The 285,058-nt window shown below is 48.6% G+C and overlaps 5 protein-coding genes and 1 non-coding gene across 10 annotated transcripts; 3 read left to right on the plus strand and 3 right to left on the minus strand.

The window, feature by feature from the left end:
- The first annotated feature begins 53,620 nt into the window (after nt 1–53,620).
- Nucleotides 53,621–173,620, plus strand: LOC123847676 (NHS-like protein 2). 4 transcript variants are annotated; one of them, XM_045879485.3, is made up of 8 exons: nt 106,294–107,250; nt 155,529–155,684; nt 158,762–158,889; nt 159,197–159,392; nt 161,239–161,370; nt 162,601–164,928; nt 166,595–166,727; nt 167,566–173,620. In XM_045879485.3, the coding sequence occupies exons 1-8, from the start codon at nt 107,208–107,210 to the stop codon at nt 167,888–167,890; spliced, it is 3,441 nt and encodes a 1,146-aa protein (XP_045735441.1). In that variant the 5' UTR covers nt 106,294–107,207; the 3' UTR covers nt 167,891–173,620. The 4 variants fall into 4 exon arrangements, with proteins under 4 accessions (XP_054364476.1, XP_045735441.1, XP_064430316.1 ...); XM_054508501.2 differs by lacking the exon at nt 106,294–107,250 and adding an exon at nt 53,621–53,783 and having other exon boundaries at nt 155,529–158,889; XM_064574246.1 differs by lacking the exon at nt 155,529–155,684 and having other exon boundaries at nt 106,295–107,250.
- RTL5 (retrotransposon Gag like 5) lies at nt 152,736–155,363 on the minus strand. The gene has a single exon (XM_054508503.2). It carries the CDS (start codon nt 154,956–154,958, stop codon nt 153,273–153,275), a length of 1,686 nt encoding a protein of 561 aa, XP_054364478.1. The 5' UTR covers nt 154,959–155,363; the 3' UTR covers nt 152,736–153,272.
- A 29,839-nt stretch (nt 173,621–203,459) lies between the features above and the next one.
- Nucleotides 203,460–212,896, plus strand: PIN4 (peptidylprolyl cis/trans isomerase, NIMA-interacting 4). Its single transcript, XM_045879502.1, has 4 exons — nt 203,460–203,630; nt 206,193–206,266; nt 211,776–211,895; nt 212,719–212,896. The coding sequence occupies exons 1-4, from the start codon at nt 203,588–203,590 to the stop codon at nt 212,875–212,877; spliced, it is 396 nt and encodes a 131-aa protein (XP_045735458.1). The 5' UTR covers nt 203,460–203,587; the 3' UTR covers nt 212,878–212,896.
- A 154-nt stretch (nt 212,897–213,050) lies between these two features.
- Nucleotides 213,051–213,123, plus strand: TRNAR-CCU (transfer RNA arginine (anticodon CCU)). The gene has a single exon. It is a non-coding gene; the product is annotated as a tRNA-Arg (tRNA).
- Nucleotides 213,124–216,083: 2,960 nt separating this feature from the next.
- Nucleotides 216,084–237,056, minus strand: ERCC6L (ERCC excision repair 6 like, spindle assembly checkpoint helicase). The gene is made up of 2 exons (XM_045879500.3): nt 236,904–237,056; nt 216,084–220,769 (listed from the first exon to the last, which is right to left on the minus strand). The coding sequence occupies exons 1-2, from the start codon at nt 237,047–237,049 to the stop codon at nt 217,112–217,114; spliced, it is 3,804 nt and encodes a 1,267-aa protein (XP_045735456.2). The 5' UTR covers nt 237,050–237,056; the 3' UTR covers nt 216,084–217,111.
- Nucleotides 237,057–262,106: 25,050 nt separating this feature from the next.
- RPS4X (ribosomal protein S4 X-linked) lies at nt 262,107–268,054 on the minus strand. Of its 2 annotated transcripts, none has more exons than XM_045879515.2 (7): nt 267,975–268,054; nt 266,843–266,920; nt 266,175–266,355; nt 265,676–265,773; nt 264,025–264,196; nt 263,165–263,322; nt 262,107–262,273 (listed from the first exon to the last, which is right to left on the minus strand). In XM_045879515.2, the coding sequence occupies exons 1-7, from the start codon at nt 267,975–267,977 to the stop codon at nt 262,172–262,174; spliced, it is 792 nt and encodes a 263-aa protein (XP_045735471.1). In that variant the 5' UTR covers nt 267,978–268,054; the 3' UTR covers nt 262,107–262,171. The 2 variants fall into 2 exon arrangements, with proteins under 2 accessions (XP_045735471.1, XP_064430319.1); XM_064574249.1 differs by lacking the exon at nt 267,975–268,054 and adding an exon at nt 267,529–267,678.
- Between the last annotated feature and the right edge of the window lie 17,004 nt (nt 268,055–285,058).

A 285,058-nucleotide genomic window follows, 5' to 3' on the forward strand; every position in this document is an offset into this window, starting at 1 on the left:
AGTCTTCCAGATTGCTAGGGATAGGTGTGATTTAATTTTAAGCCTGGCTTCCTAGGAGTGGCCCCTGGGTCAGAGTAGCTTACTGCTCAATCAGTGCTTGGTCAAAGGTTGGGCTTAAGTCCCTTGAGCCAGCAAGACTTCTGCCCTTTGCTGTTTGATCTGTGTGTGGTTTGGGGAGTGTTTTCAAGTCTGTATCACGTTCTTCTGTGCTTGCTCCCAAAGTGGGTGCGATGTGCACAGCCTTCCAGATCCATAAGGATGAGTGTGATACCAGAGGGGGGTCTTCCCGGCTGTCTCCTTCCCTTTCCCTTTCTTTTCTGGCCGGTCTGCCATTTTTCTTGGTTACTAGTTTCACGAAGCTATGAGCCTCCTCTTAACTTGTTGCCGCCAGCAGTGCCTTAGGCATAGACTCCTCCATGCTCTATTCTACATAGTTAGATGTGGAGCTCTCCATCCTTATGGTCTGTCTTCACCCCTGGGCCACTGCACTGAGGCTGGGGGTGAGGACAGTGCCTGCTTTTTCTAGAAATGATGCTCTCTGCTCTATGGGTAGGCCCTGGGGAGGAGATGGTAGCCCTTGGTCTCCTCAGCTTGCGTCTCCTAGCGTGGAACCCCCATTCTGTGACTGAGCTGGGGTGGGATGATGGAGGGCCCAGTCCTCTTGGTCACTCCCACCCAGAACAGAGTTACCGCAGTACCGAGCGAGGGGAGATGACAGATGCCCCTGGAATGAAACTATAGCCCCTAGCTGGGCGGTGGGGGGGAGGGGGGAGCCCTGTTTTCTTGGCCACACTTGTCCAGAATAGTGCTTCTGTAACATGGAGGTGGGGTACGGGGCAGAACTGGTGCTGGTCGTGGTTCGAATGCCACTTGTCACCATTCTTACCAAGATTTAGTAAATTTTCTTGAGGAAATGTTTCTCTACTTGTTGTGTGCCCCGAGGACAATCTCTATAGACTTGAAGTGGTTTCGTTTTTTGTTGTTTTTTTTTTTAAATTGTTTTCACCAGTGAAATGGTTGTTTTATTCACTTGGGAGTAACACCGACTTCCCATACGGCCATTCTGGACGTCCCACAGTCTTACTTAAAAATGTTTCCAGTGGAAACATTTATTTTCGGTGGGGCTCCTCCTCCACATGTTATCTCTACTAGAACTCAGTTGAACCCAAACCCCAGATTTTATTCGGGAGGGGGAAGCATACAAAATGGTGAAATGGGGTTACAACGTTGTAGTAAGACATTTCAAAAAGAAATCCAATACATAGTTTGAGGTTTATCACCTAGATGCTGATGTTTTGCAGAGTAGCTGTTCTCCAGAATCGGGCGTGAATGAGAAGGGGAAATGGCAGTAATTATGTGTAAAATGTTCTGATCTCTGGAACAGCAGGAATAATCTCATCCCTGGGAAATACTGGTGGTTATGTGGGGCCTGCTCTGCAGCCGATATAGCTATGGTTTTGAAATTTTATTTTATTTTTTTATAGGAAAGGCTATCTTCATTAAATATTGGCAAGAGCACAGCATAGGCCCTCATCTGGTCTGTAGAAACTTACAGGCTTTGGGTCCCCAAATGCAGAAGAGCAGATTGTGACCTTGCTGTGACTTTTAACTGCTGCAGTGACCCCTTCCATGCTGACAGGCAGGGAAAGCTCATTTCTCTTCTCTCTCTGCCCTGCTTCCTCCTTCTGTGCTGTAGCATTTTGAACACGAGCCAGGCTAGGAAACTCTTACCTCAATGGAAAGTGTGATAAGGCTGTGCCACTAGGAGAGACGTCTTCTTCCAAATTGACGCCCTCTCTTCAGTTGTGTCTCTTCTTGGGGCGCCCGGGTGGCTCAGTCGGTTAAGCGTCTGCCTTCGGCTCAGGTCATGATCCCGGGGTCCTGGGATCGAGTCCCGCATCAGCCTCCCTGCTCGGCCGGAAGCCTGCTTCCCCTCTCACACTCTCCCTGCTTGTGTTCCCTCTCTCGCCGTGTCTCTCTCTGTCAAATAAATAAATAAAATCTTAAAAAAAAAATGTGTCTCTTCTTGGCCTCCTCATCCTGTCCACTTTGTCAAGGGAACGGGGAGTTTTAAAGAAGTACGGGACCCCAAAGAGAAGATAGTCATGCCTTTCCTCACTTCTCTTCCCCCTTGTTCACTCCTTGATTCCGGGCAGCCCCTGCTCTTTTGTGCCCAAATCTGACCACCTCATAGCCTGGCTGCAGGACCGCAGGGCTGGAGGGGCAGATACTGACCTACCTGTCCCCAGGGGACACTCCCGCATTTGCTTTTGCAAAGGAAGTTCGGGCATGTTGAGGAATGACTGCTTTGCCGCCGTGGCCACCGCAGCGCCCTGGCCTCCCAGTTTCCTGTCCCTCTGAACTCCGCCAGTTTGCACTTGCTGTTATTCATGGATGCATTTTTACCGAGATATCTCACTCTCAATTCTCTGTTCCGGAACACACCCTCTCTCCTCCCACAGCTTCCCAGCATATCTGCAGGACGCCAGAATCTTTGGATTTTAAACGTTGCCTCCAGTACTCCAGGCTTTTTGTCTGTCTCCCTCTCTCTCTCTTTTGCCCTACCCCCTCTCCCAATCAGTAAATGCCTTCAACTGCTTCCCTACAAAGCCTGGACCCCATGATGCCCTCACCTCCTTTGACCTTTGTCCCTTCTTGTCATGCCAATTGTCATCTCGAGGCCTGCTCCCTGCCCCTTTCCCCTAGCTGCTTTCTCTCCTCTTGCCCCTGAGCCTTTTTTTTAATTTACGGAGACAGCACTTTTTTTTTCCTCCTCTCCCAAATCAGCTCTTTTGCCTGTCAACCTCTCCACTAGCCCCTGTCACCATTCCTCCCGGCATTCGGGTTTACAGCCAAAAAATTCAGGGACTCTAGTTCCCCTGTTGGCCAGCCAGGTAAGGTGAAGGGGAGCAGTAGACTCCAGAGGGCCTTGGGGCACCCACTTCGGTCTCAAGAGGGAAGGTACTGCAGGACCCCAGCCCACTGGTGCCCTATGGGAATGAGAGCCCAGTGCTGCCAGACCCTCTGCTTCATTAAGAGAAGACAGAAATCTGGATATTAATGCAAACAGTCCCGTTTTAAAATGTGGACAACTAGAGCACGTGGGTGGCTCAGTCGTTAGGCGTCTGCCTTTGGCTGAGGTCATGATCCCAGGGTCCTGGGATCGAGCCCCGCATCGGGCTCCCTGCTCGGCAGGGAGTCTGCTTCTCCCTCTGCCCCTCCCCCTGCTCATGCTCGCTCTCTCTCTGTCTGTCTCTCTCAAATAAATAAACAAAATCTTGAAAAAATTAATTGTTGACAACTATTCTTTTTTTCCCCCCAAGAACATGGGGGGACAAAACCCTGCCATATTTCTGGGCTAGGCTCAACCCCGCTACCTCCCGCATTAACTCAGTTGCCCAGTTCCAGAAGACTGTCTGCCTCACAGTCTGTACGGCTGCTTCCATTTCCCTGGCTTCCTCTCTTGGTTGATTGTAATGTCTTCCTGAATGGTCTCTGCTTTTTATTCTTCCCTCCAGTCTACTATGTACAGCATTGCTTGATTTAGTTACCTCAAAGTAACAGAGCTTTTAGGCTGAAGGAGCGGGCTGTGGGGTCCAGCTGTATAGAGTTAGTCTGAGGTCGGCCATATCTGAGCTGTGTGGTCTCGGGTCAAGTTCATCTTTCTGAGTCTCAGTTTCCACATCTGCAAAACAGGAAAAATTGTAGCAATGAGGATTTAGCAAAGAACCATGCCTAACCTGGAATAAGCACGCAATAATTGTTCATCAGGATTGTGTCATCTCTTGTGTGAAGACCTTCAAAGCCTTCACTGCTTCTCAAATATGGTTTAGCCCCTTTGTCTGAGGCATTCAAGACCCTCTTGCCCTGGTCCTTAGCCCTCCTTACCTTCTCCTCTAAACTACTTAAGCCACACTGGACTTGTTGTCATTCCCCAAATATGTATTCCTGTCTTATTCCTTTTCTTCTCTCCCCTGAAGTCCCCTGGGACAGTGCAGGGGCTCAGTCTATGCATGATATTGGAAGAGGAGGAGGAGGAAGGTAGAGCCAGGGTACAAAGTAGCTGCTATGATTATCCTTATTTCACAGAGGTGCAAACTGAGGCAAAGTGACCTGCCCCAAACCTGCCGGTCTGGAAGGGGAGGAAGCAGGATTTGAATCCAGATCCAAAGCAGAGTAATCTGAGGTGTGGTCACCAACCATTTCTGCCTTGACTTTCAGCAAGGAAAGCATTAGAGGAAGCTAATGAGAAAATAGGGGCTCCTGGGTGGCTCAGTCGGTTAAGCATCTGCCTTCAGCCCGGGTCATGATCTCAGGGTCCTGGGATCAAGCCCCGCATCGGTCTCCCTGCTCAACAGGGGGTCTCCTTCTCCCTCTGCTGCTCCCCACCCCCTCCCCCGGGTTTGTGCTCTCTCTCTCACCCTGCTCTCTCTCTCAAATAAATAAATAAAATCTTTAAAAAAAAAAATGAATCCAGATCTGTCTACCTGAAAGCCTGTTTGTTGTCTTTCCACTATATCATAGAGAGGGAAAGACACGCAGGGGCAAGAAGACAAGGAAGAGACTTGAGATTCACGTGTCCCTCTGGAAAATCACAGGGCATTGCTTTTTCTCTAGGATAAACCAATAAAAAGAGTGATACAACCGTACAATGATGGTATCGGAGTGGGTTGGAGCCAGAATATGTTGGTGCTTGTGAAAACTGCTGAAGTCAACATAAGGAACTTTTAAAAGTAGGTTTAAAACAACTTGCCAAACAAGAAAGGGATTGGCTGGCTGCTTGAGGACACCAAGATAATATTATAGTCTGACTTCTTTTGTAGCGGGTGTGGTTAAGCCGTCTCTACAGGCTTTGGCGAGATCGGTTTAGCACAGCTTATTAGGTGCCCCACATGCAGAGAGGGACGGCCCAGGTTCAAGTCTCAGTTTTGCCGCTTATGATCTGCGTAATGCCATCTCATCTTCTCACCTGTAAAATGGGGGCTAATATAGCACCTACCTCAAAGGATTGTTGTGATTATTAAATTCAGAGGTGCATGAAAGCTCTCAGAATCCTGCCTCGTACCCAGTAAGTTCTTCTATAAACCTTAGCCAGTAGTTGTCCTTCCCGAGTATGTGTGCCCATATGGCAGGTGGCTTTGGAAACTTTGGGGTTAACTGATCTCTCTTTCATGACCTGTTCCAGTAACTAAAACCATAGTCCTAATCGTGGCGCCACCTTTTATTGGTAAACCTTCAAAAACTTTTCAGAGTGCTCCGGACACCTCATGAGGAGGATGGTGGAAAGTTTCTGAAATCTTAGTGTAACTTTCTAGAAGGAGGAGACCTTGCTTCTTTCTCCCTCCTCCCTTATTTATATACTACTTCTGTCTGTACAGCCTAGCAGTCTAAGTGCACAGACTCTGGAGCCAGGAGGCCTACATTCCGGTTCTGGCTTTGCCCCTCACTCTATGAGCGACCGTGAGCAAGTTACCTCAAGTCTCTTTGCTTTGGTTTTCTCATGTGGAAAATAGAGATCACTACAGTATCTATTCTGTGGGGTTCTTGTGAGGATTACATGAGTTAACACATGTGAAGTGTTTAGCACAGTACCTGGCACGTTAGAAACCCCAATTTAAGTAGCTATTATTATTACTATTAGAAAATAAACTGAGAGGGGCGCCTGGGTGGCTCAGTTGGTTAAGTGTCTGCCTTTGGCTCAGGTCATGATCCCGGGGTCCTGGGATCGAGCCCCGCATTGGGCTCCCTGCTCGGCGGGGAGCCTGCTTCTCCCTCTCCCCCTGCCTCTCCCACCCCCTGGCTCATGCACACTCTTTCTCTCTCTCTCTCTCTCTCTCAGATGAATAAATAAAATCTTTTTACAAAAAGAAAATAAACTAAGAAGTCATTAGGCATCTCTTAAATTTTTCTCTTAGGTTTTCCTTTCCTAGCCAATTTTCAAGTGCCCATGCGTTCTCAGCCTGATTAGAGTGCTGTCCTTTACAAGGGAATCTTGGACTGGTGTCACATGCTCCCTTGGCCCTGTCACCCGCTGCCTTGCAGTGCTTTACACCCAGCCCCAGCTCTGGAGTCCTCATTTGGTGCCAGGACTCTGTTTAGAACAGCTTCACAGATAATTCCCATGGATTGCCAGGCCCCACAAACCACTGTAGGTCTTTAACTTCACTCTGTGTGGGGTGGAAGAAAAAGGTTTCCAAAATAGGCATTTTACTCAGTCGCGGAGGAATGGTGTGGCACCCCGACATCAGACCAGAAGCTGCTGGTGCATTCGGTGCTCAGTGCTGAGGTTGCTCCTGGCCCTGGCACTTTTTAGCCTAGCCTGGGATCACATCCTGTGTAGCATCAACTGCTGTCAACAACCTGCGTTTATCTAGTCATTCAACCAACATATCTCAAGCATGTATTACATTCCAGACTTGCGTGTTTGCGCGCATTTGTGTGTGTGTGTGTGTGTGTGTGTGTGTGTACAAGTTGAGAGGAAGAGGGCAGTGAGCAGAATGACACCCACTTCTGCAGCCCGGTGCAGCACTGGGAGTCTAGGCTTTGGTGGGCCTGATGCAAATCCTCACTCTGCCTCTTGCCGATTGTGCAAAATGTAGGACAAGTTAATCCATCTCACTTTTATCAACTGTGAAATGAGAAGAATACAAGGGTCTACCTTGAAGTGTTGCTGTGAAAATAAGAGGCAGCGTACGTTAGCACCTCATAGAGAGCTAATCAATGATATTTGTAATTATTGTAAATTGCATTTTGCCTAGGCGCAGTTTTCCACTAAGGTGCTGCCCTTGAAAATAAAAGGGAAGAATCCTCATGCAAAATAAAAGATGAAGTCTGATCCCTAACCGCATACCATATACAGAAATTAACTCAAAACAGATCAAAGACCTAAATATGAGAGCTAAAACTGTAAAACTCTTAAAAGAAAGTGTAGGTATAAATCTTCATGATCTTGGATTAGGCAATGGTTTCTTAGCTACAACACCAAAGGTACAAGTGGCGAAAGAAAAAAATAGATAAATTGAACTTTATCACAAGTAAAAAATGCTTGCCTTTCAAAGGACACTACCAAGAAAGTGAATAGACAACCCACAGAATGGGAGAAAATTTTTGTACATCACATATCTGACAAGAGACTTGTATCCAGAATAAAGAACTCTTTACAACTCAAAAAAAAAAAAAAAAGAATTTTTCCAACTCAATAACAAAAGGGCAAAGAACCCAATTTTAAAATGGGCAAAGGACCTGAGTAGATGGTTCTCCAAAGATGTACAAATGGCCAACAAGCACACGAAAAGGTGCGCAACATCATTAGCCACGAGGGAAGGGCAAATCCAAGCCACAAGATGCCACTTCACACCTAATAGGATATCTGAAGTAAAAAATATGGAACAAAACAAGTGTTTGCTGGGATGTGGAGCAATTGGAACCCTCATATGCTGCTGGTGGGAATGTAAAATGGTGCAGCCACTTTGGAAAACAGTCTGGCAGTTTGTCAAAGGAATAAGAATCTGATCCAGGTTACCATATGACCCAGCAATTCCACTTCTAGGTTTCTACCCAGGAGAAATGAAAATGTACGTCCACACAAAAGCTTGTACGATGTTCATAGGAGCATTATTCATCATAACCAACAGATGGAAATGTCTTTCAGTGTGTGAGCAGAATAAATAAATGTGGTATATCCAGAGCCATATGATGGAATATTACTCAGCCATAAAAAGGAATGAGATAGGGGTATCAGCTACAACATGGATGAACCTTGGAAACACTGTGCTAAGGGAAAGAAGCCAGATGCAAAACCCCATGCGTTCTATGGTTCTATAGGCAAATTCACAGAGACAGAAAATAAATTAGTGTCTTCCAGGGGCTGTGGGGGAGGTGGAATAGGGAACTAATGGGTATGGGGTTTCTTTTGGGGGGTGATGAAAATGTTCTAAAGTTGACTGTAAGGATGGACATACAACTCTGAATATACTAAAAGCCATTAAATTGTCTGATTGGTTGAATTGTATGGTATTGTGAATTATAGCTCAATAAAACTGTTAAAAAAAAATGGAAGGAGAGGGGCGCCTGGGTGGCTCAGTCGGTGAAGCCTCTGCCTTCGGCTCAGGTCATGATCCCAGGGTCCTGGGATCGAGCCGTGCGTCGGCTCCCTGCTCAGTGGGGAGTCTGCTTCTCCCTCTCCTCCCCGCTCGCGCGCTCTCTTGCTATCTCTGTCACTGTCTCTCTCTCTCTCTCTCTCTCTCTCAAATAAATAAAATTAAATTAAATTTAAAAAAAAATGGAAGGAGAAAAGAACCACCCAACCATCAACAAAGTGAAAAGACAACTTACAAAATGGAAAAAAATATATGTACAAACCATGTATCTGATAAGGAGTTAGTATTCAAAGCATATTTAAAAACTCATACAACTTAATAGCCCCAAAGCCAAGAAACCTAATAAAAAACTGGGCAAAGGACCGGAATAGACATTTCTCCAAAGAAGATATATGGAAGGCCAACAGGTTAATGAAAAGATGTTCAACATCATTAATCATCAGGGCAATGCAAATTAAAACTACAATGAGATGTCACCTCAACCCTGTTAGGATGGCCATCATCAAAATGACAAGAGATAACGGGTGCTGGCGAGGATGTGGACAAAAGGGAACCCTCGTGCACTGTTGGTGGGAATGTAAATGGGCACCACCACTCTGGAAAACAGTATGGAGGATCCTCAAAAAATTAAAAATAGAACTGCCCTATGACCCATCAATTCCACTTCTGGGAATATATCTAAAGGAAACAAAAACACTAACTCGAGAAGGCATCTGCACCTCCATGTTCATTGCAGCGTTATTTACGATAGCCGAGACATGGATAAGCGTCCCCCAGGGGACGGAGGGGCAAAGAAGCTGGGAGATGTATACCCGATGGAACGTGATTCAGCCGTAAGAAAAAATAAGGAAATCCTACCGTTTGGCGACAACATGGATGGACCTTGAGGGCATTATGCTCAGTGAAAGAAGTCAGACCAGAAAGACACAGACCGTGTGATTTCGCTCATGTGCGGATTCTCCCAACAAAAACAAAAACAAACTCGCAGAAACAGAGCTCAGAGCTCAGAGCTCAGAGCAAGGTTGCCAGAGGCAGGGGATAGAGGGTGGAGGTTGGGGGGAGGTGGCGAAAAGGCACAGACTTCCAGGTACAGGACCCAGCAGCACTCGGGACGGAACACACAGCACGGTGACTGTGACTAACACTGCCCTGGGATCCGGAGGAAGGTCGTCAAGAGTCAATCCCAAGAGTTCTCATCACAAGGAAGAAATGTGTCCCCTTTCTTCTCTTCTTCTTCCTTTCCCTTGTTACGGATCTGAGAAGACGGATGTTAGCTGAACTTATCGTAGTGATCGCGTCACAATATATGTAAATCAAACCATATACGCACGCCATACGTACGCCTTAAACTCATACGGCGAGGTATGTCAGTTATTTCTCAATAAAACTGGGAAAAAGCCCGACCCAGAGCCACCATGGCAGACTTGAAAAGGGGTTATCAGAGATCATCAGGAGGTGTGGCTGTGTGGATGTGTATTCCGTGGCTGAGTGTGTACATGTGTGTGCATATATGTATGTGTTTACACGCATGTGTGTGTGCTCGCATGCATGTTTCAGACTCTTCTGGTCCTGGCCTGGCCCCAGGCAAAGCTGTCCCATAAGCACCCTTTTCTGATTTTTCCTTCTACCTAAAAGTGAAAAAGCTTTCGCTGTTCTCCCTTGAAGCGGTCTTGGCATTGCTATTGGGCACTACAGCTGTGTACGGAACAGGCATCCATGGGTTCTTCCTGGATGAATGAATATTGAGGAGAGGAGCCACCAGGCAGCAGTACTGAACCGTGGGATGGAGAGCGGTGGGCTCCTTCTGGGCTGGAAGCTGGCGTAGATCTTACCGCCTACTACTTCTTGTGGACATGGCTGTAGGAGAGTGGAGCTGTGTGGCTATATGTGCCATGTCCTGGCACGTCGGGGTGCTGTCTACGGTCAGCCGGTGTGAACCGCTCATCATACGGAGGACCCATGGGGTGGGATGGGTAGACCCCTCCCAGGGGAGAATGTGTTCTGTAAAGGGCTTCTCCAGTTGGCCTGTGCCCCATGCGGCCCAGACTCCTGTCTCTGCTCCCCTGCAAAGGAGCTTCTTTGGGCAACTGGCCCTGGTCAAGTGTCTCCCCCTTTTTAAGGCTCTGCTTTGCCTCAAAGGAGGGATGTGCAATGCATGCAGGGAAGGGGCTAACCCTGGAGGGTGCACCGGCCGTGATGCTGTGGGCCGTGCCTTAAGGTGGTGGACGTGGGTGCCACCTCCGACTTTTCATATTATTCCTGGCTGGGTTTTTGTCATCAGAGTGGAACATGCCCAGGGAAAGAAAACAACAGGACGCTGCAGGAATCCCCGCTCCCAGTCCCGTTTCTGGGAAGTGACCAGTTTTAGGTCTTTTCTTCCTGTCTGTACCCTCATTTCTCTACATAAAGCACTTCCACTTTTATTTCTTCATTTACCAGTGTTTGGAAATTCTTTCTTGACTTCCTGCTCAGCTAGTCGAGGACTCATCACAATTATGTGACTGTGTCGCCACTTTTTTATTCCTTTAACGATTATTCTAGTAATTTTTGCAATGTACCAAGCACTTTTATGTTTTTGCTTCATCGATTATTGGCTGCACCTTTTGAATCCCCACTTGGTAAGATGAGATGTTGGCACTCTTTCCTTTCCCCTCGGCTCCCCTCCCCACTCACCCCCCCCTTACCAGGTGGTGTTTTGGTCCAACAGCTGGTCGTTATTGAAAAAGACCTCATCTTCAAAAGCAGAAGCGGTGAAAGATGAAACTAATTTTTATTGAGCATTTACTATGTGCCAGGAACTGTGCATGCAGCATCACATGTAATCCTCAGAGTAACCCTAAAAGGGAAGTGTCATAATTGCAATTTTACACATGAGAAATCTGTGGCTAGACCCTGCATCTGGTAGGAGGCCAAGCTGCGAGTTGAACCAAAGTGGGACTCCAGAGCCCCTACTCTTTCCCCCAGAGCCCCGTGCATCCTTCAGCTTCAGTTTCGCCTGCAGCTTTTCAAGTCCACTTTCTGTGGCCAAGGCTTGGACTGGAAGTCCTCATCTATTTTTGGTTCTGGCTTGTTCGCTGATGCTGTTCTCTCTTCCCAGAGGGAGGAAACAGGCGACTGTGGAGGGAATGGAAGGCAAATGGGCCATCCCTGTGGGGTGTGTGAGGCTAGTGGATCATCTGGATGGGCCTGATGGTTCGGGCACATGCCCAGCAGGCTCTCTCTACCTGGCCGCCCCAGCCTTTGGAAGCCGGCACAGAAGGCCCAGGTAGCCCCAGAGCTGACGCGGGAAATCATTTTGTAACATCATCAGGGCTCTTCCAGCCAGCCTGCTGCCTTTGATGTGAGAAGCGAATACAGAATTTTGAAGGTTGTAGCTGACTCAGACCATTGCTCCGGCATTGCGGTCATGGACACATGTGGGAAATTCCCAAACTGACTTTCCCACAGAGCTGTTTTGGAGTGGGGGACAGAAAGAGGCCGGGGGTGGAGGATGTATTTTCGTTATTTATTTGATTAGTATTTGTTAAATTGTTGGACCATTTCAACCAGAGGCACCAAGTGGGATTTCCCCAGAGGTCACTTCCGGGCATGTGGAAGAGTCGAGAGGTCAAGAGGCCCTGGCTCAAGTTTCCATACGGAGGCCGGAGAGGCTATAATAGCCCAAAACAGACAATCCCAGATTCTTCTTATTGGTCTTCAGGCCACTGTCATAGAGAAACATTTGGACATTTTCACCCGCCCAATGTCCCCCAGCCCAGGTCCCCTGGTTTCTTCCTCCCTGTTGGCATTCCAGCCATCCACCCCATTTTGGAGCCATCTTGGTTCTTCTCTTGCCTCTTGCCAACCCAGCTCCTTCATTCCAGGCCCGTTTACACACACACACACGCACACACGCGCGCGCACAGAGGCACATACCCCTAGAAGCCCTACCCTATTGATTTACACATTCAACCTTTGCCCTCTCTTCTTAGTGACCCCCAGCCTCATGACCTCAGGTCTAGACTTTTGGATTAGCCACTCTTTGTGCCTTCAGTGACACCTCCTATCCCGCGGGCCTGGCCTAATCCATCGTGTCACGACTGCTGGGTGAGTCTTCTGACAGCGCAGCTTTCTGAGACCCGCCCTCTGAGACCCGCCCGTAACTAGCCCAAGGCTCCTCTGCGGCTTTCAGCATGAAACCCAGGTGCCTCGGCTTGGCGTTCGAGGTCCCATACTGCCCGCTCGCCACCTCGATTTCCAGGCTTAGTTCTTGCCACTTCCCTACTGAACTGAGACTTTCTTGAAGATCGAGAACATGTCTGGTTCACTGCGGGGGCCCTGACGGCACAAGAGGATGCCTGGACATTGTGGGGGTTGTGATCTGTTTGCTGAAGGAAGGAAGGAATGAACCAGATGAGGATATCCGTGGGACTCGTTCTGCCAAATAGGTGGGGAGGGGCCTCTCTCACTGACCAGTTGGGTGACCTTGGGTAAGTCCTTTCCTCTGGATTGCACAGCATTCCAACAGCAATCCCCAAATAATATAGCTCTTAGGCCCTATAAGCCCTAAGGGCCTGCAGACATGCTTTGTTGGTTGGCACGTTAAAATGATCCTAAATGCCTTTTTTGTAAGGCCTGTGTGTTCTAGTTTCCCCTGCCCCTCCCCCATCTTCTCACACCTCCCCTTCTCTCTCATTTCCATTAGCTGCTCGGTGCCTAAAGGCATTTACATTTGTGACCCTTGGATTAGTTGGTGTTTATGCACCTTTCAACACCGGTCCGGGTGAGGGAGGGATTCTCTGTTTGACCTGCTTTGAAGTGAAAACTGCGAGTGCTTTGCTTAAGTGGTTTCCAATGTCGTCTTAAAACACAGCAGCCAGGCCTGGCTGGCTCCGCCCTCCTCGGACAGGCCCGCACAGAGCAGTGGTGTGTGCCCGTAGGAGTTCTGGCTTTGGCAGTCGGCTGCAGAGATGGTGTGCCATTGACAGCGATTGTCTTCACACAGCCCAGTACGAGCGGGGCCCATTTAGGGCCTAGAAAGGACCCGGCATGCCCACTGGCAGCCAGCTGGGCATACACAGGGGGCCTTGGTTGCCGGCACAAAGCATGAATTTAGCCCGCCTTGCCTGGCAGGGTCCTCTCCAGGACAAAGTGCTGAATGCAGAGTGTGTACTAGCAAGCATTTGCTCTCGCTCTCTGCCTGGCTCTCGGCGGCCCGGTCCGCCCTGAGACTCCGCCGAGAAGCACGGGGTGGGCAGGGAAGGTCAAGAATGGCATTCTTTTTTTTTTTTTTTAAGATCTTATTTATTTATTTGAGAGAGAGAGTGAGAGAGAGAAAGAGCACAAGAGGGGGGAGCGGGAGAGGGAGAAGCAGGCTCCTCGCCGAGCAGGGAGCCCGATGCGGGACTCGATCCCGGGACTCCAGGATCATGACCTGAGCCGAAGGCAGTCGCTTAACCGACTGAGCCACCCAGGCGCCCCAAGGATGGCATTCTTACCACCGGGTTCCTTTGCCGTCTCTGGTCCCCCAAGGGCCGCATGAGCTGCAAATCTGCCTGGCCACGGGCTGGCGAGGCCCGGCTCCCTGGGGGATGCTAGACAAACAGCCGCTTTGGGAAGGCACTGGCCCAGCTGGGACGGCACTGGAATCCCACACGTTTGGGCAGCATCTGGGTGAAAGGTACCGAGAGCCGGGCAGAGGGCTGGGGGGGGGGTGCCCAGCACCGGGTAAAACCACTGGTGGCCCGTGGCGCCCAATGGCTGCCCCCAAGCTCGGCGTGGAGGGTGTAGAGGGACTGTTCAGTTAGGGGACACACGTGGCAAATCCGGCCCGTCCGTAGCCGGCGTCGCCATCTGGGACGGGGATGGGGAGGATGAGGGGGGCAGACGGGAGAAGACAGATACTGTTTCTGGCTGAGCTGTTTCATGTGCCCGCACAACCCTCGGGAGCTTCCCGGGGTGAAAGGCGTTCATTCCCGCCGTTCTGCTGCCCCGCTCGCGCGCTTTGCTGCTCGGGCGGCTCACGAGTTCAGGGGGACAAATCCCTCGGGCTGCAGAGAGAACGCAGCAGGGACGCTTCCCGAAGAGACTCGACGGAACACTCTTCAGAGCCTCCGAGGCCCGGTCTTCGGCTTTGGGTGTGCGTTGTCGGTCTCCTTTGCGCACCTCCAGCCACCTCAGGTGGGCAAGGTGTGCGGCGAGACCCTGCAGCCCGTGGCGTGCGCAGGGGGAGGCGGTCGGCCTGCTCGTGCGAGCGGAAGCGTGTGCAGCTGCAGCGGGGCCCCAGAAGCTGGCTGCCCCCCGACCGAAGGCCGGACGCACCCAGGGGGACGTGACGCGGGGGCCCGGGTGCCTGTGCGTGTGTTGTGTGCTGTACAGCTGTTGCTGACATGACCGGGGGCCTGGCCTGGCCGAAGGAGCTGTTGGGTGTGGGTTTCTGGCGTGCAGGTGGCAGCCAGGACGTCTTGGGAGCGACAGGAGCAAGCATGGGAGGGGCGGCGACGGGCCCCCGCCCCCCGTGTCCGCTGAACCGGCGCAGAGGGGGCTGCTCTCGCTTTCTGCCCGTCTAGGCGGCCGGCCGCTGCCTGGCGGCGCCTGACCGCGTCAGGGGGGCCCCACGCCCGCTCCCACTGGCTTGCGGAGGCCCGCCGGAGGCCACGGCAGTCCACGCGGTGGGTTGTGCCGTCCGTGGCACACTCGGCTCCCCGCCCCCCGCCCCCGCGGGTCACGTCGACAGGATCAGGCTGGGCCTTTGCTTGCAGACCCACACCGGGGTCTCCTGGGCCGCCAGAGGTCTTGTCATCATCACACAGCGGGGCCTCCTCCTGAAATGCGGTCTCCCGCCGAGACAGAAGCCACTGTGGAGATTCTGGGGTTGCTGGCTTCTCTGTGTGTGGAGTAATTGGGGGGCAGGGCCAGCCAAGCCCTGGCTTGACGGCTGCGTCCCCTCCTACCATTGTGAGGAGAGCTCTTGCACACCCCGCAGGATTTGAGGTAGATGTGATGGTCCTGCGACTGGCAGGCACTTGCGCTCCTGACCAGCGGGCCTGGCCTGGCCGTGTGGCTGACGTGGCACGCGGGCTCTGTCTGAATGAGCTAAGTTTGTTCTCCCCTCAGCAGTAGGCATTTTACCCAGTGAGCAGACACTGGGCTTCCCTGACCGGAGGAGGCAAACTCATAGACGTGCGGGGCCACATTCCCTACCCTGCCCTTGGCAGATAACACGAGGACCAGAGTTAGCTAAGGGAAGGACAACTCCTGGTGTGACCAAACACAACGCCTGTCTCCTCACGTTACTTTTGAAAACACTGTGCGGGCCAGAAAAAATGGCCAGACCAAGAGCATCTGCAAACCATATTTCAGCCTCCTGGCGGCTAGTTTGTGACCAATGTGAGAAGCAAAATTTAGCTGCACGTCCCTGAGAATTTTTTTGGGGTCTGCTAAAATCTTTGCTGACCTTCCTACCCAGCTTAAAGGGCATCTCTGTGATTCTCTCTGACCCCCACAGAATACTTCTGTGATCCTTTCTTATCTCTCCTGTAGCATGGTAGACGGTTCATTCACTCCCACTCATTCATTCATTCATTCATTCAATAAGACTGTATTGAATACTTTGGCAAGGGCTATGCTAAGGTTAGAGAGATGAATAAATAAGAAACAACCTCTGGGGGCGCCTGGGTGGCTCAGTCATTAAGCGTCTGCCTTCGGCTCAGGTCATGCATGATCCCAGGGTCCTGGGATGGAGCCCCGCATCGGGCTCCCTGCTCAGCGGGGAGACTGCTTGTCCCTCTCCCACTCCCCCTGCTTGTATTCCCGCTCTCGCTGTGTCTCTCTCTGTCAAATAAATAAATAAAATCTTAAAAAAAAGTTTAAAAAAATTATTACACCTTGGACCCTCTACAGTCTGCTCTCAACACAGCAGCCAGAGTGATCCTGATGAAACACGAGTCAGGTCATGTCCTGCCCCTGCTCAACGCCCTCTCATGGTTCTTTATTTCACACCCAAAGCCAAAGCCATTACAGTGGCCCACAAAGTCCTACATGATCTGCACCCCCGCCATGACCTGTCGGACCTTATATCCAATCACGGTCCGTCTCACTCTGCTCCAGCCACACTGGCCTCCTTGCTCTTCCCCGAACAGCCTCAAGATCTTTGCATTTGCTGTTCTCTCTGCCTAGACTCTTTTCCTCAGGATGTCTTTGTGGTTCACTCCCTCACTTCATTCAGATCTCGGCTCAAATGTCACCTTCTTAATGAAGCCTCCTTTGACCATCCTATTCTAAAACAGAACCCCGGTTCTTTTTTTTTTTTTAAGATTTTATTTATTTATTTGAGAGAGAGAATGAGATAGAGAGAGCATGAGAGGGGGGAGGGTCAGAGGGAGAAGCAGACTCCCCGCCGAGCAGGGAGCCCGATGCGGAACTCGATCCCGGGACTCCGGGATCATGACCTGAGCCGAACGAAGGCAGTCGCTTAACCAACTGAGCCACCCAGGCGCCCCCAGAACCCCAGTTCTGCTGGTCCCCTGAGTCCCTGTATTGTTTCATTTTTCTCCAAACTAACTTACTACAACTTACTACAATAAAATACTCAGTTATTTTATTTGTTGTCTGTCTCTCCACCAGAATGTAAACTTCACGGGAATGGGAATTTTGGTCTGTTTTTGCCCATGCTACATTCCTAGCGCTTGGAAGAGTGCCTGGTGCATAGTGGGCACTCACTAATGTCTAACTGAAGAGACAGGTAGACTGTGGGGATCCGTGAGGTGGCCCCGGGTCATTTCTGGGCCGTATGACCTGGGATTCTCAGCAGCAGATTGTCAATGGGAAGCAGAGAGCCCGCTGGACCGTAGGAGTTAGCAGGGTGACCTTGGGCAAGTCCCTTCTGCTCACCCTCAGTTTGCTCATTTAGAAGGTGAGAGATAAGATGTGATGATCTCTACGGGCCAAGGTGAGGGCCTGGCCAACTGGGCTTGCCCCTCGGGCCCCGTGGGCATGAGAGCAGAGGTCCGCGAACTTGCGTTCTCTTTTTCTTCCCTGACCTCCTCCAACATGCCATCTTATTTTCAACCCAGATCTATGAAAGCACCACGTTACAGCTGTTCAGACAATGATGGGGGGAGGGAGATGGCTGCCCCTCAGCTGCATTCAACCAAGCCAGCTGTATTCTCTGAAGTGTGCCTGGCTCTGGTTCAAAGTCCTGGTGCAGGGCAGAAGCCTGTCAGAGACCAGCAGCGGGATGATGTCCCACCCCACTTTCCAGAGCAACAACTTCTACCACACCTACTACTCAGGTGGGTCCATCTCTGCAACAATCCCGTCTTCTCTCCCAGACCAAACTCTTCTATCCAGTCTAGGTGGGGCCTAGCGTTCTTCAAGCATTTCTCACTTAAAGTTTTAGTTCTTCCAATAACAGTACAAAGCAGGCATTCTTAGACCCATTTTTTTCAGAGGAGAACACTGGGTCTTGGAGGGGTTAAGGAATTTGCTCAAGGTCCCACACCACCTCTCTTTCTGCAGGAATCCCTTGGAAATCTGCTGACCACGGTCTGGGAGGCTCATTTGTGTGGTTGGAACTGTGAGAGAATCAGAAGGGAGGATACTTGGTTCTTCTTTCTGCTCCATCTAGGCCACAGGTGGAGCCCAAGGGGGAGAAAACAAGCCAGCCCAGCTGGAAGTCATCACTCTCCCCCCAGCTCCCTGAGGGCTGAGCAGAAGGGAGGCGCCTTCCCCTCCTAGCCCTGCCAGGAATCTGGGTGTCCTGAGAGGCTGAGACCAGTGAGCAATGGGGGTGGTGTGTGGGGGGGGGGAAGGGGGGTACTCCCATGTGATAAACTATTTTCCTTTCTCATTCCAAAGATCAGAGAGCACTGGGTGAACTGTGCTTTGTTCCAATGGAAACAAAACTAGAAAAGCCCGGTGGGGGTTGGCCAAACTTTCCTTTGTCCTCTCAGGCTGGAAGGCTAAATGGGAGGACTATGGCAAGGGGGGAGGGCAGCCCCCCCACATAAGGGCAACCAATCTGTAGAAGGGGGACCAGGACGGATTCTGGCAAAAAAAAAAAAAAAAGACAAAGAGCGAAGTCCACGCAGTCCCCTTCATGCAGCCTTACCTCACAGGAGTCGGCCAAGTCTGGTAGTCTCCGGCAAGGGGCCCCAGGACCCCCAGAGACACATCACCGCTAGCGCTCTCCTGGCCCAGGGAGCGCCAAAGGCACCTCCGGGACCACAACATTCCATTCATTCTCTGAGCCCCCAGCCCAGTCTCTTTCCTGCCCCTACAACACACCACGCTCCTGCCCAGAATAATGGGAACTCTAATTGGTCGAAGTCATTCAGAGTTTGTCAAGCACCCACCCCCCCATATACAGGGTAGCTTCTTGGTCAAGAAGGCCGGCTCGGGGCCCAGACTGCTTGGCTCCGCTATTCCACAGCTGTAGGATCTTGGGCAAGCTACTTAGCCTCTGTGCCTCAGTTTTCTCATCTTTAAAATGGGAATAGTCACAGGATATCCATCTTCAGGTTGGTTTTTTTTAAGATTTTATTTATTTATCTGTCAGAGAGAGAGAGCATGAGCAGGGGGAGCGGCAGGCAGAGGGAGAAGCAGACTCCCCGCTGAGCAGGGAGCCCGACTCGGGACTCGATCCCCGGACCCTGGGATCATGACCTGAGCCGAAGGCAGACGCTTCGCCGACTGAGCCACCCAGGCGTCCCTTCAGGTTGTTTTTAAATTAAATGAGCTAATATTAAAATTCCTCCAAAGCAGAGACTTTGGTCTTACATTGCTGCCATATCCCTCAGGCCTAAACAGTGCCTGGCCCCTACTAGAAACTCAGCAACTCTTTACTGAATATATAAAGTGCTTAGAATGGGAACTGGTACTTAGCAAGTGCAACACTGTTAGTGATTGTCTCTCACACTCTCACAACAGTTCTAAGAGGAGTGCTCTGAATTTCACACGGGGCAGTTTTCTTCCTCCACATAAGGTTCAAGTTCTGAGTCAAGGCACTGAAGACTTAAAGTCGAGGGAGACAGTTTGGGCCACAGAGGGTCGTGAATGCAGCCCTCAGATCTGAGCAATAGCACCCACCCTCCCATTCGTTCATTCCCTCGTCCATTCTACAAATAGTGCCCCAGTGCCCCTATGGGCCAGGCCCTGAGCTGTGAGCTGGGGAGATATAGATGGCCAGACAGACAAGGATTCGGCATATGGGGAGCTGAGATTCTAGTGGAAGGAGACAGGCAAAAGCGAGTAAATGCTTCGATATTTTCAAATAGTCATAAATGCTATGGAAAAAATAAAGCAGTACGATGGGATAGAGGATGGCTGAGGTGGTATGTCATGGTATGTCATGGGGCTGAGGAAGTGACATAGGAGCGCTCTGGGGGTCTTGGTCTCAGATCAAGGGCCCTTGACTTGAATTGGTCTTCAATACCTTGTCAACATTACTTCATCCTGCGAGCATTTATATGCTGTCTGCCCAAGGCAGGCTTCCATTGCCAAGTGTAGCTCCTACGGGGTCTGTCTGTACATGGGGGTCTGGGTGTGAGGGGCTGCAGAGAAGGGGGCTGTATACATATACTACCTGCATAGGAAGCTTCCAGAATCAGTTGTCCTCTGGCCGAAGCTGTTGGTTATGCTGGGTGAAATGATGGTAGCAGCCTGGAAGCTTCCCTGAGGTCCTTTTGCGCTTCCAGGGAGGAGGCGGCTGGCTAGTGTTCTCATGCCACCCACTGGAACACCATCCAGGCACCGTCTCGTGCCATCATATTCCTAGTCACACTTTGAGTGTCCTTATCCATTACGCGTTTGGGCATCCCCAGAGCCCAGGACAGAATTGACGCCTAATGAATGCTTTGCGAATGAAAGAATAATTGGGTGACTGTTTTTCCTTCCGCTTCTTCAACTGACTGGCTCATTCCTCCTCACGCATCAAGACACAGTTCGCACATCATCTTATCTCCTCGCTTACCTCGTTTCAATGAACCGTGAAACAAAAAATGTTAAACCCTATAAACCTGGGGAGCTCTTGCTCATCCTTTACTTCCTCTTTGAAACCTTCCTTGACCTTCTTAGGCATGGCCGGTCCCTCCCACCTGAGTGCTCCAGCACGTTCTATTCCCCCATCATAGCCCGGATCACTCCAGGGGTATTGTCTGCTACTGTTCTCTCATATCCCCTAGCCTGTAAGTTTCTGTGTCAAGCGCTGTTTTGGTCATCTCTGCATCCCCAGCTCTAGCCCCTAGAGGGCGCTCAATAAATATTGGTGGAATTAATGGGGGGTGGGGTGGAAAAACCCCAAACAAACAAGGAATGTCAGTTTTGCTTAGAGTGTCCTAGGTAGTGGTGTGGAGCTGGGGCTGCCTTGTGCCTCGTGAGAGCCAGCTGTTAAACATTTAGGAAACTCGTGAGCCGATTGTGAATCGCAGCCATCATTAAAAATTGAATTATTTGAGACAACAGAGGACAAACCGAAATTGAGGGACATTTTTTTTTTTATCAAATAAATGATCAACTCAGTGCCATATAGGATCCTAGATTGGATCCTAGAACAGAAAAAAGACTTCAGTGGGAAAACTGGTGAGGTCCAAATAAATTTTGTACTTTAGTTAATATTGTACCAAGGCTAATTTCTCCGTTTTGATCAGTGTTGGGTTTTTTTTAAGATTTTATTTATTTATTTGTCAGAGAGAGAGAGAGAGAGCACAAGCAAGGGGAGCAGCAGGCTCCCCGCCAAGCAGGGAACCTGATGCGGGGCTCCATCCCAGGACCCTGGGATCATGACCTGAGCCGAAGGCAGATGCTTAACAACTGAACCACCCAGGAGCCCCTGTAATTATGCAGGATGTCAATATAAGGGGAAGCTGTGTGAAGGGTATGGGGACCTCTCTGTACTGCTTTTGCAACTCTTCTGTAAGTCTCAAATTATCACAAGATTAAAAAATTAACTCTTAAAGAAAAATATTAAATTATATAAACCTCCAATTAAATAAACTATATTAAGAAGAATAATAAGTATTTATTACTTGGACTCAGATAATCAGTTTACTTTGGTTCTTCCCAGTTAGTTTACTTCCTAATTAGTTTACCATGATCTATGGCCTTTGGCTGCTTCTCATCCATTGCGTCTGAATGATGTGCATCTTTGCCCACTCCGTTTTGGTGACATCACATAGGTAGCTTGAAATAGGCGGGAGTGAAAGTATTTATATCTCGGAAATCTGAGAATGCTACAAATCAGGGCTTGAATTCTTGTTTTGTTCATTGCACTCTAGACTTCAAGAAAGTGATGGAGAAAATGTTAATAATGTACTTTAAACTAGTAAGTTTGTGTTACTTTGTGAATAGCACACACAAAAAAGGAGGAAGCATGCTTCCGATACATGGAAACTATTATTTGATTCAGCAAAGAAGTTGTTCGAATCATTGATGAATTTGTCAAGTTCCAACACTACTTCATTGTTTCCCTTCTTACTCATTAACATAAACGAAAATATCAACCACCATTCATGTAGGAACTACACTTGCTCTTCTCTTGCGATTGTAGGTTGGCAATGGATGTAAGAATTCAGCAAAATCAATGAAAGCATTATATGAAAATCGATCGGCTATAAGGAATTTGCAATAAAGAGTATTGTATATTTCATTATTATTCATAAACTCTATGCTTCACATTCTTATACAGTAAGTAAATAAATAGGCATTCTTTTTTGAGAGCCGGTTGCTAGCCATTTACCAAAACACCAATGGTCCCAAATATTAATCCGTGTTTCCTCAAATGCACCGATGGAAAGAAAAGAACATTGCCACCACCTTCCCTGTGCCCAGCTGCTGTGCTCTTTCTGCTCATCATCTCAGTTGCTTTTCATCTCAACTCCGTTAAGTGTAAGTATTATGGACACCATTTATGAGGATATTGAGGCTCCGAGAGGTTAAGTGACCAGACTAAGGTCAAGCCATTGGTATATAGTAGAGCCAGGATCAAACCCTACATCCGTCTGAATCCAAAGCTCGTTGTATCAGTTTCCTACTATTGCTGTAACAAGTTACCGCTAATTTAGTGGCTTAAAGCAACACAGATTTATGATCTTACAGCTCTGGAGGTCGGAAGTCTGAAACAGGGGTCATTGGACTAAAATCAAGGTGTGGGCAGGGCTGCGTTCCTTCTGGAGGTTCGAGGGGGAAATCTGCTTCCTTGCCTTTTCCAGCCTCTAGACACTGCCTGCATTGCTTGGCTTTTGTCCCCTTCCTGCAGCTTCAAAACCAGCGATGGCTGGTCGAGTCTTTCTCACATCCCGGTCCTCTGACCCTCCATCTGGCATCACGTCTCCTTAGCTAACTCTGCCTGTCTTGCCCCCCTTTTATAAGGACCCCTAGCCGTTGATTGTGACATTGAGCCCACCTGGAAAGAGCAGGTTCCTCTCCCCATCTCAAGGTCAGCTGATTAGCCACTTGAATTCCATCCGCAAAGCCTTTGTTTCCAAACTTTGCCATTTAACCTAACATATTCATAGGTCCTAGGGATTTAGGACATGGATGACTTGGGGAGCCATAATTCTGCCTACCATACTTGTGCCTTTTCCACGACCCTTACTCACCTTGCATAATCCAATGGGAGACCAACATCATTCTCCATGACACCTGCATGCCACACGTCCTGTGCTCTCCACTTTGGGGTTAAGATACCTTCTGTCCTTCAGTTAGTCTCCCAGCCTGCCAGAGAGCCCTGGGGAAAATGGTTTCTAGTCCCTGGGGCTTTTACTCCTGGACATATATTTTACCTGCGCTCTTACTGAGGCCTCACTTTCTGGCCACCACCCAGGATGACACCGTATTTATTTGCTCTTCTCCTAGGTCTTTACATTGGCTGTATTCTGGAAAAGTCCCTGGACTTGACTAAACTGTTCCTTTCCCACGCCCACTGATGAAGCATCTATCTGTCTCTGTTTAATATTGCTCTCTGACTGGCTTTCCAGAATCAGACTCTCTAAGTAGTGGCTCCCCCTTCCCTAGTTTTTGCCACCCTGAGATCCCAGACCAGAAACCTCCTCCACTGACACCAGCCACTGCCCAGGAGCTGCCCCTCCCCCCATGAAGCCTTTATAACAGCCAGAAGGACCTCTTTGCTGCATCTTGTTCTGACCACAACCTTCTTATCTACCCCCCCATCTTTGACAAAAGCTTTGTGTCCCTCCCTTCTGCCTATCAGATTCACACCCACACGTAGGGCCCTGTCTGAATCCGGCCACCTTGAGGAAAATGTCCAGATTATACCATCCCAAGGGACTCTTGTCCTCTGAGCACTACAGAACTTACCGTCGGTAACACTTGTTTGATAAAGTAGACACTTTATCATCTGCCATTATGGAGAGGTCTCAGACTGGTGGCTGGTGGGCCGAATAATACCCACAGGTGTGTTTTGTTTGATATGCACATGCTTTATTACCAGGCGTGGAGCCAAATGCAGGGCTTGAACTCACGACCCTGAGAGCAAGACCTGAGCTGAGATCAAGAGTCTGATGCTTAACTGACTGAGCCACCCAGGCGCCCCAGGTGGTTTGTTACTTTCAAAAGTTATTTGCTACCATGTGGCAATCAGTGATATTTCCATCCAATCTGGATTTCTGGCTTCTTTGAAAAACAAAAAAGTCTGGTAATACTGGTCCTGCATTCCCACTGGATGGTAATTAGCTGGATTGGGGTGGTGGCTTCCCCTTTAGATGGAGCATTTCTCTCCAGCTCACCACAGTCCCCCACCCTCCTTATTATTGCATTACTCCAGCCTCCTTCACTCATTGACTGGCTCCTAAAGGCATTCTGAAATATTCCATGCCTGTGCAAATGTCCAGCCGTACCACAGCCTCTTGGAGGAAAGAAACTTTATTTACTTATTTAGTGTTTTTTTTTATCATTTTCTTTTTCTTTTTTTAAAAAAAGATTTTATTTATTTATTTGTCAGAAAGAGAGAGCACAAGCAGGGGGTGCGGCAGGCAGAGGGAGAAGCAAGCTCCCCACTGAGCAGGGAGCCTGATGCGGGGGCTCAATCCCAGGACCCTGGGATCATGACCTGAGCCGAAGGCAGGCGCTTAACGGACTGAGCCACCCAGGCATCCCTATCGTTTTATTTTTCATCATGATAAATGTATTCTTTAATCCCCATCATCTATTTCCTGCTTCCCCCCCTCCACCTCCCCTCTGGTAACCATCAGTATATTTTCTATAGTTGAGGCTGTTTCTTGGTTTGTCTCTCTCTCTCTCTTTTTTTTCATTGCTATTTTGTTTTGTTTCTTAAATTGAACATATGAGTGAGATCATATGGTATTTGTCTTTCTCTGCCTGACTTATTTCACTCAGCACTCTCTAGCTCTAGCTCTCTAGCTCTCTAGCTCCATCCACATCATTTCAAATGGCGAGATGTCATTCTTTTTATGGCTGAGTAATATTCCATTGTACATATATACCACATCTTCTTTATCCATTCATCTATCAATGGACACTTGGGCTGCTTCCATGGTTTGACTAGTGTAAATAATGCTGCAAGCAACATCAGGGTGCATGTATCTCCTTGGATTAGTGTTTTGTATTTTTGGGGGTAAGTATCCAGTAGTATGATTACTAGATTGTAGGATAGTTCACTTTTAATGTTTTGAGGAACCTCCATACTGTTTTCCACAGTGGCTGCTCCAGTTTGAATACCCAGCAACAGAGCACGAGGGTTCCTCTTTCTTGCCAACACCTGCTGTTTCTTGTGTTGTTGATTTTAGCCATTCTGACAGGCGTGAGGTGATACCTCGTTGTAGTTTTGGTTTGCATTTCCCTGATGATGAGTGATGTTGAGCATTTTTTCATGTGTCTGTTGGCCATCAGTATGTCTTCCTTGGAGAAATGTCTGTTCATGTCTTCTGCCCATTTTTAATCGGATTATTTGTGTGTTTTTGGGGGGTATTGAGTTGTGTCAGTTTTTTATATATTTTGGATACTAACCCTTTATCGGATATGTCACTTGCAAATATCTTCTCCCATTCTGTAAGTTACCTTTTAGTTTTGTTGATTGTTTCCCTCGCTGTGCAGAAACTTTGTATTTTAATGTGGTCCCAATAGTTTATTTTTGCTTTTATTTCCCTTGCCTCAGGAGACATATCTAGAAAGATGTTGCTGTGGCCGATGTCAGAGAGATTACTGCCTGTGCTCTCTTCAAGAATTTTTATGGTTTCAGGTGTCACTCTTAGGTCTTAATCCATTTTGAGTTTATTTTTGTGTATGATGAAAGAAAGTGGTCCAGTTTCATTCTTTTGCATATATCCTGTGACTTTACTGAACTTGTGTATCAGTTCTAGTAGTTTTTTGGTGGAGTCTTTAGGGTTTTCTGTATAGAGTATCATGTCATCTGCAAATATGAGAGTTGTACTTCTTTCTTACCAATTTGGATGCCTTTTATTTCTTTATATTGTCTGATTGCTGTGGCTAGGACTTCCAGTATTATGTTGAATAAAAGTAGTGAGAGTAGGAATCCCTGTCCTTTTCCTGACCTTGGGGGAAAAGCTTTCAGTTTTTCACCACTGAGGATGATGTTGGCTGTGGGTTTTTCATGTATGGCCGTTATCATGTTCAGGTATGTTCCCTCTAAACCTACTTTGTTGAGGGTTTTTATCACGAATGGATGTTGTACTTTGTCAGATGCTTTTTCTGCATCTGTTGAAATGATCGTATGGTTCCTATCCTTTCTCTTATTAATGTGGTGTATCATATCGATTGATTTGTGAATATTGAACCACCCTTGCAACCCAGGAATAAATCCCACTTGATCGTGGTGAATGATTTTTTAATATATTGTTCAATTTGGTTTGCTGGTATTTTGTTGAGGATTTTTGCATCCATGTTCATGAGAGCTATATGCCTGTAGTTGTCTTTTTTGCAGTGTCTTTATCTGGTTTTGATATCGGGTGATACTGGCCTCATAGAAGGATTTTGCAAGTTTTTCTTCCTCTTGTAATTTTTGGAATAGTTTGAGAAGAATAGATATTAACTCTTCTTTAAATGTTTGGTAAAACTCACCTGTGAAGCCATCTGGTCCTGGACTTTGGTTTGTTGGGAATTTTTGGATTAATGATGCAATTTCATTGGCAGAAATGGGTCTGTTCAAATTTTCTATTTCTTCCTGTTTTATTTTGAGAGGTTATATGTTTCTAGGAATTTATCCATTTCTTTTAAGTTGTCCAATTTGTTGGCGTATAGGTTTTTTCACAATATTCTATTACAGTTGTTTGTATTTCATGGAGTTGGTTGTTATTTCTCCTCTTTCATTAGTGAGTTTGTTTATTTAGATCTTCTCTCTCTCTCTCTCTCTGATGAGTCTTATGAGACACTTATCAATTTTGTTGATCTTTTCAGAGAACCAGCTCCTGGTTTGATTGATCTGTTTTCTTTTTTTTTTTTTTTAGCTTCTCCATAATTTATTTCTGCTCTAATCTTTATTATGAATTTTTGAATTTATTTTGTTTCTTTCATGCTGCTCTGTACATAGGAGATGCTTGCTAAATATTGAGAGAATGAAGAATTTCCTGAAAGAGGGGTCACCCCCAAATGTTCTAGAATTAGTACAAATTTGCTTTTACTCTAAGGTAAAGCTTTATAAATATAACATTTGTTGACGAAGTACCATGTCCCTGACTGTTAGATGCCTCGGAACAACAGAGAAGGAAATCAAGGTTCAGAGAACCTATACAGTAGGGCTGGGGCGGTAGATCTGGTAGTTTCGGGGGTAAAGGCCAATACCTTTGTCCCATGAGGAAGCCGTCCTAGGCGTCCATGTTGGAAGAGCAGAGAGGAGCTGCCCCACCGCCCTCTGGTAACGTTTGTCCACAAAGTCTGAGAGTTACTTTGTCTGGATAGAGATCGAGCATTTGTTAAATGCCCTTTCCATTCTGGGCACTTATTAAATAACTCTGCACTTATTCTTGGACTATCAGGAATTTGGAGCATCTTGGGAAACCCACTGAAAAGATGAGGGAAACACAGAGAGATTGAGCCCAATCGTTGATGGGATTTGGAACCCATTTGGTGAGTCACGTTCAATTGAGAGAAGTGTCTGCAGATTCACTTGCCCATATGTACTCAGACGCTGTGCTATTCCCTCACACCGTCCCTGGTGGTACTGGTGGGACTGATGTGTGGTGCGGAATGGGAAAACAGAGAGAAATTAAGTGTGTGTAATTGCACCGCAACAAACAGAAAGGAATGCGAGAACACCGAAAACTCCCACTGGGCCAGAAATTTTGATGTCAGGTATTGCTGAACAGCTACAGGCAAATTTGTCTGGAACTTTGGATGCAGAGGTGGGTTTGTCAGAACTTGGTTCTTTTGTTTTTTTAAGGTTTTATTTATTTATTTGACAGAGCGAGAGAGAGAGCGCGCGCACAAGCAGGGGGAGCGGCAGGCAGAGGGAGAGGGAGAAGCGGACTCCCCACCGAGCAGGGAGCCTGTCGCGGGACTCGATCCTAGGACCCTGGGATCATGACCCGAGCCGAAGGCGGACGCTTAACCGACTGAGCCCCCCAGGCGCCCCAAATCAGACCTTGGTTCTGAGTAACTTGGAGAGCAAAGAAGATGCACAGAAAACAGATATGGTGCATACAGAAGCTTGACTCTGGAGCCCTTGTCTGCCTTCTCTGCCACCCTGTCCCCTCCAGCCACCATGAGTTCCAACCATGGCTAGGAGAGGAGAAAAGTAGGAAGGCCTCAGCCCCTGTGCCGCCAGTTTCCTGACTGAGCCCCCCAAGCGCTCACGGGCCGTGCTTGGGCCCGCCAAAATGCTCCGGTTCAGCTGGGTGGGCAGAACGTCTGGGAAGGAAGAAGCTCTTGGGCCAGTCCTGAAGGAGGCAAGATAGGGCAGGGGTGGGTGGGGGAGGCGGGGCAGAGAATCAGCTAAGGACGCACATAGGGGACTTTGATCCTGCAGACTCTGTAGGAAGCTTGGAATCTGTAACCTTGCAATCACCTAGAGCTGGGTTCAAGCGTGGCCTTAGGCAAGTCACTTAATCTTGCCAAGCCCAAGTTCACTTCTCCTGATGTGTGAGGAGTCAGGAGGCAGGGTTTGTATGGCGCCTGGCCCATATGAGCCGTGAACTCTATAATGAGGCACTGAGCAATAAACTATTAAATCGGTTCTTACTTGTTGTGGCTTTATGGGCCAGACGCTATGCTAAACCATTTAAATTCATTATCTCTTTAATCCTTCGAGGCAAGATAAAGAAATTGAATTACGGAGAGGAAGAGGGACTCATCAAAGGTCATCCAGCCGGTAAATGACAGAACCAGCATGTGCTCCATGCAGAGCGGTTCCAGACCACCTGCTAAGCATTAACCCCACTTCATACACGGGGAAACTCGAGGTTTAGAAAGCGCTAGCGCCAGGGACAGAGCTCCCCGGGCTTTAGACTTTGGGCTCTGCTGCGTAACGTGCGGTGCAACCTTGGGCTAGTGACTCGACCTCTCTGAGCTTCCGTTTCCGGATTTGACCAATGTCCGAGTCCAAAGCCTCTGACAGCCTATACAGTGAGAAGCTGTATCCCTGGGAGAAGGTGGAGGGGAGGGGGCCCAGAATCTCCTGGAGACAAAAGATGAGAAGACATGGGTGTGACATGAAGCGGAGGCCGGTCTGGAACGCAACGGTGCCAGAGTGAACGCGCGCAGCTCGTATGACCCATTTAGCGGCTGGCCTGAGAGAGTCCAGATGACCAGGTGGGCAGGCGTCCGTATGGCCACTCCATTGGCGCACCCACAGTGAGCCGCTTGCCACCTAGGGGACAGGCGGTGACCGGGGGCCCAGGCTGCGGCTGCGGCTGAGCAGTATTGCACATTCCCCGTCTCCTGCTGGTTTCCGGAGTGGAAAGGGGGCGGCCCAGGCTTGCTCCAGGAGTGGGGAGCAGAGTGAGGAAAAGAAGCCGTGAGCCGCCTCTGGTTTGGGAGTTATAAATAAATCCATCTGGAAGTGTTTGGGGCTGTGGGAGCCTGAGGCCGGCCCCTGCAATTCAGGCCATATGGTACATATTTCCATTCGCACCAGACCCACCTCCCCACCCCCAGTCCCAAGAGACTGTCTGATTGGGCCTGTCTGCTCTGGCCCTGAGCTCGGCAGGAACCCCTCAGGCCCCAACCCTGCTTCCAGCCCCGCCCCCCCCCCCTCTCCTCCCAGCCCAGCTCCAGCAAGATGTCTTGAGAGTGAGTGGTTCAGGACATTTCATGTGCTACTCAAGTGTTGCTTGAAGGAATGAATGAATTTTCAAGTCAGCATTTAACTGGTAATGCACTCCCCTTAGTAGGAAGGGGCCCCGTGGTGGTTATGGAAGATGAAGCATTCTTAACTTTTGGCCTCCCTTCTCAAGATCCCAGCAGAGGCCAGCCAAGGTGCAAAGTCTTGTTCCTATTTCTTTTTTTTAAAATAAAGATTATTTATTTATTTCACAGAGAGAGAGAGAGTGAGTATAAGCAGGGGGAGCTGCAGAGGGAGAGGGAGAAGCAGGCTTCCCACGGAGCAGGGAGCCCGACACGGGGCTCGATCCCAGGACCCTGGGATCATGACCTGAGCCAAAGGCAGACGCCCAACCGACTGAGCCACCCAGCCCTCCCCCCTTGTCCATCTTTCTATCCCCAGCGCCAACCGTAGCGCTTAGTAAGTGTAGGTTATATGAAAGGGTGAGTCGATTTATCAATTTAACAAACGCGGCATACCCTCATGGGCTGTGCACTCTGCTACATGCTGGGAGCACCGTAAGGAACAAAAGAGACAGGGTCCCTGCTCTCACTGAGCTCACGGTGGTCACCAGTGTTTCTCAACGAGATTAGTCTTCGCACTTGGAGAAAGACCAGTCTTTGCAGGTGTGGGGTGCTCCCTGCACGTTGCAGAATATTTCACATCCTGATTCCTGGCCCTCAATGCCACCAGTACCCTGGAGTCACTGGGACTGCCATCAATGTCCCTACACATTTCCAAATCCTTCCAGGGGCCAGCAGGACCCACCCTTGGCAAAGGGACACTGCTGGGGAACTTAACGGTGAGCGAAGGAAGGAAGGCCATTCTCGGGGTGTGAATGCGCTGAGTCCTCTAAGTCCCCATATAAATCGGTGCCTGAGACCTCGGAAATCGCGTTTGCTCTACAAAGATGTAAAAGGCTCCGTCAGTTGGGGAGTTAGGCCCCTGGAGCCCAGACTGCAGCTGAGGTGCGTGGTTCTCCCAAGCTGGGGTAGGGCAGAGGTGCAGGCACCATGCTGGCGGTTGGGAACATGCGGATGAGTTGGCTACTTGGAAATGCCCAGAAAGCAGCCAGAATCTGGTCCCAGGGCCAGACGACAGGTCAGATCTCAAGATAGAATGGATTTGGGATAGAGCCACGTTGAGGTGGGAGTTAGAGTTGAGGCCCAGGATCCATTAAGGTTGTCGAAGGAGAAGGTACTGGGGAAGAGTAAAGAATGAATCCAGGATAAAGGCCAGAGCTAGGGAAGTGGGCCCCGGGGGTATCTCTTCTCTGCCCCCTCATTTCCGTGGCCACAGTCAACACCCGAGTTCAGGGTCTCAGCCCACGCCAGGACCACTGCAGCAGCCTCCTACCTGGCCTCCATTCTTCTGGTCTCTGCCTTCCAGAATTCTCTTCTTAAAACACAGGTCCAACCTCTCCATCCTGGCATCCTAACCTCCTGCGGTCCACCTTCCCATCAACCTGGCACCCCCTTGGCAAGCGGGCTCCAGATGCTCCTGCCCAGGCTCATTGTGGCTCATCTGCTAGACCTTACCATCTGGCCGCATGGAGCCCCAAACACACACTGCCCTTCTCACCTCCATGCCCCCTCCCCCCTCCCCCGCCCAGGATGTCTTTTGACCTCTCTGTCCGTTTGGCAAAACGCACCCAGGCTTCAAGACCAGTCCAAATCTCTCTCTGGTGAAGCTCTCCCTGACCCCTCAGAGGCAAGCAGGTGCTTTTCCACCCCTGCTTTCCTTCTCCACCTCTTCATACCCACCACGGGGCTATCTCTCCCACTAGACTAGGAGTTCTCTGAGGACAGTAGCCATGTATTGTTTGTTTGTTTGTTTGTTTGTTTTTTAAAGATTGTATTTATTTATGTGTCAGAGAGAGAGAGAGAGCACAAGCAGCAGGAGCTGCAGGCAGAGGGAGAAGCAGGCTTCCTCGCTGAGCAGGGAGCCCGACTCAGGACTCGATCCCAGGACCCTGGGATCATGACCTGAGCCGAAGGCAGAAGCTTAACCGGCTGGGCCACCCAGGCGCCCCAGCAGCCATGTCTTGTTTTGCTTTGAAACCCCCTTACCCAGTTCGGTGTGAATGATTGGGAAAGTGGGCTTGGGGATGGTCTGGTAGGACAGGGCGAGGAGGACATGGGATGGTTTCCCCCAGGCCTAACCTGGATGGCTCCACTTAAGTCACTTTTAACTGCTTTCTCTGTATTAGCACGGTCTTTGGATGAGGGTTCATGATAGAGCTAGGGAAGCAGAGGAAAACGATGGAGAGCCAAGGCCAAAGCCAGGCAGAGGGAGCGGTGTGGAGAAGACGGGAGAGACCGGGGCAGGGGGTGGGGGGGAGGGTTTAACAGCAGGACGGGGAGAGCAAAGGTCTGCATCAACAACTTACCTCCATAAGGGGTTCCAATAACCTGGAATGGAATAAGAAAGATTTGGGATTCTGCAAAGGAAAGCAGCTGCTTAGGCTGGTCAGCTGAATGGACAGTTAATTAAGAGGCATTAGTGCCCTTCGGTGCCACGCTGTGCATGGAACCATATCCTGCTGGGGGCAAATGGCAGCTGCCCAGGACGCCCATTTAGTAAAGAGCCCAGAACAGCATCGGCATGAAAGAGCTGGAGAATTCCTCCGAGAGCTCTTCTGAAGGGCATCAGGGGGCCACCGAACCACATCGCTGCCCCCACACCGCGGCCAAGAACTTGCCCAAGACCAGTGGGCCCCGGAAGAAAACCAACATGTGGCAAGCAGCTAGTATCCCCTAGGCCATGCCAGACACATTTTACACGCATGAGCTAATTTTCGTCCCTAATGCGACTCGGGGTGGGGGGTGGTGGTGTCCCTATTTTACAGATTAGACAATTGAGGTCCTGAGAGAGGTAAACATTTGACTCAAGGGAACATAGCTCGAAAGTCTTGGATCTGGGATTCCAGTGCAGGTTGTCCCTTCCCCAGCTGGTAGGCGTTTGCTCTGCGGTCTTGCTGACTTTGGCCGTGGGGCTGATCGCTTTGGATTGATTTCTTTGAACATAAACAAAATACCATCAGTTTTTCCTGGCTCTGGAATGAGCTTTCAGAATCATGTGCTGTTCTCTAGTTTCCAGCTGGGTGCCTTTGCTGGGGGTTCACAAATATGAAGCAACAGGCCTTATCCCGAGGATCAGCAGTATGCACCCAAAGATGCCAGGGTGCTTTTGCTCCCAGGAGATGCTGCAGGCCGGGGCGGGGGCTCGCGGCCTATGGGGCCAAGTTTTCGATCTTCTCTTCCCTCCCAATGACTTGCCTGTGGTTGATGATTGACTGCTTTCCCAGGCAAACGTAAAATTCCTTATCAAAATCATGGTACCTTTGAGATATTGGCCATACCGTGTTCTGACTGCCCCTGGAACCTGTCCCTGTCTGCTCACTTCATGACAAATGTGATCTGTCTTCTGCCAGGCTGGGAGTGCTGGGGAGCAGAGGACAGGAGGTATGGACAGCGTTTCCCAGAAGTCTGATCTGACATGGCTAAGCCAGCTCGCAGAGGGGGCGATGGAGGTAGAGTGGCTGGAGCCCATCAGGGGGCAAAATGGCACCCAGTATCGACCCCTCTAGAGTTGTGGCTTTAGGGTGGGGTAGGTTGGTTAGGAAATCCAGGACAATAGTTTTCTGGAGTTGTTCTGGAGTCAGGCACGGTCTGGGGACCTTCTGGGCTTGGCCTTTGCCCTAGAGTTCTGTGTCCCACACAAGTGGTAGGGAATCATCATGCTGCCTGTGGGGCCTTCTGGAATCCTGTTGAATAACAGGATTTTCGGGGAGGCACAATGATAAGCAGGGTAACAAGTCTCTGGTCTTGAGTTTGGGCTTTTGCTCTGGTCGTTTTACTAAAAAAGGATCCCTCTGCACCGCCTTCAAAATCTATTTGGAATCCAAGCACTTCTCACCACCTCCATGGCTACCATTGCTGCCACCCTAGTACAAGCCATCATCCCATCTTGCCCATCACCAGTCTCCTCAAGTGATGCTACTAGTTTTTTTAGATTTTTAATTTATTTATTTGAGGGAGAGAATGAGAGAGCACAAGCAGGGGGAGCGGCAGAGGGAGAGGGAGAAGCAGGCTCCCCGCTGAGCAAGGAGCCCAATCAGGTCTCGATCCCAGGACTCCGGGATCATGACCCGAGCCAAAGGCAGATGCCCAACCGACTGAGCCACCCAGACACCCCAAGTGATGCTATTAAAGCCTAGTTTGAATATGTCAATCTTTTGCTCAGCATCCTCCAACTGCTCCCCATCTCAGTCACAGGAAAAGCTAAAGTCTTCATGGTAGCCTGCAAGAGCCTCATAATCTGCCCCCACCTTATGTCCTTGACATTATCTTCTACAAATTCCTCTGTCACCTCCTCCATTCCAGCCATACTTGTCTCCTGATCCTTCTTTAAAGCCTTTCGGGCATGTTTGTGCTTTGTACTTGTTTTTCCTTCTGCCAAGAATGGATTTTTTCCCCCAGAGTGGCAGTCAGGATCCTGGGAGCGAGTGGTTATGGGAACAAGGGAAAGGTTGCTGTGTGGAGAGGGCCACCTGGAAGGGGCTGTGGTCTTCGGTGGAGGGATGCAGCCAACCCATGATGAACCTGCCCAGAGAGAGCTGATGAAATAAAATCTCACCTTCTTTTTCTTTCTGATCTCCTTGCAGGTGCCTCCCATTGGTCAAACCTAACCCGAAGCCAGAGGGCAAGGGAACCTGTTGATGCAGTCCATACAGGTCAGCCTACCAGGGCACACAGCTGGGTGGAGAAGGGTGGAGAAGATCTGGTGGGGGGAAATGGAAGACATCCAGAACCACTGGATATTTTTGTAGCTGGCTCTCTGACTTCCTTCAGATCTCCACCAAAACGTTACCTTCTCAGTGAGGCCTTCTCCACCATTTCTAAAATTTCAACCCCCAGCACCCAACACCTTATATCCTCTTTCCAGGCTATTTTTTTTTCCCCATGGCACTTAATACCACCTAACATATAATTTATTTATCTTGTTTATCATCTGCTCCCTGACTAGAACGAGAGCCCCATGAGGGCAGGGACTTTGTTTTAGTCACTGAGAGTGATCAGTGTCTAGAATAGACTACCTGGCACATAGTAGGTGCTCAATAAATATATGGTGAATGAATGGATGCTCTCAGGGACCACCCTACTGTGAGTCTGCTCTCAGCCAAGCTGGGTATAGGTATCCAATTGTTGCTCATGCCCGCTGCTCTCAGTTGCCTCCAAAGAGGCTCAACGGCTGCCATGTTTTGGGGTCAGAGGGTAGGGGAGGTCTTTGCTACTCCCAAGATTGACACTTGCGTGACATTTTGTTGACTTGAACCTGACGGAAACTACTATTGCATTGATTAGTGTGGGCTGAGCTTTGTGTGTTTTTTAAGTTGTCAGCAGCAGTGGATAGGTTCATGGTCATGGGCACATTGGCCCTTCTGGGTGGTATTTCCATACTTCAAAGGTAGTACGCGTGGGCCTGTCTCCAAGCTGGGTAAGCTCAGGAGCCACTTCCTTGAGGCTCAAGGGCAAGGGGTTCGTGAGCTGGGTCTTCTGGCCCTGGTGGTGGTGAAGCAGGGATTGGTCGGTTCAGGACAAGCAAAACAAGTTTGGATTCCTAGAACATTGTAGCTGTGTCCGGGATAATGTTTTCACTACACGAGTAGCATATGAATATATTCTCACTGTGAAAAAAAAAAATCCAGCTACAGTTCAAAATCCTCTTTCCTCCCCAACTCTGTTCCCCAGGGGAAACCACTGTTACCAGGGTAGAGTGCCCTCTCCCACATCTTTTTCTATGTATACATAGTGTGGTTGTGTGTGGGTATTTAAAGATAAATGCTAGTAGATACCGATTGATAACTTACTTTTTTCACTCAACAATTTATCTTGGAGGGGCGCCTGGGTGGCTCAGTCATTAAGTGTCTGCCTTCAGCTCAGGTCATGATCTCAGGGTCCTGGGATTGAGCCCCACATCAGGCTCCCTGCTCAGTGGGGAGTCTGCTTCTCCTTCTCCCTCTGCCCTTCTCCCCCCGCCCCCGCTCATGCTCTCTCTCTCTGTTTCTCTCTCAAATAAATAAATAAAATCTTTTTAAAAAAACAATATATCTTAGACACCTTGCCATGTTAGGACACACGGATCTAATGCATTCTCTTTTCATTAAATTGTGAGATAACTCTAGACTCACTTGCAGTTTAAGAAATAATAGAGAAATCCCATAGACCCTTCACCCAGTTTTCCTCAATGGCGACCTCCTGCAAACCTAGAGCGCAGTATCGTAAGCAGGACGACCTCAGTGCAGTCAAGATACAGAAGATTTCCATCATCCAAGGATCCTTCAAGGTCCCCTTTCAGAGCTATGCTCACTTTCCTCCCAGCCCTACCTCCTGCTTAACCTCTGGCAACCACTAATCTGTTCTCCATTTCTAAAATTAGGTCATTTCAATAATGTTATGTAAATAGAATCATACAGTAGATAACCTTTTGGGGATTGTTTGTTTTCTTTTGTCAGCTGAATTATCTGGAGATTCATCCAGGTTGTTGTGTGTATCAATATTCTGTTCCTTTCTATGGCCAAGTAGTTTTCCATGGCTGGGATATACCTCACGTAGTTTATCCATTTGCCCATCGAAGGACACCTGCATTGTTTCCAGTTTCTTGGCTATTATAAATAAAGCTGCTACGAACAGTCATAAAACAGGTTTCTATGTGGACAGTTTTCATTTCTCTGGGAGACATGTACAAAAATGCAAGTGCCAGCTCACACTGTAGTTGCAAGGGTAGCTTTTAAAGTTACTTGCCAGGGACACCTGGGTGGCTCAGTCAGTTAAGCGTCTGCCTTCGGCTCAGGTCATGATCCCAGGGTCCTGGGATCGAGCCCCGCATCGGGCTCCCTGCTCAGCGGGAAGCCTGCTTCTCCCTCAGCCTGCCACTTCCTCTGCTTGTGTGTGCTCTCTCTCTCTCTCTCTCTCTCTCTCTCGTTGACAAATAAATAAAATCTTTAAAAAAATAAAGTAGCTTGGCAAACTGTTTTACTCAATGGCCATATCATTTTACATTCCTATCAGCAATGTATGAGGGATCCAGTTTCTTGGCATCTTCACCGGAATCTGGTGTGGTCACTATTTTTTTTAGCCACTCTGATAGGTGTGTGGTGATATCTTCTTGTGGTTTTAATTTGCACGTCCCTAATGGCAAGCGATTGAACATCTTTTCATGTGCTTACTTGCCATCCATATATCCTTTTCAGTGAATTGACTGTTCATGTCACGTTTTGATTGTTAAGCAGAAGGTCTAGCTCTAGATTCCAAACATATTTCTTTTTCTAAAAATTTCATTTTCCGCTTCACATTTAAGTTTGTGATGCATTTTCCAGCTTTATTGAGATATATTTGACATGGAATATTGTGTAAGTTTAAGGTTTATAATGTGATTGATACACATATATATTGCAAAATGATCGCCACAATAAGGTTAGTTTGTGATGCATTTTCCAGCTTTATTGAGATATATTTGACATGGAATATTGTGTAAGTTTAAGGTTTATAATGTGATTGTCTGATACACATATATATTGCAAAATGATCACCACAATAAGGTTAGTTTGTGATGCATTTTAAGTTGATTTTTTTTTTGAGAGAGAGTGCGTGTGCACACATGTGCACACGCAAGCCTGGGTAGGGGAGAGGCTGAGGGAGAGGGAGAGAGAGAATCTTAAGCAGACTCTATGCCCAGTGCAGAGCTGGACGCAGGGCTGGATTGATCTTACAACCCAGAGATCATGACCTGAGCTGAAATGAAGAGTAGGAAGCTTAACTGACTGAGCCACCCAGGCGCCCCTTAGGTTGATTTTTTAAGGCATGAAACAGGTTGCCTTAGTTTCCAGAGAATGCCATGAACTTGGTAGCTTGAAATAAGACAAATGTATTTTCTCACGGTTGTGGAGGCTAGAGGTCTAAAAGCAAAGTGTCAGCAGGGCCATGGTCTCTTTGGAGGCTCTAGGAGGAAATCCTTCCATGCCTCTTCCAGCTTCTGCCAACAGTCCTTGGCCTCCTTATTTTGTGGCCACATCACTCCGACCTCTGCCTTCATCTTAACATCAACTTCTCTGTATTTCATAAGGATATTTGTTGTTGGATTTAGGGCCCACTTGAGTAATCCAAAATAATCGTCTCATCTCAAGATCCAGGACTTAATGACATCTGCAAAGACCTGTTTTCCAGATAAGGTAACAGTCACAGGTTCTGGGGATAAGGATGTGGAAATATCCCACTACACAGGTCAAGGTTCACTGTTTTGCCTATGTGCAGTAGCTCTAGCATTATTTGAAAAGGCCCATCTTTCTTCCATTGAATTGCTTTTGCACCTTTGTTGAGAATGAGCTGGGCATATTTGTGGAGGTATATTTCTGGGTTCTCTACTCTGCTCTGCTGAGCTATGTATCTATTCCCCCACAGGGACCATACAGTCTTTATTATTGTAGCTACGTAATAAGTTTTAAAATTGGGTAGAGTGATGCCTCCCCATTTTCTCCTTCTTTTGCAAAATTATTTGGCTATTCTAGTTCCTCTGATTTTCCGTATAAATTTTAGAATAAGCTGGTCTGTCTAAAATACCCTCCTGAAATTTTGATAGGAATTTCTCTAAATCTGTATATAAATCTAAGGGAGGATTGACATCTTTACTATGTCGAGTCCTCTAATCCACAAACAACCTGTATTTCTCAATTTATTTAGATCTTCCTTGAGTTTTTTCATGAGCATTTTGTAGTTTTTGTAGCATACAAGTCCTATACATGTCTTGTTACATTTGCACTTAAAGTATTTCATTTTGAGAAATTGTAAGCAGTATTGTATTTTTAATTTTGGCATCCATTTGTTCATTGCTAGCATATAGAAATACGATTTATTTGTCTCTGCTTCTCTTGTATCCTGCAACCTCACTGAACTCGCTTGTTAGTGCTAGGAATTGTTTTGTAGCTCGTTGGGATTTTCTTCATACACCATCCTGTCATCTCCAAATAGGGACGGCTTTATTTCTTCCTTTGCACTTTGTATGCCTTTCATTTCCTTTTCTTGCCTGATTGTACTGGCCGGACCTTCCAGCACTAGGCTGAATTAGAGTAGGGAAGGCAGACATCTGTTAGAGAACAAAAACTCAACTGAGTAGATCTGAAAATCTCATTGGCTTTCTCAGGTGATTCATGAATCGGGCAGCATCCCATCTAGCAAACAGAGGGGAGCTCTGAGGAGTTGTACAAAATGGAAGGTTTTTGTAGGAAGGAACATGGGACAAGAAGTCATCATCAAAAGAAAGGAAAAGATTGTTTCGGGCAAGTTTGCAGTACCTTAGGGGGAAGGGCAGGGTGTCTTACTAGGTGGATTACCTCAGCTTCCTTTGAGTAATGGAGAACCCATGTGACAGATTACCCCATTGGTGCTGATCAGAAAATTCCTGACTGACTGGTTAAGACTACATTTCTAAGGGAGGTTGAAAGTACAGTTAGGTTACATATTAAGCTCTGGTTTGGTGACTTGGCCTAAGTGCCGCCATTTGGGGGCCTGTGGTTTTCTTTTTAGTACATCCTTGCCTTGTTCCTAATCTGAGGAGGAAAGTATTCAGTCTTTCACCATTAAGTTTAGTGTTATCTGTAAGTTTTTTATAGATGCTCTTTTTCATATTGAGGAAATTCCTTCTTTTCCTATTTCTGAAAGGCTCTTTTTTTTTTTTTTATCATAATGGATGCTGGATTTTGTTAAGTGCTTTTTTTGCACTGATATAATTATGTGATTGCTCTTATTTAGTCTGTTAATATGGTGGATTACATTGATTTATTTTGAGATATTGAAACTGTCTTGCATCCCTGGAATGGACCCCTCTTCTTCTTTCATATTACTGAATTCTATTTGCTAATGTTGTATTGGGAAGTTCTGCCTCTTTATTCATGAGGGATATTGGTTTATAGTTTTCTTTTGTGTGTGTGACTGTCATCTGGTTTTGACATCAAGATGATAGTAGTTTCAGGGGCGCCTGGGTAGCTCAGTTGGTTAAGAGTCTGACTCTTGATTTCAGCTCAGGTCATGATCTCAGGGTCATGGGATGGAGCCCTGCACTGGGCTGCACACTGAGCATGGAGCCTACTTAAGATTCTCTCTCTCCCTCTCTGCACCTCCCCCTCCCACCCCGCTCACACTCTCTTGCTCTCAAAAAAAAAAAAAAAAGGTAACAGTAGTTTCATAAAATAAGTTGGAAAGCATTTTTCCTCTCCCATTTTCTTTCTTTTTTTTTTTTTAAGATTTTATTTATTTATTTGACAGAGAGAGAGAGAGAGCAAGAGAGCGAGGACAAGCAGGGGGAGTGGGAGAGGGAGAAGCAGGCTTCCCACTGAGCAGGGAGCCCGATGCGGGGCTCGATCCCAGGACCCTGGGATTATGACCTGAGCTGAAGGCAGACGCTTAACGACTGAGCCACCCAGGCGCCCCTCCTCTCCTATTTTCTGGAAGAGATGGTGCAGGATTGGTATAAACATTTGGTAGAATTCTCCAGTGAAACCAGGAATTTCTTTTTGGGGCATTTAAAAATTATGAATTCAATTTTCTTAATAGTTATAGGGTTATTCAAATCATCTATTTCCTATCGAGTGATTTTGGGGAGTTTGTGTCTTTCAAGGACTTGGTTAGATTCATCAAAATTTTCAAAGTGTATAGAGTTGTTAGTATTTCCTCACTATCCTTTTGATTTCTGAAGGGTTTGCAGTGATATTCATTTGGTTCCTGATATTAGTAACTTGTGTTCTATCTCTCTTTCTTCTTTGTGTTACTGGAGTTTGTCAATTTCACTGATGTTTTCAAAGACCCAGCTCTTTGTTTCATTGATTTTCTCTAATTGTTTTCCTGTTTTCAATTTTATTGATTTCTCCTCTTATTTTAATTTCCTGTCTTCTGTTTGCTTTGGCTCTGTTTTCCTCCTTTTTCCCCTAGTTCTTAAGGTAGGAAATTAGATTATTGATTTGAGACCTTTTCTCTTTTCTAGTATAAGCATCTGGTGCTATAGATTTCCCCTTAATGAGCACTGCTTTAGTTGCTTCCCACAAATTTTGGGATGATGTATCTTCATTTTCATTCAGTTCAATGTATTTTTAAAATTTCTCTTGAGACTTCATCTCTGACCCACGGGTTATTTGGAACTGTGTTGTTTAGTTTTCACGTGGTTAGACATTTTCCTGCAGTCTCTCTGTCATTATTGATTTCTAGTTGGATTTCATCGTGGTTACAGAACACATTCCATTTTCTTTTCATTGCTTAATTTGTCAAGATTTGTTTCATGGCACAGGATGTGGTCTAACATAGTCTGTGCCCCACGGACACTTGAAAAGAATGGGTATTATTCTCTTTTTGGATGGAGTGCTCTATAAATGATTGGATCCTGTTGGGTGAGGGTGTTGCTGAGGTCTATATCCTTGCTGATTTTCCGTCTGGGAGGTCTATCCCAGCTCCCCAGTCAGCCTTCTCTGACGTCACCCCAGTAGGGAGGTTTGCAGTGCCTAGCTACAGCTTAGCAAGGGTAGAAGTCTATGTTTTCAACCTTTCCTTTGCAGATGAGTTTGGGGATGGGGCCACATTTTTTTTCTTCCTGTGTCTGACTGAAGTAAAGTAGTTATTGCCTAGAATTCTCTGCCTGGCTAGTCTACCTCCTTTTCTGGTCCTTTGGTTAGAGACACAGGCTTTTTGGTTTGGGTTTGGGTTTTGTCAGCACCCATTGGTGCTTCCAGATTGCTGGCTTTCTGAGCTTCAACTCTGGGATATATGAAGCAAAACAGAGATCCAGGGAACATACCACCATGTCATTCCTCGACTCCGGAGGTCTCTTACTGGTGTAACTTCTTCCCTCCATCTTTCAGAGTCTTCCGTGATGTTTTATTTATAATGTCAAGGAGTTTTGGGTGTACTTACTTAGTTTTTAGTTTATAGTTTTACTTAGTGGGAGGAATAAGGAAATGTATATCTACTCTGTCTTCCCAGAAGGAGGAGTCCTGACTTAATCTTTTAAAATGTTACATAATTTTGCAGAGTATGACTTTCAGCAGTTTATTTAACTGTTTACCTATTTTATGAGCTCAGATCATTTCTAAACTTTGATGGTTGGTATTTCCACCAGCATTCATTCAATAAATATTTGTGTGCATGCACAAGAGTTTCTTTAGGGTAGGTGCTGAGAAGCAGAGTTGCTGCGTAATAGGGGATGTGCATTTTACATACTAATAGATGCTTCCAAATTGCCTCCAGTAATTCTGTACTCTAAACGGTAGTATATGAGAGTAGCAGTTTTGCTCACCTCCATGCCAACACTTGATATAATCAAACATTTAATTACCAGTGTGATGGGTGAAAGATGGCATCTGATGGTTGTTTTCACTTGCTTTTCCTTGACTAGAAGTCGAGCATTTTTTCAAATGTCTGTTGGCTATTTGTAACTCTCCTTCTGAATTGACTGACCATATACTTTGCCATATTTCTTTTGGGTTGTTTGCCTTTTTTATTGATTTACAGAATCAATATAGATAGATAGATAGATGTAGATAGGTATCATTGATGTCAATATATATATGTATAGAGATTAACTTCTGACCTAATACATATATTGCAAATAATATACTTCTCCCAGTTTATCATTTGTCTTTTACCTTTATTGATGGTGTCTTTTGTCTAAGAAATTTTTTTTGATGGAAGTTCAGATTTATCAACCATGCCTTTATGCCTTTTGTGTTGTGTATATGTGTTGTTTAAAAAGCATTTCTCTACACCGAAGTCACAAATATATGCATCTACATATTTTTTATTGTATTACAGGTATGTTTTATTTTTTATATTTAGTTGTTCAGCTATCTGAAATCATGCTTGCGTGCATGTGTGCGTGTGTGTGTGCTTGTTTAGTATGCCAGAGGGATCTAATTTAGTTTTTTTCCAAATGAAAAGCCAGTTGTTCCAATACTTTGTATTGAATAGTCCATCCTTTCACCACTGGCTTGTAAATGCCACTAATATTATTTATTTAATATCTTTACATGTGTTGGTTTGGGGGCTTTCTGTTCTCTTTGACTCATTTATTTGTCTATTTCTGTGCCAATACCGTACCTTACTAATGAGGATAGATCTGATACCTGGTATAATAAATTATCCTTCATTGTCATTTTCCCCCAAAATCGTTTGAGCTTTTCTTGTGCATGTCCTCTTTCATATGCTTGTTTAAATCAGTGTGCCAGGTTCCACAAAAAATTCCTGTGGAGATATGCTTGGGATGGTAATGAGTTCACAGATTAATTTAGGGAGAATTGAAATATTTTCTCCTTTTTTCCACGCAACTTTTCCTCCTTCACAAAGAACACCAGGGGCCCATGTGAAAGGTGGTTGGGGCTAAATGACCCACACGAGACCCTCCCCCACATACACACACGTTTGTTTCTGTGTATTTGCAAAAGCCTGTACTTCAGACTCCAAGGGTAAATATTGATTAGAAACATGGACTTTTTGTGCCCACACTAGGTCTGTTGTTCAGTGGTACTCCTTAAGCGGGGGCAATCCTTTTCCTGATTAGAAAGAAACAAACAAAAAACCGCCCAAATTCTGGCTTGATAACATAGTTTGTTGGACTTCAAAGGAGGGGAGTGAGGAGTAGATGAGGTAGACAAGCATCACATAGAAACATTAGGAGACAGTGGGGTCATGATTTTCTTTTTTTTTTTTTTAAGATTTTATTTACTTATTTGTCAGAGAGAGAGAGAGAGAGCGCGCACCAGCAGGGGGAGTGGCAGGCAGAGGGAGAAGCAGGCTTCCCCACTGAGTAAGGAGTCTGATGTGGGACTCGATCCCAGGACCCTGGGATCATGACCTGAGCCGAAGGCAGATGCCCAACCAACTGAGCCACCCAGGCGTCCCACTGGGATCATGATTTTCTATCCGGGAGAGCCCAGGATGACAGCAAGTATGAATGGTGGAGGAAGGGAAGAACCAGGAATTAGGAGCAGCCCCCTATTCCAAGCTGCTGGGATGTGAGGGTCAGGTCCTAAGGAACTATGGAACCACCCATTCCCAGCAGGGTGCTCTCCTTCGTGTCCATCTATATAGGGCAAGATGGGGAAGATGAACTGGGTTAATAGCTGGACCTAGTGGGCCTGATGTTCCGGACAGAATACAGTGGGGGTATGGAAGTTGTTCTACCTTTGGGTCCGCTGCTGACATAACACTCCCCAGTTCTGTAGAATTTCTGTCTTGGCGGGTTTGCTGATGCCTAGAAAATTTACCCTCAAATAAAAACGCCCCGTTCTTCCACAACAGAGCCATGCTGCCTGCCCAGCAGTATGTTCATTGTCACCAGCTGGCAACAGGCGCTCACAGCCGGTTAGAAGGTCTTGATCCTTGGCCTTGGGATAGAGCTGCCCCCTCAGTTGCTCTGGCAAACTGTAGGCCTAGAAGGATATCCAGTAGCATAAGGCAGGCTTGGAGTTTCACTGAAGCCCTCCAGACTTTTCCCAAGGAGCCTATAGGGGCTGGTTTAGGGGTTCTCGATGTGCAGATGCTGTCTGGGCAAGGAGCTCTGCCCTCCCCATGTTCCATCTGGCTGACAGGATGGACACTGCCCCAGGACATATGTATTCTCCCCCCCCCCCCCCACACACACACAAGGTCATGGTCTCCAAAGCAGTAGTGGGGCCTAAGCCACCAGCACTACCCTGGGGATTTTAGCACCTAACAAGACCAACAAACCATCGCTCTAGTAAAGAAGGCAAAATCAATTGCAGTAGATACCTTATGAGAGATACAAAGTCCTATGTGGATCTTACTTACCTCACTTTTTTTTTAAGGATTCTATTTATTGGAGGCACCTGGGTGGCTCGGTGGTTAAGCGTCTGCCTTCGGCTCAGGTCATGGTCCCAGGGTTCTGGGATGGAGCCCCGCCTGGGGCTCCCTGCTCAGTGGGGAGCCTGCTTCTGCCCCTCCCCCTGCTCATGCTCTGTCTCTCTCCCTCTCTGTCTTAAATAAAATCTTTAAAAAAATAAGGATTCTATTTATTTATTTGAGAGAGGGAGAGAGAGAACGAGCAGGGAGGAGGGGCAGAGGGAGAAAGAGAGAAGGATACTCCCTGTTGAGCAGGGAGCCCAACGTGGGGCTCCATCCCAGGACCCAGAGATCATGACCTGAGCCAAAGGCGGACGCTTAACTGACTGAGCCACCCAGGCCCCCCTACTTACCTCACTTTTAAAATCCAATCTATCATTAACTCTTTTCCCACTCTTGGATCTGTTCCCCCCCAACCCCATTTTCATGACTCTGATTTAGACCCTACTGAGTGCTACTGGACTACCATATGTCCATTTCACTGATCTGTTTTCCTTTGGTGCATCTTCCCAACTCAAAGCTCTGATCATGTCCTCTGCTCCATAATAAAACATGTTTACAGAGTCAAGCCCAGCACCCCCCTGACTTTCTTCTCAACTGCCATTGATACCTTCTCTTTTATTTGCCAAATCGTCGGTGTTTCTTATAGTGCTTGATTCTGAAGGTCCCCTAGGATGTGGTCCAACCTTCCCTTTCTGCCTATGTGTGTGTTGGGCGAGTGCTTAGGAGGACGCTGCAGCTTGATGCTGTGGACAGCGCACCTTAAACCCTGGAGTCAGATAACTGGTTAATCTAGCGCCCCCCCCCCCCCCCGCTTCTTAGCTTCTTGACGCTGGCCCTCACCCCCTCTTTCTCGAATCCTCACTTTCCCATTCTGTGAAGGCCGCGTAAGAAAACGACCCCTATCTGAGACTAGTGGCAAAGACTCAGAGCGGTGGGGAGCGGGGCTTCCGGCTCCGGAAGCTTCCACGACGCGGGGCTTGGGGCAGGGTTAAGCGCGGGCTGGCGGAGCAGGTGCGGGCGCACAGCTGCCGTCGGGGGCCGCCGCGGGGCTGCTTTTCTGTCGTGCGCAGAGCCGCTCCGCGCGTCCGGGTGCGTCACCGAGCGCGTGCAGAGGCGGCCAGGCTGCGGGGGCGAGCGGCGCGATGAGTCACGGTCCCCTCGGCACCTCCGGAACAAGAGGCTCCTTGGAAGCGGCCCCGCTCCCGCCCGCGTTCCTCTCCCGCCGCACGGAACGGCCGAGGCAGCCCCGCGCCCGGCAGAGGGCGCTGCAGCGCAGCCGCTCCAGCCGCCGCACGGGCGGCCTCTGGCTCGGAGGAAAAGAACCCGGGGCCCAGGCGGTGGGCTGGGTGGGGAATGTCTCTGCAGCCCCGGCGGTGGCTTTGTTTTTGACACAGACGTGAAATGGACCCCAAAATGGTCAGCCCCTGTGCAGAGTGATGGAGCTGACGGGGTCCTACTGGAGAGGGCCTCTTCTTGCTTCCCGCAAGCTTTGGAGCAGAGTGGGTGGCAGCAGGCGACTCCCCCCCCCCCCCAGAGAGGGACCCTGATAGGGCCGGTCTCCCCTTTGCAAAATCGTTCTCCTTAGGTGGCGCAGCCCTTGATCTTCTCCCCTCGGACGTTTCCTACCCACGATGAAGGAGGTTACAGAGATTTGGGCTGATCGTAATGCAGGGCAGGAGAAAGCGCTCTGGCTATCAGGGTACCAGGGTTTCAGCGCCAGCCCCATCTCGAGGGTGCTGTGTGACCTTGCCCATGCCATCATTCATTGATTCAGAAAACATTCACTGTGTCCACAAGGTACTAACGATAGGGGAGATGGAAGAGGCCAAAGCTATGAAGACAATTATCCCACACGTAAAACAGCTGTGCCTCACACAGCCCCCCCACACACACACACCTAGATGATCCCTAAATATTTGTTGAAGGAGTAAGTGATATGACTTCATCACGGCACACTAGGGCAGGGACTTTTTGTCACTGATGTGTCTGTCCCAGGTGCCTACAACAGTGCCAGAAACATAGTGGGTGCTGAGTGGTTTGTCAAATGCACCGTAGAGGAATGCGTGGAGTTTTTTTTTTTTTTAAAGATTTTATTTATTTATTTGAGAGAGAGAATGAGAGAGAGAGAGCACATGAGAGGAGGGAGGGTCAGAGGGAGAAGCAGACTCCCTGCTGAGCAGGGAGCCCGATGCGGGACTCGATCCTGGGACTCCAGGATCATGACCTGAGCCGAAGGCAGTCGCTTAACCAACTGAGCCACCCAGGCGCCCACGTGGAGTTTTTTTGTGAGTACAGAGGGCACCTAATCCACAAGAGTATGTGACGCTTGAACCAAATCTTGAGGAAGAGTGCGTGTTAGCTGGGTACGCAGGGCAGGACAGGAGGGTGATACGGGCAGAGAGAAGAGCCTGTGCCAAGATACAGAGCCCTCTGTGTCCTCACCTGTCGGCACCTCGATTCCATCCTGTAAAAAAAAAAGGACAGGGTTGGCCCTGTAGTAGCTCAGGTTCTTCTAGTTCTAAGAATCTCTGATCCTAGAAATGAGTACATTCACCCAGGTTAGGGCCTGACCAGTGCTGAGCAGCTTTGCATTCTGGGAGATCCAGGTTTTGACTTTGGCTCAGCCCAACTTCAGAATAAAGGCTTGGCGAACTCAGGCACCTCTTTTCCATCCCAGCACTCTCCTTTTCACTTTAGAAATCTCCCTCGAATCCCATACAATCAATTACACCACAAAAGTCAGCACTTCTTTGTATATTGCCATGATTTTCCTTTGTATTATTTGGGTTGTTGAAATAAAGCCTTTGTTAATTACAGATTTTTAAACTAACACAGGTTAATCATGGTCAACACGGAAAAGTATCACAGAAGAGAAGAAAAATCACCCATACTTTCACTAGCTGATATAGTTCCTTGAAGATTTGTTATTAAAATCCACATACATGGGGCGCCTGGGTGGCTCAGTAGGTTGAGCATCAGATGCTTGATTTCAGCTCAGGTCACGATCTCGTGGGTCCTGAGATTGAAACCCACACCGGGCTCCATGTTCAGTGGGGAGTCTGCTTGGGGAGTCTGCTCCTCCCCCCACTTGCACACTCTCTCTCTGTCTCTCTTTCTTTCTAAAATAAATACATAAATCTTTTTTAAAAATCCACATACATGTGAACTTGTAAAACCCACTGTCACAGACGGCTGCCCTGTGAGTTTTATATTCCCAACAAAGCATGAGCTGGGGGCAGTCCTCTCTTACCCTCCATTAGTTGTGTCTCTGATGGGAAGAGATGTTGGTTGGGACCCCAAAACTTCAGGGAAGAGATGTTGGCTGGGACCCCAAAACTTCAATTTTTTTTTTTAAGATTTTATTTAGCGACACCTGGGGGGCTCAGTCATTAAGCATCTGCCTTGGGCTCAGGTCATGGTCCCGGGGAGCCTTCTTCTCCCTCTCCCTCTGCCACTCCCCCTGCTTGTGTGCACACTCTCTCTGACAAATAAAAAAATATGGATAAAATCTTTTTAAAAAATATTTTATTTATTTGAGAGAGAGAGAGAGAGAGAACACGAGTGGAGGGGAGGGGCAGAGAGAGAAGCAGACTACTCCCCGAGCAGGGAGCCTGACGTGAGGCTCGATCCCAGGACCTTGAGATCATGACCTGAGCCGAAGGCAGACACTTAACCGACTGAGCCACCCAGTGCCCCAAAACTTCAATTCTTTAGCCAGCTGTAGACCATCGTGCCAAGTCTTCAAAGAACATACTGCTCAGAGGACTTTTCATTGGGAGGCAGGGCTCTGGATCCAAACCACTATGTAGCTTCCTCACCCCATCTAGAGTTGACCTAGATTATGTGGGAGCCACCAGGCTTTGTGCCAGGCCAGAGACAGCACTGAGCGGCTTTCTGGCGGCGGGGGATGGGGGGTGCTGGGGAGAGGCTGCTTAGGAACTTACTTCCCTACCTGCCTGAAGGGGCCCCCACAAATAAACCCACAACCTTAGCTTGCTCAGTTTCTCTTGGCCCTCCCACGGAAAGCTCCATCTCCAGCACACTGGTCCCTTTTTGTGGCCTAGTCCCTTGCTATTCAATGAGTGGTCCATGGGCCAGCAGCATAGACAGCAAGATCTCTAGATGATGGTTTGTATGTTAATGTTTAAGAAGCAAAGTGCAAATTCTATTTCAGAAAGTCTAGGGTGGAATCTAAAATTCTTCATTTTCTTTTTTTAAAGACTTTATTTATTTATTTGACAGAGTGAGAGAGAGAGAGAGCACAAGCAGGGGGAGCGGGAGAGGGAGAAGCAGGCTTCCCGCGGAGCAGGGAGCCCGATGCGGGGCTCGATCCCAGGACCCTGGGGTCATGACCTGAGCTGGAGGCAGATGCTTCACTGACTGAGCCACCTAGGCGCCCCTGAAATTCTTCATTTTCTCCCATGCTTCCAGGTAATAGAGATACAGCTTCTTCACAGGGCACACTCCCTGAGTAGCAAAGATCTGGGAGCCTCTTTTGCCCTCCCTTGTCCTCCCTGAAGGTGAAGGGGCAGGAGAGTTCTCAAGTGTTCCCTAGAGGTTAGAATGTGTAGATACTCGGACACACACACACACAGCGTTGGGGACTGTGTCGTGAGTGTTGCATACATGTTTGGTGAGTGAATGCATGAAGTTGAGGAATGCATTGAAGCCCTAAAGCTACAATCTCGCACCCCTCCAGCGACTTGCCCCTTTCAGCGTCAATATATATCATCAGCTTCTCAGTCACCAGATGCAATTGGTTCCCTGGCCATTTTTGCCCTGGCTCCCTTCCTGCCTTTCTCACTGCTTCTATTCTCATTCAGATACTGCTCATGTAGCCCCTGCCTTCCTGTCTCCTCTCCCTTTCCCCTCCGGTTTTACTAAGAAGACGCTGCAGCTAAGATCTAGGCCTTGGCGGCATAGTTCCAGAATCTTCCTTGTCCACCCTGACCCTGCCTTTGCTACCTTGGTGTCTCGGGTTCCTGGAAACCACATCTGGTTTTCCCAGCTCCCCCAGCCCTGTTAACAGCCTGACACGTAACTTAATGCCCCCCTTTCATCTGAGCTGCTGCCTCCATGACCTGCCCTGCCGTGCCCTTGGACCTGACAGCTTTCACATTCCAGACTGTTTACAGTGCCCCAGGCCTCTGGATGGTCCGCAGGGAAAGCCCAACATGGCGACCTTGTTCTCTCTTCCCATATTTCTGTGACTTTATATATCCTGCCTACATAAGTAAGTTCTAAGCTCCTGGGAGGGCAGGGCAATCTGTGGCTTATTCCTCTTTATCCCTTGCGACACCACCATCTTCATTCATTCATTCACTCATTTCTGAAGGATGGAATGTCCATACTGTGCCAAGCCCGGTATCGGGGGTTAGGGTGGCACAAGGGAGGCAGACGCAGTCTAGTGTGTTCTGGGAGATTCCAGGCAACGGGGAAGTCTAGTAACATGAGACTGGCAAACCGATTGTGGGCCCAGGCCGGTAGAAGTATTTGTGAACATGGTGGTGAACAGGCAGGGCCTGCCCATGTCTCGAACAGGTAAGGAAGAAATTTGGGCTGACAGATGCTGGAGGACTACCTTTAGGAGCCTGGGGGAGCAGTGGGAGAAGGAGATGGAGCATTGTCTGCTCTTTCCAAAATGAGCGCACACAAGGGGAAGTAGCAATTATGGTCCGACAAAAACAATATTTCCAGTTGTTACCTGAAACAATAGGATTTGGGGGTGTAATTCTGAGAGGCGGGTGATGTAATGGGAATGGCACTAAACTAAACTTCTTTCTAGAACATTCAGATTCTGTGACCCCTTGAACTGTGTCTCAGTGTCACCTCTCCCTCTCTCGCTGGCTCTCAGTCCTTGGCCAGCTCCGTTCCCCTACCGCAGCCTCCAGTTTCTTCCTCTCCGACTTGGCAGGACGTGCAGCGGGGTGGTGTTCACGGAGCTTGGAGTCTTGAACAGTAAGCTTCCTCCGGGCTGTTGACATTCTTGGCATGCAACAGGAACAGAAGCATGGATCAGAAAGGCTCAAGCAGCAGAGCAGACCAAGGTCGGGGAGGTGGGTGCGGAGTGGAAGGAGAGAGGACCTGACTCAGTTACCACATCTGCACGGCACAAGGATGGCTTGGATCCTCCCCAACCCCGTCCCTGACCCATGACGACTACAATACGTTAGAGGGGCTGCAGGTTTCCAAATCCCCCTTTAGCTTGTTAGAAGTTTGTAGGCACACTCCAGACTCTTAAATAGGGAGCCCAGGGCCGTGGCAGAGCCAGGGACTACGGCGCCTAGGGCAGCTAGGGGAGGGGGCAGCGAGTGAGTGGGGGGCTGCAGGGAGAGGCCTTGGGGGACTCTCCTGAGGTGAAGCCCAAGGACAGGCAGTCCCTGAAAAGGAGCTCACTTCTTGGCCTCAAAGAGCTGGCCTTGGCAAGTGTTTTAAAGGAAACATTTCAAGATCCCAGGTCTCCAAAGAATACAAATGGCATGGTATTATGCGAGGTGTTGGAGTTGTCTTTGCATAGGAGGGGAACTTCGCTGGAGGGAGGGCTTTGCCCTGGGGGTTGGATCTGCACCCTAATCTATAGAAGCCCATTTGCGGAAAACAGTAAGAGCCAACACTTAGAGAGCATCTGCTATGGTCCTAGGTGAGGATCCAAGCGCTTGACGTATGCTCATTAACTCAGCGCATGCTCAGAGCCACCCCCACCCCCCCACCACCATTTCACATAGAAGACAGGCACAGAGAGGCTAAGTAGGTTGGCCTGGACCACACAGCTAATGAGCGGAGGAGCAGGTAGATCTGTCTCCAGAGCAATAAACCACAGCGCCCTTGGCAGCATCCGTGACTGTCCCCAGTAGAATTCCAGCTCTTCCTATCACCTTCCACTGGCTGCAGGCATCCCAGAACATCATTAATGCTCATCACTACCTCAAAACGAAGGGAGTCATTGGAACCGCTGCTAGATCTTGTTATGTTGAGTGTATTCATCAAGAAGCCCGTACGACTGGATTAGAAGTTGTATTTCAGGACACAGTAATCCGTTTCCTTTGTCATCCTTCATAATTTGTTAGATGCATTTTTTTCTGAGAAAGGGTCCACAGGCAGCACCGGGCTGTCAAAGGGGTCCACGGCCTGCTCTAGAAGGCTCTTCCTGAAGCCTCGGGAAGCATGCGCACTGAGCACCCTTCTGTGCCAGGCACTCCGCCCGCATGCTTTCCCCACAGCTCCACGGCTCTGGGAGCTAGCTGTGACAGACAAGGAGACCAGGACTAGCAAGGAGGGAGCCTTGTCTCTACGGGCACCATCATGTAGGGGGCCAAACTGGGCCACGCGTCCAGGCATGTCTGACCGGAGTCCATTCTGTAACAACTGCCGCTCTCTGTCTTCCCTGGAAGATGAGTGCTGGCCCTCAAATGCAGGTCCCTCAAATACAAATGATCCCCCCCCGCCCCCGCAAGATAAAGGACACCTGAATGCACAGCAGCCAACAGCACTTTTTCAGCCCCAGAGCATCTCCAGACCTGGGGTATGCATTGAGGGCACTTCTGGGGAGAAGGGAAGCGTCTGAGAGCAGTACCAGGCCCAGTGGTCGGCAGCTGGGGGGGAGGGGGGGAATAATGGCTGCCAGCTGCCTGCCTGAGTTCAAATCCCAGCTCTGCCCCTTGCACACTCATAAACCAATTTCTCAACCTCTTGATGCCTCAGTTTCCTCAACTGTAAAATGAGAATGATAATGGTACCTCCGAAGATGAGAATGGTCCTACGGATGCAGCGAGGTAGCACACGAAGCCCTTGGTGTGAGCCATCGCCATTATTTTCTCCTGAGAGTGTTGCATGGAGGGAGCCCAAGGCTTCTGGAACAACGTTGGGAGATGCCCACCCTTTGTCCTCCCCCGTATCTGTTACCTGCTCACCCTTGCCCGGATTTCCGGATGTAATAAGCAGCAGAAACCCTCAACTCTGTGGCTCGCACCCCTGACTGCACATTGAAATCACCTGCAGAGCCCTCACGGTGGCAGGTGCCCAGTCCCCACCCCCCACCCCCAGACTAACAGGCTCTGACTCCAGGGCTGAGGCTCGACTAAGGAGCATTTCTTCCAAAGCCCTTCGGGAGATTCTGATGTGGAGACAGCTCCCAACCATGCCCGCAAAAGGAAACGGGGCTGTGTGCCGCTCTCGGGGGACAGCGAGGAAGGAGGGGGAGCCTCGGAGAGCACGCCCTGCTCTGCAGGCAGGATGAGAAGGAACAGAAGCCCAGGCGTGGAGACGAGATGGGCAGCCTCAGGGAGGAAGAGGAGTGGGAGCCTGCAGTAAGAAAGAGAGAGAGAGGGAGCAGGGGGAGGGGCAGAAGCCGATTCCTCGCTGGGCAGGGAGCCGGACATGGGGCTGGATCCTGGGACTCGGGGATCATGGCTCCAGGCCCCGCCAGGCCGAGGGCCTAGGTGGTCTTCCCGCAGAAGGAGATGGGAAATACGGGGGTGAAGGAAAGAGGAGGATGTGCTCACAGCCTCTTTCTGTGCCCTCGGATGGTAGATCCTGACGGGTTGTTAACGCCTTGCAAGGAACACGGGAGACGGTCTGTCCCTCCTCCTCCCCCCCCCACACACAGTGGCTCCCCATCCGCCCACTCACAAGCTCACACCCAGATTCCACCTCTACCCAACCCAGCAGAAAGTCCCAAGTCTGATCCATGCAAATATCTGGCAGCCAGAGCAGAACAGCATGCGGGGGGCGGGGTGGGGGAGGGGCGGTCAGATCCCAGGTCCCCAAGGGTGCTGCCTTCTGCTGTAATGGGAGACTGCAGCAAGCCCGGAGCTCAGCAGGGCTGGGATTAATATGTTTTCCCATGTCAAGAAAGGAAACAGGGGCAGAGCGGAGGAAAGTGACTTGCTCTCGCGTACGGAGTAGTGGTAGAGGCAAGACTCCAAGTCCCATGCTCCTTTTCCCACACTCACCTGCAGATGTCGGCTTCGGCCCCTAATCTGCCAGTCCTGGGGACCTGACCCATGTCCCACCGTGGTCCTGTGTCCGTAACAGGGTCTCTTGAGTCACCCGGCAGACGTCTTGAGCGGGCTGCTCTGGGGGAATCTCAAATACACCTCCGGCTCTGAGTCTGATTCAGGAGTGGATGTGTGGGACATTTGGGGCTTGGCATTCATGTTGCCTTCCCCCCATCTTTTGTTCTGGGACATATTTTGGCCAGGTGAGATTTTCCTCTCGGCCCTCCCCCCGCCCAGCACCACCCCAAAGTGGAGACTATGTCTTTAAGAAAGGACGAGTCAGAGCCACGGGGATCAGTTTCAAGCAGCCCTAAGAAGGCGAATCTGGATTGAGTTTAGGAAGAAAAAAGAAGGGGTTAGCTTTGGTCCTGCCTCCTTTCCTTTCTCGCCTTTGCTCGTCCCTCCTCCGGCCTTAGTCTGGAAACTCTGTTAACTTGGCCAGGAGGTTACGGAGCCCAGGGCTTTCCCCAGCAGCCTTGTCCTCTCACCTTGTCCCTCCTCCAGCTCCCAAGCACGCGATCTGGAGGACTGCTGGGCAAGTTGCTGGAATGACTAGGTACGTGGCCGGGACATTTTAACCTTCGCCCTGTCAGTGAGGTCTGGGGAGTCCGAAATGGACCTGGTGGGAAATGGGAGGGGGACCCCCAGGACATCCAAGAACCTTGGCAACTGAGGCAGGGAGAAGATGGATGGGCTTTGGCCACACTCCTCTCGGTGACTCTACCAGGGGCTCTGTGTTCAGGTGTCTGTAGGCTCAGAGAGAGGCTTGGTCCGTGCAGCCTGGCCCCCCACCACGCTTGTGAGTTGCCTACTCGACCCCTGATGGGTGGGAGTTTGGGACTGGGGAGTGTTGGGTTTGCTGCTGGAGGAACTGAAGCCAGAGGGGTGCTGGGAACCCCATGAGAAAGGCAGATGGGACTATGTCCGGCCCCAGCCATCTGTCTGTCCACGAACCTCTGGGGGCATGTAGCCTCTCAGATGAGGTCAGTGGGATTCGGTCTGCTCGAGTTGCATTTGCAAAGGGGTCAGGAGCCGTGCAAGGTCTCCTTGGGCTTGTTTTCAACTTTCTGGGATGCCTACAAGCAAGGTTCTTAATTTTTAAGGACTCAGTTTACACTTCAGAGAAAAGGACTTAATGATACTTAGCCTAAAGATGGAAACCCAAAGAAAGGGGTAGAGAAGGCAAACTGGGCAGGTGATAGAGATTTCTGAGAGCTCCAGAATGTTTTCCCTGTATATTTCAGGATCCATCCGTGCATTTATTTATATATGTATTCAACACACATCTGTTAAATGCCTATTGGCACCCATCACTTCTGTGGGGAACCCGGCAACCCAACATGGCAGCTGATCCTCCCACCTGACCTCCTTTTCCAGGTCTCGGTCCCTCCTTTCCCTCGCCCACATCCCAGCCCATTTGAGAGAGGGAAGAGGCACCAGCTTCTAGTGCACTCAGGTGACCTGATGAAGGCATGATAAGTGCTGACGTTGTTGGCAATGGAGTGGGTACGTCTCACCTGACAACAGTCCCTACTGAAAGAGACTTGGGCCTGAGCTCCAAACATGACCTCAACCACTGGGAAGGACTTTGAAGGTCAGGAACCAGCAGGGATGCAGAAAGTTAGCCTAACCCCTCCCAGGCAGAAGGGGACAGGCCAGGCCTATCTTTGGACATTAGGGGTAGAGCTGGGCCCCTGGTTGGGCCTTCAACATCAAATGTAGGCCAAGCAGTGGATGGCTTTGCCAAGAGCATCTGAGGACTGTTCTTTGTGACTTCAGTGAGTTGTCATAACTTGGGCAGCAGGCATGCTGGGATCTCAGCCACCTAGGCTGTTGAGGAAGAAGGGGTGGGGTTGGGAATACTGGTTCTTGGGAGGTCCTTCGGGTGTGGAGGGCTTAGACGTGGCGCAGGTAGGCTCGTATATGTGTGTGTGTGTGTGTGTGTGTGTGTGTGTGTTATAGGAAGTAGCTCCTATGAAAAAAAAAAAAAAGCCTGGCAAAAGCCAGTGGGAATTATAACCCTATCCTAGTAGGCTTGGGATTCAGGCCTGGAGTCCTAACTGGCAGGTTGCAAAGGGCCAATGAATACAGTGAAGGAGCACGGTGACCAAAGCCAGGGCCTGCTCACCCTGCCTGGGCAAAAATGGGAGGGGGCTGAGTGGATGGGTGAGCTTCGTGACTCTAGTTGAGAGGGGCTGAGGGGGACTGCCAGGAGCTACCACCACCCTCCTCCCAAACAAAGCCTCACAGCAGTATCTGTCTCCACTGCACTCTGGGAACTTGGGGCTTGAGCGGGGCTTAGCTGAGGCGTGGTTTCTGAGCCTGGAGGGGAGATGGGCAATAGATTGTGTGATTTCTCCGGGCTGTGATGTTGACACTCTGCAAACGTCCCCTCGTTCACCCTGGCTGCTCCTGCCTCCCCAAGAAGTGCTGGCACACAGGAAGGGGAGGGGGCGGGGAAAGCCGGGGATTGTGTTAGAAAGGTTAAATGCCAGCCAGCATTCTACAGATAGAATAAGGAGCTGGGCCTTCCCATCTAGGGCCGCTTCATGGAAGAAACTCAGGAAAGGTGGTTTCCTCTCCCTGGGGAGGGTGCATTTTTTGAGAAGTGCCTAGCTTCCTCTCCATTTTCTCCACAAGTCCAATCATCTGAGGGGACCAGGTTTTGTGTACTATATTCTTGTAAAGTGGAGAAAGCCTCCCCTGAAATGTAAAGCCTGAGTGATTCCAGTAAAAAGATCCAAGTGAAGGAGGCTTCTGCCCAAGTATGGGAAAATATCCATCCATCTCGCCACTTAATTAGAAAAATGATCTGCCGAGTAGTGAGTCATGCTGCCCGTCAGCAAACAGCACCATCTCTTGCCACAGAGCCAGGAATAACGTAGGTGAGAGATGACAGCAGCAGTGACGAAGAGAAGACACGGAGGGATTCGGATGCCTGGTGCCACCAGCCGCCGCTTGGACCACCTTTGCCCCCTCCTGCGCAATAGATAATGCACCCAGCAGAGCCGCGTCATCTGTGACGCAGATCAGTATGGCTGGGGCTCGGCACGCATCTTGATAAGTGGGGTCTCCACGGGGGGCATCCAGGATCGATCCACAGCTCTTTGCATAGTCCGGGAGTTCATTTTTATTGAGGGAAACATACATACCATAAATTGCATAAAGCACACTAGTCGTGAATGTACAGCTCAATGAATTTGTACCTATGTCTACATCTGTGTGTAACCAGCACCCGGCTCAAGGTATAGAACCTTAGAGGCATCACAGAAGGCTCACTTTTGCCCCTTCCGCTCGGGGGTTCTTTATTTACATGGACCGAAGTGCTGCAACCAAATGTTTGGGATCAGGGGTGTGCTGGTAAATGTTTAACAGCCAGTTCTGGTGTGGGGGGGGGGGCTCTGCTTTGTAGCCTTTGCCAAGTTTTGTGGCATAAATATTCCCACCGTGGCTGATTTCAAGCTACAGACGGTTTAACAACTGGCTGGCAAAATTGTGGCTCTGGTGAGGCAGGACAGGCTGGTGGCTGTGATGGGGTATCAAAGAGAGTCAGGTCCACCGTCTACCCAGCCCAGCCTGGGGAGGTGCCGGTAAGAATGTGCTCTCGAGTAGTCCCAGGTCCAGCCCCCTTGGTGAGGAGAGAATTGTTCACAGGATTGAAAGTGATCTCTAATTTCTTTTGTCCCTGCACCAGACATCAGTTGTGCCCCTACGTCGTGGCAAGCTCTAGGGTCACAAAGAGGAGTAAAGCATGGTTCTGTCTCTCAAGGAGTTTACGTAACACAGCGCTTGGAGGGAGAGGCAGACATGTGGATATATGTGCAATCAAGGGTTCTAGGGGCTGGGGTAGGAGGCTACATAGGACTTACTGAGGGCACCAGAGAGGGCTCATTTCTGCCTTGGAATCTAAAATGCATTTCCTTTTTGTTACTAAGTTTTTAATTTTAATTCCAATATTTACTTTGGGAAGTGCCTGGGGATTGAGGAAAAGAGTGTCAGGCTCATACATGCCTGAGCATGTACATACATGAGCCTATACACATAAGTGCTTTCTAATTATTAGCTCCAATCAGGAATTATTAGCTACTAACTTGGGCAAGCCCAGAACCTAAGTCTCATTGTCTTCGTCATGAAATGAGAATAAGAGGAGCACCTGGGTGGCTTGGTCAGTTAAGCATCTGCCTTCAGCTCAGGTCAGGATGGGGCGGGGGGACGGGGATCGAGCCCCACATCTGGCTCCCTGAGCAGCGGGGAGTCTGCTTCCACCCCTCCCCCTGCTCCTTCTCTCTCTCTCTCTTGCTCATTTTCTCTCTCTCTCAAATAGATAGATAAATAAATAATCTTTTAAAAAAAGATGCCAACCTTGTCGGGGTTGTCTTGAGAAGTACATACGATCACGTATGTGAACTGACTGCCCCAGAGCAGGTTCTCAGCAAACGCTGGTTTTCCTCCCTTCTCTGCTTTCCCATACAGTGACTTACGACCTCGCCTGAGAAAACCCAGCTCGAACATCTTAGGAAATAAATACATCAAATACATAAACCAACCCAGTGGGGGGGGGGGGGGACTCTTTATTTTGAAATAATTACAGATTCAGAGGAAGTTGCAAAAAAATGTATAGGGGGTCCTGTGACCCTTCACCCAGTGTTCCCCAGTGTTGACATCTTAATTATAGAGTATCAAAACTAGGAAATTGATATTGGTACAATCTACAGAGCTTCTTCAGATTTCACAGTGTTACATGCGCTCAGTATGTGAGTGTGTGTATGTATCGTGTGTCTGCAATTTTATCACATGTGTAGATTTGCATAACCATCCCCACAGTGGAGATGCAGAACTGTTGGCTCACCGCAAAGATCTCCCTGGTGCTACCTCTTGGCATTCATACCCACCCACTACCTACTCCCTACCCCCCCCCCCATAGCTAGACCCCAGCAACCGAGAGGCTATTCTTCAAGAGTATATATTGTTTTTGTTATTTCGATCATGCTGTACGGAGGAATTCATATCCTGTGTAACCTTTCAGTACTGGCTTTTCTCATCGAGCAGAATTTTCTTGAGACCCTTGCAATTTTTTTTTAAAGATTTTATTTATTTACTTGAGAGAGAGTGAGCGAGAGCAAGGGCACAAGAGGGGGGTGGGCGGAGGGGCAGAAGGAGAGGGAGAAGCAGACTCCCCACTGAGCAGGGAGCCCGACATGGAGCTCGATCCCGGGACCCTGGGATCATGACCTGAGCCGAAGGCAGACGCTTAACCTACTGAGCCAGCCAGGAGCCCCGAGATCCTTGCAAGTTATTGCATCTATCAGTAGTTTATTCCTTCTTTTTGCTGAGTAGTAGTCCATGGTATGAATATACTACTAGTTCGTTTGACCATTCACCTGTTGAAGGATATCTGGGTTGTTTCCACTTCGGGGCTATCAGGAGCAAAGCTGCTATGAACATTTATGTAACGGGTTTGTCTGTGAACATAAGTTTTCATTTGTCTGGGGCAAATGCCCGAGAGTGCAGTTGCCAAGTTGTATGGTAATCGCATGCTTAGTTTTTAAAGAAATTGTCAAACTATTTTCCAGAGTGGCTGTACCATTTCCCATTCCCACCAGCAACGCATGAGTGATCCAGGTTCTCAGCATCCTCACCAGCATTTGGTGTGGTCACTGTGGGTTTTCTTTTTATTTTTTCTTTTTCTTTTTTTTTTTTAAGTTTAGCCATTCTGATAGGTGTGGGGATATTGTACTGTGGTCTTAACTTACCTTTCCCTAATGGCTACTGATGCTGACCACCTTTTCATGTGCTTTGCCATCTGAATATCCTCCTCAGTCAAATGTCTGTTCATGGCCTTTGTCCATTTTCTAATTGGATTGTTCATTGTTTACTGTTGAGTTTTAAAAGTGCTTTATGTATTCTAGATACTAGTCCTTTGTTGATTATGTGCTTTGCGAATACTTTCCAACACTCTGCAGCTTGTGCTTTCCATTTGCCCAGCAAAACATTTTATTGAGTTTATCAGTTTTTCCTTTTATGCCTCATCCTTCCAGCAGCAAATCCAAGAACTCTTTGTCTTGCCTTGGATCTTCTCTAACCCATTTTGAGTTAACTCATTCTTTTGTAAGGTGTGAGGTTTTAGGCTGAGGGTTTTTGTTTGTTTGTTTGTGTTTTGTTTTGTTTTATTTGGAAGCTTTTTTGGTTTTTGTTTTGTTTTTTGTTTTGCTTGTTTGTTTTCCCTATGGGTGTCAATTCCTTCAGTGCTGTTTGTTGAAAGGGCTATCCTTCCTCCACTGAATTACTTTTGCACCTTTGTCAAAATCAGTTGGGTGTAGCTTGTGGGTCTATTTCTGGGTTCTCTGTTCTGTGCCATTGATCTGTATACTGACCTCATAATTGAATTGAGACAGTGTTCTCTCCTTTACTATTTTCTGTAAAAGGCTGTATAAAATTGGTGTTAATTTTTCTTTGTTTGGTAGAATTCTCCAGTGAAACCGCCTTGGCCTGGAGACTTCTCTTTTGGAAGCTTTTCAAATTTTGAATTCGGTTTTTTAAATCATAGGACTATTCAGATTATCCATTTCTTGACTGGGCTTTGGTAGTTTGTGGTTTTGAAATATTGGTCCATTTCTTCTAAGGTGCTGAATGTATGAGTGTAAAGTCGTTCATAATATTTGCTTATTCTCTCTTTAAGGGTTTCAGGATTTGTACCAATATCCCTGTTTTATTTGTAATATGGGTGATTTGTGTCTTCTCCCTTTCACCTTTGCTATTCTTGCTCGACGTTTATCAGTTCTGTTGATTTTTTTGAGAGCTAGCTTCTTGTTTCATTGATTTTGCTCAGTTGCATTTTCATTTTCAATTTCATTGATTTCTGCTCTTATCTTTATTCTTTCCTTAATCTTCTTGCTTTGGGTCTATTTTTCTCTGCTTCTACTTTCTTGGAGAAGGAACTTCCAAATTATGGATCTAAGGCCTTTCCCCTTCTCTGTTATAAGCATTAAGTGCCCTATATTTCCCTCTAAGCACTGTTTTAGATCCCACAAGTTTTGATATGCTGTATTTTAATTTTTACTCAGTTCAGTGTATTTTAAATTTTTCTCTGAGACTTCCTCTTTGACCCATGATTGTTTAGAAGAGTGTTGTTTAATTTCCATGTACTTGGAGATGTTCCTGTTGTCTTTTTTTAAATTGATTTTTAGTTCGATTCCATTATAGTCAGAGAATACACTCAATATGACTTCAAATATTTTTAACGTATTGAGGTTTGTTTATAGTCTAGGATATGGTTTACCTCAATGAATGTTCCATGAATGCTTGAGAAAAATGTGTACTCCGTTCTTGCCAGGTCGAGTGTTCTATGTATGTCAGTTAGATCTTATGGGTTGACTGTGTTGTTGAGTTCTGATTTTCTGTCTAGTAGGTCTAACAATTATTGCAAGGGAAATGTGTAAGTCCCCAGCTATAATTGTGGATTCACCTGTATCTACTTTCAGCTCTGTTAGTGTTTGCTTCTAGTACTTTGTAGCTCTGTTGTTTGTTATATCCACATTTAGGATTGCTGTCCTCCTGGTGGATTTATCCTTTCATCATATGTAATGTCTCTTCTTCCTTGTAATTGTCTTTATTCTAAAGTCTACTTTATCTGATATCAATACAGGCTCTGTTGCTTTTTAAAATTAATGTTTGCATGACATACCTTTTCCATCTTCTTACTTTCAGCCTACTTATATTGTTATGTTAGAAGTGAGTCTCTTGTGGACAACATATAGTTGAGTTGTGTTTTCTAGTACACTTTGCTAATCTCTTTCAGTTTTAATATATAGATCATTTATATTTACTGTGATTATTGATATGTTAGGACTTAAGTGTGCCACTTTATTTTTTTAAAGGTTTTGGGTTCTCTTATTTTTTTAAAGATTGTTTTTATTTATTTATTTATTTATTTATTTGATAGCACGAGCACAAGTCGGGGGAGGAGCAGAGGGAGAGGGAGAGAGAGAAGAGAAAACCTCAAGCAGCATGAGTCTCCTATCTTCGGATGCAGGGTATGAGAGTGGGGCTTGGGAGCCTGGGATCTAATCACACTTCCTGTCCTTGGACAAGTCACTTCACCTGTCTGAGCCTCCAGGGCCAGGGTCGTATGAAGGTTTAAATGATTTATGGTCTGTGAAAGACCTATGAGAGACCCCCAGTCTCCTACCTGTTGCAGTAGGTTCTCATAAAGGAGTGTGTACAAAAGGATAAGGCAGGGGCAGCCTGAGACCCTTTGTTGCCCTGAATTTTCAAAATTATAAAGTCTTTCAAACATACAGCAAAGGAGAGAGTAAAATGTCAAATCTTAACATTTTAGCCACATTTGCTTCAGATTTTTGTTAAGAAACAGCTCATTAGGATCTAGCTGTGAGCTCCACCCCATCCTAGCCTAGAAGAAGCCAGAATCTCTGTTCCTAATTCTCATGCATGTATTTATACTTTCACCACATACGTATACATCCATAAACCATATATATTATTTTGCATGTTTTTGAACTTTCTGTAATTGGCATCACAAGTACATGCATATTCTTCTTTTTTTTTAAGATTTTTCTTTTTTTTTTAATTTGACACAGAGAGAGAGAGGGAGCACAAGCTGGTGAAGCAGCAGGCAGAGAGAGAGGGAGAAGCAGGCTCCCTGCTGAGCAGGGAGCCTGATGCGGGGCTCTATCCCAGGACCCTGGGATCATGACCCGAGCCGAAGGCAGATGCTTAATCGACTGAGCCACCCAGGCGTCCACATATTCTTCTTTTTGCTCTTGAGATTTATCCATGGTGATACACAATTAGAATTTATTCATTTTATTGCTGTATACTCTTCCACATAATGGTTGTACCACAACTTATTCATCCATTCATCAGTTGTTAGACATTTAGATTTCTTGTCATTTTTCACTGCTTATAAACAATGCCTCTCTGAAATATCTTTTGAAGCATTCAAAAACGCCGACAGCTTCGAGTTCAGTCCAGTTCAGTGGCAGGTACACTTCCAATCAATAATCCCCACGTGGTGTCTGTGGGAAATCTCAGAAAGCTTGGTTAACCACAGTCTGGCCCTCTTTGGTTAGGTGCGAACTGGTTGCATCAGGTCCGCTGGGTCCTGTGTGAAGTTGTGGTATTCAGAACCCAGTCAGACGCGCCCCCCCCCCAACATTTTGGACCCACACATGCGTCTTCTGCACCCATTGTCACTCTTGTGGCCTCCCTCATCGTGGCCCTATTAAAATTCCTCCTGTCACTGTCACTTTCATGCCCATCCCCTTCAGTGTGCAACGGGCTCAGTGTCCCTCCCTTCACCACTCTTCATTTGTTAGCCTACGGTCCTATGGCCCCAGGGAAGGGAAAGAACCCCAATGTTTACTGAGCTTCTGCTTTGTACACTAACACCAAGTGAAGTGCTTGTTGATGACCCACCCAGCCTTCCAAGCAGTTGTTACCGTTTCCATTACATGGAAGAGGAAACCACAACCCAAAATGGGTTAAGAGAGTGCAGCGTTCATCCCTATGGGTGTTGTGGGCACTATGGGATGGGGGCTGGGGCAAAGCAGCGTTCTGCCATGCCTGTGAGCAGCCTCTGATGGAGGAACTAGGCTTAGCTCTCTTTGGAGGTTTTGTTGCCCATCCTGGAACCGGATTCTTCCTTTCAGGGGCTGTGCCCTAATCTTCCCTTGAGAGGGTATCCCAAGGAATCGGAGCTGGAGAGGAGCACAGATCCTACCTATGGAACTCCACATTTCACTGAACATACCCACTCACGCTCACACACACACACACACACCCTTACTAACTCAGACTAACAAAGGGCCCAAACATGTATTAACTGACTGCAGCATGTCACTTGGTCCAGAGGTACCTTGTTTACCTTCTCATACCTACTCTGTAATGAAGTATTATTATTCCCATTTTTTTCTGATTTATTTTTTTAAGATTTTATTTATTTATTCGAGAGAGAGAGAGAGCATGAACATCAGGGAGAGGCAAGGGGAGAGGGAGAAGCAGGCTTCCCGCCAATGAGGAAGCCCAGTGTGGGGCTTGATCTCAGGACCGCAGGACCATGACCTGAGCCAAAGGCAGACACTTAACGGACTGAGCCATCCAGGCGCCCCCTTTCTCCTGGTTTAGACATTGAACCTCAGGGAGTTTAAGTCACTTGCCCAGGGTCCCAGAACATGGATATGCTGGAGGCAGTATTCTAAACCAGAGTGACACAGGGTGGCCCCCGGAGCACTCCGACCCCAAATAAAGCGCAAGTGTCGTGCTCCTTGGTCAGACGGACTCAAATCTTTTAGTCCGGGAGCACCTGGAGTGTGCTGGGCTCTGCACCAAGCACTTGGTGCCGAGTGAGACTGACTTCATCTAGCTGTCACTTCAGGGAAACCAGAACTGCTCTGGTTCCACCCAGCTTGCCTCCGGTCCCATCGAAGGACAGCCATTATCTATACTGAGTGAACAATTTGTAACTCCCTTTTTATCTCTTCGGCCAGTCATCATTTATTTAACAAGCCTTTGAGTGTTTCCTCTGTGCCAGACCCGCACTAGGAGCTGGTGATTCAAGGAGAAGGAAGACCCATTCCCTGCCCTTGAGGGACACACGGTTCAGCAGCAGAAACAGACATAGAGACACATAACGATAAGCCAGTGGGCACATGCTAATGAGGGAGGACTGGACTGGATGCAGCGAGAATCTAGAGGAGGGAATCTCCGACTCTGCTTGTAGGAAGCTTCATGGGGGAGACGAAGCTTCAGCTGGATCTTAGAAGATGGATAACCATTTCTAGGTAGGCTGTGGGTGGCATGGCACGCAGAGGGTAGAATGAAGGCCAACATGGAGGTGTGTTTTGGAAATAGTAAGTAGCTGGATGTAGATCAGGGATCTCGACTGAAAATGCTGAGAGGGCCCGGGAAGTTACTATAAGTGAGGGAAGCAGGCCACGTACAAACCAACACAAGCTCAAGCATGATAAGTGGTCCTCCGTGCCTGAAACACTGTAAGGAGATGTGTGGACTGTGGGAAATGGGAGAGTTTGCACCCCGTCTATGGGGACATCGGCTTCTAAGCCATGCTGTTCATTCTCATCTAGAATTACTGACCTGGGTTGCTACGTTTTCCCATTTTTCGAGATGCCAGAAATTCAGATTTGGTTTCAATATAAAATAACATCACTTTTGAGACACCTGGGCGACTCAGTCGGCTAAGCCTCTGACTCTGGATTCTGGCTCAGGTCGTGATCTCAGGGTCGTGGGACTGAGCCCCGAGTTGGGCTTTGCAAAGCTCCACGTGGAATCTGCTTGAGATTCTCTCTCCTTCTCCTCTGTCCATCCCCCAGCTTGCGTGCATGCTCTCTCTCAAATTTATTTATTTATTTGTCGGGGGGGGGCACAAGTAGGGGGAGTAGCAGGCAGAGGGAGAAGCAGGCTCTCCGCTGAGCAAGAAGCCCAACGTGGGGCTCGATCCCAGGACCCTGGGATCATGACCTGAGCCGAAGGCAGATGCTTAACTGACTGAGCCACCCAGGCGTCCCCCAGATAAATAAATAAATCTTTAAAAATAATAAAATACTGTCATTTTTGAACCTTGTGACAATGATTTTAAATTCGTGAGCTACATCATCAAAACATGTCTCCCAGCCGCTCCTCTGTGGCCTCTGGAATGGCTGTAACCTGAAGAGCAGAGGGAGCAGGAAAGAAACACGGGGGCCAGATGCCCTGCCCTTCCCTTCCACAAGTAGCCCGGCTCCTGGGTGATGCAGAAATATATCCACCTGACTTTCAGAATCACCTTTAAAGCAGAAGAGAGCACAAACAAGTCCCAAGAAGTCAGAGAAGAAAACAGTGGGGGCAGGATTTCACGTCCCCTCCCTTCTTCCCTTTCTGGGTTGAAACATTTCGCGTGTGGCTTATGTACTCATCCGATTCTGGCCCCTGGCTCTTGATTCTCAGCAGGCTAGGGGAGGGGATGGGATGAAAAACAAAAGGAGTACCAGAAGGGCCAGGCGAGGACGGTCTCTCCAGAGCTGCCCACGCAGGATGCTGCTTGCTTTCTCTTTCCCCCTCTCCCCTCAGCTCTGGGCTTCCCCACGAGGCCTGCCAGCCCTGACTGGCAACTGCCAGATCCCGAGTGCTTTCTGTCGGGTAAAAGGGGGTAGAGCGGCCTGGGGTGGAGCCCGGAGGACTCCGGAGGCCCTGCCTGGAGACACAGGCCTTGCAGGCCTCATGGCTGAAGCCACCGCCTCAGCCCCTGCCCCTGTGCGTTCTGCTCTCGCCTCCAAGCTTTCCGGTCCCTAGTCTCTGTGATTTCAGCAGGAAAACATCTAGAGTGTGTTCAAACCACACGGTCTGGCAGAGCGAGCTAGTCGTTTGAAACAAAAGCCTGAAGCTTCACTTCCTGGGCTCCAAGCTTGTGTGGGGATGCAGTGGCAGGCAGCCCAGTCTGCTGCCTCTGTGGGGGGCTGGGGGCTCCAGTTCAGCCCCCAGGAGGCTGAAGGGGTCCAGGAGAGGACTGTCACCGGCTGACTTCCTGGCCTCACTGTTTTGCCATGCCTTACTTTGCCCCTCATCGGCTTCCTCCCTGAGGGCTCAGTTGCTCTGTTTTCTTTTTAAAGATTTTATTTATTTATTTGAGACAGACAGAGAGAGAGAGAGAGAGAGGACACAAGCAGGGGGAGCAGCGGGGGCAGGGGGAGAAGCAGGCTCCCCACTGAGCAAGGAGCCCGACGCGGGGCTCGATCCTAGGACCCCGGGATCATGACCTGAGCCGAAGGCAGACGCTTAATGGACTGAGCCACCCAGGCGCCCCAGTTGCTCTGTTTTCTTTGTCTGTGAGTTGGTCCTCACTCCCGACCCCTTTTTCAGGCCAGTAGGGACCTGGAGTGTTAGGGCCAGGCTGGGGCGGGGTGTCCTGGAGCCGGAAGGGGGTTGGGAACTGGACGACACCTATTTGTAAGCAGTAATGGGAGGAGCCGGCGGGGAGGATTGAAGAGGCAGAACCTTGGGAAGAGGCTGAACCTCAAAGCTGAGCAGGGTGTCTGACCAGGAAGCCGGTCCCTGAGTAAAAGGAGGCGATATGAGAACCTGTGCAGTGAACAGGGAGCCGGGGGCCTAGGTTGAAGGTGTGGACCTACTGGGAGCCCAGTGCGTCATAGGTGCTTTATTGAGTAAACAGATGGATGAATGAACAAAGCAGGTGTAGACATGCAATTCAGGGGTCTCACAGACCCCCATCAGGGGGCTCCTGCTCAGAATTCTTTGCTTACCCTCTCCACTCATGCATATGCTCCGGGCCAGGCCTGGGCTAGGTACGCAGAGTAGTGGGGTACAAGAGAGAGGAGAGTTGGGCTCCGTGCCTCCACCGGGGTGCCCACAGTTGACTTGGGGGAGATGGGCAACACACACACGCAACCACAACAGACGTTTCCCTACTCAGGAGTTCTCGATGCCAGCAGACCGAATACCCCTTGATCAATAACCAGTTCACTGTCACTTCATTTGCTCTGCTAAAATGAATTTTCTAGAAAATGTCCCCCTCCTACACATATAACGACACCCTGAAGACACTCCTGGGGGCCTCTGCGGATTTAACCAGGTTACATTTTGTACATGAACATCGATCATGTCCCAAGTGTTATTAATGATAATAATAGATGCCATTCATTGAGAAGGATCTGTGTTACAAGGTGGTCGCTATGTGTTATTTGTCATCCCTGTGCTGACTCAGTGGAGTAGACAATGTTACTGGCCCCCCTTTTACACCTGAGGGAACTGGGCAATGAGAAGTTTCCTTAGGAAATTGCCCGGAGGGGCGCCTGGGTGGCTCAGTCGTTAAGCGTCTGCCTTCGGCTCAGGTCACGATCCCAGGGTCCTGGGATCGAGCCCCGCATCGGGCTCCCTGCTCGGCGGGAAGCCTGCTTCTCCCTCTCCCACTCCCCCTGCTTGTGTTCCCTCTCTCACTGTGTCTCTCTCTGTCAAATAAATAAATAAAATCTTTAAAAAAAAAAGAGGAAATTGCCCGGAGTCACCGAGGAAGCGACAAAGGTGTGATTTGGCCCTAGGCACTCTGGCCTCAAGCCTGTGCTCCCTCCAAAACAACTTCTTCAACGCGCCAGTGCCCATTTCAGCACGCTTTCCTCTGGTTGTCCCTTTTCTCAGAGGCTGTCATGCACCAGGCTCCCCGAGGCCCCCTTCTTGACCAGGGTAGCCTCCCCGCCTCTTGGGCCACACACAGTCGATGATTTGGGCAAAGACTGACTCCATCTCACCCGGGCCTGGATTCCTAAGCCCCCGTCCTTCCCCACTCCAGGCGAATGGAACCCCAAGTTTTAGGTACGATCTTTGCTAGAAAGGAGTGGAGATTCTGCAGGCCCAAAACAAACCGGCCACACTGTGAGGGGACCAGGTTAGTCCTACACTTGAAGCTGAGCGCATGTGTTTGTCCTGCCAACACTTCCTGGGCCCACGCTCTTTGTGTGGTGACGGGGATACAGAGATGAATGAGGCCGTGTCCTTAAAGAGCTACCAGGTGAACTGGGAGGCATGCAGGGAGTCGGTTCCAGAGGAGCATGGCCAGTCCTGTGGTCATGGAAGGAGGAGGCGTGGAGCTGAGGGGACACAGGTCAATCTTCGGCCCAACAGACTGGCACTCCAGGCAGAGCTTCTGGAACAGTGTGGGAAGCGACTGCAAATCAGGAATCCAAAGAATTGGAAGCAGGTGTCCGGGGCCAACATGGCCTCAGTGGAGGACACCGTGGCTTTTTGGATTCTCACATGCTTGGGACTGATGCATCTGACACAACCAGAGACCAGCCTTTCCGACAGCAGCGTGACTTCAGATTCCTCCTAGTTTGGGAACTCTTCCCTGGGCAAGGGGAAGCGAAGGTGCTGCTCCCAGAACAAGAACTCAAGCTCCTGTCAGCATGAGCATCAACCTGCAGCCTTGTCAGGGTGTCCCACCCACTCACCCCTTGGCATGGTTTGGGCCCGCACGGAACTCGAGGGATTGCATAAAGAGAGTGGCTCATGGAAATTTCCTAAATGATGTGGCCTTGGCTGTGGAACATTCTGGAAGCTCCCACGTAGGGTACGGGGCCATCGGGGTCCAAGCTGCCACTGAGCAGCAGGGCCAGGGACAACTAAGACCCAGCAAACTTCCCAGCTTCTGGCACACAGGAGGTGCTAAAATTCAAGAACGGCTCCGCCGGGGCATGAGAAGCAGTGTGAGTACAGTGTCTAAGGGGTATGGGGAAAACTCAGGGCCAATCTGGTACAGATGGCACCGTCTGGGAAATGCAGGGAGCCGGGTGCAGTGGCAGTCCTTGGGGTCCAGTGGGAATCTAGTTGCCCGACCCGCAGGCCTACGAAGGCCGGGGGGACTTTGCAGAGACCCAACGTTAAGGGAAGGGTGGGGCTGGCAGGAGCCAGACCTGCCAACTGGCTCCCCAGCAGCGAGCTGAGCCTCGGAACTGGGAGCCACGTCCCTTGGGGGGGGGGGCTGTTGGAGAGACCAAGGACAGTGGCCCCATGCACGATGGATGGGGAGGAAAACCAGCCCCTCCTGGTGGGGTGCCCGTGGGAGGCCCCCATGGCCTCGGGGGCTCAGCTCACGCCCAGCCTCCGAGGCAGTGCCCAGAGCAGTGCTATTTGCAGTGTCCTCTCAGACCGCTTGCCCAATGCCCTCTCAGGCTGGGCTCCCACGGACTCTGGAGCTAGCCAGGTTGAGCGGGCAGAATGTCTTTGACCGCCCTCGCTGACTGAGACAGGCCTGGGACTGGCAGGGACTGACATATAAATAGCTTGCCCTTCACTCGGGGGTTTAAGATGACCGTGTGATGCCTTGTTACGTTGTGTATAGACCACAGTCTGCACTTGCGTAGACCTGGCAAACATGAACGTCTGCTGAAAACTGCTTTAGTTTGGGGTTGTTTTTTTGTTTTTTTGTGGTTTTGTTTTTGTTTTTGTTTTTATGGCTGAGAACTTACCGATGGTAAAGGCCTGAGTGGGAGCTCCCCCAGTTTTCTTAAGGCCCCTCCATGGACAGGTAGGAGCACCGAAATAAAGCTCCCAGTTCAGGGAGACAGTTTCACAGCCAAAGCCAATGAAAATCAAGGCTGCCTCCTGGAAACAGGAGCTCACCCCCCATTGGTCCTTGGATGTTGCTAAGCACTTTCATTGGTCCGTTTTCCCTAACTCCCTGGTCCCTGCATTCCTAACCTTTTAAGGTTTGGAGTTTCTTTGCTCCTAAGCCTGCCCACAGCCCCGTCTGATAGGTGAAAGACAGAGTCTTCTAGACAACACCTGGCAGCCTATCTTCCTGGAAAAGTATTGAATGGCCCTCGACCCTAAGAAGCCATCCCTAAGAGTCTAACAGCAATAAGGCAACTCCATATGCCTAGAAGAGGCATTTGGCCAGGCCAAGTGTTGGAAATGGCTGAAAGCTCGTGCTTTCCAATTGCTACATCTTTAAACAAAGAGAAAAAATACGCCTGTGCCTCCCGAAGGCTGATGTGAGAACGAACTAATCAGAGTGATCACGACGCACTTTGCCAATATAAAAGTGAGCTGGCGGTGCTCATTATCACCAAGGAATCTGGCCCATTTCCTCCTCTTCCTGTGGTTACGAATGCAGAAAGCTTATTAAAGTTGAGAGTCTGGTGGCACTGATAAATGGGCCATGCCATCTGGATGCCGGCTCCCAAATCCTGGGCTGAGGATTACGCTGTCTTCTCTGGGGACGTTTCAAGAACAGACACCGCAGAGGATGTTCAGGAGTCACCTTTGTCCTGTGTTCCTGCCTCTCAGTGTCTTTACATTGTTGGCAAAGCCCCTATTGGTGGCTCAGAGCAAAATGCAGATGGAACAAATAAACGAGCTCCCCTGAGCCAGGCACTAGGTTAGTTTCCCTTACACCTCTTTTTTCATTTAAGACCCCTCCCAACAACGTTACCAATCTGGTATTGCTGTTATTATTATCATCAGGGCTGTACAGATGGGAAGACCGGGGCTCAGAGAGGTGAGGTGGCTTCTCAAAGTCACACAGCTAATAGGAGGCAACGCTGGGATGAAAACCCCAGGTTTATTGAAATCAAAATGCAGTGTGGTGCAGCGTTGGTGGTATAGTGGTGAGCGTAGCTGCCTTCCAAAATGCAGTGTGATGTATTCCTTTCCCTGTGTTTGAATCTTTATTTCTCAGTAGGTATTAGCAGGCTGAGCAGGGGGACAAGGGAGCTGGCCCTTGCTGTGTTTCTCAGTTTTACAGAGACTTTGCTCAGTAAACTGTTCCACTGAAGCCATCAACATTGAAGATGGGTCACTGTTCCTGTTCTTTTTTTTTTTTTTTTAAGATTGTATTTATTTGACACACAGAGAGAGAGAGAGATCACAAGCGACAGCGGGGGGGGGGGGGGGAGGCAGAGGCAGAGGGAGAAGCAGGCTCCCAGCCGAGCAGGGAGCCTGATGTGGGCCTCGATCCCAGGACCCCAAGATCATGACCTGAGCCGAAGGCAGATGCTTAACTGACTGAGCCACCCAGGCACCCCTCACTGTCCCCATTCCTGGGGCCTTTGCATTTTCACTGGAACATTGGCTCTGGCTAGGAAATGAAGCATTCTGATGGTGGAATTTCAGGCAACAGCCACTGAATGACAGAGGAGACCCTTTGGGGTCTTTCTCTTGCTCTCCAAATCCTCTTTGCCCATACTGAGCCTGGTGCTGGCTGCAAGCCTTCTTAGCTCAGTCAGTGTTTCCCCGAATTGGGTTCCATGGAGCCCCGCGAGGCTCGGGATGAGAACCTCTAGTGGATGCCTCCCAAGCACTGTGAGGCCCGGTGTGCCGGGTGGGCTATGGAGAAGGCGTGCCTCGAGTCTTGGTGCCACATGGCCCCTGCGGCCGGCTCCTGGTGCTGCCAGCCCGCGGGTTGCCCCATCAGTTCAGAGGAGGAGAACAAATCGAAATAGGACAGAGGAGACAAGATGGGAAGCCAAGGATTTCAAGAGGAAAGAGCAGCCGATTCTGCTTTGCAGAAGAACGCACGCTGACGGCTCCAGGATCCAGCCTGGCAATGGCCAGAGCCTTCTTCGTAGGGCCTCCCTCCTGAAGCCAACTCTCGTTCCAGAGCTGTGCATCCCTGTCCATCCCAACAGGAACAGCTTGTTCCGTGGCTGCCCAGACTGGTTCAGTGCCATTAATACTTCACTGCCCTTGGGCGCCTGGGTGGCTCAGTCGGTTAAGCGACTGCCTTCGGCTCAGGTCGTGATCCTGGAGTCCTGGGATCGAGTCCCGCATCGGGCCCCCTGCTCGGCAGGGAGCCTGCTTCTCCCTCTGACCCTCCCCCCTCTCATGTGCTCTCTCTCTCTCTCTCATTCTCTCTGTCTCAAATGAATAAATAAAAAAAAAAATCTTTAAAAAAAAAATACTTCACCGCCCTTAACTGTACCCTTCACACTCATGATGATAATCATCATAATCATAATCATAATCGGCAACATTTGGTGGGTGCCTACCCTCTGGCAAGCCCTAAGCTAAACACTGTATGTGAATTAACTCGCTCAGTCCTCACAACGCGATCAGGTAGATACTGTTTTCTTTCCCCAGCATGGTACAGATGAGGAAGTGGAGACACAAAGAGATTAAGTGACCTTCCCACCCTTGGAGTCAGTGAAAGGTAGTTAGTTAAGAGGATGGGATGGGGGTCAGCAGGGGTTGCCCTGAGAAAAAAATGAAGGGCCTGGCCTCCTGGGGAGAAAGGAGCTCTTGAAAGGCAGAGGCAGGTAACTTTGTTGGTGGGAGGGGCAGAAAGACAGAGTGGCCATCTGATGGATTCTCTTGCTTGAGAAGGAGTGACATGATCCCAGCAGGGCCTCAGGGTGGTTGCTAATGTTCTAGCCCTGCTGTTTACAATGCAGGTGTTCTGGCAGACCCCCAAACTCCCTGTGGATGGAGATGGGGGGAGCCTTTCATTTCTCCTCCAGAATGACAGGAGAAATGTCATCAGCATTTCCTTTAGCCAACACCAGGGGGTGCAACAGTTTGTTTCTGGCCTCTAGCTTCTTGCAATTTACTTGACCTCTGTCAGGAGGATAGAGACGCATGTACCACCGTAACCGAAGCAGTTGAGATGTTCCTGATAGTAGAACGGAGTCCTTGCACGTAGAATAATATTCAGAATTCACCCTAGAACCGAGTTTTGTGTCTTGGCTCAATGGACTTTCCTGCCCGCAGTCCAGGGCAAGGAGGCCTGGCAGGGGCTGCAAAACACAGATGGCAGCCAGGATGGCGGCAATGCCCTCAGCCGGCTGCAGAATGATGGGAGACTATGAAGAACCTGGTTGTCAGGAATGGTGATCTGGTGTGTACGGTTGCGCAAGTTGTGCACTGTGCCAGGGTGCCTTGTGAATGGGGCCCAAAATCCAGCCCAAGCTCCAATAACCGAGCCCTATGCCCCGGGGCCACTTTGTCCCATTCCTCCCAGAGGCACTGCAGCTCTCCAAAGTGTCCATCCAGCAGGAGGAGGAGCCTTTCTCAGATTTGCGCAAAGGAGCCCCTCCTGAGCTAGTCGTGCAGGATAGGAGTGAGACCCCTCCTCTCTTCTTTATGCTTTCACCAACACCCTCCCCATACCTGTCCCTGCTTGTGCAGATTTTCAGTTATTGAGGGATGTTTTCTGCCCGAGCCTCCTGGCTCTTTACTCCTCCTGGAGCTTCCCTTCTCTGTAGCTACATCACCCTTTCTTCTGCCAACGCCTCAGTTCCAGGCCCCAGCTCCTACCGTAGGCAGCAGTATGAAGTCACTAGGAACACTGCTTTGGCACATCTGAAATCCGGTCACTTGAGCAATCAAGATGCCAGAGAGCTGGGGGCGCTCAACGCTCTTGCCTTCTACCCCAAGCCATTCACCATTCCCTTTGACTCACTCAGCACAGAATTAGTGAGTATCTACTGTATGCCAGACACTCTAGGGGCTGGGGACACAGCAGGGAACTAAACAGAACCCAACAAATCCCCGGAGCTTATGTTCTAGTTCTAGTGAGATTGCCTTCCCTTTGATTTCATGTCCTTCTCTGTGGCTCTGATGCCCTGAAAGCCGCCCCCCCCCCCTGCCTCCACTCCCGGCCCCTGGCAAAGGCTGGACCTGCTACCAGCTGTGGCGGTTGGATACCCTGCAGGGATGAGCTGTTTCTCATGTGGGGAACATATGTGTAAATTTCGCTCTCCCGAGTGCCTTTGCGTCTGGGCCTGGCCAAAGCTCCATGTCATTGTTCTCCACCTTGGGTCGCTTTGGTGCACTGTTTATTAATTGTTTTCTTGTCTGAAAGCCAGTGGAGCTGGATTCGGGCAAGAGTGGAACTGAGCCCAGGCCCTGTGATGTGGCATTTACTGGGAGCTGTGGGGTCATTTTTCCTGTTTTTCTTTTCTTTTCTTTTTTTTAAGATTTTATTTATTTGTCAGAGAGAGAGAGCACAAGCAGGGGGAGTGGCAGGCAGAGGGAGAGGGAGAAGCAGGCTCCCCGCTGAGCAGGGAGTCCGACGCGGGGATCGATCCCAGGACCCCGGGATCATGACCTGAGCCGAAGGCAAACGCTTAACGGACTGAGCCACCCAGGCGCCCCTTTCCTGTTATTATTTTTTTTAATTGTAGCTGTGGTATCCTTCAGTGTGCATCAGTGGGCTTCTAATTTGCTAGATGTGGTAATGGCCAGGCCCCTCTCTTCCATCCCTCTCCTCTCCCTTTTTCCTCTTTTTTTTTTTTAAGTGGTTTTTTTCTTTTAAAGTCAGAGGATAATGCAGCAAATGCTCATGTACCCTCCACCCAAAATGAACAAATGTTAACATTTGCATCGTGTTTGCCCAAGATTTATGTTCTGGCAAAACGATACATTACATATAATACCATTGAAATCCCTCGATATGCTGTCCTCCCCTGTCCTGTCCTTCATTAACTTGACCGTGATACGTATCCAGGCGATGTTTATGTGTCTGTACATGGCGTGTAGTATTGGGTTTTGTACACTTAAAATCTACCATAAGTGATATTCCATGTGAAAGAGCTGTGTACAATTTGCTTTTTTTCATTCAGCATTATCTTTTTTGGTCTCTGTTCCTTTTACACGTGTAGATGTAGTTTGTTCGTGTTAACTGCTATATAGTAAACCGTCACGTAAATAATAAAAACACTTTTTATAAAAATCCTCTGCTGGGACACGTGGGTGGCTCAGTCATTAAGCGTCTGCCTTTGGCTCAGGCCATGATCCCGAGGTCCTGGGATCGAGCCCCGCATCAGGCTCCCTGCTCAGCGGAAGCCTGCTTCTCCAACTCTCCCACTCCCCCTGCTTGTGTTCCCTCTCTCACTGTCTCTCTCCCTCTGTCAAATAAAAAAATAAAATCTTTAAAAAAAATAAAAATAAAAATCCTCTGCTGATAGAAACTTAGGTTGTTTTGGGGGGCGCCTGGGTGTCTCAGATGGTTAAGCGTCTGCCTTCGGCTCAGGCCATGATCCTGAGGGCCTGGGATCGAGCCCCGCATCGGGCTCCCTGCTCAGCGGGAAGCCTGCTTCTCCCTCTCCCCACTGCTCATGCTCTCTCTCACCGTCTCTCTCAAATAAATAAATAAAATCTTAAAAAAAAAGAAACTTAAGTTGTTTCTCTTTTTTTCCCATTACCAACAATGCTGCAGTGAACATTCTTGTGCATATTTCCCCTTGTACGTGTAGAAGAAATCTTGTATGTACCTAGAAGTCAGGTTGCTGGGTTGAGGGCGATGTGTGGATGTCACAAAACTGCTCTTTGAGATGGCTGTGCCAATTTACACTTCCCCCAGGGATAGATGAGAGACCCTATTTCCCTAAGTCGTCATCAGCGTTTCACACTTCGCCCTCCGCTTCTGTTCTTGCAGCGACCGCAAGTCCCAGATGCTGTCATGTCACGTGGTCACCTCCCACCTGACCCGCCTCTCTCTCTCTTGCTTCTCCCACATCACTACTTGCCCAATCTTACTTAAGATTTCCTTCTCCGTAACATGTTCCTGAAACTGTTCCTCCAGCTGGAACTGAAGGCCCTCCACAGCATGGGGTCCAGGCAACCTTTCCAGCATCATCTCCTACCACCCGCTTCGAGCCAAGTGTTCTACTCGCGGGCCTCCAACCACGCATCCCAATCTGTTACCTTCGGTCATGCTTCCATTCCCTACACTTAGCTAGAGTGTTCATTTCCACCTTGGAAAACCTCATTGACTCCTCAAAACTTGCCTCAATGGCACCTTCTCTGGAAGCCTTCTCAGATACCCCCAGGCAAAGCCCCCTCTTGGTGTCTGCCGCACTCAATACAATATGTATCCCAGCAGCTTGGAAACAAATCAGACGCAAAACCTCTTGACTCTCTAGCTTGGAAAGTAGAGTTTGGCCAACATAGATCTTGTTTTCTCTCATGGCTTAGAATTCCTTCAACAACTCAAACAAATATGTATCACATGCCCGCTCTGGGCCAGGCACTGAGTGCTGGCTGAGCCCGACCAGGCCCCTGCCTTGGCACAAGGAGCAACATGAGTGTGTGTCATCCTCTGAGAAAGCTGGCCCCTTGGGACTCTGAGGCATGCCTGACTGGATGCCCAGTTCCTAGTTTGAGTCCCCAGTGCCTGGCACAGAGTAAGGGTGAGGGCGAGCTTGCTTATGTGAAAAGTCAGGCACTGAAAGGCTTCAAGAACTGTGGGGTAGAAACATGTTTCAGTTAGGTCACAGACATGCTGCCAGGCCAACTGCCCTAGGATGTGCTTGGGTGGCCACATGACTTCTGGAACAAGGCCGGGGCTGGGGCGGGGGGGGGGGGGATCTTCAACTGAGCGGGGGCTGGGCTTGGGGGTATGGAAAGGGATGGGACAGGGAGCTGACCACTCTCTGGTCCTCCCCCACCTCTTCCCCTCCTGGTCCACCCTCCCCTATGTCACTCTCCCATTCCTCCAGGAGCGCAGGACACTCTCCCCTGCCTCTCCAACTTAGGCTGACGGCCCTGGTGCTTTCCAAACTTGTCACTTTCCTATGCATGGAAAGGGAAGGCCCCCTCCAGGTTGCAAATGGAAAAGGCAGGCAGGTAGGTGGTGGTCTCCTCAGAGGCACCCATCTCCCTGGGCTTTCACTTCACGCTGTTCAGATGGCAGGCCTGGGAACGTGTCGCCTGCACCCTCCCCCCACCTCCAGCCCCTCTGCGAACACTCCATTCCTGCGCTGCTAACCAAAAAGGAACATTTTCTTTCTTTCTTTCTTTCTTTCTTTCTTTCTTTCTTTCTTTCTTTCTTTCTTTCTTTCTTTCTTTCTTTCTTTCTTTCTTTCTTTCTTTCTTTCTTTCTTTCTTCTTCTTCTTCTTCTTCTTCTTCTTCTTCTTCTTCTTCTTCTTCTTCTTCCTTCCTTCCTTCCTTCCTTCTTCCTTCCTTTCTTTCTTTCTTTCTTTCTTTCTTTCTTTCTTTCTTTCTTTTTCTTTCTTTCTTCTTTCTTTCAGATTTTTAAAATTTATTTGTTTTAGAGAGGGAGAGGGTGTGCACAGCAAGGGGAAGGGCAGAGGGAGGGAGAGAGAGAGAGAGAGAATCTCAAGCAGACTCCGCTCCGAGTACGGAGTGTGACGTGGGGCTCCATCCCAGGACCCCGAGATTGCGACCCCAGCCGAAATCAAGAGTCAGATGCTCAACTGACTGAGCCACCCAGGTGCCCCAAGAACATTTTCTTTCTTCTTGACACCTGTTGAAGGGGCCACTGTGGTCTGGTCCTCCTTGTCCTCTGGAAGAGGAGGCTTGATTTCTACTTGGGAAAGGCAGCAGGGATCTGATGTGAGCCTTTCCTGTGGGGAAACATTTCCTGCCATTGCCCAGTCAGATTGGTACCTTGTTTAAACAACCATAACAATGTGTCCCAAATTGGGGAAGGGAAATGTAAAACAATACCTCTCCATGTTGCAAAGAACATAATGGCCAGAATTGAATGTAAGCCCTGCCTCATTCGGATTTGTGTGCAGCAAACTAGGACTTAGGAACCCGTTCTGTAGTCTAATCAGTCACTTCTCCCCATGCACCCCAGGCTTCTGGGCCATTTCTTCTGAGTCGAGGGACCCATCCCCTTTCACTGGATTCTCGTGAGAACCTCTGACCAGTTTGCCTGCCTCCATTCTCTCCCCCTCCAATCTTCTCAATTCTGGAGATAGGGTCCTCAGTGGCTCCATATTGCTTTTGGCACAATTTCCCCAAACGTGGAACCCCCACCACTGGCATTAAGTGAAACGTCCTCAAGAGGTATGGATGAATGTTTCCTTTTATTCGAATGCTTAGATATTTGTTTTTCTGTCTATCAGAGGACACCATGAGCAGCATGTCAAATCCAAGATTTCACAGAGGTAATGTTGCTTAGGAGAAGGCTGAAGTTCAGAATCATAGACTGGCAGAGCTGAAAAGGGCCTCAGAGATCATCTCACCCACTTGCGTATCTTTGCCTTCACTTCCAATTCTGATACCCGCCCTGACTATGTCTCTGCCTATTGAACTCCTACTCAACCTTCAAAGCCCATCTCAAAAGCTGCTTCTTTCACAAGTTGCATATTATCTCCCCCAATAGACTGAGAAGTCTTTGTAATAAGCTCCTCATTTGGGGGTCCACTCCTCCACTCCCATCTCATGCCCAACAGATAATAGGTCTCAAGCAATGTCTGATGCCGCAATGTGTCCCTGGCCGTACTCCTCTCTCTGCTCTGTATGGGAAGCAGAGCCCTCCTGCTTGCAAATGTCAGTGACAGGTTCCAGTACCATTTTGATAGGTTGTTCTAAATTGGTTGCTTTTAAATAAGCTTTAGGAGACCCCCACCCCCATCTCCCGAGTTCAATAAACAGGACATTTTCCAGCTCATTCTTCCTGAGCCACTTCTGCAGTTGTCTGAGCTGATCTACATTGTGTGATTCTTAATAGCTTCCTTTTCAGAGAATGACATGTTCTTCTGCTGTCCTCTTTTTTTAAAAAACAGAGTTGGTTTTTCTGATTAGAAAAATAAAACGTGTCTTTTTCCTTATTGGTAAAGAGCTTATTACTTAGAGTTCTTTATGTAATAAAGTTATTAACCTTTTTTTTTTTTTTTTTCCCCCTGTGCTGCAGATAGCTTTTTATTTCCCGCTTTTCTATCTTGTCTTTGATTTCTGGTTTATTGTGCTTTGGGATGTGCTAAGATTTTTTTTTTTTTTTTAACGACTGCTGTCAAATATATTGCCGTTTTCCGTGTGTGTGTTTGTTGCTTTTTTTTTACGCCGAGAAAGTCTTCCCTCCTCCCAGATCAGATGAATACTCATCTATATTCTCGCCTAGCGGTGAGGGGGACGTTCGCCTACCTTGCGGGGTTCTACTTCTGGGCTCCCTCTCTCCCAGCCTCCGAGCCTAGCCCCTCCTCCGGCGGGTAACACCACCTTTCTTCAGCAGAGGCCAAAGCAATCAATTAGGCCGAGGCTTTAAAAATGCCAATGAGGGCAGCCCTTCCCCTGTCTCTACTGCAGTCACTCTTTCAGCCCCTTTGAGAAAGGGCAGCTTGCTGTGGATCCCTCCCGCTGATGTTCTCGCTCCGCTTCCTAACCTCCTTCTCAGCGGCAGGGGAGGAGAGGGCAGAAAAGAAAAGTGGGAAGGAGCCTCAGGTACGTGAGGGCTACCTTGCTGTCCCTGCGTCTCCAGTGTGTACTTTTCACCTCTTCTCAGCAACTGCATTTTCCATTAGGCCCAACTCCAGAAACTCCCGTTCCTGCAGAGTCCCTGGGCATCTAAACGCCCAGGCCTGAGCCGAGTCACGCGGCCAACAGCTAGAGCCCCCCAGCAACCGCCAGGCCGGGGCTCCTGCATCTTCACTGGCGAGCCCTGGCCATGGTTGCCATGGGAACACGCTAAATTGCTTTGAGTGTTTGGAAGCTGAAGACCTCAGCTTTGACGCACGGAGCCCGGCAATTGATTGACCTCCAATTAGGTTTTTGTTGTTTTCTCGAGGCATCGCCTGCTTGTGACTTGCCCATCTCTCCTGAGGATTGCATCCGCGAGAGAACCGAGGATTTAGCTCAATTGTAAAAAAAAAAAAAAAAAAAAACTTTGTATCTTGATTTATTCTAAAAAGGATTTAGGGTGGCTTGCGAAGTTACACCCAATACTTGGAGAGAGCCTAAATTAGATGTATGAGAGAAAGATGAGGCAGGAGGAGAACAAGGATTACTGGTGAAGAAGACGGGACTTAAAGTGAGTGTCAGGAAGTCCATTCTTGATCAATGTGAGTCCCACAATTTGGCTTTAAGCTTTCATGGCGGATAGCAGAAAGGGGAGGCATGATCAGTCCTGGGATTCACAGAAAAAAGCAAACCAATTGTTTATTAGAAGCACAGGTGTTCCAAACCTTGAGACTAAAAAATCTGTGCTTTTTTTTTTCCCCTCTGGAGACTCGACATTTCTTATCTTTTTATTCCTGCCACCCAGCATGTTACCTGAACAAATGGAGACATATTTTAAACTCAGTAGATGGTCTTTTTTCCTTCTTTTTCCACCTTTGCTATTATCATTGTGAAATAAGTAATACACATTTTTTTGTATGGTGGAAATAGCCCAAATAACCGTAGAATAATACTATACAGGCTTTAAAAAATGTGGTGGCTCTTTGTATTAAATGAAAAGTGTAAGGTGCAAAAGAAAAATGGGCATAATGTGATGCCACCATCTAATTTCTTGTATATTATGCAGAGACCATTTCTGGCAGGATGCCTAAGAAACTAGCTAGGGGTCAAGGCAACTCTCTTTTCTCTGAATTCTCTTTATAGTCCCTGAATATTTATGTCGTGTGTGTGTGTGTGTGCATTAACTACTCAAAAATATATTTTTTAAAGATTTTATTTATTTGAGAGAGAGCACATGAGAGGGGGGAGGGTCAGAGGGAGAAGCAGACTCCCCGCTGAGCAGGGCGCCTGATGCGGGACTCGATCCCAGGACCCCGGGATCATGACCTGAGCTGAAGGCAGTCGCTTAACCAACTGAGCCACCCAGGCGCCCTACTCAAAAATATTTTTAAGTGAGTAATTCACATACAGGCAGAAGCGGTCAGAAGGTGGGGAAATGGGAAATTAAATGCAGACAATTTAGAAAAGAAAAAAAGTCTGTGCAGGTTTTTTACCATCTGAATCTGACTACTGTTAACCGCCCCCCCCCCCCCCCCACTTTTTAAGCAGACTTCTTCCTGCGTACAACCTTTCTGCAGGGTAGTACGGCAGCACATTTCAAAAGCCTTAAAAAATGTGTCTGCCCTTTAACCTGGCAGTTCTACTTTTAGAAATGCATGCTGAGGAGATAATGAAAGGAGTGCCCAAAGATGCATATGTGAGGACAGACATCAAAATGTTGGGTTATGATGTGGAAAGAACGGGAAAACACCAGTAAGGGACTGGCTAGGTAAATCACGGAGCATGCCTTGCAATGGGGCGCCGTGCAGCCTTTGGAAATGAAGATCTCTATTTACCAACAGGCCTCCCCGACTGCATTAAGCCGCACCGGCGTACTCTCTCAGTGCCCCGTACCTTCTTTCCTTGAAGTTATTATGGTGTAATGATATTTGTTTCTGTGTGCTTACTTAACATCCCTCCCCCCAACCCCCACTGGCAGGTCCATATGGATAAGGACTATGCCTATTTTATTCCTTATTGTATCCCAAATACCTTACAAGGTTTTTTGTTTTGTTTTGTTTTGTTTTAGATTTTATTTATTTCTTTGAGAGACAGTGAGTGAGAGAGAGAAGGGGCAGAGGGAGAGGGAGAAGGAGAGACCCCCCACCCCCCCAGCCAACTCGGAGCTCGATCCCAGGACTCCGGGATCATGACCTGAATCGAAGGCAGACGCTTAACCAACTAAGCCACCCAAGCGCCCCAAAGGTTCTTGGCACATAACAGACACTCAATAAATATTTGTTGACTAATTGATTGATCGAATACATAAATGAAAAATCAAAGCAATTATCCTGCCATCCATCTCAAACGTCCCTCAGTCTCCAGATGGGATGGGCCGTCAGTGCTACCTGGACATACTTTTACTTTTCTCTTGTCTCTAGGGCAGCTGCTTCACATGGTCCCCAGATCTTCATGCCCCAACTACATACCATCTACTTCGAGGCAATGATCTCATCTTCTACTTCCCAGAAAAAAAAAAAAAAAGGAACCAGCAAGTGGGACCTCCTTCCATGTCCTCCCTACCTTTCGGAGCCTTATTCTGTGACCTTTAGAAACCAGGAGGCCAATGGTAAACCCAGGCTAGCACGTGTTTGGATACACTGATAGGAGGCAAAAAGCACATATCCCACCCACTTCTTTCTCTGGAACTCTCTCCAGCAGTCCCCCCGTTCTCTTCACCATCAGTGCTCTTGAAAGAGTAGACTATTTTCTGCCTCCCATTCACTCTGTCCTTATTTGCACTCAAGGGCACAGTTAAATATACTGCTCTGCACACTATCATCTACCCATGCAAGGTCCTTTACATTCTTTTTTGGTCTGACTTGATTTTTCCTTTTCGTCTTTAATCCCCACTCCTGTCCTCTCTTTAGTGGGTTGGTATGCGTCTTGGAAATACAGGTGTCTTTGACAATATATTCATGTGTGCTTTTAATGTACAGAAATGGTGTTGATTTATAGACGATATTCTATTTCTGTTTTCCCCCCTCAATACTCTGTTTTTGAGGTCTCTCCATGCTGCTATGTGCACGTCTAGGTGATCACTTCTGACAACTGCACACACCTACCACAGTTTACCTCTGTGTTCCTCTAAGACTGGACATCTTGGTCCCATTGACTCCTTATGACCCCAAAGAATGCTGCAGTAAACCTTCCCTAACTCGCCCCTATGGGTATGGGCAAGAATTTCTCTAAACCAGCAGTTCTTTTTTTTTTTTTTTAAGATTTTATTTATTTGAATGAGAGAGAGAGCACGAGCAGGGGGGAGGGGCAGAGGGAGAGGGAGAAGCAGGCTCCCCACTGAGCAGGGAGCCCGATGCAGGACTCCATCCCAGGACCCTGGGATCATGACTTGAGCCGAAGGCAGATGCTTAACTGACTGAGCCACCCAGGCGCCCCTCTAAACCAGCAGTTCTTGAAGTATAGTCCGCAGACCTCTAGGGGTTACTACTGAGAGTCTTTCAGAGGGTGCGTAAGGTCAGAGCGATTTTCAGGATAATACGAAGACATCATTTGCCTTTTTCACGAGGTTGATGTTTGCACCCAGGCAAAACTGCTGGCCCCTTAGTGAATAAAAGCGGTGGCCCCCAGCCGTACTGCTGGTATACCTCACCACCACACACTCCTGGCGGGGGGGGGGGGGGGGGGGGGGGGGCGGGGAGCCAGTTCTACTTAAGAATGGCTTTGATAACTCAGCAAAAAAATGCTGTTTTTTAAAAAAATGCTATTTTTATTAAATCCTGAACGTTGAATTCAAATCTTTTTAATAATCTGTGTGACAGAATGGGAAGAACACGCACTTGTGCTGTTTTGCTCAAGTCTGAGGCTTGTCCGGGAGGAAAAACTTGTGCGATTGTTTGGAGGTGTGAGCTCAATAGGCCTCTTTTTCCATGGAACATCCGTTGTATTTGGAAGAAGCACTGATGAACTACGGTTATTCAGGCTTGAGTACTTGGCAGGCATTTTCTCAAAAGTGAACGGAGTGAGCTTGTCACTTCAAGAAAAACAGCTGACAGTGTCTGTTACCAAAGATAAAATTTGAACTTTCTTTAAAAAAAAAAAAAAGATTTTCTTTATTTGAGAGAGAGATACAGAGAGAGAGAGAGAAGCAGGCTCCCATTGAGCAGGGAGCCCGACGCGGGGCTCGATCCCAGGACCCTGGGATCATGACCTGGAGCTGAAGGCAGACGCTTAACCCACTGAGCCACCCAGGCGCCCCAAGATTTGAACTTCCAAGCGAACGTCAGAATTTTAGAAAACTCGTTTCTGCCACCCTGGGCTTGATAGCTTCTCAATACTTACAGGCTTTCTCTGCCTGCTCCCTAATTTTGTGGGACCTCTTGGGATTCTCGAGTCCCTCTCCCAGAAAAGCTTCATGTCAGGGGTGACAGCAGCCCGCGGGATCAGCTTGGTCTGCATAGGAGGGAGCTTCATAAATGTTGGAGTCATGAGTCAGGAAGGCTGCCACCGCAGAGCCGGGCAGACACAAACGATCCCGACACAGAGCTGAAACATCAGTGCTCCCTCCTCTCCCCGTTCTCCCCACTCAAACCGGACTATCCCCTCCACTTTCTGGTTCCATACACAGTTGACCCTTGAACAGCATGGGGGTTAGCGGCACCGACCCCCCACATAGTTGAAAATCCCCAGGGAACTTCTGACTTCCCCCAAAACGTACCTAATAGCCTACCGTTGACCAGAAGCCTTCCTGATAACCTAAACAGTTGACTCTCGCCTATTTTGTATGTTATATGTATTATGCACTGTATCCTTACAGCTCAAGCTTGTGTTGTCAAGGGTCAGCTGGACTCCCCCAAGGGCTAAGGACCGTTCCATTTCTATCTCACCCTGACCTCGTGGACAGTGTGCCCAGAGGCACCGCATACCCACAGTGGCCAAGCTGAGCTCTGTCCTCCCCTCCCTGCTCATGTGCCTCTCCCAGGGCTCCCTCATTTGGAGAACGGCACTACCCCGGCCTCTCCCCCATGTCACCTCCTCTACTGTTCCTTGTTCCCCTTCATCCTGTCGCTCATCCTCAGCCCTCAACCCTTCTCACCCGCACCCTTCCACAGCCTCTGACGGGTCTTTATGCCTCTCTCCAATCAGCCTTCCACCTTGGAGCTCCCGTGCTGATCTTCAGGCCACTTCCTCACCTAAAAGCTTCCGTGGCTCCCAGTTACCTTCAAGATAAAAACCATTACTAACCCTTCTCCTGACATTCAAGTCCTCCGCAGTCTACTCCCGACTACCTCATCTTCGCCCTCACTGTACTAGATCACTCTTTTCTCCCCAAACACCAGGTACCTTCATATCTTTAGGCTCTGGCTGTAAATGTCCTCTGCCTGGAATGTCCTCTCTCCAGCCCTCATCTTACCGGCCAATCTCGCTCCGTTCTTTCACGACTGGCTCGGTATCACCTTGTCTTGACGCCTTCCTCTTCCTCTGGCAGAAGGAATTCAACTCCAGGTGCTGGTAGCCGGCAATGAGTGGATGACCGGGGAATGAAACTGAAATTGCATCAAATGAGGGCTGGTGTCGTTGACGAGGCAGAACTGGAACTGGTCCCTAAAGGGAATACTCTTAGCAGTAACTAACATTTATGGAGCGCTTACTGGGCACCAGACCTTGCCCTGCCCACTTTTTTTAAAAAAGATTTTATTTATTTATTTGAGGGGGGAGGGGAGAGAGCACAGACGGGGGCACAGATGGGGGCAGGGGCAGAGACAGAGGGAGAAGCAGACTCCCCACTGAGCAGGGAGCCCGATGTGGGGCTCGATCCCAGGACCCCGGGATCATGACCTGAGCCGAAGGCAGGCACTTAACCCACTGAGCCACCCAGGCGCCCTGCCCTGCCCACTTTATACACATTCTCATTTCACCCCTCCAGCAGCCCCAAACTAGAGTCACCCTCACTTTAATGGTGAGGAACCCGAGGCCCGGAGAAGCACGTCAGTTTCTGGTCATTACTGGGTGGCAGCTTGTTGATCTACTGGAGAACAATCTTCCGTCCTCAGTGGCAGAAGAGGGACAGTGTCCAGAATCACTTGCAGTGGTGTGGTTTATTCGTACGCGCGGTGATGAAGCGTATGTGTCATCAGAGTGTGGGGCCATGTGGGGAAGTGCAAAGACCAGTGTGACGTCTAATGCCACTCCATCTAGCTGTGTGACCTGCAGCCCCATTCCTTAACCTCTCTGAGCTTCCTAACATGTGAAATGGGGATAATAATAGCTCTCTTGCAAGTCTGGGGTGTGGATGAGCTATGAGGAATACAAAAGAATCTAGCACAGCATTTAGGTACTCAGAGGGGCTCCATCAATATTGAATGGCTTTCCTCCCTCCCCAGTGCCCAGGGAAAGAAGTCTACTGTGGTGAAACTCACATTCGGAGTCAGGGGAGCTGTGCTCTGACTCTGGCACCACCAAGGCTGTGCAACCTTCGGCTGGTCACTTTCCCTCTCTGGGCTATTGTTTCTTCTTGCACTTGTAACACAAGGGAGTTTTGTTTTACAGCAGGTGGATGTTTCCATCTTCTTTCCTTTTCCCAGCTACACAGAAAAAGAAAGGGGGGGAGGACCACCAGAAGAGACCCAGGGGGAAAGGGTCAGGGTTATGCCAACCTGGGGTCCTGTGTTTTGTGGAAGTTCAGCATATCTGGCAACAGGAAATATTTCCTGAAGACACAGGCTTTGGACCCTGGCGCCCTGGAAGGGAGCTCAGGGCTCCTCATCAGCATACACAAAACCAGCTTCCCCTCCACACACACGCTCCCCCCTCCCTTTCTGGGAGCTGCCCCCACAGGCTTGGGCCTCTGCTGAGGCAGGCCTTGAGCTGATTCAGGCGCCCAGCTGCCTGTTGCCATGGCAACGTTCCAGCGTGCTTTGCATAGTGACAGGGATGCGAGGCTTTGCTAACAAAGTGCTCTGTAAAGGACTTCATGTCTTTGGCAGGAACAATTCTGCCTTCTTTTTCACACGAATAACTTTGGGGGCTGTGAGGGGTTTGGCAAGTCACTTCCCCTGTCTTGGGCTGTGCCCCTGGGCTTTCCTTGAAGGCACAAGTTGGCAGCCTTTCTATTTCTATTTCCAAATATACCATCACCACCCTCCTCCCGTCCACTCCCCCTCCAAAGGAAAGAATGGTTTTTCCCTTACTTAGAGCTCTGGTGAACTGAGCATGTTTAGGAAAATGGGACGAATGGACTGTTTTAATCACTTGCGTACCCTTGGCTGATTGCCGGGTCAAACAGTCTTCAATCCCCTTTTCTTTGTTCAGGATGCCCAGTGGTTTTCAGGATTGAGGTCGGAGGACCCTGTATGGTCCTGGTGAATGATTCTCTGGAGCAGAAAACGTAATTAGAATTGAAAGTAGAATGGGAAGGAAGCCAGGCAGACCGGGGTGAATCCTGCTTTCATCACTTACGATCCGTGTGATTTTGGACAAGTTATTTAACCTCACTTGGCCTCAGTTTCCTCAAATGTGCGGTGGGGAAGATAATAGCGGCCTCACGAGGGCATTACTGTAGGGTTGTTATGAGGCTGAAATACATCTTACGCTTGCCTGCTCTCGCTGGTTCCATTGCCTGATCCTGGTCTGTCATCTCTTGCCTGGACCAATACCATAGCCTCCTGACCTCCCCCTTTCTTCTCCAACCCCTCTGGTCCATCGTCCACAGAGCAGACGTGGTGGTCTTTGAAAATGTTAAACGAGATCCGATCACTCCCTTGCTTAAAACTCTCTAGTGGTTTTCCATTGCACTTCAAATAAAATCAGCCACTCGCCCCCTTACCTTCTCCATCCTAGACAGACTGCCTTTCTTTCCAGTTCTCAAAACCATTTCTCCTCCTCTCAGGGCCTTGGCACCTCCCATTCCCTCTGCTGGCCCCTTGTCATCCTCAGTTCTTAGCTCCGGGAGACCCTCCCCGACCACTTATCCAGATGAGCTCCCCACCCTCATCCCCCTCCCCCACCGTCATAGCACCGTGTTGATTTCCCTCATAGCACTTCTACCAAGCCAGCCATACATCGGTTATTTATGCCTTTAGTTATTGTCTGTCTCCTCTGATTGGCCTGTCAGCTGCTTCCGTCTGCCCTGTCCACCTCTCTATCTCCCAGGGTCTGGCCCAGGGCCTCGATACAACAGGCTCAGTGAAATCTAATGAGCGAGTGAATGACTAAGGCGTGCGGGGTCTGGAAAGTAGTGAAGCACAGCACATGTCGATCCCCTTCTTCTGTCCTCCTTGCATCAGCTAGCCGTAAGACCTGCGGCCTCCCGAAATGGGTGCATAATCTATTGGGGTACCGGACAACAATATTAGAATTCCTGATGACATTGCTTGTTGTCACGTATTTCTTTGTGTTCTAGCATTTATAGCATCGATGAGCACAGCATTACATGTATGTCGTTTACACAGAAGTAGACACCTGTTGGGGTATAGGCTCAAATATTTTTGGAAGCAAACTGGCCAGCTCTTGGCAGCCTGTGGGCCACAGATGGGTTAGGCTGGGCCAGCATAGAGGTTTCCCTGATTGGAGGATGAATGCCTTGGGGGGCCCCCGGGTGGGGGGTGCATCGTGCACGCTCCAGTTTGCTTCCCCCAGCCTACTTCACAAATGTCCCCACCCTTCCTGACCTTCGGAGGCATGTGTATTTCCAACCCTTGCCTACGGTTTCCTTTGAAAGTCTCCTAGAGACCCTTCTACTCTGAACCGTGGTGCTCGTCTCTCCCCAGGGGGAGGTATAGCAAGACAAACCGAGGCCTGGGAGCCCCCTGAAGGCAGCCGCTGGAGTCTCTCATTCGTGTGTCCTCTGTGACCAGAACAGCACCTAGAACAGGATGGGTGTTCAAGTTGTTTGAGAAGAGACTTGTTGACTAATGTCAACGCATAGGACAGCCCTTGGAGTGTCTGAGGCAAGAGGACCCTCAAGGAGCAATTAGGCCCATGTATTTTACCGCCCAGGTGGAAACGAAATGGGGCTCAGGGAGGCCCAGGGCCTGCCCAAGGTCATGAAGCATCCGGCCCACACTCTGTGCCCTGTGCTGGCCTGTCTGCTTATCCTCTGGGATGTACGCTTGTTTATGATCCAAGTCTTGGCTGGTTCCACCCCCTTGGCCTGGGCCCGCTACTCATCAGCACAGGCTCTCAGAAAGCGCTCTGGCTTTCTTACTGGGACAGGGGCCAAAGAAGAAAACATGCCTCTGATCACGATTCTGGAGCCTACTGCCCTCCCTGAACCCACTTTCTGTACACCTGCACCCCCCTTCCTTGGCTGTCAGTGGCATCAACACCCTTCCAGTGGGTCCTTGGGCCCAAATTACAAAGTGTGCAACTCACCTTGAGTGAGGGCCTGCAGGTTTTTTTAAATAAATTTTTATGGGAAATTCACACACACACACACACAAAAGAGCACACATCAAAAAGTGCATGGGGGCGCGTGGGTGGCTCAGTTGTTAAGTGTCTGCCTTCGGCTCGGGTCATGATCCCGGGGTCCTGGGATCGAGCCCCGCATTGGGCTCCCTGCTCCTCCTTCTGCCCCCCACCACCCCCCACTTGTGCCCACGCTCTCTCTCTCTCAAATAAATATATAAAATCTTTTTTTAAAAAAAATGCACACATCAGGGAATGATCCTAAAGTGAACACAGCCATGTACCCATGACCTAGGTCAAGAAGTTGAGCCTCACCGGGACCACAGAAGCGCTCCTCAAAGCGCTTTTTAGCCATCATTGCCGATCTCCTCACCACAGCCCCCGAGGAAGGGATAAGTAATTCAATGCACTTTACAGATACCAAATTATTTTTCTTGAACTCATTTAATTCAGCCTTGAATACTCAAGAAATTACACTAGTTTTTTCCTCCAATTATTATTGGAGTCTAGTATGCGTTAGAATACATACACGACTATTAGATTTAAAAAGACCATCTGTGTATATGTGAAATTGTCATACCACACTTCAGGGAACATCGTGTTGTACTGTGGGAATAAACACAGGGGGACGGCTGTTTACAGCTGGGAAGATCAGAAAAAGGCTTGAAGCAGGACCGGAGGTGTAGGGCAGTGGCCCCACCAGTCACAAAAAGGATGTGGCCATGGGGAGGTGAGTGTGCTCCTGGCTGCAAGGCTAAGAGAAAGCTTCATGGAGGAGGAGGCTGGGTCTTGAGAGATGAGTACGGCTTTGCTCAAGCAGAGACGGAGGTGGAAGAGAACTATTCCAAGCAGATGGAATAGAAGACAGAGAACACTTTGGGGGGCTTGGGAGAGAAGTTGGTACTTCAGGCGGGAGGGGGCCTGGAAAGTGTCTCCAGGATGGGGCCCTGAGTGAACTGCCAAGCACCGGCTTCTGGTAGGCCAGGACCCGCTGAAGCCAGAGTTGGGGTCTTGTATTCGAATTCACTTCTCCTTCTGGAACTCGTACCCAGAGCTTCCCCATACCAGGATAGAGTGTGTGCAGATCACGGCAGACGGGGCCAGCAGAGCGAGGAAGAGCTGGACTTGGAGTCAGCCTCACGTGGGTTCTCACCCTGACCATGCCACTTACCAGCACCACCTCCTTCCCCAAGCTCCGTTTTCTCATCCGCGGAATGGGGACCGATCACCGGCCCCTCACAGGTGGTTGTGAGAAGTAAGTGAGAGCACGACTATAGTGACAAACTGGCTCTCTTCCCAGCTCTTGGGTTCCATCCGGGGGAAAGTCTGGAGATGGTACCACCTGCCTCGTTCCCTCCCTCCCCCGCGCCCCGCCCCCTGTCCTCCAGCCCTGTGTACAGGTGACAGCAATGAGCCTTAAACTCCTTCACTTTGGGGAGATGGACCTCAGAGTTGCTGATTTCGGGCCTCAGACTTCTCTGTCCCCTCTCCTGGTGTGTCTAAAGGCACCAAGTCGGGTGAGGAGCCTGGTCCTCTTTCCTGGATAGACACAGCTGCTTCTGGCCTGGCCTGGCTTGCACACGTGCTGGAAAGATGCCCCTTCCCCACCCCCAAAGTCCAGGTGAAGACACCGCAGGGGACCTAGCCCCCTCCTAAAGCCATTATGGCACCCCCCCCCCCGACCTGAGCACAGTGCTCAGCACAAAGGACAGCTGAGTCCCTGGCCCCTTTCCACGGGCGGCGATCTTGCGTCAGTAAACCCATTAGAACTTCGGCCACCCGCACCACACACAGCCCGAATGCCCACCCTCATAAGTCAGAGGGGTGAGAATATTTTGAGAAGACTCTTGAGTTGCTGGGGGCGGGAGGACCAAGCTTCGGAGGGGCTGTCAGGGAGCAAAGGAAAGGTAGGAGAAAGAGGAGGAGGGGAGGTCTGCATGGGCAGGGTAGCGTGGCCCATACTGACTGGTCAGCAAACGCGAACTGAGACATCCTCTGTGCCAGGCCCAGCATAGCCCACACTCGGGGGCCCCAACTCTGACACAGCCCTCCAGCAACTCTCAAGCTGCCAAGAGCAGAGAAGGTTCAGGAGCCCATGGAAGATTTCTAACAATTCCGGGACTTCTGTGTTTAGGGACAAGTTGAGTGGCTCAGGCAGTGCAAACTGAAGGTACTCAGAGTGAGCCCTGCAGACTGGGAATGGATGGGGAGAAGGAAGGCTTTAATGCGGTGGTGGGGTTAGAGCTGAAACTGGAGGGGCTGGAGGATTTGGGAACAGTAGGGAAAGACAGAAGGGGATGAGAAGCACCTTTTTTTTTTTTTTGTAAGATTTATTTATTTTGGGCACCTGGGTGGCTCAGTTGGTTAAGCGACTGCCTTTGGCTCAGGTCATGATCCTGGAATCGCAGGATGGAGTCCCACATCGGGCTCTCTGCTCGGTAGGGAGTCTCCCTCTCCCTCTGCTGCTCCCACTGCTCATACTTTCTCTCTCTGTGTGTAATAAATAAATAAAATCTTATTTATTTATTTTAGAGAGAGAGAGCAAGGGGGAGGAGCAGAGGGAGAGGGAGTCTTAGGCAGACTCCGCACTGAGCCCAGAGCCCGACGTGGGGCTTGGTCTCACGACCCTGTGATCGTGACCTGAGCTGACACCAAGAGTCCGATTTAACAGACTGCACCACCCAGGTGCCCTGAGAAGCACTTTTTAGCAAGCGCCAACTATATGCCTCGTGCCCCTTCGCTAATGGAAGTCTCAAGTAAGAGGTTTTCATCCCCTGTTATACAGATGAGGAAAATCGAGGTCGGGGAGGTTAAGAGACTTTGCAGGGCCACACCAATGGAAATGGTGGGGTGAGGATTTGAACCCAGATTGCTCTGACTACAAAGCCTTTCCCGGGTTGCTTTACCCATTGGGTGGTAAGTCACAAGGACGAGGTAGAGAATAGAATGTGTAGCCCACAGACTGAATGGGCAGAGAAGTTTATTTCAGGAAATAGAGAAGGCGAAGAGGTCAGATGGGGCCAGTTCTGAGTATAGGCTAGAGAGCACGGACCTGACACTTTATTTATTTATTTTTAAAGATTTTATTTATTTATTTATTTATTTATCAGAGAGAGAGAGAGAGAGAGTGAGCGCCCGCACAAGTAGGGGGAGGGGCAGAGGCAGAGGGAGAAGCAGGCTCCCCGCCGAGCAGGAAGCCCTGATGCGGGGCTCGATCCTAGGATCCCCAGATCATGACCTGAGCCAAAGGCAGACACTTAACCGGCTGAGCCACCCAGGCGTCCCTGGACTTGACACTCCAGACAGCAGGTCCCTGGGAGGGTGCAAGCAATGGAGTAATAGGATTTGGGCTGCGTTTATAAACGCTCTCTCCAGCTGCTGTGTGAAGAATAGATTAGAGGATCTAGGGGTGCGGGCAGGGAGCCCGGTGAAGAGGGTGTTCACGGCAGTGGTCCAGGGGAGAGGTAATGGTAGCTGGGGCCAGGATGAGGGAAGTGAGGGTGATACTGCAAAGTGCTTGGATGCGAGACAGTTCTGAGGAACAACATACAGGACTCAATAAGTGGATGGGAAGGGAGATGAAAGTGTTAAAGATGCCTAAAAACATTCCCCATCCAGCTGAGGTGATAAAGGGGGAGACGGTGGAGAAAGTACCAAACTTGGAGATAGACAGGGGCCCAAATCCTGTCTACTCCATGTACTAGTCGGGTTCATTTAGTCAAGAAGGAGTGGGGACGCCTGGGTGGCTCAGTGGGTTGAGCATCTGCCTTTGGCTCAGGTCGTGATTCCCAGGGTCCTGGAATCGAGTCCCGTGTCAGGCTCCCTGCTCAGTGGGGAGCCTGCTTCTCCCCCTGCCCCTCCCCCTATTCGTGTTCTCTCTCTCTCTCAAATAAATAAATAAAATTTTTAAAAGAAAAAGGAGAGTGTGACCCCCCCCCCCAGCGGTGAACAGAGCAGGGAGGCCCAATGAGAAAAGATGTGAAAGCATCTGTGACTGGTTGTGGCCTCAGGGACACTGGTGACTGGGCAAGGGAAGCTCCGGGGGGTGGGAGTGTGAGAAGGATCTGGGGCTTCCCTGGGGCTAACAGAAAGAGGTGAAGACCTGGGACCTGGGGTGTAGACTCTTTATGACAAACTCAGACGAGAAGAGGAGAGAGAGGAATGATGGGGCAGAGGGGAGGCAGGGAGAAAGGACGAGTTCTGTGTCCGCTATTCTCTTTTGTTGGTTTTTCTCCTCTGGGAGCGACTGGAGCACATGTCAAGGCCCAGTGGAAGAAGCCAGTGGGGACCTTGGCCAAGCTGCGTCCCCCCTCTTAGCCTCCACTTAGGTACCTGTAAAGCGGATCGAACAAAGAATATCTACCTCACAGGGCTGCATGGGAAGATCTACAATGATGGCTAAAAAGTGCTTTGAGGAGCGCTTCTGTGGTCCTGGTCAGACTCAACTTCTTGACCTGGGGAGCGGGTACACGGGTGTGTTCAGCTTACGATCATTCACTCATTCCTTGGCCCCACCCTCCATCCCCTTACTCTTCAGACGCTCCAAAACTGCCCGTTCCTGTGTGAGCTTCCTTGGCTGGTCCCTGGGAATATAATCTGGGGTCCCAAGTGCACAATGCAATCGAGTTCAAATCTGGTTTGACTCCCAACATGTCCTATGCCTTTTAGAACCATCTCCAGATCTCATGGTTCTGTCTCCTCCAGGCTCACTTCAGGCCACGTTTACAACCTTGAACCTACCAAGACTCACATCCAGGACCCACCACCAGTAGATAAGGGGGCAGGGACCAGATGTCCCCCAAACCTTGCCTTCAAGGTTTTTGCCACGTCCATAAACCTTTCACGATTTTTACCATATTCATACATTCATTTTTCCCAAGATGCTTCCCTCTTGGCCTTTTACACTTTCTCAAGCCCTCTTTTCTGGCCCCCCCCCCGGGGGGGGTCTCCTTGGAAGCCTCCTGCCACATTCCACAGTGAGCTGCAAAGCCCAAGCAAAGATCATACCATGCTGTGACTTTTCTGTATAATTGTGTCTCTCCTGCGAGGCTGGGGAGCCTTGAGGGCAGCGACTGCCTCCCTCTGTCGCCTCAGTGTGGCACAGAGGTGAGGCTTAGGTGATGTGCAGGGAATTGTTGAAGAAAGCTGAGGAGACCCTTGACCGTTGGGGGCCTGGCAGGAGAGGTCCTTAGTGGGGGTAATGTTCCAAATGTTTAGCAGTGTGCCCTTTCTCTCTCTGGGTCTGGCCAACTCTTCTTCATCCTTCATGACCCCGTCCAAGGGTCACCCCATCTGGGAGGGTGTCCTCCAACCCTTCCGGACTGAAGAAGTTTCTCTTTGGTGCTCCCACAACATGTGGATCCTTCCCTGGTATAGTGGTGACCCCGTTGTACTCTTGTGCTCTGTGGATGTGTCGGTCTCCCCTCCTAGGTGGTGACTTACTACATCTGGGTCCCCAACACCTAGCAGAATGCCTGCCCGGCCAGAGTAGATCCCCGAGAACTGTTGAAAGAACGGCAGTGATCGGGTGGGTGAGTGGGTGGGTGGATGGACGGACGGATGGATCCCACTTTAGACCTCTTGCCCTCAAGTCAGAAGGCTCTGCTGTCTGGGTGGCACGGTGCTCCAGGTCGGCCAGGCGGAGGCGCTAGCCAGTCCCGTCCCCACGGTGCTCTGTGGCCGTGACTTTGACAGACAGGTCCCCCGTCTCTGTGGGCACGAGTCTGACGACATCACGTTGGACGGTACCACAACCCCCCCAAGCCGCCGGGCTGTTAGGGCTGGAATGAGCTGCTGAGCCAGCACAAGCTGCCCCGGGTCACTTATCCCACGGGGTTGCAGCACTTGCAGTGAGCAGCTGCATGCGCATGGGGAAGGGGTGGGAGGGAGAGGGAGAGGGAGAGAGCGTGCGGGAATTACAGTGGGACTCATGGAAGGAGCCCTCTTATTGGCTGCCGAGGGTCCCAGTTCCAGGCGCTGAATCCCGGGGCTGCCAGCTCAGCCCTGCCCCTGCGAAGGCGAAGCGGGCAGGGGAGGGGAGAGCGAGCGAGCCTTCAGGTGTGTCTGCCAAGGCGGCAGGTCCGCCCCGATGGCCACGCTGGCCACGCGGGAGGCATCTGGCTGTGTTCGCTCCAAGCCCGCAGGCCGGCCGCGTCGCACTGCCAGACTTTCCCCGGGTCTCTGCCAGGGCTGGAGCCCCGAGTCCGGTGGCCGCTGTCCCCTACAGACCCGGGTCCCTCCCCCCGTGGAGCAGGGAGCTGTATCTCTTAGAATTCCTGGGAAGCACATTCGGTCGCCGGTCCCTGTCACACTCCCGGATTAGGCTCTGTTATTGGCCCCTCGCTCCCGCAAGCGTCTGCAGACGGAGCGGAGCCCGAGCGGCCGCAGCAATGACGGCGCTGAGCGCAGAGGCAGCTGGGCGGGCGAGTCGGGGCCCCGAGGCTGCCCGCGCTGGCCCCGGCTGCAGAGGCAGATGAGGCGGGGCCGCGGCAGCGCTCGCTGCGGCTCCCCTGCAGCCTGGGCCGCTCCACCTGAGTGGAGCCCTAAGCAAGGGGGAGGGGGAGGGGGAGAGACAGAGGAAGGGGGGAGGGGGAGAGAGAGAGAGAGAGAGAGAGGCTGAGAGAAGCTCCTAGCAGGCTCTGGTCCAAGTGAGAGGGTCAGGTCTGGACAATTGTGTGCCAGGGGCACAAGTGGGATTCGGATGAGCCATGTGTGTGAGAAGCGAAGCCGAGGTGATGTAAGCACCTGGGGAGGAGCGCAAGCAGAGGAGGAAGAGGAGGAGGAGGGGGAGGAGGAGGAGGAAAAGGAGGAGGAGGAGGAGGAGGCGGCGGCAGCCACGGGGCGGCTGCCAGTCCAGAACAGAATGATGGGCAACTCTCACCACAAGCAACCGAGGAGTAAGAGCCAAAGCAGGATGCATTCAGCAACAGGTACTCTCTTCCTTTCCCTCCTTTTTCTGGGGCTCCTCCAGCCAGGGCCTCCCCAGCTGCAGCCGCGCGGGGCCCCTGACCCTTGGCGTGACTTGCAGGGGCTGGCAGGGGGCGGGGAGAGAGCCCGAGGGAGCTGCGGGCGAACTCCCTGCTCCGCTGCTCCCGCGCCAGCCTGAATTGCATAAGTCAGAGCTCCCGGAGCTGGCAGGGGCCAGCCTCCTCGCCAGCAACCCCATGTAGCCTCTGGAGGGTGGCTGGACCGTCTGGGAAGTGAGCAACGCGCCTTGGACTGAAGTTTATTGCTAGGACGGTGCTTTCTGTCTGGATCCAGGAGGCAGAGACCTGGAACCATGCATGGCTTATCCTTTACGAGACTCCTTTGTTATTCGAACCTTCATCTCCCCCCCAGCGGCACCCCCCCCCCACCCTCGCACTGTACACCTCCACCTCTCCTGGCTCTACCTCATATGCTGCATGCATGGAATGAGCCAGACAAATCTGTTTCTTGCTGTGTAATGCCCTGCCCCCACCTCCTGCCCCAGCCCCGGAGGGGAGCTCTCCTCACTGCATGGGTGAGAAGAGCATGTGCCAGCCTTGAGCTTGGTGCCCTCCTGCCCTGGGCGTGCCCTGCGTCATCACTTGGCCTCCTCCAGACGTGGACTCAAGGGTGCTGGCATAGTTCCCCCCAACAGCCTCTTCCTGGATGCTGACAGGCTGGAAATCAGGAAGACAGAATCTGGAGACAACTTTTCCTAGCTTGCCTTCCCAAGCCGTCCAAGAGCAGTGTGGACGAAACTTCTCTTATCCCGGTCACCCTGCACCAACTCTTTCCCCTCCTGCCCGATCCTTGGCCACTTGGGAAGCACCTTCCACTGCCGCCTCAGGTTAGGCCACATGCATGAGGACCAGGGGTCCCCTCCCTGCGCTCCTCCCTCCATCTTGCTAGTGCCCCCCGCCCCGTCTCCCTACTCAGCGCCCCTCCCCACAGAAGAAGCCCATGGTTTTCTCTGTACCCATTTGGGAGGCCCACGTCTACCGTTCTGGCCAGCGGGAAGGAAAGAAAAGTTTTTGCTAAGTTTAACTCAAGTTTACCGTAAGAAAGCAACACACAGATTGGGGTCTTGCCAAAAGCCTGCCATGCTCAGGACCAGAGGGCTGCCTCTGCCCTTTCCTGGGAACTTGGCCGGCCGAGTGGTTATGGGGAGTCGTCCAGGGCCAGCCAGTTCTAGGGGCAGCCCTGGAACAGGGGTCTCGCAGAGTGTCGGGGCAAGGGAAGCTACTGGAAAGCAACTTGGAATGTGCTGCAGGCAGGGTAACTGCCCCTGGGGTCCACCTGTCGGAGCTGGGCCTGATTTGACCTCCTAGGTGGGCTTAATTTGGGCCCCTGTGGGGCACTGAGCCAACAGCAAATGTTCTGGGCATTGAAGTTTCTCTGGAATCTTCTGGGGACGTACTCTTCTGAGGCCACCACTGGGTGGATGGCCCAGCCATCACCTCATGGCGTCCTGCTTCCCTGGCACGGAGCTGGAGGCTCAGGCCCCACGGGTGTTACATGGAGATACTCGGCCACCCAGTACGGGAGCTTGAGGATCACTTTCCACATAAGTGCTGGTGCTACCTCTTGGGACACTCACTGGCTGCTATTTCATTTCTTAGAAATTGCTCTGCATCTTCAATGTCAGCTCCCATCCAGGGTCATCCTGGAAGCAGTAGCTGCTGGACCAGCTTCTGGAGGCATGAGGAGGTGGCCTCTGGACTACTTCTCCCTCCCCACTTCACCTCCTGGCCCTCGCCTTTCCCCGGCACTGTGCCTGCTCACTCACCATCCCGAGGCAGCCCCCGAAGCCTTGGTGGGACGCTCAGTCCTGCTGAGCTAACTAGAGAAAGAACCAGTTAGCCTTTCGGCCCCAGGCTGCCCACTGACTGGGCAAGGAGAGGAGATAGACACAGGAAACAGCCGAATGGTCTAAGGGAGGAGGTGAGGCCCAGCCACAGGAGGCAGGTCTGTCCTGAGGTCGGGAGGCAGGTCTGTCCTGAGGTCGCCAGGAAGAGCCTCAGGGAGGAAGAAAGCCCCTCTTGCGTTGCCCACCCTCAGATGCAAATATCCCTCCTTCAGAGCGCTCCAAATGGGGCTTGCATCTGCTCTTACACTACACCCTCTCCCCTGGCAGGTAAAGCCACACCAGGAGACCACCTCCAGAGGCTTAGCCTCCACATCTCTAGTCCCCGCTCAAACCAACAGTCAACTGCTCCATCTCCACCTGAATGTCCCACAAAGACCTCACGGTCAGCTAAGCACCTCTTGTACTCCCCTCCACCCCGGCAAAGAGGCTCCCCCTTCTCTCGTCCATTTTCTCTTGGTGACACCACCATCTCTCCAGGAACCCAAACTTGAAACTAGAGTCATCATCTGCTCTTCTCTCTCCCTCCCCTACAATTAAAAATTTCACTCATCCATCTGTCCATCCATCCGTCCATCCATCCGTTCATTCAACTAGCATTTATTGTTGAGTCTTCCTCTGAGACCTGGCAGCCCCTCCTCTTATCCCACTGTCAGTGTGAGTCCAGACCTTTGTTACCTCTGGCCTGTTCCAGAACTGGGCTCCCGGCCTCCACCTTTGCCCTTCTCCTGGCCACGCCTAGTGCAGCCCGCCACCAGAGTGATCCGACCCTGCGCTCTCGTGCTATGAGCCCAAGCCTTGCTAATCTGGGGCAGGGAGCTCAGGATGGCTCCCAATGTGTGCCCCGCTTGTCCCAGGTGGCCCAGGGGATCATTTGTACATGATCCAGAGAAAACTTTTTTTTTTTTTTTTTTACCTTTCAGAGTTCTGTATGTATTTTGGTGTGTATCGGAAAAAAATATTACTAGCAAATCCAGCCCATGGTTTCTCATATATTTTTTATTAGGGCAAGATTAAGTGTTTTAAAGTGAGTCTTTTAAAATAAAATAGTTAAGTAAATAGTATTACAGGTGGTGCATGGAAATGGAAAAAGTTGAAAATGTGAGACACGATTGCCTTAGGTTTGGGAAGCGGTGGTTTCTAGGGTAAAGTATATGTTCCTTCGCACGCCATGGAGACTTTCCATGATCGGACCCACCTACTTCTCCAGCCTTACCTCCTGTTACGTCCTTGTGAACTTGATGATCTAGCCATCTTGAATGACTTGTGGTTTTCCAACTACACCGTGCCCATTCAGCACTTCCATGCTTTCACAAATGCGCTTTCTTTTGCCTGGAATGCCCCCCTCTAGCCCCCCATCTTCTCTTGGCAATTTCCTCTTCACCCTTCAAAGCCCTGACTGGGTGTCTCCTCTTCTCTGAAGCTTTCCCTGACTGATCTCCTTCCTCCATACAAAATTTATCAACGGAGTTCATCCTTCCAACCCCTGTGCTAATTTGGTACTTTGTAATTTTATCATTGCTGACAATGTCTTTTCAATGTGCTTCTCATCTGGCTTTTTTTTTTTTTTTAACAAAGACTTTCGTTTTTAAGAGCAGTTTAAGTTCACAAAATTGAGGAGAAGGCATAGAGATTTCCTATATACCCCCCGCCCCCCCGGACTGCCTCCCCCATGATCAACATCCCCCACCAGAGTGGGACATTTGTTACAACTGATAAACCCATATTGACGCATCCTTATCACCCGAAGTCCATAGTTCACATTACAGTTCATTCTTGGGGTTGCATATTCTATGGGTTTGGGCAAGTGTGTGATGACATGTACCCATCATTATGGTATCATGCAGAGTGTTTTTACCACCCTAAATGTCTCCTGTGATCGAAGTATATTCATCCTTCCCCTACCCACCCCCAACCTCCAGCAACCACTGGTCTTTTTACTGTCTCCCTGGTTTTGCTTTTCCCACAATGTCATATAGTTGGAATCATACAGTATGTAGCCTTTTCAGATTGGCTTCGTTGTCATTTTTATGGTTGTTGTGACATGCTTATCTCCCCTAGTAAAATGTGAGCTTTTCGAAGGCGACGGCTAAAACTTGTTTACCAAAGGGTGGGAAAGAGCCGTTGACCAGGCCTTAGAAGGCTTGAGTTCTGATCTCTCTTGCCTGGGAACCAGCAGGGTGATCTTAGGCAATTCATTCACCTCTGCTACCTTCATCCTTCGGCTAAAAAAAGCTATTAATTCAGGGCGCCTGGGTGGCTCAGTCGGTTAAGTGTCCAGCTCTTGATTTCGGCTCAGGTCATGATCTCAGGGTCGTGAGATCGAGCCCCACTTTGGGCTCCACCCTGAGCGTGGAGCCTGCTTGAGATTCCCCCTCTCCCTCTGCCCCTCTCCCCTGCTCGCGCACTCTCTCCCCCTCTCTCTTTCTCTCTCTCTCTCAAATAAATAAATAAATCTTTAAAAAAAGCTATTAATTCTTAAAGGAGATCCTAAACACACACAAGCCCCCCCACCCCCCACCCCCCCACCAAGGGTGGTTGGGAAGATGTGGTGTGAGATAACTAAGAAAACTTTGAGAAAGTTGAACTCGCTTCTCAAATGAAAGAAGAGTGATTATGACTGCAGACGGGGGAACACCACGGGTCTTCCCTGAGAATGGAACCAGTCATGAGCCTGGCCTGTCTGGGGGACCGTGGGGAGCAGCCGGGCTGAGCAATGCAGCTGCAAAGCGGGTGGGGGTGCAGGTGGGGCTGGCACTGGGATGGCCCCAGAATGAGGAAGGCAGAGGTTGCTTTGACGCTGGAAAACCTTGTCTGCCGAGCTCATGAGTTGGAATTGACTTCCCACCAACTTTCACACCCCTCCTTGTACCCCCCTGAGTGAGCTGCAGCCCTGTTGCCCTGTGAATCTGGATGGGGTAGGGGGAGATGTGTGTTAGTACCACCCTCACTACCCAGCATGTGCAGAGCTGTGCATATATAAACCATCTATTTGGACCCCTAGCCCACACAGAAGGGCAAAGGAACCAAGAGCGCACACCTATGATAGGGATGCCCGCACTCTCCATCTGCAACTTTACTGAACCCTCGGAACGCCCTCCAGGCAGGGATTGTGGATGCCATTTTACGAATGAGAAAACTGAGACTCAGGAGGAGAGCTGCCCCAGGGCCTGACGCCCAGGAAGTTGCAGAGCCAGGACTGGAGCCCAGGACCGTCTGACTGTCAAACTCGCCCCTGGCGCGCCACGCCATGGGCTTCCCGGCGTCTTTGCAACTGTGGCGGGAGTCAGTAACCCTGGAGACCGGATGTGGTGAAAGGAGGATTCTGTGGCTCTGTTCTGGTAGGGCGAGCCCATCTCTATAGCAACAGGGACTGCAGGCCCACCATATGTCTGGTTGATGGCACGCTTGTGTTGTTGGAATACTCAAACTCATTGGAGGCTTGTTGTTGGGTCCAGGAACTGGAGCTGAGGCTTCCTGAGCTAGCAAGAAAGTGGGGTATTCTTGAGTGTAAGCCTAACGCGGGTGTTGAGAGGGGCTTCGGATGCAGAGAGAACTGGTATTACTGCTGCTCTCTGAGCTGCTCCCCCAACCCTGGCGGCCATCCCTGTGCCGTGAGCAAGGTGAGCTGGGCTCCAAGATGCAAATGGGCCCGCCGTTCTGGCCTCTGGGCCGAAGCAAAATGCAGAAGTCCTTTCGTTGCATTTGCAAGGCGTTTTTGTAGTTGACCCGGCCCTTTCCTATTCATTAGCTTCTAGAAGTCTCACGATCCTTGATTTCGGTATGATGCGTGCTCAAGTAGCAGGGGCTTCTGAGGGAGTCAGGTGGCCCCAATCCCTCTGGGGGCCTTCCTCCCAAAGACCTCTTTCCTAACCTGACTTAAGGAGCCCATTGGAAGGTGGTATGGGAGAAGGTGAAGCTCTAGGGCACCAAACAAAATACTTCCTGGTGCTCCTCACCTCCCACAACTGTGAGACCTGTTGGAGGCAGAGGCATGAGACCTGGGGCTTGAGGCCAATCATGATAGTCACACATTTCCTGGGCCAGAACCGGAAGGAAGCAAAAAGTGGGTATAAAAAGTACATTGGCCAACCTAAGGGCAAATAACAGGGAGATGGCTAAGTAAATCCGATGCATCCCACCTCACTGAAGTAGGATGGAGCCGTAAAGAGCTAATTCTGAGGACAGCTGGGCAACATGGACAACGCTTATAATAAGGATCCCATACAAAAGGCACAATACAGAATTGTATCTGTGCTGAGCTTTACAAAGCCCTGTAAAAAGTATGTCTGCACACGAGCAAGGACTGGAAGGGAATTGTGGAAAAAGCAAACCTTGATGCATTGTGAGTGGCAGGCTTGTCGGTGAATTATTCTTTCCCTTAGATTTTCATTACTGTTGTTATAATGTCATTTGTGCAAAGAAAAATAAAAACCACTAACATATAGAACAATTGCACTGGCAAATCATTCTGTGAAGCTGAGAAACCAAATCGTATCATTTCTCTGAGCCAGCAAACACCCTCGAAAGACATCAGTGCAAGGGTAAAAGCCTCTTTTTACGGAAAGCAGCAGCCACGGGGCATGGGGAAACGTGTGGATTGAGTGTGGGCAGCCCCAGGTTTGAATCCCAGCTCTGAGCCTTACTTTGAGGTTTGGGGGAAGTGATTTCAGCCCTTGTACCCTTCTTTTCTTCATCTGGAATGTAAGGATGCTAATGATAACCACCTCCACCGCCTTACGGGGCTATGGTGCAGAACAAATGATGTGGGATGTTTCACGGGGCTTTGCGAGGTGGGAAATGCTGCGCGGTGTAAAGCCTTATCCTGGTATATACACAAGCACCTTGAGACGAAAGCATTAGGTACCGTTTGCCACTGTCCCACCTCAGCTGACCGCAAAGCTAGGCTGGCCTGTGCGGCTAGGTCTTGTCTTCTCTGGGCGCTGGGTGCCACTGAATTTGATTAAGCGGGTCTAGCTGTCGGCTTTTAGCCAGGGTTAAGGAATGCTTGGGAAAATGTCGTGGGCTTTGCTCACCCTCTAAAATGCTTAAACTTGGTGGAGAGAGTAATTGATAAAGAACATGGCGAAGACTTCTTCAGCTGCTCGGACTCTCAGCCAGATGTGGCCACTTACTCGCTGTACACCTTCAGGCAAGTGACCTAAGTTCTCGGAGGGCCCATTACCTCCTCGGTCTGGCAGAATTCATCGTGCCTGCCTCGGCATGGTTGTGAGGATGAAATGAGGTGCTGGCGAGGAGCATGGGTGTGTTGCCTTTATTACTGCTTAAAACTGTCGTCGGGGGGGGGGGCGCCTGGGGGGCACCATTGGCCAAGCGTCCAACTCTTGGCTTCGGCTCAGGTCATGATCTCCTGGGTCGTGAGCCCCACGTCGGGCTCCACGCTCAACAGGGAGTCTGCTTGAGATTCTCTCTCTCCCTCTGCCTCTGCCTCTCCTCTCCTCTTCTCTCTCTCTCAGAAATCAATCAATCAATCAATCTTTAAAAAAAAACCTGTCGGAGTAGGAAGGATCTTTAGGGATCTCCTAATCTAGGACTTCTCAATGAGTGCCGAGAGGGGTGTGGAGGCGGTCTTGGGGAGCACAGTGTGTATATGTTATTATTTTTGCCTGTGAGCGTTGAAAAATCCTCTGTGGGAAAAACAGACTTTTTGTCTAGTATGGTGGGACCCGGGTATTTTAATAAAGGTGAGATAGGTGTTTGGAAACCACTGGTCTCCCACAAAACTTTCATTTTATAGGCCCACAGAGGCAAGATGATGTGCCCAAGGTCACCCAGCTACAGAGATTAATGCGGGCCCCGGTCCAGCCCCTGTCCCCCCACCACACCGCTTGTCACCACCGCCCAGGAGTGGTCCCCATGCCCTCTGGGATCTCCCCATCTCCACCTGGTGGAGATGCCCTGTGCCACCATGTCCATATGACCATTATCAAGCTGGGAGAAACCACACAAGGCTCTGACATTGAGAAGAGGCAAAAAATTATGTTTGAGTTAACAAGGAAAGATGTCCCTGGTAGGGGGTCCTGTACACTGACAGGTCAGCTCCGCATCACCCCCCCGGGCAGTCCTTCCAAACCATCTGAGCTAATGCAGCATCCTAAGTGCCATCTGCATCCCTGTGGAGTAAATGGTCTTTGATGAAACCTTCATCTCTCTCAGTAGCAGATTTTCTATTTAAAAAGTCAATCTCCTGTCATATTCTCCAAGAGCACAGATGGAGGGGTGTGGGGTCCCGGGAGCGGGATGAGGCTCTCGATCGCTCCCTGTCATCTGGGTGGAGTGTGTTCTTTGAGTCTGCTTTCTGGCGTTAGAGATGGGTGGCACAGAACCGTCTCTGTGAATTCCTTTTGTGAACTTTGTAGACGCCCGGGTGAGGCAGGTGCGGTGTAGGTCCCTTAGGCTTGCCTCAGAGAAGACATGCCCCTCTCTTGTGCCCCAGGAGGGATAAAAGGCACATCCCATCTCCAGAGTATGGCTCCTTTGAAATATTCGGGCCCACCCAGCAGCGCGGGGCCTTGTTCCTGCTTCAGGGACCTCACTTCTGGGATTTCTGGCTTCCGGGACTGAGCTCCTCGCACTTCTGCCCTGGCTTTTCTTGCTGAGCACTGGATGCTTCCGCCCTCCCCCTTTCCATACTCTTGACTGTCTCTGCCCCCGCACCATGACTATCTTCCTGGACATCTGCCCCAGCCTTTGGTTCTGTCACCAGCTCCCTCCGATTCTCTGGGTGCTGCAAGGCCTGGCTTGGGGGATGGGAGCCAGCTGTCTGCTCAGAGTAAAGAGCAAAATTGGAAAGGGTGACATCTCTTTCGGCGGCCACAGAGCCCAAGGTCACACCGCCGGCTCTTAGGATGAAGGCAGCCCCCATTCCTACCATTGCCAGGCCCTCAACCTCCCAAACATGAGATCTGTGTTTGTGGAAACTGACACACGCCCACCATTTCCCCACCCGGGGGCAATAGTTTGCCTGGACTCCAGCCAAAAGAGCTCAAAAACCTGAGTTGAGGGGAACAAAAGACAAATACCGGCCAAGACTCTAATTTGTAGACTCTTCCCATCCCAAACAACATGGTCCTGGTCATGCATGATGGCGGTTCCTACCACAGCAACGGCAATCAGCTCCAGCCCAGAGGGGGCCAGATGAGAAGTGGCTGCTGAGGTTGCTGACACATTCAGGCTTGTGTGAGGTGAGCCAGGGATGATAGCCAATGGGAGACCAAGCTGAGGATAAGACCAACAACATTTCTGGGGCGCCTGGGTGGCTCAGTGGGTTAAGCATCTGCCTTCGGCTCAGGTCATGATCCCAGGGTCCTGGGATCGAACCCCGCATCGGGCTCCCTGCTCCACGGGGAGTCTGCTTCTCCATCTGCCTCTGCCTGCCGCTCCCCCTGCTTGTGCGTGCTCTCTCTCTCTCTCTGTCAAATAAATAAAATCTTTTAAATAAATAAAATAAAAGACCAACGACGTTTCTGAAGGGATGCCCCCCTGAGCCTTAGGTAGAGGTCCAGCATGTTCAGAAGGGATACTAGAAGGCACAGGCCAGCCCCAGCATAGCTTCTTCCGAGCCAGGCAGCATCCTGAGCACTTGGCAGATATTCACTCATTCGATCCACACAACAACCTTATGTATAGGTACTTTCATTATCTCCTGAAGGAATTATATAGGTTAGAAACTACAAATTACACAACAGATATATTGATTAGAAATTGAAGCTCGGAGGCGTTAAGTGACTTGCCCAAGGCACGCAGGTGAGACTGAGACTCGAGCCCAGGCCGTTGGGCTTCCGAATCTGTCTTCCTAGCTGCTATGCTAAGCTGCCAGCACGAGGGAGCTAAGACAGTCAGGCCCCCTTTGCCCTCCCCCCACTAGCTGGGCTAAGACTGGACTTCAGTGTCTACTAAGAATTAGCGGATGGTTTTCAACCTGGAGAGATTGCAAATACTATCTATCAGTGCCTGGGCTCCACGCCTGAGAAAGTCTGGTTCAGTTGGCCTGAGATGAAGTCCAGCCTGTGGGGAATGCGGAGGGCAGGGTGAGCAGCAGTTTGGGGGAAGCTCCTCAATGTAGGAACCCACAGCATCTCTCCCATCCTAACAAACATCTACCTCCCAGCTCTGCCGCGTCCTCCAGTTATGGCCCTATCTCTTCCCTCTCGAACTACAGCCAGACTTGCTGAGAGGTGTCTCCACTCCGCTCCCACTTCCCTCCTTAACCTGCTGTGGGCTGGCCTCCAGGAAGCCAGCCTTGCCAAGGTTACCCTTTCGGTGTTGACGCAGCGAGCCTTCACTGCTTGGGCCTCAGCCTCCTGAAATCCTTGAATGATGACATCAACAGTCCTTGCTTCTAGAAACTAACCCTCTCCCAGCTCTGCGAACACAATGCATTCTCCTTGTCTGGGAGTTTCATCCATCTTTTTAGATGGCTTTTTGTAATAAGCCATACAAATATGTTCTGAAGATGGGGCCTCCAGAGACCCTCAGGCCTGCCGCTGCCCTCGAGGAGTTGAGAGTCTTGTCAGTACCAGAGGTGCTCAGCGCCCTTGGGGGCAACAAGGTGGTTCCTCCGGGAGAAGCGCTGCCTCCTTCCCTCAAGCTGCTTCCCCGTCTCTCCACATCTCTTGCAAAAATGAGAAAGAGAACAAAACTTTGGCAAGGTCTCTTTTCATCCTGTGAGCGAGAACCCAGGCTGCCTCCCTTCCGTTTAGAAGACGGTTGGTTACTGGGACAAGGTGTGGTTTGTTTGCCTGTGTTCGTTTTGCCAGTTTGGTCATGGAGTCCCTTTGTAATGGGCTTCTGGGACAGGTGACTTGTTTCCCAGGTCCTCATCCTTCTAAATACACAGAAACGACTTTGAACAAGATCTTTTTTGAGGAAGGGAGAGAGAGCGCACGTAGTGGGCAAGGGACAAAGGGAGAAGGAGAGAGAGAGAACCCCAAGCAGGCTCCCACAACCCTGAGATCATGACCCAAGCCGAAATCAAGGGTTGGACCTTCAACTGACTGAGCCACCCAGGCGCCCGTGAACAAGATAGGTTTTAAATGGCTTAAAACCAACGATTCTCTCATGCTTTGTGCCCTGAGAGATAGACTTTGCTAGAATCTGCCCTACGGTGGCGGGGGGGGGGGGGGGAAGCAGTGAAGGAGACCAGCGGGATTCTCCACCTGATGCCGCGGAGAGCAAGGTTGGACACCGAATCTCACGATTCTCCAGCTGTTGGACATTGGAAGGGCCTCTTTCCCTCTCTGAGCCTCGGCTTTCTCCCCTGTTCTGGGACGCGCCATCCTTACTCCTGCACCTCTAGGGAGGATGCTGCGAGATCACCTCTCCGTGCCATAGGCATGATCGTCGGCCAGAGTAGGCACTCACTGAGAGTTGAGGAAACCGAATTGAATTGCATTCAACCGTGGTGCACAGACTCGTTCCGGGCCAAGAGAGAAAGTGTGTGTGTGCAAGAGAGACTTGCAAAAAACAAGGCCTATCTCTGTGTACGTCTCTCCTCTGGGAAGGAAGGGGCCCACATAGTGACAATAGACCAGGGGCGCTGACTCAGACAGCCAGTTCCTGCCCACTTCCCCTCACTGCAGGCCAGCGGCTGGGCCGAATGGGAGGTCAGCCCTCTGTGGGGCTCTGACTCGGGCCTCTGGCTGAGAACCTTTCCTAGAGAAAGACAAGACCAGTTGGCAGGCGCTCCTCCCTGGTCTGCCGTGACGGGACCCCCTGGACCAGTGTGGCCGTGGGCAGGCGGTGGGGGCAGAAGGAAGCAGGAGAGAGAGGAACCTCACTTGTCGAATCCAGCCTTGCTCTCCCTGGGCTGCGGAGCCCAGGGGCCAACTCCACAGGCAGCAGAGCATGTGACCGATGGGGCCAAACTGACCCAGCCGGGGTGCAGGGGAACGGGGTTCGGGAAGAGTCCCTGGGTCCCACACTGAGGAGCCTGGGGACGGGGCTTGGAAGAGTGTGGAACCCCTTGGCCCCCCTGCCCGCAGTGTGGGCCCACAACACACTTCTCCCTCGCATGACGATTTGCTGGATGTGGCGTCTTGGTCATCCACACCACTAGGATGGACAGAGCCGAGTCTGTCACCCTCTTCTGGAGCCGGGGAGGTGAGTCGCTGGAGGAGGAGGGTCGCATGCTCGGTGGAGGGGTGAAGGGAAGGAATTGGGGCCCGTGGAGGAGGAGGGGCTTCCTGCACTTGGAGCTATCCTGAGGCAGCCTGGGCCGTCTTGGGGTAAAGTGGGTTCCCCTAGGACTAGAGGCATGCCAGGAGGGGCGGCGCGACCACTGGGCCGAGGCGCTGTAAAAGGAATTCAAATTTGGGTGGCTCTGGAGGAGGAGAGGGTGGATGTGATCACATCCCAACCCTGATGATCTGGGATTCTAAAGGGATATAAGAGTGACCGAGGAGACATTAGTGCGTGCGTAAGAGATCCCGTATCGCTCATTTTCTACAAATCGACTTTGCGTACTTTCTGCTCATTCGGATGGGGGGAGATGCCCTCTCGGTCAGTCTTGGGGCTCTACCCACCTCCTGGACTCCTGCTGAAATGCGGATTTTGTGTGTGTGTGTGTGTGCAATACCAAAGCATGGGGGCAGGGAGGGGCCGGAAAGAGATGCCTATCACCGGTCATCGTTCACACAGGTTACTAGCCAGGGACCCAGTGCCTTCTAATCCCAGTGCCAGCCAGATCTCCTGGCAGTAGGGTGGAAGAGAGTTCAGAGTCCCGAGGCGCACCAGCCTCCCCGCTCTGGCTTGGGTGAAGAGGATAAGCCTGGATAGGAGAGGTGACGCTGCAGTTGCCCGCCCTTGGAAATGTCCTGGAGGTAGCCTGTGGATAAGAAGGGACTTTCTAGCAGCCTCTCCATAGGCTGTCTTGGAAAGGAGTGAGGGGTCTGTGGGTCTCTGGACAGGTTGCCTTTCTCAGTCACCAGGCAGGCCCTTGGGAAGACAAGGCTGGCTTTCCTCTTCTGAGAAGGAGGGGGGAAAAGGCCCTCCCCTCCTCCCCGCCTCCCCCCCCCCCCCCCCCCGGGATGCAGGCCCGGCCCCACCCTGCAGTGGGCTCCCTCCTCCCGCCTCCACAGCCACCTCCCTGGCACCCTGTCTCTCTCCCTCCTGCTGGGCTCCCTGCTTCCCCTCTTGCCCCCCTCCAGCCATTGTCCACTCTGTGGCCAGGGCGCAACTTTATAAAACGCACCCGGCCATTCCAGATCCTCCCATGGCTGCCCATTGTCCACTGGTGAGAGTGCAGATTTCTCTCTCTTCTCTTTTGCTTTTCTTGCTACTCTCTAAAAACAGAGCAGCGATAACATCATTTCTCGCTAACACAGCTCTGACATTTCATAAATCTCTGTCCCAGACAACTGGAAAGGGCTATATTTAACCTTCTGCCTTGTAGCTTTTAATGGAGGGACTTGCTTCAGGCGCTGCCTTCTAACGCCACAGGAGACCAGAACCTTTTCTTTGTTCTCTGCAGGCCAGAGCCGGCCTCTGCTTTCAGCGGGATGATGCAGGCTGCTTGGCCTCAGAACACCCGCCCTCCTCTCTCTCTCTCTCCAGGTGAAGGAGGTCCCCGTCCTACCCCCCGGAGTGTGCCCCCTCACCTTTCTTATCTGCAAATACTTGAAAGACTCCTTCTGAACCCCATAGCTGGAGAAGTGGGACAGCAGGTGAGCACAGGAATAGGACGGAGGACAGGGCCAGGAGGTGTGGGCCGGGCTAGGGAAGAGAGAGCCAGGAGGAAAAAAGTATCGTCAGGGGTCTAGTTGTGGCCGGGGCCAGAGGAAGTCATGCTAAGTAATGTGCCAGGCCCTGTACACAAAGCTTTGCGCGTCTTGCCTCGTGTGACCCTCGCAGCAAACCTATAGGAGGCAGGTGCTATCCTTACCCACGTCGGACTCCACTGAGGAGACTGGGGCTCAGAGCAGTTCGGCGACTTACCCCAAGTCACATCCAGCTTGAAAGCGACACAGCCTCCAGCTCTGCCCTGAGCTGTGGAGCCCAGCCCAGTAGAGGAGGTGCTCTGATGGTCCGGGGGGGCTGCTTCCCACCTCTGCTTCCATATTCTGCTCTCCTCCGCCTTGCGGACGGCAGCTCCCGGGACCAGTCACCTTAAACAAGGAGCCGTAGAGTTCCTTTCGCTCCGTCTGTGCCCTGCACACCCAGGGTCCTGCCCCTGTCGCAGCCCCACCCTTGCTGCTCTCTCTCCCACAGTGCGGGGAATGACAGTCACCGCAAGCACTGGCCGGGAAGCCTTCGCTGGGCCGACAAAGGGGCAGCTCCATCGAAGGGACCTGCCCCAGAGCCAAGGAGTGGTAACAGAGTGGTAATGACAGCCACGTTTGTAGGGCACTTTATTGTTTACCCAAGTGCTTTCCTAGTCAGCAGTCGTAGGGAAGGGAACTCCAAGGTGATCTTAATGGTACACGGTACAGCTTTAAAGAACATTGAATTACGTGGCGAGAAAATGATTCACGCGCCCTGCTCTTCTTGCACCTCTGTAATGCGTGCTAATCTTCCTTTGGAACAGAGCTAGAGCAGGTCTCGGGCCCGAAGCCACTGACACGCAGTGATATCTACATAGCATTTAATTACTCTGCTCGGTTTCCACGGTATTTATTTTTACAGTGACTTTCTCTCTGGGGCAAGTGAAACTCCTTCTGTGTTGCTGTTTGGTTGCCAGAGACAATTTCCTCTCGTAGAAATTTACTTAAGCAAAAGACCTTGCTGTCGAGAAAAAGATGAAGTGAATCATGAGCAGGGCTGGCGGTGCCCAGATAGGGCAAAGCTCGCCCAAGTGGTACCTACATGGCGGAAGCTTGGGCACCGTTGGAACGTGGCAGTCGATCAGCACCAAGTTCCTCGAAGGCCCTGCGCGGTCTGCCCCTACTAGTGTTCTGGACGTCGTTGTCCCTTACTCCCCTCCCTCCCCCACACTATGCTCTTCCAAGCCTGCCAAGCCTTTGGGCGTGCTGTGCCCTCTGCAAAGGCTCCCCCGCATCCCTTGTCTGCCCATCAAACACAGACTCGTTCTTCAAGACTCAGTGTACATGCTACCTCCTCTAGGAAGCTGTCCTTTAAGCTAAGCACGAGGCTCATTTCTTTCTCTATTATACTGTCTCTCCCGTGGCTATAATTATTTGTTTATAAGCCGACCTCTTCAACCCTATTGGTTCCAAATGCATTTTATAAGAAAAACTTAGAGAGGGAGGGGGTGGGGGAGGGGATACAAATGTGACTCCGAGTGAGGCCTGTGCACAGTGATTGGGCCCTGGGGACTGTCACAGCTCCTGGGATCACTTGGAATCGAGGCTTTCCAGATGCCAAACCAGAGCCTACACAGGCCACAAAGCCTGTCTGGGGACTGCTGCCTGGGGGGAGGGGGGGCTCTTGCAGGTCCCATGTATTGGGGTGCCTTTGAGATTAACACCTAGGATCTAGGGACACCTGCGTGGCTCAGTCGGTTAAGCATCTGCCTTCGGCTCAGGGCATGATCCCGGGGTCCTGGGATCGAGCCCCTTGTCGGGCTCCCTGCTCAGGGGGGAGCCTGCTTCTCTCTCGCCCTCTGCCCCTCCCCCCTCATTCTCTCTCTCTCTCTCTTTCTCTCAAATAAATAAATAAAACCTTAAAAAAAAACCCACCTAGAATCTAAACGAAGGAGGCAGTATTGGTTCAAGGGAAAAGCTGGGCTGTGACGCTGTCCTAACAACAGCCTCAGCTCATCCCACGAGAAGCTCTGGAACTGGATTGGTCCTTCAGGGTTGTTCTGAGTCAGGGTGAGGAGACCAGGTACCAGATGCAGGCTGCCCCCGGGCACGGCCCATGGCCCTGGGCGAGGCAGCACTCCTCTGAGGAGGTGGCTGGGCAGGGCCCAAAGAGGACTGGCAGCCAGCAGCAGTCGGTCCTGGGGGAACCTGGGGGGACATCACCGTGTCCACCACAAGAGCCTCGTCAGCGCCCCCTGCTCTGAGGCTTCAGTGCTGGGGAGGCGGGGAGAAGAGATCAGTGATTTGCAGGGCAGAGTGTGGCGGTCAAGACTTGGTGACTGGAAGAGCCTACTAAACATTTGTGAAAAGAATAAATGGCTGAGGGGCGCCTGGGTGGCGCAGTCGGTTAAGCGTCCGACTCTCGGTTTCAGCTCAGGTTGTGATCTCAGGGTCGTGAGATCGAGCCCCTCGTTGGGCTTTGTGCTCGGCGCAGAGTCCGCTTCAGATTTTCTCCCTCCTTCTCCCTCTGCCCTTCCCACTCGTGCTCTCTCTCCCTCCCTCTCTCTCTCAAATAAATAAAAATAAATCTTTTTTTTTTTTTTTAAAGGAATAAGTGGCTGAATGTGATGTTCTAGGCACTGTGCTTAGAGGCAGGGAGCCAGAGACAAGTCACAGGGAACTTCTGGTATAACCGGGATAATAGATAGGTAAAGAGACTCTTCCAGAACATTGTGGTAAGTGCTACAATGTCTACTGCAGACCGTGTGTCCACACCACTTTGTTCTTGCTTCTCTTGGAGGCCTTATCATAGGACCCTTCTAACAACCCTCTAGGGCATGATTTATTGCCCTCACTCTACATATGTGACAACTAAGATCCGGGGCTTCACTTAAATATCAACCGCTGGTCAGAATCCCCCGAGCCAGGCCGGCCCCCTGAACGGTCAAGCCCCACAGCCCGTGCCCTCTCTGCCCTATGCCACCCAGCCCCTCTCAAAGCCATGTGCAGTCCTTTGCACTTGGCAAAGTGCTTATTACATATATTTCGCCTTGTCATAGCCCTGTGAGGGAGCAAAATTAAGGTGTCAGAAGAAAGTAGGCTTTTACCTTTATTTTCTTAACCTGCCTGCTATGCTTTCAGAAATAGATATATTCTGATCATATTTATAACAGTGACATTCTTTTTTATTCTGCTTCTCTTTTTTTCCCTACACATTCTTAACCACCTGTGAAATTCTGCCATTACACTCATCTGTTCTTCCATATCTTGTCTCAAAAGTGAGAAAATTGTGATCAAAACCCAGTTAGTTCCTTTTGAGCTGTGAGGGGGGAAATGGGTTGCGTTTTTTTTTTAAATTTCAATCTCACTCAAAAAGGCAAAACTTTACTGATTTGAAACATTAAAATGTATGAAGCCAAGAGTATCTCTGATTTTATGTGTGATTAATACTCTAGGAGAGGTTTTTTTTTGGGGGGGGGAATTGTATAGGCTGAATAAAGGGCCATTTAGAAGCAACTAAAAATTACCCTTGAGGAGCTGGGTCTTGAGAAAGGCAAGCTGCCCCTTGTCCCCTCCCCACCCCTAGGCTGGACCCTCTCCCCACCTTTGTGTCCACCCTCCTCCTCAAACTCTAGGCCCAGTCTCTTTCTTCTCTTCATTCCCCACCTACAAGATTTCCTGTCAACTGTCAGTACTGGCCCCATTTGAGGCTGTACCAAAAGAATTCTAGCATCTCTCCAGATGAGTTCCATTGTGGTCCGTCTGGTCCAGGAGTTCTCGTAAAGCAAAGCTTTTCTCCAGAGTTTCCCCAGCAGAAGCTATCATACTGTAGAAACCCAACAATGGCTCTATGTTCCAGAGGAGAAAAGTCTCCATATGTCCCCAGAGAGAATTATAATGTACACACTCTCTGTCCGTGCTCAGCGTGCCTTCATTTGCCATCACTCACATAACTATAATTAAAATTTCCTCTCTCTTGGGACGCCTGGGTGGCTCAGTCGGTTAAGCGTCTGCCTTTGGCTCAGGTCATGATCCTGGGGTTCTGGGATTGAGCCCCACATCGGACTCCCTGCTCAGAAGGAGTCTGCTTCTCCCTCTGCCTCTGCCCCTCCCCCCTTCTTTCTCTCTCTCACTCTCTTTCTCTCTCTCTCTCTCTCAAATAGATAAATAAAATCTTAAAAAAAATCAGGGCACCTGGGTGTCTCAGTCGGTTAAGTGTCTGCCTTCAGTTCAGGTCATGATCCCAGGGTCCTGGGCTGGAATCTCCCTCTTCCTCTGTCCCTCCCCCCTGCTCATGTGCTTGCGCTCTCTCTCTCAAATAAATAAAATCTTAAAAAAAAAAAAGAAGTTAAACATCAGATTATCATATGACCCAGCAATTCCACTTCTAGGTATAGACCCAAAGGAATTGAAAACAGGACTTGAACAGATACTTGGATATGAATGTTCACGGCAGCATTATTCACAATAGCCAAACGGCTGAAACAACCCAAATGTCCATCTGTGGATGAATGAATACACAAAATATGGTATATCCTGATAACAGAGAGCCATAAAGGGGAGTGAACTTCTAATCCATGTGACAATATGGTTGAGCCTTGAAGACATTCTGCTAAGTGAAAGAAGCCAGACAGAAAAGAAAAAATGTATGCTTCCACTTATGCAAAATGTCTAGAACAGGCCAATTCATAGGGACGGAAAGTAGACTGGAAGTTACCAAGGGCTAGGAGGAGAGCGGAATGGAAAATTAGTACTTGGTGTTTCCGTTTGGAGTGATGACGAATTTTGGAAATGGATGGTTGTACAACAATGTGAATATAGTTAATGCCACTGAACTATTCATTTCCAGTGATTAAAATGGTGAAATTTATGTTATACCTAGCTTACCACGATAAAAAAAAATAGTTTAAACAAAGACATGAGAGACCAAAAGATAGGAGAGACTTTAGAAGAATGCTGGAATAAGATAAAAAAGTTGGATACAAGACTGGGTATGTCTCCAGGATAAGAAAACTGTAACCTTTGGTGCTATCTTCCTTACTGGACAGAAATAACTTTCATTTCTACCAGACAGAAGTCATTCACAACTTGCCAGCCTTCTCCGAGGTAACTTTTTACTTTACAGAGTGGACTGTAGTCCATAGCGAATAGTCAAGCAGCCTCATGGATGATACTCTCATATGTTCTTGAAAGAGTGCTCAGCCATCTTGACAGCCTTGTTGTCAAGTTTTCGATCATTTTTTAACACCTCAAATAAGACATGACCAGCCACACTCCCATGTGCGTCTCCATGAGAGAAACTTAACCTCACGTGAACTTCGAAGCCTGACTCTCACGTGGCATTTACGTCTTGGTGGCACCTTCTGTGTGGCAGCCAGCAAGGGTAGTCCCGGGCCACACATCAGTCCCCAGTTAGTTCATAATGGTGTATTACCGCCAGACCCATCTTTCAAAGCACCACTTTCATTGTATTCCTGCCGCACAGAGAATTGAAATGACTCCGGATCTAGCCCACACTTCGTAGACTGGCTCACGGAAGCCTCTGGAATCTCACCCAGATAGAGATTTGGAAAGGCGCTTTCAAGTCTCATTGCACTCAGCCCCAGCCAGGTTGGTCTGTCCCAACTTCTTGCCGTGTCTCAGACCTCTGCTCAGGCAGATACTCCACCTTTTTGTCCCCGGCCCATCTCTTATCCTGATGGGCCTATGGCAGTTTCCCAAATCACACTCATCCATGTATCACTGTCATGAATTTTGTTTGCTATCTGTGCAATTTTTTTTTTCTTAATATCTACTCTTGGGGCGCCTGGGTGGCTCAGTCGGTTGAGCATCCAACTCTTGATTTCAGCTCAGGTCATGATCTCAGGATTGTGGGATCGAGCCCCTCGTCGGGCTCTGTGCTCTGTGTGGAGTCTGCTTGTCCCTCTCCACCCCCATAAATAAATAAATAAATAAATAAATAAATAAATAAATAAATAAATAAAATCTTTAAAAAATAAAAATAGTGTACTCTTTTTTATTTAAAGATTTTATTTATTTGTCAGAGATAGAGAGAGAAAGCACAAGCAGGGGGAGTGGCAGGTGACAGGCAGAGGGAGAAGCAGGCTCCCCGCTGAGCAGGGATCCCGATGCGGGGCTCGATCCCAGGACCCTGGGATCATGACCTGAGCTGAAGGCAGACGCTTAACCATCTGAGCCACCCAGGCGTCCGAAAATAATAAAAAATTTTTACTTGCCCAACGCTGCAGGTTTGATGTGCTAATTAAAGAAAAAAGTTTATCTGTGTACCACCTGAAATCACATTTATTTCCTGCTTGATTGCGTTCTAATTGTTCGGTATGTTCGGCCTCACTTGAAGATTTTAAGCTCCTTGAGGACGAGTACCATGGCTTTGGTGTCCCTCCAGCATGCAACACCGACCTAAGCACTTGGCATGTCCCCACCATCTACCCTTTGGTTGACTCAGTGTCCCATCTTCTTTGGTAAGCTTCTCATCAGAACACCAATGGCTTTCCTTTTTATCCCTTTAGTGTGCACAGAAACATCGAAAATGTACTCCTGGTCCTCCAGGGACTGATATTCTGGCTGAGGGAATAAGGTTCTTGGTAAGGCAGGCAAACTTAGCTCCCTCTTGGCCACCTTCCTCATGTGCTACGTTGAACAAGAAGCCTCCCTTCCCCTCAGTTTCTTCACGAATGAAATGACAATAATGATACCACCTGCCTTGCCTACGTCATAAAACGCACGGGAGGCTCCAGTGAAGCAATAGTTAGGTAAGTGCTTTGTAAACGAGAAAATGATATCCATATTTTAGTCCAACGACTCCATGAAAATTAGTTCACAACACAAGATGGCCAAATAAAGAATGTCACAAGGCAGTTTCCCAAGCTCCAAATTAGTCCCTGTGGCATCAGCTCACTAATGGGCGGAAAGATTCCAGAAAGCTTGCCTGAGATGGGTCATGAGGTATGAGTGGAAGTTCAGTAAAGACTGGGAGTGGGGAGGGGTGGCCTGTCTAGGTGTGGAGGACGCGGGAAGTGAATTGAGTGAGGGAAGAAAGATGGCCAAACTTGGCAAATTAATTACCTGGGTTTCTGATAGACTTGTCTCCAAATGTAGAGGGGCAGCGTGGTATATGGAGACGAATGCAGGGGGGTGCCTGCGTGGCTCCGTCGGGTAAGCGTCTGCGTTTGGCTCAGGTCATGATCCTGGGGTCCTGGGATCGAGCCCCGAGTCAGTCGGGCTCCCTGCTTCTCCCTCTCCCTCTGCCCCCCACTTGTGCGAGCGCTCCCGCGCTCTCTCTCTCTCTTTCTCACTCTCTCGCTTGCTCTCTCAAATAAATAAATAATATCTTTAAAAACAAATAAATAAATAATTAAAAAAATTAAAAAGTTAAACCTTCCGGCTTTATCCACTAAGCTCCCAGCAAATAAAAGTATGCTCGCATTTCTAGAGATACATTTGAATTTCTCCAGTCAAATCCCGCCAGTCACCTCCAACACTGTCTCTTACTGATGTTCATTACCAAAGGAAAAAAAGCCTTTTCTTTCTTTTCTTTTCTTTCTGCTGGTCCTTTAGCTTTGAGACACGGCAAGCCATCTCATCAATTTGCGAACATTCCTTTCAAATACTTACAAATTCCGTCTCGCTCTGATAGTGCCACACCTGAGTTCTATTTTATTCCCTCGACTGTTTCCCTATTTTGATTGGAATTGATTGCTGGGAAAGACACGGGGCTCTGGCCAGGACCCCACATGGCAGTAGAGAGGGGTATCTCTGTCTAATACACAAGCAGTTACAAGTCACCTCCCGGGTAAGGGCCTCCTTATGCTGTTTTCTTCCAGGGGTAAGGTATTCTCTGGGGAGGGTGTCCCATAGGTGATTCATCTCTCCACTGATGGGTGTTGAGATTTAGTTCTTTTTTTTTTTTTTAAGATTTTTTTTTTTTAATTTATTCATGAGAGACAGAGAGAGAGAGGCAGAGGGAGAAGCAGGCTCCCAAGGAGCAGGGAGCCCGATGCGGGACTCGATCCCAGGACCCTGGGATCATGACCTGAGCCGAAGGCAGACGCTTAACCATCTGAGCCACCCAGGCGCCCGAGATTTAGTTCTTAAAATTCATTCATTATGGGCGACTGGGTGGCTTAGTCGGTTAAGCGTCTGCCTTCGGCTCAGGTCATCATCCCAGGGTCCTGGGATCGAGTCCCTCATCGGGCTCCCTGCTCCGCGGGGAGTCTGCTTCTCCCTCTACCCCTCCCCCCACCCCACCCCCCGCTCATGTGCTTGCGCTCTCTCTCGCTCTCTCTCTCTCGTGCGCACATGCACAAAGATAAATAAATAAAATCTTTTTTTAAAAAAGAAAGCAAACCACAGAAAGATACATACAGTTCTATAGAACGTATATGAAGTTGAAGAACATGCAGAACAGTGCCGTATACCGTATATCGTTTATGAGCATATACAGAGTGCCTTTGAAAGCATGCGTGTGCATCATAGATATCCAATTCAGGAGGACAGCTACCTCTGTGGGGGAGGGGAATGTGATTGAGGCACACAAGGGGCTTCAACTGAACCTGTAATATTTTATTTCCTTAAATAAAAGTTCCAGGGGGCAGCTGGGTGGCTCAGTCGGTTAAGTGTCCTACTCTTGGTTTCGGCTCGGGTCATGATCTTGGGGCCGTGAGATTGAGCCCCGAGTAGGGCTCCATGCTGAGCGTGGAGCCTGCTTAAGATTCTCTCTCTCCCTCTCCCTCTGCCCACCCCCCACCCCCCTGCTCGGGCTCGCTCTCTCTCTCTCTCTAAAAAAAAAAAAAAAATGGAAAGAAAATAAAAGAAAACGTTCTGGGGCAAATATAGGGAAATGTGTTTGTTCCTAATACTTTTCTGTGTGCTTGAAATAGTTCATCATCTAAAAAAAGAAGAAGAAAAGCAGGGCGGAGGTTCCTGCTGCTCCTTTTTACAGATGAGGAAACTGAGGCTCAGACGGGTTCACAGCCCAGCCCCTCTTGGAACCCACCCTTTTGTCCAGGGGCACCATAGAGGTACATCAGAGAGACCTATAACCTCTATGGGAAGAAATCTTGCACCCCGATTCACTGAGAATCCCCTTCTTTCCCAGACTCCAGGATAAGTCCTTGGAACGGATTTATGATTCTTGGCTTCGAAGCCCAAGAGGAGGATCACTGAATTTTCTCAATTGTCACTGTAATGCTGGTGCCTGCCTGGCTGTCTGGGGCTTCTGGGTGCACTCGAACCAAGTGCGATGAGTGCTTGGGGCAAAGGTCAGATCCAAATCTGGTGTGGCAATGGCCTTTACCATGAGCCCACCATTGCAACATGGGTACGGTGAGAAGCAACAGCATTGCAAAGTGCTTTCTGGAACTGCACCACCTCTGGCCCGCAGCTTTACCCTGATGAGGCGACACAATGGGACCATCAGACCTTATCAGCAGCATTTGGCCTAAAACAGAAACTAGGAGGGGTAGGAAGGGCGGTCCTCGGTGCCTGGCCCTGTTGCCATGGTCCCCAAGCACTTTTTGCTTATTGTTTCTTTCAGTCATTTGTGACATCCATTAGCAAGCAGGATCGAGAGACTCTCTGAGGCAGACCAGGAAGAGAGTGGTTAACAGCGAAGATAAGACAGAGTAGGGAAGTAATTAAACAAACAAAAAGTGTGGGCGGCAAGAATCCGGTGCCTAGAAACAGGAGGCCCAGAAAACAGGGTTTTTTTTAAGGAATCTTCTTGAGATGTCAGAGACTGAGGTGGCTGGGTCAGAATTAGCTAAGAAGTACCCATTATGGAGCTGCCATATGTTACAAGAACAGCAACTCTGTGCCCTGGATTTTCCAGAAAAGTCCTAGTTTCGAGTATTTGGTTCTGTTTGTCAGACCAAGAATCCTGTTTTGAGATTCAGAAAATAAGGTCACTGTGGTTATAGAAGCTCTATAAGTCATGCAGGAAAGGCTGATTTAGAGTTCACTCTGCCCTGGCTAGTTGGCAGGGAATCCCCACAGGGCCTGCCCCTGGGTCCCAAAGGCCCAAGCAAAGTGGCCCCCTATACAGCCAAGAAAGTGCCTCTGGACTCTGTGCCCCTCCACACCCCTAAAGCCCTCCAGGGCGGGTGTAAGCAAGAAAAGCATAGGTTTTGACCCCCACACCCTGAGTTTCAACATGCCCTGCATTAACTCCATCAACTTGGGCAACATTCTGAGCCTCAATTTCCTCCTCTGTAAAGTGAGAACAATACCCATAACAGAGGGTTTTTCTAAGCGTCAAATGAGGTGTTAACCTTTCAAGCCCATACAAATGTTACTTGTTACAATTCATTCTGCCATTGGACAAATCGGGCTGCCACTTGCCAGGCACGAGGCCAGACCTAAAGGATATAGCCCAGGGGGGATCAGCAAACATTAGCCAAAGAATCACCAACCCCAGGTCCACACGGAAGAGAGACAGGGTCGAGTTTCTCTTGGTCAAAGTTGACTCTGGCTTCTGTGTAGAGTGAGAGGTCAGGAGATGGAGCTGGAGGCCCTTCGGGGGCTTCTGCCAGCCCTGCTAGCCTGGACTGGGGTGGTGGCAGCGCTGGCGAGAGGTGGTCAGCTTCTGGATCTCTTTTGGAGGCAGAAGCAATGGAACTTGGTGATGGACTGACATTTGGCAGCGAGGAGGAGGCAAGTAGCTTAGCTAATTGTGTGCCCAGGGCTTGGGCCACTGGGGCAGGGAAGACGGTCCCAAAGCTGCTAGGGAAACCACGTGGATGCTGCATTTCTCCTCTCCTCCCTTGGGTAGAGCAGGACAACTGAAGATTGCAAAGATTGCGACACTTCGATCTGGGTGATCTGCTCAGGGACGGGTGTATGTTCCTTAAGTTGTACTTACTTCAAACCTTTGGTTCAGTATTTCCGGTTCTGAGAGGCTAGAAGAGAAGAGAGCCCGAAAGACCACGGGGAAATGGGAAGGGCCAAAGACAAGGCTGGATTTCATAACACTAGTTAACCACGCTTTAGAGGTTTCAGAGGAATTTCACACCAAGTATGCTTTGTCATATTTTGCCAATTCGGGCCCTGAGCCATGTCCTGACTCTCCCAGTCCAGTGCTCTGGCTATTTACTGCACCGCCAGGTCCTTAACATTTTGAGGGGTGGGAGGGGGAGGGGAGCACGTCTCTCCATGAAAAAAGAAGTTCTAATAAACATTCCAGGCCCTTCTGTATTGAAGCGGTTTATTCCATTTGCATTGAGAACGATTGGTAAGAGAAAATTTGCTATTTTCCCACACCACTTGTCCCCAACCCACATCAACAGGGCTTTCATGTCTCCATCCTAGCAGGCCCACCCTCCAGAAGCTATTATCTGCTGAACAATCGGGTGAGACCTCTTGTCTTTTCTCCCTCTCTCAATTAAACTCTAAGGACTGAGGTTCCCATCTGTCTTGGAGCAAATAAATCTTTTGTTCTGTTTCCCAGAAGCTGGAGCGCTTTTTTTCCCCTTTCTCCCACCTCTATAGTTCTCTTTTTCAAAACACTTGACCCTCTTAGTGATTTTTAACTGCAGATGGCAAATTAAATTGGTTTCCCAAACCTGGATCAAGCCTTCTCTCCGAAGCCCGCTGCTTTCACCCTGCCTCCACCCATCCCTGAACAAGGAAAGAAAAAAAAAGAAATCGCATGCACATGTTCCTAAGTTCTTATTTTTCTCTTTGTCAGCAGTGTTACCTTAACAGGAAGGTAGCCAAACTGCTGGGAAGAAATAGCAGGGTGTATTCCTACTGGGTAGGTTTCTCTCTCCACGGTGGATAATGGCGTCCGTCCTTGAGCCATCGTCCCGCATGGCACCTTCCTCCTCTATGGGAAGACAGGGGTAGCAGGAGATGCCAAAGGCTCGCGTTAAAGCTGAGCAAGGAGCCAACAGAAGTGGAATGGCTCTCCATTCACAGATCTTTGTGGGGTTGGAAGATGACAGGAAAGAGAAGGTGAAGATGGAAGAGTGCAGGAAAGGGGTGGACGAGAAAGCGGAAGGCGAAAGGGGTGTTTGCAAGTAGAAATAAAACTGTGAGAAGAATAAGAGAAACTGATGTTTTGTTGAAAACCATCCATACTTTTATACTATTATATAAACTGTTATAATAAACTATTCCAATATATAAAATATAAATATAAGGAAAGCGGTGCCTGACTGGCTTAGTCGGTGGAGCATGCGACTCTTGATCTCTGGAGTGTGGAGTCGAGCCGCACGTTAGGTGCAGAGGTTACTTAAAAACAAAATCTTTAAAAAAATAAAACAGGGGCGCCTGGGTGGCTCAGTCGTTAAGCGTCTGCCTTCGGCCTGGGTCATGATCCCAGGGTCCTGGGATCGAGCCCCACATCGGGCTCCCTGCTCAGTGGGAAGCCTGCTGCTCCCTCTCCTGTTCCCCCTGCTTGTGCTCGCTCTCTTGCTCTCTCTCTCTCTCTGTCAAATAAATAAAATCTTTAAAATAAATAAATAAATACATAAATAAATAAAATATAAGTAAAGTTTTATTTTTGTAAAAAAAATACCACATTTGTTGTTAAAACCTCAAATAGTACTGGAGGATTTAAAGTGAAAAGTACAGGTTAGAGTCTTTTCCTCTCCCTCTCAAAGCCCTCCTCATCCCCCCCAGAAGCCATCGATGGTAACAGTTACTTGTGTGTATGCAGACTTCTTCAGTGCATATATAAACATATGTGTGCTTTCTTTTTTTATTTATTGGTTAAATCTTAAGTAGGCTCCATGCCCAACATGGGGCTTGAACTCACCACCCTGAGATCAAGAGTCGTATGCTCTGCTGACTGAGCCAAACAGGCGCTCCGTGTGTGCTTTCTTTTTTTTTTTTAAAGATTTTATTTATTCATTCATGAGAGACAGAGAGAGAGGCAGAGGGAGAAGCAGGCTCCCTAGGAGCAGGGAGCCCGATGCGGGACTCGATCCCAGGACACCGGGATCATGACCTGAGCCGAAGGCAGACGCTTAACCATCTGAGCCACCCAGGTGCCCTCCATGTGTGCTTTCTATGTGCACAAATGAGATCATACTGTACATGCTGGCCATTCCTTGTTCTTTTTTTTTTTTCCTTAAACTTAACAATAACACTTTGAAGTTTTCCCAGTTCTACTCATAGAGATCTACTTCATTCTTCATAATGGCTGCATGGCATCCCATTGGATGGATGCCCTGTGGTATGTGAAACCCATCCCCTGTTGATGGACATTTAACACTATCCAATAGAAACAGACTGTGAACCACAAATGTGAGCCACCTGTGAAATTTAGAGTTTTCTAGTAATAGCCACATTTCCCCCCCACTGATCTGAAATGCCACCTTTATTATACATTACACATGTATAATGCACCTATATTATACATTTAGAAATGCCCACATATGGGACACCTGGGTGGCTCAGTCGGTTAAGCAGCTGCCTTCGGCTCAGGTCATAATCTCGGGGTCCTGGGATCGAGTCCCGCATCAGGCTCCTTGCTCAGCAGGAGGCCTGCTTCTCCCTCTGCCTGCAGCTCCCCCTGCTTGTGCTCTCTCTCTCTCTCTGACAAATAAATAAATAAAGTCTTAAAAAAAAAGAAATGCCCATATATACATGAATTTGTTTTGGACGCTTTTATTTCATTCACCGATTTGCCAGCTTTGACACCAGCATCCCCCCCTTCCAGCAATAACATGTAAAAAGTAAAAAGAGAGCAATGAAATTAATGACATATTACATTTTATCCAACATATCAAAAATATTTCAACCTGAAATCAATATTAAAAATTATCAATGAGGCATTTTACATTTTTGTTTCATATTGTCTTTTTTTAAAGATTTTATTTACTTATTTGAGAGAGAAGGGGAGAGAGAGAGAGAGCACAAGCAGAGGGGAGAGGGAGAAGCAGACTCCCTGCTCCCCTTGGATCATGGCCTGAGCCGAAGGCAGAGGCTTAACCTACTGAGCCACCCAGATTCCCCTAAGTCTTTATTTATTTTTTTTAAGATTTTATTTATTTATTTGAGAGAGAGAGAATGAGAGACAGAGAGCATGAGAGGGAGGAGGGTCAGAGGGAGAAGCAGACTCCCTGCCGAGCAGGGAGCCCGATGCGGGACTCGATCCAGGGGCTCCAGGATCATGACCTGAGCCGAAGGCAGTCGCTTAACCAACTGAGCCACCCAGGCGCCCTCTTTATTTATTTTTATTTATTTGTTTCTTAAGTAGGCTGCATGCCCAGTGTGGAGCCCAACTCGGGGCTTGCACTCATGACCCTGAGATCAAGACGTGGGCTGATACCAAGAGTCAGACGCTTAACCAACTGAGCCACCCAGGCGCCCCTCATATTAAGTCTGTAAAATCCAGTGTGCGTTTTATACTTATAGCGCATTTCACTTCAGACTAGCCAATTTCAAGGGCTTAAGAGCCACGTGTGGCTGGTGGCTACTGTACTGGACGGTGGAGGTCTAGTAGACTAGAGGTCCAAAGTGTCCCCACCTCTGTGGTGGGTGGGAATGGATTAGAAGTGCAAAGGCTGAGGACAAAAAAGCCTCAACTTTACCACTCGGGGCAACTCATGGGTCCCCTTGGGTCCATGGTAGGTGACCCCCATAAAGTCACTGCATGCTGGCTTGGTCCACGACAGAACATCCTACTTCTCCCTGTACTCAAGACCCAATGCCCCATTTCCTTTTTTTCAGAAACAGAGTGGTGTGGCAATGGCTCTCTGAGGAAAGCCTGGTGCTGGGGTTCGGTGGGGGGTGTGTGCTGGGAGGAACCCACACCGCGGCTTACTCAACTGTGAGATCTTAACCAGTGGCCCCATAGCCATGGCGGCCCAGCCCGGAGCGCGGAACGGTGAGCGCAGACTGGGAGTGGATGCGCGGCGGCCGAGAGGGACCTTGCATGGGGGCCGGCGGTGTGGGAGGAGGTAGGTGGCCGGAGAGCACTAGGGACAGGGAAACCAGTTTGGGCCAGGCCTGAGCATTTGGACTCCACAGCGGGCTTGAGGGCTCGCTCGCCCCTGGGTTGGCGAGAAGCTGAGGAATGTGATTATCCCCTGAAGGGCAGCATGCAGTCCCTGGGCAAAGGTGGTGGCCACATGCCCACTGCCTGACTGATTTCCAAACTGACCCTCCCCCAGCCTACCCCTCGTCCACTGGCCCACCGCAGGAACCAAACCCATGGCAGTAGGCCAGGCCAAGGCCTCAGGGTGGACTCCGGTGGGGAAGAAAGAATGTCTTCCTAAGGCAGCTTGGGAAGGAGCCCCCTTTGCCGGCTCACCCCCAGTTTCCCTTTGGTGGTATCGGGGTGGCACACCGGCATTCCTCTTTCCTTCCTACCCCTGCCTCCTCCGGCCCTGTGGCCTAGAAACTCTTAGCAGCATCAGACTCCTGAGCAGCAGAACCCGGCTGCTTTCTGGCTGGGCGCATAAGCTGGAGCCTCCCGGCGAGTCGAGCCTCAGCCAGTGGAAAAGGACTAGGAAGCCAGAGCAGCTTCACAGCAAATCAAAATCCCATATGCACATGGTGGCTTCACCCCAGCTTCCACTGTTCTATCCCCCTCCCTCAGCTGGCCAAAGGGTGGGACCCCTGCTGACTAGGACCCTTCCCCAAATGTTGGTAGCAGAGCCTGGCACATACGTGGGACTTACCCAATAGAGTTCTCTTGGTTGGATGGATGGATGGATGGATGGATGGATGGATGAACAGATAAGGCAGATGGGTGGATGGGTGGATGAATGGATTAACATGTTCTATATACTATCTTTGCTGTAGCATATACTCCCAGCACTCTAAAAATCAAATTTGTCACATCATCACTTTAGTGCTTTTTTTTCTAGGCACCTAGGCTCCCACTAATCACTAACTAAGAAAAGGTGAGGAGTACAACCAGTCAGAAGATTCCTGAGCATAGGCTGGGAGAATGGCCTCACAGCCTTGCCTCTCCTCACGTTACTGCTGTTAGGGTCTTCTGGCCCGACTCATCCTACCTCGAGAATCGAGAGCATGGGCGTTGGCTTCAAGTCTCAGCCCCGCTATTCCCTATCTATGTCATTTCACCTCTCCAAGATTTAGTACTTTGTTCTGTAAAATGCAGCTAAAAATACCATGTGGGATTGTGGTAAGGAATAAACGGAAAAAAAAAATGTATCAGTTTGAACACTATGAAATTGCCCTGAAACAATTGAATATCAGCAATTTTGTATGGTTCAACCTAATACATCAAGTGCTTTATAAAGTATGAAACGCTGTAATAAGTAGCCTTATGTTAGTCTTCATTATTCTTTTTTTTAAAGATTATTTATTTATTTATTGGAGAGAGAGAGACAGAGATAGAGAGAGTGGGAGCAGGGAGGAGAGGGAGAAACAGTCTCCCCGCTGAGCAGGGAGCCCGACACGGGGCTCGATCCCAGGACCCCATGATCATGACCTGAGCCGAAGGCAGCCGCTTAACTGACTGAGCCACCCAGGCGCCCCTAGTCTTCATTATTCTTAAGAGATATAATTCGAAAGTCAGAATATAATTTTAGCAAGAAGTGACTAATCCTTTTCACCAGAATACGGGTCACACTGACAGAAGCAGCCACTCCTCCACCAGTCACAGATGCAGGCATTTCCTGGAGCCGTTAGGCCTGGGAAATGGGGACCGGCTATTGTCAGGAGACTAGACTGGCTCTTAGAAAGCAAAGGACCTGAGGAGCAGGCTGACTCATGGCAGCCCCTCCCCGGAAATGATTTACTCACAAGAGTGCGGGAGGAAGGGCCACCTTCTCCTAACCTGGGGGGGGGAGTGCTCACTGCCCAACTCAAGTTCTAAGGCAGAGATGGCCTAGGACGAGCCTTCCTTCCCAGGGACAGAGCCACCCTCTGGGAGGAAACTAAAAGGAGCTACCTGCCGGCTTTTGTCTCCCTAGTGGCAGCTGTTAAGCCCAGGTCCTCTTGATCTGGCAAAGATCCAGACCTGACAAAGTTCCAATTTGTTGCTGATCGCCGCAGTGACCACTAGTCAATCCCAGCCCCAGCTGTACAGGTCACTGAGATTTCAGGCCAGAAGGGGTTGTGAGGAGTCAAGAGAAATGCCCGTCGATGGACCGAAAGACCGCTAAAGCACCAAGCAAACATTTGTAGAGCGCCTGCCCAGTGTTTCCTGCCAAGGGCATGATTGTCATTTTGTGCAGGACTTCTCTGCATTTTGTGCAGTTCTTCTTTGTACAGGACCGTCCCACACATTGCAGGACATCTAGCAGCAAGATAAGGGTAGGGTGCACCCAGTAAGCTTGAGAGCTGAGTGAGTCCCACCTGTCCAAGGCTCCGTAACTATGTGTTGGCTTGATGGCTGTGAGCTACCCCATGAGCCTGGTGCTTGGGTGATCCTGGCTGGACCAGTGAACTCATGTAATGTTGCTTGGATAGGGCTTGGGACCCGAGGAAAGAAAAGTCAGGGAAGGGGCACCTGGGCGGCTCAGTCGGTTAAGCATCTGCCTTCGGCTCAGGTCGTGTGATCCCGGGGTCCCGGGATGGAGCCCCGCATCAGGCTGGGAGTCTGCTTCTCCCTCTGCCACTCCCCCTGCCCATGCTCACTCTCAGAGAAGACATCCCCCAAGAGCTGCCCAGCTGGGGTTTCTGCAATGAGCCTTGGCCAGAGAGCTCGCCCAGAGAGTGGGGCCGACTCAGCCCAGTGCCCAAGTGTCAGTTTCCCAGTGTCCACCAGGATGCCTGACATGTGTTCAGGGAAGTGCAAATCTCCCAACCTGAGCTACAGCGTAGGCTCCCCAGAGCACAAAGGGGTTTGACCAGGAATCTGTGAACTTGGATGGGGAAGAAAAAGACAACCGTATCTCCGCTAACCTCTATTTGCACCTTGGCCTTCCATTACGAATGCAGGCAGCACCCCCACAGTAGTACCAGCCATACCCGTGACTCTGTTTCCAATAGGAGGCACAGAGATTTTTATATTTCATTACTATTGCTGCCGACATCTTGAAGTATCGTTACACTCGTGACTACTTCCAAAGTACGGCACTTACTGGACCCACCACTAGATCACTCTCCTTAATGGGCTAATAATGAAACATGTATTACAGTATTATAAATTTTAAAACATATATATATATATATATAAAGATTTTATTTATTTGAGAGAGAGAGAGCACAAGCAGGGGGCGGGGAGAGGGAGTAGCAGACTCCCCACCGAGCAGGGAGCCTGACGCCGGGCCTGATCCTAGGACCTGGAGATCAGGACCCGAGCCGAAGGCAGATGCTTAACCGACTGAGCCACCTAGGCGCCCAAATTTTAAAACATATATTAATAACTGTCTTTAAGTATCATTGGCTTCCTTTGTAATCCTATATATCTTATTTTACACTTATAAAAACTCTCCGCAAAGGGATCCATAGGTCTCCTCCGACTCCCAAAGGAGTCCAAGCTATAAATATGTCACAAACTCTTGTATTAGAGAGCTGGCAGGAAATCAGGCCGATCAGGGTCAACTGGGAAGACCTGGAACACAAGGAGAGGCAGCATGGATGTGTGCTCATAGGCACCAAGGGGATACCAAAGGTTGTGGGGTTTTTTTTTTTTTAAGATTTTATTTATTTATTTGAGAGAGAGAGCGAGAGCACATGCATGCACATGAGTGGCAGGAGGGGCAGAGAGAGGGGCAGACTCCCCGCTGAGCAGGGAGCCCAACGCAGGACTCCATCCCAGGACCCTGGGATCGTGACCCGAGCCAAATGCAGACGCTTACCCAACTGAGACACCCAGGTGCCCTGATCCTAAAGGTTTTTAAAGAGGAGGCTGCCCAAGTGATGCTGAGGTTTCCAGCCTGGGATTCTAGAGAGGGCTGCAGCGTTCATAGAAATAGAGAAATGGGGAGGAAAGGTTGATTAGGGTAGCAGGAGAGGGTTCTGCTTTAAACATATTAAAATGAGGGCTGAAAAAAATGGACATCCAGGTGAAATTGGCTCTGGGCAATGCAAGAGGGCAGACTGGGAGAGTGGCCATAGCAACAGAAAAGATGTGGGAGTCATCCTTTGGAGTAATTGCGGTCATCAAGGGAGAAAGGGCAATGTGAGAAAAGAAGCCAAGGCAAGGGGCTGTCCTAGGCTGACTTCCCCAGGAAGCAGAATCTGAGACCGAGCTTTGCATGCAGGTTTGTTGGGGACTGCCTTCTATGACAGCAGCTGTGAGGGAGTGAGGGTGTGACCGGGGTTGGTCAACAGCGGGAGTTGAACTGAAATCCACTTGCCCCGGGCACCTCGGCTGATCCCATAGGGAGCTCGAAGTTGGGCGCGTCCTTCAGATGGCCCCGACTGAGTCTGGGCAGCGGGGCCTTTCCCCTCCCCAATCTATTGACTAGTCTGCGGATGCAGGCTGGCCTCCAGGCCAGGAGTGTTACCTTGGAGGGGACCCAACTCTGAGCCATCAGCCAACACGTCTGGCAGCTGGGAGAACGAGTGCCTTGGTCCCGAATGGGGGTATCAGGCAACTCAAGGTCTCCTGTCCCACCCCTGCGGAAAGGACAACTGGCTGCCCACCCCACCACCACCACCACTGTGCAACCCATAGCGAGTTACGGGAGTCCCAGGACAGGGAACCAGGGCCTAAAACGGATTTGAGTCCTTGATACCTGCAGTTCAGAGTCCTCAGTATCTCCTGCACATTTTTCCATGTGGGGCTAAGCTGGAGGGGATAGGGTGGCTGGGGGGCAGGGGAGGTTGTAGGGAGCTGAGCTATTGCCATCCTCTGCAGTTTGTTTTAAGAGGTTACCAAACTAAGCAAACCAAACACTATAGAAACAGGTTCTGTGGCCTCTGCATCCCTCCCTTCCTCCTGGGGGGACCCACAGCTCAAAGAGGGGATGTCACCACAATTGAGGCTGGAGTACTGGTCACAGGGCCTGTGGGCTCCCCAGGAAATGGTAACTGCCAGAGCTGCCAAGTGGAAGGAGGTTGGGCTTCATTTTGAAAGAGGGAAATGTAACAACCTGACTTTTGATTTTTGACTTTCATGTCCTTATACCAAAAAAGCAAACGAAATAAAGCTCCTGCACTGACCAGGCATAACCCCCCCCCCCCGAACTTGGAAATTGAGAGAAGCTGTAGGAAACCTGAATCTAGAAAAAGTTCTTCCGTCCTCAAAAATATAACGGGCTCTGACTTTGCCAAATGATCGGCCAAAAAGACCAAGTGTGGCCTGAAGGCCAGTTGTTGTGGTTATTGTTCTAAATCGTTTTTAAAAAATAATTTAGGTTAGTTGTCAATCCACTTTCTAAAAAATCTTAAGATCTGACCGCACCGGACATGTTGGCTAATACTGAGGAGTGCTGCCCCCTCGCGGGTAGGCATGGGGCTCCCCATTTACCTTGGGCCCCAATTCAACCAGCTTCTCTCCTTAGCCTGGGCCCTGGCAGGTCAGCATTTGCATTCAGCAGGGCTAGACTTCGCGAAGCTGCATGCTGGGGCTGTGATGGTGGCCGATGTTATGGATCTACCTACAGGGCTATCTCTGCTCTCCGCTGCTCACCACCTAGTAGGGGACTTGGACCCACCAATCAAGACCTCGCAGACCCATGTGTACCAACAGACAGAAAAGACAGAGTCCCGTGGGGCCTTGGCGGAAGGAGCCACAGACGTGGTTGAGAGAAGTTGGGCAACGCACCGAGATTCTAGGAGGGCAGATGGACTTCTGTTGGGTGGAAGAGGGCAGGGGTGGGGGGAAGAGGCACGTCAGCACAAAGGAGTAGTAGGGGCCAAAGAATGGCGCTTCCAAAGGAGATGAGTGACATGTTCCAGCTAATACTGAGGAGTGCTGCCCCCTGGTGGAGAGGGGTGGAGGCCAGCTTGAGGAGGACTCCCGCCGGGCCAAGGAACTGGCATCTTATCCTAGAGGTTCTGAGGCTCTGGCACGAGCTGATCTGACTTGCGTGACTACACGATGACTCTGGTGGCCCCATGGAGAGCAAGATCCGAGGCAGGGAGGGCGGGCAGGAGGTTCTCGCAACTGTTTAGGTGAGAGGTCACGGCGCTTCGATTTGGGCAGGTGCCAGTGAGTGGGGGGAAGAGACAGATTCAAGAGGGACTTAGGAGGTCAGATTGATGGGTCCCGGGGATTCTTCAAAATGGGCGGGCCCAGTGGCACACCATGGCACGCTGGTGAGCTCGGTGATCCTGTCCTCAGCAGTAGCGGCCCTTTGTTCGGGGTTCTGGGACGTTAGCACTTGCCCATCTATTAGCACACTCCAATCTCAAAGCCAAAGACGGCCAACCTCCTGCCCGTCCACAAGGCAGCTGGCTTCTCCAGGAGCTCCCTAGCTTCCCTCCTGACACCGTGGCACAGTGCGCCCCTCCTGACTTGAGCCGTAAGGACAGCAAGGCTTCGGGCAGTACTCCAGTGAGTGACTTCGAAGTCACCGGATCGTCAACCTGCCCTGGGAAGTAGGCATGACTTGTATGCCTTTCTACAGATGAGGACACTGAGGCTCATCAGGCAATGTGACTCTCCCAGGGTCGCACGGCTACTAAGTGACAGAGCGAGGATTTGATCCCGTGCAGTCTGCCCCCGAACCTAATTCTGCTGCCGATGCAGGATGGAAGAACGGTCACCAGGCACCCAGCCTCGTAGCACTGGGCGACTCCACGCTGCCCCGGTGAGCATCCAGACTGGAGACCCCCAGCTGTTAGCTAGACTTTCAGATTCTGAGAACGTGGGGAGATGCAGGCCGGCGGGGGGCGGGGGTTTGGGGGCAACGTGAACACGGCCCGAGTGGCCAGGATAGCAGGCAGTGAAGGAGAGTAGTCAGACCCCATGGCTCCCTAGCCCCAGCCCAAACCATAAACCCTCCAGTAGCTTTCCACTGTGCTGACGATCAGATCCAAATTCCTGACTGTGACCTGCGAGAGCCTGAAGTCATCTGGCTCCTGCCCACCTCTCCAAGGTTTTTCTTACTACACTCCCCCTCCCTCCTTAGGGTCATTCTTTCCCACCGCAGGGCCTTAGCACTTGCCGCTCCCCAGGCCAGGCATGCTCGCCCACCGTGCTTTGCGTGGCTGATTCCTTCTCATCGTTCCAGTCTCTTCTGCAAAATCCATGAAGGCAGGGACTGTGTCTGTCCTGGTCACCACTGTATCCCTCAATGCCTATGTGCCCAGTGCACAGAAAGGACCCAATAAGTATTTGTTGAATGAACGAACTAACTATTTTGGCACCTCCTGTGTGTCAGGTTCTTTGCAAATATTGATTCATTGACCCTTCAAAACATCCCAGTGAGTTCGCTGTGATTATTAGCCCCATCTTGTAGATGAGGAAAACGAGGCACAGAGAGGTGAAGTGACTTGCCCAAGATCGCGGGGCTTAGGGAGAGACAGAGTTGGGGTTTGACTTCTGATTTATGCTGGCTCCCCTACCACCACATGGCTTCAAAGTGTGCATTCAAATAGGATCTTTCTTCTAGAGAGAGCGAGAGAGCATGCATGCACGTGAGCAGAGGATGGGGGCAGAGGGAGAGAGAGAATCTCAAGCAGGCCCCCCCCATCCTGACACAGGGCTTGAGCTCAAGACCCTGAGATCATGACTGAGTTGAGATCAAGAGTCAGACGCTTAACCGACTGAGCCACCCAGGCGCCCCTCAAACAGGATCTTAATTGAGAAGGTCTAGGGTGCTATCCTTCCACGAACTCTTTCAGACGGCTGACTTGGGCTTCCCCGGGAAGGAATTGAAGGCATCGGGTGGCCTCTCAGCTGGGGTTAGCTATGCTGCTTGTCCCACTTTTTCATTCTTATTTATTAAAAACCCCACGGATTTAGAGAAGTACCTCAGAAAGCGAAGCAGAGTTTACCTCAGTGAGAGAGTCATCCCGCCCCAGTGGGAGATGCAGCCGAAACCCACAGGACTGAGCATCCCCTGGAGGATGGCGGGAACAGAGAGGCAAAATGCCTCCCTCCGGCCCCATTGTTTTTTCTCCACCAACTTCTTGCTCCTCCGAGTGCGGTCTGAGAACCAGCAGCAGCAGCTGGAAGGCAGTTAGGAACACAGAATCCCAGCACCCACCCCTCTGCCCACCCACTGATTCGAACCTGCATTTTAACAAGATCTCCAGGGGATTCAGATGCACAAAAAAGGTCTGAGAAGCGCTGGCCTGGAGGGCAGCCTCTGAGACTGATGTGGCTCATCACCAGACTGGAGCTCCCTGGGGGTACTCGCAGTGGGGACTCAGTAATTGCTGAGTGAGTACATCTGTGAAGGAATCTAGTCACATACAGCCAGTTTTAGGCACAGATAGGATCATTTCCTAGGGACGCCTGGGTGGCTCAGTCAGTTAAGCGTCTGCCTTCGGCTCAGGTCATGATCCCAGGGTCCTGGGATCGAGCCCCACATCAGGCTCCCTGCTACGCGGGAAGCCTGCTTCTCCCTCTGCCTCTGTCCCTCCCCCTCGCTCCTGCTCGCGCTCTCTCTCTCTCAAATAATAAATCTTTAAAAAGGAAAAAAAATCCTTTACTAGGCACGTTGTGCAGCCTCCTGTCACCCACCCCTGCAAGCTGCCCAACGCAGAAGTCCAGCCCTGAGACTCTCCTGGCCTGTGGTCCCGCGAGGGAGGCCCAGCGACAAGGAGTTTATCCAGATAGGCCTTAGAATTTGGATAGGATGTCGAACAGGCTTGTCCCTTCTTTGTCCCCTCAGTCTTCTCACCCCCCGCAAAAGGAGGAACTTCTGAGGTGCCCGTGCTCTCTTTGTTGCTCTCCTCGCTGAGGGCATGGCCTCCTCAGCACACGTTGGCCGCCACAGTCCCCATGTCACTTCTCAAATGGCCCCCTGGAAATCGAAGTCCCTTCCAAGGTGGAGAAGGTGCTGCCAGGTTCTGGCTACCAAGCCCTCGCTGAGTGTGGAACCAAAATAAACCCCTGTTGGTATGGAAACGGGTCGAATTATTTTAAGAAAAAAATTGCTCCTTCATTAAGTCACGTTGTTATGGCAACCGGGATTAGGAAAGTAACTTGGCCGAGGAGGTTATGTGCAATGTTTTGGGACTGAGAGCTTTCAGAATAGTGGAAAACAATTTAGGAGCTCATTCCCCAGCCCACGCCCCGCCCTTGGCTCTGCCAGGCTAAGGAGGAGGAGGGCCAGCTGAGGCTCAGCCCGTCGTACCCCGGCGGGCTTGTGCCGAGGGGCTGTGGTGATGCAGACCAAGGTCAGAACTGATATGTGGGAAAGGAAGCTAGCCGGGAAGAGGACATCCTGACCAGAGATCCAGCACTGAGTGTGCACGCGGGCCTCTCACTTGGCTGCAAGAGGAATGCTCCCACCTTCCCGGCATGAGGGGGCGAGGTGGGAGAGTTGAAGAAAAATTCCAGTAGCTACTCTTGATTGGGTCTTCACTGTGTGTCAGGTACCGTGCCAAGTTCCTGACACGCTCACTTTCAGTCCTCACAACCACCCGGTCAGGCGCTATTAGCTCCATTTTATAAATAAGGAGACTGAGTCTTAGGTCAGTGGAGTGACTTGCCCAAGGTCAAACATAAGTACAGACCCGGGATTGGAATCGTAGGCTCTACCTGTGCTCTCTGCCGCAAAGTCAAGGGACTCTTAGGGTGAAACATGAACCCAAGCTATTATCTTCTGCCCTCCTTCATGCATTTATTTATTCATTTAGCCAAAAATCCTTTACTGAGTACTTAGTCTGTGCCGGGCCCTGAGGAGAGTATGGACATAGTACACTGGCTTTTTGCTTTTTTTTTCCTCTTTTTTTTTATGAGCGCCAGGACCGTAAGCTGTTTTAATCTGATTGTCCGGTGACAATATAAATCACTGATTTCATAAACATTTTTCTAGTTTTATTGAGAAATAACTGACATACCTCGCCGTATGAGTTTAAGGCGTACGTATGGCGTGCGTATATGGTTTGATTTACATATATTGTGACGCGATCACTACGATAAGTTCAGCTAACATCCGTCTTCTCAGATCCGTAACAAGGGAAAGGAAGAAGAAGAGAAGAAAGGGGACACATTTCTTCCTTGTGATGAGAACTCTTGGGATTGACTCTTGACGACCTTCCTCCGGATCCCAGGGCAGTGTTAGTCACAGTCACCGTGCTGTGTGTTCCGTCCCGAGTGCTGCTGGGTCCTGTACCTGGAAGTCTGTGCCTTTTCGCCACCTCCCCCCAACCTCCACCCTCTATCCCCTGCCTCTGGCAACCTTGCTCTGAGCTCTGAGCTCTGAGCTCTGTTTCTGCGAGTTTGTTTTTGTTTTTGTTGGGAGAATCCGCACATGAGCGAAATCACACGGTCTGTGTCTTTCTGGTCTGACTTCTTTCACTGAGCATAATGCCCTCAAGGTCCATCCATGTTGTCGCCAAACGGTAGGATTTCCTTATTTTTTCTTACGGCTGAATCACGTTCCATTGGGTATACATCTCCCAGCTTCTTTGCCCCTCCGTCCCCTGGGGGACACTTAGGTTGTTTCCATGTCTCGGCTATCGTAAGTAACGCTGCAATGAACATGGAGGTGCAGATACCTTTTCGAGTTAGTGTTTTTGTTTCCTTTGGATATATTCCCAGAAGTGGAATTGCTGCATCATATGGGAGTTCTATTTTTAATTTTTGAGGATCCTCCCCAGTTGCTTTTTGCCTTCAAGGAGCCCGGTGTCTTGGGCCTACCGGAAAAAGTAGGCTATATCCTGCTAAGCCAGCCCATTGTGTGCCGAGCTTTTCTTAATACATAGCAAAATCTGTTGCTTTTGAAATTGCCAGTTAGTATTAAATAAATAGCACTGGAGGCCTTTGCCCTCTTTTTAATCTAGACTCCAAGAGGCTACTGTTGTGAGATTATTGCCACCCTGTTGGATGCTGGCTGCTTTGTGTCATGCAGCTTTCCGCAGAGGCTGAGGCCTCTCGCTGAATAACAAGGGCCTAATAAAGAGCCCCTCACCCACCTGAAGACAGAGCCTTCAGAGCCTGCCTGGAGGATCACCAACCCAGGACCCAGCAGGGTACACCCTCACGCCAGCATGCTCCGGTCGGCGCTCACCAAGGAGCACCAATGGGGGGACGCCTGGGTGGCTTAATTGGTTAAGCGGCTGCCTTCGGCTCAGGTCATGATCCCGGGGTCCTGGGATGGAGACCTGCATCCGGCTCCTTGCTCAGCACGGAGCCTGCTTCTCCCTCTCCCTCTGCCTGCCGCTCCCCCTGCTTGTGCTCTCTCCCTCTCTCTCTCTCTCTCTGAAAAATAAATAAAATCTTAAAAATTTTTTTTAAAAAAAGGGCACAAATGGGGTCCAGTCCATCTGCACTCAGGAGACTTAGTGAGGAAGCCCCCCCCCCCCCTTTCATACACATACCAGGTCTTGTGCATTGCTGAGTAAGGGAGTAAAATTTGCTGTCACTGGAACATCTCCACTCCTGTGTAATCTACGCCATAAGGTAGATGCTATTTTTTCCATCTTATGGAAGATTTAAAAAAACGAGAGGCTCTCAGAGAAGTAGTGACATGCCCATCCATGGTCCCACAGCTGGGAAGTGACAGAGCTGGGATTAAGAACCACAGAGGTTCTCAACCCTCACACCTTCCGGGGCCAAAAGAACCACCCAGAAAACTGCAGTATGACTCTGTCGACTGCCTTAGCACTCCAAGCACTGTTTATATTCCGCCCAGTGTTAGCAGTCCCACTGCCCACTGGAATCACTGGGGATACACGATGAAGAAATCATATCCGTTTCTGCAGGCTGGGCTGAGAAATTAACTGTCAGAGAGATCTAAATTTCAGTGGAGGGCTATTGTTTACTAGCTGTGCAGACTGGACAATTTACAGAGCCTCTCATCTCCTTTTTTTTTTTTTTTTAAGATTTTTAAAATTTATTTGAGAGAGAAAGAGAGATAGCGAGAGAGAACATGAGCCGGGAGGAGAAGGAGAAGCAGGATCCCTGCGAGCAGGGAGCTCAACGTGGGGCTCTATCCCAGGACCCCAGGATCATGACTTGAACCAAAGCTGACACTTAGCTGACTGAGTCACCCAGGCGCCCCTCTCAGTGTCCTTTTTAAGATGAACGTCTGTTCTAGGAATTAGAGATAATATATGTACAGGGCTTACTTAATGCCTGACATATAATAGGGAATCAGTAAAGGGTTTTTAAGAGGAGGTCAGAGGCCAGATCTCGGTAAGAACTTTGCATTTTAGTCTGGTGTGATGAGAAGCAATGGGGGGGATACGCTGGGGAGCAATGGGATATGATATTCTTTTTGTTAAATAACAGCTTTATCGAGATAGAATTTACATGCCATACACTTCACCCATTTAAAAGCTTACAATTCAGTTGTTCTTGGTATATTCCCAGGTATGTGCAACCATCACCACTATCTAATTCCAGAACGTTTGCATTATCCTCCCAACCCCAGCCACTGGTAACCACTGATCTACTTTCCATCTCTGTGGATTTGCCTATTCTGGACAAGTCATATCAATGGGATCCTATAATGTGTGCACTTTTCTGACTGGCTTCTTTCCCTTAGTGTAATGAGTTGAAAGTTCGTCCATGTTCCAAGATGTAACAGAGCTTCATTCTTTTTTTATTGCCAAATGACATTCCATTGTGTGCGCACACCACCTTTTGTTGACCTGTTCGTTCATCCATTGATGGACACGTAGGTCGTCTCCCTAATTTGACTGTCATGCATAATACTGCTATCAGCATTCATACCCAAGCTTCAGACAAAGGTTTTCCATTTTCTTGGGTATAGAACCACAAGTGGAATTTTTCTTTTAAGATTTTATTTATTTATCTGAGAGAGAGAGAGAATGAGAGAGAGAACACGAGAGGGGGGAGGGTCAGAGGCAGAAGCAGACTCCCTGCTGAGCAGGGAGCCCGATGCGGGAATCAATCCAGGGTCTCCAGGATCGTGACCGGAGGCGAAGGCGGACATTTAACTGACTGAGCCACCCAGGCGCCCTCAAACCACAGGTGGAAATGCTGAGTCATGTAGTCACTCTCCGTTGCATCATTCGAGGAAATGCAGGCTGCTTCCCGCGGCGGCCGCACCATTTTACTTTCCCTTCAGCAGTGTATGAGAGTTGCAATTACCCCACATCCTCACCAACACTTGTTATTATGTGATTCTAGCCATCCTCGTTGGGTGTGACATGAGATTGCCTGTGGTTTGGGTTTGTATTTCCCCGGTGACTAGCGATGTTGAGCATCTTTTTATGTGTTTATTGGCCATTTGCATATGTTCTTTGGAGTAATGTCTATTCAGATCTTTTGCCTTTTTTTTTTTTAATTGGATTGTCTTTTTCTCTTTTATTTTAAAGATTTTATTTATGTGAGAGAAAGAGCATGAGCAAGGGGAGGGGCAGAGGGAGAAGCTGACTCCGGGCTGAGTGTTGAGCCCGACACGGGGTCTGATCTCATGACCCGGAGATCAGGACCTGAGCTGAAACCAAGAGTCGGATGCTTAACCAACTGAGCCACCCAGGCGCTCCTTTTCTTGCATTTCTTTTACGCAAATCCCATTTCCTGTTATTCCCCTGGTCTGAACCTGGTTGGGCAACTCGGGGCCAGGTCAGGAGGTGATCTGGATGGCCTTGGGTGGCTGGGAAGGAGGGACCTGAGAAAAAGGTCTCTCTTTCTGGGCCTCAGTTTCCACATATCCATTATCTGAAGGGATTGGACTAGGGTCCTTGGCTGCCCACAGGTTTCTGAGTCTTCACTTACCCATTCTCGGAGAGTAACTTAACATGACTGACAGAAACTATTTATTGTGGGAGTGAGAGTTTAAGCAAACCACAAAGCGGTATTACAGTATGACCCCATATTAATTTGGCGTAGGAGAGTTTCTGGAAAGATATATCCAAGGTAGCAGCAGTGCTTGTCTCTGATATGTAGGATTATACGTTGTTTTCCTCTTTTAGTTTGTATGTTCTGATTTCTCACCGTGATAAGCTTATTTTGCTTTTGTAATAAGAAAAAGAAGCCTATGAGAAAGAAATTAAAGTTGACCTTTTTAAAAAGATTTTATTTATTTCTTTGTCAGAGAGAGAGAAAGAGAGAGCACGAGCAGGGGGAGGGGCCGAGAGAGAGAGAAGCAGACTCCCCACTGAGCAAGGAGCCCAACGTGGGGCTCGATCCCAGGACCCCGGGATCATGACCCGAGCCAAAGGCAGACGCTTAACCGACTGAGCCCCCCAGGCGCCCCGACTTTTTTTTTTTTTTTTTTTTTAAAGAGAGAGGTTGCCTGGAAGTCATCAGCAAGAAAAGGGACAGGAAAGGTAGCAGCCCACCACATCTCCGCCAGAGCTGATGGGAAGATGCATCAGTGCACCTTCCACACTGCAGAGCGCCCTCTCTGCCAAGGGAGGTTGGATGTCCCAGAAAGGGGACTCTGAGATGGAGATTAGTACGCAGGGAAGTTAGTAGGGAGGCTCTTGGGATCACTAGCTGCGGAAAGTGGGTAAGGAAGCAGGATCGTACGGGGGGATGCATTACATTGTACCGCAATCCTGACCGAGGCTTCAGTCAGTCTGAGCGGGAGTCTCTGGTGCTGGGACAGCCCGTCAGAGTTGTCCTTGGTTGGGATGAAGGAGCCACCCCAGGAAGGAGGTGTGACACTGGGCAAGGCAATCCCCAAAGAGGGCTGACAGCACGACGCCACCTTAAGGCAGCTGCACCAACCCTCAGCAGAGTAAGTTGTCTGTCTCTGAGGTAGGATCCGGGTGGCACCTCACAGAGAACTGCCTGGAAGAGGTGACCTCCGTGAGGGACAAGGTTATAGGCAGATGTTAGGGGATTTTTCGAAGAGGAAAACATTTCTGCACTCAGAGGCCCAGCTCCCTCCATCATTCCGAGCGCCAATCTCCATTCCTGATCTGTCTCCTTCAGCAGTGACCTTTGAGGCTCCTAGATGGGCCGGCCTCTCGGCCTCTCGTTTAGATGTTTCCTAGGATCCAAAACATTGCTCCGGGCTTTGTCTACTAGGATCCTTTCATTGTTCTGGAATGCCGAGAGGGCGGACGTATTATCGGTCCCATTTTATCAATAAGGGAACCCAGATTCAGAGAGGAGATAGAGCTGGGTCGAGATGAGCCAGAGTCTCAGAGCCAGCTCCGCCCAACCCTAGGTCCCCTTCCCCTGGTGACACAGCTGCCCGGACTTCCAAGTGATCTGTTCCGTGGTCAAATGGACCAATGTCTTCCTCCCTGTTAGCGCTGGACCAGTTTGGTCCCCACGCCCACCCATCAGTCTTCAGAGGACCCAACTCTCAGTGCTGCAAACCACAGAGTGGAATTGGCCTTAGTAGGTTCCTCACAAAAAGGCCCTGGCTCTCCTGGAAAGCTGCTCTCTTTGGAGGGGAGCAGAACTTTCTCGCACGGAGGACAGGCCTGAGGCTCCCCGGTTTGGGGGACTGGGGAGGCTGGGGGCCATCAGGCCTAGTTAATCTGATTAACCCGTGAGATCCGCTGGCTGCAGGTACCAGGCAAGTGACAGCATAGGCATTCGAGTCTGAGATTGGCAGGAACGGGGCCCTCTTTTTCAAGCAACCCTCTTGTGACGTGGTGCTCCTCGGTGGATGCCTGGCCAGTGCAGAGGTAAGGGCGAGGGAAGCAGAAGAGGAGGCACATGGCAAGCGACTCGCCCTTCCTGGCCCCTCCAAGGACTGGGCTGGGGGGCTCCAGGGATTTCCAACTGGGAGGCGGTGCCACGTGGGGCAGCAGTTCACAGACGTGATCGTCCGAACCAGCAGCAGCGGGGTGGTAGTGCTGGGGAATTTGTGAGAAATGCCGACTCTGGGCCTCTATCCTAGATCTACTCGATTAGAAAGGAACTCCAGGAGCAGGGCCCAGCAATCTGTGTTGGGACAAGCCCTCCGGAGAATCCTGAGGCTCACTGAAGTTTCAGACCTACTGTGGAGGAGTCATGAGCACAGACTCTGGTACCAGGCCACCTGGGTTACTAGCTGCATGACTTTGGACGAAGCATCTAACCTCTCTGTGTCTCAGTTGCTCGCTCGTATGTTAGATGAGGAAAATAATGGGACCTGCCTCATAGGGTGGTTGTAAGGTTTCACTCTGCAAAATGTCCAAGAGCAATGTAAGGGCAAGGTTATAGGCAGGTGTATATATATATATAAATGTTAACAACATATATATATAAATGTTATATATATATATAAATGTTAACATATATATATATATATGTTAACAACTGTTATTATTGGAAATAATGGAGCCTAGGACTTCTGTGTGCTCCCTTAGCAAGACAGTGAGTCTAAGTAAAATACCGGATCATAAAGTTCCTATGATTTTATAAGTAAAAAAAGAACTATGGTACAAAATTGTATCTTTCCTGCAATTGTTCTTATCTAAAAATATGTATGTATATGGACAAAGTAAAATTATGGGTGATTTCTTTCTCTAATCACCAGCCTTTGAAATGTGGCTCACTAGGAGATATCTTTGGAATCAAAATATTCGGTACATTCATATTAAACACATACATTAAAAAACATTCAATTGGACAAGAAATATGTATTGGGTCATAGATACCCAATGAGCAGAATTGAAGTTAAGCACTCCCCTAGAGGATGCAAGCTACAGGACTGCCATACCCGGGTCCCCATCTCCACCCAGGTACAAGAGGGCAGGTCTGGGCTCATCAGGTCACATCGGAGCAAAGCACAAGGTCCCTCAGGGTTAGAAGGGAAGAGATGTGAGCCAGAGTCTGGTCCAACTGAGGAACCTCAGTAGCAGTACCAAGGATTGGGGCACCTAGGTGGCTCAGTCGGTTAAGCATCTGCCCTTGGCTTGGGTCGTGATTTTGAGGTCCTGGGATCGAGCCCCATGTAAGGCTCTTGCTCAGCGGGGAGGCTGCTTCTCCCTCTCCCTCTGCTCCTCCCCCTGCTCGTGCGTGCTCTTGCTCTCTCTCTCAAATAAATAAATAAATAAATAAATAAATAAATAAATAAATATCTTTTAAAAAGAAACAGTACCAAGGATAGTTGGCCCCAGGGAGGACACTAGGAGTTGGGCATGAGGACTGGGCAGTGGACTCCTCCTCAGGAAGGGAGAAAGAGGCCAGCTGAGAACCAGCATGGACCTGGAAGCTGTGAGACCTTGCTGACTGCTGTAGAGAAGTCTCAACATTCGATGGGAACTTCAACTGGATCTCTGTCTGTGAAGGAGTTGAGTACAGCTAGCCAGCAGGGTCTGTATCTCCATCTTGCCACCTACATATCTCTAGGTATCAGAAGACTCCCGATTGGGCTGTAAAATCCTGCCATAGGTCCAGGATAGCTGACTTCAAGATCACAATCGAGGTCAGGTTATTGGGGTGAGCGTGTGGTAAGCCTGAAGCTCCATCTGTGTGTGTGTGGCTCTAAGCCCCATTTTCTTCTTTTATTTTATTTTTTAAAGATTTTATTTATTTATTTGACAGAGAGACACACAGCGAGAGAGGGAATACAAGCAGGGGGAGCGGGAGAGGGAGAAGCAGGCTTCCCGCCGAGCAGGGAGCCCGATGTGGGGCTCGATCCCAGGACCCTGGGATCATGACCTGAGCCGAAGGCAGACGCTTAATGACTGAGCCACCCAGGCGCCCTCGTTGTGCTTCTTATTTGCATTTTCTGAATGACTACCGATGTTGATCATCTTTTTATGTGTTCAGGGGCTATTTGTATATCTTCTTTGGAGAAACATTTATTCAGATCCCTTGCCCGTTTTTGAATTGGGTTCTTTGTGTCTTTTTATTATCGCTTTGTAAGCCGTGTTTATAAGCTCTAGCTACAAGTCTGTCACACATGTGATTTGCGAATACTTCCTGTCATTCTGTAGGGTGTCCTTTCATGCTTTTCATGGCATTGTTTGTAACAGACTTTTACATTTTGATGGGCTGCAATTTATCTATTATTTTCTTCTGTTGCTTGTACTATTAGTGTCATATCGAAGAAATCATTGCCTAATCCGGGGTCTCAAAGATTTACGTCTGTATTTCCTTCTAAGTTTTAGAATGTTAGCTGTCACATGTAAGTCTTTGATCCATTTTGAGTTCAATGTTGTACGAGTGTGAGAATAAATTTCAACTTCATTCTCTTGTGGCGGGAAATCCAGTTGTCCCAGTAGCACTTGTTGAAAAGACTATTCTTTCTTCATTGCATGGACTTGACGTCCTTATCAAAAACCAACTGGCCACAGATGTATAAGTTTATTTCTGGATTCTCAGTTGTGTTTCATCGATCTATATGTCTATCCTTATGCTATTAGCACACTAGTTGGATGGCTGTAGCTTTGTATAAAGTTTTGAAATCAGGAAGTGTGGGGGTCCTCCAACTTTGTTCTTTTTCAAGATTGTTTTGGCCCTTCTGGGCCCCTTGAATTTCATATATATTTTGGTATCGACTTGTCTATTTCTACAAAGCATCTAGCTGGGCTTCTGACAGTGATTGCATTGACTCTGTAGATCATTTGGGGGAGTATTGCCAACTTAACAGTATTAAATATTTCCACCCATGAACATGGGATGTCTTTCCATTTGTTTCGATCTTCTTTAATGTCTTTCAACATGTTTTGTAAGTTTTCAGTATACGAGTCTTGTACCACTTCTAATTTATTCTAAGTGTTTTATTCTTTTGAGGCTATTATAAAGTATTTTCTTAATTTATTTCACATTGTTCATTGCAGGTGTATAGCAATAAAATTTTTTATATTGTGGGGTGCCTGGGTGACACAGCCATATAAGTGTCTGACTCTTTGCTTTGGCTCAGGTTGTTATCTCATGGTGGTGAGATCAAGGCCCACATTGGGCTCCACACTCAGCACAGAGACTGCTTGTGACTCTCTCTCTCCCTCTCCCTCTGCCCCTGCCCCCCTGCTCTCTCTCTCTCTCTCTCAAATAAATAAATAAAATCATAAAAAAATTTATATTGACTTCATATCCTGTAACCTTGTTGAACTCAGTTATTAATTTTAATAGTCTTTCAGCAGATTCTTTAGGATTTCTATATGCAAGATCATGTCATCTGCACATATAGTTTACTTCTTCCTTTCCAATCTTCCCAATGCCTTTTAATTCTTTCTCTTATCAAATTGCTCTGGCCATAACCTCCGGTACAATGTTGCATAGAAGTGGTGAGAATGGACACCCTTATCTTGTTTCTGATCTTAGAGGGGAAGAGCTTCTAGTGTTTCACCATAGTGATGCTACTGTGGGCTTTTCGTAGATGCTTTTTGTCAGCTTGAGGAGGTTCCTTTCTATTACTAATTTGTTGAGTGTTTTTGTTTTTTCGTTTTTATCATGAAAGGGTATTGGATTTTGTCAAATCCCTTTTCTCTGTCTGTTGAGGTAATTATGTTTCTGTTTTTTTATTGTACTGATTGCTGTATTTCATCAATTGATTTTCAGATGTTACAAGTTTACGTATTGGCCATGGTGTATGATCCTCTTTATATATTGCTGGATTTGGTTTGCTAGTGTTTTGTTGAAGAATTCTGTGCCTGTTATTTATAAGAGATATTGGTCTGTACTTTTAATTTCCTGTGAAGTTTTTGTCTAGTTTGGGTATCAGGGTAATATTGGCCTCATATTATGAGTTGAGAAGTATTATGCTATGAATGAGTTTGTGAAGAATTGATGTTAATTCTTCTTTCAATGTTTGGTAAAATTCACCAAAGAAGCCATATGTATCTGGACTTTTCTTTGTGGGTAGTTTTTTTTTTCTTAGATTTTATTTATTTATTGAGAGAGAGAGAGAGAGGAGGGGGAGGAGCAGAGGGAGAAGCAGACTCCCCACTGAGCAGGGAGCTTGATGTGGGACTCAATCCCAGGACCCTGGGATCATGACCTGAACCGAAGGCAGCCGCTTAACTGACTGAGCCACCCAGGCGCCCTTTGTAGGTAGCTTTGACTACTAATTCAATCTCTTTACTTACTAGAGGTTTATTTGGAGTTTCTATTTATTCTTCAGTCATTTTCAATAGTTGTTGTCTTTCTAGAAATGTATGCATTTCATCTAAGTTATATAATTTGTCATACAATTATTCATAGTTACTCTTTATAATCCTTTAGATTTCCAGTTTGATTGTGATGTCCCCTCTCTCATTTCTGATTTTAGTAATTGAGGTCTTCTCTCCCTTATTCTTAGTCAATCTGGCTAACCAAAGATCTTTTGTATCTTCATTTGGTCCTCAGTCTCCTTCTGCCTATGTTTGGGAGCCTTGACCAACCTAAGAACATACACATATTTCTTTTATAGTAAATTTAAGTCTTCTTCACATTCCAGCATATGGAGCTCTCAGCCTGCCCCCTGCCCCCAAAGTATACTGTTCTGTTCCCTTGAATAACTGAGGTAGATTCATTCTTCTTTTTTTTTTTCTTTTGAGGTAGATTCATTCTGAACCAGCTTCTTTATTAGCCAGTGGCTGTAGTTCATAAGGCTATCACAATTTTACCCTCTCACTTTGGAAAATGAGCTGCAGCCTTTTTAGCACAGGACCATTGGCCAAGTATTGCTCATTTCTGAGTAAGTATCAGGGCCCAAGGAAGAGAAGAAGGCAGCAGACCAGCAAGCAAGGCATTGTGAGTAGGCTTGGGGCCTGTTTCTTATGAACAGTGCTCTCGTTGAGTCTTGAACGGGAATAGAAGCAAGTTAGAAAAGCAGAGGCCTACTGCTGTTTTGACCATTTGTCTCCTTGGCCACAGTGCCCAGGACTGTGCCGCCCTGGTTGGCAAGGACTCGGCTGACGGGTGGCAAAGTCAGGAATTCGGGGGGAAAAAGCATTTGGTATTCTGGGAAAGTGTCGATTCTGACCGTTGCTCTGGGATTCGTGGCACAGTTAGCAATCTCTCCCCTTCTCTCTGTGAGCCTCAAAGCCTGGCTGGGATGCTAGGGTAGAAGAATCCATGAGCTCAGAAACTGTCTTGGAGCCAACAAAATGTCCACTGCAAGATTATTTCCAGACTAATGAGATATCTGTGTGTGCGGGCAGGTCCAAATTGTAAAATGGAGCGAAACCCACCAAGATTTCATTGGTAAGGAAGCGGCAACAAATCAACTCTTAGGGATGGGTGTGTGGTGAGCTTAAAACTCAAACCCAGTGTGGCAGCCTCAGCCCCACCCTGGGCTGCTGACTCAGGACCAAGAGGAAGACGGAGCTGCCAGACTTCATGATTTCTGTAAACAGTTCTTGAAAGAGAAACCACACACTTGTCTTTCTGCCAGCCCCCAGCTTCTCCTCACAGCTGACAGTACCAGCCATTGTCTTTTCTCTCACACCCAGGGCTGGGCTCCTTCACTTGAGCTCTGTGCACCTCAAAGGGCCCTGTGGAGAGAATTTAGGGGGATCCGTGAACTTGGATGGGAAAACTCTTTGTTCCTTTTTTTTCCCCACTGAGCTCTAACAGAAACTTAGCATTTCCCCAAATTCGGAGTGTTGGCAGCAAGCCATAATAGTATTAGCAGTATCTGTTACTTTAGCCCCAATAGAAATCACAAACATTTTCATATCACATTACAATCGTATCTCACAAAAAGTTACTTATGCTCATCATCGCTTCGAGACTCCTACCTCTAGATGTGCTGCTAACTCTGGCGATTTGGTGCATTATTAAAGTAGTGCTACAACTACCCACAATTTCGTCAAGATGTTTTAGAACTGTCTCAATAGGAGTGATTTCCTTTGTAATTCCATGTATTTTATTTTATGCACCCGAACACATTATTCTGAGAAGTGGCTTTGCCAAACTGCTGAGAGGGATCTTTGACCAAAAAGAGATTAAGACCCCGGCTCTGGATCTTGGTGCTTTCCTCCTCCACTGGCCCCATTTCTGATCCACAGAATTTTCCTTGTATTACTGGAGGGTTCAAAGCACTTTCAGGCTAGTGCCGTGACATTGAGCAAGTTAAACTATCCATGCCATTTCTTTTTTTTTTTAAGATTTTATTTTTTTTATTTGAGAGACAGAGCACATGCACGAGCGGGGGGAGGGTGGGGGGGAAGGGGCAGAGGCAGAAGGACAAGCAGACTCCCCGCTGAGCAGGGAGCCTGACTCAGGCTCGATCCCAGGCCCCTGGGATGATGACCCGGGCTGAAGGCAGACGCTTAACCGACTGAGCCACCCAAGGCACCCCCATATCCATGCCATTTCTTAACCCGCAAAATGGGGACTAAGAATGCTACCTACTTTATATGGTTGTTGTAATCATTCAGTGAGTTAATAAATGTAAAGCACTTAGCGCCCAAGAAATAGTAAGTGCTAATAAGTATTAGCTATTTTTATTGCTGTTGGTTCGTATCAATTATTTTGCCAATGTATACTATTTTTTTTAAAGATTTTATTTATTTATTTGACAGAGAGAGCAGGAGAGCACAGGCAGGGGGAGCGGCAGAGGGAGAGCGAGATGCAGGCCCCCCACTGAGCAGGGAGCCCGATGCGGGGCTCAATCCCAGGACTCTGGGATCGTGACCTGAGCCCAAGGCAGACGCTTACCAGACTGAGCCACCCAGGCGTCCCTACTTTTAGAAATTGAAATGGGGCTTAGAGAAGTGAAGTAACCAACCTAAGGGTATCCAACAAGGAAGTGGCAGAGCCAGGGTTCAAAGCCAGGTCTGTGGGATTCTCATGCCCCATGGAGGTTCCTCTCCACCACACCGCTGAGAGGGAGTGATGGTCCCCCAAAGAGATGAAGGCCACTGACAGGTGGTGGGTTGCGAATGAACAATCAGCTCCGCAAACTCTTCCTTTCTCTTTCTTACCCAACTCATTCCAACCGTCCACACCTCCAGCTTGATTGGGCTGTGTGGGAACACAGTGCTTGCCTGCCATCAGCCCTCAGCCAGAACTTAGGAGGCCAGTACTCCTTCCAAAGCCTACTGCGGTGCAGCCCTCACTTGCAAAGGGGGACAAGCGCATGTTCTCACACTAAACAGCAAGCAGCCTCGCAGCAACAAATTCATTTGGAATCCTGAACCAGCCTCCACTCCCAGGTGGAACTCAGGCTTCACAGAGGGGTTGGGAGCAGGGAAGCAAGGGAGGGCTCAGAAGGGCAAGAATTCGTCTGGGAAGTGAAGGCAGCTTTGTGGAGGAAGTGAGCTTTGAGCTGAGAAGATTGCCAGTTGGAGTGGGGCCAGGAATGCTGATGAATTCTTAAAGCAGCGAGTATAGGGTGTGCAAAGGCCCAGAGGCATGAAAGGACCTGGTACGCAAGGAAAGAAGGGAGTGTAATTCAGGCTGCCTGGGGTTTGGACTGAATGGAAGAGGGAAGAATGATGGCGTGGACGGATGAGATGGCATACGTAGTTTATGACCAGACAGTGAAGAATGCCAGAATCAGATCCCCAAGTCTTCCAGTAGAGGAAGGAGAGCCCTTGAAAAGTTTTTGAATAGGAGCAACAGGACCAGATTTGTGTGTTCAAAGGACCATGCCCACCCACCCCTCAAGCGTATGGGAAGGTGGATTGATTAGAAGGGGTAGAGACTACTAGAAGCTGGTCAGACCCGGCAGGGAGGCTACCTCAGTAGTTCCGGTGAGAGATGACGAAAGGCGGCACTGTGGGGGAGAAGTCCGGAACTTCTGGACATTCTCTGTGGTTCTTGTGTCCATGGTTAAGTGGTGAGGAAGAGGTAGGATGGCAATTGCGGCGGGGCACTTGCCCTCTTCAAGTATGGTTTGTGTGGGGGGTGGGGGTCTCATGAAGCAGGGCTTCCTTAGGCCAGAGGACAATTGCCATGAATTCACACTCTAACACCTTCCCCTTGAGCCTCTTTCTCCTATTAACAGCCCACAGCAAGAGCAAAATAAAAAGCCAGGGCCCTACTTTCTGGCACCCCTCTCCCAGGGGAGTCGCTGAGGTGAGGGGCCCCCGTTGCACCCCTTTGGGTGGCAGGCAGGAAGGGGAGAGGGGATGTAAGGAGCAGGTCAGAGCCCGCCCTCTGTCAGAGGAAATATCCACCCTCCTGAGCTTTTCAAGAGATTGTTTTCTTCCAAGTAGGTCCCACCGTTACCGTGGCAACTAAGAGCCCTGAGCTTTGTGTTTCTGTGTCTATTGAGTCCCTGGGGAGAAGTGGCCTGCGGAGCTTTCTCTCGTCTGGTCAGGATGCAGGAAGTGCTAGCCAGAAGTGGATCCTCCCAGCCCCATTTAGGGGGTAATCTCTTGCCTCCTTAATGCCTGTCCTTATCCCTGGGGAGAGGCCAAGGCTCCACAGGAGTCAGTTCTGGTGGTCAAGTTTAAAGGCTTAGGCTCCAATGATCTGGTTTCTCAGGGCCGGAATTCTGCATCCATCCTATGGCACATCTCTTTCAAAAGGTGCAATCTGAGGGCACCTGGGTGGCTCAATGGGTTGAGTTGCCTCCCTTTGGCTCAGGTCATGATCCCGGGGTCCTGGGATCCAGTCCTGCAGCAGGCTCCCTGCTCAGCGGGGAGCCTGCTTCTCCTCCCTCTGCCCACCGCTCCTCTTGCTTGTGCTCTCTCTCTCTCTCAAATAAATAAAATCTTTTTAAAAAAATGCAATCTGAGCAGGTGTCCAGGAGGGGCGAACTCACACCAGACCACGGCACATGCTGGGGGACTGTTGCACAAATATTTCTTGATCACTTACTATGGGCTAGTACGGGATCTCCAGGCTGGTTTCTGCTCCGGGGAGCTCTAAGGGAAGGCTCAAAACCAAACTGGCCATTAAATGTCGCCAGGGATAGTTGTCCCCAAGGCTCTTTTCTGCAGGAGGCTAGGCATTAGCACTGCCTAGGGAGCTTTTTAGAAACAGAAATTCCTGGAGATTCTGATTCCACCAGTGTGGGTGTGAGTGGAGGGTGGAGGTTAAGAGTTCTGGGTGTCAAACCACTGGAGTTCACAGTCGAACTCAAGTGAGTGACCTTGAGCTGTCAGTTCCTCACAGAATGAATGATGAGAAGGAACAGTGGGGCCTGCTTCACCGGCAGCAAGATGTTCTCTGCCTTCCTCCACCCCTTGGCAACAGGGTGTTTTGTTTTGTTTTGTTTTTAATCCAGCAGCCCATTTATTCACTCAAGCTATGTATCAAGCTAGGTTTGAGATCCTACTGTGTACCCAGCCTTGTGCTGGGCACCAGGGACCCCACAGTGACTAGACAGATGAGGAAGCTGTAGCCTGAATAGGAATGGGACTCATGCAGGTTCCAGATGGAGTCCGTGGCGGGGCCAGACTGGAATGCTGGGCTCTTCCCCTAGACTCACAGGGCTTGTGACTGCGGGGGTGTGGGGCAAGGCTCACCCCACTCTTATTTTCCCCCACCTGCTCTGATGGGCCACGACACAATCTGGGCTCGCCTATCCCTACCTGTGATGGCATGAGAAATTCTGGGGGTGCTAGAGACCTTATCTGGCCCCCCCTCCGAAGCAGAATGGGCAGCCCCGGGGCTCACTGAGATAGCCCATGGTGCCACAGCCCCGTCCCTCCCCGAGAAGGGGCAGTCAGCCACACACTCACACATACTCGTCACCTTAAACTCGGGCCCTTAAACTCGGCAGGCCCTTCCCTGATGGGTGGAGCTTGCCCCCTGGCTGTTCTCCCAGAGCCTCCAGAGACAGTGGCCCTGATGCGTAGATCTGGCTGCTTTGGCAAAGACCCAGAATCCAGTCAGGTTGAGACTTGAGCTCCTCAAGGGGCTTCCTTGGGATGGGCATGGTGTATTAGAGGTGAGAGGGTATGGCTTTGGGGGTCACAAAGACCCGAGTCCCCCCATGGAACCTAATATCGCTGAGATTCAGATCCGTCAGCTCTCAAAGGAGACACGTTATCTGCTGCATTGACTTGTTGTGGGAATGAAATGAGATTTGTTGGCAAAAGTGCCTGGTACACGGTCAGAAACATGCCGGTTCCCCGCCCCCCTTCCTTTCTCTTCCTCCCTCCCTCCCTCCCTCTTAAAGGGGCAAAGCAGATGTGCTTCTGAAACCGGGCTTTCTCTCTCATTGTGCTCCTGGAAGCTGGGGCGGGGGGAGGGTGGGCAGGACAGGGTGGACAGGCAGATCCAGGAAGCAGTAGGACCAAGGGAGTGGAGGCGGAGAGAGCTGACTACTGGGCAGCCGGGGAGCTGTGGAAAAGCTACTTTGCCCCTGTAAACCTTGGGCGATGTCAAAAACACTGGTACCTCCATAAACATTCCCACCCACTGTCCCGGGGGTGGGGGGGAAATTCCAGTTCATAGCTGGGAAACGTTAGCAAATCCAAGAATGGGATTCTGTTTCTTCTGACCCCGGAGTCTGTGAGGAGCCCTGAAATCTTGCTGGGAGGATCTCTGCTGAACTGCTCTGGGCAAGTGTATTTAAAATTCGTCAGCAGCAAGCTCAGTCGTGTCCGGTAGCACCACCTAGTGCCCCAAAGTGGAAGGGCCCTCCCGCCTCACCACCCCCCTCCCTTCTATGTCCTCTGTGTGCGCGCGCGCGAGTGTGTTGGGGGCCAGGAGAGGTGCCGTTATAGAATGATAGGACTGGGCCACTCATACTTTCATATCCCAGGATGCGGAGAACTAATGCTGTTTTTCAAGATAACTAGTCTTTTTACCTCCCTCCCTCCCAACAACTGCCATCCCCAAGTGCGCAGGACTCTAGGTAGGTCCCTTGGGCCTTGCTGGGCCTCAGTTTCCTCATCTAAGGATTGCAAGGCTTCAGGCTAGGGCTGATTCAGGCAAGGTGCCTGGGAAATGATCTCTGATGCCTAGGGAGTGCTCATCTATGTTTGCTCAATAACCCAGAGAGACGCAGTCTTTACACACCCTTTATATTTTTATTGAGGAGAAAGCTTTAGCATACAGAACGATTTCTTATCTTCACAACACAGTGATGCAACAATAACACGATAACAATAACACATTTGTTTCAAACGGGTTTCCTCCGAGTCTCTGGGAATCCTTGGGCTGCCTTCATATCCCTGGCATGCATTTCCCCCCCCCACCCCCCACCCCCGCTTTCAACCCAAGAGAGCACCCAAAGCCCATAGTTCTTCTTACAGCTCTTGTGGCTGTTACATCACAACAAATATTAAAGATCCGGGAAAGGTGGGGGAAGAGGGTCAAAGGGAAGCCCAAGCCCCCCCTGCCACCAGAGGGCCAGAAACCAGCTCACTGCTCATCCGCTCTTTCCCCGGCTGAGGCTACAAGGGCTCAGGGTGAGAGGCACCACGGGAACAGCAGGGCCTGTGCTGAAGGGTCCCTGGAGGTCGGGGTGCAAGGCACCTGTCCTTTGCACTTCTCCGGCAGGGACGTGGGCAGCAGGGCCAGCGTGTCGACCGTCAGCAAACAGGGTCCACAGCCTAGAAGGAGAGCCGTTCCCCTTCTGGAACTCTCTCCTGAGGAAATAGCTGAAAAACAGACAAAATTTTCTTTATGCGGTTGTTGACCACTGTACCGATGGGAATGGAGAACACCAGGCAACTGAAATGTCCAACAAATCAGGAGACTGCTTAAATAAATTATTCAGTATGCATGACTGCCTAGGTGGCAGCCATTTTAAATCCTGCTGATCAAGAGCTTACAGCATGATCTCAGCTTTGAAAAGACAGAGGGAGAACATGCTAGAAGGGCATCAAAGTGTTAACAGTACACGCGTCTGTGTGGCCGGATTCTGGATGTCTGGGGGTGTTTTGGCCTTAACAGTTTTCTCTACTTTCCAAATTTTCCATTGTGATTATCTATTACTTTTCTCCTTGGAGGAGGGGGGAGCCTTTTTAAAAGGTAGCAACAGGTTCTAGGAACCCGGCTCCACGGATTCCCCAGGCTGAGAAGCGCGTTATAAACAAAAGGGGCTTCTTACCTCCCACTGATGAATAGAGACCTCACCAGAAACCAGCCAGAGGACTGGGTTTCTCTGTGACTCCTCTTCCTTCAGCTCCTTCCGCTTGCCTCCAGGCTCAAAATCCTAAGGCTGGGCTGAGGTTATCTGTCAGACTCCGGTGAGGAACAGAGGCATCATTTACTATGTTTTCTTCCCTCTAGCCACAGACACTTTGGCTGCACTTGTCCAGCTGCCAGGCACTGTGCAGGAAGCTCAGTGTGGAGGGCAGTTCGGGCCAGCAGCGGATCTGGCTGCCATTCTGGGGCCAGACTGACATAGTGTATGTTTTTCACTGCCGAAGCAGTGTTTTCTGGACCCGAGACAAGCAGCAGGACTCTTTATGGGCGGCCCTGGGTTCGTACCCAGACGTCCCCGGAGTTATTAGGAGGCAGTCACCCTCTTAAGCCTCAGTGTCTAATCGAAGCCCAGCACCGGGCCATGGCTTGCCCCCCGCCCCCCATGTGAGAAACATGAGGACGTCCCAGCTGCAAGGCTGTAGACAGAACCTTCCTCTCTCCTCTCAGAACCAAGGAATCCTTGAAGTCGAAGTTAAAGAGCAGGCCTCGGGCCTTCTCTCTCTCTGGCAGTCCAGGAAAGAAAGGCCAGTCGGGCCTCCTCTGGCACCCCAAGGATGGCGAGTCTCCTGCAAAGGCCTTTGGCTGGGGGCTGCAGTCCAAGGCCCGGCCGGGGAAGGAGACCACCGTCCCTAAGGAAAGAGTCACTCCTTACAATGTCAAGCTGAGTTGTTGCTGCGGCTGCCTCCTTCTCCTCCCCCTCCTCTTACTCCCCCTCCGCTCCCCCTCCTCCTCCCTTTAGGCAACATCCAGAGAAGGGTTAGAGCCTGTAACCTTGGGCTCTGTCTGCTGGGGATGCCCGGGAAGGCAGTGTGGTGAGAGGAGAGGGTCCCGGGCTCGGCGAGCTGGTCCAGGGGCCCTGATGCAGGGGTCTGTGGGCCGGAGGAGCCAGCTTGCTGGGTCAGTCAAGAGCCCATCTCAGCCGTGTTGTCCGTTTCACATGTGACTTTGCACACACTCACTGGGCTGGACGCGGGGGTTCTCTTCGGGGCCCTTCTGCTGGGGGGGGGGCGGGGGCTTGAAGCAAATGTCGGCTTCTCGTACATCTCTTGATACCATCCTGCTCTCTGTCGATTGTATCGAGTCAGTGGCCTCAATGGCTTTAGGAGTTCGGCGTAGCCTGTCCTTTCGCTCGTGGGGGCAGATCAGTGAGGCATTGGGTGCAGTCCTGGTGAACCAGTCCGAGGATAAAACCGTAGAACACAGGGTGACTAAACGCAGGAGAGGTGAGGGTTAGGAACAACCAGAGGGGAAATTACAAGAGGGCGACCAGTTCTTTTATGGGAACAGGCCAGAAACCTGCTCTCTAGCTCGTGGCAAGACTGAGCAGAGCGCACTCCAGGAGGACAGCTACTGCTGATCCCTTCTTTCTCGGGTGGCCTTGCCTGGACACGTGTCACTCTCTGGTCACGGGTGCAAGACGCTCTGGAGTTCTGTAGGTCTTCTTCGGGCTCCACAGGTCTGGAACTCCCTCAAGTACTGGTCAGCAAATAGGGCAGGCGTGGCAGCGATAGCGGGGGCAGGGGACGCTGTAGAAGGGTGTGTTCTGCGCGGCGAGCTCGCCCCGGCTCTCACACGCGAATTCGGCCACGGGCGGCCCGGTGGCCCCCCTGTCTCGGAGTGAGGCGGAACAGCACGGGGGGCCGCCTTCGAATTTGGCGTTGCCCCAGGCGACCCGCGCGGCGAATCAGCGGGGGCGAACTGTAGAAGGGCGAATTAGTGCCCGGAAGGCCCTCCAGGAGCGGGACGCGATTCTGGTTCCTCCTCCTGCTGGGCTGCACTATGGGAGGCGAAGCATCTAGGAAATTCTCGTGGTAGTAGCCAGTGGTCTGGGATGACGCGTGGGCAACGGTCGGCTCCATCTCCATCATCTCGTCCAGGTCATCGTCTTGGGTCTCATCCTCTGACTCTGGTTCCGGCTCCTGGTCCCCCTCCTGGTCGGCGTCGGGATCTGGCTGCGGGACCGGGCACACAAATTCACCCTTGTTCTCTTCATCCTTGACTGTCTCCACGTCCACCTCCTCGTCCACGTCCACCTCCTCGTCCTCGTCCTCCTCTTCCTTCTCTTCCAGTTTCTTCTTCATCTCCTCCAGCTGCTTCTTCCGCATCTCTTCCTGCTTCTTCCTCTTCTCCTCCTCCTCCCTCGCCTCCTCCTGAAGAGCTCTCACGCGCCTCCGCTGCTCCCTGTCGTAAAGCCTGCGCCTGCGTGTCTCTTCATCTTCGTCACTGTGGAAATCTTCCTCATCACTGTCTTCGTTAGGGTCCGCAGCGAAAGGGAAGAAGATGTTGCGGACCCCCGGGAGCGGGATCGGCTTGGGCACGCGCACTTTCCTCTCTATCTCCACACACTCGAGAATCAGCTCATCCAGGTCGGCCATTTCAGTGGACCATAAGAGCTCCTTGCGGAAGAATTCTGACAGGCCTTTAAGGAACTGGTTTTGAAGGCGGCAGTCATCCCAAGACAAGAACTGGGCCAGGAACTGAAAAGCATCTGCATAGCTGCCTAGGGTACAGTGGCCTTGCCTGAGCTTGCGGATGGCCTTTTTAGCCACGCTCGGGGGGATGGGGCCGCAGAATTCCTTGCGGATCTCATCCAGGAAGCGTGGGAAGTTGGCACGCAGGGGGCTTCCTTCCCGGGTGACCGAGATGGCCCAGTTCTTGGCTTGGCCCGCGAAAAAGGAGATCAGAAAGGCCACCCGCTCGGCGCCCCCGGGGAAATGATCCTCGTGGTCAGCTATGAAGGTCTCTAGCTTCATCAAGAATTCGGCCAGGTAGACCGGGTCGCCCGAGAAGGGCTCTAACTCGGGCCGCTCCAGCGGCGGCAGAGGAGGCTGCGCGGGCAGCTCCTTGGCTGGGGGCGGGGGCAGCGCCGGCGGGGGCGGGAGGGCCAGCGGGGGAGGGTCGACGGGCGCGTCGGAGGTACCGCAGTCCTGGATCACGCTAATCAACAGTTCGTCCGAGGCGTACTCGGGCTCCGCGCGGGGGGGGGGCCAGCACAAGAAAGGCAGCTCCCCCTCGGGAACTGCGTCGATCTCGCTGAGCGGGAACTCAAAGTTCTCCTCGGCAAGGACGGGCACCACCGGCACTGGCCAGCGGATGTAGCTCGACACGTTGCCCCGCAAGGAGTTAACCTCGGCTAGGGCTCTTCCGAGCTGAAGGCCCAGATTGGCATTCTCCCCGCGAAGGGCATTTAATTCTTCTCGCAGGGCCACGTTCGCCATGCGCAGGCTGTTTAGATTTCCGGCGGCCTCGGACATCAGGATTAGCTCAGGGGCCCCGGGTCTGAGGGCGGGGGCGCAGGCGGAGGGGGGTGGGGAGCTGGAGGCCGCGAGAGGAGGCTGAAATGCGGCGGCGGAGCGCGTGCGGGGGGAGGGGAGCGGAGCGCCGCGGCGGGGCGCGGGAGAGGCCGAGCCACACCCACTGGGGCGAGCTCGGAGGGCGGGCGCTCCGGCCGGAGGGCCCAGCGGCTCGGCCCGGGGCGCTTTACCTCGTCCCGGGGATCGGATCGGAGAGGGCGGGCGGGCGGCGGCGGGAGCCGGGAGGCGCCGGGAGCCGAGGACGCGGGCGGCGGGCGGCGGGCGGCAGGCGGCAGGCGGCGGCGGGGCGAGCGGAGGCTGGCGGAGCGGGAGGGAGTGCACTGCGGCAGGATCTGTCGAGGAAAAATCTTGCGGTTGGCGAGTCCCCGCCTTTTAAGCGCAGCGTCGTGCCGCCCCCCCACCCCCGGCGGGGCGGGTCTTAGGGAACGGCGGGCGCCCACTGGCCGCCGCGCACCGCCCCCCCCCCCCCCCCCCCCGCCTGCGCCTCTCACTGACTCTCTCCTTCCCTAGCTGCAGCTAACTCGGGTCGGGAAAACGCGACAGCGACTGCCCACTCGAGGTCGTCATGGCGACAGCCAGTGAACGTGTTCCTCTCCTCGGGCAGGCCCCCGAGTGTAGAGGAGCTGCTTCGAGAGGCGCAGCTCAATCTCCAGAGCCTGTTGCAAGGTACTGAGAGGGAGGGGGGCTGCGGCCGGAGCCCACAGGCGAGATGCGCAGCGGCTGGAGGGAGGCGCAGAAGAAAGAGGACAGGGACCAGCGAGAGAAAAAAAAGAGAGAGAGAACGGTTGAAACCCCACTGAAAAACAAAAAAACACACAGTTTCCCATCTTTTTACCTTCCAGACTAAAGGATTCGAGAGGGTTCCGTTTCTCCTGGCTGTTTACTCGCCACCCCTCCCTTCCACCCCGCCCCTTTATTTTTCAGTTCAGGAGGCCGCGGGGGGGGGGAGGGGGGGAGGACGGAGGCAGAAGCAGGGCAATGGTCAAGCCATTTATAAAGGGAGCTGGGTGAGAGACTCCCACAGGGTGGGCTCACAGACCTTTTAGACCCTCTCTTGCCACGTCACCCGTGCCTTTGGAATCCTCACACCCAAGGACAATGGAGGCATCTGCAGGGTCTCCCCCTCCGGGCTTCACCCACTCTGCTCTTGCCACAACCTGTCCGTGTGTCTCCTGGGGAGCACCTGCCTCATCAGAGTAAGCCCGACAGGGACGCCTGAGTGGCTCTGTCGGTTGAGCTTGAGCGTCCAACTCTCTATCTCAGCTCAGGTCTTGATCTCAGGATTGTGGGTTCGGTCCCTGCATTGGGCTCCATGGTGGGCGTGGAGCCTACTTTAAAAACAAACAACAAAAAACAAAAAGGAAGCCCAGTACCCAGCACCCAGAGCTCTCCTCATCCCCAATTCCCAGCCCATTGTCTTTGGAGTATACAGATGAGCACGCTGTACACAAAGCTGGGTCCACACGACCCGGACACACAGCCCAGTCGTGGTGCCTGAGCAGTCAGACTGTGCATGCACCAGGCAGAGTGAGAAAACCCAGACTCTGAAATCAGACAGAGCTAGAATCTCATTCCCACCCCTCACCTAACTAGCTGTGGGATGTTATGCAGAGTACCCAAAGCTTCAGATGAATCAGTCATCTTTAAAGTGAGATTCCAGTTCCCCACGCGGCACAGTTTTGTGAGAATCAAAAATGGTATGTAACCTGCTCAGCAAGAGTATCTTGCAGCTGGAGAGACCCCGATAAGATGCACCGTCAACTCCCGGTACGTGTCCTTTGGAACACAGGCTTAGCTGGGCACAATATTAAAGTTAACACAAAGGAGAAAACAGTGCGGTCGCTGATAGGCCCTTACAAGACAAAAACCAGACACCTTGACCAGAGGGATTTAGCCTACGTAAGTGGCAAAGAGATTAAAACTCAGTGCTATGAGAGAGACAACTGGGGTGTCACAGTATCTGGACGGAGGTTATAAGGGACGTGCATATGTCAAAATTCACTGAGCTGTGCACTGCAGGTTTGTACACCCTGCTGTAGGTAAGTTATATCTCCATGAAGTAATTAATACAAATAAAATCTCAGTGGTAGTCGCAAGCTCCGTACCTACTCCAGGCACTCGCTGTCCCACTGAGGCCTCTCTTCCAGGCCCAGAAGCCCTTCCTCAATGTCTTCCAACCTCCAAACCGTACACTTTCTTCACAGTCCTCTTCTTGCCTCATTCAAAACCCTTTAACACTAGTTCTACACTTTGCTCATTCCCTTCGTGAGCACTCCCGCGAGCCACCTTGGGCCATCCAGCTCCAGAGGACTTGTATCGTTCTGAAGTACTTTTTCTTTCATTTGTTCATTCATTTACTCATTCACCTACTAGTCCCGGGCTTATCACTTGTCTGCCTAACCAGACCGAACTTCTCGACAGAAAGAATCACATCTCTTAGTACCCTTGTGTTTCCAGAAGCAGCCGGCACAGAGCTGGATCCCCAAGAGGTGCTCCGTAGGCATTTGTTGAGTGAACGTTAAGTGTGAGAAGAAGTCTTGTCAGCTCTCGTTTATCCATACCAACGAAGGTTAACTCTTATGGAGAGTAGAAAATGGTAGCTGGGCCACCCAACTGGACTCCAGCCAAAACCCTCGCCTCCCTTGCCAGGGCAGTGGTGGTGACCTTAGAGAAGCAAGATTCCAAGGGACACCATGAGCCTTGCGTTCAGATAAGAGAGGAGCTGCCAAGCAGAAAAGGAGTCAGTGTGCTCTGTGTTGCCACCATGGGCAGATTTAGGACCGGTGGGTGAAGGAAATCTAGAGGGAGGCGGATTTCACCTCAGGATAAGGAAGAGCTTTCCTGCCATGCCTGGCAGCCCCAACTGTCCTTGGATGGAATGAGCTGCCTTGGGAGGACGGCAGCTCCCCTTCTCTGCAGGTCTGTGTGGAGGCTGAAGAAGCATCTAGAAGGGCTGCTGAGGAGGAACTCTGAGCCCAGAAGGGGGTGTTGGACCAGAGAACTTTTGAGGCCCCCCGGACTCCCAAGTCTCTATGAGTCTTAAAGTCCTTGTCCAGGTGTGCAGAGAGCCCCACCCCTGTTGGTCCTTTGCTCTCTCCTGTTCCTCATCTACTCATCGAACCCATCACTTCAGTGAAGTCCATTCAAATCTTGTGCATCCCTCCTATTCGCTGACAATGCCCTTCCACTTCTCCTTCCTTCTCGGCCACTACCTCTGCCTTCCCTCTCCCTCACCTTAGCCCCCCTGGACCTGACACAACCCACAGTGGGACTAAGGTGCAGGGAACCAGGCCCTCGGAGGCTCAGATGAGAGTTCTTGAGATCCAGGGGAGCCCTCCACATTGGACTTCCCAGTGCAAATTTCTTCCTGCTTCACACAGGTCCTTTCCCTGGTAGGCTTGCAGAAAACCTGAGGAGCTGCAGGGCTTCAGAGAAGGGTGTCTGCAGCCTGAGGCTCTCCTCTAAGTTGAGCCCCTAAGGTGGGGGCCGGCAAGACATGGGCTTGGTCTGCGAACCGGCGCAACTCGACTCTACCGACTCTCTTTTCTCCTCGGCCTTCGCAGTCCTGGGAAGTAGGCATTTTTCCGTTTCCGAAGCCAGAGGCTCGGACGCTGGGCCAAACCGTAAAGAAACAAGGCAAGTCAGGCCTGGCAGCTAAAGCAGGAGCCCCAGCTTGCGGTCCTCTCCCAGCCCGGTGCTTGGCCGTGGCCCCTAGAGTGTGTATCCACTGTGCTGTTTTTCAGAAGAATATGAGGAACGGTACCCGGAGGCCAGACTTCTGGGGCAGACCTTCCGCTCTGCTGATGAGGCCCCTGAGCCCACTCCTAGCCCAAGGCCCCAGGCTGGCAGGCGTCTGGAGTTTGTGCTGATGGTGAGTTGCCTCTTCCTCCCACCTGTGAGAGCCAGCGTGGGCAGAGAGCTCTCTGCGCTCATTGACAGCGGCCCTCGAGCTGCGTACCTTACCCACCGGAAGCTGCTGCTCACCTCTGCTTGCCAGCAGAGCTACCCTGAGGCCCTGCCGAGATGGGCCCCACACAGCAGGTGTCTGGCCTGGCAGCCCGTCCACACTTTCCTGCCTACCAGACGAAGCCTCCGACCACCCTGTCTAGACAGCCATCCCGTGGGCACGGCTCATCCCGTCGGGAGCACACCCTTTCCATCACCTTCTTTCCCAACAGCCTACAAAACGGCAGCCGAGTGAGGATGAGACTACCACCCAGGGTGTGAGGGCCCCCGAGGCCTCCCTGAGCCTGTCTACCACAGCCGCCAAGCAAGCTGCCTGGAATAGCCCCTCCCCTCTGCCCATCCTAGAGGAGAAGCGGTGGCTTCAGCCTTGCTCCACGCACTCTGACATTGTGCCCATCAACATCTCTGGTAGAGTTGCTTAGCACCACCTCTGTTTGCTTCCCTCCATGCCAACTACAGACCATCCTCTCCAAATGCACTGGGTGCTGGGGGAGGGAGCGAGACTTTTCTCTGCTGCTGGCTCACCCTGCACTGTCAAGGTCATGGCTCTTGGCCCGGGGGGGCGGGGTGGGGGAGATGAAGGCATGCAGGCGAGGGGGCTCTCACTGCTCTTTCTTCACTCTGTCCTGGCACTGCCACGCTAACCGAGCCCCTTTGAGAGCAAACAAATTCCTCTTAACAGAAAACGCTAGGACTCTGTGAATGCGTGGGCTCTTCGGAACGTCCGTGGGAACTTAAAGTTTGTGAGCTAGGTTTCGTTTGGGGAGAGAGAACTTCTCGTGCCAGAAGCCAGCTTGGTAGCACCCAGATAGGAGTCGGAGTCGAAGTGTGAGGTTTGTAGTGTTGGTGGTCAGAGGGAGGATCCCACCAGGGACACAGAGCTGGGGCCTCGTGGCACTTCCAGTAGACACTCGGTCTGCTAGAGAGGTGGGCTTCTTCACCTTGTGCGGCAAGTGTTTGAGAAGGGAAGTAATAGAAAGAGACCAAGGCAAATGCGGCTCAGCTGGCTGTGATTTGGGGGCACGGGGCACCCTAGACCATGCCCGTTATTAACTCATGCTCCACACTCCACCAGCTGTACATGGAAGAGGAGGAGGGTCCGTCATTTCAGAAGGAGATAGGGCCAGCGACCTGATGACATGAAGCCCTCCTAACTTAAAGGGACCAGGGGCCCCCTGGGAGCCAGCACTGGCCAGTGGTATGCTGGAGAAAAAGTTGCTGAAGGCCATGAGGGCAGGTCTGGCCACGTGTGGTAGCTCTCCCTGAACATGGGGGCATTCGGCGCCACCCGCATCCCCTCGGCAAATCAGAGGCAGAGCTCAGAGCCTAGGGAGATGCACCAGGAGGAATGAAGGCCGGGAAGAGAGACTCGCCGAGTGAAGGCGGGCGCTTTGTCTTTACACTTCCACCTTACTCTCAGTGAGCCTGGCCCTGAGTTTTGCCCGCAGAGCCCCTTGCTGGGGGCAGGGTGGGCAGTGGGTTACATATGCAGCTACGGGGCCGAGAGGGGAGGGTCTGGTGAGCCCGCTGTCGCTGCGGAATGAGAGACAGCGCGGGGAACAGCGTGCCTCACCCCACCCCTGCCCCAGCAATTCCCCTGGAGCAAAGACTGACCCAGGGTTTCGAGAGAAATAGATCTCAATCACTACACAGGGGTGAACGTTGATAAAATGTGATCAGGTGACTGGAGGACAGACTAGCAGGCTGCTTCCTGGATGGTGGGGGGCCAGTGGGGCAGCTTCTTGGAGGCCCTGTCCTTACTGGCCCATACAAAGGCTTTCTTTGAGAAACGATTACAATCAAGCAACATCTAGTCTCAACCTGTCTCTCTACTCTGGTGGTTCTCACCCCGGGCTGCACATCTGAATGATCAGTCATCTGGGGAATTCAAGAAAAATGTTTCTATCGGGGTCCGACAGCCCGAGATTTCAGTGTCCTTGATGGGGTTCAGATACTAGGGTTTCAAAAGCTGCTCAGTTGGATTTGATATGCAGCCAGGGTTGAAAGCCCTGGCTCTCGGCCACCTAGGACTCGCAGGTGACCCAGGGTGCGACCTGTGAAAGCCCACATGTATGTCTTGGGGCTGCGGGTGCCCGGGGCCAAATTGGGAGGGATGAGGAAGAAGGGCCACTTGCCTGGACCCTGTTCATGCTCATCGCTACTGCCGTCATCCCTTCTGTGCACCTCAGACTGATTTCCACTGTGCTGTAAACAGAAACCAGGATGCACCCAAGTGTCTTTATTTTGGCTACAGGGCAACAGTTTGATAAACACGCAAGTTTGCGACACTCGTTGTTTAACACAGAGACAGCCGTGAACCCCAAATCCACCCTGAGGCGGAGGCGGACCATTATTGGATTCTCTAACTTTTCCCAGCGAGACCAAGGTGACCCCACCACAGCTGATGCCCCAGATCCTTCCCCTTGTTCACTTCTACCAGCCCTGCCCCCCAGGAATAATTCAGAGTGCGTGCGTGTGCGTGTGTGTGTGCGTGGGGGGGGAGCTTTGGATGCCCTAAAAAAAACCCCATGTGGTAATTAAGGATAACCAAGGGCCCTTTGTCAAGGGCGTCAACTGAATATGGAAAGCAGGTTTCCCAGGCTAATAAATTCATTATGTTATTGTTTCCCATTCTACATGGAATATAGCCGTATGTGTCAGATTTAGGCAAATAGATCAAGGCAGGAATCATCATGAAAAGCACCATCCTAACAGAACCATTACTGCTACTAAATGGAGGCCAGCCAAAGGGCGCAGACCAGAGAGATGTGGATGCGAGTCCCGGCCTCTCCGCTTACTAAAACCATGAGGCCTTGGCCAGTTTGCATCACCTCTCTGAGCCTCAGCGTCTTCATCTGTAAATTGGGGATAACAACACCAAGCTGGCGGAGTTGTGCGGATTAGAGCTGTTAACATGTAATGGGCCTACCGTGCACCCGGTGCGTAGTGGGTGCTCAACGAATGGTGGTTGCTCTTATAAATTTATTATAGTCGTAGTAGCAGCAATGATGTGACAGTAAGGATTGTTGTGGATGAGAAAACCTTTGGGGATTTTGGACATCGGAATTGTTTCCCCACATCTGTGGGTCATCCCAAGTCCCTCGCGTGTGGCAAAGCTAAAAAGGGCCAGGTGCCAGAAATGCAACCAGGCTCTGAACTTGCCGCCCGTGGCATCCTCCAGATTCATTGCCGGGGCTGGAAGTCCCACGGCGCTGTCCTTTGGCAGGTCCCCAGCCCCCGCTCTCGTCTCAGGAGAGGAGGAGCACTGAGGTCTGGGATCGTTCGTGAGCCTGGGCTGGAAGCTCGGGGGAAAAAACAAACAAACCCAGGTAGCCCCACACGCCACTTGAGCTCTAAAAGGAATAATTAAAGCCAGCAAGGCTTTGGCAGCCTCCTGGACAATTCAAGGGCAAGGCACCCCGTGACTCACCATGTGGTGATGGGCAAGGACCCAGCTTCCCCAGCATCCTCATCTCGGGAGAGGAAGAACCAAGGAATCCTGACCAAGCTGTTGGCAGATGCTTCTTGGCAAGGCTTTGGTGCACCTGTCTCGAGACGAGGACCTCAAGGGGGATCCCTGGCGGCAGCACTAACTCTCTGTGTTTACCTTCCGCAGGTCACGGCAACAGGCCGGCTGGCAGCGGGGCCCACACCGCCACCTCGGACATCAGGCCCAGTCATTCGGCCCCAGAAGGTGTGCATGGAAGAGGGGCAGTTGGTCAGGAAGTTCAGTTCCCAAATCTCACCTCCCCAGGACTGAGGAGTCCTTCTAGTGACCCAGAGGAACCGCTCCAAGTGCGCGGTGTCACCAAAGCCCCGGGCATGGAGAGCATAGGAATCGTGTACAGCGTCCCCAGTTCTTGCAACGGGCCGACAGAATCGACGTTCTCTGCTTCCTGGAAGGGAGATACTTTTACCTACATGGCTCCAAGTGCCGCCAGCCAGAGCAGTCGAGTGGGTGAAAATGGAAGAGATCCTTCCTCGGGCAACGCTTGGGTCCCTCTGCACGCGCTGCCGCCTCTAGTTCCTAAGGAGGCCGCTACCCTCCTTGTCACTCGTGATAACCCTGCAGGATGCAGTGGGTCAGCTGGCTACTCTGAGCGCCCTACTCAACGAAGGCAAGCATCAGAGCGACCCTCCAAGATTGGCCTCCTCACCAGTGGTACCTCAAGGCTGGAGACAGGCCCAGGGGGGTCCAGCAGGTTCCGGGAGCGGTCTCTGTCTGTGCCCACGGACTCGGGCACCGCGGATGTGGACTACAAGGAGGAACAGAAGGCCAGTGAGGCCTGTGCCCTGCCTTACGCCAGTACGAGTTCTGAGGGCAGTAACAGTGCCGACAACATCGCCTCCCTTAGCGCGCAACAGGAGGCCCAGCACAGGAGGCAGAGATCCAAGAGTATCTCGCTCCGGAAGGCCAAAAAGAAGCCGTCCCCACCCATGCGCAGTGTCTCGCTGGTCAAAGATGAGCAGGCCCTCTCGCCGGAAGGTGGGTCAGCACTGCCCAAGGACCAGAGGCCCAGGAGCCTCTGCCTCTCCTTGGAACACCAAGGACGTCCCTCAGCCCACCCCGATGCTCAGGGTCACCCAGCTGTGCCAACCGTCAAAGATCCGGAAGGTACACAACTCTCCCACCACTGGTATCTGGCTGACTGGAAGTCCGGCGACACCTACCAGTCCTTGTCCAGCTCCAGCACTGCCACTGGCACCACGGTCATCGAGTGCACCCAAGTTCAGGGCAGCTCAGAGTCTCTCGCCTCCCCTTGCACGTCCAGAGCCACGACGCCTTCCCAGCTCTCCATCGAGGTGGAGGCCAGGGAAGTATCCTCCCCAGGAAGGCCCACCGGGCTGATGTCACCCTCCAGTGGATACTCCAGCCAGTCGGAGACACCAACGCCCACCGTCTCCATGTCCTTGACCCTGGGCCACCTGCCCCCTCCGAGTGGCGGCGTCCGGGTGCGTCCGGTGGTACCCGAGAGGAAGTCGTCGCTGCCCCCGACCTCGCCGATGGAGAAACTTGCCAAGTCACGGCTGTCATTTGACCTGCCGTTGACCTCTTCAGCCAACCTGGATCTGTCCGGGATGAGTATCTCCATCCGAAGCAAAACCAAGGTGAGCCGACATCACTCAGATACAAATTTTGGGGCCAAGCTGGCCCAGAAAACGAGCCCCAACCAGCCCGTCATGCCCATGGTCACTCAGTCCGACCTCCGTTCCGTGCGCCTGAGGTCAGTCAGCAAGTCTGAGCCGGAAGATGACATCGAGAGCCCAGACTATGCTGAGGACACAGGAGCGGACGTCTTCACCTTGCCAGAGAGAAAGACGAAACCCCCCATAGCCGAGAAGCCCCCCGTGGCCCGAAGGCCTCCGAGCTTGGTCCCCAAGCCACCATCCGTCCCCGAGGAGTACACACTCACCTCACCGACCTCGGCCATGACCCCCAAGAGCTCAATTCAACACACGCGGCCACTCCCTCAAGACATCTACACGGTGGTGCGGAAACCAAAGCCCTCCAGCTTCCCCGAGGGCAGAAGCCCCGGGGAACCTCCAGCGCCCTCGTCTCTCGCTTTCACACCTTTTGCCAGTTCCTCTGGTGCTTTCTTCTCAGGAACACAGCAACCTCCCCAGGGCACCACGGAGGACGGGGGCCCCAAGGCGAGAGCCCTGCCTGAAAGAATCAGCCTGCAGAGCCAGGAGGAAGCGGAGAGAAAGAAAGGCAAGATCCCACCTCCCGTCCCCAAAAAGCCCAGCGTGCTGTACCTGCCTCTCACCTCACCCACGGCTCACATGGAGGCGTACGGGGCCGAACCAAGGCTGCCTCTCAGCCCCATCATCACCCTGCAGGAAGAAGCCAAGGGTCCCCCCACCAGTGACCACCCACAGTCCCCTGGTACGAGGACGACTTCACCACTGCAGGCTGAAGGTGAAAGGGAGGCAAGTCCTCTAGGTTAGTAAACTGCTGGCTATTCCTTTCAATCCAGGAAAGATGACGGTGAGCATAGAGTGCCAGAGACGGAAGCAGATGCCCCCCAATAATGATCCTGAGTCCAGGACAGCCGGGTCAGTAGGAGGCATCTCTTGAGGGTTGGGGTTCTGCCAAAGAGGCCTCGCCGCCCTTGGGATCAGGAGTGACCCAGGCAGGGATGGATCTCCAAGGCCCACTTTGGGCCGGTCCACCCTGGAACCCCCAAGGACTGAGAGAATAAAATCAAACCAGGTCTTAGCACGCTAGGACCCTAGGAGCCCATCTGCCTAGTCAGGCACGCATCCCCCGCCCTAGGAACTCTCTCTCTGCCTCACTGGACAGCACTTTTCTCTAGCCACGCTGATTTTAGTTTCACGCATGGGACTCCGTACCCTCCCAGGCTGAGTTCCCGTGTGACGGCCCGCTCGCAGGCTTCTGAAAGGGTAGCATAGGTTTCCAGCGGCACCCTTTCTTAGTGCTTTCTGGAGGAAAGGGCGCTCACTTGCTGGGATTCTTTGAGGCTGGCTCTTCCCAGGACAATAAGACGGGGCTGGATAATGTTTCTCGTCCTTTTGGGGGGTCTTTTTTTTTTCATGCCCCTTTCCTGTTTCCATTGCGGTCAAATGCACCTAATGTGAAATTTACCATCTCCAGAGCGCTCTTCATCTTGCAACACTGAAGTCTGTACCCATTAAACAACAACTCACCACCGTTCCCTCCCCCTAGCCGCTGGCAACCACTCTTCTACTTTCTGTCTCTATGAATTTGCCTCTCTCTAGGGAGCTCGTGTAAGTGGAATCACACCGCACTGGTCTTTTGTGGACCGCCTATTTCACTTAATAGATTGTCCTCCACATCCATCCGTGTTTCTCATCCTTTTTTGGAACCCTTAACACCAAACATCAAAATCTTATCACCTTCCTGGGGCGCCTGGGTGGCTCCATCACGGTTTCTGTTCAGGTCGTGATCCCGAGATGTCGGGGTCCTGGGGTCAAGCCCCACATCGCATCGTCGGGCTCCTTGCTCAGGGCAGAGTCTGTGAGTCTGCTTGTCCCCCTCCCTCCCCCTCAGCTCCTCCCTCACTCCATGCTCTCTCTCTCTTCCTCTCTCAGGTAAATAAGTAAAATCTTAGAACAAAACAAAACAAAACAAAAAAACAACATCTTATGACCTTCCTTAAGCTGATTTGGACTTTCAACAGAAGTTAAATCATAGGGACTAGAACAGGCAAACAAATCAAAGCCCACAGGTAATTTTAGAATATGCTTTGTCAAACTCCACAGGCTCCCTCTGAGATTCAGATAGGTCCCACTCCCACCTACTGGTTGAGTCATTGCTTTAGATTACTCTCAGCTTTTTTGATTTTTAAAAATGATGCATTCAAAGCAAGAAAATGCTCTGGCAACCTGTTGTAATGGAAAAGGCATGAGAAAACAAGGACCCATGCTGATCTTCACCACTCAGGCCACCTTGGCCAAAACAACCTTCTGAACATCGTGTTCCTCTGCAAAATGGAGACATTAAGGGTCTCTGCCCAGCAGTCCTTTCAGACTTGCTTTGAACATCAAATGAGGTACATGGGTGAGAATGTGCTTTGTCCTAACTCCTGTGGGCCAAGTATTTAATTCCTTCTGGTTCTTATGCCTAGGGAGCTCTGCAGAACCAAGCACTGAAGAAAAAAGTGTAATCAGCGATAAAACAGCCGAATGGATCGCCGAAGACGATGAGGACGTGTTTGTGGCTTCTCGCACAACGGAAGATTTGTTTACTGTGATACACAGGTCTAGACCCATTTCCTTAATTCCTAACGTCTCCTTAATGCCTTCCCTTTTGAGCCCTCTGAGCAGCCATGAGCACTGAAGCTGGAGACTAAGTGCAGATACCCACACATGGGAACGGCAGTGCCAGGCCTCGCAGATGCAGTTCGCTGACATCTTTGGGTGACGTGGAGGAGGGGCCGGGAAGGGAGGACCAGGTGCCGAGTGAGAGGCCCCTCGTCTCCTAGCAACCGCAGGCCTATTGTGGCTCCATCTGCTCTCTGCAGCTCTGTCTACAGACAGAGACATTTAACCCTTCACAGCATTCCTTGTACCAAACCCATCTCAGCAAGAAGCGCGGTGGGGCACCGAGCCGGGTGGGTGTCAGAGCAGGAACGTAGGCAAAGGGGGACCGGACGGGGACCCCCGTTCTTGGACAGGGGCACAGAGCAGGGGCTTGGTGGTGAGAAAAACTAGAAAGAGCCCAGTTATCAGGGCTGCGGGAGGGCCCGTTCCCTCGGGCTCTCTTGAATCCGAGTCACCGAGCTACAAGCCTTGACTCCTTAAATTCTTCCTCGGTCCCAGAACCAGGGCATGGTCGAGCCTGCAGGCCCTCCAGCTGTGGGTATTGAAAGGAGGGTACAGGCAGGGAGCCAGACAGGGGACTCTGAGGACTTAGCAGCTAGTGAGAGAGAGAGAGAGAGAGAGAGAGAGAGAGAGAGAGCGCTGGTCAGCGCAACTGCTCGCAAGGCTGCTCCGTGAGGCTCCCAGGTCATGTCACTGGCCTTCGGGAAGTTATATGAAGCATTAGGAAAATGTCTGCCGCGTTGAATTCACTCAGAGCAAACTTTCTCTTCTTTAGGTCCAAAAGAAAGCTGCTTGGCTGGAAAGAGCCTGGGGAGGCCTTTGCCAGCGGCGGCAGACCAAGCTCGCATTCACCAGTAAAGAACCCAGCTGATTCTCCAGTCGGTGAGTCAGCTACCCCTCCCGGGTCAAGCGGCGGTGCCAACCTAGATGCTGGCAGAAACGATGACTTCAAGGCCTTGCTACAGAAGAGGGGAAGCAAGGCAACTCCAAAGTCCCGCCCCTCAGCAGCCGAACTGCTGAAGACCACTAACCCACTGGCTCGGAGAATTATTGCACAATTTTCAAAAGACTACGAAACCACCGATAACCCCAGTACCTAAGGCCCGGGTTCAGCAAACAGGGTTTAGTCACCAGACTTGAGTAGACGAAGGGGAAGAGAAAGGGTTTTAAAAAGGAGTCGTGGAAATAACAGAAGAGCCTACTTGTCCTTTCCATTCATTCACCCCCTGGACAGCAGGAGAGAGGCCACTTGACCTAGAACTGAAATCATCAGGCACTTTAATCACCTTCGGACATTTCGCATTGTCATACGTGTAACGATCTTGCCATTACTGACGACAGATTTTCTCCTTCTTCCCCCCAGTGCTGTGCCCTGAGGAGAAATCCGTCCCTGACTCCTGTCACCAAGGGGCACAGTGCGAGGGCCGACTGGGGCTGCCGAGACTGGGGGTTTTCCGATTATTCACTTTCCGGGCAAGGCCTTGATGGCCCTGTGTAGAGAAGCAGAAAGACTCTGAGGCCTCTTCAAACCACAGTCTTGCTCTCCGAAGCCCCCCTCAGAGAGGTTTGCGGGTGTACGCTTATTTCAGCATGGGGTTGATTGGCTGGCTTTTGTCATGCAAAATATGAATGTGACTCTGTCTTGAAATTCATGCCTTTTTCAGTTGGATTGTCTACGCGGAGAACAGGGTGATGAGTTCCGATAAACATGTAGACCCCCCTCCCCCTTTAGCTAGGAAAAGTCAGGACTGGGTTGCTTTGGATGAACCAAGTTCAGCGAGCAAACGAGGCAGCCATGCGTTCTCTCAGATCTAGCCGAGGCAACTCGCACGCGCGCGTGCGCCGTGACATTCTCCGAGGGTCTGTCCACAATGAGAGCTAGGATCGGTGCCCAGCTCAGGCTGCATTCTAAGAACCCTCGTTTCACTTGCATATAACCTTCATTACAGGAAGTAATTAGCTGAAGGAACAGCATCATCAAAGGCTCAAGGAGGAGAGAAAGTAAGTGTAACTTGTCCACCTCCATTCAGTTTAGATTGTGGTTTGTGGTTGCTTTTGTTTGGGTTAAAGGAGGTCTTACTCTGTTCCCAAACCGAGAATGTATGGACTAAAAAAGGATATATCCAAAACCTAAAAGGCTGCCTTGCAAGTTGCTGTGGCCCATAACACACACACACACACAAAGGGCTAATTTTTTTTTTTTTTTTTTTTTTTTTTGGCCATTTAGGTTCCACCTTGTGACCAACTTTCAGTTAACTATGCTGTGGGGGAGTGGATGGTCTGGGGAAAATAGGGTGCTGACAGAGCCCCAGAACAATCCCCGTGACCCCCCTCCCACAAACACACAAGCTTATAGGCACTAACTATTCTTGTCAGTTCAATTTTCTAAACAGGTCAAGAGCAGTGATTCATTTGATTTTCGTATGTCTGGTCGCTGGGAGGTTGGGGGGGAAAAACAGACGACGCATTGAACAAAAACTGGCTGACCAGTCATGGAGGGTTAATTGTCCACGTTCCCAAGAAGGGAAAAGAAAAGTCAAAGGAAATTGTAGCCTGCTTCCTGGACCCCTTCCTCCTTCACCACTGCCATCCCCCCACCAACGGATTCATTGGCCAACCTCCTGGAGGCTGCAAAAACTGCCCCAGAGACAAGCAGTTCTTGATTTTGATAGGCCGCCTTGCTCACCAATGAGAAGCAAGCTCTTAGCTCCACTGCCCACACTCTAGCAGGCAGAGCAGCTGAAAAGCTACCCTGAGAGCTGAGGAGACTTGGAAGCCGCTTAGAAGCCTTCAGCCTAGACCCTGGGTTGGTACAGTTCTGAATTCCGGACTTCTGAGTACAGGCCGGCCTCACCAACTTCTGCGCGATCCGCACTTGCCCCTGGTTTAGGCAGAGGCCACTTAAAATAATAAGCAGCGAGAACCCAGTTGCTTTCGAAAGCATCCCAACTATTTGGTTCGAAGGTCCTGATCGAATTTCAGGGGGTTTGCCTGACATCAAATAAGACTCATTCCTGGCCTGAATTTACATACGAATGCCACACTCGTCTGCCCCAGCCTCAGCATTCCAAAAGACAAATATTTTCCTCCTTAGGGAAGTGAAGGGGTGTTTGTGCTTTGGCCTAACAAAAGTGAAAGGCTTCCAGGGCCTTCTCCTGGGGAAGCACTTTGAACAGCTCAACTCTGAAGCCGAATACGAGACTCACATAGTATAGGATTTGTTACTTCTGCTGATTTTTCTGGAAGCTTCTCGTTTGCTACTTCTAGTGGGTTTCGCCTCTCCCCTCGCCTTGCTATCTCTGGTGGTTTTCCCAAAAGGTTCTAAAGCTGAATGACCGGACACCTTTAGGTTTTAACGTTTCCTTGAGTCTTGCTTTCCTCTATGGTAGTCTGTATACCTGGGATTTTTATAACGTCTTCTGCATCATTATTATGGCCCTGAAATTCCCGGTGGTGTTTCTCATTAGCACAAGAGGATTTGGGGCAGTGATTGTATGGCCAGAGGGAACACCGAGGACTAGAAATGTTCCTTTAATATTTTGCAGCAGGGGACCTAATCCCAAACAAACAGCCAGACTGTAGAATTTGTTAGTCATTGAGGACCGTAAGACCAAACATCTTTCCTGCTCTTAACACGCAACATCTCTCACCCCTGTGATTATCATAACACCAGCTCTCTCTCCCACCGAGGCACACAGCATGGTGTTTGCTGCCTTGTACCCCTACTTGCTAAGGCTAGAGAAGACAGGCTGCAAGCCCCTCCAGGCAGGCTTTCAGAGAACCTCCTGCTGCCTCTGTTACTTGTGCAGATAATAATGATAACAGGTTTTGAAGGTGGAAATCAGAAGGGGTTCAAGTGAAATGAAGTTGGCCCCAGGAGGTCAGCTTCCATTTGAAGTTGTTTCCATCCTTCTGGTTTGCTCTCATTCCAGCCAGTAGCAGCAGGTGGCTCTGCTAGGCTGACCTCAGTCTAGTCACAAGCAGAGAGAGTTGTCCCCAGGATTGGTTAATGGGTAGCTAAGAGTGCTTTGCTCTAGGTGGGTGTTGATTACATATTTGTGGTTCAAATGTTGAGGGGAGAGAGCAAGCCATTCTTGGTACAACAGGAAGCCTCGTTGGTGCCTCCCCTCCTTTGCCTGCCTCATCTCTCGCCTGGACCTCCCACCGGGCCCCAACTTGTCCCTCAGCCCCAACTCCCGTGACCTGCATCCCTAGCCTCCCGCGCGTACCCTTTCAGGAGGCGGGACCACAGGCAGCGAAACAGTTCACCTTAGCCTAATGACCACAAGTCGACCAGTTGGTCCGAGGGCATTACTTCGAATGTGCAAAGATGGAGGAGATTCTACAAGGCTGACAATGCGCATTTCACTGGACATCCATCTTAATTAACTCTCTAGATGACACGGATCAGCTCATGATCCCGCTGTACCTGTCTGAGCAGATGTGTCCATGCACCTGCCCTCTTCCTCACAAACAAATCATCCCCTAAAAAAAGACGAGTTCATGGCCAGGGCTCTGTTCCTCACCAGAGGAGTAGCCTTCCATCCTCACCAAGTGTGTAAACACAGTAGAAAGCTTTCACTGTAATCGGATCTGCCAGGGCCAGGACCAGAGTGAGGTGAACGAGGCGCCCGCTCTCGGGGCCACCCCGTGCCTTACCCTCGGGCCAGCCCTGCTCTTTGCACTCTATAAATACCAGTTTATCTTCTTCCCGAGCGCAAGTGTGGTTCCTCCAATAACTCCCTATCTGCCGTTGCACCAGATATCTTATTACCATCTCTTTTTCCACTGCTCTCAACCTTTGTATGCCTATACATCAGAGAGCCTTCAATATGATCAGAAGACATGGTTGATTTCCAAGCAACCTGCTCCGACTGGCAAGTCAGCCCCCATTTCGGTAGGGATGCAGACAGGGGCGGCCCTTCAGCAAGATCGTGGATAAGTTGGAGGCCTGCCACTGGGACCCTCTCTCTCCTCTTTCTGCTCCATGTTCCCCAGACCTTGGTTCCCAGAACCAACCCTCCTGAGTGCCTCTTCGTTTGTTCTCCTCACTCAGAAAAACATGCTCTCAGGAAAGAGATGAAGTCCTTTACTTGGACATTGTAAGGCTTAATGCTACCTTTTTTGAGGGTCACTTGCATTGTAACAGGGGAAAAGCCTTAAGCCAAAGGAATTGAAGTTCTACTTGTAGAATGTTAGGCACCGATTAGTTGCCGAAGTGTATTTTTCACCACGGAATGGCTAAATTCCCTGACCGCCAACTCCAGAAGACAGAAAATGCTGTAGTCTCCCGGAATTATTTTATCACATTGCCGGTGGTTGGCTACATAGGCCTGATCCCCAGTGCTGTCCTCTTGGACAAGGGACCAAGGGACCACATCTACCAAGAGACTCTCGGAAATGGCTCCCGGAAGGCCGAGATCCTCGCTATTGTACAGTGACGTTTTTACACGAATGGAAGTCATACTAATCATTTTAGTAAAAGAACACAAGGCGTTAGGGTTTGTGAGACTGTGTCCTGTTCGTGAAAGGTGAAACTGTCCAATCGATGTCTGATCAATGTCGGTCACCCGGTGTTGGTGGTGATTATTAAATTTCCCGGAGGTACAGCTTTACTGACCACAAGCCTCTGCTTCCCCTACCCTTATTTATGTTTTGTGCTATCACTTGCGCTTGGTGTGAGAGAGACCAGATCTCTGCCAGAGCACCCAGTCCCTCCGAAGCCTTTGCTTGTGTTTCAGCTTTAAGTCATGAAGATATTAGGGATCTAAGAGGACAGGAGAGTGGGAAAGAGGTACAAACAGCTGCCTCCGTCAAAGGGCAGCAAGAATTGTAATTTAAACAATGACATGAAATAAAGTTCTAGAATATTCTGAAACAGACTTATATAGGGATACAGTAGTAAATGGTTAGCGACAAATATTTGAGGCGCTTTTAATAAGTGTAACAAAAATACTTTTGCATAAGTAATGGGTTGTGTGAAATACGTATATATGTTTGTTCAGCAAAGCCCAAAATCGAGGCCAGTGGTTCTCAGAGTGTAATCTCGGAACCAGCAGCAGCAGCCGCAGCCCTGGGATATGTATGTGTGTGTGTGTGTGTGTGTGTGTGTGTGTTCCAGCGACGTTACTTCTTCAAGCCCCTGAATCACTGTAGCCACGACTGTCCAAATGGTTCCAGCCTTTCCCGTCGTTTCTTCTGTCCTTAGAGTGATCGGTGTCTGGCCAAGTGATGTATATTTTCGTGTTGGTCAGGTATACATTTGTCTGGTGTTAAGAAACAATCAGATTGAATCAACGTACTTACTTAACCTGCAAAACCCTTGATTTGACTTAGCCACGACATCTGACCTGTTCAGAGGTTTAAATTTTTTTTTTTTTTTTTGTAATTCACGAATAGGAAAAAGGAAGAAGTGTTCTGTTTGTTTGGTATTGCCAACCCTTAAATACCTATCTTCACCGTGGTGGCTGCTCTCGACGAGGGCTCCGATTTTAAGATTTTGCCTACATAGTGGAATTTGATATCAACAAATCCACCAACAAAATCTGAACTGGAACAGCCAGTTAACCCCTCTCAGCTTCTCCTTAATGCCAAGCTTTATAGGAACTTATTCCTCATGTGGTGTTCAGCTTTTTTTTTTATGTCCAGTTTTATAAGATGTTATGCATGCGGACGCAGCATTGTGCTCATTGTATAAGTCACACTGAACTCATTTCTTCCTCCGTATGTATGATGGTGATGAAATACCAGTCTGTATGTCCTGACTTCTCCCAATCAACTGTAAATGACAAATCTTTTCATTAATTTTTAAATGAGATATATTAACTCTGGCTAGTAGTTAAGATTTTATTCTTTTTATTATATTTCATTGCTACTCTTTTCTACGGACTCCAAAGCTTACTCTGGGGAATATTTCTTATTTCTAGGTTGTTGTATTTCTCTTATTTCTATATTTATCTGTAGTCACGGAATGTTAGAACTGAAAGGGACCAACCTCTCATTTCACACATGAGGTCCAGAAAGGTCAAATAACTTAAACGAGGTCATGTACACAGTAGGAGGGTCTGGCCTCAATCCCAGGTCTCCTGCCTCTGGGCCCAGTGTGTTTTCATTTAAAGGACTGCATTTAGAGAGGACCCACGGCTGGCTTCTACGACACATGAATTTCCCGGGTATTTCAGTGAACTAATTAGCTATGCTTTAAGGGAAAATGCTCAAGATTTCTTTAGTTGAATCTGAAGACAAATCTCATTTTCAATTTAGAAACATTCATTTCCCCTCCAAATTCAGTATATGTTCCCTACTTTGTTTTTCCTAAGAGATGTTTGAGAAATGAATTTTTGTAGATCAAATTCCACTTTCTGGTAGAGAAGCGTCCTATGTGGGGGAATCTTCTGGCGACTTCTTTTGAGAAACAAAAAATCCAATGTCCCCTAATATCTCTACTTCTTTTTAGTGTGAACTTTTGTAATTGGTATTTATTTAAAGTAGGGCAAACCAGTGTAGGCTTTCCTAGAATCTACTTTATCCTTCCCTTCTGAAACTTTATGAGATATTTTCAGACTGTCAGATGCTCATGAGATCCTTAGTTGTGTTCTAGAAACTTCACCTAACTTGATGTTATGTCAATCCCTGGGCTCAAACTCTATCTCCATCTTACCAGAAAATTACAGAATTCCCTAATCAGTACTGAGCTCTGCATGCATTCTCTTTTCTGGAACATTCTTTGCCTAGTGTGACTCTCTCTTTAGCTATTCTTGGGCTTCCTTCCATGGTTCATGCATACCTTACTATTCTGTGGAACTGCAGTCAGTGTCCCTTTAGGGCCATGCTAGTCACATGGAGTGGTATTTCCAGTTATTTCCATCGTTCCCTTGTTTCTACTGGACCTCCTCTGGTTTCCATTTTCAGGAGTGCTCAGAGATTGGTGGGGTCTTGACCCCGGGGGTTGACACGCTTTTTTGGCAAAGGGCCAGAGAGTAAGTACTTTAGGTTTTGGCGTCCACACGTGGTCTCTGTAGCGTATTCTTCTTTGTCGTTGTTTCTTTTTTTCTTCGTTTTACCGCACTTTAAAAATGTAGATACCATTCTTAGCTCTTGGGCCATAGAAAGCCCCAAGCTGGATTTGACCTGCTTGTCATAGTTTACTGACCCCTGGTCCAGACGGTCTTCTGGGACAGGCATTTCTGTGACTGGCCCCATGTGATAACTAAATTGTATGCTGGATGATGGGGCTCGCTACCCTCCCACCTACTTACTACGCTGTCACACCAGTCTGCACAGAAGTGGGTGGAAAAGGGCTGCATATGTCAACCCATGACTCTTTAATAGGGTGCTCTTCATCATGGTCTTTCTTTCTCTCTTTCTCCCTGTCTCTCTGACCCTCTGTCTCTCTCTCACTGACTACCTTGGTGTAGAAACCCTCATTCACATTTCCAGACCTTCTGTCTTGGTCATCCAATGTGCCTCTTCTTCCTCGAGTTTGGGGTAAACTGGCAGGGAAGAATGGATTTCTGACTTTTCTTATTTCTTTTGTCCCATCACTGGTCTCCCAAACTGTGGCTGGGCACCCCTGCCCTGGATCATCTGGCCTGCCTTGCCCCATATTGTCATTGTGAGTTTAAGGCTGTCTCTGGAAAGTCTGGTGGCCCAGGCCATGAGGTTCCAGTCCAGTCTATAATTTCCTAGGAAAATCACCAGACCTCTTGGTTCCCATGGTTGGTTTTAAAACCCAGAATATCCATGTGTCCATTCTCTATAATGCCATTTGGATCTGTTCTAGACTTATCCCCAGCAAGAAAACCAACGAGGTATAGAAAGTATTCTGTGCCCACAGTGTTTACGTGCCTAAACCCCCTGCCTCTTGGGCCCCCAGGCCCCAGGATGGACTCCTTGGGATGCCCCGTGCAGCACCACACGCAGCAAGCATGCGGCACACCACCGCCTCCTGTTCCTGAACCTTTTTTTTTTTTTAAGATTTTATTTATTTATTTGCCAGAGAGAGAGGGAGAGAGAGACAGAGAGCAAGTACAAGCAGGGGGAGCAGCAGAGGGGGCAGCAGAGGGAGAGGGAGCAGGGAGCCCGATGCGGGACTCGATCCCGGGACTCCAGGATCATGACCTGAGCCGAAGGCAGCCGCTTAACCCACTGAGCCACCCGGGGGTCCCTGCTTTCTGAACCTTTAAAAGGATTCCCTAGGGGCACCTGGCTGGCTCAGTGCATAGAGCATCTGACTTTTGATCTTGGGGTTGTGAGTTCAAGCCTCTTATCGGGCCTAGACCTTACTTTTAAAAAAAAAGAAGATTCCCTCAAGTTTCCTCACAACACTCTCCATCTCGCTCCCATCTCTACCTCTCATGCCACCTGGGAGTCTAAAGCTCAGATTCGCATTTTCACATTTGCTCATAGAAGCACTGAGGGGCATGACTGACGAGGGCGGGTGCCTGAGCGTGTGAGCGTGGTTTCTCCCCCGGGACTGTGAAGGCCCCCATTGACTAATGTCTCTCTCTCGCTCGCTCTCTCTCTCTCTCACACACGCACACGCACTCACTCCATCCAGTGTTCTCATCAGTTCTCTGGTCCAGGTCTACGTCTGGTCAAGGAGAAGGGGATGGTGTGCGGGTCTTGAGGCATTTCCTTTTTTCTTGTCTTTTGAAACCTTCTTTAGGCTGGTTTGTGCCGGCTTCTCTCAAGAAGCCATTTGAAGAAACTCCTCTGTGACAACTGTGGACAGGCTGACGTACAGAGCGCTAGGACTTTAATTCGATATGACCTCGGTCACTCAGACATACTTCTGAGGCTGCAGTTTTTCCTATCGAAGCAAATTGCCTCGAAGGACCTTTCGGCTTGCTTCCTGTCATTTGAGCCCAGGGATCTGCCCAGTTACTGAAAACTAAATTTTAAAAAGTCAGAGGCGTGAGTACCTTTCAGGATCTCCCTACGTGAAAACATCCGTGAAACAGTTCCTTTCTGCCTTTGGTTTAAGATTGCCAGACTGCATGGAGCACTGGGTGTTGTACACGAATAATGAATCGCGGAACACTGCATCAAAAGCTAATGATGTAATGTATGGTGACTAACATAACATCATAATAAAAAAATCAAAAAGAAGAAGATTGCCAGACTGAGGAGGGCAACCAGGCTTATGCCTTGAACTCTAAGACAGCGAAAGGGCTACACTTGCCAAAAGCAAAATGAGGAAGGAGGGTTGCCTAGTCCTACTGTGCATAAGTCAGCAGACTTTTCTTACGTTAGCGTGCAGGGCTTACGAAGTGCCAACAACGCGCTAAAGAAAAATAAGGGAGACAGGAATTTACAGACCAGTATCCTAAACTGGAAGGCGGAGATAGAGCCATTCCCCCAGTGATGAGACAGTGTCCCTGGATAAAAATTTCAAGAAGCAGCAGAAACTAGGAGAGATCATCATCCCAATCCTTTTTAGAATTCTAACACAAAATGGAAGGAAGCCCTCTGTGGGGTGATATGACAAAGGGTTTTCCTTGTCTTTCTTTTCTTTCTTTTCTTTCTTTTCTTTCTTTCTTTCTTTCTTTCTTTCTTTCTTTCTTTCTTTCTTTCTTTCTTTCTTCTTTCTTTCTTTCTTTCTTTCTTTCTTTCTTTCTTTCTTTCTTTCTTTCTTTCTGCATTCCATACTGGCTTGCTACCAGCAATTGAAGTGTATTCTTTATAAAGCTAGAGCTGTTTGTGTCTTCTCAGAATAAATTGTTTCTGTTAAAAATCATTTTCTGTTTCACCCTCTGGTTTTCATTGTAGCAGTGATGCCTTTATTCAGACACTAAGCCCAGGTCGCAAGCCTGTGTCACCGACTGCACAAGTGTGGGGCCCACACACAGAGGGGCTGATTCTCACAAACCCCTGAGAGCCCAAAGCCCATAATGCAGGACGTGGTGTCTTGCAGGCACCTGGCCCCCCCAGCGGTAAACCTAAGCTACCCAGGCAGGTAATTCGTGTTCAAGGACTTCGTCTCTGGGATTCAGATGCGACTGCTTATGGAAGCACCAAGGGGCCGAAGATGAGGCGGGGCTCTGGTGAAGTGGGCAGCCCGTTGCCAGGCTCCGGAGAGGAGGAGGTTGCCATAGCAACTGTACTCAGGGCACGCACTCCCTCTTTGTTCTCTGGCTCAATGAAGCCATCCAGCAGGGCAGACCAGAGTGAGTCTGGGCTGGGGGCAAAAAAAAAAAAAAAAAAAAAAACCACAAAAACACAGACCAGATGTGGTCCAGATCGCTTCCATCCCTCAAAAAAGGGTGTGATCCCACCATGCAAGTAGTGACAGCTATATTTCAGGGTCAACTCGCATCCGAAAGGAGCTTTGTTCTCTGTTCCCCACTGGCCCAAGCATGTAAAGCTGAGGCCCTTGCAGCCGACATCCTTGTCTCCCCAGGCCTTACGTTAGCTCATGTCCCCTGACAATACCAGGCTGTTCTTCCAAAAAGACACAACAGAGCTGGAAACAACCTAGAAGGCTCACAAGGGAAGGGAGAGGGGCCAAGGCAACTCTCAGAAAATGGTAGATGTTAGGATTTAAGATAAAGGCCAGAGACAGGCTGTCTTGAGATGGGCCTTGTGGCAAGCAGTACCTCAGTGGGACCCTGTGGTTCTGAGTCTAGTAGTCATCCTGGCAGGGTCAGGGCCCCCTTGTGCTACCAGATCTTGAATTGGGGAAGCTTTTTAGGGACTAACCCACACTGACCAAACTCACCAAAGACATGTCAAAGGCAGGGTATGGTATATTAATTGACCAAGAAGAGAACCCACTTTTAATTTTTTTTTTAATTTTATTTATTTATTTGAGAGAGAGAGAATGAGAGAGAGCACATGAGAGTGGGGAGGGTCAGAGGGAGAAGCAGACTCCCCGCCAAGCAGGGAGCCCGATGCGGGACTCGATCCCAGGACTCCAGGATCATGACCTGAGCCGAAGGCAGTCGCCCAACCAACTGAGCCACCCAGGCGCCCCGAGAACCCACTTTTAAAGCACAGGTCATAGGGACACCTGGCTGGCTCAGTCACTAGAGAATGCGACTCTGCATCTTGAGGCTGTAAGTTCGAGCCCCATGTTGGGTGTAGAGATTGCTTCAAAATAAAATAAAATCTTGGGGCACCTGGTTGGCTCAGTTGGTTAAGCGTCCGACTCTTGATCCCAGCTCAGGTCTTGAACTCAGGGTCATGAGTTCAGGCCATGCCCAGTGTGGAGCCCACCTAAAAAAAATTTTTAATAAATAAATAAATAAACGAACAAACAAATAAAATCTTGAAAAAATAAAAAAATATATAGCACAGGTCATAAATAGGAAGACTGCAGGCTGGATTGAGCTCACACACACTCTCTGGAGTACACGATTTCTTTTTCAATTTTTTTTTTTAAAGATTTTATTTATTTGACAGAGAGAGATACACAGCGAGAGAGAGAACACAAGCAGGGGGAGTGGGAGAGGGAGAAGCAGGCCTCCCGCGGAGCAGGAAGCCCGATGCGGGGCTCGATCCCAGGACCCTGGGATCATGACCTGAGCCGAAGGCAGGCGCTTAACGACTGAGCCACCCAGGCGCCACCTCTTTTTCAATTTTTTAAAAAAGATTTTATTTTATTTGAGAGAGATAGAGAGCAAGTGTGCACACGAGTGGGGGAAGGGGCAGAGGGAGAGAGAGAATCTCTAGCAGACTCCCCGCTGAGTGCAGAACCCCACGTGGGGCTCGATCCCACCACCCCGAGATCATGACCTGAGCCACAACCAAGAGTCAGATGCTTAACCGACTGGGCCACCCAGGTGCCCCTCCCTGTTTTTCAATTTTTAAAAATTTACGTGGGACACAATTTCTCCAGTTTACCTAGTCCCCCACCATTCCCTGTTGCAGTAAACCCAACCAGCTTCGTTCATTTATACTGCTTGGTACGTCCCTGAAGGCATTTGAGCCTGTGAACTTTGCATCAAGGTGTAGTTGTGGGTTGGGGTCCCCCTCAGGAAGCACTCTGGGGTGGAGTTTGGTGAGCAGGATGTTTATTAGGGAACGCCCTAGGGATCGACATCTGTGGGAGAGAGGGAAGGAAATAGGCTTCAGTAGAAGGAGAAAGGGGCAGCAGTGCAGGCACCAAAGAGCCTCAGCGACCTCTGGCATCACACGGACCCATCAGAGTTGTCCCGCCCTGGGCCAAAGGCAGGCCTTCATACCCCTGCTCCAGTGAGGGGGAGGAGCTAAGGGAGAAGCAGACACACCGCTGAGCAGGGAGTCCGATGTGGGGCTCGATCCCGGGACTTCAGGATCAAGACCTGAGCCGAAGGCAGACGCCTAAACAACTGAGCCACCCAGGTGCCCCTGGTCATCTCTTTTCTCTCAGTACTTCCTTCACATTGCTCTAAGCTTCTGCTCTGCTACTCAACTTTCCACTGCTCCCCTCCCTCCCGTCCTTTTCAGCTGTGCCCACTGGAACCCCAATTAGGTTTTAGGGATCAATAGCCCTACAACCCAGAAGGCCCCCCACAATACCTTCCTTAACTGAGGACTGGCTCTCTCCTGAGAACTACATTTCTCCTGTAGGCTTCTCCTCAGAGATCCTTCCCCGTCGTCCCCCTTCCCTGTTGTCCCCCCCACAACTACTTCTGCATCTGGAGGTGGAGTGGGTCCCTCTTTACTCCCCGCGGCACCTTTCAGACCATAATTCCTGAACCTCTCAGTCACTCCCCTTCACACAGTCTGTCATCCCATTCCTAGACTTGCCAAAATCTGGGACTACGTGAATATTCAGGTGGGAGACCCATTGCAAATCCCTGGCTTCTCGTTTCTTTGGCCTACTCATCTCTGATTACCTCCTTTTCTGCTCCAATCACCCACTCTCAGGGTCACAAATGGACCTCGTTATCCTCCAAAATTGCCATTTCATGGGACGCCTGGGTGGCTCAGTGGGTTAAGCGTCTGCCTTCAGCTCAGGTCATGATCCCAGGGTCCTGGGATCGAGCCTGCATCTGGCTCCTTGCTCAGTGGGGAGTTTGCTTCTCCCTCCCCCTGCTCATGTGTGCTCTCTCTCTCTCTCCCTCTCAAATAAATAAATAAATAAAATCTTTTTTAAAAAAAAACAAACAAAATTGCCATTTCACTGACATCTTAACTTTAATCTCCTGCAACCTCACATCTTTCCAACTCTCTCTCATTCAGTTATCCCATTACACTGTTCGATTTCATTGAGACCTCTAATAACTGAATTTGTTTATTCATTCAATATTCAGTAGGCATCTACCACAAACAAGGCATTAAGTACTGGGGATAAAGCTTTGAATAGGACAAACATAATCCCTGCTTTCACGGAGCTCAGCCTACTGTTCCCTTATCTCTCAGCCCTTCTCTCTATTTTAACTTCTTCACCAATTAGCGTTTTGACCACTCTCATGCAAACATCCTCAACTACTTTAGTTCCATTGTCCTTCCTCCCGTCTTCTAGACACAACCCCACCTGGATCAATCCAACTGTCCACATTCTCTGTTCCAGTGTCCAGGCTGCTGGAGAAGACCACACGCAGTCATGCAAAGTGGTGTTCTCCTACCGAAAAGGGGCCTTCAGCTCTACTCAGAAAAATCCTTCTCTGGTTCCACAATCAGCTCTCTTTCTTATTCATCGCAACCTCAAACCTCCACTCTCTTCAGACTCACAACCCTCCACTAGCCCCTCCTCCCTGCTACTTCTCCAGCAGATGACTTCCCAGAGGAAATAGAAACCATCAGACAGGAAGTCCCTTACCATCCTAACAGCAAATCCACAAACCCATCTGTATGTGCATTCTTCCTTATCCCCCCTCTCTCTCCAACTTCTCCTTTTCAATAAACATTTATTCAACAAATATGCACCCACTATATGACAGGCACCATGCTAGGAGCTCAGACTATAATGGTGAGCAAAACAGTCAAGGTTCCTGACTTTCTTCTGAAAGTCATTCCAGCATGAGGGAGCAGACAACATGTTAGTAAACAAACCAACAAAATCATTTTAGATTATTAAGGAAATACAGTCAAATGTTATGATAGAAAGTAATAGGGGAGAACTATTTTGAATATGGTGGTCCAGGAAGGCCTTTGTCAGGTGACTTTTGAACTGAGGGGAATGAAGTTGTGTTTGAGCACATTAAGTTTGAGATTCTTATTAGTTACAGAAATGGAAATCTCAAGTAGGTTACAGGTTTTACCTGGAGCTAAGGAGAGAAGTCAGAGCTAGATATATAAATCTGAGAGCCATAAGCATAGAGGTGTATTTCATGCCTTGGTGCCAAATAAGCTCACCTAGGAAGAGAATGTAGATAGAGGAGAGAATTGAGACAGAGACGTAGGGCCCTCCAAAACTTGGAAGCCAGGTAGAAAAGGGGGTCAGCAAAGAAAATTGAGACAGAGCAGAAGGAGAAAACCTAGAGAATGTGGCCTCATGAAAGTAAACAAGGAAGGTTTTCCAAGAAGGAAGGAGTGATCAAATGTGTCAGGTGCTGCTGAGAGATCAAGTAATACGAGGACTGAGATGTAACCACTGGGTTTGTTGGATGGATGAGAAGAGCAGTTTCGGTAGAGTAGCAAAATGGAACCTCAGTTGGAGCTAGTTGGATAGAGAACGGGAAGAGAGGGAGTGGAAAGAATGATGACAGACAAGCCTTTGGAGAGTTTTTGCTGTGAAGGAGAGCAAAGCAATAGGAGCATTATTCGGTGGGGGAGACTGAGTGGAAAGAGTGTTTCTGAGGATGAGAGAGATGGGTGCTCGTTTGTATACAGATGGAAATCATCTGGGAGCAAAGAAATATTGATGAAGCAAAAGCCCTTGAAAAGGTAAGAGTGAGGGTGCCTGGGTGGCTCAGTTGGTTAAGCATCTGCCTTCGGTTCAGGTCATGATCCCAGAGTCCTGAGATCGAGTCCCGTCAGGCTCCCAGCTCAGCGGGGAGTCTGCTTCTCCCTCTCCGTCTGCCCCTCCCCCTGTTTGTGCTCTCTCTCAAATTAAAAAAAAAAAAGTGAGAGTGAATAATATCCTGAACATGGGAGGAAGTGTTGGATGGCTTTTTACTTCCTCCATAGAAACAGGACAGAAGGCAGAGTACTTGGGGACAGAAGCAAGTATATGGACTGCTATGGATGTAGGAGCCTGGGGAAGTTCACTTCTGGCTGCTTCTAATTTCTCAGTGAAATAGGAAGGAAAGCCACCAGCCGAGATGGTGCAGCCTTCTTGGGGGAGGGGTCACTCTCTCTGGAAATAAGGAGGCAATGTGGAGATCCACAAGGTGTCCCGGTCGGGGGCGGAATTCCTTTCTCCTAACTCCTTCAGGATGGAACAAAAACAGATCCACATCTCTCCATCTGAAAAATCACTCTTCCTGGACCTCACATCACTTTCCAGCTACCGTCCCAGGCCTCATCTTCTCCTCTAAGACTAACAGCATAAAAGAATTGTCAACACTGACCACATGCCTCTCACAACTCTCTCTGATCTGATGTCTGCCTCCATCCCTGCACTAGGTCGGCTCTCCTGAGAACCACTAAAAATCTCTGTGTCAAAAAAAATCCAGTGATGCTTTTAGTCCTTATCTTGTATCTTTGAAGCACTTGGTACTGTTGACTGCTGCCTCCTTCTTCAAAAGCTTCTTCTTTTGACCTCCTCGATACCACACTCCTTCTCACTTATCTGACCGCTCCTTCACAATTTCCTTTGCTTCTCCCTCCACTCTTCCTCTAAGCACTGGACTCTTCAGGCCTGTGTCCCAGGCCTTCTCCCCTTTTCCTTTACAAGCTTGCCCTGTCACATCATCCACATCTACTGCTCCTCTCCCTGTTTCCTACTTCAGTGAATCGTATTACCACCCACTCATTTACACAAACCAGAGGCCTGGGCATCTCCCCAGATGTCTCCTTCTCTCCAACATCTGATACACTTTGCAGATTCTACCACGTAAATTTCTCTTGTGTCTCTTTATTCTTTGTTTGATTTGTTGCCAGAGGGGCTCAATAAATGTTGAGAACCCTATCATCCTAGTTCATTTATTTCACATGATAAAAAAGGAGCCTCATACCATACTAAGAAATCAGTTCCAGGTAGATAAAAACCTAAATATGAACAGCAAAGCTGTAAGGCTTTTGGAAGATTATATAGGAGAATATCCTCATGACCTCAGAGTAGAGAAGGTTTTCTTAAACAGGACACAAAACCACTAACTATAAAGGAAAGGTGATAAAATTCAGCTCCTTTAAAACTAGGAAACCATTGAGAGAGTGAAAAGGCAAGCCACAGAAAAGGAAAAGATATTCACAACGCATATAACCAACACAGAACTAGTATTCAGAATCCACAAAGAACTCCTACAAATTAGTAATAAAAAGAGAGAGAACTCAATAAAAACAATGGGCAAGAGACCTACATGGGCTCATGATAAAAGAAGAAATCCAAATATCCAATAAACATTGAATGATGTTTAGTCCCATCTATCAACAGAGACATGAGGAATGAGGGAGGATGGATTACAAAGGGGTAGGGGGAAACTTTTGGGTGTGATGGGTATGTTCATCACCTCAATTTCTGGTTTCACAGATGTTTACTCATCAAATTGTCACTCTAAATACGTGCAGTTTGGGGCGCCTGGGTGGCTCAATCGTTAAGCATCTGCCTTCAGCTCAGGCCATGATCCCAGGGTCCTAGGATCGAGTCCTGCAGCGGGCTCCCTGCTCAGTGGAGAGTCTGCTTCTCCCTCACCCTCTCCCTCCCCCTGCTCATGCTCTTTCTTGCTCACTCTCTCAAATAAATAAATAAAATCTTTAAAAATAAATAAATACATGCAGTTTGTTGTACATCAATTATACCTCAACAAAGCTGTAAAACACACACACACACACACACACAATGACATACCATTTCATACCCACCAGACTGGCAAAATATATATATATAAGATTTTATTTATTTATTTGACAGAGAGAGAGAGAGACAGCCAGAGAGGGAACACAAGCAGGGGGAGTGGGAGAGGGAGAAGCAGGCTTCCCGCCGAGCAGGGAGCCCAATGCGGGGCTCGATCCCAGGACCCCGGGACCATGACCTGAGCCGAAGGCACATGCTTAATGACTGAGCCACCCAGGTGCCCCTGGCAAAATATTTTTAAGTCTGCCAGTAACTAGAGTCGAGGAAGACACGAAGGAACAGAAACCGATACGCTGCTGGTGGGCATCTAAATTGATTTCAACTGCTTTGGAAAACAGTTTGTGTTTCTCTATTAAATTTGAAGATACACATTCCCCAGTACCAAGCAATTCCACTCCTGGCTATATAACCTAGAGAAATGTGTACATCTTTCCCAAAAGAGATATAGAAGCTTCATAGCACATTGCACATGGCAGCCCAAACTGGAAACAAGTGGACAGTCCATCAAGAGGAGAATGAGCCAACTGTGGGATTCTTTTTATTTTATTTTTTTAGAGAGAAGAGGGGGCACACATGCAACTGGGGGAGGCAGCAGAGGGAGAGAGAGAATCTTAAGCAGGCTCCACGCCTAGCACGGAGCTCGATCTCACGACCCTGCGATCATGACCTGAGCCAAAATCAAGAGTCTGACGCTCAACTGACTGAGCCACCCAGACGCCCCCAAACTGTGGGATTCTATACAGCAAAAGCAATTAAACGACAGCACTTGCAACAACATGTAGGGAGCATAGAAATATGAAGTTGAGCAAAAGAAGCACGACGCATAGCAACACATACAGGATGGTTCCATTTATATAAAGTGCAAAAGCCATCAAAACTAAATTCTTCCTTCGGGATGCAAAGGTAGATGATAAAACGATAAAGAAAAGCAAGGAGATTGTTGTCCTAAATGTTAAGAGAGTGGCTCCTTGGAAGTGGAAGGGTCAACTGGAATTGGTGAAGACACAGGGGAGGATTCTCTGGTATGGGCAAAGTTCTATTTTTGGACCCGGGCGGTGGTCACACTTGTGTGCACTTGTAACTATTTTTACAAGTGTCCAAGCTGTACATTTGTTTGAAGCACTTTTCTTCATGTGCATATGTCATATTTCACACTAAGAACATTTTTTTAAAGACCCAGGATACAATGGTGTGTTACACCAAATTCACGGGAAGGGCTAAAAAAAAAAGGAGTCTAGGAAAAAGACCGCAGGCAGCAAACCAAGAAAGGAGCCGTCCCAGATTTCCAAAGGGGGAGAACAACAGCACCAACCCATACCCGCCCCTGCTCTGCAGAGCACATCAGAGCAAGGCTGAGAGCCACCAGCCTGTGTCCTTGCAGCCATAGTAGGAATATGCTTGCACAAGAGAAAAAATGAGCAAAGGCACAAATAGATGAGAATAAATACTATTAGAAGGCAAACATATGGGGGACATGTCTACTCTTCCTTAACGAGCAAAGACATACCAAATTTTAAAACCTGAATGGCCATTTTTTGCCTATTATAGTAGCTGAAATTGAGGGGAGGCAGAAGAAATTACAATATGTCTGGCTGAAAGAGTACCAAATCGATGCATGCTTACTGGCTGCTCGCGCTATGAATAAATACCATTCCTTTAAAATAAAATCTGGCAATATGCACCAGGAAACTTCACATGATCATACCATTTTACTCAGTAATCCCACCTCTGGGAATCTATGCTAGGAAAATTATGCAAAGGAAGGAAAAGGCTCTATGAATGAGTCTGGAAGTGACTCAAGTATCCTTCAACAAGTAAACCATTGAAAAGCAACTTTAAGTGCCACTAAGTAAAACTCATAATTATGATAATGGGGAAGGAAGGAAACTAACATTTATTGAGTAATACTTTTTGACAGGTACTATATATATTAAGTGCATCACTTTATCTAGCTTAACGCAATCACCTCCAAAGTCTTTTACTGTTACTTCCATTTAAACATGGAGAAACCGAGGCTCAGAGAAGCGAGGTGACTTGCCAAAGATCACAGTTGTGAGGGGCAGAACCAAGATCTGAGTACACATCTGTCTGCATAATAAACCTCTGTAATTTTCACTCCATTACACAGCAACATGAAAAAAAATACCTCTACTGGCATTTCCTGAAGTATTTTCCCCCAAACACGTAGGATATTACGAATAGTTTTTTTTTTTTTTTTTTAAATACCAGATGTAAAAGTTTTCTTTACCCCTGGACTTCTCAGAGCCTTCATTACACTTTCACTCATTCAACCAGTATTTATTAGGTGTGTCAGACACTTAGGCGTTGGGGACACAGCAATGAACCAGAGAGACGAGATCCCTGCCCTCATGAAGCTTATATTCCAGTCAGCTGAGGCAAAATGCAAATAAATACCCCCAAATTACCCCAGATTGCAGCAGAATTAACAGGGTGACATGATAGATGGGAACTGGGAGGGGGGCTGGTGCAGATGGGTTGATTGGTTACAGAAGGTTCCTCTGAGGTGACTTTTGAACTGAGACCTCAAAGGGCCTGCAGGAAGAGTCTTCCAGGCAGGGGACAGCAAATTCAAAGACCCCGAGGAGGGAGAGAGTTTGCTGTTTCCAAGAGCTAGAAAGAACCACAGCATGACTGGGGGATAAGGAGTGAAGCATAGTGACCGTGGTAAGGCGTTTGATTTCTATTCTAAGAGCAAAGGAAAGCCATTGGAGGGTTTTAGGAGGGTCACTGACATGCTTTGATTTTTAAAAAATTATTCTGGCTGCTTTGTGGCTAACGGATTGAAGTAAGAAGGAAGGGGTGCCTGGGTGGCTCAGTGGGTTAAGCGTCTGCCTTTGGCTCAGGTCATGATCCCAGGGTCCTGAGATCGAACCCTGAGTCGGGCTCCCTGCTCCACAGGGAGCCTGCTTCTCCCTCTCCCACTCCCTCTGCTTATGCTCTCTCTCAAGTAAATAAAATCTTTAGAAAAAAGAAGAAGAAAGAAGGCAGAAGACCAACGAGGAGACCACTGACCAATGAGCAGACTGCTGCAGCAAGCCAGCCAGGGAGGACAGTGGCTTGACCCAGGGTGGCAACCATGGCGATGGGGAGAAGTGGAAGGATTCGGGTTAGATTTTGAATATTGAGCCAACTGGACTGGCTGGTGAATTGAAAGTGGGTGACAGGTGAAAGGGAGGAATCCAGAACGATTCCTAGGTTTTGGGTTTCTGCAGTTGCATGGATGGTGGTGTCATGTATTGGGATGGTAAAGATTTGAGAAAGAGAGGGTTTGGGAGGGACAGAGAACTGAGTGGTTATGCTTGATGTATATGAAATCTAAGTTGCCTATCGGACATATCAGTGGTGACGCCAGGTGGATGGGCAGTTCAGGGCTGGGGAGAAATTTGGGAGTCCTTGGAACATCAATGGTTTAAAGCCTTGAAACTGGATGAGTTTCCCTAAGGAGCAAAAGTAAATAGAGAAGAGAAGAGGACGTTGGATGAGCCCTCGGGCTTTCCAATGTGTAGGCGGCCAATAGAGAAGGAGCAACCAAGATAGGAAATTGAGTTGTGAACTGCCAAGAGAAGGGCTCTTACGTGCACTGTTCCCAAGCCTTCTTTACCATGGAAGCTGTTTGTCATGGGGCAGGCAGCTTGTGCTCAGCAAAACACAGGGAAATGCTGGCTTATGCTACAGCGAGTGGAAGGGCAGGCTACAAAATGGTTTGCAATTTATGATTGCAAGCATGTACAACCTTGGACAGAACACATCTGGCATATGTGCTCAATAAATATTTCTTGAATAAATTAATGAATGAAAAGGAATATGCATATGGACAAGAACCACAACACAACCGCTACCAGGGAATAAACAAAAATGATGGTCGTTGCTAGTGCTGAGATATGTCTAGAGATAGCTTTTCCAACTTGTCTGCAATGTTTTGTTGCCTATTTTTTTCTAATGGTGTTTTGCCAATTCTGTGCATCCATCTGTCTCTGCTGCATTCAGGGATACTATTCCCAGACACTCTATAGAAATCCACTCTGCCTGTTTGCTCTTGCTAGTTTTGAAATCCTTGACACCATTCCTGGACTGTTTAATTTTAATTCCATTTGATAAGGAAAATCTGTGTCCTAAGATGGCCAACTGAGCCAGCGAGAGAGTCCCAGTCCTTGCCCCGGGGCTCTTCCAGGTCCTTCTCCCTGCCCCGCTTCACGCATGCGCCAAAAGTGCCAAGTATGCGGAAGTAGAGGTGTATAAATTGCCCCCTTTGTGCTCGGGGCTCAGACCTTTGGAGACCACTCTCCTCTGAGTCCGCCGGTGTTAAATAAACCTCCTGTCCTCTAAGATCTCCGAGTGCCACTTGGTTCTTACATAGGGCGATCCAGTCCAGGTTCCATAATACATTCAGTTCCATCAACAAATATTTACTGAATCATCTCCAGCCTAAAGAGATGGTATATATGAGGCCCTGCTTTCACGTTGTGCACGATCTAAAGGGAGATGGATCTGCAAACCTTACTCAAAATCCACTTCCCCTCTAGTCCTCTCTAGTCTTCTTCAGTCTATCCCTAAACTTTTTTTAGAAGATTTTATTTATTCATTTGACAGGGAGAGCACAAGCAGGGGAAGCGGCAGGCAGAGGGAGAAGCAGGCTTCCCGCTGAGCCTGGAGCCCGATGTGGGGCTCGATCCCAGGACCTCGGGATCATGACCTGAGCCGAAGGCAGACGCTCAACCGACTGAGCCACCCAGGCGCCCCTATCCCTGAACCTTGACCCCTGTCTGTTTATGCTTTCGTGCTTCCAAATCAGTCCCCTCAAGCTTCCAGCTGTATCCCTACCGCTGCGCCTCCAATTAGCCCATTGAAGTACCTACTTGAGGTAAATAAGCCTGGCAAATATCTGGAACAAAAGATTATAGTGGAGTTTCCACCACGGAGGTGATTTCTTCGAGTTCGTGTGTAAACTGTCTTTATGGACATTTGCTCATTGTTGTTAAACATGACTCTGTGTGTGTGACTGTTGCTTCTCTCTGTTTCTGGAAGGGCTCCTAAGGATTTTCATAGGTTTTGCTAGGAGAAGGCACCTTTACACTGTAAAACACCCAGCCATCCACCAGGATGTCATCTCATAGAGCTTTGATTACGTGAATTGATACATTTTGCAAAAAAAAAAAAGAGAGAGCGAGAAAAGAAAAGAAAAAATACCGGCTCATGCGAACATAATAGTTGCTTACGTTTGTTGAGCGTGTACCATGTGTCGAGCATTGTTCCTAAGCACTTTATTCAAATTCATTATTTAATCCCCCCAACACCCAGTGAGGAAGATACGAGTAGTACCCTGTTTTACAGAGGAGGTCCAGAGATGTTAAGTAGCTTGCCTGTGATGTCACAGCTGGTAGGTGACAAAAGTGGGATTCATACCCAGACAGTTGGGCTCCAATGCTGCCCTTACTATGCTCACTACAAACTTACTCGCATGTACAGATACATCGTACATCACTGTCTGTGCTGCTCTAAGTCCATTAAGATGGATCACTATCTGGTTCATACGAACCTCTTAAAGCAGACCGAGCATACCTTCACCTCATTAAGTTAGAAGGGGCAACACTTTGAGACACTACAATGACCCCTTAGACCACGTGAACTTCATATCCTTTCTGGAGCAAGCATTTTGTTGAGGTTACAAAGGAGTAAGGTGCCTAAGATTGCTAAAACAACTACTATCTTGGAACGTTTTGGGTGTAATCCTAATCTCAGAGGAAGTAAGCCAGCCCCCCGAAGGCCTGTAATTAATTTACTTTGCTTAAGAAATGTCGTTTCAGCAAAGCAAAGACTACCACATTGGAACCTTGCCATGGCACTGTTCCCTATAAAGCCAATTTAGTATCAAGCCAGAGGCCTTGGATGGAATCCAAGGGAGGTTTATTTCTGAAGTAATGAGATACCCTTGCTAGATGGCAACCTCCCTTCCTGAGGCGGTCCTATGGTCTGGATACAGAGAAAAGCTTTTATAGGAAAATCTTGTTATACTATTAGCTAATTAAGTGATCAAGGCAGCTCTTTTAAGAATAACAAGTTGGAAGAGAAACAGGTACCCTTAGACATGATCAGTGGGAGCACTGGCTGGTCTTCCCCCTTCAGAAAAAAATTCAACAATTACTATGCAAAATTTGAAATTCAAAATCCTTTGTCCTGACTGTTCCATGTGTGGGAATCAATGCTAAAGATATCTCACATCTGTGCACGATGTACATTCAAGATGTACATCACGGCACTGTTTGTCACAACAAGAGACCAGAAATAATCTCTAAGTGTCAGTCAGTAGGAAACCAGTTAGATAAATTATGATACATCCGTATAATGAAATTCTATGCAGCCATTAAAAAAAGAGAAAATATTCATACAGTGGAATACCACCAGCAATTTAAAAAGAAACGAACTGCTGCTACTACTCACAAAAGAAGTCAGATACAGAGGAATGCCTACTACATGGTTCCATCTGTATGAAGCTCAGAACTTCCCTTTCTGGCCAAGATGGAGTAACAGGGGCCAGATTTATCTTCCAGTCTGAAATAACAACAACAACAAAAATACAATATATGAAACTTTGGATTACGGTTTTCAAGACACTGGACGTCAGAAAATGAAAAAAAGCTAATCTCAGTGATGCCTGAGAGACCAGAAACAAACTAGGTGAGCCCTACAATTGCCCTGGCTTACTACTGTGTGAGAGTCTCAGGCGACGGTGCTGGGAGGGGGAACGCAATTAGAGCCCAGTGGGCTTTCTGAGTTGAGTAAATGGGGCTGAAAGTCCAGGAAGACTGAAGCAGCTAGAGTTAGCAGGACGGTATTCCAGAGAGGAGGGCACTTCACAGAGAGAGAGAACCTCAGAGATCTGCAGAGAGTATTTCCTCATGTATTCAGATGAGTACCGATTAGTTGGAAGGAAACTGCCTGAAAGGAACAGGGGCAAAAACTGCTGGAGCTCTGGGTACCTGGGTGGCTCAGTCGATTAAGCATCTGCCTTTGGCCCAGGGTCCTGGGATCGAGCCCCGCGTTGGGCTCTCCACTCAGCGGGGAGTCTGCTTCTCCCTCTGTGCTGTCTCTCTCATTCTCTCTCTCAAATAAATAAATAAAATCTTTAAAAAAGTTGCTTGAGCCCATAGGGCTATAAGCAGTTCATGTTCTTCCCAAATGAGAGCTGAAAAACTCCTAACTATGGGGAATTCATTAGAGTCTTTAGAAGGCTATTGCCTCAGTAGTGGGGTCAAATTAGATCTAGACTGAAGTCTATTCTGAGTCTCATTTAACAAAGCTTTAAAATGAGCCTCAGGGGCACCTGGGTGACTTAGTTGCTTGAGCATCTGACTCTTGGTTTCGGCTCAGGTCATGATCTTGAATCCTTGGGATCAAGCCCTGCATCAGGCTTTGCGCTCAATGTGGAGTCTGGTTTATATTCTCTCTCCTTTTCCCTCCCAGTCTCTCTTTCTCTCTCTCTCTCTCAAACAAACAAACAAACAAATAAATAAATAAATAAAATCTTTAAAAACAAAATAGGGCACCTGGGTGGCTCAGTCAGTTAAGCATCTTCCTTCGGCTCAGATCATGATCTCCAGATCCTGGGATCGAGTCCAGCATTGGGCTCCTTGCTCAGCCGGGAGTCTGCTTCTCCCTCTCCCTCTGCCTCTCCCCCTGCTTGTGCTCTCTCTGCCTCTCTCTCAAGTGAACAAATAAAATCTTTAAAATAAATAAATAAATAAAAATTTTAAATAAAATAAAATAGGGTGGCTCAGATGGTTAAGTGTCTGTCTTTGGCTCAAGTCATGATCCCAGGGTCCTGGGATGGAGCCCCGCATCAGGCTCCCTGCTCTGCGGGTAGCCTGCTTCTCCCTCTGCCTGCAGCTCCCCCTGCTTGTGCTCCCTCCCTCTCTCTGTCAAATAAATAAAATCTTAAAAAAAAAATAAAATGGACCTCAAAGGAATCAAACTGTTTCCAAGTAACTTAACTGCATCCCAGAATAAAGCTCAAAAATCCTTAAAGGAATACAAAAATCTAGCACACACAACATAAAATTCACAATGTCTGGCATCCAATCAAATAATAACATTGTGTAAGGCAGAATTACAAAATGGCTTCCCGAGACTTCCTGACCTAATCCTAATAACTGTGAAGATGGTCTGATAATGTGCCCATGATTATGTTAAGTTTGATGACAAAAACCATTTGGAAGATGTAATTAAGAATACTAATCAGTTGACTTTGAATTAATCAAAAGAGAGATTATCCTGGTGGGTCCAATCTAATCACTGAAACTGTAAAAGCAGAGCGTTTTCTCTAGCTGGTAGTAGAGGAGGAACTGAGAGAGATTCCAAATGTGAGAAGGATTCAGCACACCATTACTGACTTGAAAATGGAGCGAACCAAGTGTCCAGGGATAAAAGTGGCCCCGAGAGACTGAGAGTGGCCCAAGGCTGTCAGCCAACAAGAAAAGAGGGACCTCAGTCCTACAAGTGCAAGGAAATCACTTGAATGAGTTGGGAAGCAGATTCTTTTCCAGAGGTTCCAGATAAGAGCCCAGACCAGCTGACTGCTTGGTTTTTAGTCTTGTGAGACCCTAAGTGGAGAATCCAGTCAAGCCCACCCAGCCTTCTGACCTATAGAACTGTGAGATTATACATAAGTGTTGCTGTTTTTAAAGTGCTAAATGTGTAATAATTTGTCATTTAAAAAAACTAATGCAGGGGCTCCTGGGTGCTTCAGATGGTTAAGCGTCTGCCTTCAGCTCAGGTCATGATCCTGGGGTACTGGGATCAAGCCCTGCATCAGGCTCTCTGCTCCACAGGAAGCCTGCTTCTCCCTCTCCCTCTGCTTCTCCCCCTGCTCATGCTCCCTCTCTCTGTATCTCTGTGTCCCAAATGAATAAATAAAATCTTAAAAAAAAAATACTAGTTGTACATAAGCTAAAGGAACAGAGAATTCAAGGACCCCACAAGAAAGAATACAGTCTCTGCAAAAATAGTTCGCAAAAGTGGCTCAATGAATGGATGACTGCAGTCTTCAACAATCAAGAACAGCAAACCCTGAGAAAGGACAAGAATCTGATTTCCAGAGTTGCCACACTATAATATCCAAACATCCAATTTCAACCAAAAAGCACCAGGCATACAAAGAAATAGGAAAGTAGGGCCCACTCAAATGAAAAAATAATTTGACAGAGATTCTGCCTGATATCCAAGCACTGGACTTAATAGACAAAGACTTTGAAACAACTCTCTTAAATATGCTCAAAGAGCTTAAGTAAAACCATGAACAAAGAACTAAAGGAAACCAGAAAAATTTTGTATGAACAAAGTAAGAATATCAATAAGGAAACAAAAATTTAAAAATAATTTTAAAAAATTATAAAAAGGAACAATGAGAATTCTGGAGCCAAAAGTACATGATGATACATAGAAAATCATAAGAAATCTATGAAACAAATAACAAAAACAGCAAAAACAAACAAAAAACTCCAACCTCCTAGAACTAATAAATGAGTTCAGCAAGGTTGCAGTATACCAGATCAACATAGAAAACTCAATTGTAGGGGCGCCTGGGTGGCTCAGTCGATTAAACGTCCAACTCTTGGTTTTGGCTCAGGTCATGACTTCAGGGTCATGAGATGGAGCCCTGCATCAGGCTCCACACTAGGTGTGGCGCCTGCATAAGATTATCTTTCCCTCTCCCTCTGCCCCTCCCCACCCCACGCTCAAGTGCTCTCTCTCTCACTTTCTCAATAAATAAAGAAGAGAAAAAGAAAAAACTTAATTGCATTTCTAAATATCAGAAATGGACATGTTAGGGGCGCCTGGGTGGCTCAGTCGGTTAAGCGTCTGCCTTCGGCTTCGGTTATGATCCCAGGGTCCTGGGCTCGAGTCCCTCATTGGGCTCCTTGCTCAGTGGAGAGCCTGCTTCTCCCTCTGCCTGCCACTCCCCCCCGCCCCGCTTGCGCTCGCTCTCTCTCTCTCTAAAATAAATAAATAAAATCTTTTTAAAAAAAGAATAAAGTAGGAATCACTCTACCCAATTTTAAGACTTAGTATGTAGCTACACTAATCAAGATTGCATGATAATGTGTGATATTATAGAGGGATAGACACACAGACCAATGGAATAGAACAGAGAATCTAGAGCACACTTACACAAGTACAGCCAACTGATTTTTTTTAAATATGTTTAAGGATTTTATTTATTTATTTGACAGAGATAGAGAGAGAGCACAAGTAGGCAGAGCGGCAGGCAGAGGGAGAGGGAGACGAAGAGGCAGACTCCCCGCTGAGCCGAAGGCAGACGCTTAACCGACTGAGCCACCCAGGCGCCCCCAGCCAACTGATTTTAACAGAAGTGCAAAAGCAATATAATGAAACATAGCTTTTTCACTAAATGAGGCTGGAGCAATGGGACAGCTTTAGGCAAAAAAGAATGGACTTCAGGGCGCCTGGGTGGCTCAGTTGGTTAAGTGACTGCCTTCGGCTCAGGTCATGATCCCGGAGACCTGGGATCGAGTCCCACATCGGGCTCCCGGCTTAGCGGGGAGCCTGCTTCTCCCTCTGACCCTATACCCTCTCATGCTGTTTCTCTCTCTCAAATAAATAAATAAAATCTAAAAAAAAAAAAAGAAGAATGGACTTCAACCTCACACTTGCACAAAAATGAACTCAAATGGATCATAGATTTCAGTGTAAAACATAAAACTATAACTTCTAGAAATGAAATAGGACGCCTGGGTGGCTCAGTCGGTTAAGCGTCTGCCTTTGGCTCGGGTCATGGTCCCAGGGTCCTGGGATCGAGCCCCACATCGGGCTCCCTGCTCAGCGGGGAGTCTGCTTCACCCTTTCCCTCTGCCACTCCCCCTGCTTGTGCTCTCTCGCTCTCTCTGACAAATAAATAAATAAAATCTTTAAAAAAAGGAAATGAAATAGGAGAAAATCTTTGCGATCTAAGGCTTGATAAAAGTTCTGAGATATAGGGGCGCCTGGGTGGCTCAGTCGGCTAAGCGGCTGCCTTCGGCTCAGGTCATGATCCTGGGGTCCTGGGATCAAGCCCCACATCGGGCTCCCTGCTCAGCGGGAAGCCTGCTTCTCCCTCTCCCTCTGCCTGCCACTCTGCCTACTTGTGCTGTCTCTCTATCTCTCTGTCAAATAAATAAATAAAATATTTTTAAAAAGTTCTGAGATATAAATAATCCATAAAAGAAAAAACATTAAGGGCTTTTGCTCTGGAAATAAAAACCCTCAAAAGAGGATGAAAAGATAAGCTCAGAGACTGGGAGAAAATATTTGCAAACCACATCTGACAAAGTACTCATATTTAGAATATATAAAGAGCTCCTGAAACTCAACAGTAAAAAAATCCAATCAGAAACTGGGGGGGGGGGGGGGCGCCTGGGTGGCTCAGTTGGTTGAGCGACTGCCTTCGGCTCAGGTCATGATCCCAGGGTCCTGGGATCGAGTCCCGCGTCGGGCTCCCTGCTCTGGGGGGAGCCTGCTTCTCCCTCTCCCACTCCCCCTGCTTGTGTTCCCTCTCTCTCTGTCAAATAAATAAAAAAAATCTTTAAAAAAAAAAAAAGAAAAAAGAAACTGGGGGGAAAAAATGACACTTGTTTCACTGAAGAGCATATACAGACAGCAAATTAACACATGAAAAGATGCTTAACATCATTGGCCATCAGGGAAATGTACATTAAAGCCACAATGAGGTGTCAGTACACACCTATCCAAATGGGTAAAATAAAACATTGCGGTAACACGAAATGCTGGTGAGTAGGCAGAGAAAGATCACCCATACGTTGCCGGTAGGAATGTGAAATGGTACAGCCACTCTAAAAAAGGGTATGGCAGTCTCTTACAAAACTTAACACGCTTCCCATACATCTCAGCAATAATAGTCTTGGAAATTATCCTAAAGAAATGAAAACTTGCATTCACCTAAAAACCTGTATCTTCATCAAGATAAAATCTTCTGCACAGCAAAGGAAACAGTTAACAAAACTAAAAGGCAACCTACGGAGTGGGAGCAGATATTTGCAAATGACATATGAGGTAAAGGGCTAGTATCCAAGATCTATAAAGAATTTATCAAACTCAACCCCCCAAAACCAAATAATCCAGTCAAGAAATGGGCAGAAGAAATGAACAGATATTTCTCCAAAGAAGACATCCAAATGGCCAACAGACACATGAGAAAGTGCTCAACGTCACTTGGCATCAGGGAAATACAAATCAAAACCACGATGAGATACCACCTCACACCAGTCAGAATGGCTAAAATTAACAAGTCAGGAAACAACAAACGTTGGTGAGGATGTAGAGAAAGGGGAACCCTCCTACACTGTTGGTGGGAATGCAAGCTGGTGCAGCCACTCTGGAAAACAGTATGGAGGTTCCTCAAAAAGTTGAAAATAGAGCTACCCTATGACCCAGCAATTGCACTACTGGGTATTTACCCCAAAGATACAAATGTAGTGATCCTAAGGGGCACATGCACCCCAATGTTTATAGCAGCAATGTCCACAATAGCCAAACTATGGAAAGAGCCCAGATGTCCATCGACAGATGAATAGATAAAGAAGATATGGTGTGGGGCGCCTGGGTGGCTCAGATGGTTAAGCGTCTGCCTTCGGCTCAGGTCATGATCCCAGGGTCCTGGGATCGAGCCCTGCATCGGGCTCCCTGCTCAGCGGGAAGCCTGCTTCTCCCTCTCCCACTCCCCCTGCTTGTGTTCCCTCTCTCACTGTGTATCTTTCTGTCAAATAAATAAATAAAATCTTTAAAAAAAAAAAAAAGAAGAAGATATGGTGTATGTATATACAATGGAATACTACTCAGCCATCAGAAAGAATGAATACTTACCATTTACACCTACATGGATGGAACTGGAGGGTATTATGCTGAGCGACAGAATTCAATCAGAGAAAGACAATTATCATATGCTTTCATTCATATGAGAAATATAAGAAACAGCACAGAGGATCATAGGGGAAGGGAGGGGGAAAATGAATGGAAAGAAATCAGAGAGGGAGACAAACCGTGAAAGAATCTTAACTATGGGAAAGAAACTGAGGCTTGCTGGAGGGGAGTTGGGGGGGGATGGGGTTAACTGGGTGACAGGAGTTAAGGAGGGCACATGATGTGACGAGCTCTGGGGGTTATATGCAACTGAAGATTTACTGACCTCTACATCTGAAATGTACTATATGTTGGCTAATTGAATTTAAATTTAAAAATAAAATAAAATAAAAAATAAAAACCTGCACACAAATGTCTATAGCCACTTTATTTATAATGGCCCCCAAATGGAAACAACCCAAATGTTTTTCATCGAGTGAATGGTTAAACAAACTGGTCCATCTATGGCATGGACTCTTACTGAAAATCATACAAATACTGGAGATAAGCGTAGGGTGCTTTGGCAGTGCAGGGAAGTGCCAAACTCAGCCTGGGCGAAGTAGAGAAGAGAGTCAGGGAAGGCTTCCAGGAAGTAACAGCTGAGCTTGGCCTTGAAAGGTAAAGAAAAGTTAACTAGATGAGAAATGGGGGAAGAGCGCTCTGGGCAGACAGAACACCATGTGCAAAGGCATGAAGTCTTAAGAGAGCACTATACATTTGAGGGCCTGTAAATGGTCGCAGGCCTGTGGGGCAAGAGATGAGGCTGCAGGTGTCAGCATAAAGGCCCTTGGGTCTCCAGGCTAAAGAGCCTCTTAGACTGCAGGGAGCCACTGCAGGGTCTTAATTGAGGGAATGAAGGTCAGATCTGCGTATCTGAGGCTCTCTGCCAGACACTGGGGAGCATAGCTCGGAGGGGGTGAGGCTGACGGCTGAGAGACCACACGTGGAGGCTGTTCCAATGGTTCAGAGAATGAACAAAATGCTGAGGCAGGGGGACGAGGGCAAGAGATGCTTGGTGAATCTCCGTAGAGTGTTCATTGTTCACTGCACAACGATGAGGGGTAGGTAGATGAGCTGTTTAGAAGGCAGAATCCTTTAGACACGGAGACATGTTCCTGAGCGGGGGGACACAGAAGACCTCTTCCCCACTGTCCCCCTCCCTCTGCCTTGGCTACAACACTCTGCCCACACTGGCCCCCACCCACACCATGTTCTTCTTGCCTCTATGCTTCTGGGCTTGGGAGGTCCAGTAGGCAGAGGTGATCACCTTCCAGACGACTCAGACCCGACACACTGATGCATAAACCAGAGGCGAATTGATTTCTGTATGGCGGAGGCATAACTTGGCCCTGGCACCTCTTGGGCAGAGTGCCCCCTTGTAAGGCGTCAGGTGCCTGGGAAACTGACTTGAACATGCACTCAGAACACAGGGAAGCGGGTGTTCTTGGGCTTCACGTGGGGGAGGGCAAAGCCTGGGGCAGTGTCATCATGCAGGAGTGACCAGCTTGGAGGTCAGAGAGATCTGAGTTCAGAGCCCAACCCTGCCACAGTGCCTAGATGTGCAACCTTGCACACATCTCTTAACTCCTCTGAGCCTGTTTCTTCAGCTCTCACATGGCAACGGTGATTCTCGGCAAATAAGGCTGTTGTGAAAACAGGGGCGCCCGGCTGGCTCAGTTGGTAGAGCGTGCGACTCTTGATCTCAGGGTTGTGAGTTTGAGCGCCACATTGGGGGTAGAGACTACTTAAAAATGAAACCTTAAAACAAAAGACTGTTGTGCAAACTCAAAGAGATAATAAAGGCAAGGCACCTGGCTCACGCTATGTATGCCACTAAGTACTGGTTGTTTTCCACTGTCTCAAATGAACACTGCCTCAGAAAAACAATCCACCTCACCAATACTGGAATATTAATGTTCTCCAGCAAGGGCGGCTCTTGCTTAGACGATGCTGGACAAACACAGATGGGATCTTCTTCTCTGGAGCCCTTTTATATTTTTATTTATTTTTTACTTTTTTAGAGAGAGAGAACGTGAGCGTGAGCGGGGGGGGGGGGGAGGGGCAGGGGGGAGAGGGAGAATCCTAAGTGGGCTCCACGGCCAGCACAGAGCCCGTCTCCAGGCTCAATCTCACAACCCTGAGATCATGAGCTGAGCCGACATCCAGAATCGGACGCTCAACCAACTGAGCCACCCAGGCGCCCCTGAAGCCCCTTTTTAAAAACCAGTTGTTCAAAGCTTCATTATCTCATGCCAGACATGCTAACAATGGCATGAAGAGGATTAGAAAGGTCTTTGGCCACCGACTGTGCTCAGGAGACACATCCATCCCCTTGGCAATATACCTGCATCCACTTGCCACGATGGATGGCTACTTTTCAGGTGGCTGATCTCGTCCACCGTGTACTGATTTTCCTTGCTTTCAGTTTCCAAAGGTGACATTTTTCTACCCTTGTCCCCAGAAGCTGGGGCCCAGAGCTCCCCATGGATTGACCACCTCTGAATGGGATCGACGAGATCTCTGTGCTCTGTTGCTTCAGGCCCCCCTTTCAGAGTAAGCTCTGTGGGGGTCTCGAATGGAAAAGAAACCACAGTCCCTTGGTTGTGGAGCAGGTAGGGCAGGACAGGGAGTCTTGGTCAAGGTTTGTGAACTTCGGTCCTAGGCAGAGGGCTGTCAGCTTCCCTTCCTAATTTTCCTTGTTTAAGAAATACGTGGAAGAATCATTCTGAGGAGATAATTAATAGAAAATACAACTGGCAGCCATTCCAGGCTCTGCCTCACTGTGCACACTCCCGCAGTTGTTACCATGGTTTCAAGGCTGAAGTTTTCTCCCCTCTGCCCCCCTGCCCGCTCTTAAGTTCATTTGTCACTCTGCTCCAGACTCCTCCACAGTGGGCCTCCACAGCCTGGTGCAGACTTAACCCTGTAGAGAAGCTAGCTTTTTTTGGTGTTTGTTTGACAAATAACGCTTACTGCTCTTTTTTTCTCTTGAACAAAATAGAAATACATGCCAATTGATATAAACAGAATATAACATAAACAGAAAAAAAAAAAAAAAAGGTAGGCACCAACTCACATTCCAGAATAAACACTTAAGAATTTTTTTTAAGGGGCGCCTGGGTGGCTCAGTCGTTAAGGGTCTGCCTTTGGCTCAGGTTGTGATCCCGGGGGTCCTGGGATGGAGCCCCGCATCGGGCTCCCTGCTCAGCGGGAATCCCGCTTCTCCATCTCCAACTCCCCCTGCTTGTAGTCCTGCTCTCGCTCGCTCTCTCTCTGTCAAATAAATAAATAAAATCTTTAAAAAAAGATTTTTTAAAAGATTTGTTTATTTTAGAGAGAGAGAGTGCGCAAGAGTGGGGGAGGTGGAGGGGCAGAGGGATAGGGACAGAGAAGCTCAAGCAGGTTCCATGCTGAGCGGGGAGCCTGATGTGGGGCTCCATCCCACCACCCTGAGATCATGACCTGAGCTGAAACCAAGAGTCGGATGCTTAACTGACTGTACCACCCAGGCGCCTGAAGAATTTTTTTAAAGACTTAATTTTTTAAAATAATTTTTAAGTTTAAATTCAATTCATTAACATATAATGTATTATTTTTTTCAGGGGTACAGGTTTGTGATTCATCAGTCTTATATAATACCCAGGGCTCATTACAACACATACACTCCCCAATGTCCATCACCCAGTTACCCCATTCCCCCACTCCCCTCCCCTCCAGCAACCCTCAGTTTGTTTCCTAAGATTAAGAGTCTCTTATGGTTTGTCTCCCTCTAAAGACTTAATTTTTTTAAGTAATCTCTACACCCAACTTGGGGCTCGAACCCACAGGCCTGAGATCAATAGTCGCATGCTCCACTGACTGAGCCAGCTGGGCACCCGGAACACTTAAGATTTTATCATATTTCCTTCCCCATCTTTTTGTGATGCATACTGCATAGTTGAGATTGTACATGATTTTGAATCTGACTGTCTTATAGTGCGTTGACCTTGAAACCCACTCCCCCCGCCCCCAGCAGACCTCTGCCCATCCTCTTCTCCTTTGAGCTATTGGCCTCTAGGTACTGCTTTGGGGAAGTTCAGCCACTTACACCGGCTTGCTTATTGTTGTTGCTGTTATCTGCTGGAACACATAGAGCTCTCACAATGTTCCAGGCACTAAGCATTTGTCAGATGCATCTGCCATTTAATGCTGGCTCTTCACTGGGAGCTGAACTCTGTTTCATTCCCCCTCTTCATACCATAGCCGGTGGTCACAGGAAAGGCTGTTCCTATGAGAAATCAGAAGTAAAGGTGCCTCCTGGGCCTCCTGGCTGTGGATAAGCCGATGAACGTGAGGCCACACTGTCACTGTCGAACCCCAACCCCCACCTCTCAGCTGGACTTGGAAAGTCAGTACACAGGCAGGCTCCACCTCAGAAGCGGGGGACCAGTGATCCCCTCAGCACTGGATGCGTTTCCCACAGTTGATCACTCCCAATTCAAAACAAGGAGTACCTGGGATGTGTTGTGTCCAAATGCCACAGCAGTACAACACGAGGGGGCTGCTTGTTACAGACGAGTTGGGGGTGGGCACAGTCTCAAAAATGCCTGATCCTTTGGTCTGGGCACAAAGCATCCCAAGTCCAGCAAGGCTGTATCCAAAAACTAAACTCTGACCTGGAAGCCCTGTACATTCTGGCTGGTAGTGGCCAACTACCAGCAGGGTAGCTTACTATGGCAGGGGATAGCCATCTTATGGAGCGAAGAAAAAGCCCCGACCTTATATACAAATTGGGAGGAGAGGGGTTGCAGGTAAGGGAAGAAAGTGTGCAGACGCAAATTCAAAACTCGTTCATCTTCCGCTAACATTCTATGAGTTAGTCATTGGTTTATGTGCTTTACAAATTTGAGCTTGTTTAATTCCCTTAACACCCTGTAAGTAGGTACTCTTATCATCGGCTCCATTTTACAGATGACGAAACTGAGCCAAAGAGGGATGAGGTCATTTCCTCAAGGTCACAGAGCTAGTAGCCAGATGGTGGCGCAGGGATTGGAGGTGAGGCAGTCTGGCTCCAGAATCCATGCTTTTAAGTACTGTTTTATGCTGCACCATTATAGAAATTTGGGAAGACACACAGAAACATACACAACAACCTGTACTAACACCACTTTGCTAGGCAGCCTTCCTGTCTTTTACATGCACCCTTTTTCTAAAAAATGTACCATATTCTATAGCTTGGTCTGCAACCTTCCCGAAGGCCATATCCTGTGTCTCTACAGACAGCCTTCCACTCATTATTTTAAATGGCGCATATCCTTTTGTGTGGTTGAGACATTATTTATTTAAGCAATACCCTACGGAGGGACATTGAAACCTGCTTCCAATTTTTCTCCATGACAGAGTTCTGCAAGAGGCAGAGGGGTGATAGCCTTTTGTAATAAAACTACCTTTTAAATCCAATCAGCTACAAACGCAGAATAAAATTTTTTAAAATGAAAAACCGCAAGGGAGGGCAAGGCCTGTGCGTAGGAGGCAGCGGGAGGAAGGCGCTGCCACCGCGGCTCTTCCTCCCTTCCCTTTGTCTGGAGGCCCCGCGGGATTGGCTAGAGCCGGCGCCAAGGGACTGCAAAGGGCCGCGCCATCCACTACGCACGCGTGGAGGAGCCGGGCCGGGAAGTGGGGGAGCACGGGAGCTGGCGCAAATAAGGGCGTGCGACAGAAGAAACAAAAAAACCCGCAAAGGCGGGGTTTCCCGCTCCTGCTCCACCCTTGGCTCCGCCCCCCGAACAGACCCAAACTTCTTATTGGTCAGCCATCTTCGGCTCCAGTGGTCTGAGGGCCCAAGGACCGGGTCTGCCCCAGAATATGCCTGCTTCCAGGGCCGGAGCGAAAACGGTCCGTTTCGATGCCGTTTTCAGGCATGTGTTCTGGACATGCCCGTGGGGCCTAACGGGGCTTTGTGCGGCAAACGAAGCCGCTCAGGGGTCTGCCGCAGGTTCGGAAGATGCCGCCCAAGGGAAAAAGTGGCTCCGGGAAAGGGGGGAAAGGTAGAGCGGCCAGAGCAACCAGAGAGAATGGGGTCGGGTGAGGAGCGAGGGGAGGGAGCAGACCGGCGACCCCCGGGGTCCGGGACGGGGGCAGCGGGTGGCCGGTGACTAGAGGATTGACCGGGAAGTGAGAAGTTGGAGACAATCGGGGCGGAATTCTCTGGAAAGCCTTAATTGAAAAAAGCATGGAAATTAGATGGTAGATAGGAGAGGACAGAGGATGAAGAGAACGTTCTGTTTGTTTCTTCAGAATGGGGAAAAGTTGAGAGTGAGGCTGACGTGAAGGATCCAGTAGAGTTAGGGAGGTAAGGGTCCAGAGGAGTGAGATTTGAGAAAATGGGGTCCAGGACAGGTGGAGAAGTTGACCTTTGAATGGGAGAAGGGATACGTTATGCTTAAGGTCATAGAGAAAGAGACGAGGATGGGTGTGATTGTAAAAATCGGGGCCGGAGTGGGGGGTGGGGTTCGTATGATATCATGATTAATGGCCTCAATTTCTTAGTAAAGTAGAAGGCATGGGTAATTTTTAAGACCGAGGGGCAGGGACTGAGTGGGGGTCTTGAGAGTGGTAAAGGTTTGGAGTGGCCATTGGGGGTGATGGGAAAGGGAAGAAAACACTAATAAAAGGATCGGCCCTCAAGGCTAAGAGCCTAAGGTTGGAAGTCCGTGGATCTGTAGAGGACACAATCTACACAGTCATGATTTACCTGGTAACTTGCAACTGGCACAATATAGGCCTGAAAAGAGCTGGGTGGAGCCTTGAGCCAAGGTTGAGGGTGTGTTGGCCAATAATAGAATGGCAAAACAAGGTAATTAAGGGTGCCAGTGGGAACACAAATGATCAAGCATGGGGGCCGGGATCATAGTCTAGGAGAACATAGCAGGATAGAGGTACCGAAGTGGGGAGTGGTTTCCGTGAAGCCAAAGAGCCAGTGTTGTGGGAGTGAGACATGAGAAGGCGGGAAGAACATGAAGTTGTAGTCCGGCACTGAACTGTTCGTTCTCGGTGGCATGGTTCCATCGTGTGCCCTCGGGAGCAGGTGGCCTGGTGTAGAAGGCATGGACGTTCAGGAGGGAGGTCCGGAAGTGTGAAGTTAGGTTGTTGGATGGTTCCTCAGCATAGGCGGTGACGTTGTCCGAGATGACAGCGAGAGTGGGGGTGGAAAGGAATCCTGAAACTGCCGCCAGAGTCCTCAATCAAAGGGAGTGAGGTAGCAGTCAGATGGCGGCATCTGGCAGGGGAGAGGATGAGATGACTGGAAGGCATTGTCCTTCGAGAGTGAACGTACAGCAAACCCACTTAAGAGTTTGGTGTAATAAAACTCCTTGGGCAGTAATATTTTCTTAGGCATTTGGTCATCAGTGTTTTGGGTTTTCAGTTGAGTTGGACATTTACTGAACAACTGTTGTGTGCTAGATACTGTGCCAGGCATTGGAGATACTCAGACAAGTAACATGGAGTCTCTTGATTAAAACATTACGGTGGCTCCCTTTTCTAGGATAAATTCCAGGTTCCTCAGCGGGATTCCTAGGCCCTCATGCCCTAACTGTCGGCCCCCTCCCCTGGGCTTACCTCACAACACTCCCACCTCAGATTTGGCTTCATCCATAGTTTCCGACCCATAACACATTGTTCCACCACCCTGCAGTGTCTCCTCATCCTTGTCCTTTCTTCATTTGGTCAGCTTCTGCTCATCCAGGAAACCTTCCCTGAGTGGCTAAAATGGCCCTCTGTGCTTCCACAGCCTTCTGTCCGTAGATCATAGGTCATTCTCCTGAAATGATCTATTTACATGTCTGTCTTCCCCGGTAGACTATGAGCTCCGTGAAGGAGGGTACCACGGCTTCTTCATCTTTGTATCCCCAGTGTCTGGAACTTACTAGTTATTTAGGAAGTCTTTATTGAACTGAACACTTAATCCAGCAATAGTTCTTACGAACATCAGGCCCTAACAGTAAGTACGCTGCCGTGAACACAGAAGTTGACATAGTGGTAAGATGACGTCATGCTAAAATGTAAGCTGCCACCAGTAGTTGTTAATCTGCATGTCAACAGTGTTTCTTAGGAAGGCATCAAGGGGCAATGTCAGAGCCTCCAGGAATTTGGACATGAATGTATTCTTTAGCCAAATACAGGTGGTGGGAAAGTTGATCTTTATTTAAAATACATTCTCAGAGATTTGACTTAACTGGAATGTGAGTATTCAAAGACAGAGTCGCAGTGCTTATTAGACATCTTACAAGAGCTCAGGGGTTTGCTCTTAGAAGGCAGGATTTCAAATTGAGTCCAGAGAATCTGGACCAGGCTCTTGGCGCTCTTGTTCATCCATCGGCACACTCATTCATCTATCCCTTTTCCACAAAGGGTGTCTGTAAGGCACGCATTTCTTGTTTTAAGAGAGATGAGCCACAGATGAATTTAGCCTCATGTATTAAGGTGTCTGGCAGAGGGCTCTTTTGAAGCGTGGTGCTGTGACAGAAGGATCAGCTCCCATTGTGTTGGCCCTTTGTGTAAGTATCAAGACGCATTTTAAACGAGTACCTGTGATCTCTTCTCTAAAGGGGGAGCATCCTCTGGGAATGACAGTTCTGACAAGAAGGCTCAGGGTCCCAAAGGTGGTGGCAATGCAGTAAAGGTGAGTCCCTCGTTCCTTTTGTTTTTCATGTTAAATATAAATAACATATGTACACGTGTTATTCTGGTACCCAGGAAAGGAAAAGACAGTATGCTGAACTCATTCTAAGACGCTAGCCTAATATTGATGTAAAATCAAGATAACATAATATTGGAAGATAGGGACCAGTCTCACATATGAAAGGTAGTTCCTTTTAAGTGTTTTCTCAAATGCTTTCTCAAACATCCCGGATTTCTTCATACTTTGTATTGTTTCTTTTTTACTTTTTTTAAAGATTTTATTTATTTATTTGACAGAGAGAGGCACAGCGAGAGAGGGAACACAAGCAGGGGGAGTGGGAGAGGGAGACGCAGGCTTCCCGCGGAGCAGGGAGCCTGATGCGGGGCTCGATCCCAGGACCCCGGGACCATGACCCGAGCCGAAGGCAGACGCTTAACGACTGAGCCACCCAGGCGCCCCTTGTATTGTTTCTTGAAAGGTATACTTCATACATTTCAAGAAGCGATACAAAGTATGAAGAAAATAAGTAAGTGAATGACCTGTTTCTCAGAAGGAAATGATATTTTATGAAACCAAGAACTTAGGGGCACCTGGGTGGCTCAGGCGGTTAAGCATCTGCCTTCGTCTCAGGTCATGATCCCAGGGTCCTGGGATCGAGCCCCGCATCGGGCTCCCTGCTCAGCAGAGAGCCTGCTTCTCCCTCTCCCAATCCCCCTGCTTGTGTTCCCTCTCTCGCTGTGTCTCTCTCTCTCTGTCAAATAAATGAATAAAATCCTTAAGGAAAAAAAAAAAAAACCAAGGGCTTAGATAAACAGGCAAAGGCACAGGTCTCCTCAGATAGCTCCCCCACTGGTAAGCTACAGGCCAGGGCCCTGACCGTGAAAACTGGGGTGGGAGAGAATCACATAATAATTACATGACCTCATCCCAGAGGAGTGTCTGCCCTGGGAAAATACAGTCTGCGGACAACCGTACTGCTCCGTGCTGCGTAACAAGGCAGTTCCATGCTCCGGTCAGGGTATGGGATCCCGTACTTTGACTATTCATTCAATAAGGACTTAGTGACATCTGTCCCTGTGCCAAGCAGTGTACAAAGTTCTGGGTATTTTAAAACACTGGGGGTAAGAGATGGTTTCTCTTGTCACCTGGCAGTTGGAGCAGTTAGGTCAGGAATCCATTTCATTGCTGCATAATGAGTGCAGTAGAGCATTTGCATCCTATAAATCCAGCCAAAAAAAGAGCGAAAATACAGTGTGAGCCGTTCTACCCACTTTCCTATTCCATGAACCAGAGAAACAGTGAGATGGGGCACATGAATCTGCTTTTCCACAGCTGACCTCTGTTCTCGTATGAGCATCCAATTATGTGAAGTGGGGTTCTGGCATCCAAAGATAGGTTTTCATGAAGCATGGTCCCTAAAAACCAACCAAGTACTTCGTCTGCTGTTGAGCTGAAGAAGTGGTCATTGTTGCCACGGCTGGGGAGACAGGCTCTGTTGGGTTTAATGAGGGCTGACATGTTGGTCTCCGGTAGGGCATCTTCATAAGGGATATTGTAGGGTAGTTTTGGCCACATGCAGTTTTCACTCTATGTGCTGACTTTTACAAGCATCCAGCCTGAGACTGCTCCACTGCATATGAATTTAAAGAGGCCCCTTGCCCCTTTCTGGGAAAAAATAAGTTCAGTGAGGCTGTGCATGAGGTATGTGGAAAGAAGTGACATGTAATCAGGTAGGAAAGTTGATGAGAGCTAAATTCTCTTGTTAAGCTTTTTCTTTTGAGGCAATTTTAGACTCTCACTCAGTTGGAAAAAAAACACATGTACTTTTTACCCTGTTTTCCCAATGGTAACATCCTACCTCAGACTCTAGAAGGATAGCACAACCAGGAGATTGACATTGATACAGTAAAGCTACAGAACATTTCCATCACCCCAAGGATCCCTGTGGTGGCCCTTTTATAGCCATGCCCACGTCCCTCCCCTATGTTCCCCCCATCCTTAACCCCTGGCAGCAACTAAACTGTTCTCCATTTCTGTAATTTTATGATTTCAAGAATGTTACATGAATGGAATGATGCAATATGCAACCTTCTGGCTTTTTCCACTGTCAGCATAATTTTCTGGAGATCTCATTCAAGTTGTTTCATGTACCAGTAGTGTGTTCCTTTATATGGCTGAGTAGTGTGCCATGGAATGGATGTGCCATATAATGTAACTGTTCACCTGCCAGAGGACATCTGGATCGTTTCCAGTGTTTGTAAAGGTCCCTGGAGGGGACCCTGGAACCCTCCGGCCTTTCAGGGCCTATGCTCCTTCCACACCCTGCCCTTCTGCTTTCAACCCCACTCCTGAGCCCACACCCTGCCCTGTGTCTCTAGAGCTGTCCAGATTCTGAAATCCACCTGCCGACCGTAGCTTCCCTCCTTCCCCTTCATTTCCCGCCTCCCCCGATCTTGTTCTGTTCTTCTCTACATGCAGACCTCAAGCCCTCGAGCCCACCTGTTCTCCCCACCTTCTCCCAGGCTGTGTGTCTGTTGTCCAAGCCCCGTGTGTCCTGTAAGCTGGAAATTAGATCAGAGAGCTTGACCATTGCATCTGGGAGCCCCACCTCTTTTTCCTTTTGGTCATCTGCTGCATCCACCTGCTAAACTACAACTCGGGATCAGTCCAGTGGTCTACTTCTTTACGTTTAAACCCAGAGATGCTGGGCCCTGAACAGAGAGTCACACGGCCTCGGGAATTGGGACCACTAATTCGTGGTCTCTAACCTTAGCTAGGCCCTCAGCACTGTGCTGCAGTCCTCTGCCACTCACCTGCCTCCACCCACCACCCTGCTCTAGTCAGTCAGCAGATAACTTCATCCAGTGGTTCTCAACCCTGGTGTACGTCGGATTCCTGTAGACACCTTCTAAAACTACCAATGCCCAGGGTCCCACCCCCGACCAAGTGCCTCAGCATCTCCAGGTGGTGGGGCCTGGACCTTGATGGATTTTTTTAGCAGCACTGAGGGATGGTTCCGATGTGCTGCCGGGGTTGAGAAACACTGATCCAGTCTCACAGGATTGGTGTGAGGATTTCACTTGAGAACGCATGGAAAGTGCTTTGCACAGTACCTAGCAAATACTAGCTTTTAAATATTGCTAAATTTTCACACGAAAATGGAAACCAGACCTATCGTCAGGAGCTCACTGGCTTTCCAGCCCCCTGCCAACAAAGTTCTCTTCACCCACACCTCCCTCCTCTGTCTTCTAAGGCCAACGAATTTTTCAAGCAGTGCTCTCGGTGCCACGCCTGGCTCCTTCATTAGCTCCACGCTCTTTTGTTGCTCTGTCTTCAGCCTTTCCAAACTCTTTACTGCGTCTTTCCCTTCGTTCTGAGATTATGCCCAGGGACCTTTAAAATAGATACGTGTCTGGGGCCTTTTTCTTCTAAGAGCTCTTTCTCCTTTTCTGACTCAGCTGGGGGGAGTGCCGCCCTCCCCCACCTCCCATTACTTCCTTTGTCTGCCCACCACAGTCTGGCTTCTGCACTTTCTGCTCTTCTGAAACTGCTTTTGCTAAGGTCATTGATCACCCAGTGCTAAATTGATGTATTTCTTCCCTGATCACTCTGCAACATTTAAGCCTGTTGACCATTTCCTTCTTGAAACTCTTTTACAGGGCGCCAGGGTGGCTCAGTCAGGGAAGTGTCTGCCTTCGGCTCAGGTCAGGATCCCGGGGTCCTGGGATCGAGCCCCACATCGGGCTCCTTGTTCAGCAGGGAACCTGCTTCTCCCTCCCCCTCTGCCTGCCACTGCCCCCTGCTTGTGCTCTCTCATGCTCTCTTTCTCTCTCTTTCAAATAAATAAATAAAATCTTAAAAAGAAAGAAAGAAAGGGAAGGAAGAAAGAAGGAAGGAAAGAAAAGGAAGGAGAGAAAGGAAAGAAGGAAGGAAGGAAGGAAAGAAAGACAGAAAGAAAAGAAAGAAAGAAACTGTCTTTTGTCTTGGTTTTTGTTAACACGCCTTTCTCTCCTACCCATCTGGCCTTTCTTTTGTGCTCTGCTTATTGAGCGTCTCTCTTTGCTTATGGCTTAAATGTCCATATTCTCCAAGGATGTCTTTAGCCTGCGTTTCTCCTCATTCTGTGTAGCCTCCCTGAGTCATCTCCTCACCTCCCGTGGTGTCAGCTTACTACCTCCACACTGAGCACTCCCAAATCCTCTCGAAGATGCCGTCCTCCCCAGTTGCCAGTCAGTCAGTCACATTGCAGATCCTGCAGGTACTACAGACTCGTGTCTAACCTGTCAGGCTGTCCAGACCAGAATACTTGTTTATTCATTTGTAAAGTGTTCGATGGGATCCCCTTTCTGTGATCACAAATGCTGTAATTCATTTCACAGCAATTGAACCAACCAGAAGGTTGCTTTGCGAGCGTGGAATCCTAAAGAGGGAGGCATTCTTGAAGCAGTTGTAGCTAGGCCAAGCTGAGGGCTGATGAACCATCCTTGTTTCCCAACATGTATCTCGCTAGTGTCCGGACTGTTTGTCCCTGTCTTCCCTGGACAGCGCTGGACACATTCTATAAAAGTCTGCCTCTCTGAGCCCTGCCTTTTGACAGATTCTTTCCTTTGCTGTGTTCCTATCTCCTGTGTAGTTCCTCCGGTCAGGAAGTTATTCCTGTGGGCCTAGAATCCCCTTGCCCCTAATTTTAGGAGTTGAACCCTGAGGCCAACCTTGATTTGCTTGTCTCTGCATTTATAAGGGAGACACCTTTGGCCCCCATCCCAGTGTGTCATTTACAATAGGAAACCATGGATTGTTGAATGAGAAATTGGGAATCCTGCAGAACAGCTCCCTTGACAAAATCATTTTTAAAGATAGAGTGATTTGTTTTTTAAAAAAAGCAACATGGCTTTATGTAAACATAGGTCAAATTTGAGTACTTCTGTAGGGTTGAGTATTCTTAATCAACATACGATACTTTTTCAAAGTGCCGAATTGTGAGGAGGCCTCTTGCGGTAAAAAAGGATTTCCTAGTGGGTTTTTTAGTATCTTCCCCACTCTGATAAAGTAACGGCTAACCTTTATTGAGTACTAACTGCGTTATCTTAGTCTTCACAACCCTATGAGAACACGTAGGTACTATTATTATCTCAGGGCACAGATGGGAAAACACTTGGAGGTTTAAGAAGATGCCTACGATCATACAGCAGAGCTGGGATTTGACTTGAGGGCCCAAGCTTTTCAACCATTATGTCTCCTCTTCCTGTTAACCAGTGAAGTATATGGTAAAGATGGGAGCTTCCCCCAGCCCGATTCCCATTTGCCATCTCAATCAGCGTTCCGAGATAGTGTCTTGACAAGGGAAATGGGTTTGTGGCCATTGCCCAACTGAGCAGACTTCCAGGATTTTCTGCTGCCATGAACCTAATGTGTGTTTTCACTAAGGGGTAATCCAGACATGAGTGCTGTGAAAAAGGGGATCATTTGGCTCTCCCAGATACTATGTGACCATACTTTTTCCTTGCAGGTCAGACACATTCTGTGTGAAAAACATGGGAAAATCATGGAAGCCATGGAAAAGTTGAAGTCTGGAATGAGATTCAATGAAGTGGCCACACAGTATAGTGAAGATAAAGCCAGGCAAGGGGTATGGTGCTGTTGTCATTTGAAACTATCTCTCCCCGGGCTCCTGGGTGGTACAATCGGTGAAGTGTCCGACTCTTGGTTTCGGCTCAGGTCATGATCTCGGGGTCCTGGGATCGAGTCCCGTGTTGGGCTCCATGCTCAGTGCAAAGTCTGCTTGAGATTCTCCCTCCCCCTCTGCCCCTCCTACTTGTGCTCTCTCTCTCTCTCAGATAAACAAACCTTAAAAAAAAAAAAAAAAGATCTGGGGCGCCTAGGTGGCTCAGTCGGTTAAGCGGCTGCCTTCGGCTCAGGTCATGACCCCAGGGTCCTGGGATCGAGCCCCGCATCGGGCTCCCTGCTCTGCGGGAAGCCTGCTTCTCCCTCTCCCACTCCCCCTGCTTGTGTTCCCTCTCTCGCTGTGTCTCTCTCTGTCAAATAAATAAATCTTAAAAAAAAAAAAAAAAAAGATCTCTTCCCCATGGAGGACACACAGCAGTAGGGATTATTTCTACGTTCCGCCATTAAGTTTAGCCATATCTTGGCATAAAGATCTTAAAAGCAGAAATGTCCAACTTGTAAACAGTTGCGTACAGGTCACCTGTGTCTAAAACTAGGCGTTACCAAACTGGCACAGCTAACAGACACCTGGCAACATTGTGAGTGTGTATGTGTTCGGTCCAGGGTTGGAGCTCTTCCACCCATCTGTCCTTGGTGAGCCCACTTCTTTGCAGTCTGGCTGAATGAACCTAAGAACCTGAGCGTCTGTGTTGGGAAGTTCCCAAGCTACAGTAGAACTGTTTCCTCTTCAGGGCCACCTGACATCGCGTATCTTTTGGGTTTTTCAGGGCGACTTGGGTTGGATGACCAGAGGTTCCATGGTGGGACCATTTCAGGAAGCAGCATTTGCCTTGCCTGTGAGTGGGCTGGATAAGCCTGTGTTTACAGACCCTCCGGTTAAGACAAAATTTGGATATCATATTATTATGGTTGAAGGGAGAAAATAAAGTTGTATGAAAGACTGAATATGTTTTATACGTTCTGCTTGCTTCTTTAAAAGGTGTTGAGTAATCCTGTATGTTACGAACTCTGTCGTTATGGGTTTGTAGGCACAAAACGAAGTGGAGAAAGGTTGGCGTACACTGTAGCAGGTGTTCTCACAGGTAAGTCAAGCAGGGGCGCCCGGCTGGCTCAGTCGGTAGAGCGTGCGACTCCTGATCTCAGGGTCGTGAGTTCGAGCCCCACATTGGGCATAGAGTACTTAATAATTAAAAAAATGAGTCAAGCAGACTCCTTTTAACCTGAGTCTCTTCCTTCCCAGAACCACTCTCTCTAATTCTCAGCATATCCCATAAGTTAATTTAAAAACCATCTCCAGGGGTGCCTGGGTGGCTCAGTCGTTAAGCATCTGCCTTCAGCTCAGGTCATGATCTCAGGGTCCTGGGATCGAGTCCCGCGTTAAGCTCCCTGCTCAGCAGGAAGCCTGCTTCTCCCTCTCCCACTCCCCCTGCTTGTGTTCCCTCTCTCGCTGTGTCTCTCTCTGTCAAATAAATAAATAAAATCTTTTAAAAAAAATAAAAAATAAAAACCATCTCCAGGGGAGCCAAATACTAGTTCACACTATTCACACATTGAGTTGGACATCAAATAGATGGATTAGAATATGAAAATCATAAAATAAGTTCCTAGGCAACACTTGTTTTGTTAGCTAATTTGGATTTGCCAGGACAGTGATTAGCTCCATTGTCTTAATACCATACACTATATAATGGCCATTCAACATGAACTCTTTTGTTTTTTTTTTTTTAAGATTTTGTTTATTTGAGAGCGAGAGCACATAAGCAGGGGGGAGAGGAAGAAAATGGCTCCCTGCTGAGCTGGGAGCCCGACATGGGGCTCCATCCCAGGACCCCGGGACCATGACCTGAGCCAAAGGCAGACGCTTAACCGACGGAGCCACCCAGGCGCCCCCTGAACTCTTTTTTTAATGAACTTTTTAAAAATTTTTTTATTTAAATTCGATTTAGTTAACATATAGTGTATTATTAGTCTCAGCGGTAGAATTTAGTGACTGACTCATCAGTTGCATATAACACCCAGTGCTCATTCTATATAAAGTGCCTTCTTTAATGCCCATCACCAGTTATCCCATCCCCGCACTCACCTCCCCTCCAGCAACCCTCAGTTTGTTTCCTGTAGTTAAGACTCTCTTATGGTTTGCCTCCCTGTTTTTATTTTTCCTTCCCTTCCCCTGTGTTTCTTAAATTCCACATAGGAGTGAAATCAGTATGAACTCTATTTATTTATTTTATTTATTTTAAAGATTTTATTTATTTGAGACAGAGAGAACAAGAGACAGAGAGCATGAGAGGGAGGAGGGTCAGAGGGAGAAGCAGACTCCTTGCCGAGCAGAGAGCCCGATGCGGGACTCGATCCCGGGACTCCAGGATCATGACCTGAGCCGAAGGCAGTCGCTTAACCAACTGAGCCACCCAGGCGCCCCAGTATGAACTCTTTAAATAAACCTTTCTTGGAGGAAAAAAGGCAATCAGTTCTTTTACCAATTGTTTGTATTAGACTAAGCAGCCAGTGTTCTGTGTATCTGCATTTTAAAATTTTACAGTGCCATATTTATGACCTATTCGACAAGGAATATTTTAAGTACTAGACTGCTTCAAAAATAAAATTTTGCCAGGGGTGCCTGGGTGGCTCAGTTGGTTAAGCGTCCAGCTCCTGATCTTAGCTCAGGTCTTGATCTCAGGGTCCTGAGTTCAAGCCCTGCATCAGGTTCCACACTAGCCTGCCTTAAAAAAAAAATGTTTTTAAATAAAACTTGGCCAATAAAACCATGTGATTCTTAACAGTGATTCTTTTAACACCGTCTTCTCACTCAGCTGCATTTGACATGTAAGTTTCTTATTTTAGAGGAGTTTCTGGGCATCTCCAGTAGGTTATGCCTTCATGAGATTTTCCCCACTGAGCAGACTAATGAACGGGTACCCCAGTCCCTAAGTACAGATATATCAGTATGATATTGAGAGATGTTCAAAATAGTAGGCATAGGATGAAACTATTTTAAAAACCCCATTCCAAACTGTGTCTCTCGGGACGCCTGAGGGGCTCTGTCGGTTAGGCGTCTGCCTTCGGCTCAGGTCATGATCCCAGTGCCCTGGGGTCGAGCCCCGCATCGGGCTCCCTGCTCAACGGGAAGCCTGCTTCTCCCTCTCCCTCTCCCTCTGCCTGCCACTCCTGCTTGTGCTCTCTGTCAAATAATTAAGTAAAATCTTTAAAAAAAATAAATGAATAAAGTAAAATATGTAGGATTACAAAGGATACCAATTATACTGAAACAGTAATCAAAACACAGTTGACCCTTGAACAACACAGATTTGAACTATGGGTCCACTTATACAGATTTTTTTTTTGGTCAACAGTATAGTACTATAAACGTATTTTCCTTACAACTTTAACTTTTTCTCTAGCGTACTTTATTGTGGGAGTACAGTATATAATACAGATAACATGAAAAATATGCTAATCAACTGTTTATGTTATCAGTAAGGCTTCCAGTCAACAGTAGGCTATTAGTATTTATTCTTGAGGAGTCAAAAGTTGTAGGTAGATTTTCGACTGTGGGGAAGTTGGTACCCGACTCCCACATTGTTCAAGGGTTAACTAGGTTTTAAACTGTTTTATATACAATTCATATATTTATTTATTTGAAGATTTTATTTATTTGACAGAGAGAGAGAGCCAGAGAGCACAGCGAGGGGGAATGGCAGAGGGAGAAGCAGGCTCCCTGTGTAGGGAGCCCGATGCGGGACTCGATCCCAGGACCCCAGGATCATGACCTGAGCCGAAGGCAGACGCTTAACCAACTGAGCCACCCAAGCTCCCCCAATTGATATATTTAAATCATATATATTACACATTTTCTTGAATTGTGTGTGCTGTTCTAGCACATTACTGAACCTGAAGGTACAGTCATGGGAGTCCTCAATTTGTAGCCACGTTGGACAGAAGTGTGGATGACAGGGGTACCCAGTACCAGCAAGTGGCATCGAAAGCGAGGGCAGTTTTACAGGAATGAGCCCTTAAACTTGAGGAGTCTGACCCTAACTCCAGGTAGTGTCAGAACTGAGTTGAACTGTAGGACACCCAGTGACTCTGCAGAGAACCGGAGGGCTGTTTGGTCTGGAAAACCTCCACAGATTTGGGGTCCGAAGGGTTGTCAGTAAAAACGGCTCGGTACATTCAGTGCAGTAAAGACAGTTTATTATAATAAGGTTTCACAGGTAACACATGGTTTAAAAAAATCCATTTCACCCCTTACTATGTGATCTTGGGCAGGTCATAGTTCCCTCAACTAAAACAATGTAAATGCCGTCAACCTCAAAGGACTATGGTGAGGATTAAACAAAAAACCTATGTAGAGTACCCAGTACCCAGGACACAGTAGGTACTCCATAAATGCTAGTTCCCTGTCACGAGTACAGAGTGCTATACTGCACTTGAGGTTTCTGAGGGGCAACCAAACTCCTTTTCAGTCCGCCACCCAAAGACAACATGCCAGCCTGTGTCAGAACGCAGCTGGTGGTGAGTGAAGAATGGCAAATGGCCTCATGGACTCCGGAGTAGGGCGCCAGCGACAACAAGGCCTAGCCCCAGGGACCTGATCCCAGCCTTCTGCTGTACGTAGTAAGCTGAGGGCATACAGTAGCATGGGAATAAGCAAGTCTTAGATTTAGAATTCTAGTAAACTCCTGCTTAATTAAACTCAGGAGCTTCTGTATGCATTTGCTAGTATCATCTCAGCAAAAGAAAGTGAATGGAAAAGGAAACCCTTGAGAAAAGTAACTTTACTATTCTTACCTGGACGGTGATAGACAGAAGGAATCACTTCCAGAATAAAAATAAGGATAGCCAGATAACTTTACAGAAACTTTCCTAGATATGACAGTTAAGTGTATAGAGTTTGCCTAAAAGAAAAAGGTTAAGACTATTCAAGGAAAGCAGTATTAACCTAGTGTTCCGAATACCAGAATATATGTATGGAGGAGGGGGGTAGGAAGGAGTACGGGGTAAAGGCCGAATGTCCAAAACAGTTGAAAACAAAGCCTTGCTTTCTGAGAGCTCTCTCACCTCAAGCTTAAATGCTTCATGCTCCCGCAGAACCCAATTACAGGAATGAATGCATTCACACTTGGCGTTTCACTTTTAACCAACACACAAGTTCGAGTCTCAAGTTTTATTAAGCTGCTTATACAAACTTAAAGTCATGAGCATGACTTCAGGGTCGGCGCTCTTTATGTCAAGCGCTTTCACTAAGCAGTTTAAGGCCTCCTGTATTTGCCCACGCTCTTTCAGTTCCTTCCCACGACTTACAAGAGTCTCATAGTCATTCACAGCTTCCGCTGCCTCCTCCTGGGGATACTCAACCAACTGTCTGCCAGACAAAGGTTCAGGGTCCCTGGGAGGGGCCTCCGGAGCCCCAGGCCCAGTTAACCGGCTGGCCTCATTTTCTGAAGGCAGCGTTCCGCCAGGAGGCTCGTCTGTGCTCTCTGAGGCTTCACTACCGCTCTCCTCTGCTCCTTCCTCCAGATCACCTGCCTCAACCTCTGCTTCATTGCTCTGGTCAGGTCTTTCCTCCATATCCTCCACGTGGTCTAAAACCACATTGATGAGAGACCTCCTAGAAGCCAGGGATCTTCTAGGGTGGGCGGACTTATTTATACTATCAGGGATGTTCGGTGACAAGAACCTTCCCGGCGGACTGATGTCACTTTTGGGAGTTGAAGCATCAAACTGTTTCACAGGTAAGAACTGAAAGGGAGAGGTGGTAAGCGGATCTGTGCTTGAAGTATCTTTAAAAGTATCGTCTTCATCTTCACCATCTGAAACGATCCTTCTGGCTTTCCTTCTGCCTTTCACATTCCCGACTACTTCTTCTGGCTCGTCGTTGGTCTCCGAAAGATCCACACTGAGACATGCCTTGTCACGCTCAAGCTCTGCCTGAGAATTAGCTGTAGAACCACACAAGCTCTTTTCATTCTCAACGTGCTGCAAAGACTGCCTGGAAAGATTTTGTCCATTGTCTGCAGAGTCTTCCAAGAAAAGATTGAAATCACAGGCATACTGTGATGAGGAGGCTAAATGTTCCTCCTCCGACTTGGCCTCATTTGCTTGAGCATCCTGCAGTGCACTGTGGGATGCTGACAAGTCGTCATTGGCTATTTTAATTACAAATGCATTCGATTCTGTATTTTGATTTTCACTGGTCATGGGACTAATGGGCCAGGGATTGCAGTGAGGTACCATCTCATCATCCTTTGGTTGCTCTGGATTCAGCCCAAGATCAGCTCTGAGTGCTTTGCTAGGCAAATAGTTAAAATCTCCCAGAGGGTTCTCTTGCAGTGTCCCCTGCATGGGCCCCTCTCGCAATGCCTCTTTTTGTAGAGCCATTCCCAACGAGTCGGTCCAGATTTCATCTACACTCCCACACCCCTCAGGTAAAGTAGCTACAGAATCGGCATCAGATGTACTTCCGGGTGGGTGACTACCGTCTTGTGAGACGGTAACATTCATCTTTATATTGGAGACATCTTGATTCTCACTCTCTTCGGGCAGATCATCAATGATTACACTCGCCATTTGGGAACTGATTTCTTCTTCCTGGGTATGATAAGTAGGTAGAAGTGGGGAGGATCGAGGCTGTGGTTTATTCAGGTCAGGGCATTTCTTCGTTTGAGAAGGAAAGTGGGGTTCTCTCAGCCAGATCCCCTCATTTCCAGCTCTTTGTCTTTCTGCTAAGAGCTCTGTATTTTGAGACTCTAATTCAACAAGGAATTGAGCTTTCTGAACCCTCTGTTGAATATAGTGGGATTCTTCGATCACATCGAGCTCTTCTTTCACAGAGAGATCACGTGTGTACATCAAGTCATGGTCTGAGATTCCAGCTATCCCCAAAGAGTGCAGGTAGGCAATATGTTCATCTAGTATTTTATCAGATCTCCTCTGGGCAGCATGCAAAGACTGAAGCTGCAGCTGGGTTGCAGAGTGCTGAAAATCCTCAATTGTAAAGAGCTCTCTTAATTCTTGTTTCGTAAAATATCGGAAAGGGTTCTTCTTATCGCCCGTAGTTTGTCTTATTAGTGAGTCCTTGAAAACCTGTCTTCTGTATATTTTTTCCTCTACAGTCCCACAAGTAATCAGCCTATAAACTACAACATTTTCCTTCTGGCCAATTCGGTAAACTCTATCCACAGCTTGAGCATCAGTCGCAGGATTCCAGCTAGGGTCAAAAATGACCACTCTAGTGGCTGCAGTCAATGTTAAGCCAACACCACCTACTTGAGTGGTAAGCAGAAAAACAGAGTACTCTCTATTTTGCTGGAATAAGTTAATTCTTTTTTCTCGTTCCGCAAGATGAGTAACTGTTCCATCAATTCGCAGTATCTTAAAGTGCCGATTCTTTAGGAGGTGTTCGATGATGTTTAGAATTTGTCTTGACTGGGAAAACACCAGAGTTTGATGCCCTTCATCTCGCAGTCTCTTCAGCAGCTCTATCAGAAATATCATTTTTCCAGATTCTTCCATCAGTGCATCATCAGTGATCTGATCAATATGGTCCCCATCTGAGGAATCTTCCCCTTCCTTTTCACCTTGAACAGAGAATTTTACAGACCCTAAGTTTAACAAATGACAAGCCCGCGCAGACAGCAGCCTAGGATGATCACACAGCTTCTTTAAGACACCTAGCTCAGCCAGAGGTGAGCGTGTCTCCATTAACAATTCCTTGATATGATCTAGAGACACGAATTTCCTGTATATTTCTTCTTGTAAAGGCGTGAGACGTATCCAAATAATTAAATCATTTTTCCTGGAAAGGGAAGGCATTTCACAAATGGCATCAACATCTGGATTCTTTTCACTAAGTCTGACCTCTGGGGTGCTTGCCTTTTTCTTTTGTACCTCTTCTTTAGTCCTCCTGAGAAAATAGGGTTTTATGATTGCCATCAAGTTTTCAGATATTTTAAATCCTAAGGCTTTTTCCCCCGGGGTAGCATCCTTCTCTCTTGCTCTCGTAATAGGATTTTCATACTCCATCTTAAAAGTTTTTAATGTTCCTAGCAGGGACCCCTGACAAGCAAAATCAAACAGGGACCACAGTTCTCGTAAATTATTCTGGATCGGGGTTCCTGTGAGGAGGATGCGATTCCTGGCAGGGACAGCGCGAGCACATACTGCTGACTTAGTGGATGAGGTTTTTATTTTATGTGCTTCATCAAGGATGACATAGTCCCACACAAACTCTTGGCCATTCAAGCTTGAAAGTTGCTGCCAATTATTGATTAACATTTGGTATGTGGTGATGATGACGCCATTCCTTTGCTGAATCCGACTGAGGTTCCTGGTACGTTCATCCTTACTCGGACCATGAAAGGTTTTGACTCTCATTCCTGGGGTCCACTTAACAAATTCTTTTGTCCATGTGCTAATGAGATTGGTCGGCATGATCAGCAGCACATGATTCACAAGTGTAGCATCAAACATACCAGAAAGGAAAGCGATGATTTGAACAGTCTTCCCTAATCCCATATCATCTGCCAAGATGCCACCTTTTCTTCCATCCCTGTATAGGCTATAGAGGAAAGCGACACCTTCCTTCTGGTGCTCAAATAGTTGGTTGTGCAGGTCTCGATAAAGCAGCAGGCCAGAGTTGCACACATCTGTGAATTCATCATCTCCATGTTCTGCCAACTCCTCCAAGGCTTCCTGTATTTTTTGGATTCGGCTCATCACCTTTTCATTGGGAAAAATGTCCTTTGCCAAATTGAAAAGTTTAAACGCTTCTTCCAGATCCCCATTCTTAGTTGCTTCTTTGGCCTCTTTCACATATCTGTTAAAAAAAAAAAAAGAAAGAAAGAAAGAAAAGGGTAAAAAAGACATAGATATATATAGGGAGAGATCAGAGAGGAAGGAAACAGATTGAACATTCAATCTAAGAACACTTTAGGGTCCATTTTGGAATACAAACTGCAGTTGGGCTTTTAATATCCTCAATTCAGGATGGGAAAGATTAGCACAGAAGATGCCAATGAAAGCTGGCACCACTGAAGACACATACCCACCAGACACTGCCAGCGACACCTTCAGGCACCACTTGTGAGAAATGTACGTGCAAAGGTGACTGGTTCCATGGTATTTAAAAAAAATGCCACCCATAAGAAGTATGGAGTGATATTTTCTTGTAAAACCAACCAACCAGCCTATATCGTGGGATTGTGGAAACAGGAAGATACATGGGCACTTCTCAGTCCTTAGTTTTCTGGACCTCTGGGATGCATTTGACACTAATGATCACTCTCTCCTTAAAATTCCCTCCTTCCACTGGATTCCTCTAGATTCCTCCTGGTTTCCTCCCCCATCACTGGCCATTTCTTCTGTGTCCTTGGGCTCCTATTCTTCCCATAGGCCTGGGCCTTCTTCTCACTCCTTGTACTTTCTCCTCTGGCTTTCCACCCCCACCTAATGTGCTCATGAAATCACTCTCTCCATTCCAGGGCTTGCCCCCAGACTCCACATTCCAATTGCCCTCTGGATGTCTCCCCTTGAAAACATCTCATAAGCATCTCAAATTCAATTAATCCCAAATTAAACTCATTATTTCCCCTCTAAAAACATGTGTCTCCATTTATGTGGTAGTAAATGACACTACTATCAACTTAGCCATACAAGCAGAAATCTGAAGATCATCCTCGACTCCGATTCACATGAGTCATCCTTGACTTCTCCCCTCTTTTAATCACCCTCTCCCCCAGCCAGAGAATCCCCAAACCCTACTAACTTTATTTCCCAAGTATAACCTGTGTCTCCATCTCCACTACCACCACTGTGGTTCAGGTCACCATCACCTCTGGCCTGGGTAATGGCAACTTCCTACTCACTGGTCTCCTTACATCCACTCTTGGCCCCTCCAATACCTTCTCTATACAGTAGCCAGTGATGCTGTCTTAAAATGTAAAAGAAAAAAAAACGTAAAAGAAATCATGTCACTCCTCTGCTTAAAATTCTCCAGTGGTTTATGGTCAGATGATCCTGAAAGGATACCAAAATAATTCACTGAGGAAAGAAGAGTCTTTTCAACTGAATATCATATGCAAAAGAATGAAATTGGTCCCCTACCTTACACCATACACAAAAACTAATTCAAAATGGATCAAAGAACTAAACCTAAGAGCTAAAACTACAAAACCCTTAGAAGAAAATATTGGCATAAATCTTCATAACCTTGGATTTGGCAGTGGTTTTGCCAAACACACAAGGAACCAAAGGAAAAATAAATTGGGCCTCACCAAATGAAAAACTTGTGTTTCAAAGGATGCCATCAAGAAAGTGAAAAGACAACCCAAAGACGGAGAAAATATTTGCAAACCGTGTATCTGATAAAGAACTTGTACCTAGAACATATAAAGAGATATTACAACTCAATAATTAAAAGACAACACAGGGGCATCTGGGTGGCTCAGTCGGGTTAAGCATGTGACTCTTGATTTTGGCTCAGGTCATGATCTCAGGGTTGTGAGATTGAGCCCCGTGGTGGGCTCAGCAGGGAGTCTGCTTGAGATTCTCTCTCCCTCTGCCCCTCCCCCAGCTCATGCACACACTCTCTCTCTAAAATAAATAAATCTTTAAAAAAAGACAACACAGGGCGCCTGGGTGGCTCAGTTGGTTGGGCGACTGCCTTCAGCTCAGGTCATGATCCTGGAGTCCCAGGATCGAGTCCCACGTCGGGCTCCCTGCTCAGCAGGGAGTCTGCTTCTCCCTCTGACCCTCCCCCCTTTCATGTGCTCTCTCTCTCATTCTCTCTCTCAAATAAATAAATAAAATCTAAATTAGATTGATTTTCCCAGCACTTTAAAAAATAATAATAAAATAAAAAAAGAAAACACAATTTAAAAATGGACAAAGGATCTGAATAGACATTTCTCCAAAGAAGATCCACAAATGGCTAAAAAGCACATGACATAATGCTCAACATCATTAGTCACTGGGGAAATGCAAACCAAAACCACAATGAAATACCCACTTTATGCCCATTAGGATGACTAGAATCAAAAAGCAAGAAAATACCAAGTTAGTGACAATGTGGGAAAATTGGAACCCTCATAACACTGTTGGTGGGACTGTAAAATGGTGCAGCTGCTTTGGAAATCGGTTTGTCAGTTCCTCAAAGTTACACACGGAGGGACACCTGCAGTTCCCCTACGACGCCTTCCATCCGTACTCTACGCCCCAGCTGGATCAACTGTTTCACCTCAGGACCCCCTCATGTGTTCATCTCTATCCCTGCATTTAACACACTGTATTAAAATTATTACAAAACAATCTGTATTGCAAATGTATGAGACAACCTCACTGAAAGGGTAGAGGGAAAAGATGCTGACCTAATAACCTAGGGCATGAGTGAAGTCTGTAAGACTAAAAGCAAAAGAAACAACATGAGCACTGTACTCTAGTGGACAAAGTTGTTTCGCATGGGCTTTGGGCTAACAATTCTTTTTTTTTTTTTTTTTTTTTTTTTTTTTTATAATTTTTTTTTAAAGATTTTTTTTTATTTATTTATTTGAGAGAGAGAGTGAGAGAGAGAGAGAGCACGAGAGGGGGGAGGTCAGAGGGAGAAGCAGACTCCCTGTCGAGCAGGGAGCCCGATGCGGGACTCAATCCCGGGACTCCAGGATCATGACCTGAGCCGAAGGCAGTCGCTTAACCGACTGAGCCACCCAGGCGCCCTGGGCTAACAATTCTAACGTTGCAATGCATGTATAATAGAATTGAAGAATCGGGCACCTGGGGGGCTCAGCAGTTAAGCATCCGCTTTTGGCTCAGGTCATGATCCTGGGGTCCTGGGATCGAGTCCTGCGTCAGGCTCCCTGCTGGGGGGGGGGCGGGGGAGGGAGGGGGAGGGCAGGGGGGTCTGTTTCTCCCTCTCTCTGCCCCTCCCCCCCACTCATGCTTATGCATGCTCTCAATAAATAAATAAATAAATAAATAAATAAGAATTGAAGAATTAAGTAAATGAATGGTGGATAGTGGAAGCCAGGTTTCTCACCTGTTAGAATGGAGAAGCAAGAGGAGACAGAATGATCCATGTGCTAATGGATCAGAATTGGAGACATCAGTATAAACCCATGTTTTAACACAGATACAGATGGTTACACATAGAATATTTACAGTCATGTCTATAACGGAGATTAGTATACACACGTATTTCCTTGCTCTCTCAGGTGAGAGGGCCTAGAAGCAAGGAAACCCCAGTGCAACAAGCATAACTAGCGCCCAGATCTTGGTTTCTAATACCATTCTCCAGTAAGAGAACCTGGGCTGATTCTAGGACTGTGGCAGGAAGTACGTCAGAGGAGCCTGGGGCTTCTTGTAGTGTCAGAAAGTGAGGAAGTGCTTGCTCAAACAAACAACCCCCCACAGTGACGTGACTACGGCGAAGAGACACAGGAACCAAATGAAAGTGCTCCCAGTGGTCACAGCTGGAACAGTTGGAGCAATGAAATAAAGCAGTATTGGATGAGAACCCAAAGTATAAAATAAATGAGTCCATACTGATATAAATGAGTGAAGAAGTAAAGAAGAGACAAATCTCCCATGCAGAAGAATTTCAAATAATTTATGTAGCTACTCTGCCCTCAAGGAGATGGAGCATGACTCCTACTCCTTAAATGTGGAGTGCATACACCAACATCTCCCCAAAAGGCACAGTGTGGGGACACCCGGGAGGCTCAGTCGATTAAGCATCTGCCTTCGGCTCAGGTAGTGATCTCAGGGTCCTGGGATTGAGCCCTGCATCGGGCTCCTTGCTCAGCAGAAAGCCTGCTTCTCTCTCTTCTTCTGCCACTCCCTCTGCTTGTGCTCTCTCTCTCCTTGATAAATAAATAAATAAAATCTTTTTTTTTTTAAGATTTGTTATTTATTTATTTGACAGAGAGACACAGCAAGAGAGGGAACACAAGCATGGGGAGCAGGAGAGGGAGAAGCAGGCTTCCCGCCGAGCAGGGAGCCTGATGCGGGGCTCGATCCCAGGACCCCAGGATCATGACCTGAGCCGAAGGCAGATGCTTAACTACTGAGCCACCCAGGCGCCCCAATAAATAAAATCTTAAAAAAAAAAAAAAGAAGGTATAGTGTGGAAAGGCATGGTGGAGCAGAGAGAGGGGGAAAGGGGCACAACAAGTAACTTTAAAGAAGGGAAACCTGGCAAACAGTACCTCAGCCCAGTGATTACAGTCAACATCAACAATGACATATCACGTTAACAGTATGTGCCCCTGATAACAATTCGATGAGAAGGGCACTTTATCTCTGCAGTCTCTGCCCGCAAAACCAAAAAGCCCAGTCTAATCATGACAAACAATGACAAATCCCAATTGGCGGAACATTCTAGAAAATACCTAACCAACACTCCTCAAAACTGTCGAGGTCATCAAAAACAAAGAAAGTCCAAGAATCTGTCACAGACAAGAAGAACCTAAAGAGACAGATGACTAAATGTACTGTGGTGTCTTAGGATGCTGGAACAGAAAAAGGACTTACATAAAACTAGGGAAATCTAAATAAATGATAGAGTTAGTTAATAATCATGTATTGGTATTGGTTCACTGACTGTGAGTACTGTACCATACTAATATGAGATGTTAACAAGAGGGGAAACTAGGTGTGGTGTATGTGGGAACCCTCTGCACTGTATCTGCAATATTTCCACAAATCTAAAACTACTCTAAAATTACCTTTACTTGGGGCGCCTGGGTGGCTCAGTCAGTTAAGGGTCTGCCTTAGGCTCAGGTCATGATGCCAGGGTCCTGGGATCGAGCCCTGCTTTGGGCTCCCTGCTCAGCGGGAAGCCTGCTTCTCCCTCTCCCTCTGCCTGCCGCTCCCCCTGCTTGTGTGCTCTCTCGCTCTCTGACAAATAAATAAAATATTTAAAAATAAATAAAATTACCTTTACTTAAAACCCCCCAAAATCATCTGTTGGTGTTATCTGCCTGAACTTGAGAACAGGGACAGGGATCAGGTCTTAGAGCACTCAGTGAAAGCCAAGTGAATGAAAGATGAAGAGGAGAAAAGGAGGAAGGAAAGAGCCTGCTGGCTGCAAGACTCTGCTATTCCTTCTGTGGCAGGTCAGCTGCTCACCTCCCCAACTCTGCTGGGCTCTACATTCCCTATTACTCTGCTCTTGAACCTGAGGGCGTAGCAGCAACCACTGGACTCCTCCACCTTGGTACCATCCCCTGAGCTCATTCTCCATTCTCCCTTTCCTCCTGGCCCTTCCCACCGCCCCCCCCACCCCCCACCCCGGGTGCCTTCACGTGGTCAACTGGTCTTCTGGCTTGGTCTATGGTCCAGAGCTTGAAGGACAAAATACGTCATTTTTTATTACCATTTTATTACTAGTTTTTATTACTAAACGTCATTTCCAAATCCCTCAACTGGTAACCTACCCAGTATCCCGAACCCCTGTGTGGCCTAGGCTTCTAACTCCAGCCAGGCCTCCTCCCCAGAAAATAAAGTGCTGCCGGCGAACCCCAGCTCTGGGCCAGATCCCCCAAAATCATACGCCAACCTTTTAAATGACAACCGTCTGCCTAGACTTCTTACCACCAGCCTAAGACCCATTTTGTTAGGCCCTACCCATCCCCTGGAACTCCCTTCCATATTTGTCAACCTCCGCCTGAACCGCAACTCAAATTTATAGCATTCCTTGGTCACCACCACTTTCTGATTGAGTCCAACCCGTCAGCCAAGCTGCTTCGCGGTCCCTGTTCCACCCAAGTTAGTGGGTCTAATACGACATCTCAGCTCCTCCCCTCTACCCTGTCTGCTCCACCGACAAAGCCGGACCTAGGACAGTAACCTTGCCCTATAATGGAACCGGGGGGAGAAATGAAATCTGCCTATTATAGCACCACCCTGGATATCGGGCTATTTACAAGACTACAGTGTTTTCCGTAATACAGTTTGATTTAGCCGCTCAACCTCTAATCACTTCCATTTTCCAGGGCTTGAAAGGAAAAATGTCATTTTTTACTACTAATGCAATCATGTGTCCATCTCTAACACACAGGATCCCTAATGATCTGGAGAACTTAACACTTCATGGGATCTAATTTTTTTTTTCCCCACAATCACTCCCCTATTCTTCTTGGGCATGGCTGGGGAGAAGCCAGGCCTGCTTGGGAGCCAAAGGCACAAGGGAAAAGTAAGCAGTTCCAGAAAAAGAAACTCCTTTCAAGCAGAACAAGGAGAAAGAAAAACAGTGCTAGAGTATGGAAGGTCAGTTTTTATTTTCATTTACCAATTTAATAACTACTTAAAAGGCACTTAACACGTGAGGTTCCAATATGTTAAAGAACTATTCAGATGCAAAACTGTCAACCCAGAAAAGAGATTTCCATTCCGTAGCAAGGGACAATAAAACAAAAATCTTTACATTTTAATGATTGTACCTGAAATTACATGCCTAGAACAAAATTCCCTTTAAGGATCATTTTAAAGGACATACAGAAAGATTATATAGAGACAAACACCAGGTTCTGGAGGGTCCTTTGGAACATTCCCTATGATATTCTTCTGGAATATGATGGGATACGGAACTGAATGCAAAGATCAGACCCAATAAAACTTTATTTGCTTCACATGCAAAGCAACTGAAGTTGCTCTTTTCTAACCTATCTAACTTGGATTTTTGTGGGATTTCTCCTGATTTTTAAATGGTAACCAATGCATAAGTTTTAAAAACACTGGGCACGGGGTGCCTGGGTGGCTCAGTCAATTAAATGTCTGCCTTCGCCTCAGGTCATGATCCCAGGGTCCTGGGATCAAGTCCCACGTCGGGCTCCTTGCTCAGCAGGGAGTCTGCTTCTCCCTCTCCCTCTGCCCCTCCCCCTCCACTCATGCTCTCTCTCTCTCTCTCTCTCAAATAAATAAATAAAATCTTAAAAAAAAAAAAAAAAACACTGGGCAAAACAAACGAAACTTATCTCTGAACATGGCTCATGGGCTGCCAGTTTGTGACCTCTGGTTTATCTCAGCTAGAAAAAGTGTCATTGGCTTCGGCTGGATCTCCTCTCCAAATGCTTCCTCCTAAAAAATAGTAGGCCTATGGCTCTCTGGATAGGAACCTACACAAGGTTTGGTTTGGGGCTTAACACCGACCATCTAGGGCGCCTGAGTGGCTCAATCGGTTGAGCGTCTGCCTTCGACTCAGTCATGATCCCAGGGTCCTGGGATCCCTGCTCGGTGGGGAGTCTGCTCCTCCCTCTGCCCTTCCCCCTGCTCGTGCTCTCTCTCTCTCTCTCTCTCGCAAAAAATGCATAAATAAAATCTTAAAACGAACAAACAAAAACAACACTGTCCACCTACATACTCTGTTTCACCTATAAGACCAATCGCTTAAAAACAGTGTAAGGTTTTCTATAGTATTCATTATCTGTGTCACTGGCTTTGGATTCCACACACGAGAACTATCTGGACCAAACCACATGGCCCTGAAGAGATCCAAGGTCCGTCGTGCTCTTTCAGGTCCTTTATATCCTGTCACAAAGAGACTGCAAACAGGCAGGGAGAGCAAGACTGACTTCAAAGTGGGTGACGGCAGGGAGGGATCTAGTGCCCCTCCTGTTACACAGACCTGAAAATTTTGGTTGAACTGGGCAAATATGCTTCTGCCAGAATAAACAGGAAGACAGCATCCTCTTACATGTTAACAGCATGCCCTCAGAAAACAGCTGAACTTGCTGGCTAATTACTCCGGAAAAAACAGCTAATTAATAATTATGTCAAAACCAAAATTATCTTTTTCCTTCTGGCACAGCAGATGTGCTTTGGCATCCAGATGGGTTATACCAGCCAATGCTCCTCAGCAGGAAATGGTTTCATCATTTGGGAGAGCATCTGGTGGCTCACATCCTCACTGGCCCTTTCAGATAGCCTACCTAAAGATGAAAAAGGCTCCAAGAACAATAGGATGTTCTTTTCGAGTAGGTACAGACCTTTGGTCCTTCCAGCCCCGAATCTGCCAGCCCCAGGTTATCTGGTTAACCACTGCGCTATAGTGCAGAACTCCGGGGCTTCAGGCAAGCACTTATTCCAGAACTTGAACAAACCTGGGGTTGTTTGGAAAGAAGTCGTGAATCCTCAAGTTTGCCTTCAATTCACCTTCAGGCCACCTCGGTGGGAAAGTAGACAAGACCTTCCATTAAGACGAAAATAAAAATCTAAAAACCATTCCCTAGGTGATGGTTGCAATAATAATTCATTATATTGAATTTCTGTTTTATACATTTCCATATAGATATATATGTGTGTGTATATATATATATATATGATATTTCAGAACAAAAGTTTTAGAAGAATGTTACTTGCCAAAATACAACCAAATTTGAATATTGACCTCGTTCCTTGCAAATCTGCTGACCTCTTTTATTAGCTTATTTTTTGTGTGTGTAGATTCATTAGGGCTTTCTATATAAAAGATCATGTTATCTGTGAATATAGTTTTCTTTCTTTCTTTCCAATCTGCATGCCTTTTATTTCTTTTTCTGGCCTATTTGCCCTGGCTAGAACATCTATTATAATGTTGAATTATAATGCTGAATAGAAATGGCGAGAGCAGACATCCTTGTCTTGTTCCTGATAAAAGGATGGAAAGCTTTCAGTCTTTTACCATTGAGTATAATGTTAGCTTCGAGTTTCTGGAGACACCTTTGATCAGACTGACAAAGTCATCTTGTATTCCTAGTTTGTTGAGTTTTTATTATTAAAGGGTGCTATATTTTCTTTTTTAAAAAGATTTTAGGGGCGCCTGGGTGGCTCAGTTGGTTAAGCGACTGCCTTCAGCTCAGGTCATGATCCTGGAGTCCCAGGATCGAGTCCCACATCGGGCTCCCTGCTCGGCGGGGAGCCTGCTTCTCCCTCTGACCCTCCCCCATCTCGTGCTCTCTCTCTCTGTCTCATTCTCTCTCTCAAATAAATAAATAAAATCTTTAAAAAAAAAAAAAAAAAGATTTTATTTATAAAATAAAAAAAATAAATAGAAGATTTTATTTATTTGAGCGACACGGGGTGGGGGGAGAGTGACTGTGTATGCGAGCAGACAGGCGGGGCAGAGGGAGAGGGAGACGCAGACTCCCTGCTGAGTAGAGAGCCCAACGTAGGGCTTGATCCCAGGGTCCTGGGATCATGACCTGAGCCAAAGAAAGACGCTTAACCGGCTGAGCCACCCAGGCGTCCCCCAAATATAGCACCAGGTGCTATATTTTCTCAAATGCTTTTTCTGCGCCTATTGAGAAGAACATATGGCTTTGTCCTTTGGTTCTGGACAAGTTTGCTATGTCTACTATGAAGTGGAGATGTGAGGTAAGCAGTTGGATATGGGAGTCTACAGTTCAGAAGAGGTCAGGACTACAGACAAAAATGTGAAAATTCTCAGCATAAAGATGGAATTTAAAGCCGAGAACCTGGATAAGATCACCAAAGGAAGGAATATAATTACAAAGCAACAAAACATGGTACTCCAACCCTGCAGCATCAAAAACATTTACAGAAGAATTCCGGCTAACGAATACAAAAATAATGGTTAAGTTAGACAATCACCGCTTTGTAATCTCCAATGAAATAACTGATTTGGGCAACGATTATCAATGGGTGAAAAGTTGATGGGGAACGGAGTACCCACAGGATGCCAAAGTATCCCCAACATAGTATTTATTCATCATAAGGGGGGAAATGCAGCTTTGCAAAGGAGTGATCAGCCTGTGACCACCTGAACCCACTGACCAATCTTAACATTACTAAAAGCAGGAATCTCAGACATTATATGTTTCTGATATGATGCAATAAGAAGTACACAGCCTCACCTTTGAAATATTCATGCCAAAAATATTGACCCTTAATCTCTCTCTCTTTTTTTTGCTCCAGAACACTTTTTAAAAATTTGTAGTAAGGTATAATTGACATGCAACACTGTATTAGTTTCAGGTGTAAAACATAATGCTTCAGTATTTGGATATATTGTGAAATTATCACAGTAAGTCTAACATCTGTCACATAGATAATTATAGAATTTGCTCTCTTGTGATTAGAAGAACTTTTAAGATTTACTCTCTTAGCGGGGCACCTGGGTGGGCCAGTCGTTAAGCATCTGCCCTTGGCTCAGGTCATGATCCCAGAGTCCTGGGATCGAGCCCCGCATTGGGCTCCCTGCTCTGTGGGAAGCCTGCTTCTCCCTCTCCCACTCCCCCTGCTTGTGCTCCCTCTCTCACTGTGTCTCTCTTTGTCAAATAAATAAATAAAATCTTAAAAAAAAAAAAAGATTTACTCTCTTAGCAACTTTCAGATATATGCAATACAGTATTATTAACCACAGTTATATAGTTAACTATATAGCCATGCAATACATTACCTAGCCATTACTTATCTGTTTTATAACTGGAAATCTGTACCTTTTGACTCCATTCCCCCATTTTGCCTACCCTCCCGCCCTCCATCTCTGGCAATCACTAATCTGTTCTCTGTATCTATGAGCTTGTCTTTTTTTTTTTTTTTTTTAAGATTCCACATACAAGTGAGATCATATGGTATTTGTCTTTCTGTCTGACTTATTTTACTTAGCCTAATGCCCTCAAGGTCCATCCATGTGGTCACACAAATGGCAAGATTTTATTCTTTTTTATTGCTGAATAATATTCTATTGTGTGTTTGTGTGTATGTGTATAGGACATTGCTTTATCCATTCCATCAAGCCTTTAAATTTAAATTACAGGAGATGGGAGAACAAGCTAATGACACTACAAGGAAGTCATAAGACTAATCCAAATCATTGGCATAGAAATAAAAGTCGGTGGGACACCTGGGTGGCTCAGTCGGTTAAGCGCCCGCCTTTGGCTCAGGTCATGATCCCAGGGTCCTGGGATTGAGTCCCACGTCAGGCTCCCTGCTCAGCGGGGAGTCTGCTTCTTCCTCTGCCTGCCACAAACCCTGCTTGTGCTCACGCTCACATGCTCGCTCACTCTCTCTCTCGCAAATAAATAAAATCTTTAAAAAAAAAGAATTGAAAAAAAAGGAAAAAAAGTTGGGGGTGGGGAGGGATTGTTCTAGATTAAGAGACTTAAGAAATATAACTAAACACAGTGTGTGGACCTTCTTTGGATCCTAATTCAAACAAACCAATTATAAAAAGATTTAAGACCACCTGAAAAATGTGAATATGGTCTGTGTGTTAGCTATTATCAAGGAATTAGCTTGTTTTATTAGGCAATACATTATAATGGTTTCATAAAAATGTGTTCTTTTTTAGAGATGCACTGCAGGATTTTAAGGAAGGCATGCCATGATGTCTGAGAATGTATCTTTTTTAAAGATCTTATTTATTTATTTGACAGAGAGTGAGAGAACACAAGCAGGGGGAGGGGCAGAGGGAGAAGCAGGCTCCCCCTGAGCCGGGAGCCCGATGTGGGGCTCCATCCCAGGACCCCAGGATCCTGACCTGAGCTAAAGGCAGACGCTTAACTGACTGAGCCACCCAGGCGCCCCAAGAATTTAAAGTACGTTAGACAAAAAAAAGTGAGGCTATGAGGAGGATCAGCAGAATCTGAGAAGCAGCAAGAATCAAGCTTCATCTGGAAGCCAAATGAATCAAGCCTTTCAAGGAGAAGTGATCAACACCATCAAATGCTGCTAGTAAGTCAAGGAAGATGAGGATTACAAGGTGACCATTAGATTTATGAAATCATTAGTGACCTTGACAAAAGCAGTTTGAGTAGAGTGATAGAAGAAAGCGGGTGACAGAGAATTGAGAAAGAGAGCAGCAGACGGGTGACAGCAAGAGAGTGTGGACCACACAGAGTACAAATGGGTGAGAGAGAGAGAGTGACACAGACAGCGAGCAAGAGACAAAAGGTGGGCAACATAAGACAGAGGGCGGGGGACAGGGATAAACAGAAGGCGCATGACTCTACCCGTCACCATTTATTGCCTCTCAGTTCCAAATTCACCCCTCAGTACCTGTTCGGTGATAACGGCCAGAATTCCCGGAGGCATTGCTCCCGTATAGTGACCACGACGTTCCTCGCTCGCAGTAGAGGGCGCCTGAGGGACACTGCAGGAGCAAGGGGCTCTCCTACAGCGGCTGCTGCGGCCGGACAGGGGACAGCACAGTAGCCCAGGACCGCCGCACGCCCAGCACACGCAGGCCCTCGACGACCTTGACGCCTCCACCCGGCCTGGTGAGATCCCGCTTGCAGCCCTCTCACACGGACACCAGCACCCCAGCAGCTTGCCTGCGCCCTGGGCGCCCGCCTCTGCTGCCCGTTCACACCCGCGGGCCACCTGCCCTCCAGAAGCTCACTCCCCGCCGGCCCGGGGGACGCAGCTCTGCGGGGCTGTGCTGTACTGTACCTCTCCCGTGAGGTCTGCACCTCAGCCTTGGCGAGGGGGTCCCCTTCCCCGTCTGTCCTAGCTTGGGCACTCTCCCTTAGCCCAAGGACACCGTGGGGAGTTTCCTTATTTCTTCTAGTCACTCATTTATATCGGTTTAATAATTCTTTATACTGCAATTTCTGTTTTCATATGCTGTATGGTTTCTACCTTCTGACTGGACCCACAGTGATACAGTGACAGCAAAAGAGGGTAGGTGAGAGAATGAAAGAGTGGGAGACAGAAAGTAGGTGACAGGGATGAAGAGGGTAACAGAATGGGTATTAGAGATAGAGAGCGGGTGATAGAGATCATGGTGACAGAGAAAGGGAGAAGGGGCAACAGTGGGGAGGATGCAGAAAGAGTAAGTGAATGAGACAAAATGGACAAGAATGTGGGCAGGTAGATGGCAGTGTCAACAGACGGGTGACAGGAGAGAGAAGGGGGCAACGGAGAGACAGATGTGGTGGGTGACAGAGAGACAATGGGAGAGAGGGAGCAAGAAAATATGAGTGTCACCTCACTGATATGAGGAATTCTTAATTGCAGGAAACAAACTGAGGGTTGCTGGAGTGGGGGGTGGGGTGGGAGGGATGGGGTGGCTGGGTGATAGACATTGGGGAGGGTATGTGCTATGGTGAGCGCTGTGAAGTGTGCAAAACTGTTGAATCACAGACCTGTACCCCTGAAACAAATAATGCAATATATGTTAAGAAAAAAAAAAAAAGAAGAAGACAGCAGGAGGGGAAGAATGAAGGGGGGGGAATCGGAGGGGGAGACGAACCATGAGAGACGATGGACTCTGAGAAACAAACTGAGGGTTCTAGAGGGGAGGGTGGTGGGGGGATGGGTTAGCCCGGTGATGGGTATTAAGGAGGGCATGTACTGCATGGAGCACTGGGTGTTATGCGCAAACAATGGATCGTGGATCACCACATCAAAAAGAAATGATGTAATGCATGGTGATTAACATAACAATAAAAATTTTTAAAAAGAGAGAATATGAGTGTCAGAGAGGGACAGCAAGTGACAAAGGTGGGTGACACGGAGGGAGAGGTAATGGGTTACAGGAAGAGACAGGACCGAAGTGGGGAGAGGGGCCGGAAGGCAAGACAGGAGGTGGCAGGTGGGCATCTCTAAGGGAGAGCATGACACTGAGAGTGTGAGACAGAGTCACTGTGTATGGCAGAAGATGGTGTGTGAAAGAGGAAACGTGTGCGCAGAGAGTGTGTGAGAGCAAGTTTCAAAGTTTTCTTTCATCTCTTAGGCAGGAGGGGCAGAGAGCTGAGGACAGAGGGCCAGCAAAGGGAGAGAGGAGACAGGGAGGAAGAGAGGCAGAGAAACAGTGTGAGAGGAGCGTGCCAAGGAGGACAATGAGGAGTGAAGAAGGTAAGAGAAGGTGATGCTTTGTGTGAGGGGCTTTCAGCGCAGGCAGATTTGAAAGAGGACAGGAGAGATGGAGAAAAATTAAGAGAAATAAAAGAGAGATTGTGAGTTGATGGGTCATGAGACAGGGAAGCTGTGAGGGCAAAGTGGGATCGTGAGAGCAGAAGATGAGAACTATGGGGTGCCCGGGGGGGGGGGGGGCGCTCAGTCAGGAAAGAGGGAGTGAGAGCAAGGAAGAGGCAAGTGCCCAAGTGAGAGGGGGTGTCGGGAAAATCAGTGCACAGGCTTGCTCAGGGAAAGGAGGGGGGAGCTGAAAGGCTTAATCCTTACTCTCCCCCTTTTCCAAACTGAGGCTCAGAACAGTCAAGTGACTCATTTGAGGTTTCCCAGCTAGCAGGTGACAGAGCCATCATTTGAACCCCAAATGGCCCAACTCCAAAGCTCGTACGCTACCACACCACACTGCCTCACTGTTTTCCCCAACTCTTCTCTAAACAAGTCATGTAACACAGTCCAAAGATATGATTTGACTCCTCTGTAAGGAAACCTTCTCGCTTTTAACGGCCTAAAAGCATACTTTTATTGAAAGGGAGACAGAACTATTTCACTGCCCCCATTTATATCTTTGTACTACATTAAAATTTAAAATTTCTGCGCATCAAAGGACACCACCAACAGAGTGAAAACGGGAGAAAATATCTGCAAACCATATATCTGATACGAGTTAATATCCAGAATATATGAAGAAAAAACAACCCACCTGACTAAAAAATGGGCAAAGGACTTGAATGGACATTTCTCCAAAGATATACAAATGGCCAAAAGGTGCATGAAAAGATGCTCAACGTCACTAATCATTAGAGAAATGCAAAAAAAAAAAAAAAAAAAAAAAAAAAAAATCCCAATGAGATACCACTTCATTATCATTAGAATGGCTAGTAACAACAACCACAACAAAACCAGAATGTAACAAGCGTAGACACTGGAGGAGGGAACATAAAATGGTGCAGCTGCCATAAAAGACCCTAGAAAAGTTAAACATAGAATTACCATGTGATCCAGCAATCCCACTTCTGGCTAGATATCCAAAAGAATTGAAAGCAGGATCTCCAAGAGATATTTGCAAACCCATGTTCAAAGCAGCTCTGTTCACAATAGTCAAGAGATGAAAGCAACCCAAGTGTCCATCACGGACAAATGGATAAACAAAATGTGACATGTGCACACAATGGAATATTACTCAGTCCTAAAAAGGAAGGAAATCGTGTCACATGACGCAGTATGGATGAACCTTGATGAAATTATGCTACGTGAAATAAACCAGTCCCCAAAAGACAAATACTGTATGATTCCACTCGTAGGAGGTCCCTAGAGTCAAATTCACGGGGGACAGAAAGTAGAATGATGCTTACCAGGGCCGGGGGAGCGGGGAGTGAGGAGTTAACAGGCAGTTTTAGTTTTGCAAGATGAAGAGTTCTGGAGATGGACGGGGTGATGCTTTAACAACAGTACTAATGTATCTAATACCACTGAACGGTACGCTTAAGAATGGTGACGGCGGTAAATTTGACCTTGTGTCTACTTTATCGCAACTGAAAAGTTTAAATCTCATTCGCACATCACCCTATCCCCCACCCTTAGCCATATGGTGAACGCTCACTCGTTCTTCCACACAACGTCTCCTCCCCTTGTGAAGACGACCCTTGTAGTTGGCCATTTCCTCCTTTATCCCCTTACTATTCCTTGCCCATTATACCTCCGGCAGCACTTATCAAACATTACGGCGATCGATTATTAGTTTACCTGTCCCTTTCCACGACCTAGTGATAAGCAATTTGGGGGTGGGGGCAGGGTCAATGTTTTCCTCATCTCTGTAACCCCCAGGCCCGGTGTTTGGTACTGTAAAGACTCAAGAAGGGCTTGATCAGTGGAAGTTCTGGCTTTCCAGAGAGCTATTTGGCCAAAAAAGGGGGGCATCGGGAGGCTCCCCAGGCTTTCGATTTAGAAATCCGAGCAGATTCCCACGCCCTACTCGGAGAACGCGAGGGCGCCTCTCACCAGGCTCCACCGCAGCAGTCTGGGCCGCTGGGAGGGTCCGAGGGCTTCCCACCCCGACTCCCGGCCCGGGCCTGCGAGCTCGACCCGCCCAGAGGCCCAGACGTACCTCTGGTAAAGGGCGGCCTGCTCTGGGCTTAAGGCCGCGGCTTCCGCAGACCCCCGCGACGCCTCCATGACCCCGAGCTTGCGTACCAGGGAAGTCAGCCGGCGATTGAATTTCGCTTGAATTTCGCTCGCTCCCGCCCTGCGCATGCGCCGTGCGCCTGGAGGCGAGGCAGGGCCAACTGCCGGCCTCCGGGCTGGCCAATCGCAGCGCCGCGCTCCGCGAAGAGCCTGAGCCCGCCCACGAAGGTCGCGCGCCTGCGCCTAAGAGGCGGCCGCAGCCCCAGCGGAGCGGGGTGGGCTTGTCTCCTCTTGTCTCTCGCGTTTTCAGTCCAGTCCAAACCGTGCTTCTGCACGCTATCCTCGTGAGTGAGGGAAAATGCCTGATATGACCTCAGTCATTTTAGTGGCCCCCAGAGACCTTCTCCATAGCCTGCTCCCCCAAATACCCTCCATTCCATGCTCTCCATTGCCTGGCGCTGAGCACGCTTTGAATTCAAACACCCTGGGAGCCATGGCCCCCGTGACTTAAACTCACACTGAAGAAGGGTCTACAAGAGCCAAGCCAAAGCTCTCATTTAAGAAATTAGTAGTGCTGTAACGCATGGTCACCATTTCTTTAGAAGCTCCAACTAGGATGCAATCATTTTCAAACGCAGAGCTCAGAGCTTGGGGCAGGAAACACGTTAAGTGAGTTTAAGTGGCTTGCTTGGGGGATTCTAAATAGGGGGTTGTGGGCCAACAAAAATTGTCCTTGTTCTTATACGGATAAAAACACGGACATTGTGATTCTTCAGGGCAGTAGTTAACATTCAGTATTTGAAAACTCACCTACTGACCCGGTCATGCCCACCCCAAGTCCAGAGGATTTTAAGCTTTTTGTAAATTTCATAGGTCATTAGTTTAAAAAGGTTCTAATTTTTCTGGTTCACGTGACCTGAAGTCATATTTTCATTTGGCTTTAAGCCTTCTGTTAAGAGGACTTTTAGTATACTATTCTCCCCATTTTCAGACATGAAAACTGAGACTCAGGGACATAAAGTGACCTTGCCTAAGGTTCCAGACTGGGAAACAGCAGAGCCAGAATTCAATACCAGGTCTATATGGACAAAAATCTATGCTCATTCACTGTGTCCACTGCCTATTGCTGGAAAGAAGAGGACAGCAGTGGGAAGTGAGGTTGATGAGGTAGTGGGAAGCCAGTCTGTGAAAGAGCTTGTTTACCTTGATGAAGTGTTTGAATCCCTTCTTTTCCTGGAGGCAACTTTGGATGGGGGTAGGTGGAGTGTGTAGGTGCGCTCAGTATGCAAAGTATGAGTGTGATAAGAAGAAGGCCTGGTGGGGAGAATTCCACAGAAAGGAAAAAATGTGATGGGAGCACCAAAATCTTCATCGCCAATCCAGGGAAGGCTATCTCCAGTTGTCCTTTGGCTCAGTGTCCACCATCATCACTTATATATCCTTGGAACAGTTGGGAACTCAAAATGAAGCAGAGCAAAACCCTGATTACTATCTTAGGCAGCTGCCCTTCTGTGGGCTGTGGAGAAAAGCTAGAAGGAGCTCCCTCAGGACCCAGGCTCCTGCCTCCCTGCTTCTCAGCTGTCAGTGATCTCCAAAGGCTCTGAATACTAGGAAGAAAGGACCAACCTTCCGGCTTGCCTGCCCTTAGGCTACTGGATTTTTCTCAGTGCCATTTTCACACAGCCAGAGGACTCCCCCTTCTTTAAACCCACTAAGTCCTCCGGCCCTCTCTCCTTCTCCCTCAGTCCCACGGTCACTTCCTTTGGGCCCTTCTCAGTGCCTTCCAGAGTCCCAGCTCTCACCGCAGGGTGCCAATGACCCAGGAAACTCACCATCCTGGACTCCTAGTCCTCCTTTGTAAAGGGTCACATACATTCACAGACTTGAAGTAAGCTAGCCGTTGGGGAGGATTTAGAGTGGATAAATGGAGAAAATGGAGGAGAATCGAAATAATAGTTACTACTATGTCCCATTTATATATCGGGCCCTGTTCAAAGCACTAAACTTATATTAATTCTCTTGGCTGTTCCTCATTTCACATCTACCCCAGAGTGAGGGCTCCCATTACCCCAGCTCCTCTCAAGGGGATGGAGTTTAAAAAACCTTCCCTAATTATTATTTGTTTAAGTGTGATAATGGTATTGTATTTTTTTAAAAAGCCCTTACCTGCTAGAGAAGCATAATGGAGTATTTTCAGATAAAATTGTATGACATCTGGGGTTTGTATTAAAATACTCCAGGAGGGAGAAAAATGAGAGGAGGAAGGATGAACGTAGAGTGGCAGAATGTTGATAATTGTTGAAGCTTGTTACAGAGGTTCATTATCCTCTTCTCTCTACTCTGCCTGTTTGAAATTTTCCATAATAAAAATTTTAAAAAAAACTTTGCTATCTAATCTGCAAATAACACTGAGTCACCCGCACTCAAAGACCGGAAATAAGATAATGAGGCCTTGTGGGAGAGTTCAGAATGGGTAAATGGAGAGATGGATGAGGCAGAATCAGAACAATAGCTATTACTAATATAGCCCTTCAGTGCCAAGCCTTGTTCTACTCAGTTTACATATATTAAGTCTTTTCAGCTTGCAACAACCTTGTTCGGTAGTGTATGCTATTATTATCTGCCCTTTATAGATAAGGAAACTGAGGCACAGTAAGATAGAATAACTTATACAAGTGTACACAGCTTGTGGGTGGTAAAGTTGGGTTCCAAACCCAGGCACTCTGGCTTTTGACTTTTTGCGCCTTTTTTTTTAAAGATTTTATTTATTTATTTATTTGAGAGAGAGAGAGTGCTCAAGAGTGCAGGAGAAGGGGCAGAGGAGGAGGGACAGAGGGAGAGGGACAAGCAGACTCCTCCCAGAGTGCGGAGCCCCGACACTGGGCTCGATCTCAGGACCCTGAGATCATGACCTGAGCCAAAACCCAGAGTCAGACGCCCAACCGACTGAGCCACCCAGGCACCCCTTGACACTTTGCTCTTAAACATGATGCTAGTTAGATGTAGAAAGCAGCTGATAGGTGAAGATAAGGGTTCATTCATCCATGTACTTATTCATCTATTTAATAGATACATATTGAGCCTTTACAAGATGGCTGGGCAAGCATCTGGGTGCTGGGATACAGTGGTGAGCAAAACAGACAGGTTCTTGCTATCAAAGAGTTTGAAGTTTGATGGGGATTTGGAGGGTGGGCCTTGAAATAATAATCATGCAAGCATGTGGAAAATTACAAACCATGATGAGGGCACAGAAGGAGAGCTCCAGGGAATTCTGAGAGCATATGATGAGGTACCTGACCCAGTCTGAAGGGGCTGGGAAGGTTTTTCTGCTGAAGTAACATGTGAGCTGAGAGCTGAAGGATAAGGAGGAGTTGATGAAAAAAAAAAAAGGGAAGGGAAGAGCATTTCAGGCAGAGGGAAGAGCACAACCAAAGGTCCTGGAGCAGGAGAGAGTTTGATGCACATGAAGAACTGAAAAGGCTAGGGGTGGTGGGAGCAAAGCCTAGAACACTAGAGTTGGAAGGGTTTTTTTGGAGTCCAGTCCAATGTCACAGGTGAGGGAACTGCCCCTGGGAAAGAAGGAAGTGACTGGTCCAAGGTCACACCCTGAATCAGTGGCAGAAACAGGACTCAACCTAGGTTGCCTGCCCCCCAGCCCAGTGCTCTTTCCAGCACAGATCATGGCTTTCCTGCATATGAGGAGGAGGGAGGTAAACTGGGTGTCAGCAAAATACTGCTCACGGGGAGTGAGAATGGAAGAGAGTGTTTTTGGAGATAGGTATAAATAACCAAATGAAATCTTCATGGGCAAGGAGACCAAGAGTGAGTTTGGGGCAGAAAAAAGAAGAAAGTAACTTGGAAACAGGAAGAATTTAATTTGTGGTTCCCAGATCCCTAATTGGGCTTGTCTCCTGCTATTTCTAGGAAGGGATCTAAAGTGGGTGGGATTCGGTGGGGAGGGTTGGAGAAGAGTACTGGGGCTGAGGTCTTCCTCCCCTCTTTTGAGGTGAGGGGAGGGTGCTCTCTGGCTCAGTGGCCCAGCTGTGTGTCATCTCCAGCTCCGCCAGGAGGGGGAGCCGGAAACCGAGCTTCCTAAGAATGGCGGCTGGCCTGGCCCCTGGGCTGGAGAAATTCTTACTGGAAGCTAGTCAAGCCAGTCCAGCATGCTGTGGAAATGACAGGAACCGAGGGGAAAGAGGGAGCCAAGAGTTAGGATTATCCGCAGGATCTTTGCATTAAAGTGCAGTCTTTGGTAAGTGCCTTCTAAACCTGGGTTTGAGCTGAAGCAGGCAGGCACCAAAGGGTAGGGAATCATTTGACAGGGAAGTGCTGCTGCACGAACCAGGGCCTTCTACGCTCCCCTTGGACTACCTCATCCACTCCCCAAACATCACAATTCTGTCGCTAGCCTCATCCTTTCTCCTGAGTCTCAGACCTAGATGGCCAGCTGGCTACAGGAACGTCTCTTCCCGGAAGCTCAAACTCAACATGGCACTGAACTCATCTCCCACCCTCCCCGAGACCTGTTCCCTCAGCATCCCTCATTTCCGTGAACAGCACTGCCAACCACCCCCCCAGTCGTTCAAGTCAGAAACTGGGAGGCATCTTTCCAATTCACTAATACGTCCTGTTGGCTCTACCTCCAAAATATATCCCAAACCCAAACACTTCCCTTCATCAACCCTGCCACCATTCTGGTCTATGCCAGGGTCATCTCTCATCTGGCTCACTGCAAAAGCTTCCTGACTTTCTTCCTGCTTTTACTTGTGCTCGCTCCCCACTGCTTCTGCACCCAGAAACCAGAGTGATCTTCCAAAGACACTGATCTGATCATGTCATGGCCCTGTCTAAACCCTCTGAAGCCTCCTCCTTGCCCTCCAAATCAAGTCCTGCCTCCTCACCATGGCGTTCAAGGCCTTCCTGATCTGGCCCCTGACTGCCTCTCCTGCCTTATGACTCACTTCTCCATGGCCCCTACACACACACACACACACACACACACACACACACACACACACACACACCACTCTTCCCAAACTGAACCACTTCCCCTTAAATCTTGCCTCACGTGCTGTTTCCTCTGCCTGGACTTTCTTCCCTTCCTTTTTGTCTCACTATCTCCTATTCACTCCTTGGCTCTCAGCTCAAGTCTCCCTTCTTCCAGGCACCTTCCATAATCCTTCCCAACAGTTATCCTCTGGGACACAATCTGATACACCCTGCCTTCATTCATCATTGGATGTAGTCCATGGAATATGGCTGCCTGGTTACCTCTGGCTCGCCCATGATCGTGTGAGCTCTGTGAAGGACAGATCTGTCTTTTTCACTTTATAGCTTCACAGAGTTTAGCCCAGTACCTACATATAGTAGCCAATAAGTAAATACTTTTGGATGGATGATGAATGGATGGATGGATGAATTTGTCAATTTCCTAGTCTCAAAGGAGAGCAATAGACACCATGTTGGAGAGCTATAATGAGGCCGTGGGTAGGAGTGATACATCCAAGGAAGTGGGGAGGTCCAAACCTGCCCATCCCAGCCACACTTCTGGCCAGCACTGTGCCTGACTCCCTCTTAAACCCACCTCGGGAAGGACTCAAAAATAGCACAGAGCAATCTGAGTTACACCCAGGAATGGGATACTCCCTTTCTAGTCTCTTCCCAAATCTCGTGCTGGGAGAAAGCCACCCATGACTGGCTGTGAAATGAATGGGCTCCAGCCAGTGCCTAGTGTTGGTGGATTCTCCAGATGCCCCGTGCCCACTTGTTCCCCACATGAAGAGCATTTCTGGAAGCTCCCATGAGTTCCTCCTCAGCTCCCGCAACTTCTTCCTGCAGCAGCTGAGAAACGCTCCCTACACGGCATCGGCACCTATCCTAAAAGCTAAAGTCAAGGCTTCTCCCTGGTGTCAGCCCAAGAAGAGACCCCTGGGGGCACCTAGTCTTAACCTTCCTGGTCCTTTGCCCTTCCTCCTTGGCACCACAAAAGACAGGCAGTAAAGTCTACAAGCGGGAGGGGAGGATGGAGGGTTACATTTTTCTAGAGCCCTTCGAAGGCCTTGGCCCCCTGCCTAGATCTGAGTCAGGAACTGTATGTCCCAGAGAATTGGCTCCCCAGCCATCTGCTCTGAGCTTAAAGAGCCGAGGGGCCCTCGTTGGATGCTCTGTTCAAATTAGCCAAGAAGAGCAGGATGAGGACGACACAGCAGGAGGGATCTTGACCAGTCTAGGTCCCCTAGACTGTGTGTGGAGGCAAGGGGCAGATAAACAACACCAGGGCACAGTGAGGGCATGGCAAGTCCCCAAGCAGAGAGCGCCTCTCACAGCCCAGGTGCACTGCTCCCAGAGCCAAGCCTTCCCAGCGCCCCTTTCGAGGGAACTCATGGCTTTGTGAACACCTACTTGTGCCAGGCCCACCACGAGCAAGAAATGACTGTTCTCCTTTACCAGTCACAGGAACCAAGGCTCAGAAGGGTTAACTGCTTTACACAAAGTCACAGAGCAAGTACGAAGCAGATTCAAAGAGACCAGGGCCGGGCATCAAGTCCCAGACCCTTGGTAAATGGTTGCCAAGGCTACTAGAAAATGATTCTCCCTTTCAGTGAGCAGGTAGGCAGCCTGAGGACAATGGCTGGGAGGGGATACAGAAAGTCACACTCCTTCTATGCCTAGGACATAGCTTGCTCCATCCAGGAGAAAACATGTCTTTAACCCTTTAACGTACACCCTATCCAGGTGGTAGGAATGGGTCAGGCAATACGGTCAAGTTTCATACATGGGAAATTTTAGGGTGGAGGCAATGAAAGACTTAAGTAAGTCTCACATCAGAGGGTAAGAGTTCAGTTCAGATAAATGAACCAATCCAAGAAGCCAGACAGATCCACTGGAGGAAGGCTGACAAGGCACCCCTCAGTCCCCAAATCCCCACGGCCATGTACGTTCACAGGATTGAAGAACCACAAGCATCAGGCATAGTTGCCAGAGGGCGTATTTGGGGACTCATAAAAATAGGGACCCTCTGGGCGCCTGGGTGGCTCAGCCAGTTAAGCGTCTGCCTTTGGCTCAGGTCATGATCCCGGGATCCTGGGATCGAGTCCCGCATCGGGCTCCCTGCTCAGCGGGGAGTCTGCTTCTCCCTCTGTCTCTCCCCCTGCTTGTGCTCGCTCTCTCTGTCAAATAAATACAATCTTTAAAAAGGAAAAAAAAAAGACAGACAATACAAAGTGTTAGCAAGGATGTGGGACAACCGTACCTCTCATATTTTGTTGGTGGGAGTGCAAATTGGTACAAGAATTTTGGAAAACTGACAGTTTCGAGCAAGCTCAACATAAATCCAGCCATTCCACCCCAAGAGAAATGAGTGCATGTGCCTGCGGAAAGACTGGGACGACCCAAAAGTCCCTGGATGTGTGAATGGCTAAACACGTTGGTGCGTCCACACAAGGGCACACCATTCAGCAATGGAAGGGACTACTACTGATCAGTGCAACAATTTGGATGAATCTCAAAGGCGTTACGCTACATGAAAGAAGCCGATCTCAAAATGTCACATACTGCTCGATTCCACTTAGATGAAGTTGGAGAACAATCGAAATGAATCTATGGTAGAAATAAAAATGGTGGGTTCCTCTGGCAGGGGCGGGGGCATTGACTGGGATGGTGGAAATGGTCTATGTTTCTCTTGGGGCGGTGGATACACACTGCCCACAATTATCACAATTCATTGAACTGTACACTTAAGACCTATGCATTTTACTGTGTGTACATTATGCCTTAATTTTAAAATACCATGTCCAGGCCCCACCTCTGACTAATTAAATCAAAATCCCTAGAGGTGGGGCCTGGGCAAGGACCTTTTTTAAATCTCCCCAAGTGACACTAATGTGCAGCTGGTCGGAGAAGCATCGATTAATATTACCACCACCTTTCCCCAGCAACAGACTCTCTCGGCCTCCTGTGTCATGGAGACGTTTCAAAGGTGCCCATTGGAAAGAGTCCCTCCTAGGATCACCAGCAGAGGGAGGCAGGTGTGAACAGGTGAGTGGGCATGGGTACTTGCCAATATGTCTCAGAAGATGTTTCATATCAATTCATAAAAACACTGAATTTCACACTTTAAAATGGTTAAAATGGTGAATGTACTATTCTGTGAACTTCATCTCAATTCAAAAAATTAAAAAAAATTCAAGAGCTTCCTTAGTTTTAATAGCCACATACAGTCTAAGAGTGTCCTTTATTTGACCAGTCCCCTTTTGGTGGATATTTTTCCATTCTGTGGCTATTACAAATAGTCCTGATACACGCATTCCTGTGAATATGTGTGAGCATATCTGTAGGATGATCTCCTAAAGGTGGAATTGTTGGGGTCAAAGTGTTTGTGTCTTTCTCATTTGGATAGAAATTGCTAATAGGGATGGGCGAAATTATATTCCCATCAGCAATGTATGAGGATGCCTATTTCCCCACACCTTTGCTAACTCCTGTTTTCCAACCTTTTGATCTTCACCCTTCTGCTTATTAAAAAGTCGTACCTCATAGTTTTATTTTGCATTTCCCCTTAGAGTAGGTCTTCACTGAGACAGGTCAAGTGGAGAACAAGGGTATCATTTTGGAGGTAGAGAGGGAGGAGGTTATCTGTTCTAGCATAGGGTTAGCTTTGAACAAGTCACCAAGAATCCCGAGAACTCTTTCCTGAATATCAAGGACTCCCGAATGTCTCTCTTAGGTCCAGATCTCTCACTTGAGGCCCAGACTCCTGTATCAAGGCCTCCCTGACATCCCATACTGAAAACACCCAGAAGTATGGATTCCCAACCCACCCTCAAACCTGAGCTCCTCCAGTCTATCCCATCCCTATAAATGGCACCACCATCCACCCAGTTGCTCAAGTCCGAAACCTAGAAACTGGGAACGTTGTCTCTTCTCTGTCCCTCACCCAACCCATCGCCAAGCCCTTCATGCTCTATCTCCAAAATACATCCTGAATCTCTCCACTTTTCCCCACGCAACTGCAAGCACCCAAGCCTAAGCCACCTGGCATTTACCAGTCACTTCCTAATTGGCCTCCCTATTCCCATTCTTGTCTCCCAGTCCATTTTTCTTATTAGGGTAATCTAATCCATTGTTCAAACTGCAGCCAATAATCTTTTTTAAAAATAGAAACCAGATCACATCACTCCTTTGCTTAGGACCTTTCATGAGTTCACAATGCACTGAAAATACCATCCAAACTCCTTACAGGGCCTGCAAGTCCCTAGTGCCCTGAGGGGTCCAAATCTCATCCTGTTTGTTCATTTCACCTCAACCACGTGGGCTTTCTTTCTCTTCTTCAAACAACCAAGGCCATTGCCACCACAGGGGCTTTGCATTTGCTCTTCCCTCTGCCGGGAACACTTTCCCCTAAAATCTTAGCGCGGCTGGCTCCATCTTAGCATCCAGATCTCAGCTTTCTCTCCTGTGAGACCTCTCCTGAATACCAAGGTCTCTCTCAAGTAGCTACCCCACCTCCCTCATCCTTTAGAGCCCTTCCCAGTATGTGCAGCTGATCGGAGAAGTATCTCCCTTCTCTGTTTCCTTCCATATGGTCTCTTCGTCCTCCAGAACATTAGCTCCATGTCTCCATCTCCAATACCCACATTTAGTTCTGAGGCCCAGTAGGTGCTTAAAAAATATTCGGAAGGAATGAACCGTTCAGTAGGGCTTTCTTGTTTTCAAAACCTCCTCCTGGTCTCAGATTTAAAGAGGGAGGAGGCCATCGGAGAAGGAAGGGCTGTTTTTCAGCACCAAGAAGGGAACAAAACTGATTTTAAGTACCTGGGGTCGGCATCTATCCAAATGATTAGCAACAAAGTCTAACCAAAGCTCTCCTTGGAAACACCGGGGAGCCTCCTCTGAATTATCGTGTGTCATTGCAAGCAATAAAACGGCCTTCTTTTGTCAATATTCTCTGCTTCAAATTTGTCACTAATTCCAGCTGGCCTCGTCCCAGCCGATCCGAATGACCGAGAGGCAGAGTGAATACAATTTAATCAGCGGCTCGGTCCCCGCGGGATGAGCTGGCGGCGTCTCTGTGGGCCTCGTCGCTAAAAGGTGTTCCGGGGCCAGTGATTTTTGCACCGAATAAAGGCGGGCCAGCAGGGACCCGCTCCTGCGGCGGGGGAATCTGGCAGGCACTGAGTCAGGGCGGGGGCGAGGCGGGCACGAGCGGGGAGCGGCCACAACGGCGGGGGACGAGCGGGGACGAAGACAATGCCACGCCCACGAAGGGTCGCCGTACGAACCGTTCGGGCCGCGATCTCCTTTCCGCCGCCCCGCCCCCGCCCCCACGACGGCCTCGGGGCGGGTTCCTCTGGCCCCGGGACCAACGGGGAAACCGAGGCGCGGAGAGGGCCGTGCCCGCCCCCCGCCTCATCTCCTGCAGTCAGTGAGCCTGGCGGCGCCGGGGCCGTTGCTATGGCTGCTCTGAAGTGTCACAAGTGCCCGGGAAGCATACAAATCGACCTGCGTGAGACACAGCCCTGTGCAAAACAACTTCCCATTGACTCGCAATAATTACCACCCCCAGATAATCGCCTGTACCCAGGCGGGCGAGGGGGAGCTTGGAGGGGGAAGGGAGGCAAGAGGCGAGCGAGGGAGGGAGGCGGCGGGGTCGGGGGTGGGGGGGGCGCACCAGGCAGGCGGCGGCTGCCTTGCCAAGGCTGGGGTTTGAGGGAGGGGTCTAGGGGGAGAAGAGAGGTGGTCTTCCTGAATTCGGCACTGGGAAAGGGCTCTGTTCTGGGGGGATCTGGAAACTTGAATGGTCTTCTGGATGGATCCTATCAGGGCATTGCATTCAGTAGGTACTGGGCACTCTGGTGGTGGGCATTTTGCCTGGCATTGGGCATGCGAAGGCCAGTTCTTGTGGTGGAGTGCACAGACTCCTGGGAGACCAAGAAAAAAAAAAAGGCAGCGAGATACACGAACAGGGTACAATTATAAGGGCCTTCATCCATTGAACATATATTTATGAAGTGGGGCGCCTGGGTGGCTCAGATGCTTGAGCGTCTGCTCATTATCCCAGGGTCCTGGGATTGGGCTCAGGGCTCGGCGGGGAGCCTGCTTCTCCCTCTCCCGCTCCCCCTGCTTGTGCTCTCCCTCTCTCTGTCAAATAAATAAATAAAATATTTTGAAAATACATGATAAGAGTATACTGTTAGTTGGTGTATTTGTCTGGGTTCTTTGGAGAAACAGAACGGATAGGATGTGTAAATATACGTAAAGAAATTTCCCGTAAGGAATTACTTCATGCAGTTTTGGAGGCTGGGTAGTCCGAGATAATGCAGTGGGTGAGCTGGAGACCCAGGGGAACCAGTGGTATATAGAGTTCCAGTCCACGGCCAGAGGCCTGAGACCCAGGAGAGCCAATGGTGGAAGTCTCAGTCCGAGTCCGAAGGCAGGAGGAGAATGCCGTCTCAGCTCCAAGACAGTCAGGCCTAAAGAATTCTTGCTTACTCAATCGTGTACTGGATTCAGGCCTTCAATGGACTGTGGGGGGAAGCCCACCCACATTGGGGAGGGCAATCTGCTTTTCTCCGTCTTCAGATTCAAATGTTAATCTCATGCAGAAAAACCCCAGCAGCCACACCCAGACATAATGGTTAACCAAATATCTGCCCCCCCACCCCCGTGGCCCAGTCAGGTTGACACATAAAATGAACCATCACAGCCGAGTGAGAGGCGTGGCTGTAGTTGATGACAAGGGCCAGCAAGGGAGAAAATAATACAGGAGAACAGGAAAAGGAAGTGTTGGTGGGGTGGGGGCTGCCAATTTAAACGGGGCGATGGAGAAAGTCTCACCGAGAAGGTATCATTTGAATGAAGACCTGAAAGAAGTGAGGCAGGGGCGCCTGGGTGGCTCAGTGGGTTGAGCGGCTGCCTTCGGCTCAAGTCCTGATCTCAGGGGCCTGGGATCAAGCCCCGCGTCGGGCTCCCTGCTCAGCGGGGAGCCTGCTTCTCCCTCTCCCTCTGCCCCTCCCCCTGCTTGTGCTCTCTCTCAAATAAATAAATACAATCTTTAAACAATAACAAACAAAAAAAGAGAGAGAGAAAGAAATGAGGCAGCAAGCCATGCCGATTTCCAAGAATATTCCAGGCAGAAGAAACAGTGGGTACAAAGGCACTGAGGCAAGAGCATGTCTGGTGTGTTGGAGGAACAGCAGTGAGTCCAGCCTAGCCGGAGCAGAGTGAGCAAGGGAGAGAGCGCCAGGAAAGAGGCAGAGACAGAACACGCGGGCCATGTGGGTCAACGTAAGGATGGATAGTACCAGCGAAACGAGAGCCATTGCCGGGTTTTGAGGTGGAGACACAGGATTTGCACCTGTGTTTCGATAGGATCCCTCTGGCTTCTGACCGTGTGTGGGAAGGGTGGTGAGGGGCAGGGGTGAGGCAGGAGCACTGCTGGGGGCTATTAGTATTAAGGCAATCCAGGTGAAAGATGATGAGAGCTTAGACCAGGGTGGCACCTGGGGAGATGGTGAGCAGTAGTGGATTCTGGTTATATTTTGAAGGTAGAGCCAAGGAATGGGATTTGCTGACAGACTGGACATGCAGTGGGGTGAAAAGCGAGGAGTCAGAGGTGATCAAGAGGGAACATGTCTTGGGACAGGCACTGTGGTATGAACTGGAGAGAGTTCAAGTGCCTAGGGACTCAAGAGTTAGACTGAGGGGCGCCTGGGTGGCTCAGTCGTTAAGTGTCTGCCTTCAGCTTGGGTCATGATCCCGGGGTCCTGGGATGGAGTCCCACATCGGGCTCCCTGCTCGGCGGGAAGCCTGCTTCTCCCTCAGCCTGCCACTCCCCCTGCTTGTGTTCCCTCTCTCGCTGTCTCTCTCTCTCTGTCAAATAAATAAATAAAATCTTAAAAAAAAAAAAAAGAGTTAGACTGAGCTACACCCCTGCCCTTATCAGCTGTGTGGCCTTGGGCGAGTTGTTTGCCATCTCTGAACCCAGGTTCCCTCGCCTGCAGAAACTTACAGGGCTGTTGTGAAGATTTAATGAGGAGAGGGGAAAAAAAACCCAGGTTCCGCAACTGGCTCAGAGTAGGTGCTCCCTGAGCACTTGCCCCCTTGTCCCTCCCTTTCTGAGGAAGTTGGAGAAGCTTCGAAACAGAGCCAAGATTAGGGATTGTAAAGGAGGAGTGGGGTTTTGTTAGGTGGGAAGGGGGTGGGGCGCCTGGATGACTCAGTAGGTACAGCCTATGACTTGATCTTGGGACCGTGAGTTCAAGCCCCACGCTGCGGGTAGAGTTTACTTTAAAAAATAGAGGGACAAAGGAGCTCATTCTTCACAACAAGCTGGGGGCATGAGGAATGAAGCCAATGGCCAGGCAGGCCTTAGTGGAAGTCCTGGGGTGGGAAAGGCTGCAGGATGACAGGGAGCACTCCAGCATGGAGAGAGTTTAAGGAAAAGAAAGTCGCGTGCAAAGAAAGGGGCCCTAACAGTGAGGTGTGAGGGGATGGGAGGCTAACGTCCCGCCTCCTTGGTTCTGCCTTGGGCCAGCCTTGGCCCAGAGGACCTTTGAAACCTTCTCGGTTACAGGACTAAGCTGGTCCTAACTATGGCATACAAATTCCCAGCACGGCGAGGGGTTGACTGAGCTCCGTGCTCTGAGGAGTCACACAACAAACATCTGGCTTGGCCACCGGCCAAGACAGCACCCCCCCACACACACAACTCTGGCCGTATACTCACTGATTGTGAACATATGGCCCCCAAGGAGGGGGCTTTCCAAAAGGCCTCAAGAGCTATCTTTGCCTTCTGGCCTGAATCACTCCACTAGGGCCCCCTTACGGACTTACTTCTTGCACAAAAGCACGAATTCCTCTTACATGGGACAAATAGGCCCATGCCAAAGGAACCCCCCCCCCCCCCAGAACATGAGACATCCAATCCCTCCTCTTAATGGGAGTCTCCAACAGCATCTGCCTGGGTTCCCCTCCAGTTCCATGTCTGTGCTTGATCTCTCTGAGCCTTATTTTCCACCTCCACAAAGAAGGATATAAACGACACCTCCTTTGCAGGCTTGATGAAAGGCTCTAATGGAATTATCTGAGACTGTGACTCAGAGGCTTTAAGTACTGAAAAGAGTCGATTGACCCCCGCCCCCAACTCCACACTTAACGCTACCAATTATCATTAGGTGATTCAGTGTAAAAATTGTACCAAACTGTAAAAAGGGGAAGAAAGTCTAACCAAGCTCTGATTTTTCCGGTGATGACTACTATGATGGCGACCTTTGAAATATCAACTGTCATATTCTTTCCCCACTTGTGTTGCTGTTCCTGCCTTTTGAATGCCCTAAGCATGTTTATTGAGCAATTGGGCCCCAGAGGATATGGATTTGGAAACTGTAATAGGTCAGACACATTCTTCTTGGCCAAGAGCAGCTAACATTCAATAGAGTTTACTACCTGCCAGGGAATGTTCTAGTTCATTTTATCCTCAAAACAAACCCTGTGAGGTTGGGATAATTATTATCCCCCTTTTGCAGATGGGAGAGGTAAGAACCAGGGCAGTGAATTGATTTGCCCACTGTCAAACAGCGGGCGAATGCTGACGGAGGTCTTGAACACAGGCAGTCTTGCTGCAAAGGCCCTATGCTTAATCACGACGCTGTACCTGTCTCTCCAAACTTGGATCAAACCCTGTGAGGGGCACGGGGATTGGCTGAGGGGGTGGTATTGGCTCTCAGGAGCCCTCGCCCTGGGTAGAGAGGCAGCCCCAAGCCCTCATCCTCACTGAAAATTACATGGATGCTCAAATTGGCAATGGGGCTGCCCAGTACCCCTCTTTGGGGAGGCATCTCTAGGTGAGAGGATTGAACTCAATACCTTCCAAAGGTCCTTTCCATTCACAGAGTTGAAGTCCCAACTCTGTCTCAGGCTTACCAGCTTTCTCCTCCCAGAAGAGCAATCAGACCCTCTGTGGTGCCTTACGGAGCCTTTTCACTTGTCCTCCCGCAAACCGTGGTGCCCATCTGCCCTTGCCTTTCTCACCCTGCACACCTGGGAGACCTCATCCCTCCACAACTGGAATCGCCTTCTTTATCCTGACGCTTGGTCCAGATCCCTTCTCTGAACTCTAGGACCATCTCTCCAGCTTAGTGTCTCTCGGGACCTAGCGCTCCACCTGCAGTGTGAACTCAGTGGGTGTCTTCTTCCTCAGAACCTCTTCCTCCTTCCGTGTTCCTTTCTCTTCTTCTCGAGAAATGGCTCCACCATTTATCCATCTGCTTAAGCCAGAACCCCGGGAGTCATCCTCAAGTTTTCTTTGCCTTCACTCCCCGTATCCCATCAGGCACCAGGGCCTGTCAATGTTACCTCCTACCTATCTCGTGAATCTTCTCCCTTCTCTCCATCCCCACCGCTTCCTCCCTAGTCCAAGCCACAACCATCAGAGAGATGAAGTAAAAGGCAAAAGCCTTCCCCTGCCCTCCCTGCCTCTATTCTCCCCCTTCCAATCCATCCTTCACCCCACAGCCAGGGTGAGGGTTTTTTTTTTTTTTTTTTTTTTATCTATTTATTTGAGACAGAGAGCGCGAGCGTGCACTAGCAGGGGGAGGGGCAGAGGGAGAGGGAGAAGCAGACTCCCCACTGAGCGGGGAACCCCATGCGGGGATTGATCCCAGGACCCTGAGATCATGACCTGAGCCGAAGGCAGACGCTTCACTGACTGAGCCACCCAGGTGCCCCCGAGGGCGAGTTCTTTAAAACAAAATCTGGGTGTTTCCTCCTTGCCCGAAGCCCTCTGATTTCTTTATTTCTCTTCGGATTAAGTCAAAATTCCTATACAGCTCTGAGGAAGCCCTGTGCTATTAAGCAAGCCATTTTCCAGGATGGGCTCTGGAGTTTATATTAAACTTCAGTCCTGATGCCAAACCAGCCACATAACAGCCAGTGTGACTTTTGGTCCACTCTTCACCTCTCTGACCGGCAAGTCTCTCACCTGCGCAGTAGGACAGAACAGTTCCTACACAGTAGGATGGTAGGTGAGGGTGCTGAGCTCTGTGCCCCACACTGAGGCGCTTTAATCACTCACTGCTAGTTAGATCAGAGAAGTATAAAGTCATCGGTACCAGCCATATACATTATTATTGATTTAATCAACTAATGATTAATAATCATGATTCATGACATCATGGATCTTGTTAAATTGTACTATACATTATGATTATATTAATTTGGCCTTTATGATTATCTCTCCAGCCACACTTCTCACAACCCCCTCACCTCTCTTCCCTTGCCTTTCGTTGTCACACACTCCCCCCACCCCCCGCCCCAGTTTTCTCACTCTGTCTCCCTGTTAAGTTTTTCTCTCCCAATCCTCATTGCTCCAACCTCTTTTTGTATTGCTAAGTCCCTTCCAGTATCAGTTCAGGCATTGATTTCTCTGGGCAACCTGCTCAGAACCCCCCCCCCCCCAACCACTGTAGATGGCTCTTCCATGGGCCCCCAGGGCACCTCATGCTCCCTTTTTAGAGCCTCTATCATACCGTATTTGTAAGTCTCTCTGCAGTTTTGCTTTCCGCGGTTTCAGTGACCCAAGGTCAACCGTGGTCCAGAAGCAGATGGTCCTCTTTCTGACATAGCATCAGAAGGGCAAGAGGAGCTTAACGCTATGTCACCGTGCTTACGTCATTCCCCTCACTTCATCTCATCATGCAGGCATTTTATCATCTCACGTCATCTCAAGAAGAGGAAGAGTGAGTATAGTACAAGAAGATATTTCGGGAGACAGAGACCGCATTCACATAACATTTATCACAGAATTTTGTCATAATTGTTCTATTTATTCATTGTTGTTAATCTCTTACTGTGTCCCTTTATTTTTATTTATTTATTATTTATTTATTTATTTATTTATTTATTTATTTATTTATTTATTTTGGTGCAAATGGTGGTTTTATTAAAGCACGGGGACAGGACCCGTGGGCAGAAAGAGCTGCTGTCCTGCATCTTTTTATGAATTAAACGTTATCATAGGTACATGTAGGAGAAAACATCGTATATATAGGGCTCAGTATTATCTTCGGTTTCAGGTATCCACTGGGGGTCTCGGAACATATCCCCGGCAGATAAGGAGAGAATAGGGACGCCTGGGTGGCTCAGTCGTTAAGCTTCTGCCTTCGGCTCAGGTCATGATCCCAGGGTCCTGCGATCGAGCCCCATGTCGGGCTCCCTGTTCAGCGGGGATCCTGCTTCTCCCCTCCCTCTGTCTGCCGCTCCCCCCTGCTTGTGCTCCCTCTCTCTGACAAATAAATAAATAAAAATCTAAAAAAAAAGATAGGGAGGGACTACTCTATTTACTTGTTTGTCACACTCCTGTAATTAGGCCGTCAGCTTGGTGAGGAGCTCTGTGTCTTATTCACCACTATATCTCATGCTCTTAGCACTCCTGGGCACATAGTAGTCGTCCAATAAATGTTTGCTGAATGAACAAGAGACCAGCCTGGCTGCAATCCTCCCCCATGAGGCCCCCTCACTCCCTTCAGGGGGTTCAAGGCCCTGAGCCAAAACTCTTCAAAGCTAAAAGCTGCTAACTGAGAGCACAGAATCAGAATGAACCAAAGTGGGTGGTTTAACCAACTGGTCACTGCAAGAACTTTCTGTCTCTGCCCAGGGGTATTTCTCTCCTTGGGTTCATAACCATCTCATGCTCTGTGGGCCTAGTGAAGGTGTGTGTATTAATGTGGGGGGGTGGTGGGGGGGGAGGTTAAGGGCAAGTTGACTCACCTCAAAAATGAAGGTCAAATGAAATGAACTTCATTTTTGTCATCTGTAAAATGATGACTAGGGTCCACCTGGTGGGGTCATCATGGAGATTCACTGAGGTGACCCACGGAGGTGCTTTGTAAACTGTAAAAGACCCCATGTAGCGCTGCATGATGATCACACACAGAAAATGTGTTGCTCTTTGGCTCAAGTCTTTTCAAGATCCCATGTACGCAAGGGCCCTCCTGCTTATACGGCATTATCTTTAACAATCAGGTTACAACTGATTGACATTATCACTTTCTTTATATTTGGCAGACCTCCAGCCTGTGGCAACATGCTGGTCACCAGAGAGACCCGAGAAGCACCCTTGTCTCATCAGTACCACTTTTACAAACCAACCCTTAAAGTGGATTATTTTGCAGATGGCGGCTTTCATCTATTCAATGTTGATTCTATTAGTTCTGATTTCAGAAGGTGACATTTTCTGACCTTGTCCCCTTAAGCACAAGCAAAAACTTTGGCTTCCTTCCTTTTTTTTTTTTTTGGAAGTGAAAATGTACAAGGTGTACTGGGGGAAACAGTGAGGAAATAAGACAGATGGAGGAGAGGGTTTGTAGGGGCACTGCAGGATATACCTCTTCCTCCATTCATTCATTCATTCATTCATTCATTTGTTCAGCACCCACAACATGCCAGCCAGTAACTGGGCTAGATAGTCGGGATTACGGTGGGGAGCAAGATTAGCCTTACGGACCTCACAGACTCTTGAGGGAGACAGACAATTAAATAGACACATTTTTTAAAGTAAGCTCTACACCCAGTGTGGGACTTGACCTCACGATCCTGAGATCAAGAGTCACGTGCTCCACCAACTGAGCCAGCCTGGTGCCCCTAAATAGGCCATTTTAATACACTGTGGTAGATTCTAGGATGGGAAGAACAGAGAAACGGAGTATTGAGGGCCCCTGACCTTCCCAGAAGTGTCCCAGAGGAAGCAGCTTCTCAGCTGAGACCTGAAGGATGGCTGAGAGTGGAAAAAGTTCCTGTAAGAAAAAAGGGTCAAAAGGATATGAAGAGAGGGGCACCTGGGTGGCTCAGTCGGTTAAGTGTCTGACTCTTGTCAGCTCAGGTCATGATCTCAGAGTCGTGACATGGAGCCCCACGTCGGGCTCCGTGGTCAACAGTGTCTGCTTGAGATTCTCTCTCTCCCTCTCTTTCTGCCCCTCCCACTGCTCGTGCTACGTAAATAAATAAATAGATAAATAAATCTTAAGGGAAAAAACAGAGAATATGAAGAGAGATGGGAACAATGTAAATTTGAAGGCCTACGAGAAAATCGGGGACTACAGAAACAGAAGCACTGTGGGGGTGGGAGGGAGAAAAAAAGGATGAGTTCTAAAAACAAGCTAAATTTGAGAGGTTTGGGGACCATCCAAGAGGAGATGTCCAGCGGGCAGGTGACTATGAGGGTCTGATGGTCCAAGAAAGAAGTGGTGATTGGAGACCTGGATTTGGGAGCTACTGTGTTGTTCTATCAAGAAAACAGCTTAGGACCACAATGGGGACGGCTTGCAAAGATCCCCCGGGGAATTTGGACCTGATTCTATAGGCAGTGCTTTTTTTTTTTTTAATTTTTAAAAAAGATTTTATTTATTGCTTATTTGAGAGAGAGCACGTGCACAAGCAGGAGGAGGGGCAGAGGGAGAGAAGCAGGCTTCCCGCCGAGCAGGGAGCCCGATGCAGGGCTCGATCCCAGGACCCTGGGACCATGACCTGAGCTGAAAGCAGACGCTTAACGACTGAGCCACCCAGGCGCCCTGAACAAGAGGTTTTGAAGAGGAAGTGACAGAATTCAAGCTGGGCTCTAGGACCTGAGCTGCAGTGTGTGGTGGAGAGACTTGGGTGGAAGGAGAGGAAGTCGGCGCCCCCCCCAACCACTGTAGATGGCTCTTCCATGGGCCCCCAGGGCACCTCGTGCTCCCTTTTTAGAGCCTCTATCATACCGTATTTGTAAGTCTCTCTGCAGTTTTGCTTTCCGCAGTTTCAGTGACCCAAGGTCAACCGTGGTCCAGAAGCAGATGGTCCTCTTTCTGACATAGCATCAGAAGGGCAAGAGGAGCTTAACGCTATGTCACCGTGCTTACGTCATTCCCCTCACTTCATCTCATCACGCAGGCATTTTATCATCTCATGTCATCTCAAGAAGAGGAAGAGTGAGTATAGTACAAGAAGTACTCTATCCCAGGTCCTGGGATCGAGCCCCGCGTCGGGCTCCCTGCTCGGCGGGAGGCCTGCTTCTCCCTCTCCCACTCCCCCTGCTCGTGTTCCTTCTCTCGCTGTGTCTCTCTCTGTCAAATAAATAAATAAAATCTTAAAAAAAAAAATGTAAAAAATATAAATATTAAGGGGTGCCTGGGTGGCTCAGTTGGTTAAGCGACTGCCTTCGGCTCAGGTCATGATCCTGGAGTCCTGGGATCGAGTCCCGCATCGGGCTCCCTGCTCGGCGAGGAGCCTGCTTCTCCCTCTAACTCTCCCCCCTCTCATGTACTCTCTCTCTCTCTCTCATTCTCGCTCTCTCAAATAAATAAATCTTTAAAAATATATATATATAAATATTAAAACTATTTTTAAATGTTAATATATAAACTTCGAAGTAAGCAAATTATATTAAATGCAAAGGTAATAAATACTAAACGCTCATTACTTCCTAATTATTTTACATTTTACTATTATCTCTATGCCCGCGAGCTTATTTATGCCTGTCGTATATATGTGGCGGAAATGCTATATAGTCGTGTGCTACCGTGCATCTCCCCCCCAGCTCCCTGTTCAGTGACATCACAGTGGTAGCTTGAAATTGGCAAACACTCCTCCCCCTGCTTGTGTTCCTGCTCTTGCTCTCTCTCTGTCAAATAAATAAAATCTTTAAAAAAATAATAGTTTCTAGGGCGCCTGGGTGGCTCAGTTGGTTGAGCGACTGCCTTCGGCTCAGGTCATGATCCTGGAGTCCCGGGATTGAGTCCCGCATCGGGCTCCCTGCTCAGCGGGGGGTCTGCTTCTCCCTCTGACCCTCCCCCCTCTCATGTGCTCTCTCTGTCTCATTCTCTCTCTCTCAAATAAATAAATAAAATCTTTAAAAAAAAAATTAAAAAAAAATAAATAAATAAAAAAATAATAGTTTCTATATATCACCAAGTATGGATTCTGGATATATTTTGAAGGTAGAACCAACGGGATTTTCTTTTTTTTTTAAAGATTTTATTTATTTATTTCAGAGAGAATGAGAGAGAGCACATGAGAGGGGGGAGGGGCAGAGGGAGAAGCAGACCCCCTGCCGAGCAGGGAGCCCGATGTGGGACTCGATCCCGGGACTCCAGGATCATGACCTGAGCCGAAGGCAGTCGCTCAACCAACTGAGCCACCCAGGCGCCCCCAACGGGATTTTCTAATAAAATTACATGTGGCATGTGAGAAAAGATGAATTAAGGACATGTCCAAAGTGTTTGGCTTGAGTAATTGATAAGACAGTTTGCCATGAGCTGAGATGGGGAAGACTACGGATAGAACTGATTGGCGTGGGTCAGGAGGCACTGGGGAGGCTATCATTCTTTCTGTAACGTCTGGTTTAGCAGCAAGAACACGGGATTTGGATATCAAAAAATCAAGACGACTTTTGGGGCGCCTGGGTGGCTCAGTCAGTTAAGCGTCTGCCTTTGGCTCAGGTCAGGATTCAGGGGTCCTGGGATCGAGCCCCGCATTGGGCTCTCTGACTGGAACATGAGGCCCAGCCCACTGAAGGCACAAGGGAAGTAAGCCAAACCCAGTAAAGGTCTGTTTGCTTCAGTCAGTTTCATCTCAATAACCATTTGTCTGCCTCCCTGTTGAAATGATCTCTAAGGTTCCCTCCGGCTCTAAGATTTTATGAATCAAACTGGAAGTCTTAGAAAGCCCTACAAAGACACCAGCCATTTTATTTGGAAGCCTGTAGCTCAGTCTGATGATACGCAGGCTGCTTTGGCGACACCCATACGACCTTGTTGTGAGGATGGAAATCTTCCTCACGTTAGGGCTAGTTGCTAATAAAAAAATTCCTGTGTTAGTTTAACAAATAAAAAACAAAATGCATTTAAAATGTTTACTTAAGCACAGTGAAGAAAACCATCAGCGAAACTAAAAGGCAACCTATGGAAAGGGAGATATTTGCAAATGACATATCCAATAAAGGGCTAGTATTTTGGATAAAGAACTTACACAACTCAACACCCAAAAAACAAATAATCCGATTTAAAAATGGGCAGAAGACACGAACAGACATTTCTCCACAAAGACATCCAGATGGCCAAGACATGAAAAGATGTTCATCATCACTCACCATCGCTCACCATCACGGAAATAGAAATCAAAACTACAGTGAGCTATCACCTCACACCTGTCAGAATGGCTAAAATCAACAACACAGGCAACAACAGGTGTTGGTGAGGATGTGACGAAAAAGGAAGCCTCGTGCACTGTGGGTGGGAATGAAAGCTGGTGCAGCCACTCTGGAAAACAGTAAGGAGGTTCCTAAAAAAATTAAAAATAGAACTACCCTGGGGCACCTGGGTGGCTCAGTCGTTAAGCATCTGCCTTCGGCTCAGGTCATGATCCCAGGGTCCTGGGATCGAGCCCCGCGTCGGGCTTCCTGCTCAGCGGGAAGCCTGCTTCTCCCTCTCCCGCTCCCCCTGCTTGTGTTCCCTCTCTCGCTGTCTCTCTGTCAAATAAATAAATAAAATCTTTTAAAAAAATAGAACTACCCTACAATCTAGCAATCGAACTATTTGGTCTTTACCCAAAAAATGCAAAAACACTAATTCAAAGGGATACATGCAGCCCTAGGTTTATAGCAGGATTATTTACAATGGCCAAGACACGGAAGCAGCCCAAGTGTTCGTCGATTGATGAATGGATAAAGATGTGGTGTGTGGAATTGTTGAATCACTATGTTGTATAACCTGAAACTAATGTAACTCTCGTAACTCATGGTAACTGGAATTAAAAACCTGCAAAAAAAAAAAAAAACTTATATGTAGAAGCATAAAAAAAAGCGTTTAAAAAATCCCGGTGATGTGAGGAGACTGCCACCAAACACCCCAAGTGCCCCGTTGTGCAGGATGGCTGGCCGATGAGGCAGCTAGGAAACCACTTCACGTGTGGAAAGAACCAACTGGGAGGCCTCCCATTCCCATTTGCTTTGGTTCCTTAGCTAAAAATCGAGTAATTTCCATCATCTGCTGAGCGAGGAGGGGGGCGCGGCGAGAGAATCCACCAGTATTTAGGGACTCCTGCCCATGGGCCTTTTGCTGTCGCACTGGCCTATTTTTCAAGGGCACCTTATGATTACTTCTGGCCTGGCTCATCAGAACGGCCTATCTGGTTGAGCTCCACTCTTGATAAGAGAACTACGATGAAGCAACATGTCTGGCAAGTCCACTTTCACGTCCCTGTCCGACGTGCTTTAGTTGGACCCTGTCCTTGCAGAAATTCCCTTTCTCCTGCTTAAGCTGAGGTCCGGAGGCCCCAGGTTCTACTGCTCTCAAGCCCCAGCCAGTGGGGCTTTGGAGTCTGCAGTATGAAAGGCAGAGAAGCCTTGTGGGGCCAAATTGACTTGGGAGGCTCCTAGGCCAACCCTCTTTTAGCTGAGTGGTTAGTTCGCGCCTTGCTCCATTGACAAGATCAGCGTTCTGTGGCTCCTGACTCCAGGCCCAGGATCCAGCCCCCGAAGGTGGGGAGTTGGGGGGCGGGGTACGACACTGCAAGCCACTTGTTCAGCAGGCCTCCTTCTCTTGTCGCACCACAGACCTGGGCACCAGGGAGGACCATCCCATGCCCAGTTAAACATGCAAAGTGACCTTCCCCGGGCTCATCATGCCTCAGATAAAGATGTCCAAAACGGTTTTTGACCCCCAAACCTGTCATGGTGGGATCATTTAGTAAGCTTGAATGGTCTCTGCAACAGGATGTTAAAGTGGTGAGACACAGAAGGATCTGTAGGATAGTGGTTTTGTTTTTTTTTAAATATTTTTTATTTGATAGACACACAGTGAGAGGGAACACAAGCAAGGGGAGTGGGAGAGGGAGAAGCAGGCTTCCCACCGAGCAGGGAGCCTGGCCCCTGGGATCATGACCTGAGCCACCCATGCACCCCTGGAGGATACTGGTTCTTAACACAAGGCAATTTTGCTCCCCAAGAGGGATCTGGCTATGCCTGGAGTCATTTTGGGATCACAACTGGGCAGAACAGGAAGGCACGCTCTCACATGTAGTGGTCAGAGGCCAGGGATGCGGTCTAACATCCCACAATACACAGGACAGCCACCCACAGGTTACCTGGACCAATAGCATAAAGGTTGATCAGCCCTGCTATAGGAGGTAAAGGTGGTTTTTGTTTTGAGAAGACATGTCTTATAGGAGAACAGGAACAAGAGAGCTGACCCTTGTAGCAAGTCAAACAGTCATGAAGACTGGTGGGCAGGGCACCTGAGTGGCTCAATTGGTTAAGCCTCTTGATTTTGGCTCGGGTTCATGATCTCAGGGTCCTGGGACAGAGCCCCAGGGCAGGCTCTGCGCTCAGCAGGGCCTCTGCTTGAGAATTCTTCCTCCTGTCCCACCTCTAATAAAATAAATCTTAAGATCGGTGGGCAAGGGGCACCTGGATGGCTCAGTTGGTGGAGCAACCGACTCTGGTTTTGGCTCGTCATGATCCCAGGGTCATGAGATTGAGCCAGGTACTGGGCTCCATGCTCCGCGGGGTGTCTGCTGGAGATTCTTTCTCTCCCTCTGCCCCTCCCCCCTCCCTAAAATTTAATCTTAAAAAAGATTGGTGGGCAAGCCTGACATGAACCTACACACTCCAGAAAGCAGGAACAAGTTGCCTTTCTACAAAAGTTTTGTTCTGCTGTCCCCCGAGGAATGGAGGTGAGCATGGCAGTGGCAGCTGGAGACACGAAGTCCGAGCAAGTGCGCAGCTTTGTACTATCAAGAGCCCAGACATTTATGACCATGTCCACAGCCGGAGATTTCCACTCTGGGTGAGATCAAGCTGGGCAAGAATGGGAAAAACAGATGAGCCAGTGCAATGAAGACCGGAGGAAGGAAGGCACTGGATTTTTGTGAAGTGAAGAAGAGTCAATAGGACAGAGGAGTTCTTGGCCAAAACTTTGGGCCGCCTGGCTCTCTCTGCTCCTGGGTTAGCTGCTGCTCCTCCTTTGTCAAGTCTGGTATGTTCTCCCTCCCACCACCCAGAGTCCAGTCTAAAAAAAGACACAGGAAGCCCTACATCACAGAGCGCCTAAGCCTGCCCGAGGGGTCAGTCTCCTTTTCATGGTCTAAGTCAAAGAGTAGGCAACTGTAAATGAACACAAAACCCCAACGCAGGCCACAACAAACACCAAAGAGACAATTTATGGCGCTGTAGGACCTTTAATTAAGTACAAAGTCTTCCAATCACGTCACCCAGGGACCATTTTACCCGCTGCTCTGTTTGGCTGCCAGTCTCTTGTCTCTCTCTTCAGCAATGGTGAGTCGGATACCCTTTCCACGGGGAAGAGAAATCCACGGTTTGTTGCCCTGCAGGAGAAAACGAGCAGCATTACAACCCACCACAAGCTAACTCCCACTGGCAGCTTGGCACACGCGGCACCTGTAATCTCCCTTAAAGAAACAAAAGAGACCTGGGGCGCCTGCGCGGCTCAGTTGGTTAAGGGACTGCCTTCGGCTCAGCTCATGATCCTGGAGTCCCGCATCGGGCTCCCTGCTCAGCAGGGGAGTCTGCTTCTCCCTCTGACCCTCCCCCCTTCATGTGCTCTCTCTCAAATAAATAAATAAAATCTTAAAAAAAAAAAGAAAAGAAAAGAAACAGACCTGAGAGCGTTAAGCAACAGCCAGCCAGTCTTAAGACATTTAGATGCCAGTTTAGCAGAAATATTCACTGCTTGGGACGCCGGGGTCACCCTATTAAACGTGCTGCCCATACATTAGATGCAAACTGTAACACCCTTCGTAGTTAATGACCCGCAATTATGGAAGCAGCGTCCAAGGCTGACTAGCCCCGCCCCCAACCCCACAGGTGCAAATCGGAGAACCTAAGTCCAAGTAAAGCATATTCACTCCATTACTGGCACTTTTCTTTTTTTTTTTTTTAAAGATTTTATTTATTTATTTGAGAGAGAATGATCCCGGGACTCCAGGATCATGAGCTGAACTGAAGGCAGTCGCTGAACCAACTGAGACACCCAGGCGTCCCATTACTGGCACTTTTCACCAAGCAAGGTGATCAGGTCCCCCCTGGGGATTCTGTGATACTGCAGGAGCCCAGGTTTGCCCTGGCCCCGCTCTGTGTGAGCCCTATCTCAGAAGAGGCTTTACACTATGATCAGAAGAGCCAGCCGGACGCCGCACTCCCAGCAATACCTGCGCCCATGGGTTTCCCTGGATTAGGGAAGGGACACCCAGACTTACTTTGCCAATAACAAAAATGTTGGAGAGTCGGGTGGCAAAGCTGTTGCCATTGGCATCTTTCACGTGAACCACATCAAACGAGCCAGGGTGTCTCTCTCTGTTGGTGATCACACCAATTCTTCCCAGGTTGGCACCCCCAGTCACCATACACAGATTACCTAGGGAGAAAAAAAATCTGCTCAGAGCCAGGCACCATGCCAACTCATAACCCGACGTGACGAATGACAAGACATAGGCCTAAACCAGATGAGTCATTTTTCCCATTTGAATTTACTGCTATGGATAGGTTAGCCAAGCAAGGACGCTGAGGGCTCTCTTAGGATTTGCCCCACCCCTCCCCCTCACACCTAAAGACCCACCCAGAATATTCTGAGCATTTGGGCCTCTGGAAATGAACATACTGTACTACACCTGGGTGTTTGTTTCTACCCTCCACCCAAGAGAAACCTGTTCAACCCCTCACACCTCCGCAAAGCCACTCCTCCCCCCCTCCACCGTTCAGAATACATCCCCATCTCTAACCCTTACTACCCTCACAAAGCCATGCCAAAATGACACAACTTAAGTTTTACACATTCCCTGCCCATTTCTTCAAATGTCACTTGAGTTGCCCCCTCCCCGATCCCTTACTACATCAAAAGACCTCTAGCTTTGGTTGCTAATTAGGTGCACATCAGAATCACCTACGAGGGCTCAAGACAAAACCAACCTCTGTACCCAGGCCCGGTACAAGTCCTAATGCTTGATTACATGAGAGAGAGAGAGAGAGAGAGAGAGAGAGAGAAACAAAGAATAGCTCGAACTTTAAAGAAAGTGCCCAGAAACAAAGAGAACGCCCAGGTAGCACTGAGACTGCTTACCAGTATCAAACTTGATGAAATCAGTAATCTTTCCAGTCTCCAAATCAATCTGAATGGTGTCATTCACCTTGATGAGGGGATCAGGGTAGCGGATGGTGCGAGCATCATGAGTCACCAGATGAGGGATTCCTTTTGTCCCCACAAATATCTTTCTCACTTTGCACAACTTATACTGGAAACACAAGTTAGCCACGTTTAGTTTAGCTCACATGCACCCCGCTCCAGAACGTATGAAACCGTAATTTCAGAACAAGTCACTGCGTTAAAAACACACTTAGCTAAAGGCAACAGCTCTACATAGGAGCTGCTCGTTTCCCAAACTACCGAACGGCGTCCTGACTTTACTTCCCACTCTCCATCAATTTCTCTTATGCTGTCCCTCTCCAGGGTAGTCTTCCTGTTAGGGGTTTTCCTGGTACCACACTCCCACCCCCCATGTTCAAGTCCAAGGGATCGAAGGCTTTACAACCTCCAAATCCCACAACAGGGGACTCCATCAGTGAGTGGACAGATCACCCTTCTTTCCCGAGGCTGTTTCAGCCTTACAGGTCCCTCGAATTCGTCCAACCTACCCGCGTCAGCCCCCTACCAAGTGCCTCTTAGCGGCTCCTACCACACAACTGAGTTTTGTCCCACAAATTGCAATTGCATTACCAGTTCCCCTAATCAACAAACATTTCACACAAAGCGTTTCGACCTTGGACTTTCACTCCCTGACCTCCCCGAAGTAAATCAAATCACCTTGATGCCATTGGACATGCCCTCCAGCCTGCTGATAACAAGGCAGCTAAGGAAATTAGGAGCTGAATCACCCAACTGAATTAACCTTCATTTATAGCCAATAATTCAAGGGGCCTTAAACTTTTGTGTAAAACCACTACAACAAACTGGATTAAATAATCAATGTCTGTAATCTTTTTTTTTTTTTTTGGAACTATCTCAAACAAACGCCCCAAGGATGACCAGTCTCCTCCATTAACACCTTTCCTTTCCCCCAGAGTAAAGCTAGAGCCACAAATGGAGACATGGCAAAGGGCCAATCAGATTGGACTAGTACTGGTTTACTGGTCCCTTATACTTAAAGGACCCATACTTCAGGCACTAATAAATGTTCCTAGAAACCACTCTCCTTGCCTCTAAAAGACAGCCTGCAGGACACTGTTAAACTAGAATTTTTTTCTGCCATAAAACTTCAAATGGGGATCAATTATTAGATATCCAGCAACGAACTGTGATGCCACTATTCGGACTTTTTTTTTTAAAGATTTATTTATTTATTTGGGTGTGTGTGCGTGAGAGAGAGAGAGGGAGAGAGGGAGGGAGGGAGGCAGGGAGAGGGAGGGAAAAGCAGACTCCCCGCCGACACGGCCCTTATCCCAGGACCCCGGGGATCATGACCTGAGCCAAAGGCAGACGCTTAACCTACTGAACCACCCAGACGCCCCTATTAGTAGGACTTTTAATAACATGACATAAAATCGCACACACAGTAGAACCCCACCAAACCGTTACCTGGCTATTTCCAGGTGTAAGACTGTTAAGTAATCTTAACCTACCGACTTCGCTGCAATGCATCAGCCCACATACTTACTCCAGGTTCTCAGAACGAAGTAACTTCCCTAATGAAGACCCAGCCTGTTTGAACACTCACCTTGGCCTCCTCAGGTGTAATCCGATGAACCGCAAAGCGACCCTTTGTGTCATAGATCAGACGGAAATTCTCCCCAGTCTTGTCGATGCTGATGACATCTGACATCAAAACAGTAACTAGGGTTACTATACAGCCCCACTACCCCACGCTGAGTAACAACCACGCCACTAGGGGGAAAAAAAACACCACCACCCTATGCTTCCCGTTTCAAATACCAACAGGAGCTCCTAAGACTTATGACAGCTAGCTCATCTTTTAATGTTTCAAAACCCTGTTTTTATGACATGCAAAACTTAAAGTGAATTGAAATTCGGTTTTGAGAAATGATTCATATTATTTACAGCCCTATACTAGGTTAGTAAAGAAACTGAAAGGGACGGTCATGCTTTACTTCTGCGACTGATTAAAAAACCCACCAATATTCAATAGGACTGCCATTTTGGAGAGGAAGACAAAACCCAAAGGAGCCAGCACTGAATGCCCACCACTAACCACTTACCCATAAAACCAGCAGGGTAGGTTATATCAGTTCGGACCTTGCCATCAATTTTAATAAAACGCTGCATACAGATTTTCTTTACTTCATCTCCTGTTAGGGCATACTTAAGTCTGTTCCTTAGGAAAATGATGAGAGGGAGACATTCCCTCAGCTTATGGGGACCAGTAGACGGGCGAGGGGCCTGTTAAGATGATTAAAACAAGAAATAGCTTGAACTAATGTTGGAATTCACGCAAGCCCACTTCCTGCATCCTGAGATCCATTAACTAGACACCAGATTGTCCATCAGCCCCCGAATCTGGGTAAACAAGAGGTGGTCAAAACTTGTAAAACTATTCCAGACCAGAAAGCTTTATAGCATTTTCCCCTTTCAGAGGTCCAGGCGCGTTAGGAAAATTTCAGTTCGGAGTCCATCTAAGTGTACCATATGGTATGTGGAATAAACGAGACAGAGCTGTTAAAGAGCGAGGTGGGGTGCAGCTAGGTAGCACAAGGCCTTCAAAAGCAGAAGACGACAAGAACCCTCTTCCCATAGCCCTGTGCCCACGTAACTTATGGATACAGCAATCAGGGATGTCTGGTACATAAACGAGTATAAAACAGGTCGCCTGAACGTGTCCTGTAAGGTACTTACAACTTAAAACGTATGCTCACAATAGGATACTTACAAACACACCAGTCAGTTTATCCAGCATCCAATGCTTTGGAGCTGCTACACGCTTCAGATGCTTCTTGGGACCACGAGCCTGAAGGAGAATTTCAGGGTTTTAGATTTCGTTGCTGTTAAACCGGTTACAGGTTGTTTCAAGAACAGCTTAGGAATTCTATCAACTTCTTCAAAGAACGGACTCTCCGTTTCCTCTCCAGCAAAACGTGTACAGCATTAGAAAGTGTGGGGCGGTGACAAACGCATAGTTATCTAGCAAATACTGTATGCTCGGACGCCTACAACACCCCCCCTCCACTGGACAGAGATCACTAATTACCGTCTTCGAGGACTGTTCGAAGTATTTTCACAAAGTTACCGCTTAAAAGCGTGTCCGCCTCTTGAGGCGGTTTCTCCCTAAGAAACTAGTCTGCCGAAATGGCCGGGGGTTGGATCTTGGGGCACCGGGACGAGCGAGCACCAGAAACGGGCAAGAGCCCAATCTGTGCTGCTACTGGTTAATCAGTTACATAGAAAAGTTTCTCCCAACGTCACGACCTCGTTACGAAGTCTCTACTGCGAGATTCACCTGCCCTCACAGCAAAACCACGTGCCAAGCGCTGTTCCCTCGTCCTCTAAGGCCACACGCTGAGAGCCGCTTTCACTTTAAAATGCGGAAGCATTTTAACGCTGTCTACACATGCTTACCGGCCACACTACAAGTCGGGCCGTGCCAACAAACAAACAAACAAACTGCAAAATCAAAAAAACAAAACAACAGCAGCGACGAAGTGAACGCTTCCTGGCCCAGCGTACACGGCACGCACGCATCCCGGGGCCCATCGTCGGCCCGCCCGGCCCGCCGGCCGGCCGCTCCGGCCGCAGGAAGCCGTTCCCCTTCGGGTCATGGGACGCGTGGCCGGGCGCGGCCGGGCCAGAGACCGAGGCCTTCCCGCCTGCAGCACCGAGCCCCCCCCTTGCTCCGGGGCCGCCGTTCGCCCTCGCCCTGGAGCCCGCCTGGGCCAACCCGCAGGCTGCAGTGCCTTCGCCTGCGCCCGGCCACCCCGTGCGGGAACCCCGGAGCCCCGGGGAGCCCCAGCCCTGGGAGGATGGAAGCTGATGGGCCCCGAGAGCTCGCGAGCCAGCCTCCTTACCATGGCTGCGCTAAGCACGAAAAGAGAACCACCTCCTTCCGGTACCCGAGAAAAGAGGGTCGGAGGCTGCGCGCGCCGGAGCCTCAAGCGCCCCGCCCAGTTCCGCCCTTTCCCGGCGCACCGGGATTCTCTCTTGCCACCTGCTGGTGGGAGGTCGTAGGGCCGAGGCTTGGGCAATTTTCTCCCTCTCGTTTCCAGCCCCCGCCCCAACCAGTATTCGCCGAGCGCCTCCCGGGCGCGCGACTCAGTGTTGGCGGCTGGAAATGCAAGATGAGCTGGACGTGGTCCCTTCCTTCGAGGACCGGGCCAAGTGAGGCTACTTGAAGTCCCAGGTACACAAGACTGTATGATCAGTAGAATATATTTAATAGGTATTTAATATTAATTCGGAAACATAGTTTGTCTGTCCCTTTTGAGCCAGCCAACCTGCCCATACCACAAGATGGGAAGAACCAACATTTTTTAAAAGAGATATTTATTTGAGAGGGAGCGAGAGAGCAGGGGGAGGAGCAGAGGGAGAGGGAGAGAGAGAATCCCAAGCCGACTCCGTGCGGAGCTCGGAGCCCAGGGAGGGGCTGGATCCCACCATCCGGAGATCATGACCTGAGCGGAAATCAAGAGTCAGAGGCTCAACCGACTGAGCCACCCAGGCGCCCCAGGAAGACCCAACATTTTTATTCTCTCTTGCTTCTCTCAGATCCCCGAGGGGATGGAGTGTAGGGGGTTAGGAGGGGAGGGTCCTTGCTTGAACCTTGGCACCCTGCCCCTAACTTCCTGTACCACACTTTTGGCACTTACCATGAAGTCTCAGGGAAGAGAGGAGACATTAGAGACCATCTGGTTATCTCACTAAAACTTAGATCTAATCATACTGCTCTCCTACTTTGAAACTGCCCTTGGCCCTCCTGCCCAGTCTCTCAGGTCTCACCGCCTGTCACCTGCTGCCTGCTGTGCCTAGACACTCATTGCTCCCTTCTCCCCATCCTAAACCTCAAAGCTTAAGCCACTCCAAACTATTTACTGCTCTCAGAAAGCTGCCCCCTTCAAGCGTCCTCCCTGTGGACCTGATGATTCCTCAGCTTGGAGCTGCCATGGACAGCCCACTCCCCTTTTTGGGCATCTAATCCCACTCCTCAGCCTTGGAGATACATAACCACTCAAGTCCATCCGGCTCTGTGAGCCCGCAGCCCCCTCAGGCAGGGTCAATCCCACAATCCTCTGCCTCAGAGCCCTTTGTTCCAACTCCGTGACAGAATTTAGCACATTGCGGGTGTAACGAGTAGTGTCCTTGTCTGTCCTCCACTAGACTGTGAGCATCTCCATAATCTCCATAACAGAGACCGCCCTAATTCATCTGGGCAGGCCCTTTGCCACCCAACAGAGAGCCTGGCGCTGTGTCCAGCACTTGGTAAGTACTTGCTGAATGAATAAATTGAGTCAACATCCCACTCATTCTACCAAGTCTTACTGCACTATCCCTGAGAGTATCCAGCCTGTGCCTAAACTCCTCCCACCGTGGGGTCAAGCTCATTACTCAGGAGATCCCACTTTATTTTAAAAAAATTTTTTTAAAGATTTTATTTATTTATTTGAGAGAGAGAGAGCATGAGAGGGGAGAGGGAGAAGCAGACTCCCTGCTGAGCAGGGAGCCTGATGTGGGGACTCGATCCTGGGACTCCAGGATCATGACCTGAGCCGAAGGCAGTCGCTTCACCAACTGAGCCACCCAGGCACCTCAGGAGGTCCCACTTTATATGTCTCTACCCCCCACTTAACCCCTCAGCAGTCTGCAGAGGTGCAACAGAAGAAAAAAATGTTGGCTCTTCTCAACCAGCCGATGCTAACTAGGAGGGCAGGGACTCCTCTTTGTCTAAAACTAGGCCCACAGTGAAACATGCTATAAATGATTATTGGAAAGGAGGGGCAATTGATTGGAGGTGGGGATTAGAGAGAGTGAAGGTGATGAGACGAAGAATGGACGGTGGATTCTGAGGTTTTCGGTCTGAGGTCATTGGGTCTAGTGGCACAGCGAACAGAAACGATGGGCGTTGATTTGGGAGTGAGGAATAACCATGGGACTTCCTGCCAGAGAGGGTAAGAGAAATGGGGGCTAGAGCTGCAGAGCTTACTTAATCAAGATCACACAGCCAGTCCGGGTGGGGGTGGGGTAGGGAGCAAGTCTCTTGCCTCCCAGGTCAGTGGTTTATTTGCTTTCCTACCACAGCTTGTCAAAGGACTTGAGGGAATCAAAGTACCTTTCTCAGTATACATGTTTTTTTCTCTGTCAATTGTATTTATGCACAAAGACATTCTAACAACAATGAGGGGAATTTGCAAAGAGCTTAAGAAAATCACAAACAGTACCTCCCCAAACACCCTAAACACATCATCTGTATTCATTTGTTCCTTTTCCTGTTCTCATTCTGATCGGTTTGTGTGCATGCATACTTCTACATAATTTTAGTCCTAGCATACAGACCATTTTGTATTCTGCTTTTATTATATAATAAACACTTTCTGAGTTGCTACATAATCTTCATAATTAGTATTTTAACAGCTGCATCATATTTCATTAAATGGATGTCCCATAATTAATAAAAGTTTTCTATTGTTGAACATGAAGTTTTTTGCACTTTTTCTGTGTTATGAATGCCCCTGTAGTGAACCGTTTTCCTTCATAAGCTTTTCCCTTCTGTCAAATGATTTCTTTATTTTTTTATTTTAATTTTTGAATGATTTCTTTAGAAGAAATCTATTTCTTCACCCAACATTTATTGAGCGCCTACTCTGTGTCAACCTCGGTATTACCAACCAGGGATGCAGAAATGATTAAGATCTTGTTCCGGCTCTCAAGGAATTCACATTACAATGGGAGCGCAAGCTGGGAGGAGGGGACAGAAAACCAGGAGAAGCTCACCAGAGAAAAGATGGTGGCGAAGCAGTCTGGAGCATAGAGGGCTGCTAAAGCTTAAGAATCTTGGACTTTAGCCTGTATGTATACAATGGGGGGGGGGGCGTTGAAAGATTTGAAGGACGACACAGAAATCAGCTTTGTATTTTATAAAGATAACTCCGACGGCTCCCTGTAGAATGAAATGAAGGAAGTGTCAGTGGCTTGGAGGAGATGGGTCAGGGCTATTTCAACGATACACGCAAGAAACAGCAGGTGAGACCCACATCTGTGACTGTGAGTAGGAGGAAGAGGCAGATTCAAAAGACATTGCAGGGGTGCCTGGGTGGCTCAGTCGGTGAAGGGTCTGCCTTCAGCTCAGGTCATGTTTCCAGGATCCTGGGATCGAATCCGTCTGGCTTCCTGCTCAGTGGGGAGTCCCCTTCTCCCTCTGCCCTTCCCCCCTGCCCGTGATCTCTCCCTCTCCCTCACGCTCTCTCGTTCTCTCTCTCTCTCAAATAAATAAATAAAATCTTAAAAAAACCCCAAAAGACATTGCAGATGGAGTATTGGCAGGATCTGATGGGAAAGATGAATGTGCAGGAGTGAGGGACAAAGAGGTAATTAGGATGACTCCCAGGTTTCTGGCTTGGTGACTCAGTGATGCATTCACTGGGGAAAAGGAGGAGGCGTCCTTGGTGTGAGTGAGATGCACAGCTGAGGAGGGGGACATCAGATTGGAGATGCCCTATAGACCCAGGTCTGAGCTCAGCTGCGTGACCCGGGCTGGGGACTCACATTTGGAAGAACTGGGCTCAGTCTGCAAGAGTGGTTGGCAATAACCGTTTGAGAGGGAGCACTAATGTTAAGAGTCGGAGCACTTTGCCGTAGTGTCTGTGTATTGCCAAAAACCTTTCTCCGAAGATCCTTGCAATCATACTATCCTCGTGCCAGCCTGGTAATTACTTATTTTTAATTTTCACTAATGTGATTGTTTTAATTTGCACTTAAAAAAACCACTTGTGAGGTTGAACATTTTGCCATATGCGTACTTAACCCCTTCCATTTCCTCTTGTGTGAAGTATCTCTGCCCATTTATCTTTGGGGGACATGTTGTGTTTTTCTGATCAATTTGCATGAGTGCTTTATGAAACATGGAAGTTCATCTTTTGTCGTATTTGAGGCGGATATTTTTACCATTTGGTTATTTTCCTTTCGGTTACATTTTTCTATGTACAACGTTTCAAAATTTTATAGAACTAAATCTATCGATCTTTTTTCTCTTGCAATTTCTTCTTGTCAATTCAAAGCTTAGAAGGTTACCATCAGTTCAAAGATCTGCTAAATACTCAATTCTGTTTAACAGCATATATCTAATTCTGTATCAACTTGGGGTTGATAAAGACAAATAGAATAAATAAAAAGACAAAATTCTATTTTCTGTAATAGAATGTATTGAATGATCTTTCCCTGCTCTATTGTGTTCTAAGAACTGCCTTAGCATTAAATGAAATCGCATAATACATGGTTCTATTTCTGTAAGTGTGGGCTTGGGAGATGGAGTGTATGGTGAGGAGAGAACTGAGATATGCGTCCCCAAGTATCCTGTCCCAGGTTACCAGAGGGAAGGGACATGTATGAGTGGTTCCTGGTCATAAGCGAAGCTATGAGTGCAGCAGTCCAAACCCCCTGCCTCCCCATCTTAAAGAGTAGCCCTTCATGCCTCATATTCCCTGATCCACCAATTGGCAGCAACCGATGAGCCAGCACCGCCTACTCCTCCATTTCTCACGTTGCTGGGACAAAGTGAGGCGGAGTGGAAAGAGCACAGTTTGGTCTGTCTGTGCGCTTGAGCAAGTGGCTTCACTTCTCTGAACCAAGGGTTACTGATCAGAAAATAAGGATAACAATCCTTACTCTTCAGTTGGTTATAAGGAGCAGAGACGGTGTATCAAGGTCACAGAACACAGTAGTGACCCAATCAGTGAATTGGTACTCCATTTCTCTCCTGACCACTTCCATCTGTTCCCTTCACAGCTTTGTTGAGGGATAATTGACATACAGTAAATGGTACATATCTAAAGTACACAGTTTGGGGGCATCCAGGTGGCACAGTCGGTTAAGCGTCCAACACTTGGTTTCAGCTCAGGTCGTGATCTCAAGGTCGTGATCCCAGGGTCGTGAGATCGAGGCCCTCATGGGGCTCTGTGCTCAGTGTGGAGTCAGCTTGGGATTCCATCTCCCTCTCCTTCTGCCCCTCCCACTTGTGCGCACTCTCTCTCTCTCTCTCTGAAATAAATTTACTTATTTATTTCAGAGAGAAAGAGCACACAAGGGAGCAGAGGGAGAAGCCGACTCCCCACTGAGCAGAGAGCCCCAGGCGGGGCTCAATCCCAGGACCCGGGGATCATGACTTGAGCCCAAGGCAGACGCTTAACCGACTGAGCCACCTAGGTGTTCCAAAAAATAAATCTTTAAAAAAAATAAAGTATACTGTCTGACAAATTTTGTTGGATGTATATACCCAAAGAAACCATCACAACTAAGATAAACAAACATGTTCATTACTGCCAAAAGTTTCCTCCCGGTCTTTTGTAATCCCTTGCTCCAGCCCCTCCCCCTGCATTCCCAGGCAGTTAGGGATCTGCTTTCTGTCACTACTGGTTAATCTGCATTTTATAGAATTTTAAAGAAGCGGAAATCTTACAGTATGTTCTCTTTTTTTGTCTAGCATCTTTCACTCTGCATAATTGAGATTCATCCATATCCATCCATATTGTTGTATTGGGTCAATAGTTTATCGTTTTTATTGCTGAGTAGTACTTCATTGTGTGGTAAACCACAATGAGCTCATCCATTCACCTATGGATAGACATTTGGGTTGTTTCCAGGTTTGGGCGATTACAGATAAAGCTGCTATGAACATTTCTACACAAGTCTTTTTATGGACAAATATTTTCATTTCTCTTGGCAAATACCTATGAGTGGAATGGCTAAGTCATATGCTAAATACATATTTCACTTTTTAAAAAAAAATGCCAGGCAGTTTTAAACCAAGGTGGTTGTATTATTTTACATTCCCATTAGCAGTTACGAGAGTTCCAGTTGCTCCACATGTTAAGGTTGGTCTTTTTTTTATTGTGGTAAAATATACACAACATAAAATTGACCCTTTTGGCCATTTAAAAATTTTTTTAAATTTAAATTTTTATTTATTTTATTTTTTAAAAGATTTTATTTATTTATTTGAGAGAGAGAGAGAGAGACAGAGTGCACAACCTGGTGGAGAGGCAGAGGGAGAGGGAGAAAGACTCCCCACTGAGCAGGGAGCCCAACGCAGGGCTCCATCCCAAGACCCCAGGATCATGACCTGAGCTGAAGGCAGACACTTAACCGACTGAGCCACCCAGGGGCCCCCGTTTTGGCCATTTTGAAGTGTAGAATTAAGTGGCATTAAGTATGTTCACCATGTTGTACAACCATCACCACTATTCATTTCCAGAATTTTTTTCATCTTTCTGAACAGAAACTCTGTATGCATCAAACAGTTCCCCTTTCCCTTCTGCCCTCAGCCCCTGGTAACCTCTGTTCAACTTTCTGTCTCTATGTGAATCTGCCTATTCTAGGTATCTTACGTAAGTGGAATCATATGCTATTTGTCCTTTTCCATCTGGCTTATTTTACTTAGAGTATTTTCAAGGTTCATCCATGTTGTAGCATGTCTCATATTTTCACTCTTTTTAAAGTCTGAATATTATTCCATTGCAGGAATACACCACAGTTAATTTATCCATTCATTTGTTGATGGACACTTGGGTCTTTTCCACCTTTTGGCTATTGTGAATATTGCTGCAATGAACATGGGTGTACAAGTATCTGTTTAAATCCCTTCTTTCGTTCTTTTGGGTCTCTACCTAGAAGTGAATTGTTGGACCACATGGCAATTCTCTACTTAACTTTTGAGGAGTTGCCAAATTGTTTTCCACAGTGCCGGCACCATTTTACACTCCCAGAAGCAATGGGCAAGGATTCCAAATCTCTATGGCTTCACCAACACCTATTAGTTTCCATTAAAAAAAATAGCCATTCTAATGGATAAGAAGTGGTATCTCATGGTGGTTTTGATTTGCATTTCCCTAATGATTAGTGATGTGGAGCATCTTTTCATGTGCTTATTGGCCATTTGTATACCTTCTTTGGGGAAATGTCTATGCAAGTCCTTTGACTATTTTTGGATTGGGCTGTTTGTTTTGTTGTTGCTGTTGAGCTGTAAAAGTTCTATATGTATTCTGAATACTTACAGGTCTATGATTTGCAAATATATTCCCCCATTCTGTGGGTTGTCTTTTCACAGTCCTGAGTCCTTTGATACACAGATATTTTTAATTTTGGTGAAGTACACTTACCTGTTTTTTTCTTTTGTTGCCTGTGAAGGTCAGTCTTATTAATTTTGGCCATTCTAATAGATGTATAGTGATTTATCATTGTGGTTTTATTTTGCATTTCCCTGATGGCTAATGATGGACATCTTTCCATGTGCTTTTTTGCCATCCAAATATCTGCTCAAATGTTTTGCCTATTTCTCAAACTCGAGTTGTTTATTTTCTTATTATTGCATTTATGAGTTCTTTTTATATTCTGGATGAAAATCCTTTATCAGATATGTGATTTGCAAATATTTTCTTCAAGTCTGCAGTTTGTTTTTTATTTTTTGAAGAGATTTTTACTTATTTGAGAGACAGTGAGCGAGAGCAAACATGTGTGTGAGCAGGGGGAGGGGCAAAGGGAAAGGAAAGGAATCCTCAAGCAGACTCCCCACTGAGCACGGAGCCTGACGTGAGAGCTCAATCCCAGGACCCTGAGATCATGACAGGAGCTGAAATCAAAAGCCGGACACTCAACAGACTGAGCCACCCAGGCACCCCCATCTTTTCGGGTTTTTTAACAGTGTCTTTCAAAAAGCAAAAGTACTTAATAATGATGAAGTCCAGTTTATCAATTGTTTTTTCTTGTATGGATTGTGCTTTTGGTATTGTATCTAAGAAATATTTGTCTAACCTAAAATCATACAGATTTTCTCCTATGATTTCTTCTAGAAATTTAATGGGTTTAGGTTTTACACTGAGGGTTATGATCTGTTTTGTGTTAATTATTGCCTATGGATATCCAGCTGTTCTAGAACTTGCTGAAACCGTAATTCCCTTTGGCCACTTCTGGCTACTTCCTCATCAAACTTAAAAAAAAAATTCCTTCTAATCATATAAGTCACAGATGAGGGGCACCTGGGTGGCTCAGTTGTTAAGTGTCTGGCTTCGGCTCAGGTCATGATCCCAGGGTCCTGGGATTGAGCCCCACATCGGGCTCCCTGCTCGGCGGGAAGCCTGCTTCTCCCTCTCCCGCTCCCCCTGCTTGTGTTCCCTCTCTAGCTGTGTCTTTCTTTGTCAAATAAAGAAATAAAATCTTTTTTTTTTAAAGTCACAGATGAATATATTCTCCTTGTAAAATATAAAATCATTTTTGACCACTTTTACATTCCATCTTGCTTCCCCCAACACTCCCACCAGATAGCAACTCTAACAACATGGATTTGAAGTGTATCCTTCCAGATATTTTGTTTTTCTACATATGGATACACACACACACACACACACACAAAATATTGTATGCTTTGTTTTGTTTAGATAGGCTCATCGTGTATGTATCATTCTGAATCTAGCTTTTTGGTACATAACACCTCTCAGGGATCTTTCCACGCTAGCACATAGAGATCTACTTCATTTTCTTTAGCTGATTCATAGTATTCCATAGTACCACTATAACTTATGTTAACTTAATGTTTCACCATTGCTTGTTTTTTTAGGGGGGCTGTGCAGAGGCAGACAGAGAGAGAGATTCCCAAGCAGACTTCTTGCCTAGTGCATGAGCCTGACGCCTGGCTGGATCTGACAACCCTGAGATCATGACCTAAGCCCAAATCAAGGGTCAGATGCTTAACTGACTGAGCCACGCAGGCACCCTGCACCATTGCTTTATTGATGGATATTTAGATAGTTTATTTAAAAAAAATTTTTTTAAAGATTTTATTTATTTGAGCGAGAGTGAGAGAGAGAGAAAGAGAGAATGAGCAGGGGGAGGGGCAGAGGGAGAGGGAAAGGGAGAAGCAGGCTGAGCAGGGAGCCCAACAAGGAACTCCATCCCAGGACCCTGGGATCATGACCTGAGCTGAAGGCAGATGCTTAACGACTGAGCCACCCAGGTGCCCCAGGGTAGTTCTATTTTTAGTTTTTTTAGGAACCTCCTTACTGTTTTCCAGAGTGGCTGCACCAGCTGCAGCCACCCAGGCGGCCCTACCTTTAAAATTTTTTTAAAAATTAAATTTTTTAGGTAGTTTTGATGTTTTTCTACTGCTGCAGAGAATGTTGTAGACGAACATCCCTAAGTCTGCTTTTGGTGCACATGTATTTCCCTAGGTAGATACCAAGAGATGGAATTTATTCAACAAATACCTATATAACACTTACTGTGTGCTAAGCGCTGTTCTAAATGCTTTACATATACGGACTCCTTTAATCCTCACAACAACCCCATGTTTTCATCCTTCTCTTACAGATGAGGAAAGCAAAGCACAGAGAGGTTAGACAATTTATCAGAGGTCACACAACTAGTCAGTAGCAGGGAGGGTCAGGATTTGAACTCAGACTGTTTGGATCCAGAGTTCAGTTTGCTGGGTCACAGGGCATGGGTATTTTTAATTTTAAAAGACTTGCCGATTGGCCTCCAAGGGGGCTGTATGAATTACACTCCCACCCGCAGTATATGAAAGTATTCATGTCCCTTCACCCTTACTAACACTTAAACCTTTAAAAATAGCCTTTTTCTTGGGGCGCCTGGGTGGCTCAGTGGGTTAAGCGTCTGCCTTCGGCTCAGGTCATGATCCCAGAGTCCTGGGATCGAGTCCCGCATCGGGCTCCCTGCTCGGCAGGGAGCCTGCTTCTCCCTCTCCCTCTGCCCCCTGCTTGTGCTCTCGCTTTCTCTGTCAAATAAATAAGTTAATTAAATTATTTAAAAAATAGCCTTTTTCTCATTACTAACAACAACATGTAAAAACTAATACTTTTGAACACTGTTCTAGCACTGTGCTAAACACTATATGTTTTCTCTTCTTCGACCTCACCTTGCTTTACTTTTTCTTAGAGTACGATCTCTGCTGATAGACATTAACTGGTGTGTTTGTTTACTGCCTCCCTGCCGCCCAGAATGTCCGCTCTACATGAGGGCAAAGATTTTGTCTGTTTTGGTCACCACTGTCTATCTTCAACACCTGTAACTAGATGTTCATTGACTGACTGACTGAATACATGAATGAAAACCGTTTTATGCCAGAGGAAATCAAAGCTTAGTGAGATGACACCATTTACCCCAACTCCCCCTAGCACACAGTGGAGCTGGGTTTAGAAGCCAATCTAAGTCCATTGTCAGTGCTCAGAACAGTTTAGCATCCTATGATCTCCTTTCCATTTCTATAATTATGTTATTTCACAGATGTTATATGTATGGAACCATGCAGTCTATATCTTCTATAGACCGATGTTTTTCACTCAACATCATTTCCTTGGTGTTCATCCAAGCCATTCAATATTTCTTTTTATTGCTGAATAGTATTCCGTGGTACCACTGTTTGTTTAACCCATGGAAGCACATCTTAGTGGTTTCCAGTTTGGAGCTTTGAGGAATCAAGCTGCTAGGAACGTTTGTGTATATTGTGTATAGGTTTTTATGTGAACATAAGTTTTCATTTCTCTGAGGCAAATAAATGCCCGAGAGCGCAATTGCTGGGTTGTATGGTAAGTTTACTTTGATTTAAACTGAGTGCGTATCTCCTTGTAGTTTTTTTATTTTTATTTTTTTAAGATTTTATTTATTCATTTGAGACACAGAGATAGAGAGAGAGCGTGAGCAGGGGGAGAGGCAGAGGGAGAGGGAGAAGCAGGCTTCCCACTGAGCCAGGAGCCCGATGTGGGTCTCGATCCCAGGACCCTGGGATCATGACCTGAGCTGAAGGCAGACGCTTCACCGACTGAGCCACCCAGGTGCCCCTCTCCTTGCAGTTTTAATTCACCTTTCCCTCATAGCCCAGTGATGTTGACCATCTCTTCATGTGTGTATTTGCCATCTGAATATCCTTAGTGAAATGCCTGTCCATGTCTTTTGCCTATGTTCTAATTGGATCGTTTGGCATTTTACTGTTGAGTTTGGAGAATTTTTTACATATGCTGGTTTTGAGAGTGCTTAGAGTGTTCTAGATACTAGTCCTTTGTTAGGCATGTGGTTTGGAAGTATTTTCTTCCAGTCTACAGTTTGTATTTCCATCCTCTTTACATAGGCTTTCAGAGAGCACAAGGTTGTAAATATCACAAAGTTGAATGTGTCAATTTTTCGTTTTGTAGATAATGCCTTTGGTGTCAAGTCTAAAAATTCTGCACCTAGCCCTAGGTTTTGAGGATCTTCTATATTTTCTTCTAAAAGCTTTGTAGTTTGTTTGTTTGATAACTAAATCAGTTATCATTTTGAGTTAATTTTTGTATATGATATGAGCTTTAGGGTTTTTGTTTTGTTTTGTTTTGTTTTGCCTGTGGATGTCCAGTTGCTCCAGCAGCATGCTTTGAGAAGGCTATCCCTCCTTTAAGTTGCTTTGGAAACTTAGCCAAAAATAATTTGGTCAGATTTGTGCAAGTCCATTTCTGGATTCTCTATTTTGTTCCATTGACCTATTCTCCTTCCACCAGTATCACTATCTTAACTGCTGTAGGTATATTGTAAACCTTAACATCGATTAGAGTAGTTCTTCCCACTTTATTCTTCTTTATCAAATTGTTTTAGCCATTCCAGTTCCTTTGTCCTTCCATATAAACTTTGGAATAAGCACAAATATGTCTACAAAAAACTTGCTGAGATTTTGGTAGAGATTGCATTAAATTTATAGAATCATTTAAATGCTCTATGATTTCTTTCATCAGCATTTTGTAATTTTCAGATGCAGATCCTGACCAGGATTTATAGTAAGTGTGTGTGTGTGTGTGTGTGTATTTAGTGATGATAAATGGTATCATGTCTTAAATTTTGGTTTCCATATATTTATTACTAGTATACAAAAATGTGATTGCTTTTTTTTGTGTTGAGGTCTTATTTCTTTTGGACTTCTTGAGCTCACTTATTCGTTCTAGGAGTGGCTTTGTAGATTCCTTGGGATTTGCTATTGGATAATCATGCCATCTGCAAATAGGAAAAATTTTCTTTCTTTCTTTCTTTCTGATCTGTATATTTATTTTTTTCCTGCCTTACTGTAGCGAGTAGGACTCCCAGTGCTATGTTGAATAAGAATGATGAATGTATATCCTTGTCTTGTTCCCATTCCTAGAGAGAAAGCATTAGTTTTTCTCCAGTAAGTATGATGCTAGCTGTAGGTTTTTTTGGAGATGCTCTTTATGAGGTTGAGGAAATTCCCCTCTATTCCTAGTGTACTGAGAGGTTGTTGTTGTTTTCATCATGATTTGCTGTTGGATTTTTGTCAAATGCTTTTCAGCATTAACTGGTATGATCATATATTTTTTTCTTCTTTGTTGACATGCTAAATCATGTTGATTGAGGTTAAATTTTTGTTTAGAAAATCAGAGATATTGGTCTGTAATTTTCCTCATTTGTGTATTGCCTTTGTCGGGTTTTGACATCAGAGCAATATTTGGGAGGTGTTTCCTCCTCTTATTTTCTGGAAGATATTGTGTAAAATTGGTGTCAATTCTTCTTTGGACGTGTCATAAAATTCTCTAGTGGAAAAACATCTGGGCCTAAAGATTTCTCTTTAGCTCTTTAATTATACAGATTCAATCTCTTTAATGGCTGTAGGACTATTCAGATGACCTATTTCATCTTGGTAGAGCTTTGGTAGCTTGTGGGTTTTGAGTTATTGGTTCATTTCTTCTACATTGAATTTAGGAGCATGTAGTTATTTGCACTATTCTCTTCTTATCCCTTTAAGAGCTGCAGAACCAGTAGGGCCGTCCCCTGTTTCATTCCTGATATTGGTAATTTGTGTTTTCTCTCTTTTTATTTGTGTCAGTCTTGCTAGAGTTTTGTCAATTTTATTGACTTTTTTTCTGAAGAACCAGCTTTTTGTTTCATTGATTTTTCTCCATTGTTTTTCTGTTTTCAATTCCATTGATTGCTGCTTCCATCTTTATTTCCTTCTGTTTCCTTATTTTTGGGTTTATTTTGCTCTTCTTTTTCTTGGTTCCTGAGGTAGGAATTTAGACTATTGGTTTGAGACTCTTCCTCTCTTTCTAATGTAAGCATTTAGTTCTATACACTTCCCTCTCTGCTTTTGATATGTCATATTCTCATTTTCATTCAAGTCAATATTTTTTTTAAAAATTTCCTTTTGGGGGGGCACCTGGGTGGCACAGTCGGTTGGGCATCTGACTCGTGGTTTCCGCTCAGGTCATGATCTCAGGGTCATGAGATTGAGCCCCATGTCAGGCTCCGTGCTCAGTGGGGAGTCTACTTGCGATTCTCTTTCCCTCTCCTTCTGCCCCTCCCCCTGCTCTTTCTCTAAAATGAATAAATAAATCTTAAAATAATAAAAAAATTTCCTTTTTGAACCAAAGATTAGTTAGAAGTATGCTGCTTAGTTTCCAAGTGTTTGGAGAGTCTCCTTTTACATTTCTTAAAGTTTGTTTTGTAACCCAGAATATGGCCTGTCTCTGTCAATGTCCCCTGAGTATTTGAGAAGACTATGTATTCTTCTGTCATTGGGTGAAGTGTTTTATAAATGTCAATTAGATCCTTTCAGTTGATGGTGCTGTTGAATTTTTCTATAACTTTGCTGAATTTGTCTAGTTGTTTTATCAGTTGCAGAGAGGAGATGTTGAACTCTGCAACTGGAATTGCAGATCTGTTTGGCCTTGCAGCACTCTCAATTTTTGCTTTGTGTATTTTTTTTAAAGCAGGCTCCATGCCCAGCATGGAGTCCAGTGTGGGGCTTGAACTCACGACCCTGAGATCAAGACCTGAGCTGAGATCAAGAGTCCGCTGCTTAACCAACTGAGCCACTCAGGCACCCCTGCTTCCTGTATTTTGAAGCTTTGTTGTTGGTGCATACACATTTAGGATTACTATGTCTTCTTGGTGACTTGATCCTTTTACCATTATGTGATGTCCCTCTCTGTCCCTAGTAATTTTCCTCGCTCTGAAGTCTCCTTTATCTGCTGTTAATATAACCATTTCTGCTATTTTTAAAAAAATTACTGTTTACATGATATATCTATTTTTTTTTTATTCTTTTACTTTCAACCTACCTCTGTTGCTATGTTTGAAGTGAATTTCCTGAAGACAGGATGTAGTTGGGCTGTGTGGGGCTTTTTTAATCCATTCTACTTATCTCTCTCTCCTTTTTTTTGAGAGAGAGAGAGTGAGAGAGAGGGAGAAATTCTCAAGTAGGCTCCATGCCCAGTGTGGAGCTGGCATGGGGCTCAATCCCACAACCCTGAGATCATGACCTGAGTTGAAATCAAGAGTCGGTCTCTTAACTGACTGAGCCGCCCAGGCACCCCTACTTAGCTCTTTCTTTTAATTGATATGTGTAGTCCATTTATGTTTAAGGTAATTACTGATATCTCAGGGCTTAAGTCTGCCATTTTATTACTTGTTTTCTGTTTCTCATGCTTTTGTTTCTTTTGGCTTGCTTACCTGTGAGTTATTTGAACATATTTTAGAGTTCCATTTGGATTTATTTATAATGATTCTGTGTATATTGCTTTGTACAGTTTTCTTAGTGTTTGCTCTAGGTAGTATCGTATACATACAACACTTACCGCAGCATACTGGTGTTCAGGTGAGTTCAGATTGACTAAATTCTATTCATCTGTCTTCAAGTTCACCGATTCTATCCTCTGTCACCTCCACTCTATTATTGAGTCTATCCAGTGAGGTTTTAACTTCAGTTATTTTTCTTTCATTCTAGAATTTCCACTTACTTCCTTTTATAACTTCTACTTCTTCGTTGAGATTTAAAATTTTTTATTTAGGGAGCCTGGGTGGGTCAGTTGGTTGAGCGACCGCCTTCGGCTCAGGTCATGATCCTGGAGTCCCGGGATCAAGTCCCGCATCGGGCTCCCTGCTCGGCAGGGAGTCTGCTTCTCCCTCTGACCCTCCCCCCTCTCATGCTCTCTCTCTCTATCTCATTTCTCTCTCAAATAAATAAGTAAAATCTTTTTTAAAAAAATAAAAAATAAATAAAATTTTTTATTTATTTCAAATGAATCTGTAATTGCTTGTTGAAGTATTTTTATGATGGCTGCTTTATTTTTTTTATTAACATATAACGTATTATTTTGTTTCAGGGGTACAGGTCTGTGATTCATCAGTCTTACACAATTCACAGCGCTCACCGATGGCTGCTTTAAAACCCTTGTCAGGTAATTCTTGTATCTGATTCACCTTGGTATTGGACTCAGTCGATTGTCTTTTCTCATTCAAATTGTGATTTTCCTGGCTTTTGTTATAATGAGTGATTTTCTATTGCATCATGGACATTTTGGTTATGTTAGGAGACTCTTGATCCCGTTTCAATCTTCTACTTTAGCAGGCAGTCACCCTGTTTAGGTTTAGCATGTATGTTCTGGTCTATTTCTGTGGGTTGTAGTTCCAGTGACAGTTTAGTTTTCCAAACCCTTACCATGCTGTTTATTGGTCTGCTTCATTTTTCTGTTGTCCCTGGGACTCCCACTCAATCCTTGTGGGTGCTATCTGCAGGGGCAGAAGGTGCTTCCCTGAGCTGCTTGTTTTTTTGCTGGGTGATCTTCTGGAGGGAGAGGAAGGTTGTTGAAGCCACTGTACCTGGGTTTCCTTATGCCCCTGGGTGGAGGGTGGTGAGATACGGGGCTTTGTTACTGCTACTGCTGCAGGCAAATCAGGCTGCCTGGGGGTGGCCTAGTTCTGGAGTGGGGACTGAGACAGCCCAAGGCTTTGTCGCTGCAAGTGGACCAGACCACCCTCTGGGGCTTTGGTTGTGGAACAGGGCTTAGATCCTTCCAGTAAGTCTCCAGTCCATGTGTGTGAGAGTGTGTGTGTGTGTATGTGTGTGTGTGTGTGTGTTTGTCTAACTGTTGGTTTGGTGGTTTTGGCTTCTTTGGCACTCAGTCTAGGGGTGTGTATATATATATATATATATATATATAGGAGAAAAAAGGAAAACCGAGGAGGCAGATGGTAACTAGACTTATTAAGGTGACCATTTTGTAATGTATATAAATGTCAAACGACTATGTTGTACACCTGAAACTACTATTATTTTGCATGTCAACCATACTTCAATAAAAACTTATTCTCTCGGGGCGCCTTGGTGGCTCAGTCGGTTAAGCGGCTGCCTTCGGCTCAGGTCATAATCCCAGGGTCCTGGGATCGAGCCCCAAGTCTGGCTCCCTGCTCAGCGGGGAACCTGCTTCTCCCTCTCCCACTGCTTGTGCTCTGTCTTGCTATCTCTGTCACTATCTCAATCTCTCTCAAATAAGTAAAATCTTAAAATATATGTATATATTCTCTCATACCAGCAAGAAAAAAAAAAAGAAGAAAGAAAACCAAGGAAAGTCACCACATTATTGTTCCTCAGTAATGGGGACCTTAGGAGCCCTTAAGGTTCCTAGCCAGTTCACCTTCTTTCCTGCTTTTAGAGTCTTTTCATCTGTTAAATAATTTCTAGGGTATATAGTTGTATGAGAAGGAGAGGAGCAGGGAAAAGTGAGTCAACATTATCTCATTCTGGAACCAGAAGTCCCCTAGTGTAGTTTGGAAATACATTTCTTTTATTTATTTATTAAACTTTTAAAAAAGATGTTTAAAATTTATTTATTTGAGATAGAGAAGGAGAGAGCGCATGAGCAAAAGCAGGGGGGAGGGGCAGAGGGAGAAGCAGACCCCCCGCTGAGCCAGGAGCCCCAAAGCAGGACTCAATCCCAGGACCCTTAGATCGTGACCTGAGCTGAAGGCCAGCCACCCTGAAATACATTTCTTTTAGTATGAGTGCATTTGAGCACCTTCTGATCAGTTTTGAATCCATTTTAATTTCTTTTGGTATATTTCATTTTGGTATTTTTTTGACATTATTTGCTCATTTTTTATTGGCTGGTGGTGTTTGAGGTAT

The sequence above is a fragment of the Mirounga angustirostris genome, unplaced genomic scaffold, assembly GCF_029215605.1.
Source record: "Mirounga angustirostris isolate CCGP_5_RB_7025 unplaced genomic scaffold, mMirAng1.0.hap1 SCAF_11, whole genome shotgun sequence".
Classification (NCBI taxonomy): Eukaryota; Metazoa; Chordata; class Mammalia; order Carnivora; family Phocidae; genus Mirounga; species Mirounga angustirostris.

What these genes read in the sequence shown, in the direction of transcription:
- LOC123847676 (XM_045879485.3), top strand. Translation starts at nt 107,208, where the DNA reads ATGGACAGAGCCGAGTCTGTCACCCTCTTCTGGAGCCGGGGAG. An exon ending in TCTCCAGAGCCTGTTGCAAG is followed by an intron (nt 155,685 to 158,761) that starts GTACTGAGAGGG and finishes GCTGTTTTTCAG; the next exon opens with AAGAATATGAGGAACGGTAC. An exon ending in TGTGCCCATCAACATCTCTG is followed by an intron (nt 159,393 to 161,238) that starts GTAGAGTTGCTT and finishes TTTTGGCTACAG; the next exon opens with GGCAACAGTTTGATAAACAC.
- RTL5 (XM_054508503.2), bottom strand. Translation starts at nt 154,958, where the DNA reads ATGTCCGAGGCCGCCGGAAATCTAAACAGCCTGCGCATGGCGAACGTG.
- PIN4 (XM_045879502.1), top strand. Translation starts at nt 203,588, where the DNA reads ATGCCGCCCAAGGGAAAAAGTGGCTCCGGGAAAGGGGGGAAAG. An exon ending in CTCCGGGAAAGGGGGGAAAG is followed by an intron (nt 203,631 to 206,192) that starts GTAGAGCGGCCA and finishes TCTTCTCTAAAG; the next exon opens with GGGGAGCATCCTCTGGGAAT. An exon ending in AAGATAAAGCCAGGCAAGGG is followed by an intron (nt 211,896 to 212,718) that starts GTATGGTGCTGT and finishes TGGGTTTTTCAG; the next exon opens with GGCGACTTGGGTTGGATGAC.
- ERCC6L (XM_045879500.3), bottom strand. Translation starts at nt 237,049, where the DNA reads ATGCGCAGGGCGGGAGCGAGCGAAATTCAAGCGAAATTCAATCGCCGG. An exon ending in CAGGCCGCCCTTTACCAGAG is followed by an intron (nt 220,770 to 236,903) that starts GTACGTCTGGGC and finishes TTTTTTTAACAG; the next exon opens with ATATGTGAAAGAGGCCAAAG.
- RPS4X (XM_064574249.1), bottom strand. Translation starts at nt 267,663, where the DNA reads ATGGGCCCCGGGATGCGTGCGTGCCGTGTACGCTGGGCCAGGAAGCGT. An exon ending in ATAAACTGACTGGTGTGTTT is followed by an intron (nt 266,356 to 266,842) that starts GTAAGTATCCTA and finishes TCATCTTAACAG; the next exon opens with GCCCCTCGCCCGTCTACTGG. An exon ending in ACATTTTTGTTATTGGCAAA is followed by an intron (nt 262,274 to 263,164) that starts GTAAGTCTGGGT and finishes TTTCTCCTGCAG; the next exon opens with GGCAACAAACCGTGGATTTC.